At 47.1% G+C, this 280,981-nt stretch overlaps 3 protein-coding genes across 3 annotated transcripts; all 3 read left to right on the forward strand.

The window, feature by feature from the left end:
* Positions 1-14,427: 14,427 nt before the first annotated feature.
* On the forward strand, positions 14,428-15,133 carry LOC134949864 (cholinephosphotransferase 1-like). The gene is given in 3 exon segments (XM_063938567.1): positions 14,428-14,578; positions 14,581-14,604; positions 14,607-15,133. Coding segments are annotated over 3 exon segments (702 nt in total).
* A 23,568-nt stretch (positions 15,134-38,701) lies between these two features.
* LOC134949866 (NTPase KAP family P-loop domain-containing protein 1-like) lies at positions 38,702-58,657 on the forward strand. The gene is made up of 4 exons (XM_063938568.1): positions 38,702-38,908; positions 40,654-40,951; positions 51,170-51,340; positions 56,799-58,657. The coding sequence occupies exons 1-4, from the start codon at positions 38,702-38,704 to the stop codon at positions 58,655-58,657; spliced, it is 2,535 nt and encodes an 844-aa protein (XP_063794638.1).
* A 70,912-nt stretch (positions 58,658-129,569) lies between these two features.
* PPP1R37 (protein phosphatase 1 regulatory subunit 37) lies at positions 129,570-243,279 on the forward strand. The gene is made up of 13 exons (XM_063937595.1): positions 129,570-131,183; positions 199,215-199,312; positions 210,071-210,116; positions 216,587-216,687; positions 217,820-217,939; positions 225,247-225,397; positions 227,197-227,352; positions 231,537-231,649; positions 232,018-232,159; positions 237,609-237,775; positions 238,300-238,885; positions 239,288-239,383; positions 240,532-243,279. Exons 1-12 carry the CDS (start codon positions 130,574-130,576, stop codon positions 239,380-239,382), a joined length of 2,385 nt encoding a protein of 794 aa, XP_063793665.1. The 5' UTR covers positions 129,570-130,573; the 3' UTR covers position 239,383; positions 240,532-243,279.
* The last annotated feature ends 37,702 nt before the right edge of the window (positions 243,280-280,981 follow it).

A 280,981-nucleotide genomic window follows, 5' to 3' on the forward strand; every position in this document is an offset into this window, starting at 1 on the left:
GGTATGTTAATTTTATGTATTGTATCCTGATGATGAAGTAAATCTTCAAAACGTTGATAATACACCTGCCTTGCTTGTTTGTCTATTTCCGAGTGCCGCCGTTTGAGATATATATATATATATGTATATATATATATATATTAGAGATGAGCGGGTTAGAATGTAACGCCAGAATTAACGCCAGTTCGGTTTTATCCGGATATTTCTTATTGGCTATCCAAAACACGTGACGTCCGTGAGCCAATAAGATGCTGTTTTGTGAACCGAGTAAATCTGAGTAAAACCGAACCCGCTTATCTCTAATCACATCTACATAACTATTCACAGCCTTTGCCATGAAGCTCAAAATTGACCTCAGGTACATCCTGTTTCCACTGATCATCCTTGAGATGTTCCTACAGCTTAATTGGAGTCCACCTGTGGTAAATTCAGTTGATTGGACATGATACGGAAAGCCACACATGTCTTTATAAGGCCCCACACTTGACAGTGCATGTCTGGGTACAAACCAAGCATGAAGCAATCCACCAATCAGGCCTGTATGGTAGAGTGGCCAGCAGGGCCGTTTCTAGACAATTTGGCTCCCAGTGCGAGATTTCAAAATGCGCCCCCCCCCCCCCCCCCTTCATATAGCCGTAAAAAGAAAAAGCATGCGCGCGCTCCCGACAAGGGTGTGTGGCCTGATTAAAATGGGTGTGGTCTCATTAAAGTGGGCGCAGGCTCGTCTGATATCATCACACCCACCACAGGGGAAAAAAAATAAAAATAAAAAAGTCCCCTTTTTACACATTACAGCAGGCAAGTGTCCCCATATTACACAGCGCGACAGGCAGGTGTCCCATTTTACACAGCGCGGCAGGCAGTTGTCCCCATTTTACAAAGTGCGGTAGGCAGGTATCCCCATTTTACACAGTACGGTAGGCAGGTATCCCCTTTTTACACAGTACGGTAGGCAGGTATCCCCATTTTACACAGTACGGTAGGCAGGTATCCCCATTTTACACAGTGCGGCAGGCAGTTATCCCCATTTTACACAGTGTGGCAGGCAGGTGTCCCCATTTTACACAGTGCGGCAGGCAGGTGTCCCCATTTTACACAGTGCGGCAGGCAGGTGTTCCCATTTTACACAGCGCGGCAGGCAGGTGTCCCCATTTTACAAAGTGCGGTAGGCAGGTATCCCCATTTTACACAGTACGGTAGGCAGGTATCCCCATTTTACACAGTACGGTAGGCAGGTATCCCCATTTTACACAGTGCGGCAGGCAGGTATCCCCATTTTACACAGTACGGTAGGCAGGTATCCCCATTTTACACAGTGTGGCAGGCAGTTATCCCCATTTTACACAGTACGGCAGGCAGATATCACCATTTTACACAGTACGCAGGCAGGTGCCCCCATTTTACACAGTGCGGCAGGCAGGTATCCCCATTTTACACAGTGCGGCAGGCAGGTGTCCCCATTTTACACAGTGCGGCAGGCAGGTATCCCCATTTTACATAGTCCGGCAGGCAGGTGTCCCCATTTTACACAGTGCGGCAGGCAGGTGTCCCCATTTTACACAGTGCGGCAGGCAGGTGTCCCCATTTTACACAGTACGGCAGGCAACCCCATAGGCAGGTGTCCCCATTTTATACAGTGCGGCAGGCAACCCCATAGGCAGGTGTCCCCATTTTATACAGTGCGGCAGGCAACCCCATAGGCAGGTGTCCCCATTTTATACAGTGCGGCAGGCAACCCCATAGGCAGGTGTCCCCATTTTATACAGTGCGGCAGGCATCCCCATAGGCAGGTGTCCCCATTTTATACAGTGCGGCAGGCAACCCCATATGCAGGTGTCCCCATTTTATACAGTGCAGCAGGCAACCCCATATGCAGGTGTCCCCATTTTATACAGTGCGGCAGGCAGGTATCCCCATAGGCAGGTGTCCCCATTTCACACAGTGCGGCAGGCAGGTTTCAAGTGGGAAGGAAGGAAGAGGGAGAAAGAGAGAGAGGATACTTACATCTTCCCGCTCTTCGGTCCCGCCGCCTCACGTCCCTCGTGCCGGCCGCCTCCTCCTTTCATGCGTATCTCCTTATCTCCTCTCCCCGAGCGCTCCTGCTCGGGGGGCGGAGTTTCACGGAATGACGCGTTTGCGTCGTGACGTCACGACGCAAATGCGTCATTCCGCGAAACTCCGCCCCCCGAGCAGGAGCGCTCGGGGAGAGGAGATAAGGAGTCACAAAGTGCCGCGGCGGGCGCCCCGTGCGGTTGCACGGCTCGCCCGCCGCTAGAAACGGCACTGGTGGCCAGACGGAAGCCACTCCTTAGTAAAAAGCACATGGCAGCCCACCTGGAGTTTGCCAAAATGCACCTGAAGGACTCTCAGACCATGAGAAACAAAATTATCTGATCTGATGAGACAAAGACTGAACTCTTTGGCGTGAATGCCAGGCATCATGTTTGGAGGAAACCAGGCACCGCTCATCACCAGGCCAATACCATACCTACAGTGAAGCATAGTTGGGGGCAGCATCATGCTGTGGGGATATTTTTCAGTGGCAGGAACTGAGAGACCAGTCAGGATAGAGGGAAAGATGAATGCAGCAATATACAAAGACATCCTGGATGAAAACCTGCTCCAGAGTGCTCTTGACCTCAGACTGGGGCGACGGTTCATCTTTTCAGCAGGACAACAACCCTAAGCACACAGCCAAGATATCAAATGAGTGGCTTCAGGAAAACTCTGTGAATATCCTTGAGTGGCCCAGCCAGAACCCAGGCTTGAATCCAATTGAACATCTCTGGAGAGATCTGAAAATGGCTGTGCACCGACGCTTGCCATCCTACCTGATGGAATTTGACAGTTGCTGCAAAGAGGAATGGGCGCAAATGCCCATAGATAGGTGTGCCAAGCTTGTGGCATCACATTCAAAAATACTTGAGGCTGTGAATGCTGCCAAAGGTGCATCAAAGTATTGAGCAAAGGTTGTGAATACTTATGTATTATATACTGTGTACTACAGTATTCAGCATAATGTGAATGGCATCACAAAAATGGAGACCATCTGGAAGTCATATTAATGAGATAGGAATCTAGTGGTATAGTGGATTACATGTTTCTATCAATTTGACAGCAACGAAACTTGGAATGCTTTCTGAGATAATAAAGCTGTTTATGCTAATAAAATCCCAAATTTAGTACACAATGTAACAACAAAATGAATAGCGTGAACAGGATGGCAGCGTGGCATTGTATTTTGTAGAAGGGGATTTTTTTTTTATAAAGGGAAGAATGTGATTGGCCAGCCTCTCACAGATCACTGTCTACTGCCACAGCATTGTATTCAGCACTGTACTCTTAGCGTGGAGCATTCTCCACCCAGCGGTTAAACTGTGTATTACATGGCGTGGGACATAACCAACGTCATAACATTATTTACAACTCGTGACTCAGGAGCCTAAATTGTATGCTATGAGCAGCAATGTTTGAGGACACATCTGTACGTGTGATTTCTTAGTTTATTTATTTTTTAAATTTGCAAAAATCTCAAAAACTTTTTTCACGTTGTCATTATGGGGTATTGTGTGTGGAATTTTGAGGGGAAAAATGAATATATTCCAGTCTGGAATAAGGTTGTAACATAACAAAATGTGGAAAAAGTGAAGCTCTGTGAATACTTTCCGGATGCACTGTAAGTATTAGATTCTAGAAAATAAGGTTAAAAATTTACTTTTATTAGATCTGTCATAAAAAGAGATTGTCTCTATTCCTCACAAACTCTGTTAATAAAAAATAATTAAATTGCTGTAAATTCCCTAAGTTTATGTAGTAAATATTCATCCAACTCTAATTCCTAGTATATACCATATGAGAGGATAAAACTGTCTAAAAGTCCTGCATGGACTAGGGTAAAATATTTGATGAATCTAACTGATAAATGAACCATTGGTATAGGGTAATTATTGTATATCACGTTTGTGTAAGAGAGACATGGGGTTCAGTACAATTAATATATTTTCATAAATTATCTTTGTAATGTCTTTAAATTACCCCACTTATTTTATTGATACACAATAAAGGTTACGTTTTAAAACATAATAATCATGTCAAATTAAATATCAAAAGTATTAAAAAGAGTGCTCCAAAAAGCAATCTATTTCTTCTGTTGGTCTTTCCCAACTGAATACGTATAAGCTTGTTCAGTTTTCCTTGATTGCAGGAGCACCTCCAGTTTTGTGAATTACTTAAAATCCAAATTTTGGTATAAATCTATAGCTGGTTTTGTGAATGCCATTGGACTAACACTTTATATATTTTTTTGTCTGGTGCGGGATACAAAAATATTACGCTGTCCATTTAAAAGAACCCATTTGGTTTCTTGATGATGATATTGTTCTCCTGATGTAGGTATTTCAATAGGGAGAAATCCTGGAAAATACCCTCTTATTCAGGTGTAAGCTCCTTGAGTTCAATAAAATCCACGTGAGATCAATATTCTCGTGTGTATAGGTGACCAAAAGTGTACTCGCCCCAGCGAAAGAGTTGGGGAGCATTACACTTTTGGTCACATGTCAGAATATTGATCTTACATGGATGTAATTGAACTCAAGGAGTTTTGGGTGCTTTCTGTTCCCATACACCACTAGTGATATTTCCTGGATTTTTAAAGCTTGGGCTGATTCTACCAAAAAGTCTCTTGGTCATAGATCACTACTTGTTATTCTGAATAGATCCTTCCGGTACTTGCCCTTTAGGAGTCAGATTTTGTAATTTTGTGATACCTACCCCTGATGAAGTTCCATAGACCAAACGCATAGGGCAGGCATGTCCAAACTGCGGCCCTCCAGCTGTTGAGAAACTACACATACCAGCATGCCCTTACACAGCTTTAGCATTCTCTGACAACAGAACTGTCAGGGAATAATGGGATATGTAGTTTCACAACAGCTGGAGGGCCGCAGTTTGGACATGCTTAGCACAGGGTTTTTGAATCACATGTCCATTGTCCAATTATGTGAGGAGTTCCTGCCCTTTTGAGCTCGCACCTGAATAAGAGGGTATTTTCCAGGAGCTATATATATACACATAAAAATAAATCTCCCCTAAGGGGATGGAAAAGGGGGTTGACATAATGCCATCATTACCAATGCGTGGCTTACGTTGCATGAATGATAACCCCCAAACAGACAAACGGATCAAAATTTGGATTGCACCTCCAGTGGGTAGAATTTCATTAATTACAAAACTGGTCCTGTCACTTTGTACCATATTTCTCACTCACTGACTGACTGACTCATCACTAATTCTCTTACTTCCCGATAAGTTAGGAAGCTGAAATTTAACATAGGTATTCTTCAGGTGGGACATAGGAAAACTAAGTAATTAAAATTTTTATAAACCTCCCCTAAGGAGGTGAACAGTGATTTGACATAATGACGTCATCACCGATGCATGGCTTGCGTTGCATTAATTATATTGCACAGACAACAGGATCAGCATTTGTACTCCAGTGTGTAGAATTTAATAAACCAAAATAATGGTCCTATCACTTTTTACCGTATCTGCTATGGGTGTTCCTCGGGTAATGCTAAGAACCATGGTTTAATATTTACTTATATTAAGATGTCTCAAATTTACATCTCTAGAGATTTACCAAATTTTTAGCACTCATTCATATTTACAAAATGGATTTGGACACAAATCCTCTTTATGCCACATTCATGCACTTAACTTGAGAGCTCGCTGTTATTCAGTTACAATACTCTTTATTAAATAACACATTTCAATGTACTGCCATGCCCAGGATTCAAACCTATAACCTGTTGCATTCTAGTCAAACACCCTTCTCATTGAGCTATATGAGCCTGCATAAAAGCTAAGAGATAACTATATGAAGCTACCTGTACTTTGTAAAAAATAATCAGCATTGCAATTAAGTAGATCTATGTAGTGTGCAGCCACACATCTGATCCCTCACACTACATAGATCTGCTCAGCTGCAATGCTGATAATTTTTTCACAAAGTAAAAGGTAAGATTTAAATAGCATTCTCTAGCTTAGAATTCTCTAGCTTTTTATGCAAGGGCAGATACAGTAGCTCAATGAATAGAGTGCCTGCCTACAGTGCCACAGGCAAAGAGTATGTCATCATCTTGAAATTTAATAAAGGATAGTGTGACACAGGATAGTGTGACTGAATAACAAAGAGCTCTCAACTTAAGGTCATGAATGTTGTATAGGTATTAGCGATAAAAGGGACAGTCAGGAGTTGCTGGGCGTCAAAAAGGGGGAAAGCTGTAAGTGAAAGTAAATAAACAGATAATCGACAAGTGCCACCAACAGCGCCCCCTACCCTGCAGCGCTATGTGTGGTGGCACACTCCACAAACACCTAGTTACAGCCCTGCATATATATATGTACCTTGGTGTTATAAACCTTGATAGGTTAAAGCACTTATTACCGTAGATGTAGTGGATCATAGTGAAAGATTATCAAGGTTGTATGCAAACTTGTTCTGTTACTACTGCCCTCCTGTGTGCCAGGGGGCAGTGAGCAAGAGGGTGAGTACACAGACTGGTCTGTCTTTGATAATAAAAGAAAGTAAAGTGCTGTGAATCTGCTGTTGGGGGTTCACTGGATAGTGTCCTGTTAGGTAGATGCTATTGCAGGTTTCCGGCTATTCAGGCTATTGATGAGCGTTCACATGAAATGTAAGTATGTATATAGGGATATGTAATCATAAGAACATACCCAGTAAAGATCAAATGTAATCAAATAAAAATACCAAATAGAAACATGCAAAGATACCAGTCGCCCAAGGTCTCCTGCAGGACGTGTCCCTGAGGTCCGATCTGTGCACAGATAACGGACCACTTACATGAATGAAGACGTATGTTTCATAGGCAAAAGCAGAGGTAGTTTCTGGTTGCACAGAACCCCCCTCCTCTTGGCCAGTGGCTCAAATTATGACAACAATAGTAATGGTCAGGGGCGGATTGGCCATAGGACTCACCAGGAAGATTCCTAATAGGCCAACGTCTCTGTGGGGCCTGTTTTGTGTGTTGTTATGCGGCCTCACCCTCCACATGACAGACCGCCCACTGCACTCAGTACACTGCATAGTCCCCATTCAATCTGTTATTCCATCTCTGCAGTACAACAACTCTGCCATCCAGTGATGCTGCCATGGCTACAAGGTATGTTATACCTCTTGTGCTGCCCCTGTCAGGTCACTTTTACAAGATTTGACTAGGCCACTTTTATTTACCAATTCGCCCTGGTCTTTAGCAAAAGATTCAAGGAAGGTCGTAATTGCGTACACCAGGCCCTGAGGAGGGATTCCGCCATGCTCATCAGATCTTTCCCTCTCATCAGACCGGACCCCCATTATTCCATAAATTTCACAGGCTGGTTTTCCATCCCAACCCGCCACTGACAATTGTATATAATACGTTTAGCGCTACCGCCACATCATGCAGTTTAAGGGACAGAGCAGAGCTGCTGCATATGCCCAGTGGTAGCAGCTTCTTCTACCAAGTTTGCTGTGTGTGGGATCTGAGTCCTCAATCAGTGCACTGGACCAGAAAGTAACTATCAGAAGAAGAGACAGAAGCCTTACCATGAGGTGGGAGAATGTGTGCTTAGAAAGTACACTTGTGTCTGCCACTGGTTCTATTATGTTTGTGTATTTATATATTATGGTATGTTTAACCGTTTCCTGACCACTAACTTATATTATTTAAAACATTTTGATACAGCCTATACTATATAGACCATCTATTGTGTTAACTATTAATACTGTATTCCATACAGTATCCAGTGTAAATGTTTACATTAATGTCCAGGGTCGTTACTAGGTTCTTCTGCCATTCCCCCAGACTCCTGCACTTGATCCAATGTTCCACAGAGTAGGAGACTGTGGATTGAATTTGGAAACTCACCTCTAGAAATCCTGCGTTTGCCACTGTGTTTCACCCTTTTTGGGCTTGCTCACTTCCTGCGGATGCAAACTTGTTTTATAAACTGAATATTAAAGGATTACATTTCACAGACTTTCAGTTATATAAATTAATTATCACAAGTAATTGTTGGTTTGCATTTATGTGTCCTGTCAAACTACGCATTTTATTTCTGTAACTTGTACAGTATGATGATTATATAAAATCTTAACTATGCAGTTGTGGGTCAAGCAGTACTAGTTTTACTTTATAGTCATGACAACCGTGTCAGTCTGATAATTAGGTGTGATTTACCACTGCAGCGACTGAGCTTCTGCCCTGTATCAGGTTCCTTGCAGAAACAGTAAGCCGCCTATTGTTGGAGAATTTCTCTACCCTGGCAATATGTCCTAAACGTTTAACACCTACCACAGACCTAAACCTTGCCCATTTAACATCATACAAAGTAATAAATATAGACACAGAGGCTTGTGTTTGGCGCATACATTACAAATGAACTGGAAATTGAAATCATCAAATCAAGGTGGCAACAAAAGCATTCTCCCATCTGCTGTACTATCCAGTGATGGCACATGTTACCGTCAGAGTTGTGTAGGCATATCTCCCACATGTTAGGTACCCCTGCTAGGGTACTGAAACAAGTCATACCGCTGTAACATGTATCTGCACATGATTATGCTTTTCCAATAATCACACGATCACTAAAGAAACAGTCAAACTGTCAGGAACCACAGTTCACGCACTGCTCGCACACGCCACTTACCGGCACGCTGGTGTATTCTGTGCCGCAGATCAGCCGCTGGTGCTTTCTGTGGTTACTAGCATGATTTCCACTGACTCTGGCAGAGTTACATGATCCAGAGTCACATGATCCAGAGTCACATGATCAAGGTAATTACTTCCTGGTTCTGTGCATGCTGCTGCCGGCAGCAACCAATCAGCATCCTTTTGGGGGGATATAAGTAGGCTTCCCAGAGTCCTCATTGCCTTGAACAACTTGTCAGTTCTCCTGCAAGTTCTCCAGCGTCGCTCTCAAGGCTCCAGGCTTGCTCCAGAGATCCGTTTACCTGTGTCCTGCTGTACCTGCCTTTCCTGGTTACTTACCTGCCGCCAGAGACTTCCACTATCTCCATCTCAGTGTGTTACCAGTCTGCGGTGCTCAGTCCAGGATTCCCCTCACAGGCTCCGGATATCCGCAGCTACCCAAGCACTCCAGGGTTCACCATCTCCGATATACTTGCCTTTTCACGTCACCATCGGACTCACCATCGATGGTTAAGCACTTCAGTATAATCCGGTATTAAGCATCCCTGTATACCCAAGTGTCTCACAGCCTCCACAGAGGAACCTGAGCAGAGGGCCGCAAACTGCCCGTCAGGTGCAGCGAAGACCATATCCCCTGGTGGGGGTCACCGGCGAAAACCCCTGGCGAGTTAGACTACACGCCTCTGCTTCAGGTCTCGCCAATTCTCTGTGCTCACTGTGTACTCTTCCAGAGTGCTCCAGCATATGACTTGTCCATATCTCAAGCCACCTAACTTCTGCCTCCCTGCGCCCTCCACTGGCTCACTCAGGTCATTACCGGGAACACAATCAGACCAGCACGTGACACAAACGATGAGACGGGTGGGTCGGAAACAATTGCCCACAGAACACGAAGGGAAGTGCGTTCATCGGACTTATACTATGCCGGACAAAAGTCATCCCGATGCTTTGTATTTTACGGTGCTTTGGGGTTTATTCATAAAGCAGAGAAAAGCCCTGTTTTGCTGGAAACTGGGCTCTTCTCTGCTTTGGGCTATTCACAGAACGGGTTACCATGGAGAAGTACCTGCCTTCTCCAGCAGCACCCCCACTCCGTGCCTGAATTGCATCACCATACTGATTGTATTAAATAAATTATTTTCAAGACAAAATCCGTATACCAGAGATCCACCTCCACAGTCCATCACTTCATGTTCCTGAGTGAACTGTTTTGGAATTATAAATAATAATTATGGAGAGAACATCTAAACTCTGCACTTTAGAAGGATCCTAGGCTACAATGTTGGTAAATAATTGCACATCATAGGTGAGGAAAGTACATATTTAAACAGATCCTACTATGCTAAACAGTAAGATCTGACATACAGCCATGGTCAAAGGTTTTGAGAATGACAACAGTATTAGTTTTCACAAAGTTTGCTGCTTCAGTGTTTTTAGACCTTTCTGTCAGATGTTACTATGGTATACTGAAGTAAAATTACAAACATTTCAAGTGTCAAGGGCTTTTAGTGACAATTACATTAAGTTTATGCAAAGAATCAATATTTTCAGTGTTGACCCTTCTTTTTCAAGACCTCTGCTATTCATCCTGGCATGCTGTCAATCAACTTCTGAGCCACATACTAATGGCAGTCCATTCTTGCCTAATCAATGCTTGGAGTTTCTCAGAATTTGTGGGTTTTTGTTTGTCCACCCGCCTCTTGAAGATTGACCACAAGATCTTAATGGGATTAAGGTCTGCGAAGTTTCCTGGCCTTGGACCCAAAATTTGGTGTTTTGTTCCCCGAGCCACTTAGTTATCACTTTTGCCTTATGGCAATGTGCTCTATCATGCTGGAAAATGCATTGTTCATCACCAAACTATTCTTGGATGGTTAGGAGAAGTTGCTCTTGGAGGATGTTTTGGTATCATTCTTTATTCCTGGCTGTGTTCGTAGGCAAAATTGTGAGTAAACCCACTCCTTAGCTGAGAAGCAACCCCATACATGAATGGTCTCAGGATGCTTTACTGTTGGCATGACACAGGACTGATGGTAGCACTCACCTTTCCTTCTCCGGACAAACATTTTTCCAGACGCCCCAAACAGTCTGAAAGGGAATTCAGTAGAGAAAGTGACTTCGCCCCAGTCCTCAGTAATCCAATCCCTGTACCTTTTGCAGAATATCAGTCTATCCCTGATGGTTTTCCCGGAGAGAAGTGGCTTCTTTGCTGTCCTTCTTGACACCAGGTCATCCTCCAAAAGTCTTTGCCTCACTGTGCATGTAGATGCACTCACACCTGACTGTTGCCATTCCTGAGCAAGTTCTGCTGAATCAATTTAAGGAGATGTCCTGGCGTTTACTGGATGTTCTTGGGCACTCTAAAGCCTTCTTCACAACTATTGAACATCTCTCCATGAAGTTCTTGATGATCTGATTGTCACAACTGAGGGCTGAGGTTGACCTGGGGAGGCCTCAGTTGTAAGGGCTGGAGTGTAAGTTAACCAGGATGGTTGGATAGGGTTCTTAGACATGCAGAGGATTAGGCACTGAAGCCCGAAGCTGTGACGAAGACAACGTGGTAAAATAAAGTCTGTTTATTAAACACACGGTTCTGATACATCTAGGCAGTTCAGGTAACTCAACGGTAGATTGTGCAATGGAAACAACAGTACAGTTCCCTTAGCACAGTGGTAGAAGGATATTGTGGTAATATAGAATGAGTTGGTAATAAAGTCCCTGCAAGACCTGGAGATGTAATGTCCGTTGGCTACAACTAACTACTGTAGAGGGAAACAAGCAGGTACTGACCAGTAGGTTATACTCTGAGAGCTGGAGTCGAGATCGATGCACAGAGGTTGAGAAAAACACAGAAGAACTGCCGGGGATGTCGGATGGAACCGGACCAGATGGGAAGGTGTAGCAGAACTCACCGATGATGTTAGAGTCAGATGGTGAGTACCGATGGAGCTAGAGATCAATGGCGGAACAACGATGGAGCTAGAGATCGATGGCAGAACACAGATGGAGCTAGAGATCGATGGAGGAAAACCAATGGAGCTAGAGATCGATGGCGGAACACCGATGGTGATGAGTATCGATGGCAGAACACAGATGGTGCTGGAGATCTGCAAACAACGGGAGTGGAGAGATACCAAACACTGCTGGAAGCTGGAAGCAGAACAGAGTCCAACACTGGAAGCTGAAAGCCGATGTAGGTATCACAGCAGATAACCAAGGAGCAGAGCTGGAACAACAGAAGTCAGGCTGCACCGCAAGCTGGTAACTGTTGCAGGTCTCTAAGTGGAGCTGAATCACAGGAGTTGAACACAGGAGCTGGAATACCTGGAGACTCGAACTGTAGATTCCACAGACAGGAGAGACAAGGTTTGACAACCAAAGCACTGACAATTATCCAGCCCTGGAGCAGGATATTTATCCCAGCTGGTGAGCAGGGATTGGCTGGATAATTAGGCAGAGTCCAGAGTGCAGATGCTGGGTAATCAGGCAGAGTCCAGAGTGCAGCTGATAGGCTGTAAAGCAACATGTGGTGAATCCAAACATGGCTGCGCCCATGTTTAAATCTGGAGGGAAAGTCTGTTTGAACTTTAGCATGTGAGAAACTGAGGCCACGTTACACAGCGTGCTGCACGCAGACAGCGCAGGTGGAGCCCTGGGCCAGTCTCAGGAGACACTTGGAAGGTAAGAAATGGTGATAAATTACCCGGATCGTGACACTGATAAATGGTTCATTTAGATGAAATCTTACTAGCAGCAATATCCTTGCCTGTGAAGCCCTTTTTGTGCAAAGCAATGATGACTGCTCGTGTTTCCTTGCAGGTAACCATGGTTAACAGAGGAAAAACAATGATTTCAAGCACCACCATAATGTTAAGGCTTCCAGTCTGTTTTTCTAACTCAATCAACATGACAGAGTGATCTCCAGCCTTGTCCTAGTCAACACTCTCATCTGTGTTAATGAGAGAATTTGTCACGGCCTCCAGCGACTTAAACCTCGTACCCCGTCCTTTACCATCCCGGCCGCTTTGCTGTTTCAGCCGCTGTTTGCGGCTCTCCAGAAGTCGCAGTATGGCGTCTCCCGCAGTGCCTCCTGCATCTGAGTCACTGGCTGAGGACAATCCTCTGTGTCTGGAATGGCTGCAGCCTTCAGACGGGAACCTCTTGCAGTTACAGACACCATCTTCTTCCTGCTTCTTTTATGCTGATTCTGGATACTTCCTCTCCAGCAGTGTTCACCTGACTCCAGCCTCCAATCACTGACCTCAGGGTATAAAGCCCACAGGACTTTGTTGTTCAAATAGCTAGAACTTTGAGTCATTTCTCTGGACTAGTAATCTTAGTGCATGTGCTCCTGCTTGCTCCTGGCTCTCCAGCTCAGTGCATTACATCGGTTCCACCCAGTTCTGCTCGTTCGCCATCCGGTTCCAGTCCAGTCACCATTCGGTTCCAGTCCGGCCACCATTCGGTTCCAGTCCAGTCCCCATCCAGTTCTAGTCCAGGCACTATCCAGTTCCAGTCCGGTCACCTGCCGGTTCCAGTCCGACCACCATTCGGTTCCATTCCGGTCCCCATCTGGTTCCAGTCCAGACACCATCTGGTTCCAGTCCAATCCAGTCCGGTCACCATCCGGTTCCAGTCCAGTTGCCTGTCAGTTCCAGTCCGGTCTTCTCATCTCAGCATTACTCCTATGAGGAGAAACTACCTGCGACCTCCCTGTTTCCTCCCGACCAACATCAAACCTACACCAGTTTTAGAAGCCTAATTGAATACAGCATCAAGTTCATCTAGGTCCGTGACAGAATTACTGACATGATGTCCTCTGGTCCTTTTGGGACAGGGCTGAAATGCAATGGAAATGTTGTTTTTTGGGATTAAGTTCATTGTCATGGCAAAGAGGGACTTTGCAATTCATTTCAATTCATCTGATCACTCTTCATGACATTCTGGAGTACATGAAAATTGCCATCTTAAAAACTGCGGCAGCAGACTTTGTGAAAATTAGTATTTGTGTCATTCTCAAAACTATTGGCCATGGCTGTACAGTGTAATGTGGTGAATCATTCTTGAAAATTCAAGGTTACACAATTTTCTAGGGAATCCGACATATAGGTGTGACCAACTTGGCTAACTCCATTATATTCCTGTGAATTGCATTACGTTTCTGCCATATATTCACAAATAATTAAATTTGGTTGTATATTTAAAATTACAACCCAACCCCAACCCCCTCCCCCCCCCATCCCTTCCTCCTAATCATCATCCTATCATACTGTATAATGTATACTGTGCATACTGTGTGTGGTATATCAGCCATATGAGTAGCTTGTTTGGACCATTGCAGCATGAAGTGTATTTTTCGGACCATAAGACGCACCTGACCATAAGGCGCACCTAGTTTTTAGAGTAGGAAAACTGGAAAAAAATATTCTGAACCATTTCTGCTTTATCATCCTTGCGCTGCCTCCCTAGTTTTCACCAACCTCTAAGAGATATTTCTGTGTGATTTCTCAGACTCCTACAAGGATTCTGTACAGTGCAGCCTTCTGTCATGGCCAGCACACAGAGACACACACACATCAGAGCCAGCATACACACAGACACACACACACACACACACATACTGACAGTACCAGTGGTTCCCCGCGTCCAGGCTCTCAGCTAACGCTGCCCGCGGTGCACTCCTGAGGAGGTGGGGGGGGGGGAGCGGGAGAGTCACATGATGCTCTGTGCCTTAGGTCTGTTTGTCTACCAGTCACTGGACGCTATTGATGGAAAACAGGCACGAAGGACAAACAGTAGTTCCCCACTTGGAGAACTATTTGACCACGGATGTGACTCTATATCTATAGTGTTTATTGCAGTGGGGACAATTGTGTGGTGAGACTTGGAACCATTCCAGTTGGATGTTCTACTGCCGCTTTGTCAGCATGTTCATGTTCTTCTGTGCTCAGTGGCAGACTTATGTGTCTGGTACACTGAGGTTTGGAGTGATTGACGTAACAGAACTTCAGCTATCTGTAACCAGGGTCTTTTTTCTGTCTGCATTTTGTGGAACAACTTTTTGGGACTATGAGATTCCTATAACTGGACTACCACTTAAAGTCTTACCTCTTATTGGGATCATGTTGGGAACAATTTATTCCTGCAGCAACTATTTTAGAGTAATTCTCAGCGGTGGAGTAGGCAAGAATGGATCTACTGTAGCCGGAACCAGTGTTCTTTCTCCTGGCCTTCATATTGGACTGGTTCTTATACTGGGACTAAGGATTTACATTAGTCTGCAAGTCAGCAACAACTTATTCTACAAACATTTGGCTCTTTATACATTAACATTTGGGTTTGTTAGTGCCAAAATTACTATCAAGCTTGTGTTGGCTACTTCAATAGCCTTATTTATTAGAACATTGAGGGTTTTTCTGAGTTGATCGCTCGCTAGCTGTTTTTAGCAGCCATGCAAACGCTAAGCCGCCGCCCTCTGGGAGTGTATCATAGTTTAGCAGAAGTGCGAACGAAAGGATCTCCAAGGTTTGGTACACTTCCCCTTAATCCTACATATTGGATAAGGAAATGAATATTAATAAGGTTAAACTAATATAGAGTCAAGATCTTTAAATAGAGTACACTAATATTGTCTAAAGTAATCTAGAAACCATAAAGCTTTGGTAGACGAGTAAGATAATTGTTAAACATATTACTAGAAGCAATGTTGGCGTCTGTAATATATGCCACTAATACTAATTTCATTCATTTACAGTACTATACTTTATATCATTCATATAACACTTACAAGTGTTATACTTATGGACACAACAAACAAGCCAGGCAGATTCTGGAAGCTGGAAGCCAGGGAGGGAGTACGTTCTAGAGGTGGAGTCATGAGTCACAGGGAGGAGTGATATAAAAGGCTGGTGATGTCTTGTTAGACGTTTACTAGTGTAAAAAAAAAAATTCAAATGTACATATAGAAGCCAGCATCATTACAGGGATCACAACCAGAGCAACAGCCTATTCCACGGGATCTGTGCTGGACATATATATTACACAATGAATGACAGCTGTGTTACTGATGGGAAAATATTAGGTAAGTAGCTGTTCAACATTTTCATTAACGACCTAACAGTAGGTCTAGAGAGCATGGTGTCAATTTTTGCAGATGATACCAAATTGTGTAAGGTTATAAATACGGAGGGGAATGCTGAGTCTCTTCAGAATGACTTAGTTAAACTAGAAGCATGGGCAGCAAAGTGGAGAATGAGATTCAATACAGACAAGTGTAAGGTAATGCACTGTGGTAGCAAGTACAAAAATAACACCTACATACTAAATGGGGTAAAATTAGGGGATTCTGTACTGGAAAAAGACTTAGGTGTTCACATAGATAGCAAACTAAGCAGCAGTACCCAAAGTAGGAGTGCAGCAAAGAAGGCTAATAAGATATTAGCATGCATAAAATGGGGAATTGATGCAAGGGACGAGAATGTTATACTCCCATTATATAAATCACTAGTGATGCCACATCTTGAGTACTGTTTACAATTTTGGGCACCATACTACAAAAAGGATATCCTGAAGCTAGAAAAGGTTCAGAGGCGGGTGCCCAAACTTCTTAAGAGCATGGAGACGATGGAATATGAGGAAAGGTTTGCAAGGCTAGACATTTTACACTGGAAAAGAGGAGACTAAGAGGGGACATGATCAACATCTACAAATATATAAGGGGACCATACACAGAGTTTGCGTGGGACATATTTTTTATAAGATCAGCACAGAGGACACGTGGACACTCGCTTAGTTTAGAGGAGAGGAGATTCCGCACAGTGCGGCGAAAATGTTTTTTCACAGTAAGGACAATACGTGTTTGAAATTCCCTGCCTGAGAAAGTAGTAATGGCGGACTCAGTCAACACCTTTAAGAATGGTTTAGATAAATTCCTTTTGATAAGGATATTCAGGGTTATGGTGCGTAGTCACGCACTATAGTTATTAAAACACAATGGCTGACATTAGCATCAGGCAAAATTAGTCCTAAATTAAAACTGCATAGGAGACCACAAATAGGTTGAACTCGATGGACAAATTGTCTTTTTTCAACCTTAGATACTATGTTACTATGTACGTATGACATCAGTTATACCTCAAATCCGGATAATGGGGACATCACCGGGAACATCACCACAGCGTCACCAGTCACTTGGAGTCCAAAATGGGGAAGAAACGCAATGCATTTACTGACATGTAGTCCTTCATCAGAAGTGTGATGAAGAGTCTGATGAAGGACTATATGTCAGAAACACGTTAAGTGTTTATTCCCCATTTTGGACTCCAAGTGACTGGTGACGCTGTGGTGATGTTCCCAGTGATGACCCCATTATCTGGATTTGAGGTATAACTGATGTCCATTTCTCCATCTTGGTCTTCAGGGTTTATCCTATGCTGATGCTGTGTGCCACTGTGGGAGTTTATTATACGCTTTCACCTGCTTTATTTGTAAGTGCAATATGTAATTAAATAATCATTTTTAAAAGGATTTCTGCACTATCGATGCTTTATGTACCTTTCTGACCTATGCCCCTGCAAAGTGCATATTGGGAAGAAGGCACAGTCTGTTCCCTACAGAAAATAGAGGAGAATCTGGGTCTATGAGGATTTTAGGAGGATTCTAAGGACCTGGTTTTTTTTACAACAACTTTTTATTGAAGCACAAGCATCAATCACAGACATTACAAATAGTAGGTACAGTGTAACATTTGTAACATTTTGACATAAGTATATTGTTACTGTTACAAGCTGATCAAAAGGATGGTGAGAGAAAAAACCAGAACAACGAAAAACCAAATCTACTTGAGATAGGGAAGAAAAAAAAAATCAGATACATAGGTGTGCGCAAGGGGGGGTGCCTGGTGCGCACAGGCACCCCCTAATGTCCGGTTACCCGATCTCACATACCTGATGCAGCTGAGCAGGCTGATTACTGTCCCCTCTGCGCTGCACCCTGTCAGGACTGCATTACTGAACGGACGCCTGGGTTAATCAAGGGTGCCACTGCCACTGGCTTTCAAATTCCCACCTCCACCTCCATGTACAAAATCAGTGTGATGTGATGTGATTACGTCATGCTGCTCGCATGCCCACCCGCCACATGCCCACCTCTCGCCTTCTATGCTATGACAATGCCAGCCACCGATGAGAATCAGCATGCAGCCAGCGTTCCTCTTAGAAAGACAAATTCAATACTGGCAGGTGGTCGGCAGCAGCATTGACACGTCACTTGTTTTTCCAGCAGCAGCAGTACTAGTCTGCGACTGTCAGTGAGTGACTGATTTGTAAGTAAGCTGCTGCAGCTTGCAGGGGAAAGAGAGGGGGAGCCAGACCAGGCTGAGGAGGAACAGTGTAATTGCAGTGAGTGCCATCAGGGGTGTTTGTTTGGTGCACACCACAACATCTGACAATGTATCTGCTTTATTAGGATTGGTACAAGGGAGGATATTTTATATTGCGTTGACCGTCAATAGATGGTGCTAGACACGCCCAAAAGGTGGTGCTAGACACAGCACTCCGACAGTGCACCCCCTAATAAAATGTGCTGCGCAGGCCTATGATCAGATACCCAATATATTGGCATTGCCTGATGCTCAGCTTCATCACTACTATTTCTACATTTTCCAAACCAAACAAACTGGGAAGCAGCTGCCGGTCAGCAGTCTACGTCCCTGAAAAACAAAAAGGAACTTAGCCCAAAGCAAAACGTGAAATTAGAAAGTAGGGGAGAAGGTGTGGGTGTAGGTATATATGTGTGTGTGTGGGGGGGGGGGGGTGGGGGGGGGCGGGAGAAACTAAACCAGCCTACGTGAACTGTATTAGCTCGGAAGTAAACAGGAATGGAAGGGAAAGGGACAGGGAGGGTGAACTGATAGAAGGCTAACCGCACTAATCTAGACAAGTGTAAATGATTAGTTTGAGGGAAATATATTATTGATCATAAAGCAGTATGTGTGACTTACAAAACCTAGTGGATGCTCAAATGACTATAACAAAGATAGTTTGTATATGAAAGAATAACACCGTATTCAAGACACTAATGTTTTGCAGAGAAATACGAGCAAACGTTTCAATTGCATAACAGTGTCCAGAGGTAATCATATCCAGAAGAACATATGTATTTATATAAAAGTAGCATAGTGTTCATGTTACAGAACCCACAAGGCCCTAGTATAGTAATAAGACATATAACGTAACACGGAACTGCGTCAGGAATATAGAAAACTGATGTAAGAAAACAATGTGGTAAGTATGAAAAAAAAAATACAGTGTGAACCGTGTCACTAACAATCCTAGATGTCTAGTGTAATCCAAATAAAGTAACTGCTGATGACGATCGAGAGTCACGTCTTAGGTATCAAGTATCATGGTCTATATCATATAAATGTGTCTGACTCTGGTAAAACAAAAGAGCAGAGAAAAATTAAGTGATCAATCATGTAACTGCCCCTGAGAGATCCTGAAGGAGAGGTAGAACATACACAACGGGGGGAGGGGGGAGATAAGGAAAAGCAATGACTGTGTTCCGTAAACTGGGGTACCTAACCAAAAGCTACAGGTAACAATATGATACTTGCAGATGGCAATCAGTAATCTCGGCAGGAGATCAACATCATGGGCTGATGAGGAATTTGTAACGTGCACTGGGAAAGCCTCTAGCTCACTATGTAAACCCTGTGCTGAAAAAGGGAAAGTAGCAGGACTGACCTGCAATACAGAAGCAGCCAAGTGGCTGAAGGGTGTCGTTGAGAAACTAACACTAGCCTTTCCAAAGGGGGGCATGGGCACGATGGCAGCTGACAAAGAACTAGGATCAGACATGGCTGACTCAGTATTCTCAAAGGTGTTCTTTAGTTGGGCTAGTGCGGCTGGAGAAGGGGCTTGGGTGTGTACAGAAACAGGATCTGTATCAAAAAGGGAAAGTAGGCGGTTAAACCTGCTGTCCAGGTATGTCATAAAAATCTTCGAAAGCTCTGCTGTCAAATAAGCGGCCATATCAGTGGCAATGGGTTTTAAAGTAAGAGCTTCCACAGTCGTCGTAGCATGGAGAGTAAGGGGTGAGGAGAAACACTCTTCTGATGAGTAGGTCTCATGGGCAGTCATGGCAGGAGAGTCAAAGCAGCTTGTGTGAAGTAAAAAAAAAACCACAAAATAAAACGAATTACAATAAACCCCGGTGGATCTTAGCTGAATAGCAAGGTTATAAACAACCAGGGGCTGCCAAACACTATATTGTACAAAATGCTCCATAGGTGATAGTATTAGACTATAGTTGAGTGATTCGTGTCAGTATATAACAAATGGAATCAATAGAATCAAAAGCACCTTAAGTAATATACAGCAATCTTAGGCATAGAGATAATGCAGTACTGGAGGCCACTAAACTGTAAATACCCCAACCACAAAACTAATATTGCAATCCGATGTAGCAAATTAAAAGGGGAGCAACACTCCGAGATCCAGGTTCTCCGGTCAGTTACCTCACCACCGACATTATATTGCTGGTATCAACTTTGTAAGCAAAGTTCCGAAGGTAAGGGCTAGTTAGAAAGCAGAGTCACCATATAGGGGAAACCCACAGCGTCCAAACAGCGGCTGTTCCACGATGGTTATAAGTGATCGTCTCACGCGTTGTCTAGGTTGGGCCCATCAATCACCCGCATGCACCCCGTAAGAGTCGGAGCAACAGGGGTTGGCGGCCACAGAGTCTCCCGTGGTACGGCAGTTAAAGGAGACTCAGGCACAATGTACAGCGGAGGAAGCCTGACAGCAGCTGCGGTTAAGCAATTACTCTGTATCCAATAGGGACTTCACACCAGCGGCCCCGCTTACGATCCCAGCAGGCACAGGAGATAACAAAGTCTGGTCCATTTTGGCACCCTCAGATGTCCGCGAAGCTGTAACAATCACCCCGCACCAGCTCCAGTCCCAGGGCCCACACAGGAATGCGATGGAGCAGTCCCCGTCTAAGAGACCACACTCTGAAGGGTAGGTGCCGCAGTGACCAGAAGGGGGGTATGCGGGGCTGGGTCCCAGAGCTCAGCCGAATCCTCCGTCACGCCAGCAGGGTTAGTCCCCAGTTGTATGCCCGCAGTCGGGTAAGTCCCGGTGACGGCGGTCAAAGACAAGTCGTCCAATAGTCCACAGCCAGGGAACAATCGGACACAGCAAGGAAACGCAGGTAGTATAAAGAGAGTCCCAGGGTAGGTAGAGAAAGCACGCCATCCATATCAATGGCTCGACTCCGGTGATAAAAAGGTCCTCAGGGGCAAATTAGATATCAATCAATTCCTCAAGGTTCGGGGAACACACCAACATCAAGCATGTATTCCCAAAACGCCAGGATGAGGAGGATTGCTGTAGATTTTTGCAATAAGAGAACCAATCACATGTTGTAATTTCTAAATTGTAGATTCTATATGGTCCTGTTTTTTGCCCAGTTATGTAATGCATTTTGATAGACATGAGTTGATGGCGATTTGTCTAGCCCTGAATTAACCAATAGCGAGAAATTAGTAATTATACAAAGTGTACAAATATCAATTAATTAACAACAGCATAATATGCAATACTTAAAGTATTTTTGCAGTCAAGAGGTCTATAAGAATTTAATACAGTGCAACTCACATCATGCTCAAAGTATTTATCTCCTGGTGGTGTGAAAGGCAGGCTGCTGTTTGATTAGTAATAATACCATTGAATAAAACCATTAAAAAGTCACCTCCCGCCTAAAAGATAATACACTTCACTTCTTCTTTTTCTAATAAAGTAGTTTCTATTTCCAAAACATCTTCAAAACATCAGTGTCTTTAACCATCGCTCACAGGTTCTTTAAATCATCAGTCTTTAACCATCGCTCACGAGCTCTAAAATTCACCAGTGTTATTAGATACTGTTCACGAGTTCTTCAGTCACCTGTGTCTATGGACACCGTTCACAAGTTCTTCAGTCACCAGTAACTTTAGCTTCACTCACAAGTTCTTCAGTAGGTCTGGACACTTCCCCATTGGTTCCCTTCCTGCTAAATGACATTGTGTTATTCCTTCTTGCAATAAAACTCTTTAATATTTCACCAAGTTTTACTCTCAGAGTCCTGTATGAGGAAAACCTATATTAGGCCACCTTTGTTCCAACATAACTGTGGTTCCTCTTCCCGACCATCGGAAGAGTCCCCAACAAATCCAACCTAGGTCAGTGACAGTATACTCAGGCCACATGGCTAGAGATGAGCGGGTTCGGTTCCTCGGAATCCGAACCCCCCCGAACTTCAGCCTTTTTACACGGGTCCGAGGCAGACTCGGATCTTCCCGCCTTGCTCGGTTAACCCGAGCGCGCCCGAACGTCATCATCCCGCTGTCGGATTCTCGCAAGGCTCGGATTCTATCGCGAGACTCGGATTCTATATAAGGAGCCGCGCGTCGCCGCCATTTTCACACGTGCATTGAGATTGATAGGGAGAGGACGTGGCTGGCGTCCTCTCCGTGTAGAATAGATTAGAGAGACACTTGATATACTACTTGGGGAGTATTAGGAGTACTCAGTACAGTGCAGAGTTTTGCTGATAGTGACCAGTGACCACCAGTTTTATTTATAATCCGTTCTCTGCCTGAAAAAAAACGATACACAGTCACATACCATATCTGTGCTCAGCCTCAGTGTGCTGCATGATAATATCATCTATGTATATCTGACTGTGCTGAGTGCTCACTGCTCACACAGCTGAATTGTGGGGGAGACTGGGGTGCAGTTAATAGCAGGAGTACAGTGCACACTTTTGCTGCCAGTGTGACTGACCAGTGACCACCAGTATATTGTCTGCCTGAAAAAGTTAAACAAACACTCCTGTGGTGTTTTTTTTTTTATTCTATAAACGCATTCTGCTGACAGTGTCCAGCAGGTCCGTCATTCATTATATTATATAAATATTTACCTGCAGTAGTGTTATATTTTTTTTGTTCATCTCTATCATCTTTATCATCTCTATATTAGCAGACGCAGTACGGTAGTCCACGGCTGTGGCTACCTCTGTGTCATCAGTGCTCGTCCATAATTGTATACCTACCTGTGGTGGGTTTTTTTTTTCTATCTTCTTCATACTAGTAGTTTAGGAGTCTGCTGACAGTGTCCAGCAGGTCCGTCATTATATTATATATACCTGCAGTAGTGATATATATATATTTTTTATATCATTATCATCTCTATACTAGCAGACGCAGTACGGTAGTCCACGGCTGTAGCTACCTCTGTGTCGTCAGTGCTCGTCCATAATTGTATACCTACCTGTGGTGGGGGTTTTTTTTTCTATCTTCTTCATACTAGTAGTTTAGGAGTCTGCTGACAGTGTCCAGCAGGTCCGTCATTATATTATATATACCTGCAGTAGTGATATATATATATTTTTTATATCATTATCATCTCTATACTAGCAGACGCAGTACGGTAGTCCACGGCTGTAGCTACCTCTGTGTCGTCAGTGCTCGTCCATAATTGTATACCTACCTGTGGTGGGGGTTTTTTTTCTATCTTCTTCATACTAGTAGTTTAGGAGTCTGCTGACAGTGTCCAGCAGGTCCGTCATTATATTATATATACCTGCAGTAGTGATATATATATATATTTTATATCATTATCATCTCTATACTAGCAGACGCAGTACGGTAGTCCACGGCTGTAGCTACTTCTGTGTCGTCAGTGCTCGTCCATAATTGTATACCTACCTGTGGTGGGGTTTTTTTTTCTATCTTCTTCATACTAGTAGTTTAGGAGTCTGCTGACAGTGTCCAGCAGGTCCGTCATTATATTATATATACCTGCAGTAGTGATATATATATATTTTTTATATCATTATCATCTCTATACTAGCAGACGCAGTACGGTAGTCCACGGCTGTAGCTACCTCTGTGTCGTCAGTGCCTCGTCATCCATAAGTATACTAGTATCCATCCATCTCCATTGTTTACCTGAGGTGCCTTTTAGTTGTGCCTATTAAAATATGGAGAACAAAAATGTTGAGGTTCCAAAAATAGGGAAAGATCAAGATCCACTTCCACCTCGTGCTGAAGCTGCTGCCACTAGTCATGGCCGAGACGATGAAATTCCATCAACGTCGTCTGCCAAGGCCGATGCCCAATGTCATAGTACAGAGCATGTAAAATCCAAAACACAAAATATCAGTAAAAAAAGGACTCAAAAATCTAAAATAAAATCGTCGGAGGAGAAGCGTAAACTTGCCAATATGCCATTTACCACACGGAGTGGCAAGGAACGGCTGAGGCCCTGGCCTATGTTCATGGCTAGTGGTTCAGCTTCACATGAGGATGGAAGCACTCAGCCTCTCGCTAGAAAAATGAAAAGACTTAAGCTGGCAAAAGCACAGCAAAGAACTGTGCGTTCTTCGAAATCACAAATCCACAAGGAGAGTCCAATTGTGTCGTTTGCGATGCCTGACCTTCCCAACACTGGACGTGAAGAGCATGCGCCTTCCACCATTTGCACGCCCCCTGCAAGTGCTGGAAGGAGCACCCGCAGTCCAGTTCCTGATAGTCAGATTGAAGATGTCAGTGTTGAAGTACACCAGGATGAGGAGGATATGGGTGTTGCTGGCGCTGGGGAGGAAATTGACAAGGAGGATTCTGATGGTGAGGTGGTTTGTTTAAGTCAGGCACCCGGGGAGACACCTGTTGTCCATGGGAGGAATATGGCCATTGACATGCCTGGTGAAAATACCACAAAAATCAGCTCTTCGGTGTGGAAGTATTTCAACAGAAATGCGGACAACAGGTGTCAAGCCGTGTGTTGCCTTTGTCAAGCTGTAATAAGTAGGGGTAAGGACGTTAACCACCTCGGAACATCCTCCCTTATACGTCACCTGCAGCGCATTCATCATAAGTCAGTGACAAGTTCAAAAACCTTGGGCGACAGCGGAAGCAGTCCACTGACCAGTAAATCCCTTCCTCTTGTAACCAAGCTCACGCAAACCACCCCACCAACTCCCTCAGTGTCAATTTCCTCCTTCCCCAGGAATGCCAATAGTCCTGCAGGCCATGTCACTGGCAATTCTGACGAGTCCTCTCCTGCCTGGGATTCCTCCGATGCATCCTTGCGTGTAACGCCTACTGCTGCTGGCGCTGCTGTTGTTGCTGCTGGGAGTCGATGGTCATCCCAGAGGGGAAGTCGTAAGACCACTTTTACTACTTCCACCAAGCAATTGACTGTCCAACAGTCCTTTGTGAGGAAGATGAAATATCACATCAGTCATCCTGCTGCAAAGCGGATAACTGAGGCCTTGGCATCCTGGGCGGTGAGAAACGTGGTTCCGGTATCCATCATTACTGCAGTGCCAACTATAGACTTGTTTGAGGTACTGTGTCCCCGGTACCAAATACCATCTAGGTTCCATTTCTCTAGGCAGGCGATACCGAAAATGTACACAGACCTCAGAAAAAGACTCACCAGTGTCCTAAAAAATGCAGTTGTACCCAATGTCCACTTAACCACGGACATGTGGACAAGTGGAGCAGGGCAGACTCAGGACTATATGACTGTGACAGCCCACTGGGTAGATGTATTGACTCCCGCCGCAAGAACAGCAGCGGCGGCACCAGTAGCAGCATCTCGCAAACGCCAACTCTTTCCTAGGCAGGCTACGCTTTGTATCACCGCTTTCCAGAATACGCACACAGCTGAAAACCTCTTACGGCAACTGAGGAAGATCATTGCAGAATGGCTTACCCCAATTGGACTCTCCTGTGGATTTGTGGCATCGGACAACGCCAGCAATATTGTGTGTGCATTAAATCTGGGCAAATTCCAGCACGTCCCATGTTTTGCACATACCTTGAATTTGGTGGTGCAGAATTATTTAAAAAACGACAGGGGCGTGCAAGAGATGCTGTCGGTGGCCAGAAGAATTGCGGGACACTTTCGGCGTACAGGCACCACGTACAGAAGACTGGAGCAACACCAAAAACGCCTGAACCTGCCCTGCCATCATCTGAAGCAAGAAGTGGTAACGAGGTGGAATTCAACCCTCTATATGCTTCAGAGGTTGGAGGAGCAGCAAAAGGCCATTCAAGCCTATACAACTGAGCACGATATAGGAGGTGGAATGCACCTGTCTCAAGCGCAGTGGAGAATGATTTCAACGTTGTGCAAGGTTCTGCAACCTTTTGAACTTGCCACACGTGAAGTCAGTTCAGACACTGCCAGCCTGAGTCAGGTCATTCCCCTCATCAGGCTTTTGCAGAAGAAGCTGGAGACATTGAAGGAGGAGCTAACACAGAGCGATTCCGCTAGGCATGTGGGACTTGTGGATGGAGCCCTTAATTCGCTTAACAAGGATTCACGGGTGGTCAATCTGTTGAAATCAGAGCACTACATTTTGGCCACCGTGCTCGATCCTAGATTTAAAACCTACCTTGGATCTCTCTTTCCGGCAGACACAAGTCTGCAGGGGTTCAAAGAACTGCTGGTGAGAAAATTGTCAAGTCAAGCGGAACGCGACCTGTCAACATCTCCTCCTTCACATTCTCCCGCAACTGGGGGTGCGAGGAAAAGGCTCAGAATTCCGAGCCCACCCGCTGGCGGTGATGCAGGGCAGTCTGGAGCGACTGCTGATGCTGACATCTGGTCCGGACTGAAGGACCTGCCAACGATTACGGACATGTCGTCTACTGTCACTGCATATGATTCTCTCACCATTGAAAGAATGGTGGAGGATTATATGAGTGACCGCATCCAAGTAGGCACGTCAGACAGTCCGTACGTATACTGGCAGGAAAAAGAGGCAATTTGGAGGCCCTTGCACAAACTGGCTTTATTCTACCTAAGTTGCCCTCCCACAAGTGTGTACTCCGAAAGAGTGTTTAGTGCCGCCGCTCACCTTGTCAGCAATCGGCGTACGAGGTTACTTCCAGAAAATGTGGAGAAGATGATGTTCATTAAAATTAATTATAATCAATTCCTCCGTGGAGACATTGACCAGCAGCAAATGCCTCCACAAAGTACACAGGGAGCTGAGATGGTGGATTCCAGTGGGGACGAATTGATAATCTGTGAGGAGGGGGATGTACACGGTGATGAATCGGAGGATGATGATGAGGTGGACATCTTGCCTCTGTAGAGCCAGTTTGTGCAAGGAGAGATTAATTGCTTCTTTTTTGGTGGGGGTCCAAACCAACCCGTCATTTCAGTCACAGTCGTGTGGCAGACCCTGTCACTGAAATGATGGGTTGGTTAAAGTGTGCATGTCCTGTTTATACAACATAAGGGTGGGTGGGAGGGCCCAAGGACAATTCCATCTTGCACCTCTTTTTTCTTTCATTTTTCTTTGCGTCATGTGCTGTTTGGGGAGTGTTTTTTGGAAGGGCCATCCTGCGTGACACTGCAGTGCCACTCCTAGATGGGCCAGGTGTTTGTGTCGGCCACTAGGGTCGCTTATCTTAGTCACACAGCTACCTCATTGCGCCACTTTTTTTTCTTCTTTGCGTCATGTGCTGTTTGGGGAGTATTTTTTGGAAGGGCCATCCTGCGTGACACTGCAGTGACACTCCTAGATGGGCCAGGTGTTTGTGTCGGCCACTAGGGTCACTTATCTTAGTCACACAGCTACCTCATTGCGCCTCTTTTTTTTCTTCTTTGCGTCATGTGCTGTTTGGGGAGTATTTTTTGAAAGGGCCATCCGGCCTGACACTGCAGTGCCACTCCTAGATGGGCCAGGTGTTTGTGTCGGCCACTAGGGTCGCTTAGCTTACTCACACAGCTACCTCATTGCGCCTCTTTTTTTCTTTGCATCATGTGCTGTTTGGGGGGGGGAGTTTGGAAGGGCCATCCTGCGTGACACTGCAGTGCCACTCCTAGATGGGCCAGGTGTTTGTGTCGGCCACTTGGGTCGCTGAGCTTAGTCATCCAGCGACCTCGGTGCAAATTTTAGGACTAAAAATAATATTGTGAGGTGTGAGGTGTTCAGAATAGACTGAAAATGAGTGGAAATTATGGTTATTGAGGTTAATAATACTTTGGGATCAAAATGACCCCCAAATTCTATGATTTAAGCTGTTTTTTAGGGTTTTTTGAAAAAAACATCCGAATCCAAAACACACCCGAATCCGACAAAAAATATTCGGTGAGGTTTTGCCAAAACGCGTTCGAACCCAAAACACGGCCGCGGAACCGAACCCAAAACCAAAACACAAAACCCGAAAAATTTCCGGTGCACATCTCTAACATGGACCCGAGGAATCGGAACCCAGATGCAAGCACCATGCAGGACCTGGTTTCCCGAGTACAGAGTCAGGAAGCAGCACAGAATCAGGTGATGCATTATCTTCAGGAATTATCTGGCCGGCTGGATCAAATTTAGGCTTCTCTGGATTCAGTAGTTCCAGCTCCAGTTCCAGTACCCGCTCCAGTGGTTGTTTCTAGCAATGTTCCATCCTTGTCTGGAACCAGGTCACGCCTTCAGCTTCCTACTCCTTCTCGCTATAATGGAAATTCAAAGAATTGCCGTGGTTTTCTCAATCAGTGTGAGGTACATTTCGAACTTCTTTCATATAACTTTCCTACTGATCGGTCAAAAGTGGCATACATTATTTCTTTGCTTGAGGGCTCAGCGTTGGAATGGGTGTCACCCTTATGGGAGCGATCAGATCCGTTGGTTTCTAGTTATACTAACTTCATCACATCATTCCGGAGGATCTTTGACGAGCCCGGCAGGACGACTGCTGCCTTTGCTGACTTGCTCCGTGTCCGCCAAGGCTCTCGTTCAGTAGGACAGTATGTGATTCATTTTCAAACCATAGCCTCTGAACTGCACTGGAATAATGATGCCCTTCGGTCTGCTTTTTGGAATGGGCTCTCTGATCGTTTAAAGGACGAGTTGATCACTAGAGATCTACCAGACTCTTTGGAACAGTTGATCTCTCTCTGTGTTAAAGTGGATCTTCGCATGCAGGAACGAGGAGGTGAACGTAATCGGTCAGTTCGGTCAAGATTCCGATCTCTTCCACCTAAGCAAACAGTTATTCCGAGTCCTGACGAACCCATGCAGATTAATCAGTCTCGGCTGTCCCCAGAAGAACGTCAGCGTCGTCGTGAGGGTAGACTCTGCCTCTACTGTGGAGCCACGGATCATTTTCTCAAGTTTTGCAAGACTCGCCCGGGAAACGGGCAGTCCTAGCTTATTCTGCAGAAGTCGAGCTAGGGGTTTCTTCTAAATCTTCTCCGTCAGTGGACTGTTTACTCTCCGTGTCTCTGTTCTCTAGGTCACTAGTCAAAACTGGCAAGGCACTGTTGGACTCAGGGGCTGCGTGGAATTTTATTTCTCTCTCCTGTGCCCAGAATCTGGGTTTACAACTACGGTCGGTCGAACGACCTATTACACTGACTGCTGTCAATAGTACCCAAATTTCTAATGATCTAATTTCAAGTTGTACAATGCCAATCAAGCTGCAAGTATGAGCTTTGCATCAGGAACATCTGGAGTTCCTAGTGATTCAGGAGATGCCCCACGATCTCGTTCTTGGTCTTCCTTGGCTTAAACTTCACAACCCTCACGTCGACTGGGGGTCGACACAAATAATTTCTTGGAGTCCATTTTGTCATTCAAATTGTCTCACTCCTGTCTACCCGCTCCGTGTTTCTTCCAAGTCGGATGAAGGACTCATTCCGGAAGCTTATCGGGAGTTCTCAGATGTGTTCTCTGAACAGGCGGCCGATCAGTTACCACCGCATAGACCCTGGGACTGCCCTATTGAGCTCATTCCGGGGAAAATGCCACCTCGGGGTCGCACTTATCCTTTATCATTACCCGAGACACAAGCTATGTCAGAATATATCAAGTCTAATTTGCAGAAAGGATTTATCCGCCCCTCTACCTCCCCGGCGGGAGCAGGTTTCTTTTTTGTGAAGAAAAAGGACAGAGGGCTGAGGCCATCTATCGACTATCGTGGTCTAAATGATGTCACCATTAAGAATAAGTATCCTTTGCCGCTCATTACGGAGCTTTTTGATAGAGTTCGCGGAGCTCGAGTTTTCACCAAGCTCAATTTAAGGGGAGCTTATAATTTGATACGTATCCGACAGTGGGACGAATGGAAGACGGCCTTCAATACTAGGGACAGCCATTATGAGTATCTGGTAATGCCGTTCGGCCTCAGCAATGCCCCCGCCGTCTTCCAAGGATTCATTAATGAAATCTTTCGGGATATGTTATACCTAAATGTAGTAGTATATCTGGATGACATTCTGATATTTTCTAAGAATCTCACAGAGCACAGATTACAGGTTAAAGAGGTACTTCTTCGATTGCGAGAGAACCATCTTTACGGCAAAATTTCCAAATGTACCTTTGAGGTCCCTTCTATTCCATTTCTTGGTTATATAATTTCGGGCACGGAGCTTCGTATGGATGCGGAGAAACTCTCTGCCATTCGGGATTGGACGCAGCCTCTTTGCTTGAAAGCGGTACAACGGTTTCTGGGTTTTGCAAATTACTATCAGAAATTCATAAAGGGTTTCTCTACCATTGTGGCGCCTATTACTGCTCTAACCAAGAAGGGTATAAAACAAAAAAAAAGTGGCTGCGCTGTGTGTCAGGAGCTATATAAAATAGAGAGCACAACGTGTAAAATGTAAGGAATTTATTCTCTTAATCAATATAATTAGAAAACATGTAGGTTAATAATACACCTATATCTGTCTCAGGTGATATCAAGGATCAGCCTTGTGATAAAAATGTCTATCCAATATAGTAAATCCTGATTGTGCAATAAGGAGGGAACAGGAGAATTTATGGATGTAGTTCCAAATAAATGTAAACGTATCCTACCTCTCCGACAAGGGCTGGTATAAACTTGGCCGGGCGTCCCCGGCTAGTGAGTCCTGCATTGCCCGATGTTCTGCACAAAGGAGAGGAGTATTGCGGTGCCCAGTGCCGAGCACCTCTCAATAGAAAGAGATATATGGTCGTCTCCTGTATTCCTGATCGCCAGCCGGCGATGAAGCAAGCTGCTGAGATGCACAGTGTGATTACACAGCGGAGCGGAAAGGTGGGTAACCCAATATTGAGTACCTGCCGCCAGGAGCAAATGTGCGGTCGTCTCCTGTTCTCATAATCGCTGGCCGTCGGTGATAGCAAACTGCTGTTGGGGAGTCAAAGGCGGTAACTTGCCGCGGTCAGCCGGTCAGCTGGATGGAAGGGAAGCTGTGTAGATTGCACAGGATTAATTCACCTGGACCAGGTGTATGGAAGGCGAGGTCCTGACGCGTTTCGTCATGATCACGTGACTTTATCAAAGGTATCCTGCGGTGGGCTGCGGGCTGCGGCGTCTGGCTGGCGCGGCTCCCGGCAGTTCTCCGGGGCAGGGGCGCTGCCATGACACCCGGCGTCACGTGGGCGGGGAGCAGGTGACATCATCAGACTGTTCTGCCAATCCTGCGGAAGCGGGAGATTCAAAGTCAGACGCCGGACAGAGCCTCGGCGCCTGAGTATCATCTTTTCATCTGTAGTCGATGCCAGTGCTCTTGTTCCCGGGGAGTCTCTCTGAAGTTGTACTCCAGCGTCTCCAGCATTTCCAGGTGCCAGGTCGCTACAGAGTTTCCAGTGTTCCCAGCGGCTGGTGTGTCTCTCCGCGGGCCAGTCTCCAGTGCTCCTTGGAGTCAGCGTGGGCTGCGGGCTTGAACCTTCGCTCTCAAGTTACAAATCACCAGTGTCTTTAATCATCGTTCACAAGTTCTTCAAGTCATCAGTCTCTTTAACCATCGCTCTCAAGTTTACAAATCACCAGTGTCTTTACTCATCGCTCACAAGTTCTTCAAGTCATCAGTCTCTTTAACCATCGCTCTCAAGTTTACAAATCACCAGTGTCTTTAATCATCGTTCACCAGTTCTTCAAATCATCAGTGTCTTTAACCACCGCTCACAAGTTCTTTTATCATCAGTCTTTAATCATCGCTCACAAGTTCTTCAAAACATCAGTGTCTTTAACCATCGCTCACAAGTTCTTTAAATCATCAGTCTTTAACCATCGCTCACGAGCTCTAAAATTCACCAGTGTTATTAGATACTGTTCACGAGTTCTTCAGTCACCTGTGTCTTTGGATACCGTTCACAAGTTCTTCAGTCACCAGTAACTTTAGCTTCACTCACAAGTTCTTCAGTAGGTCTGGACACTTCCCCATTGGTTCCCTTCCTGCTAAATGACATTGTGTTATTCCTTCTTGCAATAAAACTCTTTAATATTTCACCAAGTTTTACTCTCAGAGTCCTGTATGAGGAAAACCTATATTAGGCCACCTCTGTTCCAACATAACTGTGGTTCCTCTTCCCGACCATCGGAAGAGTCCCCGAGTTCACAACAAATCCAACCTAGGTCAGTGACAAAGCTTATTTAACAATATTATTTTTTAGTGCATCTCTTGTGTATGGAATATCCTAATTAGCTCCTGAACCTGATCTAAAACACGCTGATACTAAAACACCCTTTTCTCTCCCACATTACTAATTACTAGGACAACTCTCACTGTTAATAAGAAATCGAGCAGAATACTGACAATTTATAAATTTTTGATCTGTATTCCCAGATAAAGTTGCATTAACAGGTTACTTGCCAACAGTAATTAACAAGAGGGGATTTACCCAGAATTATTGTGCCCAGATGGATACATAGCGCTATACTAGGCAGCGTTGACAACCAAGATTGAGAACGCTAGCTACATGAGGAATTTTTATTACATTCACGCTGTTTGAATAAGCAATTTGCCAACAGCAACTAACAAGAGGGCACTGAAAGTTACGTATTGTGTGCTATTATTATTTATTATTATCCTTTATTTATATGGCGCCACAAGGGTTCTGCAGCGCCCAATTACAGAGTACATATGCACATAATCAAAACAGGAAAACAGTGACTTACAGTTGAAGACAATATAGGACAAGTACAGGGTAACTAAGCATAACTACACCAGTAAACATAGAGATAAGTTCCAGGTGGCCAAAAATCTGCGGGATCTGGGCAGTTGAGGATTATTAAAGTAAGAAAAGTATAAGCACATGAGGGAAGAGGGCCCTACTCGTGAGAGCTTACATTCTAAGGGGAGAGGTAGACAGACAGGGGTGACACAGATGGGGTACATAGAGAGCGTGGAACAGAGGGTTAGGTTGAGATTTGGCTAGGTTTGGTAAAGAAATGGGTCTTAAGAGCCCGTTTGAAGTTTTGTAGAGAGGTGGAGAGTCTGAGGGGGAGAGGTAAAGAATTCCAGAGAAAGGGAGCAACACGTGAAAAATCTTGGAGATAGGAGTGGGAGGAAGTAATCAGAAGACAGGAGAGTCGGCGTGCATTAGCAGAGCGAAGAGGACGGGTGGGTGAGTAAAGGGAGATAAGGTCAGAGATGTAGATGGGAGAGGAGTGAGAGCTTTGTAAGTGAGTGTGAGAAGTTTGAATTGGATTCTGAAAGGGAAGGGAAGCCAGTGGAGGGCCTGTAGGAGAGGGGAGGTAGACGTAGTGCGTTTGGTGAGGAAGATGAGCCGGGCAGCAGCATTGAGGATAGATTGGAATGGAGAGAGGTAATTGTCAGGGAGGCCAGTTAGGAGGAGATTACAGTAGTCCAGTCTGGAAATAATCAGTGAGTGGATGATGATCTTGGTGGCATCCTGGGTGAGAAAAGGTCTGATTCTGGAAATGTTTTTGAGATGAAAATGACAGGTTTGCGAGAGGTGCTGAATGTGTGGTTTGAAGGAGAGGGAGGAGTCAAGGATTACGCCAAGACAGCGTACTTGGTGGCTAGGGGAGATAGTCGTGCCATCAATGGATAGTGAGATTGTGGGAGGTGAGGCTGTGCGGGAGGGTGGGAAGATGATCAGCTCAGTCTTAGACATGTTGAGTTTAAGAAAGCGCTGAGACATCCAGGCAGATTGAGGTACGAGTGAGGAGAGCCGTGGAGAGATCAGGGGAGGAGAGGTAGATTTGAGTGTCATCAGCATAGAGGTGGTATTGGAAGTTAAAAGAACTAATGAGTTCACCTAAAGAGGACGTATAGAGAGAGAAAAGGAGAGGACCAAGAACAGAGCCTTGGGGGACACCAACAGTTAGTGGAAGTGGGGGGGAGGTAGCATCATGAGATGAGACAGAGAAGGAACGATCACATTGGTAGGAGGACAGCAAGGAGAGGGCAGTATCACGCAGACCAAGAGAGTGAAGGATTTGCAGAAGGAGAGGGTGGTCCACAGTGTCAAAGGCAGCAGAGAGGTCAAGAAGAATAAGCAGAGAGTAGTGGCCCTTAGATTTGGCTGCAGTTAGGTCATTGCAGACTTTTGTGAGGGCAGTTTCAGTGGAGTGGAGAGAACGGAAACCAGACTGGAATGGGTCAAGCAGTGAGTGAGAGGAAAGAAAGGCAGTGAGGCGATTATAGACAATACGCTCAAGAAGTTTGGAGGCAAAGGGGAGGAGAGAGATGGGTCCCCAATTGCATTGCATGAGGCAGCGTTGACACCAGAGACTGAGGTGGTCATTCCAAGTTGTTCGTAAGTTTCTTCGTTCGCACAACATATTCGCATTTTTGCAAACACATTGCACAATAGCGAATATCCGCCCCAACCGGGGATTTGCTATTTCGTACACAGTATTATACAAAGTAGGCGTATGCCAAATGACAACGCACTAATGCGTACCCATCGCAATTTCACAATCCTCATCGTAAAAATCCTAACTCCTCGTAAATTTACACATTCCTCTTAAAAATGCTAACGCTTTTGCAGAAAAACGCACAGCAATGGGTTTTTTTTAACCCAAGTTATATTACACCTTTCAATTCAAACTCAACAAGCCATCCTCAATTACGAATCTAATTAGTGTAATGAATGATTGTGGTCATGACCAATTAAGTCTTCAAAGAATACCTACAGAACACTTTGTAGGTATAATTGGCCATTACCATGTTTGTTTTTAAATAAGTGAAATTGTTGTGTAAACTGTGCCGGGGCTAATGTTAAATAGCATATGTTAGTGTGGAGGTGTAGTGTGTGAATATATGTGTTTACATGTTTTTCTAAACAATAAGCTCCTAACTGACATAATTTGTTTGTTTGTAAATAATAAGATTAATAATCGTAAATTTGATGTGTGCTTTTTGTAAGGTAACCAATTTCTGCTAGGCAATATGCTGTTCCTTTATTGCATTAAAAAACACAACAACCGCTTAACTGAAAAAATATTTTTTATTTTTTTAACATTATTTTTTATATTAAAAAAAATCAAATGTAACAAATTTTTTGGAGGCTGTCCACATCGGCCATCATGGCCTGCAAATGGGCCTTTAAGCTGGCAAGGATGCCAGGCAGGCTTGTGGGATCTCCAACTGCACTATCTGAAATGCAGAGCAAAAATAATATTTTAAAAATTACTCACATTACCTCATAGGTGTGCGCAGGGGGGGTGCCTGGTGCGCACAGGCACCCCCTAATGTCTGGCACCCCGATCTCACATGCCTGATGCAGCGATCGCCGAGCAGGCTGATTACTGTCCCCTCTGCGCTGCACCCTGTCAGGACTGCATTACTGACCGGATGCATGGGTTAATCAAGGGTGCCACTGCCACCCGCTTTCAAACTCCCTGCTCCACCTCCATGTACAAAAACAGCGTGATGTGACATGATTACGTCAAGCTGCTTGCACGACCACCCGCCACATGCCCACCTCTCTCCTTCTATGCTATGCCACCGCCAGCCACTGATGAGGATCAGCATGCAGCCAGCGTTCCTCTTAGAAAGACAAATTCAATACTGGCAGGCGGTCGGCAGCAACATTGACACGTCACTCATTTTTCCAGCAGCAGCAGTACTAGTCTGCAACTGTCAGTGTCAGTGAGTGGCTGACATATAAGTAAGCTGCTGCAGCTTGCAGGGGAAAGAGAGGGGGAGCCAGACCAGGCTGAGGAGGAGCACTGTAACTGCAGTGAGTGCCATCAGGGGTGTAATGTATCTGCTTTATTAGGATTGGTACAAGGGTGGATATTTTATATTGCGTTGACCGACAATAGATGGTGCTAGACACACCCAAAAGGCGGTGCTAGACACACCCCTCCTATGGTGCACCCCCTAATAAAATGTGCTGCGCACACCTATGCATTACCTATTACACAAGCAAGCCACAAAGCACACTTTAATGGCAAAGGGACTACATCATGGATGTTTGAATGTTAAAACAGTACCATACCAACACACAAGCATGCTCAGCAATGTTTGTTATTGTTAATTAAAAAAATTAGAAAGTGTACCACACCATGATGTACATTTACTAAGATGGGAGTTCTATTTAAGATGGGACGTTGCCCATAGTAACCAATCAGATTACACATATCTTCTAGAAGGTGCTAAATAAATGAGAAGTTGAATCTGATTGGTTGCTATGGGCAACATCCCATCTGGAATAAAACTCCCATTTTAGTAAATGTAACCCCATGCTGGGATTAATTCACATCTGGAGTGAAGCAGACTTGTATTTTTAGGTGTTTGCCCTGCATCATCACAGTCACACTGCATATCAACATCTTCAGAAGGACAACATATCCTAGCATGCCCACACTCCCTGAAAGCCTGCCTTACTACATAAGGTGAAACATGTTTTTCTATCTAAAAAGAAACATTTTTGAGTGTAACTTTCACAACACAAAACATTGTGTCCTTAGCCTGGCTAACAAAGTGAAGCATGCAAGTTGAATGTGCAAATATTAGGAATACCCAGGCACAAGTGTAAAAGAACAACAACATGCTAAACTCCACTCAGGTCTAACTGTTTCACTGACAACCTAGCACATATAAACCCTGTTGTCCTGGCAACCCTGTTGACCTACTGAGTGTCGACCTAGAGTGGACACCCTAAACATTGCAGACATAGACACTGTACATCTAATGATACTCACACAAATGTAAATGCAACATCCATACCATGATGAAGAAAACAAACATTTTTCCTTGGGCCAAGATTGGCCACAGTACAACACTGCATGTATTGGAATTTGAAGTTAAAGTAGGTAACAAATACATTTTAAATGTGTTAACACTTACTCTCATCAACCACATGCGCAGCACCCTCAACAGCCTCAGGGGCTTCTGCTGCCCATTCACTGGGTGGGGAAGGAGGCTGGATGGGGGAAGGAGGCTGGATGGGGGAAGGAGGTTGGATGGGGGAAGGAGGGTGAGTGTGGGAAGGAGGACGGATTGGGGAAGGAGGAGGGATTGGGGAGTTGTTTACAGAGGGTGGGTCTGATTGAGAGGGGGAGGGGGGCGGAGAGGGTGTTTGGGCCACAGAGTGTGAGGGGGCCAGAGAGGGGGATTGGGAAAGAGAGGGGGAGGTGGGCGGAGTTGGGCTTTGGCCTACAGAGGGGGAGGGGAACAGAGAGGGGTATTGGTAAAGAGAGGGGGAGGGCGATAGAGTGGGGTATTGGTAAAGAGAAGGGGAGGGGGGCTGAGAAGGGCATTGGGAAGGAGAGGGGGATTGGGCGACAGAAGGGGAGGGGGGCTGAGAAGGGGATTGGGAAGGAGAGGGAGAGGGGTTTGGGAAGGGCTTGCTGCAGCAGCTTGCCGTTGTGTTCGCCCTAGAATGACATAGGTAATATTTAGGTTGTTGGTTTAAAAAATATAACAACAGTATTTTAGAATTACACTGTTCTGTCCCATGTTTTTTTTTTATATTTTAAAAACTGGTGATGTTGCCCATAGCAACCAATCAGATTCTACGTAACATTTATTAGGCTGCTTCTAGAAGATAATATATTTAATCTGATTGGTTGCTATAGGCAACATCACCAGTTCTAAAGAGCTCCCACCTTAGTAAATTTACCCCACAGAGCAAGTTATTAGGGTTCAGTTGACAGCCTGTGTAGCAACTCAGTACAACAACATTCACTTTTTCAGAAGCACTTTGCTACACAGTCAGTACTGCTTGCCCTAACCACACACACTGTGTCATGTCTGTTCTACAATAGTTCATTGTCAGTGTGCTAATTTTCACACTATATAATTTACTAAAAATATGCAAGTTTTGCATTACAAAGTTCTGCTAATAATCTCAGTGTTATGCAATGTAATATGACACTTACTGCGCCTACGTCTAGTGCGGATTTGTTGGCGGAGCTCCGCCAACAGGTCCGGTGTGCGACAGCGGAGGTCGCTCCAGCGCCTTTCAAGGTGGATTATGAAGCGTGTGGTCCGGGTGCGACTGCGGAGAATGCGGCTGACCTCCGCGTAGGCCTCACGCTTTATTCTATTGGGGATAAAGGGTGCTGCACGGCCTACACGGCGATCCATCACCGCAACCAACACGCACAGCTCACGGTGGCTAAATGCTGCTGCGCGCATGGTGCCAATGGCGGTTTCCATATATGGGCTTATATTTATAGTGTGTGGTGGCATGTGATTGGTTGTAAATTTATGGTGTCATCTAATAAACTTTATTGATGTGTGCATTGTTGTGAAGGACAGTGGGTACAATTCGCAATAGCGGAATTTCGCAGTCGCGGAAGAACAAAAAGCACAATACATACACTCACAATTACATTCACACACACTCACATACACCCTTATAGAAAAGTAATTGGTACAATCTGTGTACTCACCACATTTAACATGAACAATCAGCTGCACAGTCACCAAGTTTACGACGATCATATGTTGTGTAATTTGTAATGTAAATAGATACACAGGCCAAAACAAAAAAACAAAAGCAAATTAAAAAAATATATACTTAAACAAAAACTCACTCTGCAAAGTTGGACCAAACACGACCACCTTCTCTGAAAAACCTCCATCTGCCATCATACACCCACTCACACAGGCTGCAATCAAGACTCTTAAATAGCCTGTACAATTACTGGAATAATTAGCATAATTGACACCTGTGTGAACTGGACACGCAGCTATAAATAGCTACACACCTGTGCGAACACACATGCCACCAGCAACATGGCTACTCGTGAGCAGTTGGCAGCAGAGATGGACCACGTGCAGCAGCAGATGTCCGCATTGACACAGAGGCACCTAGCGTTGCGGAGGCAGATGATGGAATCCGCAAGTGCGGATTCTGAGGTAGCAGGACCCAGTAATAGAGACATTCCATTTTCTGATACCCAGCAGTTAGAAGTGGATACCCTGCCAGACATACATACTGGGGTAACTGAGGGAGATTCTGCAATAGCCTCACAAACACAAACTACACAAGCAGCTAGTGGAGAGGAAGATGGTGAGGAGGAACATGATGAAAGCTCACAGGCTACTTCTGTCACACGTCTTGGTCAGCGGCGACCGCGCTTGCCCCTGCGTGTGTCTTGGATTACCCGGCGCCTCTCTCCCCCGGCGGTCTCTGGGTTCCGGCATCAGGTCGGTGTGCCTCCTCGGCGGCTTCCCGGAGCGAGGGCGCCGCCATCATGACTGTGGTCATGGAGGCGGAGCAGGGCTGACGTCACCTGCCTGCTCCGCCAATCAGGCAAGGGCGGGAGATTCAAAGCCAGACGCCGGGCAGAGATCCGGCGCATGAGTATCATCATTCTGCTGTCAGAAACTGTGATCTCCAGAGCTCCCCCGTTCCTGCTAATCCTGTGTTTCCAAGCATCTCCGTGTTTCCAAGCATCTCCGTGTCTCCAAGCATCACCGTGCCTCCAAGCATCCGAGTGCCTCCACACACCTCCGTGCCTCCCAGCATTACTGTGCCTCCAAACACCTCCACGCACCTCCGTGCCTCCACGCGCCCTAGCGCCTCCATGCACCTCCGTGCCTCCAAGCACCTCAGTGCCTCCAAGCACCTCTGTACCTCTAAACACCTCAGTGTCTCCAAGCACCTCAGTGCCTCCAAGCGCCTCCGCGCCTTCAAGCACCTCTGTACCTCTAAAACACCTCAGTGTCTCCAAGCACCTCAGTGCCTCCAAGCGCCTCCGCGCCTTCAAGCACCTCTGTACCTCTAAAACACCTCAGTGTCTCCAAGCACCTCAGTGCCTCCAAGCGCCTCCACGCCTTCAAGCACCTCTGTACCTCAAATCACCTCAGTGCCTCCAATCATCTGAGTGTCTCCAAACACCTCAGTGTCTCCTAGCACCCAGTGCACTTTAGCGCAGTTTGTGCCTCCAGTATAGGGTGTTCTTCACTGATTTATCAACGCCTTTCAAGCTTTGTCTTTCAGGAGACCTTCAGCGTCCACACGTGCCTCCTGTTTGCCGATCTAATCCTGCATGAGGAAAACTTACATTCGACCATCCCTGCTGCGGCCCAGTTGCGGTTCCTCTTCCCGGTGACCGGAAGAAACCCTGAGTCCACAACACTCTCAACTCAGGTCAGTGATAGTATACTCAGGCCCCATGGACCCAGGGAATCGGAACCCAGAGGCGAGTGCCATTCAGGACCTGGTTTCCCGTGTTCAGAGTCAAGAGGCGGCGTAAAGCCAGGTGATGCAGTATCTCCAGGAACTATCCGGCCGGCTGGATCAAATTCAGGCATCCCTGGCTTCAGTAGTTCCGGCTCCAGCTCCGGCACCCGCTCCAGTAGTTGCTCCAGATAATATGCACGCCGTGTCCGGAACCAGGTTACGCCTTCAGCTCCCCACTACCTCTCGCTACAACGGCAATCCGAAGAATTGCCGTGGTTTTCTTAACCAGTGCGAGGTACAGTTTGAACTCCTCGCACACAACTTCCCCACGGATCGGTCCAAAGTAGCATACATTATTTCCTTGCTTGAGGGCTCAGCGCTGGAATGGGTGTCACCGTTATGGGAGCGATCTGATCCTTTGGTTTCCAGCTACATTGATTTCATCGCATCTTTCCGCAGGATCTTTGATGAGCCTGGCAGAACGACCGCTGCCTCTTGAGATTTACTCCGAGTCCGACAAGGCTCCCGTTCAGTAGGACAGTATGTGATTCATTTTCAGACCATAGCCTCCGAACTGCGCTGGAATAATGATGCCCTACGGGCCGCTTTCTGGAACGGGCTGTCCGACCGTCTTAAGGACGATCTGATTACAAGGGATTTGCCAGATTCTTTGGAACAGTTGATCTCACTCTGTGTGAAAGTGGATCTCCGCATGCAGGAACGAGGCGGCGAACGTACTCGGTCTGATCGATCCAGATTCCGGGCTCTTCCGTCTAAACAAACGGTTACTTCAAATCCAGACGAACCCATGCAGATTAATCGGTCTCGGCTATCTCCAGAAGAGCGTCGGCATGAGGGTAGACTTTGCCTCTACTGTGGAGCCGTGGATCACTTCCTCAAGTTTTGCAAGTCTCGCCCGGGAAACGGGCAGTCCTAGCCTGTTCCGGGGAAGTCAAGCTGGGTGTGGTTTCTCAATCTTCTCCAGTAGTGGACTGTTTACTCTCAGTATCTTTGTTTACTGAAACAGAAGTCAAAACTGTTAAGGCTCTATTGGATTCAGGAGCTGCGGGGAATTTTATTTCTCTCTCCTGCGCCCAGAGTTTGGGCTTGAAGTTACAGTTGGTCGAACGACCTATTACGATAACAGCTATTAACGGTGTCCAAATTCCTAACGCCTTGATTACAAGTCAGTCTGAGTCAATTAAGCTACAAGTGGGAGCTTTGCACCGTGAACAACTAGAGTTCCTTGTAATTCAGGAGATGTCTCATGATCTCGTTTTGGGTCTTCCCTGGCTCAGGCTTCACAACCCTCATGTCGACTGGAGGTCAACACAAATCATTTCTTGGAGTCCTTTCTGTCAATTGAATTGTCTTACTCCTGTCTTTCCACTCCGTGCATCGGCCAAATCGGACGTGGAGTCTATTCCAGAGGTTTATCGAGAATTTTCAGATGTCTTTTCGGAACAGGCGGCTGATAAATTACCTCCACACAGGCCCTGGGACTGTCCTATTGGGCTTATTCCGGGAAAAATGCCACCCCGAGGTCGCACTTATCCTTTGTCGGTTCTGGAGACACAAGCTATGACAGAGTACATAAAGTCTAATTTGCAGAAGGGATTCATCCGTCCCTCCACTTCTCCAGCGGGTGCTGACTTCTTCTTCGTTAAGAAAAAAGATGGAGGCCTGAGACCATGTATAGACTATCGTGGTCTGAATGAAGTCACCATTAAGAACAAGTATCCTCTGCCGCTCATCACAGAGCTTTTTGATAGAGTGCGTGGAGCTCGAGTATTTACTAAGCTTGACTTAAGAGGAGCATATAACCTGATACGTATCCGACAAGGGGATGAGTGGAAGACGGCCTTCAATACTAGAGATGGGCATTATGAGTACCTGGTAATGCCGTTTGGCCTCAGCAACGCCCCCGCCGTCTTCCAGGGATTCATTAATGAAGTCTTTCGTGACATGTTGTACCTGAATGTAGTAGTATATTTGGATGACATTCTGATATTTTCGAAGAATCTTTCTGAGCACCGACTACAAGTTAAGGAAGTACTCCTTCGGTTGCGCGAGAACCATCTTTATGGCAAAATCTCCAAGTGCACCTTTGAGGTTCCTTCTATTCCATTTTTGGGCTACATTATTTCTGGAACTGAGTTGCGTATGGATCCGGAGAAACTCTCTGCCATCCGGGACTGGACTCAACCTCTTTCCTTGAAAGCAGTGCAACGATTTCTAGGATTCTCAAATTATTATCGAAAATGTATAAGAGGTTTCTCTACTATCGTGGCACCTATTACTGCTATGACCAAGAAAGGGGCTGACCCAAGCTATTGGCCTTCTGAAGCAGTAGCAGCGTTCAAACAGCTGAAGGTAGCCTTTATGTCCGCTCCGGTACTTCAGCAGCCAGATTTCCTAAAACCATTTTTTCTGGAGGTTGATGCTTCCATGGTAGGCATAGGTGCCGTACTTTCACAGTACGCCTCAGACGGGAAGTTGCATCCGTGTGGTTTCCATTCTCGCAAGTTCTCCCCTGACAAATTAAATTACACCATTGGAGACAAAGAGCTGCTGGCAATTAAATCTGCTTTAGAAGAATGGAGATATCTTCTGGAAGGTGCTAAACACTTAATTACAATTTTTACGGATCACAAGAATTTACTGTGCCTTAAGACGGCCCAATGTTTGAACCCCCGTCAGGCAAGATGGGCGCTCTTCTTTGCTAGATTTTCCTTTATCAATAAGTATCGGGCTGGAACTCTTAACACCAAGGCGGATGCCCTATCCTGTTCAGTAATGGCTTCAGATGAGGAGAATACAGTCGAGAAAGCATTAATCCTCAGTCCCGTCTCTATTTCTGCAGCATCCACTGGGTTGGGTTCTCCTCCTGGAAGAATGTCGGTGCCAGCTAGATTTCGACCAAGACTGTTGCAGTGGGCTCACACTTCTAAGTTTTCTGGTCATCCGGGAGTCCAGAAAATGTGGGAATTCCTGCGAAGATCGTACTGGTGGGACACTATGAAAAAGGATGTCCAAGAGTATGTCAATTCGTGTCCTCAATGTGCTCAGCACAAAACTCCACGTCTACTGCCGGCAGGGTTGTTGCATCCATTGTCCATTCCTAAAAGGCCTTGGACTCATATCTCTATGGACTTTGTTACTGAACTACCTCTCTCTAAGGGTCATAACACCATTTGGGTGATTATTGACCGATTCTCTAAAATGGCACATTTTGTTCCGTTGACCGGATTACCATCCGCTTCCAAGTTGGCTCTGTTATTTATCCGGGAGCACTTCCGCCTGCACGGGCTACCTCTAGAAATAGTCTCGGATCGAGGGGTACAGTTTACAGCAAGATTCTGGAGAGCCCTTTGTTCATCTCTACAAATTAAACTCAAGTTTTCATCTGCTTACCATCCGCAGACCAATGGGCAAACTGAACGCGTCAATCAAGATCTAGAGACTTTTCTCCGTGTTTACCTTTCTCCTTCTCAAGATAACTGAGTGGAGTTGTTGCCTTGGGCCGAGTTCGCCCACAACCATCTATATCACTCTTCGTCTGGTGAGTCTCCATTCTTTATTAATTACGGATTTCATCCCCAAGTTCCGGAGTTACCCATTTGTCCTCCAGAAGAAGTTCCTGCTGCAGCCTCTACTCTCCGACACTTTAACCAAATCTGGAGTCGAGTTCATGCCAATCTCAAGAGAGTTTCCAGTCGCTATAAATTCTTTGCGGATAGGAAGCGATGAGCAGCTCCTCAATATAAGGTTGGCGACAAGGTATGGCTCTCTACCCGCAATCTTCGTTTGAGAGTGCCTACTGGGAAATTTGCCCCAAGGTTCATTGGTCCTTTCCCAGTGTTGCAAGTCTTGAACCCGGTCGTCTGCAAATTAGGATTGCCTTCCCACCTTCGAATACCAAACTCCTTTAATGTCTCTCTCCTCCGTCCCCTCATTCTGAATCGGTTCCACTCAGCATCCCCTAGGCCAACTTCTGTAGTGACTGAAGCTGGAACGGAGTTTGAAATCAAAGCTATTCTTGACTCTCGTTATCTTCATAAAAAACTGCAGTACTTGGTAGAGTGGAAAGGTTATGGTCCTGAGGAGAGAAGTTGGATCAATGCTACTGAAGTAACGGCTCCCCGACTGGTTCGGATCTTTCACTCCAGACATCCAACTAAGCCTGGAAAGTGTCCAGGGGCCACTCCTGGAGGAGGGGGTACTGTCACACGTCGCGGGCAGCGGTGACCGCGCTTGCCCCTGCGTGTGTCTTGGATTACCCGGCGCCTCTCTCCGCCGGCGGTCTCCGGGTTCCGGCGTCGGGTCGGTGTGCCTCCTCGGCGGCTTCCCGGAGTGAGGGCGCCGCCATCATGAGTGTGGTCATGGAGGCGGAGCAGGGCTGACGTCACCTGCCCGCTCCGCCAATCAGGCAAGGGCGGGAGATTCAAAGCCAGACGCCGGGCAGAGATCTGGCGCCTGAGTATCATCATTCTGCTGTCAGAAACTGTGATCTCCAGAGCTCCCCCGTTCCTGCTAATCCTGTGTTTCCAAGCATCTCCGTGTTTCCAAGCATCTCCGTGTCTCCAAGCATCACCGTGCCTCCAAGCATCCGAGTGCCTCCATGCACCTCCGTGCCTCCCAGCATTACTGTGCCTCCAAGCACCTCCATGCCTCCATGTGTCCGAGTGCCTCCATGCACCTCCGTGCCTCCAAGCACCTCAGTGCCTCCAAGCGCCTCCGCGCCTTCAAGCACCTCTGTACCTCTAAACACCTCAGTGTCTCCAAGCGCCTCCGCGCCTTCAAGCACCTCTGTACCTCTAAAACACCTCAGTGTCTCCAAGCACCTCAGTGCCTCCAAGCACCCCTGTACCTCTAAAACACCTCAGTGTCTCCAAGCACCTCAGTGCCTCCAAGCGCCTCCGCGCCTTCAAGCACCTCTGTACCTCCAAATCACCTCAGTGCCTCCAATCATCTGAGTGTCTCCAAACACCTCAGTGTCTCCTAGCACCCAGTGCACTTTAGCGCAGTTTGTGCCTCCAGTATCGGGTGTTATTCACTGATTTATCAACGTCTTTCAAGCTTTGTCTTTCAGGAGACCTTCAGCATCCACACGTGCCTCCTGTTTGCCGATCTAATCCTGCATGAGGAAAACTTACATTCGACCATCCCTGCTGCGGCCCAGTTGCGGTTCCTCTTCCCGGTCACCGGAAGAAACCCCGAGTCCACAACACTTTCAACTCAGGTCAGTGATAACTTCTAAGAGAAAAAAAAGGCAGCCCGCCTTCACTAAGAGGGAGTTGCGTGTTTTGGTCACACAGGCCATGTCAAAAATACATTGAGGATTAAAAAACATGGGTGCTGCAACCAAAGATAAAATCTGGAAGGACATCACTGATTCTGTTAATGAAGTCGACTCAATAGTCCGAACATCACAGGAAGTTCGAAGACTGTAAGTGTATATTGCCGGTTCATTTTCTGTGCCAAGTATTCTTAAAAAGTTAGTTAGATGTTATGTGGCATATAGCAACCAAATGCATAACATGTGTACTATATATTAAAGCAGGTATTCATTATTTTATTCTACCTTGCCCCTATTTTTCCCCACATATGTAGTTGAGCCGACTTCAAATCCCGCCTGAAGGGCAAGAGGTCTGCGGAGTGGAATGCCTCGAGGGCAACTGGGGGAGGTCCAGCTGCCACTGTGGAGTACACAGAACTTGAGGAGATGGCGATGCCCTGTGTCACTTACGAGGAGGGGGTAGGGGTGTCTCATATGGACACGGACCTGCCTGAAATACTGATGGCACATGACTTGCCAGGTAAGTTTACACACATATTCCTAAACAACTAATTAAGTGGTTCCAAAAGTCTCATGTTTAATTGTAAAATTCCTTTTCCACTCATTCTTCTATTTCCTTTGAACATAACACAGCACAGGTGGGTGAGCAGGTAATGTCAGAGTAGGGTTATGTGGCTGAGGCTGAGGTGGAGGGACCTAGTGACTCTGGCACTATGGGACCACAAATCCCACCCATCCAGATTCCAACTGGACCCCCCACCCAACCCTTTGCTATCCCGGCCATCCTGTCTGAAATAGCAAGGTATGGTGAGAGCCTGAATGCGTTTCAAGACAGGATGATCTGGGAGGTTAGCCAGATACCTGTCCGGCTCACTAAGCACAGAACCAGTGTGGAGCAAGGTGTAGCTCAACTCTGCCAAGGTCTGGCAGAGATCAGGCAGGGCCAAGAGCAACTCACCTCCTCCCTCAAAGACGTAGCAAAATCCATCTTGCAAGGGCTCCAGGACATCGCTGTCTCCCTTGCCCACAGTGGCAGAGAGCCAGCCACATCTGCTCCCTCCCCTCCCTCTGCCCAGGAAGAACATCACCCTGGGCAGGGCCCTCGAAGGTCGCTTCGCAGACCGAGCCAGGAAGAACTTCATCAGGCGGGAAAAAAGAAGAGAAAGTGATGTCTCTCCAGATGGGCAGCACCCATGTTTTTCATGTTGGCTCAATGTATTTTTTGTGTTGGCTTGTGTGGCCAGAATGGCAAACTCCCTCAAAGGGAAAGGATCTATTTCTGTTTCTGTATATTGTAGCCTGTGAGCTTTTTTCCTGTACACCAGAGCCATCTTCCTCTTCCTAGCGTGCTGTGTATTGTTGTGTTTGTGTGTTGGCTCCAGAATCTAACTCAGTTCCCCTAAAAAATATGTCTGGCTGGGTGTTCACACCATATTGTTTTTTTTTACAATAAAATTCATTTGTCAGAAGATGGTGTTTCCCTAGTACTGGGTTCTGCTATGTGATTTGTGTCAGTGGCATCTGCTTGCTGCTATGTCCATCTTTGTCTGTGATGCTCACCTGTAGCCATGTTGTTTTGCCCAATGAATATATTTTTTGAGTAAAAAAATATTGAAATCAATTTTGTTTGTGTACTTTATTAAAGTTAATGCATTATGTAAAACTTAGCTCAGTAAAGTTTAGCATGGCATATAGACACTTGTGGAACAAGGGAACAATCCGAATATTCATACAAACATTGCATCTTTCAAAATGCAACAGGTATGCCTTGCACAACACTTTACTGGCCATATAAAAATAGTATTTACAAAGGGTGGTCTTCTGTTTGCCGGCGGTCGGGCTCCCGGCGCTCAGTATACCGGCGCCGGGAGCCCGACAGCCGGAATACCGACAATTATTTTCCCTCGTGGGGGTCCACGACCCCCATAGAGGGAGAATAAAATAGTGTGGCGCGCGTAGCGCGCCACTGTGCCCGTAGCGTGGCGAGCGCAGCGAGCCCGCAAGGGGCTCATTTGCGCTCGCCAAGCTGTCGGTAAGCCGGCGGTCGGGCTCCCGGCGCCGGGATGCTGGTCGCCGGGAGCCCGACCGCCGGCCAGCCGTAGTGAACCCTTTACAAATAGGTTCTTGGGTTACTAGGGGCAACATGACATAATATTAAACATTGACAGATATTCGCACCAAAGTTAAACATTTAAAAAAAAAAAAGTGTAATGTGTAGGCTGCATTATGTTGCTCATGATATTTGTTATGTACAAAGGAATATTTTTATGTCGTTTAGATGTTGCTGATGTAGTTTTTAAGTTTTGTTATTTCCACTTGTTTGCATTTGGTAGTATTTATGACAAAATTAAAACATGCATTTAACATCAATGTTTAGTTAATAACTAAAACAAATCATGCCTTATTTGGCAGCGTGTCAGATTTATAGGTGCTAACAACAAAAATGTAATGTGTCCACACAATTGCTGTTTGCAGTATTTCAGCAGAGCAGTGTTTGGGAAGTAATTGGACAACAGATGAATGGGCTTTCTAATTAAATGCTAATTATTGCAGACACACTAGTAACAGTACTTCGCAAATGCAGAGTAAGGGGCCCTATACACTAGCCGATCCGCCGCCGAGCTGCCCGATGGCGGATACGCCCGACGAGCGACCCGGCGGCGGGGGGGGCAGTGACGGGTGGAGTGAAGTTTCTTCACTCCCCCCGTCATGCGGCTGCATTGAAGTGCAGGCAAATATGGATGAGATCGTCCATATTGGCCTGCATGCACAGCCGACGGGAGACCAGCGATGAACGAGCGCGGGGACGCGCATCGTTCATCGCTGGAGCCTCCACACTGAAAGATATGAACGAGTTCTCGTTCATTTATGAATGAGATCGATTATATCTTTCCAAAAATCGGCCAGTGTGTAGGGCCTATAACTGCAGACCTACTCCTATGCTGCGTCAAGATAGCGATCATTTGTTGTGTTAAGTTTACCATCGGGAACGCATTTCTGCTCTAAACACGCCTACTGCTGGTTGCATACTCCCACACTAGCCGCCCACATTTTTACGCCCATTTCGTTAGATAGCGAAGCCGAGCCTCTGTCACGCCTTCGTCACTCCCTGTTTTTGGTGGTGTAATAAGAGAGAAAATTCTGTTAGTAAGTTTGCACAAGCGTCGTATTGCTGCGTTTGCGCACACGCAGTTCAGCACTCGCGCATGCGCAGTTTGCGGATTTCCGCCGTTTGCGATGCGATGAACTGCTGCGAACAACTCGGAATGAGGGCCTGAGAACGCTAGCCAGGTACAATAGTTCCGTCCCCAGATTATCTATACGATTGGGCAAGCTGCCAATAGTTATTTGTAGAAGGAAATTACAAGAACAGCACTCTACAATACAGTACAATGCACCATATGGGACAGCACTGACAGCAGAGTCTGGAAATGCTGACCAACATTGCACTTTTATATAATTGTCAGTACAAATTTGATTGATGCTCATCAATGGTGATACAGCATTATGTGTTAATATAAAGAGATCAATCAGTATCAAGAAGGATAGTGGTATAGCGAATATTGTGGGAACATCGGACGATGTAGTCACAAATTTGACAGGCAAGGAGCTAATTGGGACATACTGAGTTTATTCGGTCTACCCTATCAGATCTAACGTCTAATAACATACATGTTACAGTACACTTAAAGAGCCCATATCATATTAAATTGATTGCCAGAATTGTGGTTCACTTAGGGGGAACTTTAGTTTCTCTGATAAGCACAAATATTCATAATCAAGGTCATTGTACACAATAATTTAAGTATTTTATATAGAGACATTGCACAGCATAGTGGGTGTAGTGTGTGGTTTTTTTAATAATCACAGGTTGCACTTTGTCTTTCACTTGTCCTTTAATTCATTTTAATATTTCATAGTTACAGGCTTTTTAAGTATATGAAATAAAAGTTATATTTCAAATCTCAAATCATTTGTATTAGTGCGCCACCTAAGACCAATCTTTTCTTCCTTGTTCCAAAACCTATCTATATATATTGGCAACAATATATGTGTGGCAGCACCCCCAGTTGGTACAAAAGACAAGGAATTGTTATGAATTGTGAGTTGGGGTTTCTTCATTGTTCAATTTAGAATACGGTACTAGTGCAGTAGTTCTCCCATCCCCCCCTTTTCCTTTGTAACAATGACCCGAAGCATACTGCTAAAGCAACACTCGAGTGGTTTAAGGGGAAACATTTAAATGTGTTAGAATAGCCTAGTCAAAGCCCAGATCTCAATCCAATTGAGAATCTGGTCAGACTTGAAGATTGCTGTTCACAAGTGGAAACCATCCAACATGAAGGAGCTGGAGCAGTTTTGCCTTGAGGAATGGGCAAAAATCCCAGTGTCAAGATGTGGCAAGCTCATAGAGACTTATCCAAAGCAACTTGCAGCTGTAATTGCTGCAAAAGATGGCTCTGCAAACTACTGCCTTTAGGGGGGTGAATAGTTATGCAGGCTGAAGTTTTCTGTTACTTATTTTGTCATATTTGTTGTTTGCTTCACAATAAAAAAAAAACACATCTTCACAGTTGTAGCCATGTTCTGTGAATTAAATGATGCAAACCTTCAAACAGTCCATCTTAATTCCAGGTTGTGAGGCAACAAAACATGAAAAATGCAAAGGGGGGTGAATACTTTAGCAAGGAACTGTACATTTCCGATACCGATCTGAATTGAGTAATACCACAATAATTATTTATAAAACTAAGGTGAAGATTTATCAAAGCTTGGAGAGAGATAGAGTGGAGAGAAATATAGATGTACCAACCAATCAGCTCCTGTCATTTTCCAACACAGACTTTTAAATTCCAGAAGCTGATCTTTATCTCTTTATCTCTCTCTCTCAGCTTTGATAAATCTTCGCCCTAAGTGTTGCATTATCCCTTCAGAAATGTAATAATCTGAAGCTGATTTGTCAGCCCTGCATATGAATCTTTCCATGGTCTGGACCTCTCTTACACTCAGGGCCGTAGATAGCAGCACCTGGGCCCGGGTTACTGATAAGGGCATGTCCAAATCAGGGGGCCAAGCACCCCCACTTTTGATATAATTAAAAAAAAGCAAATGGGCTCCACAGGGAGGCGCCATTCAGATCTGGGGGAGGCATGGGGAAGCACCATATCTTACCTTGCTTCCTCCGGGAAGTGGGTCCCTCCTCCTCGGTCGGCTCCATCTTACCAGCAACATTTGGAAAGATGGCACATGTGCATTGGAGGGCAAAGGCTCTAGCACAGTGCCAGAGCCTTTGCTTTCATTGTGTGACATCATCTTCCCAAAGGTATCACTGGGAAGATGGTGCCGGCCATGGAGGCCAGCATACTCTGGAGGTGAGGGGCAGCGGACACTGTCTGATGTTTTAAAGGGGCAATCATTTAAAAAGGCAAAACCAACTTGGTTTTACCTTTTAAATAATTGGCACTTGAAAAAAAATCAGACAGACTCACCATGAACTTGCTGAGGCCTGCAAGCCGCAGGCTATTACTTTTACCCCTATGACTACAACACAATGGATGATAGGGGCAAGTGCCATACATTGGCCAACAAATCTTTAAAATTGATCAGGATAACTTTGTACACACCTAGTAAGCAGACCCGCCATTACTTGACCCCATTCTCCTTTACGGTACATACAAATACTGTTTGTCAGTTAAAAATGATGGGCATCGGTAAATTCATAGAACATTAGTAATAAACAATATAGATGAAGACAAGCAGTCCTGCCAATAATAAGAAACCTCAGTAATTTGTGTCGCCCATGTTTGTCCTATAGGGAAGGAGACAGAAGATGACATCTATTGTGCATGCCTGTCTAAGTCATTATGCCAGGTGGCCACACCAGTTACTGTTGGTTTATATGCCCCATTCGGGGGCAGGGTTTACATGTTACTGGATCGTATAATAAGTAAGTAAAAATATTATACGAATTATATTATTTGTTATACTGTACATACATACTGTATATTATTAACATACTGTACATATTATATTTTATATATTATTGTATGACCTCTTTGCCTATAACTGTTATTCTCTGGCCAGTGATTTCTGCCACTATAATTTGAGGTAAAAATACCCAGTATGCAGCTCGCACTTAGATCATTTACTCTAGCATATGATCACTTTTACTGTCTCAAATACGTTTACTCTTTACAGCAGGCCTGGCCAACCTGTGGCTCTGCCGCTGTTGCCAAACTACACATCCCAGCAGAGCCGGCCCTAACCAAAATGATGCTCTAGGCAAGATTTTGGCTGGTACACCCTAGCACTACCGCTGGTTCCGCCTCTGACCTTGCACCATCACCCCTCACCCATAGCAGTCCTTATTTTGGTGTTTGTACCCCCTATATTTTAAATAGGAACAATTCGCACATTTGGCACACAGCCCAAAAAGGGGTGTGTTTTTGCTGGCAAGGGTCATAGCCACACAATAGTAACCCCACTTCCAATTACGCCACACAGTACTGCAACTTTATTCACATTTGATCATGTGACAGTGTCCATAATTCATATTACATCCCACAGTAGTATCACTTTAACTTATAAACGTTACTCCTCACAGTAGAGCCCCTTATTCACATTACATCACACTGAATTGCTCCTTATTTACATTACACTATACCCTATTGCTCTTTATTTACATTAGACAACACAGTAGTGCCCTTTCCTTATACACATAATGCCACAGAGTAATGCCATTTACACATGAGACACATTATTAATGTCCTTATAAACATAATGCACCTTACGCATTATGACAACCTTTATTAATGTCCTTTTACACATAATGTCCCATACACATATGCCGCACATTATTAGTGCCCCTATACGCATAATGACACACATACAGTAGTACCCTGTTACATATGCCGCACATTATTAGTGCCCCTATGCGCATAATGACACACATACAGTAGTACCCTGTTACACATATGCCACACATTATTAATGCCCTTATACACATAATGACACACATAGTGCCCCTTACACATATGTTGCGCATTATTAATGCACTTTTACATGACACACATAATGCTCCTCTACACATAGGTGGTCATTCCGAGTTGTTCGCTCGTTATTTTTTTATCGCAACAGAGCGATTAGCCGCTAAAGCGCATGCGCAATGTCCGCAGTGCGACTGCGCCAATTAAATTTGCTATGCAGTTAGGTATTTTACTCACGGCATTACGAGGGTTTTTCTTCGTTCTGGTGATCGTAATGTGATTGACAGGAAGTGGGTGTTTCTGGGCGGAAACTAGCCGTTTTATGGGTGTGTGTGAAAAAACGCTACCGTTTCTGGGAAAAACGCGGGAGGCTGGAGAAACGGGGGAGTGCCTGGGCGAACGCTGGGCGTGTTTGTGACGTCAAACCAGGAACGAAACTGACTGAACTGATCGCAATGGCAGAGTAAGTCCGGAGCTACTCAGAAACTGCTAAGAAAGGTCTATTCGCAATATTGCAAATCCGTCGTTCGCAATTTTGAGAAGCTAAGATTCACTCCCAGTAGGCGGCGGCTTAGCGTGTGCAAAGCTGCTAAAAGCAGCTTGCGAGCGAACAACTCGGAATGAGGGCCATATTCCGAACACTACTGAACAACCAACCCACTCACATGCACACAGCACTCACAATGCCACTAACACTGAGACCTCTGCCTCTGCTTGGATACAGATGTGTCCTCATAAATCTTGCCTCAATGCTAATGTTAGGTACCTTTTTTTTATGAAAATGCATCTTATTTGCATTGCTATGTGGCTAGGATGCACAAGCAGCTTCTGCTGGTTAAAATGATATGCAGCATGCCTATATAGTGTGTGAGACTGTGGCTGTATCTGCATATGAAATGTTACACACAGAATATAGGAATGCCGCATATCATTTTAATCAGCAGAAGCCTAGTTTGCCTATGCCTATGGCCGGCTATGCATCCCAGCATGCCCTGTCCCTAATAGCAATACTGTGGCAGGGCATGCTGGGACTTGTAGTTTCACAACAGCTGTAGAGCCACAGGTTGGCCAAGGCTGTTCTAAAGTATGCATGTTTAAATTAAACAGCATTGATAGTTTAAAAAAAAGACAACTATTTGTATACTAGGTGAATCATCGCGGCCTACAGGCGCTCTTCACGCCGTCGTAAGGGGCTACGCCCCCTTAACCCTTGCACACCCTTGTCGCGTGCAATGTTTTTATTACGTTATGCGTGTAAGCGGCACTGGTACAGGGGGAGTTACGTGTGTAAGCGGCACTGGTACAGGGGGCATTACGTGTGTAAGTGGCACTGGTACAGGGGGCGTTCCGCATGTAAGTGGCACTGGTACAGGGGGCGTTACGCGTGTAAGCGGCACTGGTACAGGGAGCGTAACGCGTGTAAGCGGCACTGGTACAGGGGACGTAACACGTGTAAGCGGCACTGGTACAGGGGGTGTTACGTGTGTAAGCGGCACTGGTACAGGGGGCGTTATGTGTGTAAGCGGCACTGCTACAGGGGGCGTTATGTGTGTAAGCGTCACAGGTACAGGGGGGCGTTACACGTGTAAGCGTCACTAGTACAGGGGGCATTACGCGTGTAAGCGGCACTGGTACAGGGGGCATTACACGTGTAAGCGGCACTGGTACAGGGGGCGTTACGTGTGTAAGCGGCACTGGTACAGGGGGCGTTACGCGTGTAAGCGTCACTAGTACAGGGGGCGTTACGCGTGTAAGCGCCACTGATACAGGGGGCGTTACGTGTGGCACTGGTACATTGGGGCGTTACGTGTCTAAGCGGCACTGGTACAAGAGGCGTTACGTGTGTAAGCGGCACCGGTACAGGGGGTATTACATGTGTAAGTGTCACTGCTACAGGGGGGCATGTAAGCGGCACTGGTATAGGGGGGAGGGACGTGTAAGCGTCACTAGTACAGGGGGCGTTATGCGTGTAAGCGGCACTGGTACAGGGGGGCGTTATGTGTAAGTGGCACTGGTACAGGAGGGCATTACGTGTAAGTGGCACTGGTACAGGGGGCATTATGTGTAAGCGGCACTGGTACAGGGGGCGTTACGTGTGTAAGTGTCACTGCTACAGGGGAGGCGTTACATGTCTAAGCGGCACTGGTATTGGGGCGTTACGCATGTAAGCGGCACTGGTACAGGGGGGCGTTACGTGTAGGCGGCACTGGTACAGGGGGGCGTTACGTGTCTAAGCAGCACTAGTACAGGAGGTGTTACGTGTGTAAGCGGCACTAGTACAGTGGGCGTTACGTGTGTAAGCGTCACTGGTACAAGGGGCGTTATGTGTGTAAGCGGCACTGGTACAGGGGGCGTTACATGTGTAAGCGGCACTGGTATGGTAGGCGTTACGTGTGTAAGCGTCACTGGTATAGGGGGCGCTACGTGTGTAAGCGTCACTGGCACAGGGGGCATTTTGTGTGTAAGTGTCACTGGTACAGTGGGCGTTACGTGTGTAAGCGGCACTGGTAGAGGGGGCGTTACGTGTGTAAGCGGCACTGCTACAGGGGGGGGCGTTACGTGTGTAAGTGTCACTGGTACAGGGGGTGCGCTGTGATGAGGCTGGTTACCTGGTGTGGCTCAGTGGCAGGGTACGGAGCGTACGGGCTGTCCCTCACGTTCTTTCGCTGTCCCGTTGGCGGCAGCGTCTCCCTGTGTGAGTGGTGGGCCAGCAGGAGGCAGGCATTCCAGTGGCAGCTGCACGGGTTGCCAATCACAGCGCGTCCTGGCTGCTTCTGGCCAATGGCGGGAGGAGTGTGCAGGGGAGGGCTGGGGGCGGGCTTGACAGAGACTCAACCAATGGCTGGCGGTGTGGGGGGGGGGGGCGCATCGGAGTCTTAACTAATGGGAAATTCAAGCAATGGCTTGCGGAGGGGGGGGGGCGCATCGGAGTCGGGACCAATGGCTGGCGAGGGGGGGCGGAGCCGGGATGGAGCCTTAAGCTCTGTGGAGGGGGGCGGAGCCGCAACGGAGGCTTAAGCTGGTGGCCTGGAGCTGCTGAGGGGGGCAGAGCCGCGACGGAGGCTTAAGCTGTTGGCCTGGTGCTGCTGTCTCTGCACAATCGCAGGCATGCTTATATAACCTGCAGTCAGGGGGGCGGTGGGCGGGCTTGACGGAGATTCAACCAATGGCTGGCGGAGGGGGGGTGGCCGCATCGGAGTCTTAACTAATGGGAGACTCAACCAATGGCTTGCGGAGGGGGGATGCCGCATCGGAGTCAGGACCAATGGCTGGTGAGGAGGGGCAGAGAGGTGACGGAGTCTTAAGCTGGTGCTGGTGTCTCTGTGGAGGGGGGGGTGGAGCCGCGACGGAGGCTTAAGCTGGTGGCCTGGTGCTGCTGTCAATCATGACCACGCTGATATAACCCGCGGTCAGTTATGTATCCTGCTCACATATATTAGGGAAGATCTCCTATGGCTATCTCATATCTCCTATATATTAGCCCAGATCTCTATGGCTTGACTCCGCCCATCTATGTGACTCCGCCCAGCGTTAGCAAATGAGGCACAAAGTCACAGATCTGGGCTAATATATAGGAGATGAATAATGCTCTAACGCATTATATAAATAAGAAAGTGATAATGGGCCCTACACACTGGCAGATAATACTCAAAGATATGAATGATCTCATTCATTAATGAATGAGATACCGTTCATATCTTTCAGTGTGGAGGCACCAGCGATGAACGATGCGTGGCCCCGCTCTCGTTCAATGCTGGTGCCCCGTCGCTTGTGCATGCAGGCCAATATGGACGAGATCGTCCATATTTGCCTGCACTGTTATGGAGCCGGGGGGAGTGAAAAAACTTCACTCCCCCGTCACTGCCCTTCCTCCGCTCCGCCGGGTCGCCTGTCGGCCGTATCTCCCGTCGGGCAGCTCGGCGGGGGATCGTGCTGTGTGTAGGGCCCTTACGTTTTCTTTAAAGGATAGGTGCACTGTTTTTGTCACATTAGTATCTAGTGGCAGTAAGAAAATATAAAATGTTATTTCCTTACATACTGTGTTATATCATGACTTTGTCTTATCAGAAATGAGTAAGTCCTATGGAAATCACTGCATTTCGCACAGATTATACATGGAGTGCATTGGTGTATATTTGAAGCACACTTGAACCATTCATTCATGAATGTACAAAAATTAACAATGTAAATAGTGCAGTGTCTTTGATGCATGCTTCATTTTTAACTTTGCCCTTGTTAATGTGCCAACACAGAGGTGAAGGACCCCTTCTGTTTCCACTCAGGGTGCAACAATCTCAGAACATACCAGAATGAAATATTGCTACTTGTTCATGAAACCCACAGTTAACTTCATTACAAACAGGTGCATTGAGTATTGTCAAATCAACATTAACTTCTATTTTTCATTATACATTGTAGAATGCATGAGAGAAGAAGCAGCTAAAGGACAACCTGCAATTAAACCTGCTGGATGGGGCTTCCTACACCTTCTCTGGCGGCTCTTTTTCTATTATCCTGTCATCACGAAACAACATCTAAAATGCGAAAGCATTCAATTCATATTTGTACACTTTAGCGCTTGGCAGTATGCAGGCAGTGATCGTCTATGGGCAGGCTTGGTCATCACACTCTGTGAAGAAATTCGACGCCACTTTGGAGTTCTTCCACTCAGTGTCTTCAATGTGCTAGGTTCGGCACCCAAGAGAAACCTAGACTCTGATTTAGATAACAAGGAATGGACCTTTAAGAAGACATTCTGTATCATACTGGTGGTTACTATTGTTTTGCTTCTTATTGGCTTGCTCTTCTTAGTGGTTCCAATTAATTCCAAGACACATAAAGGTGATGAGGGGGTTTCAACTGTCTTTGGAAGCCTGGTTACAGTTGTGGCAGGCTCAAGCATTGCAATGACACTATTTAAGCTGTGCAAGAGTGTCCTCGTAAGCCAAAAACAGAAGATTGAACGACTGGTCAATAACCAGAAGTTCAGCTCGCAAATGGGCTTCATGAGTGAGGTGAAAAAAGAGGTTCAATTGATTACCCAAATTGTCCAATACATGGAGATTTTCCAAAAGCAAAAAATCAGAGTGGTCCTGCAGATCACCAGTCTGGAACTTTGTGCACCAGACAAGGTGGTTGGAGTTCTGGATGCCTTAAATACCTTGTTGTCTGACCAGAAATCTCCATTTATTTCTATACTGGTAGTTGACCCCAGCATTATTGTCACTTGCCTGGAGAATGCAAGCTCGCTTAAAGGTATGGCAGACAACGGCTACATGTTCCTGAACCGTACTGTTACTTTGCCATTCTCTCTGCCAGCTATTGGCAAAAATACTAAGCTGCAACTTCTAAGAAATGCTGTAGAAAGGAAAGAAGATCTCATCGACTGGCCCTGCCAGAATGATGCCAACAGAGGCACAAAGACAGATATTACAGAGTCTATGAAACTGCTGATAGAAGAGCAAACAGATGAAAAATCCATTAAGAATCTAATTTATTCTCTATACAGTGAGTGTGAAGTTCTTCATGAATATATTCCTGACAGCATATGTCAGATGAAACAAATTGTCAATGCAATACCAGTTATGGTCCAACTGATAAAATTGAGTAAAATACATTGGGACAACTGGTATTCTAAATCTGTAGCGGCTTGGGTTGTTCTCTGCAATCAGTGGCCCTGCAGACTAAGTTGGATCCTTCAGTGTCTGGAGGATGAAGAGCAACAAGGCTCCAAAGAAGTGTTCAGCACCTGCCTCCTCTGGGATATATTTACGAAGAACAGCACTGAGCTGTTTTCTTTAAAGACAGGGCTGAAGAACGTTTTGGACTTGGATGGAGATCCAGAGATCTTCATGAAGTTCCTTTCTAAAGACTTTCCTTTCACCGTTGAGGAATCCAGGAAACTCATCCAGTGCACAGTTAACCTGGATTCTTCCATAAAGAACAAGATGGGACTTCTGCGTGGTATTAACAATCTTCAAAAGGAATGGAAGACAACAAATAAAACTGATAAGGAAGAGGATAAGATTAAAAAGGAGGTAACAGAGGGAAACGATTGTAAGAAAGAGACTGAAAAAGATGGAACAGATTGTAAGAAAGACTTTGGAAAAGGGGAATCTGAGGAAATAAGTGGATCTTGTAAAGAGCCAATCTTGTATAGAACAGATGTTTATCAGGAGACAGGAGTAATATTTACAGCAGGAATGCAGGAACAAGAGATCAGTAACATGGAAGAAGGTCTTGGACAAGTGGAGGCCCAAACAAAACTGTCTTTATAACAGAACAAAATGAAAGATGATTTGGGACACAGTAACATTGTGATTGAGGTAGATGAGTGCAGTGTAGAAGTTACGCAGGCCAAAGATAAAGTATTTACAACTGAAAAAACAAGAGATTGAAAGTATTTTAGAGAACCAGAAGAAAGATGGAGATACGTGTTTACTGGAGACACAAACAAAAGCGCAATCTGGGAAATTAGAGGAGATACAAATGAAAGAAGATACGGTTTTATGCTAAATAGAAAGCTAACAGTAAGACTAAACAATGCAAAAGTACTTAACATAGTAATCCCATTAAAATCTAGTTTTTATTTTATTTTTATTTTTTTGTACTTAAATTACTGTACTACGTGAGGCAGCTTGGTAATTACCTTTGAACCTTGAACTCTTTTCTACAGAATGCTATTACTGATTGATAATTCTGCACAGTCCACGTTGAACAAAGAAGCCTTAGTAGCTACTCTCTGCTCTGTTTCACTGTGACATCCTCCACCTGCTTCTCCATCTGTGCCTTCACCTGGCCTGCTGACAGTCTGAGAGCCTGTGTCAGTGTAACAATCTGGCAGCTAGATAATGTGTTTTGTGTAGCATGCTGAGAGGTGTTCACCTATAGCAGTCCTATATTTTTGCCCTCCAAAGAGGTATTGAAAAGAAGATAATGATATGTTGGATGATAACTAAGAACAAAGATTTCACCAGGCATGCTTAAAAGGTACTCATCTTGCAATAATGATGTATTACCCAGCCTGAATTGTGGGACACTACATTTTCAATGTGAAGTGTGCGTAGTGGATGATACAATGGCAAGGGAGCACTGTAATGTGGCATAATTTGAATTGGGGGCCAATGTAATGTGTCATAATCTGATCATTGTAATGTGGAGGGCACTATAATGTTACATAATAAGAACTGGGGCACTGTAATGTGGCACAATATGAAATTGAGGCACTGTAGTGTGGCATAATAGGAACTGGGCACTGTAACATGGCATAATTTGAACTGGAGGGCACTCTAATGGGCACAGTATGAATAGTATGTAATGTGGCATAATATGAATTGGGGACATGTTATGTCATAATGTTAATTGGGGATACTGTGTGGCATAATGTGTACTGGCAGCCCTACAATGTGACTTCATGTAAACTATGGAACTACAATGGTTCATAAAATATATGTTATGGTAAGAACTTACCATTGATAACGGTATTTCTCCTAAGTCCACAGGTTCCACAGGATAACAATGGGATATGATGGAGCGTCAGCGAATTGGCACCAAATCGTTCAAAGCTTTCTGGCCTCCCAGGATGCAACGGGCCCGTCCCTATATCCCCGCCCACTGGCTCAGGCAAATCAGTTGTATTCCAAAGCAGAAGGCAGGAGCATCATGTAGAGCCCAAATCAAGCGAGAAGAACACACATGCACACCCTTCTGTACAAGAAGGAAGAGGTTAGTGAGTAAAAGGATCCTCAAATCAGGTGCGGCAGGGTGGGATCCCTGTGGAACCTGTAGACTTAGGAGAAATACCGTTATCAACGGTAAGTTCTTACCATAACGTATATTTCTCCGGCAGGGTCCACAGGATAACAATGGGATTTCCCAAAGCAGTTTAGAGGTGGGGACGCTCCTGATGCACAGGAGAATCCTTCGCCCGAATTCAGCATTGTGAGAGGCAAAGGTATTCAAGGCATAATCTCCTATATATTAGCCCAGATCTGTGACTTTGTGCCTCATTTGCTAACGCTGGGTGGAGTCACATAGCTGGGCGGAGTCAAGCCATAGAGATCTGGGCTAATATATAGGAGATAACCATAGGAGATCTGCCCTAATATATGTGAGCAGGATACATAACTGACCGCGGGTTATATCAGGGTGGCCGTGATTGACAGCAGCACCAGGCCACCAGCTTAAGCCTCCGTCGTAACTCCGTCCCCCCTCCACAGAGACACCAGCACCAGCTTAAGACTCTGTCGCGGCTCCGCCCCTCCTCGCAAACCATTTGTCCCGACTCCGATGAGGCCCCCCCCCTCCGCAAGGAATTGGTTGAGTCTCCCATTAGTTAAGACTCCGATGCGGCCACCCCCCCTCCACCAGCCATTGGTTGAATCTCCGTCGAGCCCGCCCGCCCCCCTGACCGCAGGTTATATAAGCGTGGGCGCGATTGTGCAGAGACAGCAGCACCAGGCCAACAGCTTAAGCCTCCGTCGCGGCTCCACCCCACCTCAGCAGCTCCAGGCCACCAGTTTAAGCCTCCGTCGTGGCTCTGCCCCCCCTCCACAGAGACACCAGCACCAGCTTAAGACTCTGTCGCGGCTCCGCCCCTCCTCGCCAGCCATTGGTCAAGACTCCGATGCGGCCACCCCCCCCCCCCGCAAGGAATTGGTTGAGTCTCTCATTAGTTAAGACTCCGATGTGGCCACCCCCCCCCCTCCGCCAGCCATTGGTTGAATCTCCGTCGAGCCCGCCCCGCCCCCCTGACAGCAGGTTAAATAAGCGTGGCCACGATTGTGCAGAGACAGCAGCACCAGGCCAACAGCTTAAGCCTCCGTCGCGACTCCGCCCCACCTCAGCAGCTCCAGGCCACCAGCTTAAGCCTCCGTCGTGGCTCCGCCCCCCCTCACCAGCCATTGGTCCCGACTCCGATGCAGCCCCCACCCTCCGCAAGCCATTGCTTGAGTCTCCCGTTAGTTAAGACTCCGATGCGGCCACCCGCCCCCCCTCCGCCAGCTATTGGTTGAGTCTCCGTTGAGCCCGCCCCAGCCCCCCGCACACACACACACACACTCCGCCCGCCATTGGCCAGAAGCCGCCAGGACGCGCTGTGATTGGCAGCCCGTGCAGCTGCAACTGGAATGCCTGCCTCCTGCTGGCCCACCACTCACACAGGGAGACGCTGCCGCCAACGGGACAGTGAAAGAACGCGAGTGACAGCCCGTACTCTCTGTCCCCTGCCACTGAGCCACACCAGGTAACCAGCCTCATCACAGCGCGCCCCCTGTACCAGTGACACTTACACATGTAACGCCCCCTGTACCAGTGCCGCTTGCACACGTAATGCCCCCTGTAGCAGTGGCACACACGTAACGCCCCCTGTACCAGTGCCGCTTACACACGTAACGCCCCCTGTACCAGTGCCACTTACACACGTAACGCCCACTGTACCAGTGCCGCTTACACACGTAACGCCCACTGTACCAGTGCCGCTTACACGCATAACACCTCCTGTACCAGTGCCGCTTAGATACGTAATGCCCCCCTGTACCAGTGCCGCTTACACGTAACGCCCCACTGTACCAGTGCCGCTTACACGCGTAACGCCCCCTGTACCAGTGCCGCTTACACATGTAACGCCCCCCCCCTGTAGCAGTGCCGTTTACACGTAACACCTCCCTGTACCAGTGCCGCTTACACGCGTAACGCCCCCTGTACCAGTGCAGCTTACACGTAATGCATCCCTGTACCAGTGCCGCTTACACGCGTAAAGCCCCCTGTACCAGTGCCACACGTAATGCCCCCTGTACCAGTGCCGCTTACACGCGTAACGCCCCCTGTACCAGTGACGCTTACATGCGTAACGCCCCCTGTAGCAGTGAAGCTTACACGCATAACGCCCCCTGTACCAGTACCGCTTACACACGTAACGCCCCCTGTACCAGTGACGCTTACACGCGTAACGCCCCCTGTACCTGTGACGTTTACACGCGTAACGCCCCCTGTACCAGTGCCGCTTACACGCGTAACGCCCCCTGTACCAGTGCCGCTTACACACGTAACGCCCCCTGTACCAGTGCCGCTTACACACGTAATGCCCCCTGTACTAGTGCTGCTTACACACGTAACGCCCCTCTGTACCAGTGCCGCTTACACACGTAACGCCCCCTGTACCAGTGACGCTTACACACATAACTCCCCCCTGTACCAGTGCCGCTTACACACGTAACGTAATAAAAACATTGCACGCCACAAGGGTGTGCAAGGGTTAAGGGGGCGTAGCCCCTTACGACATGTGACGAGCGCCCGTAGGGTGCGATGAATCACCTAGTGTCTAATGAATTTTTAGACGGAAGACCATATGGCTGCCTTACATACCTGTTCTGTTTAAGCACCACATTGTGCTGCCCAAAAGGACCTACCTTACAAGTAGAATGAACATAGACCATTGGCGTGTGCACGGGGGGTGCCTGGTGCGCACAGGCACCCCCTAATGTCCGATCCCCCCCCCACACACACACACACACACACACACACACACACACACACACATGCAGACCATTTTTTTATGGCTTCACCCAGGGCCACAATCACGGAGGACCGTCAGGACTTTGTCCCGGGCCCAGACAAATTGGGGGCCACAGTGGTGCTTACTAGACAGCGGGCAGCCATGTAGACCGTAGAGAGAACAAACACTTCGCTGGCAGCATTTCAAATCTACCACCAGCCAATCAGAGCTCCCCGGGTCCATGATGTCACCACAAGAGCCGTCCTTTCTATGTGAAGGAGCATGGCTGCATGTAGCGGTCATGCCCCCGGTGCGCTGGAGATGCTGTCAGTGGGAGGAGGCGCTACATCCGAGGCTCCGACACCCCCCCCCCCCCCCCCCCCCCCCGCTCCTCCTGGTGCTGCAGGTTCTGTGGGAGGGAAAGATCTAATGCTGGGCACCAAAACAGCGCTGCCCCCTGCAGAACTCCGGGGACTTAAGTGCTGGTGCACTTCAGACCCCATTACTAGTAGTATATTACTATTCTTACTATGATGATGATGATTATTATTATTATTATTATTATTATTATAATTTTTACTATTATCTTTATTATTACAAACTCCCTGTATTGCTTTTATTGCTGTCCTCAGCCACTTAAGTGCAGGAAAAAAATTATTGCACCACAGGGGGGTGCAAACTGAAATGACCTCCTTGGTACAGCGTGACAAAATGCAGAATTGATGAAGTAGGTGGCACTGAGAAGACAGCTTATTTGCAGTAGAAAAGTTATTTATTGTAGCATATAGTCCTATAGGACTACAATAAATAAAATTTCTACTGCAAATGAGCTGTCTTCTCAGTGCCACCTACTTCATCTAATATATATATATACATATACATACATACACTCAGGGTAGGCACACATGCAGCTGTTCATTGGCTAGTGCCGGGAGGCGGACCTGCTCGGCGGGAAGTACAGTATGAGATACGACATCATGATGGGCCGGGACTACAGAGAGTAGCAGCACTGTCATCTGACCTCTACTCTCTGCAGTGATCCAGGAGAGGATGGTGATTTTACCATGAGTACACCCACTGAGGAAGCTGATGAAGGGCTGTGGATATTTAAGAGGTTCTGAGGGCTGAAGAAGGTGCTGAGGATGCCAATGAGCAGCTTATGAAGGTGCTGAAGTGATTTGGCAGGTGATGAGGGCTGAGGAAGGTGGTGAGGGGCTGAGGATGGAACTGAGGGGCTGTGGATGCTTATGAGGGCTGAGGATGGTGCTGAGGAAGGGGATAAGGGCTGAGGATGGTGCTGAGGAAGGGGATGAGGGCTGCGGATGGTGCTGAGGGGCTGAGTAAGGACAGCAGCCACATAAGAAGAGTCCTTCACCTACATCTCTGACATCCGGAGACAACCCGGTCAATAACGTACAATAGCGATAGATACACCAGATAGGCGATACTAGACACACCCAATGGGCAGTGGTAGACACACCCAATGGGCAGTGGTAGACACACCCAATGGGCGGTGCTATACACGCCCCTCAAGCAGTGCACACCCTAATAAAATGTGCTGCACACGCCTATGACAGAGACATTAGCCAGAATAGGGAGATCAGCTTAGAGAATATGCTTCTGAAATCATCATCTGAAGCTATCTTTGCCAGCATCTGTTTACCAGCAGGCCATCCTCTTTCGTGAAATCCATAGAGAATGAAAAGAGAATCTGCTTTTATGATGGCACTGGTACAATCCACGTAGATCCCTAATGCACGGATCACGTCCAGAGATGCATCTCCCTCAGAAGGGTCCAGAACCTGAAAGGCCGGGACAACCCTTTCTTAGTTAAGGTGGAACTTAGTCATCACCTTGGGAAGATACCCAGATCTAGTTCTGAGAACTGGTTTATCTGGATAAAAAACCTCAGAAATGGGGAACAATATGACAATAGCCCTCATTCCGAGTTGTTTGCTTGCTAGCCGCTTATAGCAGCATTGCACACGCTAGGCTGCCGCCCTCTGGGAGTGTATCTTAGCTTAGCAGAACAGCGAACGAAAGATTAGCAAATCTGCTACTAAATAATTATTTGCCGTTTCTGAGTAGCTCCAGACCTACTCCTAGATTGCGATCACCTCAGTCCGTTTAGTTCCTGCTTTGACGTCACAAACACGCCCTGCGTTCGTCCAGCCACTCTCCCGTTACTCCAGCCACTCCTGCGTTTTTACCTGGAACGCCTGCGTTTTTCAGCACACTCCCTGAAAACGGGCAGTTTCCGGCCAGAAAAACCCACTTCCTGTCAATCACACTACGTTCACTCGAGCGATGGAAAAACGTCGCTTGAGCTTGTGTAAATCTACTAAGTTTTGTGTTAAATAACTAAGCACATGCGCGCTGCGTACCATGCACATGCGCATTTAGCAACAAATCGCAGTATAGAGAAAATCGGCAACGAGCGAACAACTCAGAATGACCACCAATGCCGCCAAGTCTGATAGTCCTCTAGCTGACACCATAGTCAGTAGAAAAATCATTTATGATCCATTTTAATAAGTGGTTCAAATGGGCAACCTGAAGGGCTTTGAGAACTAACACAAGTCCCACAGCACTTTAGGAGGAACAACCAGAAGTTGAATGTGCAGCATACCCTGGAAAAAAATATGCACATCCTGTAAGTTGGTCATTTACTTTTGGAACCCTACAGTCAATGCCGACCTTTGCTCTTTCAAGGAAGCCACCTTCAAACCCTTATCCATTTGTACCCGAAAGAATTCTAAGACCCCGGAACTCTGAAATATTTAGGGTCCAACCTTCTTTCACTGCACCCATGAACATAGGCTTGCCATATTTGGTGATAAAGGTGAGCTAAGGAAGGTTTCCTTGCTCTGAACACTTGAGTCACCTGTTGAAAATATCCTCTTGACTTCAGGATAGAGGTTTCAAAGGCCACGCTGTCAAAGACAGTCGATCCAGATGTCTGTGATAACCAGGACCCTACCGTTAGTAAGTCTGGACGTTGAGGGTGCAGAAGTAGAGCATCCATTGTCATTCTCTGCTGGTCTTCCTGTTTTAACTTTCTCACCACCCTGGGTAATAGGGTAATTAGAGGAAAACCCATCCGCCAGATGAAGGTCCCATCTCACCGATAAGGCATCCACAAAGATCGCCCTGGGATCCTTTGTTCTTGACCCGTATGTGAGCACTTTGTTGTTCAACCAAGACGCTATGAGATATATCTCTGGCAAGCACCTCTTGTTTACTAGAGTCCGGAAGATCTCTAGGTGTAGAGCCAATTCACTTCCCTGAATGGTGTGTCGACTTGAGAAAGTCCGCTTCCCCGTTTATTATTCCCGGACTGAGAACGACACACACGGTTGGATGATGAAGTTCTGCCCACTTAGGTATGTGACTTACCTTCTTCATCACTTTTCATCTGAGAGTTCCTCCCTGACGTTGAGGTACACTACTACCGTCGCATTGTCTGAGCGGAACTGGACTGGTTTTCCCTGAAGACTGTCCCGTGCCTACACCGGTGCCCTGTATATGGCCCGAGGTTCCAACCTTCATTGGTAGACAACTTTCCCCAGTGTCACAATCTTCCCAATCTGATATCAAAAGGGTTTCCCTTTCTCCAGCTGGGATGTCTGTAGCCACCAGGCTAATGAACTTCTTACTTTTATTGTAAGTACCATAGTCCGTCTTTATTATCTGATGCAATCCATTAATATCTACAACACCTTGTATTCCCAGCTGGTCCCTCCAGGTACCAACCAGGCCAACACCGCTGATCTTCCACGATCCGATGAGATCCAGGCATATCCAGTGTGGTGTGACTGTAGATTCTATTTGGTAAGAATCAGACGCTGCAGAGACCTAGAGTGGAATTGTGCATACTCCCTCCTGTCGATGCAGATACCATCAAACCCATCACCAGCATTGCTGCATGAATGGATACCGTTTGACTGTGTGGAAAGTCCTAAATCCTATACTGAACCCTGGATATCTTGTTACGAGGTAAAAATTACTCTCTGCAGACCTGATCCCGTACAGCCCCCAAGTAAGTCATCCAGTGTGACGAAACTGGAGACGATTTTTCCCAAGTTACGAGTCACTTGCCTCTGCAAACACGTTATTGTCTGTTGCAGATGACAAAAGAGCAATCTCTGTGACTATGCCAGGATTAAAAGATCATCTAGGTATGGGAAAATCCTTAACCTCTGCTGGCGGAGATAAGGTGTTATTACCACCATATTCTTGGTAAATACTCTGGGGATTGTGGCTAACCCAAAGGGTAAGGCCTAGAACTGAAAATGCTGTTTGGAGGATAGCAAACCTTGGATAACACTGATGGACAGTGGTATAGAACATGTCGGTAAACATGCTGCATATCCAGGGATACCATAAAACCCCTGGCTCCATGCCACACATAAGGAACGTAATGATTCCACCTGCAACCGAGGTTCCAAATGTATTTTGTCAGTATTGTAGGATTGAGCATGGGCCGAAATGGCCAATTCGGCTTCCGACTAAAACCAGGTTAGAGTAAAACCTTGTCCTCGTTTGCCAGAGCAACTGGAATGACTATTCCTGACTGAAGCAATTTCTGACCTGCTTCTTGCAAAGCCATGGCCTCCATCTCTACCCGGGACAGTCTGTCTTGAAGGCAAAAGCATAAACTAGAGATACCATGCCAGATCTGTGTGACCTGAAGAAGTCGGCCCCCCAGCCAGGGGTCTCCCAGGGGGAGGCCCACATCATCAGACTGATGGGGTTTTTCTCTACAGCACCTGGTATTCCCAGATGGTCTCCCATCCGAGTACTAACCAGGCCCAACACTGCTTAGTTTCAAAATTCAGTATCCAGTGTGGTGTAGCTGTAGATCTTCTGGTAGCCCAATGCTTTCCTAGTCTTTCCTGACTTGTTAGATACCAAAAAAGGTCGAAATGCGGAACCTTTAGGTTTGAAACTGTATGTGGAAGGAACCTGACCTTCTTGGAGTCTGCTTCTGACTCCAGAATATCTGTCACTTCTTACCAAAAATAATATTTTCAGAAAAAGACAATGATTCCAAAACCTTCCTAGATTCTCAATCAGTTTCCACGTACCCAGCTAAACTGCTCTACGTATAGTTGTGGCTGATGCCCTGGAGTAAATATTTTGCACATATCCAATGCGTCCAGGAACATTGCAGTTTTTTTCACATGAGCTATATGAGATCTTTGCTCTATTGAAAAATCTGCTTACAATGCATCAGCCCAGGCAACCACTGCCTTTGCCATTCAAGCCGAAACCAAGGCTTGGCCTTATGACTGCCCTAGACAGGAAAAAAAAAAAATTTTTGAAACCCATCCACTCTCCTACCCATGATGTTGAAAGCAAAGATAATGTAGATTATTTTGCATCTACTTTAGGAGCCACCTCTCCTTTTTTTTAAACGATCCCGAGCTAGAAGAGGATAATTGGAATTTCATTTCTTAGGAATTCTAAACTTCTTATCGGGCGAAGCCCAAGCCTCTTCCATGATTTCCAGCAGCTAATCCGACCCTGGTTTTGGAATGTTTAAACACAGGTGCCTTGGTTTTTAACACAGGCTCTGCTGTATCCTCTAAGGATAGAATGGCTACATTGCTTTCATTACCTCAGCTAAATTCCAGAGATGAGACCTACCTTTTCATATGATGAAGTAGAATAAATTGGGCTTTCATCTGATGACTCTGAACAATGGGGGTAATTCCCAGTTGATCTCAGCAGGAAATTTTTAGCAGTTGGGCAAAACCATGTGCACTGCAGGGGGGGCAGATATAACACTTGCAGAGTGAGTTAGATTTGGGTGGGTTATTTTGTTTCTGTGCAGGGTAAATACTGGCTGCTTTATTTTTACACTGCAATTTAGATTGCAGATTGAACACACCACACCCAAATCTAACTCTCTCTGCACATGTTATATCTGCCTCCCCTGCAGTGCACATGGTTTTGCCCAACTGCTAACAAAGTTCCTGTTGCGATCAACTCAGAATTACCCCCAATGTGTAGCCTGTGAGGGTGAAGATTTACTTACAACCGGTTCTGAGAAGCTGCTGCTAGGAGTGATACACAAAAGATGGATCTGCATGTAAGGGCTTATAGTGTAACCCTATCCCTGGTACATAATTTTGGGGGAATTATCCATTCAACTTATTGGATAAAGTCTGTGCAAATAGTCCAAGGTGGATACACTTGTACCCGTATCCGCCTTGTATCTTTGCTGAGCTAAAACATTAGGCACACAAGCCATCCTGAACCAGATCATGAGAGGATAATACAGCTTTGCAAAACAAACATGGTATGAGTGTCCTCACCATTGCCGCTCTTATACATGATAAATAATCAGCACTTCCAGTTACTACACAATTTTGTGACTGTAATCACTTTAACCTTTTTTCTTTAAATGATATCCATCAGACCCTACGCATGCACCAGCATTGAGGATCTGCAAAACAAACTGACAGACATATAGTAAAGTCAGCATCATACTACCAGTCGATCACATGTTATACATTAGTATAATAAGCAACATGAGTACATCATCAACTACAATAACATTTTAAGTATGTAGGAGAACACATTTACTGAATCATGTTTAACAGATCTAACATATTCAGACACAATGCGAAAGAAACAACAGTAATGGTATACAGACTCATATGCAATATGCACTTATCTAACTATTCATACTCATAAGGCAGATAGAGATTTAGTGCTCTATTACCCGTACTTAGTAGAGTGGGATACAGGGAGACTCACCCCGCTTCCAAGATCGATCATACGTTAGCGAACACTGAGTGGATCCAGACGCTACTAGTGTACACTGCCGCTCCATGACTTAGTGAACACAGACGCTCAGTGAACACAGATGCACCGGTCACACAGCCGCCTATGCTGCGACCAGGTCCCTTCATGGTAGCGACCAGTGAACACAGATGCACCGGACACACAACGGCCTAAGCTGCGACTGGGTCCACTCATGGTAGCGTCTGGGACGGAAGTGAGGAAACAGTTCATGGTGGGAGACTCACCGGAAACTGGTCATGAACCGGTGGGAGGGGCGCCCAGGAGAGCGTCTGACTCCCCACTGCTGACATCAATCCTAGGGATCACGGCCTCATACTATTCCTGGAGCCTCTGATCCCTAATGCCTAGCACTGGTGCACCCGGAGTGCCAGCTGCATCAGCTACTATTTGGTAGTCTCCTCCCAAAACAGTGCAGCTGTGTCCGTATTGCATTACTGAGCGGAATTGATGCCTTACCTTCTCCCGATGCTCCGGCCACAGCCTGGTAACGTCTGCTGGACCTGCTAGTATATCCAACACAGACGCCCGCCGAAACAGCACTGTACTCGTGGGAAAGCGTTGTCATGACCCGGCGGAGAGTTGTTGGAGCGACTCTTTCTAAGGTACGTATAAGACGCTGTTTAGAAAGATCACTCAAAACATTTGTAAGACTATAACAATAAAAATAAGAACGCTTAGGGCTGCTAAAAAAAAACAGCAGCCCTGCTGCACCAAACAAAAAACAGATTTGCCTGAGCCAGTGGGCGGGAATATATGGACGGGCCCATTGCATCCTGGGAGGCCAGAAAGCTTTGATCGATTGGTGCCAATCCGCTGACGCTCCATCATATCCCATTGTTATCCTGTGGATAACCTGTGGACCCTGCCGGAGAAATAAACTAGGACACTACTATGGGGCATAATATTAACTAGGGCACTACAATGGGACAAAATATTAACTAGGACACTACTATGCGTCAGTAAAAATTAACCATTGAACTATTATGGCGCATAAAATTAATAACTTCTGCGGAGAGGTATCTCTCAAGAAGCATTGGGACAGGGACACCTTCAATATGTTGCTATGGTATCCACAAAATTCTTGTTACGACCCTGATTGTAGAATATTAAAAATGTTTCTGTTCATCTCGGTTGTGTTGGCATGGGTGTGGTCTGGTCAGAGAGACCTTCCGCGTTTTTTGGAACTATCATGTCATCTGACGCCTGTGATTTGAAGTAGGGGATTTAATCTTGCAGTTTACTGGCCTGAAAGTGCCTTTATCCCCTGCTACTGCTCATTTACATATTATCCCAGATGATATCCGGGTTTACCACACATACCTTATATGGCACATTCTTACTGCTACAAGAGCAGCAACTGCCCAGTTCTGGAAATAGGATAAGGGCCCTGACACACACCCCTCTTCAACCCCCATCCCCTTTCCCACTTGCATTAATTAGGTCTAAAATGAATTAAAATTTCCTGAGGGAAACCTTGGATTGACCCTACTCCTCCTTTGCTAAATCCCATAGGCAAACGCAGGTGGGGTTACAGTTGCCTGGAAACCACCCTCCTTATGGCCAGCAACCCAGATTTCTACAACAATAGCAACAGAATATAATACGATTGCTAGAGCTGCTGCCGCAACATGCAGTTTAAGGGACAGAGCAGAGTTGCTGCACATCCCCAGTGGTAGCAGCTTCTTCTACCAGATTTGCTGTGTATGTGGATCTGAGCCCTCAATCAGTGCACTAGACCAGAGAGCAGCTGCCAGGAAGAAAAGACAGGAGCCTTACTATAAGGTGGGAGAATGTTTCCTTAGAAAGTGCAGTTCTGTCTCCTACTGGTTCTCTAATGTTTGAGTATTTATTCATTATGGAATAGTTAACCTTTTCATGACCACTAATTTTATTGATACATACTGTAAATATGTTTGATACAGCTTATACGATAGACCATATATAGTGTTAAATATTAATACTGTATTCAATACAGTATCCAGTGTATAAAAAGACCAATGTGTACATTAATGTCCAGGGTAGATACTAGGTTCTTCTACCACTTCCCCAAACTCCCGCACTTGCTCCAATATTCCACAGAGCGGGAGTTTGTGGACTATGTTTGGAAACCCCCCTCTAGAAATCCTGCGTTTGCCACTGAAGTCCCCATTAATGAAGTGGTTCACTTGGCATAAATACTCCACAGAGGGCCCTTACCTTCGTCTAGGCCCGATTGTTCCCCTTTTCTGTTAATTACCTATTGTCTCTTACCGGTATCTATAAACTTTATATTTTGATTTTGACTATATGTGGATCACATGCTGTGCAACACATACCTGTACCCCTTAAGTTTCCCTTTTCTTTTTTCTGTACCCATTTATTTCTTGAAAAAAATAAAAAAAAAATGTTTTGAAATGTTTCTGTTTTAACTTTTTTTCCCCAAAAAATATTTTACTGGAGAACTGCACAGTGTACAGAAAAAGTAAATAGACATACATAAAATGTGTACATACAGCAATATAAAGCTGGTACATACAGAAGACGTACTGTACACAATATAACAATATACGTAAATAAGGAGTGAGGGAGTCACACGCATCCCAACATGACATATAAAAGTGCACATTAATACATGAAAAATATGTTCCGTATATGGAAACTATTATCCGAGGATGGAGGGCGCCCTAAGGAAAGTATCTCTAAGTGATACCACAATGTTAAAGCCTCACCTTTGCGAAAGATTTCTTTCTGCAGTGGGGGCAAAGTACATATCTAAGGTAACCAAACCTTGAAAAAGTTTCCAGCCCAGGCTTTCCTGTTAATCGACATTTCCAACCAGTCCATATTGAATAAGTAATATATTCATAGCAGGAACACTGTAAGAGTTAAAGTATCTGAAGAATCCCACTGAGAGAGAGTATAGTTTTTCTCCCCGCTTTGGCAATTTTAGCTAATAAGTTACAGTGTCCCAATGGAGGCTTATGTTGGGGATTCAGATAAATATCCCAAATTCAGGAGAAAACATAAAAGAGATGCCTAGGGTGTTCTGAATATAAGTGTGAATAAGGGTCCAAAATTGAAAGACCTCTGGGCAACTCAACATATACAGTGGGGCAAAAAAGTATTTGGACAGCCACTGATTGTGCAAGTTGACCCACTTAAAAAGATGAGCGAGGTCTGTAATTTCCATCATAGGTACACTTCAACTGTGAGAGACAGAATCTGGAAAAAAACAAAACAGGAAATCACATTGTATGATTTTTAAACAATTTATTTGTATATCCTTGTGGAAAATAAATATTTGGACACCTACCAAGCAGCAAGATTTCTGGCTCTCACAGACCTGTTACTTCTTCTTTAAGAAGCTCTTCTATCCTCCACTCGTTACCTGTATTAATGACACCTGTTTGAACTGGTTATCTCTATAAAAGACACCTGCCACCACCCTCAAACAGTCAGACTGCTACCTCTCCACCATGGCCAAGACCAGAGAGCTGTCTAAGGACACCAGGGACAAAATTGTAGAGCTGCACAAGGCTGGGATGAGCTACTCGACAATAGGCAAGCAGCTTGGTGAGAAGAGATCAACTGTTGGCGCTATTATTAAGAAATGGAAGAAATACAAGATCACTGACAATCTCCCTCGACCCGGGGCTCCATGCAAGATCTCACCTCGTCTGGTATCAATGATCTTGGGAACGGTGAGGAATCAGCCCAGAACTACACAGGGGGACCTGGTCAATGACCTCAAGAGAGCTGGGACCACAATCACAAAGGTTACCATTAGTAACACACTACGTCGTCATGAATTGAAATTCTGCAGCGCCCAAAAGGACCCCCTGCTTAAGCCAGCACATGTCCAGGCCCATCTAAAGTTTGCCAGTGACCATCTGGATGATCCAGAGGAGGATTGGGAGAATGTAATGTGGTCAGATGAGAGCAAAATCAAACTTTTTGGTATAAACTCCACTCGCCGTGTTTGGAGGGAGAAGAAAGATGAATGGCATCCAAAGAACACCATACCCACTGTGAAGCATGGGGGTGGAAACATCATGCTTTGGGGCTGCTTTTCTGCAAAGGGGACAGGACGACTGATCCGTATTAAGGAGAAGATGAATGGGGCCATGTATCGTGAGCTTTTTGGCAAAAACCTCCTTCCCTCAGTAAGAGCACTGAAGATGGAACGTGGCCGGGTCTTCCAGCATGACAATGACCCCAAACACACCGCCCGGGCAACTAAGGAGCGGCTCCGTAAGAAGCATTTCAAGGTCCTGGAGTGTCCTAGCCAGTCTCCAGACTTCAACCCAATAGAAAATCTGTGGAGGGAGTTGAAAGTCTGTGTTGCCCGGGGACAGCCCCAAAAAACATGACAGATCTAGAGAAGATCTGCATGGAAGAGTGGGCCAAAATACCTGCTACAGTGTGTGCAAACCTGGTCAAGAACTAAAGGAAACGTTTGACATCTGTAATTGCCAACCGAGGTTATATTACAAAGTATTGAGTTAAACTTTTTGATTGTCCAAATATTTATTTTCCACAAGAATATACAAATAATCATACAATGTGATTTTCTAGTTTTTTTTCCAGGTATTATTTCTCACAGTTGAAGTGTACCTATGATGGAAATTACAGACCTCTCTCATCTTTTTAAGTGGGTCAACTTGCACAATCGGTGGCTGTCCAAATACTTTTTTGCCCCACTGTAGTGGTTAAGATCTGCATCAGGTGCTTTACATTTGAAACACGCAGAGTCTAATGAAAACCCCATTAAACGGCGCAACTTATTTGGCAATACCAGGCTGCATGGTATCCACCGTAATTGAGCATTTAATGTGTGTGTAAAAGAAGGACGTAGAGCAACCCCTGCCAGGGCTGCAACACAGCACACCATCCAACACATTCTGCGTATTCTGCGTACATTCATTCTTATCTGCGTATGTTAGCTTAAGGCCGGTACACACTGGTCGATATATCGTCCGTTCTCTTGAACGGCCGATATATCGCGGGACCATCGGCCAGTGTGTACGGCTGATACGTCTGTGAACTCCGTCGTTCACAGACGTATCGCGTTGGCCGCGCAGCACAGCCGACGGCCAATATATCTACCGATATATTGGCGCATTGCTGTGTGTGCACGGGGCGGTCGTCGGACCGCCCGTACACATAATGTGGCGGCCGGCGGTGATTGACAGCTGAACTGGGCGGGCGTGTGTACACGCCCACCCAGTTCATGACGTCAGTCCCCGACGGATCAGCCAGTGTGTATGCACGATCCGTCCATATATATATCTGCAGATCAATTGATCTGCAGATATATCTATTAGTGTGTACCCACCTTTAGACAGCCGTTTTGCTACATAATTACGAATCTGGTAGTAGACAAAGAGAGGTAAGGTATGGAAACAGTTGGGCAAAACCATGTGCACTGCAGGAGGGGGGGGTAGATATAACATGTGCAGAGGGAGTTAGATTTGCAGTGTAAAATAAAGCAGCCAGTATTTACCCTGCACAGAAACAAAAGAACCCACCCAAATCTAACTCTCTCTGCACATGTTATATTTGCCCCACCTGCAGTGCACACAGGGGGTCATTCCGAGTTGATCGTAGCTGTGCTAAATTTAGCACAGCTACGATAAAGCACTCAGACATGCAGGGGGACGCCCAGCACAGTTGTAGTGCTCCCCGCATGTCAGTGCCGCCCCACCTCCGCAGAAGTGCAAAAGCATCGCACAGCGGCGATGCTTTTGCATTTCAGGAGTACCTCCCAGCCAGCGCAGCTCCTGCGACTGGCGGGGAGAACCTCCTCGCTGCCCGGGTCACAGCAGCTGCGTGTGACATCATACAGCTGCTGCGGCCCGCCTCCCCAACGGCCTGGCCACGCCTGCGTTGGCCGGTCTGCGCCCCCTAAACGACGGCTTAACGCCACCGTCCAGCCCCCTCCCACCCAGCGATCGCCTCTGCCTGTCAATCAGGCAGAGGCGATCGTTAGGTAACGATGGCCTTCGGCCGTCTGGCATGCGCCGGCGCACTGCGACGCATGCACAGTTCTGACCCGATCACACCGCTGTGAACAAATGCAGCGTGCGATCAGGTCGGAATGACCCCCATGGTTCTGCGCAACTGCTAACAAATTTGCTGCTGCGGACAGGTCTGGATTACCCCCTTTGAGTGTCAGTGGATCTAAAATCTGAAAGACTAAACGGAGACCCCGAGACACCAACCATGCAATATAGCTGAAATAGAAGTAAGGGGACCCTGAAATCTGTGTTATGAAGTGAATACAGAAAAACAGTCTGATAAGGCGAGACACCCATCCTTGGGGGTGATTCCGAGTTGTTCGCTCGTTGACGATTTTTGTTATTTTGCAATTTTCCGCTTACTGCGCATGCGCAATGTCCGCAGTGCGACTGCGCCAAGTAAATTTGCTATGCAGTTAGGTATTTTACTCACAGCATTACGAGGTTTTTTCTTCGTTCTGGTGATCGTAATGTGATTGACAGGAAGTGGGTGTTTCTGGGCGGAAACTGGCCGTTTTATGGGTGTGTGTGAAAAAACGCTACAGTTTCTGGAAAAACGCAGGAGTGGCTGGAGAAACGGGGGAGTGCCTGGGCGAACGCTGGGCGTGTTTGTGACGTCAAACCAGGAACGACACTGAGTGAACTGATCGCAATGGCAGAGTAAGTCCGTAGCTACTCAGAAACTGCTAAGAGAGGTCTATTCGCAATATTGCGAATCCGTCGTTCGCAATTTTGAGAAGCTAAGATTCACTCCCAGTAGGCGGCGGCTTAGCGTGTGCAAAGCTGCTAAAAGCAGCTTGCGAGCGAACAACTCGGAATGAGGACCCTTGAACGGGACAATCTCCATGCTGCACAGGTGCTAGTCAGTAACTACATAAGATGGAAAGGCTGTGGATCTCATGTGTAAAAGGCTAGGTAGGGGAATGTCAGGACAAATATGTTTGTTCCAAGTTAGTATTAGCAAAATCGGAGGTATCCTGTAACCAGTCTATGGCATAGCGATAGTTCACCACCAAGACATAACTTCTGAGGCAGGGGAGGTTAATGCCCCCCGATCCAGGAGGCTCAAATAAAGATATTCTAGTTTTTTCCCCAGCCCAAATAAACTTACTAATGGCTTTGGCTAGGATTCTAAGGTCAGAGTCTGTTAGCAACAAGGGAAGCATTTTAATGGGATACAAGAGTAGTGGAATGGAAATCATCTTGATCTGGTGGCACCTGCCAATATATAAAAGCGGAAAGTGTTTCCAAGACTGAAAATCAGCCAAGGTGCAAGTAATAATCACTGGGAAATTGGTTGTAGAATTGAAATTATAGAATTGGTCAGAAGGGTGTGTAGGAATGTTAAGACTCAAATACATCAATGAAGAATTAGCCCATTTCAAAGACCATTCCAATTCTCTGCCGCCCCCCCATGTAAGGCTAAGGCCTTCGTTTTAGATTTATTAATCTTGAAGCCCAAAATAAATTTGAAGTAACGAAGGAGCTGCAGGAAACCGGGAAAGGCTATGTGTGGATTAGAAAAGCACATTGTAAGTCTCAACTTATGCTGATGACTTATTAAAGTATGAGGGCCAATTTAAATTCCATGCCAGTCAGTCAAATAAAAATGTTGAAGGAGCATCTGGGGCCAGATTAAACAGAAGGGGGGAGAGGGGACAACCTTGCAGGGTGCCCCGTTGCAGACAGAAGGCATCACAACTAACTAAAAGGGATCTACTCCCCGTGGACTGTACAGAGTGTGTCAAAGCCGCTACTATTTGGCGAATTTTGGGGCTGATTCAGGTTGGATTGCAAAACGTGCTCCAACAACAAAAATTGCAAAAAAGATGCAGGCACATGCGCAGCACCTATCCTCTGCATGCACTCGCATTTTCTGCATGGGGGCCACAAAAAATGTGAACACCTCTGCCTGTCAATCAGGCAGAGGTGATCGCAGGGTCGGGGGGTGTCAATGGTCTGTTTACTAGGCGGAGACGGAGCATTGCAGGGTCGGAGCTGGCGAAATGGAGGCAGTTTAATACAAACGGGGGGGTGGCGTATGCATGATCGCAGCAGTTGCGTGATGTTGGCAGGAGGCTATGCAAATTTCTACGATGAAGCAGAAAGTGCGGTGCGATTGTAGTTTCTGCTTCATCAAGGGGGGGGGAGCGGCGGTCAGCATGATGGGCGGCCTTGCCCTGCGATGGGTGCCCCCAACATGCGTTCACAAGGATACTGAATTGGGCCCATTATACACAGAGGATCTGTCTGTGATAAACCCAGTCTGTGCAGGATGCTCCTGAGGAAGCTGGGTTGTTTGCACCAGCAAAACGCGTTGAGGCTAGCGGATACAGACACTATAATTTGGACTCCCATAACTGTCTACCCTGGTAATATATTGGACTGCACCCCTTCTCTGGACTCTAATTTCTTCAGAGGAACCGAAGGCCCCCCTCCCCTATGCCAAGCCACTGCACATTGCTGGAATTAATTGGGACACCATCAAGGACTCCGCTGGTTGCATTCCACCAACCTTTGACAATCTTCATATGAAAGGAATCCAGAGAAGTCCTAGCCAGGGTATGATGCTGTTTCACTAGGAGCCATATGAATGTATCATCTTTTAACTATCTCTATTTTAGCACTGTGACACGACTTGTTTTTACTTGCTACTTGTAATAAATACACTAATATACTTTTACCTACCGTCCTGTGAACATTTTTTTATATTTAAGGTGAATTTTCTTTAAATACAGCCAGCGCTGGTATACACTGCTTTTTTATAAGTTTATAAACCCAGGGGAATAACCAACCCCTATACCCGCTGCTACTGATAGCGCACTCTTCTGTGGTCTATTTAATCTGTGCAGGATGAAGCAGTTTTGGAAGCAATGTTTGCAAACGCTGCACCATCATAGTGTATACAATTTTTAAATTTTGATTCAATAAATTCCAGGTTTAGGTATCATGACTATATGGGCTGGATTAAAATTAGAAGGAGGCGCATGGCCTGTCAGGAGAGAATTGAATAATGTCAGTAAATAGGGAACTGTTCTAACTGCAATGTTATTATTTGTTATAGAAGCTCCTACTGTAATGCAGACTATTTTGAGCAGGATGTAGTTAATATACCGTCTGTCAGGATCCCAGCATTCAGGATCCCGACGCCAGAATCCTGACAGCCGGTAAAATGCCGGCAGTCGAAATACAGGGGGTCATTCCGAGTTGATCGCTAGCTGCCGTTGTTCGCAGCGCAGCGATCAGGCTAAAAATCGGCATTTCTGCGCATGCGTATGCACCGCAATGCACACGTGCGACATACGGGTACAAAGTCCTTTATGGTTTTGCACAGGTTCTAGCAAAGCTTTCAGTCCCACTGGTGGCCGCAAGAAGATTGACAGGAAAGGGGCGTTTCTAGCTGTCAACTGACCGTTTTATGGGAATGCTTAGAAAAACGCAGGCGTGCCAAGGAAAACGCAGGTGTGGCTGGCGGAACGCAGGGCGGGTGTGTGACGTCAAAAGCGAACCTTCCAATGTTAGAATCATCGCACACGAAGAGTAAGTTCAGGGCTGGTCTTGGTTTGCACAAAATGTTTTTGCAGCCACTCTGCTGCACAGGCGTTCGCACTTCTGCGAAGAGAAAATACACTCCCCGGTGGGCGGAGACAATGCGTTTGCACGGCTGCTAAACACTGCTAGCGAACGATCAACTCGGAATGACCCCCACTGACCGATCACCGGAATTCCCACTCAGGTGTTGGGTCCACGCCACCAACAGAGGGAGAATAGAACCAGTTGCGAGTGCAGCGAGCCCGCAAGGGGATTTGCTGTGCTTGCTGCCAGTATTTTGGCTGGCGGGATGCCGCTGGCGGGATTCTGACAGCCGGCATCCCGTCAGCCAGGATAGCGTCTCCATCCCATTTTGTACATTCATTTTGTTTGTACTAAAGATAAGCTTCTAAGATACTGACTGTATGTTGCTGTTAGTGTTTGTTTCCATTAGGGGATTCTAAAATGGACTTAAAAAAAAAAAGTATAGGCGCCTCATTTTAAAACGTTCCATGGTAACGTGGTCATTGGAGAGAAAAAATAGTTTGTAAGAATGAATCAAATGTCAGTGTAGACATAAGGTATAAATGATTTGAGCGAAAGCAATATTTTTTATTTTAAACACATTGATCCTCATGTACAGAATGTGTATTAGGCTTCACAGGGGGTTATTACCAACATTCTTCAAAAATCACAGAAACCAATCTGACATTTGTATTCATTGCTAAAGCTGCACTATACCAACCCTTCCTATTTGATTCCTATGCTTTTTGTGCAAATGTGCACCTTCAGCAGTAAATAAGTAACCCTCCCTGACTTCTATGCCATCCATAATGTAATACGTCACGTCAGATAAGTTTTAAAGATGAAAAACAACTTATTAGCACAGCATAACTACAGAACAGAACCGAGGTGCAGGTAGAAAGCTAAATATAACACTTATAATTGCATATACATAAAACATAAAAAGTTAATTTATCAGATGGTCTCTACGTGGGAATAAGTGACAGTATGTAAATGTACCTGAATGGCCACAGGTTACCGAGCCCCCAAAGCTTTAAAGAATTTGATAAGTTTGAATTTAATAATAATTTTATCCTAATTTTAGATACTTTTAACATTATGAAATAGAAATACAGCTGAGCACATACCATAGTGTAAAGGCTGTTGTTATAGGTGAAATTGAGGATTGTTCTATAAGTTTATTCAAATACTGGGTACTGATCCTCATAGGTGTGCGAAGCACATTTTATTAAGGGGTGCACCGTTGGAGGAGTGTGTCTAGCACCACCTACTGGCAGTGTCTAGCACCGCCTGTCAGCGGTATGTAGCGCCACATATTGACATTACTTTCCATATGCACCTTACCTATATGGTAGTTTCTCACAACAGGGAACCTCTGAAAATATGTATCCTTCCTGGGAAGACAGCATCTTCAGTCCGTATTCACTATTTATGTAGGACATCACATGGTCCGGAAGATGCCTGTTTATGTAGGAATATAACCAATGTCATCATCATACAACAGAGGTTCAACCAGACTTATGTCACCTCCTGCATCTCTCAGCCACACCATCATCTCCTCCCTGTATATCTCAGCCACACCATCATCTCCTACCTGCATCTCTCTGCCACATCATCATCCCTGTCCCTGTGTCTCTCTGCCACACCATCATCCCCTCACTGCATGTCTCAGCCACACCATCATCCCTTTCCTGCATCTCTCAGCCACACCATCATCTCCTCCCCGCGTCTCCCAGCCACACCATCATCTCCTCCCTGCATCTCTCAGTCACACCATCATTTCCTGCCTGCGTCTCTCAGCCACACCATCATTTCCTCCCTGAGTCGTCTCTCAGCACATCATCATCTCCGCCGAGTCATCTCTCAGCCACACCATCATCTCCTCTCTGAGTCATCTCTCAGCCACACCATCTCCCCCTGCATCTCTCAGCCACACCATCACCGCCCACTTGCATCATCTCTCATCCACAGCATCACCTGCCACCTGTGTTGTCTCTTAGCCACACCATCATCTCCTCCCCGTGTCTCTCAGCCACAGCATCATCTCCCTCCTGTCTCTCAACCCCACCATTATCTTCTCCCTGCGTCTCTCAGCCACACCATCATCTCCTCCCTGAGTCGTCTCTCAACCACACCATCATCTCCTCCCTGAGTCGTTTCTCAGCACACTACCATCTCCTCCGAGTCATCTCTCAGCTACACCATCATGTCCTTCCCGAGTCGTCTCTCAGTACATCATCATCTCTACCGAGTCATCTCTCACCCACACCATCATCTCCTCTCTGAGTCATCTCTCAGCCACACCATCTCCCCCTGCATCTCTCAGCCACACCATCATCTCCCACTTGCATCATCTCTCATCCACAGCAACACCTGCCACCTGTGTTGTCTCTTATCCACACCATCATCTCCTCCCCGCATCTCTCAGCCACAGCATCATCTCCCTCCTGCGTCTCTCAACCCCACCATCATCTTCTCCCTGCGTCTCTCAGCCACACCATCATCTCCTCCCTGAGTCGTCTCTCAACCACACCATCATCTCCTCCCTGCATCTCTCAGTCACACCATCATCTCCTGCCTGCGTCTCTCAGCCACACCATCATCTCCTACCTGAGTCGTTTCTCAGCACACCACCATCTCCTCCGAGTCGTCTCTCAGCTACACCATCATGTCCTCCCTGAGTTGTCTCTCAGCCACACCATCACCTCCTCCCTGCGTTGTCTATCAGCCACACCATCACCTCCCACCTGTGTTATCTCTCATCCACACCATCATCTCCCACCTGCGTCTCTCTGCTACGCCATAATCTCCCGTCTGCATCCCTCTCACTTTGTGTCCATCAGCCTTCCCCCTGCCCTCTGTGTCTTTCATTGTAAGAATGAAGAAATTTAGAAAAAATATTGGTTTTGCCTATCACAGTGGCCATAAATAATTTGATTTGGTCCTGCAAGTGGACCGCAGCACCCTAGAGTGCCACGACATCCAGCTTGGCAACCACTGCTTTAATTAAGAGAAAGTCATGCAGTATTGGAACTTCAATACAGATAAATCATGGCGACAGAAAGAAAATTGCACTTTCTAATTCAGTACAAGGTTATACAGTGCAAATAGATTACGATTATACAACCACAAAATGTGCAGGTGCCAAAATATTATATATTCAGAAATGATGCATATAAGTAAAAATATATGCTTAACTATGTAACAATTTCGGGCAGGCATACCAATTAAAAACAAAAAGACAAAGTGGATCTGTTCGGGCGCACCCTGCAGCTGAACAATATGTAGCTCTAGAGGTATCACCAACCTCTATTGTGAACAGAAATGGATACAAAAAATGAGCAAACATATAACATCAAGCGCTGGGAGATAAAATTCAAAGCTTCCCTTTATGAGTGTGATGAGAAGGTGTTTTTTTTCTTCCTCCTCTACTTCTTAAGGGGGAGACTCCAATCCTCCATTCACATCAGGAATCATGACATATATGAATATAATACAATGGTGTAGTATGTCTTCACTGGGTCACACTTCACCCCAGTGATTCGGATTAAATGAACAATGGGTGTTGAGCCTCCACCAAATCTTCAGAAAGTAAACGTACCCAAACTCACAATATAAGGGTATGTTGTAAACATATAAAGGTGTCTTTGTGTAAAAATACAGTAAAAAAAGACCATCTGAAGGGCGTACCCCAACTCACAGTGACTAGGGGTGAATGAAGTCTATAAAGGTTTCTTTAGGTGAATACTTCAGATCATAGCGTACCCCAACTCCTATACACCTGGTGTATATCACCTGAGCATGCAATTTCTGGAGTTCTTATCGGTGCATCCAGGGTCCAAGGTCCAGGTGGAAAGAACAGAAAAAACAAAGCTCCTGTCTGCTGCCAACGCGTTTCAATCTCTGCAAGAGATCTTTATCAAGGCCTGCAGATCAGGGGCCCATGTGCCGGTATTTATACCCACACTAGGCAATTAGACAGGAAGTGAGGTCACACAATGGAAATAATCCTATAATGATAAACTTCACATACATTTAATATCACAGACAAATGATAATTTTATTCAGTTGGAAATGTGAAGAGCACCATCTGATTATGTTTCCCAAGTCGGCTGTGTACTGATATAATTTTTGACATGAACATTTCACCGCATAAATAACATTCTTGCTATTGCAAGTAATAAATTGATTGATAGTAAATTCCTTTCCATTTAAGTTCACCTTATCAATTTTGTTACGGCCCTCACCTTTAATGTTCTTACATCCCTGACAAAGGCCGCATCTAAAAAAATCCTTTGGAAGTGATTTTACCTATATATTATAGAGAAAATCCTCAACAAACATTGGGGACTATTAACTAAAGACCCGATTATTGGCACCCAAATCCCTAAAAAACCAGTTTGCATTTATAGGAAGGCATCTAATTTGAAGAATCATTTGGTTACAAGTAGGTTACGAGGACCAGAGAGAAAAGGTAAAATCACTTCCAAAGGATTTTTTAGATGCGGCCTTTGTCAGGGATGTAAGAACATTAAAGGTGAGGGCCGTAACAAAATTGATAAGGTGAACTTAAATGGAAAGGAATTTACTATCAATCAATTTATTACTTGCAATAGCAAGAATGTTATTTATGCGGTGAAATGTTCATGTCAAAAATTCTACATAGGGAGGACATGCAGACCATTAAAAGTGAGAATAGGTGAACACGTGAGAAACGTTAAGAATGGTCTGGAGACTCACGCCTTATCACTTCATTTCAAACAAAACCACCAATGTTCAAACTCACACATTTTAGGCTTTTATGGGTTAGCCACTGTTGAAAATGATGTGAGAAATAAGGATATTGCCAGTAAATTAGCTAGAAAAGAAATGTCCTTTATTTATAATTATAAAACACTTATATCCAATGGTCTTAACAGTGACTTTGAAACCAAGTGGTTTCTGTAAATGATCTTAATTGTTTTTTCTCTCTTTTAGTTTTAAAATCATTCATGATCTTTGTATGGACTATATATGGACTTTCCTTTAAATAAAAGGACTTGAAAGAAGGCATTAGAAATCAAGAAGAGAGGAATTATAAGAATCATAAAAATGTTGATGTATTTATGACTACTTCATTGCGAATGTTGTACTTCTCATGTTGAGATAAAAAGATATGTACATGCAGTTGGAAATGTTTAAAACACTAATGGAGACATTCTGTTTTTGCGCTCCACGTACACCCAGTTCCGGATGTCATATAATTGACATCCAGGGTATTGGAACGCATGCGGCACACGGACCAGTGTTTCCGCTTGTTTCTATTCTGTCCCAGGTTCGCGGCATTCATCACATGACAGATATGTCATGTGATTTGTGTGCCATGTGACCGGTGGAACGCGCGCTTTCCACGGGAACCTATTTCCGGTTCCGTCATTTTGTCTCAGGATCGCGGCATTCATCACATGACTGATATGTCATGTGATCTGCGTGCCATGTGACCGGTGGAACGCATGCGTTCCACGGGAACCTACTTCCGGTTCCGTCATTGCGGGTTTTTTTCTTTTTTGTACCACGTATTTATATCAGTACACAGCCGACTTGGGAAACATAATCAGATGGTGCTCTTCACATTTCCAACTGAATAAAATTATCATTTGTCTGTGATATTAAATGTATGTGAAGTTTATCATTATAGGATTATTTCTATTGTGTGACCTCACTTCCTGTCTAATTGTCTAGTGTGGGTATAAATACCGGCACATGGGCCCCTGATCTGCAGGCCTTGATAAAGATCTTTCGCAGAGATTGAAACGCGTTGGAAGCAGACAGGAGCTTTGTTTTTTCTGTTCTTTCCACCTGGACCTTGGACCCTGGATGCACCGATAAGAACTCCGGAAATTGCATGCTCAGGTGATATACACCAGGTGTCCAAGCCAGGTGATGTGATTGTTTATTTATGCTCCTTTTTTAAAAATACAAGTATTATTTTTTTGGACATTCCAATGGGAATATTTTTATGAGTTTTATGGAATAAATTTCTTCATATCGATCTTTCTGTCTGGCTATTTGGAGAGTGGAAGAAACCGTGATATGATTATCAACATCTGTTGAATTGTGAGTTGGGGTACGCTATGATCTGAAGTATTCACCTAAAGAAACCTTTATAGGCTTCATTCACCCCTAGTCACTGTGAGTTGGGGTACGCCCTTCAGATGGTCTTTTTTTACTGTATTTTTACACAAAGACACCTTTATATGTTTACAACATACCCTTATATTGTGAGTTTGGGTACGTTTACTTTCTGAAGATTTGGTGGAGGCTCAACACCCATTGTTCATTTAATCCGAATCACTGGGGTGAAGTGTGACCCAGTGAAGACATACTTCACCATTGTATTATATTCTTTTACATGTCATGATTCCTGATGTGAATGGAGGATTGGAGTCTCCCCCTTAAGAAGTAGAGGAGGCATACCAATTACATTCAAGTTAATACTAATCTGTGTGATTAAGACATATCTAATGAATGTACTGTAACATGAGTGTTGCTAGAATGGGATGTAGTCAGGATCCCGGCGTTCAGAATACTGGCGCCGGGATCCTGACCGCCAGAATGCCGGCAGCACTGCCACAGCTATGCCCACTTCTGGGTTTCCATGACACTCATGGAGTGGGAATAGTACCTTTGGCGAGCGCAGTGAGCCACCGAGCCTGCAAGGGGCTTTGTTGTGCTCGGCCCCCCTGACGGCATTCTGGCAGTCGGGATCCCGGCGTTGGTATTCTGACCGCTGGGATCCTGTATACAACCTGCTAGAATGCACCCTGCCACAAAAATTCCACCAGTGACCAACTCCAGGATTGTTCAAAAACAACAAATAACGTTTATTCAGGTTGCTTAATTACAAGGTTACACATAAATCATAGATCACTGTCTTTGGCATAAACAAACAGGAAGGTTAGGCCCTGCCTCCCTCCCTTTACCTTAATAAGGAACCCTTCAGGTCCCGGCATCCTGACATTAGTGCCCCAGTCTTCTGAATCCCATTGTCCCTATCAAGCCTATAGCCTGGGCACTAACTGCCGTCAGGAGCACTGACTTATGGGAGAGACTCTGCTATAAACCCAGCAGCAAGGTGCTGGCTGATGAAGCAGCTTCTTGGGCTGAGAAGCCCATAAAACCCGGTCCGCCCGCACTTACCATCCACCCCCAGGTCCCTGTAAGCGGCTTTTAACCGCTCTATCAGTGGCACAAGCCTCTATTCCCTAGGATTGTTTCTAGGTGGCAAAGCACCTCTCCCACCACAGTACAAAATTGCATTCACTGAAATGATGATGCATCTAATGGGTCACGTACTTAGGACAAATTAATGAAAAGAAAATGCAACTAATGAAAAAGAAAATGTAATTAACATGAATTATTTATAAGAAACATTAGTCATGATAAGAGTGTTTAATAAGCTGTGGTATATCTTGTTGGCGTTCACAATTCCAATATTCATTATGTGGACACTGACTTTAATCTATTTCTATCCCTAATCCTAAAGATAACACGAACCCTAATTTATGGTAATGTAAATATTATCGGGCAGATTCAGAGGTGCAAAATAAAAGAATCTGAAAACCCGTACGGCACATGCGTTACCTAGAGTCTGATACTGATGTGGTTGGTATTGGACAGAGCTATACAATACCGTACAACAAATCTTCTAATGCTGCAAGAGGCATCAGTAGAAAATAGACGCCCTATGGGCAGTGTGGCCACCCATGAGTAAGAATAGCCCGTTAGCCAGGGTTCCGGCTGTCAGCATTGTCAGCGGTCGGGATTCCAGAGTCGGTATCCTGATTGAGAGGGATCCCAACCAGCGGCAAATTAACTACATCCCAAATAGACACCTTCTGCCAGCATTTGCGATCAGAGTACTGTGCCCCAAGATGCAACATCGGATCACCCTCGATGGTCATGTCCTCGACCAGTCTGCGAATCCAAAGCTTACTCAGGCTTGCCGTTGGAACCACTCTGGTGGGTCCAGACCATGGGCTCGGTGCGCCTACAAAACGGGGGGCTACATGCCCAGCCGCTGCACCCCCAAATGACGCAGCATGTCAATCGCTCTGTGACTAAGGGTGAACTACGAGCGATCACACAGGACATTTACTATTACTTAAGTTCACTCTTTTTCTTTACTTTAGCGAAGAGACAATCTAAAGAATACTATCACTACTAAATCTAGAGGCTGCAGCCCTCTACACAGCAGTCGTTCATCTCATCTTCCCATCTGATGTGCTGCACTGCAGATAGGACGATGGCATGCAGTTACATGTATGCTGTCATAACACATCTGACGGTCTTACATCATATCGTGTAGTGTGTGCGGCGCATGTGATATATTGTTACATTGCTTTGCGTTGTCGGCTGGGTCACACATAGGGCCTAATTCAGGTCTTATTGGAGCAGCAAATTTATTATCAAATGGGCAAAACCATGTGCACTGCAGGGGGGGGCAGATATAACATGGGCACAGTGCCGTAATTAGGCATTTTAGCACTGTGTGCGAGAAACGGCATTGGCGCACCCCCCCCCCCCCCCCCCCACACTATGCAAGACAGGGGCAGTGCGCGCTGCAGGCGTGCAAAAATATATAAGGGCGTGGCTTCATGGGGAAGGAGCGTGGCCGCAAAAGAATACCAATTCATACTATGGTGCACAGTAGTCTCCATTATTCAAATTACGCTGCACAGTAGCGCCACTACACCAGGTAGAGCCCCTTTTTACACATTACGGCAGGCAGCGTCCCCCTTTTTACACATTACGGCAGACAGCATCCCCTTTTTACACTTTACGGCAGACAGTCCCCCTTTTTACACATAACGGCACACAGTCCCCTTTCTTGCACATAATGGCAGACAGCGTCCCCCTTTTTACACATTACGGCAAACAGTGTCCCCCTTTTTACACATTACGGCAGACAGCATCCCCTTTTTACACATTACGGCAGACAGCGTCCCCCTTTTTACACATTACGGCAGACAGTGTCCCCTTTTTACACATTACGGCATTGTCCCCCTTTTTACACATTACGGCAGACAGCATCCGCCTTTTTACACATTACGGCAGACAGCGTCCCCTTTTTACACATTACGGCAGACAGCGTCCCCCTTTTTACACATTACGGCAAACAGCGTCCGCCTTTTTACACATTACGGCAGACAGCGTCCCCTTTTTACACATTACGGCAGACAGCGTCCCCCTTTTTACACTTTACGGCAGACAGTGTCCCCCTTTTTACACATTACGGAAGACAGCATCCCCCTTTTTACACATTCCGGCAGGCAGCGTCCCCCTTTTTACACATTACGGAAGACAGCGTCCCGTTTTTACCCGTTTTATTCTTACTCATGGGTGGCGTTGTGGCCACCAATATGTAAGAATAGCCCGTTAGCCAGGGTTCCGGCTGTCAGCATTGTCAGCGGTCGGGATTCCAGAGTCGGTATCCTGATTGCAGGGATCCCAACCAGCGGCAAATTAACTACATCCCAAATAGACACCTCCTGCCAGCATTTGCGATCAGAGTACTGTGCCCCAAGATGCAACATCCAAAGCTTACTCAGGCTGGCCGTTGGAACCACTCTGGTGGGTCCAGACCATGGGCTCGGAGCGCCTACAAAACGGGGGGCTACATGCCCAGCTGCTGCACCCCCACATGACGCAGCATGTCAATCGCTCTGTGACTAAGGGTGAACTACGAGCGATCACACAGGACATTTACTATTACTTAAGTTCACTCTTTTTCTTTACTTTAGCGAAGAGACAAACTAAAGAATACTATCACTACTAAATCTAGAGGCTGCAGCCCTCTACACAGCAGTCGTTCATCTCATCTTCCCATCTGATGTGCTGCACTGCAGATAGGACGATGGCATGCAGTTACATGTATGCTGTCATAACACATCTGACGGTCTTACATCATATCGTGTAGTGTGTGCGGCGCATGTGATATATTGTTACATTGCTTTGCGTTGTCGGCTGGGTCACACATAGGGCCTAATTCAGGTCTTATTGGAGCAGCAAATTTATTATCAAATGGGCAAAACCATGTGCACTGCAGGGGGGGGGCAGATATAACATGTGCACAGTGCCGTAACTAGGTATTTTAGCACTGTGTGCAAGAAACGGCATTGGCGCACCCCCCCCCCCCCATGCAAGACAGGGGCAGTGCGCGCTGCAGGCGTGCAAAAATATATAAGGTCGTGGCTTCATGGGGAAGGAGCGTGGCCACAAAAGAATACCAATTCATACTATGGTGCACAGTAGTCTCCATTATTCAAATTACGCTGCACAGTAGCGCCACTACACCAGGTAGAGCCCCTTTTTACACATTACGGCAGGCAGCGTCCCCCTTTTTACACATTACGGCAGACAGCATCCCGTTTTTACACTTTACGGCAGACAGTCCCCCTTTTTACACATAACGGCACACAGTCCCCTTTTTTGCACATTACGGCAGACAGCGTCCCCCTTTTTACACAATACAGCAAACAGTGTCCCCCTTTTTACACATTATGGCAGACAGCATCCCCTTTTTACACATTACGGCAGACAGAGTCCTCCTTTTTACACATTACGGCAGACAGCGTCCCCTTTTTACACATTACGGAAGACAGCAACCCCCTTTTTACACATTCCGGCAGGCAGTGTCCCCCTTTTTACACATTACGGCGGACAGCGTCCCGTTTTTACACATTACAGCAGACAGCGTCCCCTTTATACACATTACGGCAGACAGTGTCCCCTTTTTTACACATTACGGCAGACAGTGTCCCCTTTTTACACATTACGGCAGACAGCGTCCCCCTTTTTACACTTTACGGCAGACAGTGTCCCCCTTTTTACACATTACGGCAGACAGTGTCCCCTTTTTACACATTACGGCAGACAGCGTCCCCCTTTTAATACATTACAGCAGACAGCGCTCCCTTTTTACACATTACGGCAGACAGCATCCCCTTTTTACACATTACGGCAGCCAGTCCCCCTTTTTACACATTGTGGCAGAAGAGAGAGCGAGAAAGAGAGAGAGAGAGAGAGGGGGGAGAGAGAGAGAGAGAAAGTCTGTAGCCTGTATTTTCAGGATTATCGGTAGAGGACCATGTATTTTTTGGACTGGACAAGATCTACAGATGTAGCCATGCATCACGGGTGTGACTTGGTACACCAGGCTGCGACTATTTGCACAATGTTAAAGCAATGGGACGTTGGTGCAAGTATACGTGCATAGTCGCCTGCATGCGCATGCATCGTAGAAAATGAGTTGCACCCGTGGCTAATTGCAGCCACGATGAGCGTGGCTACATCTATAGGTGTACTGAAGAGTGTGTAAAGGAGACTGCAATTCCACCTTACACAGCAGTTGAAACATACTTGACGACTTTTTGGCTGCTCTCTCTGGGAGAGAGCAGCCAGGTCGGCTCAGCAGGGGGGCGGGCTCCGACGAGCAGTGCAGAGGGGGCGGGACGGAGGCGTGGTGGGGGCGTGGTGGAGGCAGAATGGGGCGTGGCGGCGGGACGGGTCATGTAAGCCATGCCCCCGCTGTGTAAGCTGCTATTACCGGTATTGTCCAGCAGGGGGCGTGCCTATGATGACGCGATTCAACAAGAATCCCGTCATCGCCTGCCTGGACCGCCCACTTTACTCTCTAAGTGGGTGGCTGGGTAGGGGGGCCTCCCGAAATCGTGAGACTTGTCTGCTCTTCCGGGGGGCCGGGAGGGTCACCCAATTTTCGGGAACCTCCAGGCCATTCCGGGAGAGTAGGCAAGTATGAGTTGAAAGCTGTATACTCTGGGCCTGGGCCTTATGTCTACACAAAGATATTTATTATTATTATTATTATTATTATTATTATTATTGTTATTATCCTTTATTTATTTGGCGCCACATGGGATTCCACAGCACCCAGTTACAGAGTACATAAACAAATAAGCAAAACAAGAAAACAGTGACTAACAGTTGAAGACAATATAGGACAAGTGGAGAGTATATAAACATTGCTGTGTCAGCAGAGGACAGTGAGATAAGTATCAGAGTGGCAGAAAACCGAGGGATCTGGGGTTTAATTCAGACCTGATAGCAGCAACAAATTTGTTAGCAGTTGGGCAAAACCATGTGCACTGCAGGAGGCAGATATAACATGTGCAGAGAGTTGGATTTGTGTGGGGTGTGTTCAAACTAAAATCTAAATTGCAGTGTAAAAATAAAGTAGCCAGGATTTACCCTGCACAGAAACAATATAACAAACCCAACTCTAATTCTCTCTGCACATGTTATATCTGCAGTGCACAAGGTTTTGCCCATCTGCTAAAATTTGCTGCTACAATCAGATCTGAATTAGGCCCTTGGTGCCGTCGAAGATGGTTTAAGCATACTTACCTACTTTGCTGCTTCCTCCTCCGGGAGGAGGCAGTGTTGTAGGTGCATAGGGGCGTGGCCGGCAGCAGGACGAGCGGTTCGGGGCGTGGCCGGCAGCAGGATGGGCGGTTCGGGGGCGTGGCCGGCAGCAGGATGGGCGGTTCGGGGGCGTTGCATCATGGTCGCGTCATCGTGACTCCACCCCCCGCTGTGCTGTGCCGAGAAACGAGGCACTGCATAGCGGGGGCCGGAGCTATGATGACGCAATTCAGCGCGAATCGCGTCATCGGACGCCCTCGGGCCGCCCACTTGTTCTCTGCTGCGGGCGGCCGAGGGGGAAAGCGGGAGGCTTGCCCACCTTTCCGGGGGGGCGGGAGGGTCACCCGATTTTCGGGAGCCTCCCGGCCATTCCGGGAGGGTAGGCAAGTATGGGTTTAAGTAAGAGAAGGATAAGCACATGAGAGAAGAGGGCCCTGCTCATGAGAGCTTACATTCTAAAGGGGAGGGGATTATTCAGAGCCATAAATCCAGGATGCAAAGAATCCATACCCTAATCCTGACCCTAACCCCAAGTCTCACTCTAACCATAACCCCTAACACCGCCTAACCTAAACCGTTAAACAAATGCTAATACCCTTATCCCTAATTCTCTAACCACTAATCTAATCCTAATACCCTAAACTAGGCCTGTGAGCGCAATACACACATCATTGCACCGTGCTGAAGAAGCAGCGTGCACTGACTACAGAAGGAACCAGCCAGCAACGAAAGAACGGACCAGATAAAGGTTAGTAAGTGTCAGGGAAAGCATAGCTAGCCTGCACCAGACTAACCTTCCTTATGCGGCTCCAGCCGCCGGCACTTGTCACGGAACCCACACTGCACGGACAGACTGCACGGACACAACCTTTTTTACAGCTTCTCAAAAGAGCTAGTAAACATTATACAATAACCATTTTTTCTTTAGAGGTATGGCTTATTTCATAAAAACGCTCCTAACACACAAACTATACAGCTGGAAGCCAAATACAGTATTTGCTAATGGTACCACCACTTCACGGATACAATATAGGTGATACACCTGGAGGTGTGCGCACTGTGTGGAATGGTCAATGCCACCAGCTGCGTACTGGTCCTGGTGAAAGTAGCAGGTATCATCACCCCCACCTCCCCCCCAAAACCCCCCATCCCGGTTCTGTGGACAAGCAGACTCACCGGCAACATGGTTGAGTCTATTTTACCTGCGGTGCGGCTCAGTGGGAGAAGAAATTCATTGTGCCACCCCAGGCGTCAGCTCATGCAGCCACGCTGAGCTGTGAGGTATGTGGGCGAGGTATGTGGGCGGGACTTCTCTGGGCAAGGTGGGAGGGGGGAGGAGAAGAACTGTAGTCACGTCAGTGCTGCTGTGCTGTGTGACTGACTTGACTTGATGCAGGGCGAGCGGTGGGCCCCCGTGGCAGCCCGGGGCCCATAGCAGCCGCATCCCCTGCACCTATGGTAGCTACGGTCTCCGGCAGTGTTCTCCTTGTGCAAGCCGGGTGCTGAGACTTCCGGGTAGGCGGACCTCTGCTGTGACCTAGCCAATGCGATTTTACCACTTAATGTCAGGCACTGGAAGCCAGCTTTTATGTTGATGGGACAGATTTTGTGGGGCTCGGCCACAGGCCCCTTGGGACCTCCTGGTCCCTAGGTGGGCGCTTAGGTTCAGTGGCGTGCGGTGAGGTCAGAGGCTGGTGAGGCACTACAGCCATAATGTCCGCCGAATCCTGACGATGACCCCTACCGCCGCCGAGCCAATGCCCACTACTGCCACTTAGCCGATGCCTGCTGCCACCACCAATGGCTAACAAACTAGCCCACCATCAACTGACCCAGCCCTCCGCCACTAATTTGCACCTCAGTCCGATGCCGCCAATGCCCGCTGCCTGCCTGCTCATCATACTTGTGATATATTGTACATTTTTATAGAAAAAAATAAAAATTAGTGTTTGGGAAGGGAGTGGGAGGAGGACATGAATGCAATTTTGTTGTCCAGGGCTTCCATTAACTTAATGGAGAAGGATCTGAATGGGTTAAAAAATGTAAAAAAAAAAATGCGTGAGATCCCCCTTCCTAAGTATAACCAGCCTCGGGCTCTTTGAGCCGGTCCTGGTTGTTTAAATACTGGGGGAAAATTGGACAGGGGTTCCCCGTATTTAGACAACCAGCACCGGGCTCTTAGACCGGTCCTGGTTCCAAAAATATGGGGGACAAAGATGTAGGGGTCCCCCGTATTTTTAAAACCAGCACCGGACTCCACTAGCCAGGGACATAATGCCACAGCCGGGGGACACATTTATGTAGGTCCCTGCGGCCGTGGCATTACCCCCCCAACTAGTCACCCCTGGCCGGGGTTCCCTGGAGGAGTGGGGACCCCTTAAATCAAGAGGTCCCCCTCCCTCCAGGCACCCAAGGGCCAGGGGTGAAGCCCGAGGCTGTCCCCAGCACCCCTGGGCGGTGGGTGCCGGGCTGATAGCCATAAGTGTGTATAAAAAAGAATATTGTTTTTTGTTGTGGAACTACAAGGCCCAGCAAGCCTCCCCCGCTTGCTGGTACTTGGAGAACCTCAAGTGCCAGCATGCGGGGAAATAACGGGCCCGCTGGTACCTGTAGTTCTACAACAACAAAAAATACCCAAATAAAAACACAACACACACACCGTGAAAGTAAAAATTTATTAAAACACACTTACACACTCATACATACTTACCTACATCCCACGCCGGTCACGTCCACTTGTCCAGTAGAATCCAATAGGTGGTTCCTGTAAAAATGAGAGAGATCACTTACCTACATCCCACGCCGGTCACGTCCACTTGTCCAGTAGAATCCAAAAGGGGTACCTGTAAAAATGAAAATTATACTTACAAACAAAGTAATCCACAAGAGGAGAGTGAGAGAGCGAGAGAGCGAGAGAGAGAGAGAGAGAGAGAGAGAGAAATTAATGAATATTATGCCCTCGCTGACGCGGGAAGACGTTAGCACAGACAGGGGAGAGTGCTGCTGCTAACTGGGATGATGGAGCAGGCTCCCCCAATAGTTGTGAGCCTAGTAGCTGTACCCCTAGTAGCTTTGCCCCCTGTAGCAGTGCCCCCAGTAGCAGTGCCCCGAGTAGTTGTGACCCCTGTAGTTGTGCCCCCAGTCGCTGTGCCCCTTGTAGCTGTGCCCCCTGTAGCTTTGCCCCTTGTTGCTGTGCCCCCCAGTTGCTGTGCCCCTTATAGCTGTGCCCCTTGTTGTTGTGCCCCTGTTGCTGTGCCCCTTGTTGTTGTGCCCCCCAGTTGCTGTGCCCCTTGTTGATGTGCCCCCCAGTTGCTGTGCCCCTGTTGCTGTGCCCCTTGTTGTTGCGCCCCCCAGTTGCTGTGCCCCTTGTTGTTGCGCCCCCCAGTTGCTGTGCCCCTTGTTGTTGTGCCCCCCAGTTGCTGTGCCCCTTGTTGTTGCGCCCCCCAGTTGCTGTGCCCGTTGCTGTGCCCCTTGTAGTTGTGCCCCCAGTCGCTGTGCCCCCAGTAGTTGTGACCCCAGTCGCTGTGCCCCTAGCTGTGCCCGAAGTAGTTGTGCCCCCTGTCGCTGTGCCCCCAGTCGCTTTGCCCCCAGTAGCTGTGACCCCTGTAATTGTGCCCCCAGTTGCTGTACCCCTTGTAGTTGAGCCCCCCAATTGCTGTGCCCCTTGTAGTTGTGCCCCCCCAGTTGCTGTGCCCCCAGTTGCTGTGCCCCTTGTAATTGTGCCCCCCAGTTGCTGTGCCCCTTGTACTTGTGCCCCTTATAGCTGTGCCCCTTGTTGTTGTGCCCCCCAGTTGCTGTGCCCCTGTTGTTGTGCCCCTTGTTGTTGTGCCCCCCAGTTGCTGTGCCCGTTGCTGTGCCCCTTGTTGTTGTGCCCCCCAGTTGCTGTGCCCCTGTTGCTGTGCCCCTTGTTGATGTGCCCCCCAGTTGCTGTGCCCCTGTTGCTGTGCCCCTTGTTGTTGTGCCCCCCAGTTGCTGTGTCCCTCTTGCTGTGCCCCTTGTTGTTGTGCCCCCCAGTTGCTGTGCCCCTGTTGCAGTGCCCCCCAGTTGCTGTGCCCCTTGTTGTTGTGCCCCCCAGTTGCTGTGCCCCTGTTGCTGTGCCAGTTGCTGTGCCCCCCAGTTGCTGTGCCCCCCAGTTGCTGTGCCCCTTTTGCTGTGCTCCAACACAAACACATTAAAAAAAAACACAGACACACATACTTACCGCTCCTGCAGCGCTGTCCTCCGTCCGTCCGCCGCCGGCTCGTCTCTTCTGTACTATGGGAGAGACGTCATGACTCATGACGTCTCTCCCATAGTAGTGGCGCTGGCTGCAGCGGGCGCCCACACAGCCCACGGCGCCTGCTGCATCCGGGAAGGGGGTGATTGGACAGCGGATCCAGCACTGGATCCGCTGGGCCAATCACATCTGGACACTGACAGGGGCGTGCATTCATCGCACGCCCCTGTCATTGCGGCACCAGTATAGGTGCCGCTTGTCCATTCATTTTCAATGGGCTTTCACAGCCCATTGCTGCGCCCCGCCCCCTGCCCGCCCCCCGCTGCCCGGAGTTTTAATGTTAGCAGCGGGAGGCACCTCTCCCGCTGCCTCCCACCCTCACAAGTAGCCACAGGGGGGGGGGGGATTATTAAAATAAGGAAAAAAGATATTGATAACAGACTCTGTTATAAATAATAAGAATTTACTTACCGATAATTCTATTTCTCGTAGTCCGTAGTGGATGCTGGGACTCCGTCAGGACCATGGGGAATAGCGGCTCCGCAGGAGACAGGGCACAAAAGTAAAAGCTTTAGGATCAGGTGGTGTGCACTGGCTCCTCCCCCTATGACCCTCCTCCAAGCCTCAGTTAGGATACTGTGCCCGGACGAGCGTACACAATAAGGAAGGATTTTGAATCCCGGGTAAGACTCATACCAGCCACACCAATCACACTGTACAACCTGTGATCTGAACCCAGTTAACAGCATGATAACAGCGGAGCCTCTGAAAAGATGGCTCACAACAATAATAACCCGATTTTTGTAACAATAACTATGTACAAGTATTGCAGACAATCCGCACTTGGGATGGGCGCCCAGCATCCACTACGGACTACGAGAAATAGAATTATCGGTAAGTAAATTCTTATTTTCTCTGACGTCCTAGTGGATGCTGGGACTCCGTCAGGACCATGGGGATTATACCAAAGCTCCCAAACGGGCGGGAGAGTGCGGATGACTCTGCAGCACCGAATGAGAGAACTCCAGGTCCTCCTCAGCCAGGGTATCAAATTTGTAGAATTTTGCAAACGTGTTTGCTCCTGACCAAGTAGCAGCACGGCAAAGTTGTAAAGCCGAGACCCCTCGGGCAGCCGCCCAAGATGAGCCCACCTTCCTTGTGAAATGGGCATTTACATATTTTGGCTGTGGCAGGCCTGCCACAGAATGTGCAAGCTGAATTGTACTACACATCCAACTAGCAATCGTCTGCTTAGAAGCAAGAGCACCCAGTTTGTTGGGTGCATACAGGATAACAGCAAGTCAGTTTTCCTGACTCCAGCCATCCTGGAAACCTATATTTTCAGGGCCCTGACAACATCTAGCAACTTGGAGTCCTCCAAGTCCCTAATAGCCGCAGGTACCACAATAAACTGGTTCAGGTGAAACGCTGACACCACCTTAGGGAGAAACTGGGGACGAGTCCGCAGCTCTGCCCTGTCCGAATGGACAATCAGATATGGGCTTTTGTGAGACAAAGCCACCAATTCTGACACTCGCCTGTCCGAGGCCAGGGCCAACCGCATGGTCACTTTTCATGTGAGATATTTCAAATCCACAGATTTGAGCGGTTTAAAATGTGATTTGAGGAATCCCAGAACTACGTTGAGATCCCACAGTGCCACTGGAGGCACAAAAGGGGGTTGTATATGCAGTACTCCCTTGACAAACTTCTGGACTTCAGGAAGTGAAGCCAATTCTTTCTGGAAGAAAATTGACAGGGCCGAAATTTGAACCTTAATGGACCCCAATTTGAGGCCCATAGACACTCCTGTTTGCAGGAAATGCAGGAATCGACCGAGTTGAAATTTCTTCGTGGGGCCTTCCTGGCCTCACACCACGCAACATATTTTCGCCACATGTGGTGATAATGTTGTGCGGTCACCTCCTTCCTGGCTTTGACCAGGGTAGGAATGACCTCTTCCGGAATGCCTTTTTCCCTTAGGATCCGGCGTTCCACCGTTATGCCGTCAAACGCAGCCGCGGTAAGTCTTGGAACAGACATGGTACTTGCTGAAGCAAGTCCCTTCTTAGCGGCAGAGGCCATGAGTCCTCTGTGAGCATTTCTTGAAGTTCCGGGTACCAAGTCCTTCTTGGCCAATCCGGAGCCACGAGTATAGTTCTTACTCCTCTACGTCTTATAATTCTCAGTACCTTGGGTATGAGAAGCAGAGGAGGGAACACATACACCGACTGGTACACCCACTGTGTTACCAGAACGTCCACAGCTATTGCCTGAGGGTCTCTTGACCTGGCGCAATACCTGTCCAGTTTTTTGTTCAGGCGGGACGCCATCATGTCCACCTTTGGTCTTTCCCAACGGTTCACAATCATGTGGAAGACTTCCCGATGAAGTCCCCACTCTCCCGGGTGGAGGTCGTGCCTGCTGAGGAAGTCTGCTTCCCAGTTGTCCACTCCCGGAATGAACACTGCTGACAGTGCTATCCCATGATTTTCCGCCCAGCGAAGAATCTTTGCAGTTTCTGCCATTTCCCTCCTGCTTCTTGTGCCGCCCTGTCTGTTTACGTGGGCGACTGCCGTGATGTTGTCCCACTGGATCAATACCGGCTGACCTTGAAGCAGAGGTCTTGCTAAGCTTAGAGCATTGTTTTATGTGGAGAGAAGTCTCCAGACTTGATCACACTCCCTGGAAAAATTTTTCCCTGTGTGACTGCTCCCCAGCCTCTCAGGCTGGCATCCGTGGTCACCAGGACCCAGTCCTGAATGCCGAATCTGCGGCCCTTTAGTAGATGAGCACTCTGCAGCCACCGCAGAAGAAACACCCTTGTCCTTGGAGACAGGGTTATCCGCTGATGCATCTGAAGATGCGATCCGGACCATTTTTCCAGCAGATCCCACTGAAAAGTTCTTGCGTGAAATCTGCCGAATGGAATCGCTTCGTAAGAAGCCACCATTTTTCCCAGGACCCTTGTGCAATGATGCACTGACACTTATCCTGGTTTTAGGAGGTTCCTGACTAGCTCGGATAACTCCCTTGCTTTCTTCTCCGGGAGAAACACCCTTTTCTGGACTGTGTCCAGAATCATCCCTAGGAACAGCAAATTGTCGTCGGAAACAGCTGCGGTTTTGGAATATTTAGAATCCACCCATGCTGTCGTAGAACTACTTGAGATAGTGCTACTCCGACCTCCAACTGTTCTCTGGACCTTGCCCTTATCAGGATATCGTCCATTTTCTTTGAAGAAGAATCATCATTTCGGCCATTACCTTGGTAAAGACCCGGGGTGCCGTGGACAATCCAACCGGCATCGTCTGAAACTGATAGTGACAGTTCTGTACCACGAACCTGAGGTACCCTTGGTGAGAAGGGCAAATTGGGACATGGAGGAAGCATCCCTGATGTCCCGGGACACCATATAGTCCCCTTCTTCCTGGTTCGCTATCACTGCTCTGAGTGACTCCATCTTGATTTGAACCTTTGTATGTAAGTGTTCAAATATTTCAGATTTAGAATAGGTCTCACCGAGCCGTCTGGCTTCAGTACCACAATATAGTGTGGAATAATACCCCTTTCCTTGTTGTAGGAGGAGTACTTTGATTATCACCTGCTGGGAATACAGCTTGTGAATTGTTTCCAATACTGCCTCCCTGTCGGAGGGAGACGTTGGTAAAGCAGACTTCAGGAACCTGCGAGGGGGAGACATCTCGAATTTCCAATCTGTACCCCTGGGATACTACTTGTAGGATCCAGGGGTCCTGTACGGCCCCAGCGTCATGCTGAGGACTTGGCAGAAGCGGTGTAGGGCTTCTGTTCCTGGGAATGGGCTGCCTGCTGCAGTCTTCTTCCCTTTCCTCTATCCCTGGGCAGATATGACTGGCCTTTTGCCCGCTTGCCCTTATGGGGACGAAAGGACTGAGGCTGAAAAGACGGTGTCTTTTTCTGCTGAGATGTGACTTAGGGTAAAAAAGGTGGATTTTCCAGCTGTTGCCGTGGCCACCAGGTCCGATGGACCGACCCCAAATAACTCCTCCCCTTTATACGGCAATACTTCCATGTGCCGTTTGGAATCTGCATCACCTGACCACTGTCGTGTCCATAAACATCTTCTGGCAGATATGGACATCGCACTTACTCTTGATGCCAGAGTGCAAATATCTCTCTGTGCTCTATAGTCAATAAAATACTGTCCCTGTCAAGGGTATCAATATTTTCAGTCAGGGAATCCGACCAAGCCACCCCAGCGCTGCACATCCAGGCTGAGGCGATAGCTGGTCGCAGTATAACACCAGTATGTGTGTATATACTTTTTAGGATATTTTCCAGCCTCCTATCAGCTGGCTCCTTGAGGGCGGCCGTATCTGGAGACGGTAACGCCACTTGTTTTGATAAGCGTGTGAGCGCCTTATCCACCCTAAGGGGTGTTTCCCAACGCGCCCTAACTTCTGGCGGGAAAGGGTATACCGCCAATAATTTTCTATCGGAGGAAACCCACGCATCATCACACACTTCATTTAATTTATCTGATTCAGGAAAAACTACATGTAGTTTTTTCACACCCACATAATACCTTTTTGTGGTACTTGTAGTATCAGAAATATGTAACACCTCCTTCATTGCCCTTAACATGTAACGTGTGGCCCTAAAGGAAAATACGTTTGTTTCTTCACCGTCGACACTGGAGTCAGTGTCCGTGTCTGTGTCTATGTCGACCGACTGAGGTAAATGGGCGTTTTAAAGCCCCTGACGGTGTTTGAGACGCCTGGACAGGTACTAATTTGTTTGCCGGACGTCTCATGTCGTCAACCGACCTTGAAGCGTGTTGACATTATCACGTAATTCCTTAAATAAGCCATCCATTCCGGTGTCGACTCCCTAGAGAGTGACATCAACATTACAGGCAATTGCTCCGCCTCCTCACCAACATCGTCCTCATACATGTCGACACACACGTACCGACACACAGCACACACACAGGGAATGCTCTGATAGAGGACAGGACCCCACTAGCCCTTTGGGGAGACAGAGGGAGAGTTTGCCAGCACACACCAAAACGCTATAATTATACAGGGACAACCTTTATATAAGTGTTTTCCCTTATAGCATCTTAATATATAATCATATCGCCAAATAAGTGCCCCCCCTCTCTGTTTTAACCCTGTTTCTGTAGTGCAGTGCAGGGGAGAGCCTGGGAGCCTTCCCACCAGCAGTTCTGTGAGGGAAAATGGCGCTGTGTGCTGAGGAGATAGGCCTCGCCCCCTATTCCGGCGGGCTCTTCTCCCGGTTTTTCTGAGACCTGGCAGGGGTGAAATACATCCATATAGCCTCAGGGACTATATGTGATGTATTCTTTTTAGCCAGAAAAGGTATTAACATTGCTGCCCAGGGCGCCCCCCCCAGCGCCCTGCACCCTCAGTGACCGTTGGTGTGAAGTGTGCTGAGAGCAATGGCGCACAGCTGCAGTGCTGTGCGCTACCTCATGAAGACTGAAAAGCCTTCAGCCGCCGCTTCTGGACCTCTTCTTACTTCGGCATCTGCAAGGGGGTCGGCGGCGCGGCTCCGGTGACCCATCCAGGCTGTACCTGTGATCGTCCCTCTGGAGCTAGTGTCCAGTAGCCTAAGAAGCAAATCCATCCTGCACGCAGGTGAGTTCACTTCTTCTCCCCTAAGTCCCTCGTTGCAGTGAGCCTGTTGCCAGCAGGACTCACTGAAAATAAGAAAACTATCAAAACTTTTACTCTAAGCAGCTCTTTATGAGAGCCACCTAGATTGCACCCTTCTCGGCCGGGCACAAAAACCTAACTGAGGCTTGGAGGAGGGTCATAGGGGGAGGAGCCAGTGCACACCACCTGATCCTAAAGCTTTTACTTTTGTGCCCTGTCTCCTGCGGAGCCGCTATTCCCCATGGTCCTGACGGAGTCCCAGCATCCACTAGGACGTCAGAGAAATCTTCTTTTTATTATTTTAATCATTATGACAGGGGAGGCACTGCCTCCCCTGACTGCACGTCCCTGCTTAGGTTGCATTGTGGCAAATCTGCCCCTGCAGTGCACATGGTTTTGCCCATTTGCTAACAAATTTGCTGCTGCGATCAGATCTGAATTAGGCCCATTGTACAGTGTGTACCCAGATTTAGACTACATTTTTGTATTTATGGTGCCACCTTATGGTTAAAGTGAGAATTCTATTAAAGTGACTTTTAAACATTTCTTATTGATCAATAAAGCAGATTTACTAAAGTCCAGTTTTGAAAAAAAACTGATTTTCGTTATTTCAAATGTGGCTTGTAAATTATGCAATTGACTAAAAACAAAACTGTGTCAAGTAGCATGAAACAAGACCACAAGGCAGCAAAAAACCCAATGCTGAGCAGGCCAAACCACTTTATCCTATGACTGTTAGGGACATTAGAAGAGCGCAATTTGTATAGCTCAGTACCAGCGGGACCCTTGTTCTTTTTGTGACCATCCATGCTTTAGTAAATCATCTTAATTATTACATACATCACATGTATGTTTATATGTGCTGACCGGCTCCACCACTGCTCAGATGCATGATGCTCACGCAGTTGATCCAATGCAGCGTCTTCGAATGCAGCAGCTGATCAGAGAAGCCGGCAGTCTTTTTACTTAAGACATCCTAACCTGCAGCATTTTTCTTGCAGAATTTTGGACAGCTGCTTTGCACAAAGACACAGCAGCTGTGACATTAGTGTCCACTTAATTAGCCCCCAAATGTGCTAAAAATATGGGTCTATTTTTATATTTTCCGCATACTTGGTGTTGTACTCATTTTATTACACTAGGAGGAGCCCTTGTTTTATTTTGCAGAATACTGGATCTCCGTGCAACTCATACAAGTGTAATGCAATCCCTTATATGAACATTTTCACCAGGTAGCACTGTATTTGTAGTCTGAATGGACACTGTCTTCTGTACTTGGACATTTATATCTTCTTGTCAGTTATTGTAGATTAGTAAGTCCTTATAAAGTGCTTATGGTTAAAAGTCCATGTGATAAGTACACTATACTTTTTTTTCAGATGGCATGGCTGGCACTACTCCAAAAGCAACTGTTGTCCAATCAGTCATAATTTATGTTATAATAATAATGGAGATAAAGGCACTCTCTAAAGTACTATTTAAAAAAAAAACAAAAAACCTTTTTGATATGATGACTTCACACAGGGACGGACTGTAGACTCCGTCCGGCCCTTGCATTTGTGCGCGTGCGCACGAGAAAGGGGGCGTGCGCGCCATGTAAAGGGCGCGCGGACACTGCAAATGGGGGCGTCGCGAGCCAGGGCCCCTATATTACCTTGAACCGGCGGCGGCAGCTGGGGACAAACCAGAGAGCCGGGAGCTGCGCTGAGCGCAGCCTTCCTGGCTCTCTGTGGACCGGATCGGCCCACCAGACCATCGGCCCTTCTGGCATGTGCCAGAAGTGCCAAATGGCCAGTCCAGCCCTGACTTCACACCATATGGCTATGTGTGTACTGAAAAGAAAGTATAAGATTTCATGAATGTATCATTATACGGGTGTGGTTCATTGCGTTGACCCTAACTAGGTCGACAGTCATTAGGTCGACCACTATTGGTCGACAGTGAGTAGGTTGACACCTGAAACAGGTCGACATGGTCAGAGCTGGATTAAGGCTTCAGGGGGCCCGGGGTACTTACGACAGGGGGGCCCTAAGAGCTAAAATGAAAACCATAATTTCTTTAATCACTACAAAGTATAATATATATATATATACACACACACACACACACATATATGTCTATATTATACTATACTATAGATAGATAGATAGATAGATAGATAGATAGATAGATAGATAGATAGATAGATAGATAGATAGATAGATAGATAGAGCAAAGGATGGCGAAACTCCGAGTCTTGTAATAATAAATGAAGTTTTCACTTTATTAGCTCAACAGGAGATAACAGAATGTGACAAGGATAAACAAATATATACCCACACCAGGGCATGTCATAATTACCGGATCGCATCCGCTGTGAGCACCCCGTCCATGTCGTCTCCTGACGACGGGCAGCAGGCCCGAAATATTGAGCTAATAGAGTGAAAACTTAATTCATTATTACAAGACTCTGAGTGCCGCCATCCTTTGCACTACATAGGATCTAATCCATGGAGGGCACCGAAGCATTTAACTACTTATTGGAGCCAGTGCCGGTCTGAATCCACGGGGGGGGGGGGGGGGGGGGGGGGGCACTGCTATATATATATATAGCAATCAGTGTAATACCCAGCCTGGCAGCCCCCCTCTCTCACCTGGATGTCCAGGACAGTGTAGGTGCCTGGAATTGTGCCACTGCTGCTGGTTCGGAGGGCGGAGGAAGGAGAGGGAAGAGTGCTGGCCTCCGTCGCCGCTGCACGCACCACAACTCTGGGCTTCCTTCCGCCACCAGGGCCACCGCTCTGCCGCTGCTGTAGCCGGGACCGGGACAGCTCCACCGCCAGTCACCACCGTATTAAGCCTTGGGGGGCTGAGGGCTCAGGACCCACTCCTCCTGCCTTTCCCCTCGTCATCAGGCCCGCCCCACTTGTAAACTAATTAAATTATAGTTAAGGGGGATGTAACAGCAATTAAAATAATCTGTTAAGTCTAAATCCTGTTACTTATCTACCTGCATTATAGGATACAGAAAGCATAAAATAAAATAACAGAACAGGATGTGACAGCTGGGAGCCACAGAGGCCCGAGGTGAGCAGGAGGGCAATGCAAGACAGTGAAGCAGCATTATATATACTGTATAATATATGTAGACAAAGTAAAGACGACACTCAGCTAATGCAAATATACCTCCCGACATTATATATATATATATATATATATATATATATATATATATATATATATAAAATCACTACATTGCCCCCTCCTGCTCCCCTCATGGCCCTGTGGCCTCCAGCTAACGCATTCTGTTCTATTTATTTTTCTGTTTCTCACCAGCAAACACCTGTAAGGAGGCCAGGCAGGGTCCCTACTGCTAAAACCCCCCTCCTTACAAAAGCACACACTGGTCCCTGCTCCTTTACTCACACATAAGGCTATAAAGTGCAGGGAGGGTAGAGAGAAAGCTATCCAATGCCGCCTGCACCGGCATTTACCTTTTGACGATGGCTATGTTATCCTCCGTCCTCTCCCTCCTCTTTCCTGTCAGCCGGCTGCAGTCTGGACAGGGAAGCTCTGCGCACTGCTACCGCCTCTTCTCCCGCATAGTGCGGCTGCCCGATCAGGAGTTACCGCTGACAGGTCAGTGGTCGCCAGGGGCAGTGACAATGAATCAGACGCACCCCCCATAACGCGGTTCTGCTGCCAGGTCCCGCCGCCACTTCCGCCCACCGCAACGCATGGGTGATTGGACAGTGGATCCAGGACTGGATCCACTATCCAATCACAGCTGCCCGCCTGTCAACGCGCCACTTATAATAGTGCCGCTTTCAGCATATTTTTTAATGGGCTTTTACTGCCCAAGTGCTTGGCCCCGCCCCCTGCATTTTCTCGTTCCTATGGTCAATGGGAGGCACTGCTATCAGTGCCTCCAAATCCAATTTAAAGTATTAAAATTAATTGTATAATATAAAGATGATACTTATAACACAAAATATGTGTCATACGTATCTTCTTTGTATTATTTCAATCATTAATGACAGGGGAGGCAGTGCCTCCCCTGCCTCTCCTGACTGCACGTCCCTGGTATATATATATATATATATATATATATATATATATATATATATATATATATATATATTTATATACACTGCTCAAAAAAATAAAGGGAACACTAAAATAACACATCCTAGATCTGAATGAATGAAATATTCTTATTAAATACTTTGTTCTTTACATAGTTGAATGTACTGACAACAAAATCACACAAAAATTATCAATGGAAATCAAATTTATTAACCCATGGAGGTCTGGATTTGGAGTCACACTCAAAATTAAAGTGGAAAAACACACTACATGCTGATCCAACTTTGATGTAATGTCCTTAAAACAAGTCTTACACACACATACATCCATATATAAATGCATATACACCAATATATACAGTGTGTAGATATATATATATATAAATATATAAACACACACACACATATACACACATACCTAAACTTTAAATGCAGCCAGCCTTACTTTTATTGGATAGTAGTCGCTCAGCTATCCTGCGTACAGCGCCGGCGTTTGGCAAGGGGGAGCCGGGACAGGCAGCCAGGAGCCAGGACGGTCACCCTGTATGCAGCGCCGGCGTTTGGCAGTGTGGAGCCAGGACAAGCAGCCGGGAGCCGGGAAATCCATTGCTCAGCTGTCCTGCGTGTGGCGCCGACGTTTGGCAGTGGGAAGCCTGGAGCCGGGACAGCCGGAGCTCAGGTACACTGCTTGTGGCGCCAGCGTTTAGCAGTGCAGCCGGGAGCCAGGATCGCAGGAGAGCAGCAACGCTGCGGTGGGTAGCGGGGGGCCCTTTTATAAAAGGGGGCCTGGGGTACGTACCCCCAGGGCCCCCCCCCCTTAATCCGGCTCTGGACATGGTCATGAGGTCAACACGAAAGAGGTCGACATGGAAAAATGTAGACATGAGGTTGTTGTTTTTTTTTGGTGTTGTTTTCTTTGTAAACGGGGAACACCAATTAGTGCACCGTGTCCCCTCGCATGGCTTGTGTTCGGGCAAGGTGCCATGCACTGCTGCGCTCGGCACAGGTTACTATTCCCAATCGTAGTCCACGTGGATCGTAAAGTAAGAAAGAGTCCTAATGTATGTCGACCAATAGTGGTCGACCTAATGACTGTCGACCTAAAGACCAGATATCCATTATACACCCAGCTGTTCCTCAGTCTCAACAATGTCCCAGTGATGATATATATCAATAAATAAATAAAATACCATAGTGTAATACTGATAAAGAGTGGTTGGGTACAAAATCCTGGCACACGTCATGCCGATGGTCAGGATCCCAGTAGCGGAATCCCTAAATTCAAATTACCTACGGATACTATTTTAACCCTATCCCACTTCTCCTGCAGCCTAACCCACCCTTCTACGGTCAAACCCTCAACGTCCCCTCCCGCAGCCTGACCCTAACCATCCCCTCCCGCAGCCTGACCCTAACCATCTCCTCCCGCAGCATAACCTAACCATCCCCTCCCGCAGCATAACCCTAACCATCCCCTCCCGCAGCATAACCTAACCATCCCCACCCGCAGCATAACCCTAACCATCCCCCTCCCGCAGCCTAACCCTAACCATCCCCTCCCACAGCATAACCCTTAACCATCCCCTCCCGCAGCCTAACCCTAACCATCCCCTCCCGCAGCCTAACCCTAACCATCCCCTCCCGCAGCCTAACCCTAACCATCCCCTCCCGCAGCATAACCCTAACCATCCCCTCCCGCAGCATAACCCTAACCATCCCCTCCCGCAGCCTAACCCTAACCATCCCTTCCCGCAGCCTAACCCTAACATCCCCTCCCGTAGCATAACCCTAACCCCAAAACTTACCATCGGGATTTTGAGCATCGGAATTCCTCTGCCAGGATTCTGAATGACGGCATGTTGTGCACCGGGATATTACCTACATCCTATAAAGAGTCTATATAACAGACAAACAGAAGGAAGACTGCCGCAAAGAGCATAGAAAACAGTGTCACTCCTAACAACACTTGAATCAGAAAAAACACAGTTCTCACTACAACATCATATAAAACGAGTACCATAATTAAATCACTATTCAGTCTATCTGCTGCTTCTCGGGGTAAGTATGCAATGAAAATGCTCCTTTTTAATAACAGGCTGCAAGGACAGAAAAAAAAGAAGTTGCTATAATGATAATGCATAGTGACTATCCCGCAGTAGTAGCTGCACTTTTTGCAGATATTGATATACAAAACCACATATACAGTAGGATGTATAGCCCATGCTACCTGTTAATGAAATTAGTATACAAACAGTAACCAATCCAGGGCCAGCCCCATGTATACTAGCACCCTGTGCAAGATATTTTGGAGTGTGCCGCCCCATCCAACTATATCCATATCAATACTTTTATTTTTATTATTAAAAAACACACATTGGCCCCCACAGGAGTAGAAGAAACACACACATTTCCCCCATAGGAAAAAACACACACATTGCCTCCCATAGGAAAAAAAAAAACCAACACATTTGAAAAAAATAAAATACACATGATTTGCCACAGTCCCTCCTCCTGCTTTCCCATCCAGATGACAGATGCCCGCTTACCCTGCACGCTGCAGTTTGTGCACACTTCTGGGCTCTTCAGCCGCTTCGAGATGACAGTGATAACTGAGGGGCCTGGGGCAGATGGATGGATGGGACAGAAACTGCTCACATCCACACACGTTGCGATCCCATGACGCAAAGCTGAGGGGGGTCAAGAGAGATGGCTGCGGCTGGCTGGGGGGGCATGTGGCCATGCAGGAGGTGCTGGCTGTGGCTGTAGAGGCCCCCACTGCTTGGAGTACCCATGTATCTGATGGGAGTACCCATGTTGCTGCTGCTGACGGGAGTACTCCCTTTGGTACTGATGACTGGAATATGATGCTGGGAGTACCCCTGTTAGTGCTTATACTGGGAGAACCCCACCCCCACCCACCCTCCTTGTAGCAGACCTGCATGAAAACCAGCAGATAGAAGCAGCACAGCAGGTGGTTAGTCTCCGATGGCAACAGGTACCTCCACACCTTGGCCAGGTACATGACCCAGTGGGGCAGCTTTATTTTGGCCCCGCTATCGTCCCTCTATATTGGGGGCTGCATGGACGCTAAATCAAAAGTGATGATGACGATCTAAAGGCATTCATAGCGGGGTGCAGCCAGGCCTGGCGACAGGGGTGGACAAAGGGTACACTTGTATGGGGCCCCCGAAGGACAGTGGGGCCCTGTGGATCAGGGACACAAAAAAGGGGTCCGCAACATCTATTATCTTTTATATTGCTCACCCGCCACCTAACTAAACTAATTAACACTCAGGCTGCTCCAACCCCGGCTTGCCCCCCAACCCACCTTACCCTGTCACTTGGTCTGGTCCCTGCACTGTACGCCAGCCCCTTTCCTGTATCCTTCCACCGCCGCTGCCAAGCCGAGTCCCTCCAGCATCTGTCACAGGTCTGTGACAGACTTGGTCTGAGAGGGCCTTCACAAACAGCAGCAGTAGCTGCACGCAGTCCCATGGCTGTCACTCCAGAAACACCCTGGCTGTAGTGAGTCCCTCGTGGGTCCTGACACACTCCCCACTGTGTCAGTGTGTGTGTGTGTGTGTGTGTGTGTGTGTGTGTGTGTGTGTGTGTGTGTGTGTGTGTGTGTGTGTGTGTGTGTGTGTGTGTGTGTGATAAAGCAGTGATAAGTGCAAGGTGATAACGCACCAGCCAATCAGCTCCAATATGTAAATTTGCAGTTATGAGCTGATTGGCTGGTGCATTATCACCTTGTACTTATCAGTGCTTCATCACCGCTTTATCACTTCTCCAGGCTTAATACATCAGACCCTTTGTGCCTGTGTGTCTAATGCTGGGCGTGGCTAGGAGCTCTCATTGGGTTAGTGGCAGGTCTATCACACCCAGTCCACAGCTGATTGGGCGAGAAACGCCCTCCCACACAGGTAACATCCAATGGGAGGCTCTGCCCTTTGGCTGCTGTGTGTTTCCAGAGCAGGATTAACAAAGGGGCTGATGGAGCTTCAGCTCCAGTTCCACACCCCAAAATAGGTCCACTGTATCTGCAGAAACATACCCTCCAACAATTTACACATAAAATCGCTACAAAATCGAAACGGGGATGTGGTCATGGGTAAAGTGGCGTGGCCACGCCCCTTTTCCTATACTTTCAATGGAAGTTTGGAGAGCCATAAATCGTTACAGACCATAAAAAAAAGGTACTGTACCTGCCAAAAAGGTACAGTTGGTGGGTATGCCACTGCATCTGCAGCAAGTCTCTGTAGAGGGGGAAAAAATCCTTTTACTATGTCCTATGTCCTGCTGCCAGTCCGCCTGCCCCCTCCGGGATCAACAATCCCCACTCCCTAGCCGCGGTGCAGGTGTAACAAAAGCTGCTGCGGCCACTGGCACAGATGTGTATGAAAGCAGCGCAGCGGAAGCCTTTCATAGCCCTCCCCGCGCTGCATAATCTGTGAGCCCCGGAGCCTCCTCTGCGCGAGATGTCACAGAAGTGCTTCCCAGCCACAGCGCCCAGATCCCCAGAGGCTCTGACTCCACAACACAGCATCTGGGCAACCGCCCTGGAAGCCCCGAGATGGCTAATGTAACGGATTAGAGTGGGTGATATCACGGAGGGTAATGTCTGGGCGCTGAATCAATGTAAAAGGTGACAGTGCTGTGCAGTGCAGTGGGTGTCCAGTGTCACTGACACTGCACAGCACTCTCATCTTTTACATTGATTCAGTGTGTCAGTCAGTTCTGCCAGCCAGTCACTATTGTTAGTGCTGGCTGGTGTCCCAACGTGCTGCATTACAGGGAAGCATTCCAGGGCTAAGGGCTGCTGGGAGCTGTAGTTTATTGAGTGCATCTTCTTCCCTGTAATGCGGCGCGTTGGGACACCGGCAATAGTGACTGGCTACTTGGCTGCTGTGCGAGTCTCCGGGAGTGCCACTGCCAAAGGGAGGACAGCAGCTTAGATGCTTCCAGGAGGAGAAGCATCACACACACACCCTCCGACACCCACGGTGGCTCCAGACCCCCACCCGCAGCACCCTCCCCCACCCACGGCACCCCCGCAACCGGTCCTCCCCCACCCACGGTGGCTCCAGACCTCCACCTACAGCACCACCCCCAACCCCACCGGCAGCACCCCCGCAACCGCCCCACCCCCACCTGCAGCACCCCCGGACCCCATCCGCGTCTCCCCCACACCCGCCACTCCCCCAACCACAACACCTACTAGGTGATTTATAAGGCCCTATGTGTACTGTTCACGTTGTTGCAAGGGGCTTCGACCCCTTAACCATCACACACCCTTTGTCCGTGCAATATTTAACCACTCACACAATTATGATTGGAGGTAATACTCCCTATAATAGAAATATTGCATGCCACAAGTGTGTGCAAGGGTTAAGGGGGCGTAGCCCCTTACAACGGTGTGAAGAGCGCCCGTAGGGCGCGATGAATCACCTAGTATATATATATATATATATATATATATATATATATATATATTCTCAATAGAGGTTAGGAATAGACTCCAGTAAAAATAAGAATTTCCGATGAGAATTGTTCTCACTCCTCTTTTTCTTTCTATTCTCAGCACCTTGGGTATGAGAGGAAGAGGAGGAAACACATAGACCGACTGGAACACCCACGGTGTTACCAGTGCGTCCACAGCTATCGCCTGAGGGTCCCTTGACCTGGCGCAATATCTTTTTAGCTTTTTGTTTAAGCGGGACGCCATCATGTCCACCTGTGGCCATTCCCACCGATTTGCAATCTGCTCGAAGACTTCTTGATGAAGTCCCCACTCTCCCGGGTGGAGGTCGTGCCTGCTGAGGAAGTCTGCTTCCCAGTTGTCCACTCCCGGAATGAACACTGCTGACAGTGTTTGCACGTGATTCTCCGCCCAACGAAGAATCCTTGTGGCTTCCGCAATTGCCACCCTGCTTCTTGTGCCGCCCTGGCGGTTTACATGGGCGACTGCCGTAATGTTGTCTGACTGAATCAGCACTGGTTGGTCTCGAAGCAGGGGCTCCGCTTGACTCAGGGCGTTGTATATGGCCCTTAATTCCAGTATGTTTATGTGCAGACAAGTCTCCTGACTTGACCACAGGCCTTGGAAGTTTCTTCCCTGAGTGACTGCCCCCCATCCGCGGAGGCTTGCATCCGTTGTCACCAGGACCCAGTCCTGTATGCCGAACCTGCGGCCCTGGAGAAGATGAGCACTCTGCAGCCACCACAGAAGAGACACCCTGGTCCTTGGGGACAGGGTGATCAGCCGATGCATCTGAAGATGCGATCCGGACCACTTGTCCAACAGATCCCACTGAAAGATCCTGGCATGGAACCTGCCGAAGGGAATGGCTTCGTAAGACGCTACCATCTTTCCCAGGATTCGCGTGCAGTGATGCACCGACACCTGTTTTGGTTTCAGGAGGTCCCTGACCAGAATTACCAACTCCTGAGCCTTCTCCTCCGGGAGAAACACCTTCTTCTGTTCTGTGTCCAGAATCATACCCAGGAAGGGCAGTCGCGTCGTAAGAATCAGCTGCGACTTTGGAATATTCAGAATCCAGCCGTGCCGTAGCAACACTTCCTGAGAGTGTGCTACGCTGATCAACAACTGCTCCCTGGACCTCGCCTTTATGAGGAGATCGTCCAAGTACGGGATAACTGTAACTCCTTGCTTCCGAAGGAGTACCATCATTTCGGCCATTACCTTGGTAAATACTCTCGGTGCCGTGGACAGACCAAACGGCAACGTCTGGAATTGATAATGACAGTCCTGTACCACAAACCTGAGGTAGTCCTGGTGAGGTGGATAAATGGGGACATGCAAGTACGCATCCTTGATGTCCAGAGATACCATAAAATCCCCCTCTTCCAGGCTTGCAATGACCGCTCTGAGCGATTCCATTTTGAACTTGAACTTTTTCATGTAGATGTTCAAGGATTTTAAATTTAGAATGGGTCTTACCGAACCGTCCGGTTTCGGTACCACAAACAGTGCGGAATAGTAACCCTTCCCCTGCTGAAGGGGGGGTACCATTATTATCACTTGCTGGAGGTACAGCTTGTGAATTGCCGCCAGGACTACCTCCCTCTCCGTGGGAGAAGCTGGCAAGGCAGATTTTAGGTTACGGTGAGGGGGGGTCACTCCGAACTCCAGCTTGTATCCCTGCGATACAATCTGTATAGCCCAAGGATCCACCTCTGAGCGAACCCACTGATTGCTGAAGTTTCGGAGACGCGCCCCCACCGCTCCTGGCTCCACCTGTGGAGCCCCAGCGTCATGCGGTGGACTTAGTGGAAGCCGGGGAGGACTTTTGTTCCTGGGAACTAGCTGCATGGTGCAGCTTCTTTCCTCTACCCCTGCCTCTGGCAAGAAAGGATGCACCTCTGACTTTCTTGCTTTTTTGAGAACGAAAGGACTGCATTTGGTAATACAGTGCTTTCTTAGGCTGTGAGGAAACCTGTGGCAAGAAAGTCGACTTTCCAGCTGTCTCTGTGGAAACGAGGTCCGATAGACCGTCCCCAAACAACTCCTCACCCTTATAAGGCAAAACCTCCATGTGTTTTTTAGAGTTGGCATCCCCTGTCAATTGCCGAGTCCATAAGACCCTCCTGGCAGAAATGGACATTGCATTTATTCTAGAGCCCAGCAGGCAAATGTCCCTCTGGGCATCCCGCATATACAAGACGACGGGGTATATTTACTAAGGTCCCGATTTTGACCGAGATGCCGTTTTTTCTTCAAAGTGTCATCTCGGTAATTTACTAAGCAAAAATCACGGCAGTGATGAGGGCATTCGTAATATTTTGGAAGTCCTAGGAAAAAATCACGAATCAATACACCATCGGTCAAATACGCCTGCAATTTGGTAGAAATCGGGAATTTACTAAAAAGTGCAAAACACAAACACTGCCGACAATAGCCAAACACTGCCGTGCTAAAATACAAATCGTGAAAAAGTGCTAAAAAAAACAGACCTGCTTTTTTATCCCGTGTTTGTATAGGCATGCACGGATCCATGAGATCCGTGCATGTTTTTCAGTGGGAAGGGAGGGGGGAATGTTATAAATTTTCATAAAAAAAATTGCGTGGGGTCCCCCCTCCTAAGGCAAACCAGCCTCGGGCTCTTTGAGCCGATCCTGGTTGCAGAAATATGGGAAAAAATGGACAGGGGTTCCCCCATATTTAAGCAACCAGCATCGGGCTCTGCGCCTGGTCCTGGTTCCAAAAATACGGGGGACAAAAAGAGTAGGGGTCCCCCGTATTTTTGAAACCAGCACCGGGCTCCACTAGCTGGACAGATAATGCCACAGCCGGGGGTCACTTTTATACAGTGCCTTGCGGCCGTGGCATCAAATATCCAACTAGTCACCCCTGGCCGGGGTACCCTGGGGGAGTGGGGACCCCTTCAATCAAGGGGTGTCCCCCCCCAGCCACCCAAGGGCCAGGGGTGAAGCCCGAGGCTGTCCCCCCCATCCAATGGGCTGCGGATGGGGGGCTGATAGCCTTTGTGAAAAGTGATTGATATTGTTTTTAGTAGCAGTACTACAAGGCCCAGCAAGCCTCCCCCGCAAGCTGGTACTTGGAGAACCACAAGTACCAGCATGCGGCGGAAAAATGGGCTCGCTGGTACCTGTAGTACTACTACTAAAAAAATACCCCAATAAAGACATTACACACACACCTTGAAAATAAGAATTTACTTACCGATAATTCTATTTCTCGTAGTCCGTAGTGGATGCTGGGGACTCCGTCAGGACCATGGGGATTAGCGGCTCCGCAGGAGACAGGGCACAAAAGTAAAAGCTTTAGGATCAGGTGGTGTGCACTGGCTCCTCCCCCTATGACCCTCCTCCAAGCCTCAGTTAGGATACTGTGCCCGGACGAGCGTACACAATAAGGAAGGATTTTGAATCCCGGGTAAGACTCATACCAGCCACACCAATCACACTGTACAACCTGTGATCTGAACCCAGTTAACAGCATGATAACAGCGGAGCCTCTGAAAAGATGGCTCACAACAATAATAACCCGATTTTTGTAACAATAACTATGTACAAGTATTGCAGACAATCCGCACTTGGGATGGGCGCCCAGCATCCACTACGGACTACGAGAAATAGAATTATCGGTAAGTAAATTCTTATTTTCTCTGACGTCCTAAGTGGATGCTGGGGACTCCGTCAGGACCATGGGGATTATACCAAAGCTCCCAAACGGGCGGGAGAGTGCGGATGACTCTGCAGCACCGAGTGAGAGAACTCCAGGTCCTCCTCAGCCAGGGTGTGCCCCTGACCAAGTAGCAGCTCGGCAAAGTTGTAAAGCCGAGACCCCTCGGGCAGCCGCCCAAGATGAGCCCACCTTCCTTGTGGAATGGGCATTTACATATTTTGGCTGTGGCAGGCCTGCCACAGAATGTGCAAGCTGAATTGTACTACACATCCAACTAGCAATCGTCTGCTTAGAAGCAAGAGCACCCAGTTTGTTGGGTGCATACAGGATAACAGCAAGTCAGTTTTCCTGACTCCAGCCGTCCTGGAAACCTATATTTTCAGGGCCCTGACAACATCCAGCAACTTGGAGTCCTCCAAGTCCCTAGTAGCCGCAGGTACCACAATAAGCTGGTTCAGGTGAAACGCTGACACCACCTTATGGAGAAACTGGGTACGAGTCCGCAGCTCTGCCCTGTCCGAATGGACAATCAGATATGGGCTTTTGTGAGACAAAGCCGCCAATTCTGACACTCGCCTGGCCGAGGCCAGGGCCAACATCATGGTCACTTTCCATGTGAAATATTTCAAATCCACAGATTTGAGCGGTTTAAACCAATGTGATTTGAGGAATCCCAGAACTACGTTGAGATCCCACAGTGCCACTGGAGGCACAAAAGGGGGTTGTATATGCAGTACTCCCTTGACAAACTTCTGGACTTCAGGAACTGAAGCCAATTCTTTCTGGAAGAAAATCGACAGGGCCGAAATTTGAACCTTAATGGACCCCAATTTGAGGCCCATAGACACTCCTGTTTGCAGGAAATGCAGGAATCGACCGAGTTGAAATTTCTTCGTGGGGCCTTCCTGGCCTCACACCACGCAACATATTTTTGCCACATGTGGTGATAATGTTGTGCGGTCACCTCCTTCCTGGCTTTGACCAGGGTAGGAATGACCTCTTCCGGAATGCCTTTTTCCCTTAGGATCCGGCGTTCAACCGCCATGCCGTCAAACGCAGCCGCTGTAAGTCTTGGAACAGACATGGTACTTGCTGAAGCAAGTCCCTTCTTAGCGGCAGAGGCCATGAGTCCTCTGTGAGCATCTCTTGAAGTTCCGGGTACCAAGTCCTTCTTGGCCAATCCGGAGCCACGAGTATAGTTCTTACTCCTCTACGTCTTATAATTCTCAGTACCTTAGGTATGAGAAGCAGAGGAGGGAACACATACACCGACTGGTACACCCACGGTGTTACCAGAACGTCCACAGCTATTGCCTGAGGGTCTCTTGACCTGGCGCAATACCTGTCCAGTTTTTTGTTCAGGCGGGACGCCATCATGTCCACCTTTGGTCTTTCCCAACGGTTCACAATCATGTGGAAGACTTCCCGATGAAGTCCCCACTCTCCCGGGTGGAGGTCGTGCTGAGGAAGTCTGCTTCCCAGTTGTCCACTCCCGGAATGAACACTGCTGACAGTGCTAACACATGATTTTCCGCCCAGCGAAGAATCCTTGCAGTTTCTGCCATTGCCCTCCTGCTTCTTGTGCCGCCCAGTCTGTTTACGTGGGCGACTGCCGTGATGTTGTCCCACTGGATCAATACCGGCTGACCTTGAAGCAGAGGTCTTGCTAAGCTTAGAGCATTGTAAATTGCTCTTAGCTCCAGTATATTTATGTGGAGAGAAGTCTCCAGACTTGATCACACTCCCTGGAAATTTTTTCCTTGTGTGACTGCTCCCCAGCCGTTCAGGCTGGCATCCGTGGTCACCAGGACCCAGTCCTGAATGCCGAATCTGTGGCCCTTTAGTAGATGAGCACTCTGCAGCCACCACAGAAGAGACACCCTTGTCCTTGGAGACAGGGTTATCCGCTGATGCATCTGAAGATGCGATCCGGACCATTTTTCCAGCAGATCCCACTGAAAAGTTCTTGCGTGAAATCTGCCGAATGGAATCGCTTCGTAAGAAGCCACCATTTTTCCCAGGACCCTTGTGCAATGATGCACTGACACTTTTCCTGGTTTTAGGAGGTTCCTGACTAGCTCGGATAACTCCCTGGCTTTCTCCTCCGGGAGAAACACCTTTTTCTGGACTGTGTCCAGAATCATCCCTAGGAACAGCAGACGTGTCGTCGGAGACAGCTGCGATTTTGGAATATTTAGAATCCACCCGTGCTGTCGTAGAACTACTTGAGATAGTGCTACTCCGACCTCCAACTGTTCTCTGGACCTTGCCCTTATCAGGAGATCGTCCAAGTAAGGGATAATTAAGACGCCTTTTCTTTGAAGAAGAATCATCATTTCGGCCATTACCTTGGTAAAGACCCGGGGTGCCGTGGACAATCCAAACGGCAGCGTCTGAAACTGATAGTGACAGTTTTGTACCACGAACCTGAGGTACCCTTGGTGAGAAGGGCAAATTGGGACATGGAGGTAAGCATCCTTGATGTCCAGGAACACCATATAGTCCCCTTCTTCCTGGTTCGCTATCACTGCTCTGAGTGACTCCATCTTGATTTGAACCTTTGTATGTAAGTGTTCAAATATTTCAGATTTAGAATAGGTCTCACCGAGCCGTCTGGCTTCAGTACCACAATATAGTGTGGAATAGTACCCCTTTCCTTGTTGTAGGAGGGGTACTTTGATTATCACCTGCTGGGAATACAGCTTGTGAATTGTTTCCAATACTGCCTCCCTGTCGGAGGGAGACGTTGGTAAAACAGACTTCAGGAACCTGCGAGGGGGAGACGTCTCGAACTTCCAATCTGTACCCCTGGGATACTACTTGTAGGATCCAGGGGTCCACTTGCGAGTGAGCCCACTGCGCGCTGAAACTCTTGAGACGACCCCCCACCGCAGCTGAGTCCGCTTGTACGGCCCCAGCGTCATGCTGAGGACTTGGTAAAAGCGGTGGAGGGCTTCTGTTCCTGGGAATGGGCTGCCTGCTGCAGTCTTCTTCCCTTTCCTCTATCCCTGGGCAGATATGACTGGCCTTTTGCCTGCTTGCCCTTATGGGGACGAAAGGACTGAGGCTGAAAAGACGGTGTCTTTTTCTGCTGAGATGTGACTTGGGGTAAAAAAGGTGGATTTTCCAGCTGTTGCCGTGGCCACCAGGTCCGATGGACCGACCCCAAATAACTCCTCCCCTTTATACGGCAATACTTCCATGTGCCGTTTGGAATCTGCATCACCTGACCACTGTCGTGTCCATAAACATCTTCTGGCAGATATGGACATCGCACTTACTCTTGATGCCAGAGTGCAAATATCCCTCTGTGCATCTCGCATATATAGAAATGCATCCTTTAAATGCTCTATAGTCAATAAAATACTGTCCCTTGCAAGGGTATCAATATTTTCAGTCAGGGAATCCGACCAAGCCACCCCAGCGCTGCACATCCAGGCTGAGGCGATCGCTGGTCGCAGTATAACACCAGTATGTGTGTATATACTTTTTAGGATATTTTCCAGCCTCCTATCAGCTGGCTCCTTGAGGGCGGCCGTATCTGGAGACGGTAACGCCACTTGTTTTGATAAGCGTGTGAGCGCCTTATCCACCCTAAGGGGTGTTTCCCAACGCGCCCTAACTTCTGGCGGGAAAGGGTATAACGCCAATAATTTTCTATCGGGGAAAACCCACGCATCATCACACACTTCATTTAATTTATCTGATTCAGGAAAAACTACAGGTAGTTTTTTCACACCCCACATAATACCCTCTTTTGTGGTACTTGTAGTATCAGAAATATGTAACACCTCCTTCATTGCCCTTAACATGTAACGTGTGGCCCAAATGGAAAATACGTTTGTTTCTTCACCGTCGACACTGGAGTCAGTGTCCGTGTCTGTGTCGACCGACTGAGGTAAATGGGCGTTTTAAAGCCCCTGACGGTGTTTGAGACGCCTGGACAGGTACTAATTGGTTTGCCGGCCGTCTCATGTCGTCAACCGACCTTGCAGCGTGTTGACATTATCACGTAATTCCCTAAATAAGCCATCCATTCCGGTGTCGACTCCCTAGAGAGTGACATCACCATCACAGGCAATTGCTCCGCCTCCTCACCAACATCGTCCTCATACATGTCGACACACACGTACCGACACACAGCACACACACAGGGAATGCTCTGATAGAGGACAGGACCCCACTAGCCCTTTGGGGAGACAGAGGGAGAGTTTGCCAGCACACACCAAAACGCTATAATTATACAGGGACAACCTTTATATAAGTGTTTTTCCCTTATAGCATCTTAATATATATAATCATATCGCCAAATAAGTGCCCCCCCTCTCTGTTTTAACCCTGTTTCTGTAGTGCAGTGCAGGGGAGAGCCTGGGAGCCTTCCCACCAGCATTTCTGTGAGGGAAAATGGCGCTGTGTGCTGAGGAGAATAGGCTCCGCCCCCTTTTCGGCGGGCTTCTTCTCCCGTTTTTCTGAGACCTGGCAGGGGTTAAATACATCCATATAGCCCCAGGGGCTATATGTGATGTATCTTTTAGCCAGTATAGGTATTTCATTGCTGCCCAGGGCGCCCCCCCCAGCGCCCTGCACCCTCAGTGACCGCTGGTGTGAAGTGTGCTGACAACAATGGCGCACAGCTGCAGTGCTGTGCGCTACCTCATGAAGACTGAAAAGTCTTCTGCCGCCGGTTTCTGGACCTCTTCACTCTTCGGCATCTGCAAGGGGGTCGGCGGCGCGGCTCTGGGACCGGACTCCATGGCTGGGCCTGTGTTCGATCCCTCTGGAGCTAATGGTGTCCAGTAGCCTAAGAAGCCAATCCATCCTGCACGCAGGTGAGTTCACTTCTTCTCCCCTAAGTCCCTCGTAGCAGTGAGCCTGTTGCCAGCAGGACTCACTGAAAATAAAAAACCTAACAAAACTTTTACTCTAAGCAGCTCTTTAGGAGAGCCACCTAGATTGCACCCTTCTCGGCCGGGCACAAAAATCTAACTGAGGCTTGGAGGAGGGTCATAGGGGGAGGAGCCAGTGCACACCACCTGATCCTAAAGCTTTTACTTTTGTGCCCTGTCTCCTGCGGAGCCGCTAATCTCCATGGTCCTGACGGAGTCCCCAGCATCCACTTAGGACGTCAGAGAAAGTATAACTTTAATACATCCATCTACACCTCCATATACACATACTTACCTTATGTTCCCACGTAGGTCGGTCCTCTTCTCCAGTAGAATCCATGGTGTACCTGTATAAAAAATTATACTCACATAATCCATGGTTGAAGGCTCCTCGGTAAATCCTTTTGTAATCCACGTACTTGAAAAAATAAAAAAACGGATACCCGACCACGAACTGAAAGGGGACCCATGTTTTCACATGGGCCCCCTTTCCCCGAATGCCAGAAACCCACTCTGACTGATGTCTAAGTGGGTTTCTTCAGCCAATCAGGGAGCGCCACGTTGTGGCACCCTCCTGATCGGCTGTGTGCTCCTGTACTGTATGACAGGCGGCACACGGCAGTGTTACAATGTAGCGCCTATGCGCTCCATTGTAACCAATGGTGGGAACTTTCAGGTCAGCGGTGAGGTCACTTTCGGTCAACCGCTGACCTGAAAGTTCCCACCATTGGTTACAATGGAGCGCATAGGCGCTACATTGTAACACTGCCGTGTGCCGCCTGTCATACAGTACAGGAGCACACAGCCGATCAGGAGGGTGCCACAATGTGGCGCTCCCTGATTGGCTGAAGAAACCCACTTAGACATCAGTCAGAGTGGGTTTCTGGCATTCGGGGAAAGGGGGCCCATGTGAAAACATGGGTCCCCTTTCAGTTCGTGGTCGGGTATCCGTTTTTTTATTTTTTCAAGTACGTGGATTACAAAAGGATTTACCGAGGAGCCTTCAACCATGGATTATGTGAGTATAATTTTTTATACAGGTACACCATGGATTCTACTGGAGAAGAGGACCGACCTGCGTGGGAACATAAGGTAAGTATGTGTATATGGAGGTGTGGATGGATGTATTAAAGTTATACTTTCAAGGTGTGTGTGTAATGTCTTTATTGGGGTATTTTTTTAGTAGTAGTACTACAGGTACCAGCGGGCCCATTTTTCCGCCGCATGCTGGTACTTGTGGTTCTCCAAGTACCAGCTTGCGGGGGAGGCTTGCTGGGCCTTGTAGTACTGCTACTAAAAACAATATCAATCACTTTTCACAAAGGCTATCAGCCCCCCATCCGCAGCCCATTGGATGGGGGGGACAGCCTCGGGCTTCACCCCTGGCCCTTGGGTGGCTGGGGGGGGGGGACGACCCCTTGATTGAAGGGGTCCCCACTCCCCCAGGGTACCCCGGCCAGGGGTGACTAGTTGGATATTTGATGCCACGGCCGCAAGGCACTGTATAAAAGTGACCCCCGGCTGTGGCATTATTTGTCCAGCTAGTGGAGCCCGGTGCTGGTTTCAAAAATACGGGGGACCCCTACTCTTTTTGTCCCCCGTATTTTTGGAACCAGGACCAGGCGCAGAGCCCGATGCTGGTTGCTTAAATATGGGGGAACCCCTGTCCATTTTTTTCCCATATTTCTGCAACCAGGATCGGCTCAAAGAGCCCGAGGCTGGTTTGCCTTAGGAGGGGGGACCCCACGCAATTTTTTTTTTACATTTAAACTTTTTTTTTTTAACAAAGTGCACAATGAAGCCCAGCACGGATCTCTCAGATCCGGCCGAGATTCATTGTATTAAAGTCGGCAGTGTTTTACAAGTCACTCACGTAAAACACTGCCAAAAAAAACGAATGACATCGACATCGGAAAACCCTAAAATGCAGAATATGGCAGCTTAGTAAATTAGTCGTAATCAATTCAAAAAGTTGCATATTTACACTTTCGATGTCATTCGTGATTGAACTTTGACCTCAAACGGGAAAATACGAATCTTAGTAAATTTACCCCGACGTCTTTAATATGGCCAAGGGTCAGCAATACGGTATCCCTGTCCAGGGTATCTAACTCCTCTGACAGAGTATCTGTCCATGCTGCTACAGCACTGCACATCCAGGCTGAAGCAATAGCCGGTCTCAGTAGAGTACCAGAGTGTGTATACACTGACTTTAAGATACCTTCCTGCTTTCTATCCGCAGGCTCCTTTAGAGCGGCCGTATCCTGAGATGGCAAGGCCACCCTCTTAGATAAGCGTGTCAGCGCCTTGTCAACCCTAGGGGAGGATTCCCAGCGTAACCTATCCGTTGGCGGGAAAGGGTACGCCATTAGTATTCTCTTGGGAATCACCACTTTTTTATCAGGGGATGACCACGCTTCTTCACATAACTCATTTAATTCATGTGATGGGGGAAAAGTCACTGGCTGCTTTTTCTCCCCAAACATATTTACCCTCTTGTCAGGGACAGGGTCAACCTCTGAAATGTGCAATACATTTTTCATTGCAATAATCAAGTATCGGATGGCCTTGGTCATTTTAGGCTGTAATTGTGCCTCATCATCGTCGACACTGGAGTCGGACTCCGTGTCGGCATCCGTGTCAACCAACTGAGATAGTGGGCGTTTTTGGGACCATGACGTCCTCTGAGGCGCCTGGGCAGGCCCGGGTTGAGGGCCCGGCTGTCCCCCGGCTGCAACATCATCAAACCTTTTGTGTAATGAGTTTACATTGTCATTTAAGACCTTCCACATATCCATCCAATCCGGTGTCGGCACCGACGGCGGCGACACCACATTTATCTGCACTTGCTCCGCCTCCACGTAACCCTCCTCATCAAACATGTCGACACAGCCGTACCGACACACAGCACACAGGGAATGCTCTGACAAGGTCTTTGGGGAGACAGAGAAAGAGTATGCCAGCACACACCACAGCGCTATATAACTCAGGGATACACACTACACAAGTGATTTCCCAATAGCTGCTTAATATACACCTTTAGTGCCTAAATTTATGTGCCCCCCCCTCACTTTTTACCCTTCTAATGCCAGGAGACTGCAGGGGAGAGCCTGGGGAGCGTCCTTCCAGTGGAGCTGTGAAGAAAAATGGCGCTGGTGTGCTGAGGAAGAAGGCCCCGCCCCCTCTGCGGCGGGCTTCTGTCCCGCTGTCTGTGACTGAAAAATGGCGGGGGAGTTTACACATATACAGTACCTGACTGTATTATGTGTATATTTATGCCAAAGGTACTCTAATTGCTGCCCAGGGCGCCCCCCCCCCCCCAGCGCCCTGCACCCTACAGTGACCGCAGTGTGTGGTGTGCAGTGGGAGCAATGGCGCACAGCTGCGGTGCTGTGCGCTACCTTCAATGAAGACAGGAGTCTTCAGCCGCCGATTTCACCTTCTTCCAGCTTCTGATCTTCTGGCTCTGCGAGGGGGACGGCGGCGCGGCTCCGGGAACGGACGATCGAGGACAGCTGCCTGTGTTCGAACCCTCTGGAGCTAATGGTGTCCAGTAGCCTAAGAAGCGCAACCTAGCTGTGAACAGGTACGTTTGCTTCTCTCCCCTCGGTCCCACGTAGCAGTGAGTCTGTTGCCAGCAGAAGCTCACTGAAAATAAGAAACCTAACAAATACTTTCTTTAACTAGCAGGCTCAGGAGAGCCCACTAGGAGCACCCAGCTCTGGCCGGGCACAGATTCTAACTGAGGTCTGGAGGAGGGGCATAGAGGGAGGAGCCAGTGCACACCAGATAGTACCTAATCTTTCTTTTAGAGTGCCCAGTCTCCTGCGGAGTCCGTCTATTCCCCATGGTCCTTACGGAGTCCCCAGCATCCACTAGGACGTCAGAGAAATGGAAGACGGACTCCGGAAATATGTGGCCGTGCGAGTATGTGAGGGGAGCGGCACTGTGACCTCATTAATTCCAGTGCAGGCACGGGCGGTCACATGATCCGGAGGGCACGTGGGTGATGTGAGCGGGACTCTCTGCGTCATAGTGTCACCGCGTCTAAGCGCAACGTGGTGACGTCATCCCGCTATAATAACATTAGCCATGTGACGGGATCTCGGACACTTTTGAGTGAGTTATACTACATAACAAGTTAAACCGGGGCTTCCACTGTAAAATCGGATGTGATGCAATTTGTAAGGAATGTGGGCGGTAATCCCAACCCTTAATTAGACAATTAAGATGGGTATAAACAAAGTGTACAGGGGACAGGCAATATACTCCTGAGGAAGTCCAGGCAGACTGAGCCACAAGGATGAAACGCGTTGAGCAGTGATCACCTACCTGTTCTCTATCAGATTAGCTTTGCTATTTTTAATTTGATGTACGGGTTTTTATTTATTTTTGGGGGGCCAATAAATGGTGTTAAACTATACTGCACGATCATTTTTGTTCTTTTCTCGTTTTCTCCCTTATATTGACTGCTCGGGATGAGCATTGGAGGGGCCGATTCATTGTCAAGTTGCTGTATTAGAGGATCTTTGGTCAACCAGGAACTTTTTCGGCTGTATATGATTTAAAGAGTGGATATATTCCACTTTATATGGTACTTCTTTCATTTGATGGTGCTTTGACACATGGTGGAGGAACCTTTATGAGAGGTCACGTTTAATGCACTAGGAGGTGCTATTCTCACACCTTTTTTTCAGAAATACAAAGACCGCCAGAACGGTATATTGGAGGAGAGCTGCTACTCAGTGTGAGAGGAGTGCATGAGAGTCCAGGAAACATTGATTGGATTACACCAAGTGACCAAACGAACTACATGTGGAACATATAACCTTTGGGTGTAGCGCTTAATACCACCTTCCTTTTAATATATATATATATATTGATTCTAGAAATGGACAATGATAGAAAAGGCGCTCATAGTGTAGACTGTTTATTTTAAAAAACTTTAAAACAGCAATATAAGCAGAGCAATTATTTAAAAACTCGTACTATATAACTCACAGTGTGGACTGGTTACCACATGGTTCAATGAAAAAATCCACCGGCATGTACTGCAAGCCCGCTCGCTCCCCGCCTGGGACCTCACACCGCGCCACCGGTTTCGTCTAAACTGTGACTCGTCGGGACACCTTCACCGGAACAGACGATCAGAGCTGCTGCACAGGTGGATACCTTAGCATCATGACAGGCCACGCCCCAACGCGTTTCGTGTCAAACTTCATCAGGAGCCTCTGCACACCCCAGGACTTACTCTTCCAGTGCGATGATCGGGGCCAGAGCTGACGTCAGAAGCCCTCCCTCAAACGCCTGGTCCCTCCTGCATTTTTCCGGACACTCCTTAAAAACGGGCAGTTGCCACCCACAAACGGCCTCTTCCTGTCAGTCACCTTGCGATCTCCCGTACGATCACTTTGTTCGCACCATCCTGTCGCTGCCCGGCGCTGCGGACCGACACGCCTGCGCATTGCAGTGTATATGCATGCGCAGTTCAGACTTGATCGCAGACTGTACGAAAACGCAGACTAGCGATCAGGTCTGAATTAGGCCCCATGTGCATTTATTTATGTTCGTTCAGTGGCTGCCCACAATATAGTACCCCTTTCACACCGCACAAGTAAACCAGGATATTGCCGGGTCGTCGTGCGGTGTGAAAGGGGTAAGTCCCGAATTCCCAGGTCGCATGACCCGGTATTTCAACCAGGGAATAAATTATTCCCGGGTTATTACCGGGTCAGGTACAGTGTGAACGGGTTGATGGAACCTGGGACCCATTCACACTATGGAGGAGGCGGCGTGGAGATAATCTCATCTCCAAGCGCCACCTCCGTACCCTCTCCTGATGACGCCCAAGCCGCCACTGCCCCTGATGGCAACCCGACCCGGAATATTGTCAGGTCGCAATGACAATCTGATAGGGGTCTCATGGCAGGTCGCATCCAGAAAGGGGGTGTGGTTCATCAAATCGACAGTATCTAGGTCGACAATGTTTAGGTCGACCACTATAGGTCGACAGTCACTAGGTCGACATGGATGGAAGGTCGACAGGGTTTCTAGGTCGACATGTGCTAGGTCGACAGGTCTAAAGGTCGACATGAGGATTTTTTTTTTGTGCCGTTTCCTTCGTAGAGTGACCGGGATCCCAAATTAGTGCACCGCGTTCGCTCGCCATGCTTCGGGCATGGTGCCTTCGCTCGGCACAGATTACCGTTCCAATCGTAGTCCACGTGGATCATTAAGTATGAAAAAATTTAAAAAAAGATTATTATTTTTAAAACTCATGTCGACTTTTAGACCTGTCGACCTAGCACATGTCGACCTAGAAACCCTGTCGACCTTCCATCCATGTCGACCTAGTGACTGTCGACCTATAGTGGTCGACCTAAACATTGTCGACCTAGATACTGTCGATCTTCAGACCGGATCCCCCAGAAAGGACCCGTGTACAATTCCCAGGTGCAACCCATGATTGCGGTGTGAAAGCGGTATAGGATAGCACTTTGGTGGCTGGCGCAGGGATCAGCCACCTTTTTACGTATACTGTACAGATGAGCACTAATCTGTCCCTTTCCTTCCCTAGTGACGTGTGCCTCCTAAGGGGCAATTATTGCGGCACCAATGTACTGGTCATAGTGTCGACTTTTTGCTTGCCCCTTTCAGGAGGGCATGATGCTGCGATTAAGTCCTCATGTCTCCACCTCCCGCTATGGCATGCCACAATTACCGACATAGTAAGCAGGGGTTAATGCTAGGATGATGCAATTCAGTGCAAATCGTATCAAGTTGCTCGGACGACCCACTTCAAATGGCTATGGTATTTGACACTGTATTGCAGAGATCTAATTTGATACAGTATATTAAGTATTGCTATTAAAATGTGAACAATAATAAACAGAGCCCATCTGGTACGGTAAGCACTTGAACCTCTAGGGGGAGATACAGTATATCAAATTTTGGAGAGAGATACCAACCAATCAGCTTTTGTCAATTTACAGAACTTGCTAGAAAAATGACCTGAAGCTTATTTGTTGCCTTTAGCAACTTCTCCACTTTATCGCTCTCCAAGATATAATAAATCTCCCCCCTAGAAGTACTGCACATTTGGCTAACCACAATTCAGTAAGCAAAGTGTCTGCTTACTAGACCCCTGCACTTGAATCACAGGGGATGTAATTAGGATCCCGACGGTCAACATCGCAACTGTCACAATACAGGCTGCGGAATCCCGGCGTCAAAATATTGAAGAATCCTGAAAGTATTAGTGTTTGGCACTAGGGGGAAGGATAGGGTTAGGCTGCAGGAGGGGAAGGTGTGGCTGTATCTGCATATGAAATGCTATGTTACAGTGTATTCCTGGAAATCACTGTAACATAGCATTTCGTATGCAGACGCAGTCACACACAGAATATTGGCATGCCGCATAACATTTTATTCAGCAGAAGCTGCTTGTGCATCCTAGCCACATAGTTATGCAGATAAGACGCATTTTCGTCAAAAAAAGGTGCTAGACTCACGCCAGGCATCTTCTGCTGCATGGCTTATTGTGGCAAGATATATGAGAACACATCTGTATCCAAGCAGAGGCAGAGCTCAGAGTGTTAGCGGCCATGTGAGTGCTGTGTGCAGGGTGGGTTGGTTGTGCAGTAGTGTTCAGCATATTTGAAAGGGGCATTATGTGTATAAGGGCATTAATAAAGGATGGCTTAATGTGTAAGGTGCATTATGTTTATAAGGACATTAATAATGTGTTAGAGATGGCTAAGTATCTGGCACTGGGTGCTGGAGTGTTTATATACAATCTTTTAATAGATATGCATAAAACGGACACAAAGCATCCAGTTGTGGAACATAAAATAAAAAACACAAAATTATGTCAATAAAAAACAATTAATTCCTCTTTAGGACACCAAGTAGGTGAACATGTATTGGATTTGATTTGAAAAGGAGCCATAAGTGATCTTACCTGAATATAGGAGATGGAGCCACTGGTGGTATATCAGTGCGTGGTCCAGAATGTACACACCGCTGGGCTCCAAGACTTGTAATCGGGTGGTCACTGGTGGTCCTTCAGCAGTCAGACACCAATGTGTTTTGGACCTCCTTGGGTCCTTGGTCAAGGCTAGGTGACTGCTGAGTACTTGGACATCTTTTAAACATATCAAACAGGCCGTGCCTCCGTTAACCAGAAGTGCGCGGCACTGGCACTTCTGGCGAGTGCGTGTAATATGTGTAAGGGACATTACTGTGTGGTATTATGTGTATAAATGCATTATTAATGTGTGGCATTATGTGTATAAGGTATGTGGTGTAACATACAGAAAAGACACTACTGTGTGGTCTTATGTGAATAAAGAGCAATATGGTGTGGTGTAATGTGAATAAGGAGCAATTCAGTGTCATGCAATGTGAATAAGGGGCACTAATGTGAGGAGTAACGTTTATAAGGTAAAGTGGTACTACTGTGTGACGTAACATGAATAAGGGACACTATCGCATGATATAATGTGAATAAAGTTGCACTACTGTGTGGCGATATTTGAATTGGGGGTACTATTGTGTGGCCATGCCCCTTCCCAGCAAGAACCACTTTTTGGGGTGTGCGCCAAATGTGCGCACTGTTCCTATTTCAAATATAGGGGGTAGGAGCACCAAAATGAGGACTGCTATTGGTGCGGGGTGATGGTGCTGGGAAAGGGGTGCAGGGTCAGAGGCGGAACTAGCCAAAATCTTTCCTAGAGCATCATACTGGTTAGGGCTGGCTCTGGCGGAAGGGGAGGGTTAAGGTTAGGATGCAGGAGGGGAGGATTAAGGTTAGGCTGCAGGAGGGGAGGATTAAGGTTAGGCTGCGGGAGAGATGTTTTAGAGTTAGGCTGCGGGAGGGGACGTTAGGGTTAGGCTGCGGGAGGGATGGGTTAGAATACTTAGCAAAATTCATTGGAATTTTGACCGCCGGGATGGTGACCGCCAGGATATTGTACCCAACCATTCACCTCTTAGATTAAATGTTACATGACCGACAGCAGCATCCCAACACGAAGTCCCTTGCAGGCTCGGTGACTCGCTGCGCTTGACACAGGTTCTATTCCCACTCTAAGGGTGTCGTACACACCCACGAGTGGGAATAGTCCATCTTGGTCGGCATGCCATCTGTTGGGATTTTCAGAAGCCGGGACCCTGGCGTCGGTATTGTGACCGGCAGTCTCCTGAAACGCATCCCTCGGCTATGGCTAACCCCTCCTAGTGCCAAACCCCCCTCACCCCCTGTGTCCTAGCCCATACCCCGATACTTACCTTCAGATGACGGCTGTCGATGTTCCGAAACAGGTTTCCTGAGTAATATCGGGATTCCGGCGTCGGTCGCATGGCCGCCAGCATTTTGACCGCATCCCATATTGTCCTGTGCTACATAAATGAACTGAACTCAACTGTGTTTTTTTTACCATAACTATTGCAGCCCTAGTGGTTGCAATTGAAAAATAAGTGAATCTGTACAGTAAATGTTAATATCACGATGTGAAAAGGAATTAGATTAGCCGTGAATGAGTCCAGCTAGGTAGGTATTGTGTATTCTTAGTTATACAATCACCCCACTGGAACTAACACATTTACTGCCACTGCACATTGCACTGGAACTCGATTTGTACATTGATTGGTGTAACTGGGAAAGGCAGATATTTGCCCAAACTACAAGTCTCATATTTATTAACCCTTTACTGTCAGGCTAGGTATGCTGGGATTTATAGTTTTAAACGCAGACCCTAGTCTGTCCTTAAATCCTCCAACCTCTATGTTACAATCTCACCCACCCGCCACCAGCGTTGCTTGGCTTTTGCAAAATGATAACCTGTCATTTTAATACTACGTCCTTTCTTTATTCACCCGTCCTCCTGCAACTCTATGGTGAGTGCTGACGCGGCAGGCGCTGATTGGTTTAGCCGTCTGGCCGCATCACAGCCTGGCAGAGACCTGAGACAGAAACATGTGACCCGGAAACTGAGTTAGACAGCAAGAGACAGTGTTGGAGGGACAGAGACACACAGGGAATTCTGCCTGCAAATAGACTGACTGGGGTTATCTGGGTGAGTGCTGCTGCCTGTAAAGAGACAGCCTGGTACAGAGAGTGACTGCTGAGGACTGACAGCCTACCAGAAATCATTACCCCCTACAGACGACCTGGAACACACATTCAGCAAGGAGGAATCTAACCCAGGGGTCTCTCCTCTCATGCAGGAGCTGCAAGAGCCACTCACAGGTAAAGTGGCAGCCTGACTGGCTGATAGACAGTGATCTCCACTGTGAGACTGACTGGCCATGGGGCAGACATTGGCTGACACAGCCAGAAAGATGTAGAGACTGTGTGTGAGAAACTGCAGTGACACTTTACTATTCCACACCAGCATGCTACAAATGACTGCCTCCTGATAGCATCCCAGGTCATGCTGACCTACATCGCACACTGAGACCACTGCAAGACCCCCGGCTGCAGCATGTCAGAGGAGAGACCACTCCAACTGCAAGGCAACTGCTAGTCTGTATTATGTTTTCAGAAAAGTGACAAATCTGGGATTATTTCATTCAACAAACTCTGGCTGAGGTGTCCAGGCAAAGAGAAGACAACACAAGTAACTAAAACTAATTTTCAGGATTTCCCATTAACTATACTTTAAAGAGAAACGAGTGTACTTGCCTTAAGAGGAGCGGTGTTAAGTTTGCATGCTATTAAGAATGCATGTACACCAGTGACTGCACTGGCCATAGAGAAGTCTTGTTACTGCACAAATCAGAGTAAGACCTCTTCAGCTTTGGTACCAGGTTGCGGCCTATGTACAGATGAAGCATTTGGGCATCTGATGTCTTACAGGCTTCTTGTGGTTCGGCAATTAAAGATGGCTACAGTGGCTGGATAGAGTGTTTGCTACTATGGAGATGCCTGCAGTCTTGGAAAGCACAAATCTGCCCTCTGAGGGGTCACCAAAAGAGGATGAGCGTGCAGAAAATGAGGACAGTGGTGACTCCTGCTCAGGGGAAGGGTCAGGTAATGGACAATGTTCAAATCAAAACACTAAAGTGGAAAATGGCTCAGATGACCCTTTTGAGGTATCCACTCACAGCGTAGTGACGAATAATGTGGAAACTACAGATAATGTTTTTCTAGAGGACACAGAGGCGGAACTGAGTGTGGACGATAAGTCTGAAGCCCCTTGCACTCTGGGCGATGGCCAGGAACTGACCAAGGAGATGTCTTCCGTTGTCTCATTACCAGTAAAGCAGGAATTACAGGCCTTGCCTCATAGGACCCAACAAGCTTCTTCCAATCCAGATATTACAGAAGAAGCAAAGTGTGATGGGGTGGAAATTAAATTGCCCACTGAAGGAATGGACCAAGGGAATGCTGGGAAAGAGGCCAAAGAGGGAGGGGCTCCAGAGGAGGATAATGGACGCAGTAAACAGGGGCCTAAAAGGGTCACGTTCCCGTGTGATGATGACATTGTTTCAGGTGCCCTAGAACCCAAAGACCCATGGAGGCATGGTGAGGAGTCTTATCTCTTGCTTCTTATAACTGTCATTTGCTGATTGTTACTTTGTGATCTGGGCAGGAACTATGCCTTTATGTCTTTGTGGGCTGTTATTTATGAATCTGTGGATGCTTGAAACTTTGCAACCTTAGATCTGTGTCCAACACATGTTCCTCCTCATTGCATAGTTCTCTCTCTTCAGACTGGCCACATTTTCTGCGATGGGTTTAAATTAAATTATTGCAGTTGGCTCTGTTTGCAATGTGCTCATATTAGTGGAAGGAGAAAGTACACCGGTATGCACAGTCCTCTGCACTTTACTGTTTAGGTAATTTTCACATATTCCTGCAGTATGGTGTCATCAGCCAACCTGATTATCCATCCGGATGTATGACATCCAATTTTAATTGTTTAGGTTGGGCCCTCTGAGTCTACATGGTTTGGTCAGTGTGCCAAACAAAAATCTTACTCTGTTGTGTTCCGCTTAACATAAAAAAATTGTTAGGAATTAGGTCCTGTACCCTTAATATGCCATTTCACACACAGATGTATTAACATTTATGTACACAGTGCAAACATGTAGCCATTTGCAGAGATTTCTTTTTTCAGTAATTCAAATTGGTCCCTACAACGGAGCTTAGTCAGAGTTCTCTTCCATGCGAACACAGACTAATATCAACACTAGCAGTACATGTCAAGAACATATAAACTCCATACAGATAGTGCTCTAGTAGGATTAGAACCCCAGCCCGGAAAAACAGAAGTGCCTACACTGTGCCACTGGTTTTAAAGCTTTCCCCAATATTTGATGTTAAGGTTCAGTCAGTAATTTTAGAATATTCGCTTTCGGCATGTACTATTAGCAAGGATTAAAGATGGTGCTTTAGGTGGAACTGTCACCTGCACACTATGAAAGAAAACATATTGTGGGCCGAACCAATATGCATCCAATGGGGGCAATTCAGCTAGATAAACCGTAGTGGTGCTCGGAAGAAATCACAATTTTGAGCCTACCATAATAGGCCTATATGTGTACAGCGGAGCGTTGCTGCTAACTACAGCAGCCCTTTTAGCTCAAGTGTGTTCATAGGCTAAGTTTTGTTGAATATTAGTGCACCCCACACAATGGCTGCCTCTACAATGTGTAGGTTACAGGCGCACTTTTAATTCCGCTGACTCCAAAATCCCAGGTTTTTTCACATGAATGCACATCAGCCAGGGATTTTGGTAAGTGTAAACGCAAACTATCCGGGATGACGTCCCAGGTTCCCAACCCTGCTTATTACCAGAGTCGGGCTAATGCCCAGGAATTTGGCGGTTTTCCACTGACGACCTGTGAAATTGCCGGGTCTATAACCCGGAAAATTCGTGGGTCTCAGCCCGATCCTGAGTATTTGTGTTTACACTGACCAAACTCATAGGTTGATGCATGTTTACGTGCAAACATCTGGGATTTTGAAGTCGGTAGAAAAGGAGACACTGCAATTTCCCAGGTCGTAAGTGGAAAAGGGGTATAGGTGTTTTATTCCACCCTCAGGTGACTTATCTATTACTATTGTCCTGTTCATAGCCTTCCACCGGTTTCTGATCCATTGTTTTATGTTCTTCCCATGATCTCCAGCCATGCTCAGGCATGAAATCTATTATCCGGCGTGCTTGGCAATTGGGTCTTTTTAGATAAGCATTTGCCGTACTGGCCGGTTATGAAATCCCGGCGGTCAGGAGACCGACGCCGGAATCCCGACATCGAGGCAGCAAGTCCCCTTGCGTGCTCGCTGAGCCTGCCACACTATTATATTCCCCCTCGGGTGGTGGCATGGATCCACCTCCTGAGCGGGAATACCGGGCTGCGGTCAGGATTCTGACCGCCGGCCTTTTTTTTTCCCTGCTGTCGGAACTCCAACGTCTGTATTTCGATTGCTGGGATCCCGTCGTTTGGGAAATTAACTGTGTCCCTGCAGTACATTGCCTAAAATATACATTAAAAGCGTCATCTGTATTTCTATCCATTCCCCTGGCATTTTCCTACTTATTGAATTGTTTAGCGCCGCTCCTCACAGTGACCGTAGGACGAGATGTCTGTGTGTATGACATGTTTAACCAGTAGCAGAACTTATTTCCCTTTTTTAAATTTTTGGATAACTGGTTTCAGTATAACTAATTCCATACCTATGTTTATACATAATATTATCGCCTTGTTGTGTACTGTGGTGTCCACAGTTATAAAGCGCTGCATTGGGCACCGTTGCATCCAGAGTTGCTTTGTGTCCTATTCCAGAGCAAGAAACCCCCATGCCTGACTATATAATGCTAAACAGCACAGTATGAAGCTAGAAAGCAAACACAACATAAATTAGTTGCAGGAGAACATGACGACAGTAAGTATATGGAATCCTGACAATAAGAATATTGCAGGTGGTGATCACTGTTAGCTGAATTCCAGCAGGAAGCGTCATGCTTTGCAGAGTTGTTTATATCCGTTCTTCTCTCCAGTTGTAGAATGAGGGCTTGTGAATGTTTGTGAATCCATTTTGCAACAGATGCAATCATTGACTATAGACGTGTACCACCTACTGTATATGTGGGGCAGTGTAAATACAGCCGTAGAGCTGGATGATTCTGGTCCTATAGTATTACCTTGATCTGAAACAAGATCTGACCTCTTTCTGGGTTGATTAATTATAAATCAAACTGAGCACTTATTAGTTATTTATTAGCCAGACTTGTCGTTCTTGCGCTACGAGCAGGCTATTTTCCTGACTTAGGTGTATTTGTCTTTTCTATACAGACCCACACTCCTGGAATTTTCAGCATGAATAGCTGCAGTTGTGTTTGTAGACTAATGTTGGAATGTTAATTTCCATCTCATTAAATGGCCTGATTGATTAGTCAAGCCTTGGCAAAGATGTGTCAGACATTTGACAGGCGCGTTACTAATGCTTCTAAAGTAGGGCTCTGCAATTAGAGTTTATTTTTTTCAAAACTCGCCCCCACGCCGGTTTTCACCTTGTACAGTACAGGTCCACACCTTACTGTTGCTCTCTTTGGAGTACTTGTTTATGTATGGGACAGAAAAGCCAGCAACTCGTTTGCATTGGATGGTTTTGCTTTCGTCCAGTCGAGCCAGCTGCAGGTTTGGCAAGTACTGTACACCATTCTCCCTCTCACAGATGTCAGTTCTGGTGCTGCTGATCAGCAAAGGTTACAGCGGATCGTTTCGGGACCCTGCTGAATAGAAGACCTATAATTATCAATTTCACTGTGAGTGATAAATTGCACCAGCCAATCCGCTCCGAACTGTCATTTTTCAAACACATGCCCTTATTTATCAATGAGTGATAAATTTCACTGTGAGTGATAAATTGTAACAGCCAATCAGCTCCTAACTTCCATGTCACAGGCAGGGTTTGAAAAATGACAGGAGTGGATTGGCTGGTAAAATTGATCACTCATTGATAAATAAGGGCAACAGTCTGTAACATGGCAGTTAGGAGCTGATTGGCTGGTGGAATGTATCACTCACAGTGAAATGTATCACTCATTAATAAATAAGGGCAGTAGGGCAGTAGTATGGCCCCCAGGGAAGTGCTAATGAGAACGGGAGGAATACAGAAAGATAAAGTTAAACAACACTGTAATTATAGGTGGTAATCAATAACTTTTTCACTTTTCAATTAAGAGTTTCACTTAAAAATCATGACCGCCACTGAAAAGATTTTTTTTAAACTGCAGTAAGAGGTATATGTATTATAACACATGCATAAATTTCCACTCTTCCCTCCATATTACCCACCTCTCACTGGCTTTGTATGGCTTTCTGTAGGAAGGTTCAGGTTGGAGCCAAACTGCACACACATGGTAATGAGCTAAATTCTAGAGGGTCATTCCATGATCTTGTTCCATCTGTAACAAACCCCACCAAAATATCATACATTTATAAATATATGAAATTATTATCATAACACGATACCACAATTAATATTAGTTCAGACAAATTTCATGCGACATTATTCTGTCAATTACAGCTCAATGGAGCTAATTCCCGGCACTTTTCAACTCTCGTAGAATTGATTTGAGCCCATTGTAATTTTCGATGTAAGGCAATTTCAGGGTTTTCTAAGGTCGTAATTGCAAGTTTACTTAATGTTCATCAATAGTTCCCATGATAAAATAACTAAAGTGTAGCCAGACCTGCACTGAATAATAAGGCTCAAACTGTTGCATCAGTTACAATAATATAACCCTTATCGTGTGGTCCCTTTATGGTGACCGTTATAATGTAACAATAGAAAACGGTGAATCCAAATAGTTATAATATTGTCAGTATTTACTTACAATTCATTAACACATTGAAGCCTGCACCAGTAAAAAAGATATATTGCAAGATATTAAAAATGATTGATTCAACAAGCTACATATCTTATGTTCATTATCCTTAAAGAACAACCAATGGCATACAGATGTGTTCTTATACACAGCCTCAATGCGTCACAAGACACTTGTCGTTTGTTCATGTGAACGTGCGTCTTAATGCGATCAGACAAAACCGCTTTATGAGACTGCACTGATTCATTTGATATGTGACACTTGTAGATATGTGTGTGGGGGGGGGGGGTAATATCACCGGTCCCAGGAGTCCCGGTATTTACCTGTCCGGACGTTCTGGCGCGGTCCCTCCGGAGGGCGTGGAGGCTGCTGGCGCTGGTATCAACTGACCAGTGAGACCTGCAAAGCCATTGAGAAACAGCCTGCAGGTATAAACCTGAGGCTTTCTGGATGAGAAATCGCTAGTGCAATATCTCTCACACAGCCTTGTGTGTGCTAGTTAAACTGAGCGCTACAGCCTTGCTTCTGTAGCATCCTGTTCCTGGATTTCTTCTGTTTCTCCGAAGTTCCTGGTCATTTCGGCACACTAGCTGATCCTCCGGTACCTCCGCTCTCTGTGAACCTCTGCTCATTCTAATCATCAGCAGATCCACCTCCGGGGTCCTGCCAGGCATTTGCGCTCGGACAATCAGGCTCTGCCGATTCATAACCACCATCTACCACTGGTGGTTATCCATCAATGGTTTGTGACCACCAATGGTCGATGGTCAACCATACTCCGGATGACAGCACGGAGTAATTGCCAGATGACTTAGTAAGGAAAATTGATTTATGTGTGTGTATGTGGAGTCTGAATCTGTATAGGAATCACAACTGAATTTGGTGCAGGGTTGGAAAAAAACAAACAGGTTTTAAAAAGAATACAAAAAAAATACCGCTTTTTATTTTTTTGTTTAAACCAATTTTTTTTTTTTTTTTTGCATTAACGTTCTATGGGAATGTTGGGGGAGAAGCTTGATGCTAGGCAGATTTAGCACCTCTCTTACCTGATTCACCTCCCTATATCTTTGTTCTGTGTCTGATTTACTGCATTGGTTCAGCTTACTTAGATGAAGACCACAAGCAACAAGAATGTGGAATAATAATAGGGATTCCCTTACAATAGGCCTTTTTCTCTAACGTCCTAGTGGATGCTGGGGACTCCGAAAGGACCATGGGGAATAGCGGCTCCGCAGGAGACTGGGCACAAAAGTAAAAAGCTTTAGGACTACCTGGTGTGCACTGGCTCCTCCCCCTATGACCCTCCTCCAAGCCTCAGTTAGATTTTGTGCCCGAACGAGACGGGTGCAGGTTAAGGGGCTCTCCTGAGCTGCTTAGTGGAAAAGTTTAAAGTAGGTTTTTTATTTTCAGTGAGACCTGCTGGCAACAGGCTCACTGCATCGAGGGACTAAGGGGAGAGAAGCGAACTCACCTGCGTGCAGAGTGGATTGGGCTTCTTAGGCTACTGGACATTAGCTCCAGAGGGACGATCACAGGCCCAGCCATGGATGGGTCCCGGAGCCGCGCCGCCGGCCCCCTTACAGAGCCAGAAGACTGAAGAGGTCCGGAAAATCGGCGGCAGAAGATGTCCTGTCTTCTATAAGGTAGCGCACAGCACCGCAGCTGTGCGCCATTGCTCTCATGCACACTTCACACTCCGGTCACTGAGGGTGCAGGGCGCTGGGGGGGGCGCCCTGAGACGCAATAAAACACCTTTTTGTTGGCAAAAAATACATCACATATAGCTCCTGGGCTATATGGATGCATTTAACCCCTGCCAAATTTCCATAGAAAAGCGGGAGAAAGGCCGCCGTGAAGGGGGCGGAGCCTATCTCCTCAGCACACTGGCGCCATTTTTCCTCACAGCTCCGTTGGAGGAAGGCTCCCTGACTCTCCCCTGCAGTCCTGCACTACAGAAACAGGGTAAAACAAAGAGAGGGGGGCACTAAATTGGCATAGAAATATATACAGCAGCTATATTAGGGAAAAACACTTATATAAGGTTATCCCTGTATATATATAGCGCTCTGGTGTGTGCTGGCAAACTCTCCCTCTGTCTCCCCAAAGGGCTAGTGGGGTCCTGTCCTCTATCAGAGCATTCCCTGTGTGTGTGCTGTGTGTCGGTACGTTGTGTCGACATGTATGAGGAGGAAAATGGTGTGGAGGCGGAGCAATTGCCTGTGTTAGTGATGTCACCCCCTAGGGAGTCGACACCTGACTGGATGGTCTTATGGAAAGATTTACGTGATAGTGTCAGCACTTTACAAAAGACTGTTGACGACATGAGACAGCCGGCAAATCAGTTAATACCTGTACAGGCGTCTCAAACACCGTCAGGGGCTATAAAGCGCCCGTTACCTCAGGTCGATACAGACACGGACACTGACTCCAGTGTCGACGGTGAGGAAACAAACGTATTTTCCAGTAGGGCCACACGTTACATGATCACGGCAATGAAGGAGGTTTTGAACATTTCTGATACTACAAGTACCACAAAAAAGGGTATTATGTGGGGTGTGAAAAAACTACCCGTAGTTTTTCCCGAATCAGATGAATTGAATGAGGTGTGTGATGAAGCGTGGGTTTCCCCCGATAAGAAACTGCTAATTTCTAAAAAATTATTGGCATTATACCCTTTCCCGCCAGAGGTTAGGGCGCGTTGGGAAACAACCCCTAGAGTGGATAAGGCGCTCACACGCTTATCAAAACAAGTGGCGTTACCGTCTCCTGATACGGCCGCCCTAAAGGAACCAGCTGATAGAAAGCTGGAAAATATCCTTAAGAGTATATACACACATACTGGTATTATACTACGACCAGCAATCGCCTCAGCCTGGATGTGCAGTGCTGGGGTGGCTTGGTCGGATTCCCTGACTGAAAATATTGATACCCTGGACAGGGACAATATATTATTGACTATAGAGCATTTAAAGGATGCATTCCTATATATGCGAGATGCACAGAGAGACATTTGCACTCTGGCATCAAGAGTAAGTGCGATGTCCATTTCTGCCAGAAGAGGATTATGGACGCGACAGTGGTCAGGGGATGCGGATTCCAAACGGCATATGGAAGTATTGCCGTATAAAGGGGAGGAGTTATTTGGGGGCGGTCTATCGGACCTGGTGGCCACGGCAACGGCTGGAAAATCCACCTTTTTACCCCAAGTCACCTCGCAGCAGAAAAAGATACCGTCTTTTTTCAGGCTCAGTCCTTTCGTCCCCATAAGGGCAAGCGGGCAAAAGGCCACTCATATCTGCCCCGGGGCAGAGGAAGGGGAAAAAGACTGCAACAGACAGCATCTTCCCACGAACAGAAGCCCTCCCCCGCTTCTGCCAAGTCCTCAGCATGACGCTGGGGCCTTACAAGCGGACTCAGGCACGGTGGGGGCCCGTCTCAAGATTTTCAGCGCGCAGTGGGCTCACTCGCAAGTGGACCCCTGGATCCTGCAGGTAGTATCTCAGGGGTACAAATTGGAATTCGAGACGTCTCCCCCTCGCCGGTTCCTGAAGTCTGCTTTACCAACGTCTACCCCCGACAGGGAGGCGGTATTGGAAGCCATTCACAAGCTGTATTCCCAGCAAGTGATAATCAAGGTACCCCTCCTACAACAGGGAAAGGGGTATTACTCCACGCTGTTTGTGGTACCGAAGCCGGACGGCTCGGTGAGACCCATTTTAAATCTGAAAGCCTTGAACACTTACATAAAAAGGTTCAAGTTCAAGATGGAGTCACTCAGAGCAGTGATAGCGAACCTGGAAGAAGGGGACTACATGGTGTCTCTGGACATCAAGGATGCTTACCTCCATGTCCCAATTTGCCCTTCTCACCAAGGGTACCTCAGGTTTGTGGTACAGAACTGTCACTATCCGTTTCAGACGCTGCCGTTTGGATTGTCCACGGCACCCCGGGTCTTTACCAAGGTAATGGCCGAAATGATGATTCTTCTTCGAAGAAAAGGCGTCTTAATTATCCCTTACTTGGACGATCTCCTGATAAGGGCAAGGTCCAGAGAACAGTTAGAGGTCGGAGTAGCACTATCTCACATAGTACTACGACAGCACGGATGGATTCTAAATATTCCAAAATCGCAGCTGATTCCGACGACACGTCTGCTGTTCCTAGGGATGATTCTGGACACAGTACAGAAAAAGGTGTTTCTCCCGGAAGAGAAAGCCAAGGAGTTATCCGACCTAGTCAGGAAGCTCCTAAGACCAGGCCAGGTGTCAGTGCATCAGTGCACAAGGGTCCTGGGAAAGATGGTGGCTTCTTACGAAGCGATTCCATTCGGCAGATTCCACGCAAGAACTTTTCAGTTGGATCTGCTAGACAAATGGTCCGGATCGCATCTTCAAATGCATCAGCGGATAACCCTGTCTCCAAGGACAAGGGTGTCTCTCCTGTGGTGGTTACAGAGTGCTCATCTCCTAGAGGGCCGCAGATTCGGCATTCAGGATTGGGTCCTGGTGACCACGGATGCCAGCCTGAGAGGCTGGGGAGCAGTCACACAGGGAAAAAATTTCCAGGGCTTGTGGTCAAGCATGGAAACGTCACTTCACATAAATATCCTGGAACTAAGGGCCATTTACAATGCCCTAAGTCAGGCCAAGCCTCTGCTTCAGGGTCAGCCAGTATTGATCCAGTCAGACAACATCACGGCAGTCGCCCACGTAAACAGACAGGGCGGCACAAGAAGCAGGAGGGCAATGACGGAAGTGGCAAGGATTCTTCGCTGGGCGGAAAATCATGTGATAGCACTGTCAGCAGTGTTCATTCCGGGAGTGGACAACTGGGAAGCAGACTTCCTCAGCAGACACGATCTCCACCCGGGGGAGTGGGGACTTCACCCAGAAGTCTTCCACATGATTGTAAACTGTTGGGAAAAACCAAAGGTGGACATGATGGCGTCTCGCCTCAACAAAAAACTGGACAGATATTGCTCCAGGTCAAGGGACCCTCAGGCAATAGCTGTGGACGCTCTGGTAACACCGTGGGTGTACCGGTCAGTGTATGTGTTCCCTCCTCTTCCTCTCGTACCAAAAGTACTGAGAATCATAAGAAGGAGAGGAGTAAAGACTATACTCGTGGCTCCGGATTGGCCAAGAAGGACTTGGTACCCGGAAATTCAAGAGATGCTCACGGAAGAACCGTGGCCTCTACCTCTAAGACAGGACCTGCTCCAGCAGGGACCATGTCTGTTCCAAGACTTACCGCGGCTGCGTTTGACGGCATGGCGGTTGAACGCCGGATCCTGAAGGAAAAAGGCATTCCGGATGAAGTCATCCCTACCCTGATCAAAGCCAGGAAGGATGTAACCGTACAACATTATCACCGTATTTGGCGTAAATATGTTGCGTGGTGCGAGGCCAGGAAGGCCCCTACAGAGGAATTTCAACTGGGTCGATTCCTGCATTTCCTGCAAACAGGACTGTCTATGGGCCTCAAATTAGGGTCCATTAAGGTTCAAATTTCGGCCCTGTCGATATTCTTCCAAAAAGAACTAGCTTCTGTTCCTGAAGTTCAGACGTTTGTCAAGGGAGTACTGCTTATACAGCCTCCTTTTGTGCCTCCAGTGGCACCTTGGGATCTCAATGTAGTTTTGGGATTCCTAAAATCACATTGGTTTGAACCACTCACCACTGTGGACTTGAAATATCTCACATGGAAAGTGGTGATGCTGTTAGCCCTGGCTTCAGCCAGGCGTGTATCAGAATTGGCGGCTTTATCCTATAAAAGCCCGTACCTAATTTTTCATACGGACAGGGCAGAATTGAGGACTCGTCCTCAATTTCTACCTAAGGTGGTTTCAGCATTTCACTTAAACCAACCTATTGTGGTGCCTGCGGCTACTAGGGACTTGGAGGATTCCAAGTTGCTGGACGTAGTCAGGGCCCTGAAAATATATGTTTCCAGGACGGCTGGAGTCAGAAAATCTGACTCGCTGTTTATCCTGTATGCACCCAACAAGCTGGGTGCTCCTGCTTCTAAGCAGACGATTGCTCGTTGGATTTGTAGTACAATTCAGCTTGCACATTCTGTGGCAGGCCTGCCACAGCCAAAATCTGTAAAAGCCCATTCCACAAGGAAAGTGGGCTCATCTTGGGCGGCTGCCCGAGGGGTCTCGGCTTTACAACTTTGCCGAGCAGCTACTTGGTCAGGGGCAAACACGTTTGCTAAATTCTACAAATTTGATACCCTGGCTGAGGAGGACCTGGAGTTCTCTCATTCGGTGCTGCAGAGTCATCCGCACTCTCCCGCCCGTTTGGGAGCTTTGGTATAATCCCCATGGTCCTTTCGGAGTCCCCAGCATCCACTAGGACGTTAGAGAAAATAAGAATTTACTTACCGATAATTCTATTTCTCATAGTCCGTAGTGGATGCTGGGCGCCCATCCCAAGTGCGGATTGTCTGCATTACTTGTACATAGTTATTGTTACAAAAATCGGGTTTTTGTTGTTGTGAGCCATCTTTTCAGAGGCTCCTTCTGTTATCATACTGTTAACTGGGTTCAGATCACAAGTTGTACGGTGTGATTGGTGTGGCTGGTATGAGTCTTACCCGGGATTCAAGATCCTTCCTTATTGTGTACGCTCGTCCGGGCACAGTATCTTAACTGAGGCTTGGAGGAGGGTCATAGGGGGGAGGAGCCAGTGCACACCAAGTAGTCCTAAAGCTTTTTACTTTTGTGCCCAGTCTCCTGCGGAGCCGCTATTCCCCATGGTCCTTTCGGAGTCCCCAGCATCCACTACGGACTATGAGAAATAGAATTATCGGTAAGTAAATTCTTATTTTTTTTTTTAAGACGTCACGGTGTTGTGCCTGTAGTCACAGCATATTAAAAAAAACCCATTTGGTTTAAACCAGGGGTGTGGAACCTTTTTTCTACCAAGGGCCATTTGGATATTTATAAAATCCTTCGGGGGGCCATACAAAAATTATCAATTTAAAAATGATCCTGCCCCCCAGTAGTTCTGCCCCTTAGAGGTACTGAGTGCGCGCATGCCAAAAATCGGTGTGGCCAATTAAAATGGGACGTGATACACATATGCCTCCAATAGTGCAGTGCCAGATACACAAATGCCCCCACAGTGCCAGGATTGGCTGCCGGTCTGTGAGCTCTGATTGGCTCACGAATCGCGGCTGGTTTGAGATCCTACCCGCCACTGCTGCGCTGTCCTCCCTGCCCTGACAGCTGTGACACGCCACCGCCGGACTGAGCGGCGGCGTGTCTCGCTGACACAAGCGGGTGGGCCGGAATAAACGGTTTTGCGTGCCTTATACGGCCCGCAGGCCGGAGGTTTCCCACCCCTGGTTTAAACCAACCAACCCTGATTTGGTGTGAAAAAGGCCACAGCATCGTAGTACTTCATATACAGATTCAGACTCCCGACCTGATTCATGTTTGCACACAGTGCTGATGTGCATGCAACTGAGCAGTTATCGGCAGACTGCGCGTGTACTGCGTTCACGTCACTGTGCCTTTGTGATCGCGCATGCACTGAGATTTTTAGCGCAGCGTCATTGACAGGAAGTGACCGTTTGGAGGAGGTAATGTAGAGTGTCGGCAAAAATGCAGGTATGTCATGGCCGGTTTCTGGTTTCAGCTGCACTTGTGTACGTAGAGAAACATGACACCAATGTCGTTACTGCTGCGGCCAGTCTGCTTAGCCATAGGCCAACCCCAGGAGTCGATGTCCCTCATTGTTGCCACGGTGCTGCGTAGGCATGCGCAGTTGTTGAGAACTTTTTGATGGCTCCAGTGGCGTCTATATCCATTTCTGGGTGGCAGCTTCAATTCAGATGTGAAGCAGTTCCATAGCCTGAATATTCGCAGCTGTATAGGCATTGGAGTGGTTTTGTTACTTTGTGATAAAGACGTGCAAAAAAGATACTTGGTGCTAGCCAAGTCACATGGGATCTGGTGCGCCAAGAAAAGATGTTTGGCGTGACTGCAGCAATTGTATGTGAGGACACATCTGTATATGGAACCTTTATACTTTGTAACCTTTATAGTACAATATACTATACAGAACACAGTGTCTTTTGTGCAAAATAAAGATTAAAAGATTACGCTGTGTCAGATGGTAACATTCATAATGTTGGGAGAACCGGCATTCACCGACTTAAGTGCCCGGTACGATGCTGATTCCGAAGTGCTAAGGGGAGAAAATAGCATTGCGCCGGCACTTTTGTTGGATTTCTGCACAAGAAGAACTAGTAAGCCTGTGAGGAATGTTTGACAGACTGACTACTATATTTCTTGATTGAAATAAGACCTGAAACCAGTTGACTGTGTATAAGTAGGGAATGAATGGAAGGAAATCGTTATTACTGGTTTGTTACCCTCAAGGGGGTAAATTTACTTAGATGGGAGTTCTGTTTAAGATGGGATGTTGCCCATAGCAACCAATCAGCTTCTACTTCTCATTTATCTAGCACCTTGTAGAAGATAATACCTGGAATCTGATTGGTTGCTATGGGCAACATCCCATCTTAAATAGAACTCCCATCTTAGTAAATTTACCCCATGGTTGGATTTAGATTGGTGAGAATGTGACATGTCTTCTATCCTGAATTGTTTAGACTGTTTGAAAGCTTTAAACCATTTTTCATTCTGAACAGGACAGATAGGCTTGTCTCGTGTGAGAAGATGAAGTGACTTATCCAGCCGTTATTGGCGTGATGTGATAGCATTACCTGTCCAGCATTATTAGATTTTTTTTCCAGCCAGCACTAGACTTGCCAATGCATCAAAAGAAAAAATCTGGTTGCAATGTGATGTGACTTTTGACGTACCAGGAAACTACGCTTATTCATTTGATATGTGAATTTGTATGTGAAGCAGAGCCATAACTAGACTTTTTGGTGCCCGTGCCAGAGAGAGATTTGGCTGTAGAGTGTTCACTTCCACTTCTTGTGTACAACTGTATCTCTCTTTATTTTTATTCCCCTTATCTGTGACGTTTGATAAAGGGGTAATTTCTAGACTGGAGGTGGCTTATTATAACAAGTTTTAGTCTAAATTCCACATTGTATGTACAGACACATACTTTATTTGCAGCCTGTGACATTGATGGTCAGTTGGTGCACTCACCTGTCCCTTGTTTTGCTATTGATTGTTAAGACAAGCTGGGCTCTGCCATGGTTCAGAGAGGGCGAGATAGCTGAGAAACTGATCTGGATCATTCCTTGGTTTTATACAAGGAGTTGAGGTATATGAGTTAGGGGCATATTCTATTACGTGCAAGATTTTGCCTACCAAAAAAGTCATTTTAAATCACAGTGGGTATGCACGCTCCAGATACCCAGGGTATTCAATTTAAAAAAAGTGGTCACAATTTTTTATATATTTTTTTGCTGGTAAAATTTCACCAGAATACACCCCTTCCACAGGCTGCTGATGCTGTGTGCAGGGTTAGGGGTACTGTAGTGTAATGCAGTGTGTGCGTGCAGGGTGAATAGTCGTGTAGTGTGTGCAGGGAGGGTGTGCAGAGTGAGTGGTAGTGTAGTACAGTGTGTGTGGGGAAGGTGTGCAGGGTGAACGGTAGTGTAGTGTGAGCAGGGATGGGGTGCAATGTAAGCTGTAGTGTGCAGTGTGTGCGTGGAGGGGGTGCAGGGTAAGGTGCAGTGTCAAAGATGTAGTGTAGTACAGTGTGTTGGGGGAAGGTGTGCAGGGTGAACGATAGTGTAGTGGGTGCAGGGTAAGGTGCAATGTAAACTGTAGTGTGTAGTACAGTGTGTGCGGGGAGGGGGTGCAGTGTAAAAGCTGTAGTGTAGTACAGTGTGTGTGGGGAAGGTGTGCAGGGTGAACGGTAGTGTAGTGTGAGCAGGGATAGGGTGCAATGTAAGCTGTAGTGTGCAGTGTGTGCGTGGAGGGGGTGCAGGGTAAGGTGCAGTGTCAAAGCTGTAGTGTAGTACAGTGTGTGTGGGGAAGGTGTGCAGGGTGAACGATAGTATAGTGGGTGCAGGGTAAGGTGCAATGTAAGCTGTAGTGTGTAGTACAGTGTGTGCGGGGAGGGGGTGCAGTGTAAAAGCTGTAATGTAGTACAGTGTGTGTGGGGAAGGTGTGCAGGGTGAACGGTAGTGTAGTGTGAGCAGGGATGGGGTGCAATGTAAGCTGTAGTGTGCAGTGTGTGCGTGGAGGGGGTGCAGGGTAAGGTGCAGTGTCAAAGCTGTAGTGTAGTACAGTGTGTGTGGGGAAGGTGTGCAGGGTGAACGATAGTGTAGTGGGTGCAGGGTAAGGTGCAATGTAAGCTGTAGTGTGTAGTACAGTGTGTGCGGGGAGGGGGTGCAGTGTAAAAGCTGTAGTGTAGTACAGTGTGTGTGGGGAAGGTGTGCAGGGTGAACGGTAGTGTAGTGTGAGCAGGGATGGGGTGCAATGTAAGCTGTAGTGTGCAGTGTGTGCGTGGAGGGGGTGCAGGGTAAGGTGCAGTGTCAAAGCTGTAGTGTAGTACAGTGTGTGTGGGGAAGGTGTGCAGGGTGAACGATAGTGTAGTGGGTGCAGGGTAAGGTTCAATGTAAGATGTAGTGTGTAGTACAGTGTGTGCGGGGAGGGGGTGCAGTGTAAAAGCTGTAGTGTAGTACAGTGTGTGTGGGGAAGGTGTGCAGGGTGAACGGTAGTGTAGTGTGAGCAGGGATGGGGTGCAATGTAAGCTGTAGTGTGCAGTGTGTGCGTGGAGGGGGTGCAGGGTAAGGTGCAGTGTCAAAGCTGTAGTGTAGTACAGTGTGTGTGGGGAAGGTGTGCAGGGTGAACGATAGTGTAGTGGGTGCAGGGTAAGGTTCAATGTAAGATGTAGTGTGTAGTACAGTGTGTGCGGGGAGGGGGTGCAGTGCAAAACCATGTTGTACTGCAGGTGGGGCAGATGTAACGTGCACAGAGAGTTAGATTTGGGTAGTGTGTGTTCAAACTAAAATCTAGATTTTCTGCTCCACCTGCAGTGCAATATGGTTTTGGCCATTCGTGTGCTTTTTTGGTTTGCTAACAACTCTGAATAACCCCTATAGACCAAAAGAAAATTATACTTAAAGTAGATGCTCCAATAGAGCAGTTGTCCTAGTTACCACTATTCCGATCCTCCAATGACAGAGCACTTAAGAATAATACAGACCGTAAAATAGAGCTCTATTTACAATTTAATTGAATAGCAGCTGGGGGCTTATCTGAGGCCCATTTCAGCGTCAGATGGTGGAAAAATGTCACAGCAATTTTTGAAGGATTAGCAGTCAGAGAGACCCTGGTCTAAATTGGTGTCATCCATTGAACACATCTGCAAGGCGTCTGAGGAGAGCAGCTTTTAGATGCTGGTGTCATTGTAGCTAGCATAACCGCTCTGGTGATTGCAACCCTCTGAACTAGGGAGGTGAATTCTGCTTTTAGTGGGTTATGTATTTGTTCTGCCTGGATCTGAATAGAATCATTAGCCAGGTGACAGGAAGGAAAAGTTCTTTCCTGAAGAGATCCAAGCTCTCACTTTTTGTTACTTTCACACACAGTACAGGAAAGACTCAGGTGGCAATAAATCAAGTCCCCTGCACTCTGGGGCAGATGTATTAACCTGGAGAAGGCATAAGGAAGTGATAAACCAGTGATATATGCAAGGTGATAAAGGTACCAGCCAATCAGCTCCAATATGTAAATTAACAGTTAGGATCTGATTGGCTGCTGCCTTTATCACCTTACACATATCACTGGTTTATCATTTCCTTATGCCTTCTCCAGGTTAATACATCTGCCCCATTGTGTGGTACAGCATAAAATAAACAGACTTTGTATGCTAAAGAGACAGTGGCCAATCATTCATACTGCCAGCAAGACAGTCTGCCCACCCAGCAGGTTCTGTGGTTTGGCTTGGGTACTTCTTTGCTATGATCAGTGGGGCAGTTTTACGTCCGCATCCTAAAGGTGCATACACACTGAGTGCTTTTCCCCCCTGCCTGGCGATGTCAGCGGGGGTGAGCGGCTTTCCATAGCAGGACGCTATGGAAAGCCGCTCATCCCGCCGTTCATCTACTGGTAATACCAGTAGATGAACGGCAGCCGCCAGCGATGAAGCGGGAGCGTGCATCAGCGCTCATCACTGGGACATACACACTGGGCGGCTTTGAGCTGAAAGCAGCTCAACACACCAAAAGTGACCTGCTTTCAGCTCAAAATCTCCCAGTGTGTATGGGCCTTAAGTGTATGAGTTCAAGCTGGAATTTGGGATCTGTAATAAACAGCATGGAATGTGCGAGTTAAAATAAACATCAAACATGCTTAATTACATGTTCCAATCTAGGAGTGCCAACAATGTCTGCTCAGATTCACAGTTCAGTACCACAGTTTCCAGTTTCAGGCCCTACATTTTGGCCTGGCTACAGCATCTAAGGTGTTACCAATGATTTAGACTGTCATGGACCTTCTGCTGAGATCCAGGTGGTAAAGATAATGTTACCTGTATGATCCTCCGATCAAGGCCGTTTCCGACACTGCGTTGATTTATCAGAATGTTGCTTGGTCCTTTTGGCAACATTCTCTAATGAAAGATCAATTAACTAAGGGAACGTTTTACTATCAGAGCTTAGCACAAGACGGGCTGTAACGGTGTGGTAGTTGGAGCCATACTTTGGATGGCATTGTTCCAGAAGAGGTGCTAGAATTGGTGATGTTTAAGACCAGCATTCAGTCATCCTTAGTCCCTTGGATCAGTGGATGATAAGTTTCTGACATGGAAGGCACAGCCAGGTAGGTGCCAGGGTTGGGGGTGGTGCTCTGTCTTGCAAGTCACCCTTTCTGGTTTTGATTAAGCATAAAGCCAGTCTTCTTTCAATACAATCTTTTTAACCTGGTTTCCTACTTCCACATAAACCAGTACATTGTAATTTTTCTTTCTCAAAGTCTTCGTAGGACAGGGTATCTTCTGATGTTGTTATGACATTGAAAACCTGTCTAGACAGGACTCTACCGTTTTGCAAAACTGATGATTATCTGGTCTTCTAGGATGCTTACAAAAGAGGTTGGTCGGCAACAAAGAGATGCTAGCAGGATGGATCACTTCTGTGATTTACCATGTTTTCATCGGGGTGGGTACCTGTTCCATGCAGTGAGAAGACACATGTTCCCAGATCTTTAGAGAGCACAATGTATGCCAGTTTTGATTGGAAGATTGTGCACAGGGGTGATGTGTTTTCTTTCTCTGGATCTCATTTTTCTCTGGTTCTGTCTTGTGAGTTGGGTATGGTTTGCCAGTGGTCGGGATGTCGGTGGTCAGAATACCGACTGCAGCATCCCGATGTTCAGTATCCCGACAGTATCCCCAACCCTAACCCTCCCTTCCCTCAACTGAAAACCTAACCCTTCCCCCAGGCGCAGCCTAACCCTAACCCTCCCCCTGAAGCCTAAACCTAACCCTCCCTGCGGCTTACCTCTGGAACGTAGCGGTGTGTGGACATTAGGGATACTGGCTGTCGGGATTCCGACGCTGGGCTGGATACCCTATTCAGGATACCGGCTTCGATGTTTTGACTGCCGGGATCCTGGCCAGATCCCTTGTCTTGCAGATTTTGTTTGAGAATAACGGCGTTCCCTAACAGATGCGATATAGTAGGAGTACAGAACACACACAGTTTTCTATTTATATTTACTGCCAAAGTCCTATGGGTTTCTATAATCCAGTGACCCAGTATCCCCCAGTGGCTTCAGAGAAAAAGCTTTAACGTTGATCTAAAATTCCATTATCACAATTTGAAACACCCATCAGATATTATCTGAAATGGAAGGGAAAAAGGTCACGCTGGTTGTCTTGTCGAGGAACCAGCTGTTACAGCCTAGATAGGGAAATATATTCTGTCTTGTCTGGCCTGAACACTGTGGTCTAATCAAATGTCCCTATCTGTAAAATTTCTTAGACATGGACCTTTTTATCTGTTCTTGCAATGTTTGCAAAAAAAATGTCCTAGATTTATACAGTGACATAACTTCCTACATAAAATCTGATCCAGAATGTTAGTTCCTATTAGATTACAGGAATCAGAAGATTTTTCAGCGAGGTCTGTCCTGCCCACTGAATTAAGGAGTTTAGCTTTTGTATCTGACCTTAAAAGCAAGGTAATTCTAATTTAGGTCTAATCCAGGCTAATTAGGATTTTAAAAGAGAGTCCCTCATAATAGCAGGGAAGCCTGGACTCTCTGGCACGACATTTGGTATCCTCCGTGCCAGCATGTCAGATGCTTCACAAATTTCAATCAGCAGACTCTCTGCTCCATGGATACGTTGTTAAGGAGCGAAACCTCAAATTCTGTGTGTTACTGAGCTCAATAGGAGACATGAAGTAACTGGACTTTTTATATTTAATAGTCTTCACTATGCTTTGTTTCCTTCCTCTACAGCGGGTAGCCATGTAAGAAAGGAGGTGCTTCTCTATCTAAGCAAGCAGACAGTGGGGCCTACAGTATGTACTAAGGCTTGGAATGTGATAAAGTTGAGAGAGTAACTACCAACCAACCTGCTCCTGTGATTTTTCAAACACAGCCTTGAAGCATGGCAGTTAGGAGCTGATTGGCTGGTACTTTATCTCTCTCCACTTTATCATTCTGCCCCAGGCGTAGTACATCTGCCCCAGTGACTGACAGCTGAGCAGATTTGCTTTGCCAAAGTATGGAGTGAATTATTTCATACTGCAGCAGCAGAGGCTCAGCTTCTTTTCACCCATATGAGGTCTCACTAGGACACTGCCCTGAAGATATAGGTGCAGCTTCAGCTGTATACTCTGTAAGGCAGGGGTAATACGTTACCTTCTAACATACAGCGGAATTTCCATAACCCTGAACACGTTCTACTGTACCTTTGTAACCTTATTCTGAATTTCAGTGCAGATTATCCTTAAATGCTTGATGTATTTAGGGAGCAAATAAACTCTGTGAGCCTGCACTCATTCTAGTACACCAGGGTGCTTCTAGATGCAGTGTAAGAAATTGTAAACTTCTCACGTCTGATCTAAATGTCAGACTGAGGATGTGAATTTAGTTGGAGGTTGCTTGCTCAACAGGCTTGACAGCCCATTCACCCCCGTTACGTGTCCTTTGGCAGCAATGCTAACCACCACGCTGCCAATAGTTGATCGTCCATTTGCCTTTTATACTCTATCATCCTTTATACTAAATTTGTATTTACTAAAGCAGTTTATCTTTTTTTTCCTCTCCTGTTACATTTATAAATATGTATAGGACTATTGCTGTAGTCCATCTACCAGCTTCTGCTCCCTGCGTGATTGAGTACCATAATGGATTTCTTCTTCTTTTTTGTTGTTAAACCATAGAGAAGAGTGACCACCAGTGGCGCTATCGTTAAAAAGAAAGATGCTTACACATATATACAGTATATAGAAACGTTGGGTAATTTCATACACAATTCTTTTTGACCATATAAGATTTCAATTTCCTAAAATTTAAAGAAGAAGACACAATAGTGCAAATAGGAGATGGCACCATAAGATAAAAATGATTTTTATTTGTCCCACTCACAAAGGTACAGATGAATCAGCGCATATCACCCACACGGGGTCAGAGAAGGTAGTTTCTTCATATACTGTAGCTAGGGCTTAGAAGAGACAAATATAGTGCAATCCCATTTATAAAAACAAGAATTTTTAATGTATCAACACACTCACATAGGGTAAAAAGCAATGTAGAGCACACAGCTGCAAGGTCCGTTCCTGTCCAGAGTCCCTCTGTCTGCTTGGACAGGAACGGACCTTGCAGCTGTGTGCTCTACATTGGGGATCTGGACAGGAACGGACCTTGCAGCTGTGTGCTCTACATTGGGGATCTGAACAGGAACGGACCTTGTAGCTGTGTGCTCTACATTGGGGATCTGGACAGGAACGGACCTTGCAGCTGTGTGCTCTACATTGGGGATCTGGACAGGAACGGACCTTGTAGCTGTGTGCTCTACATTGGGGACGATTTTACATCATTTGGTTACCCAAGGAATTTCCATCTAACCACATGAGACTGCCTGGGAGGGTCCACCAGAGGATTGGTGATATATGCTTATAAGCTTTTTACACTATGTGAGTGTGTTGATACATTAAAAATTCTTGTTTTTATAAATGGGATTGCACTATATTTGCACTATATTTGAGCTCCTGAGGGGATCTAACGTTCCCCGCCACAGGGGATCGCTCACTCCGGCAGCATGCCGCCATCCCCTTACAGAGCCAGAAGATCAGAAGATGGCGAGATATGGCGGCACAAGGGTTGGAGCGCAGCTCTGCGAGGCTGCACTCCGGGAAGGCTCAGCGGCACACAGTGTTGGCGCTAATGAGGAGCGTCCTGAGCCAGCGACTTAATACCCTACACTGGTTACAGACGCTAACCGGAGACTGAATCCCCAGGCTAGCGTCAGAATCCTCCGTACTCGACGCTCACAGGGGACGGAATCCCCCACCTTGCGACGGAGTCCTCAGGCCAGTATAATGTATTTGTGCGGGAAGACGCGCCATCTTCAAGGGGCGAAGCTTCTCCTCAGAGCGGACCCAGCAGCGTTCAGCACCATTTTCCTGTCTGCAGTTCCTGTACACAGATGCTGACAGAGCTGTCCATCCAAGCAACTCCTGCTGTCCTGTGCGGTACCAGGGGGTTGTAGAAGGGGGGGAGGTGGTGAATTAATTCTGTGTAACTATTACAGTACACAGTGGGCTTTGGTAAGGGGTGTCCCTTGTCTAAGCAGCGCTGTGTGCGGGTTGGCTCCAATCTCTGTGTCTCTCTTGCCATTCTCAGGGGGGGAACTCTGTCTAGCCTCTCCTGTGTGTGTGGAGTGTTTGGGGTCTCCAGTTAGCTATGTCCAGGAACTCTGTGTCATATGCAGCGGAGGATATGTCCTCTCAGGATGATCTCATCCCATGTAATCAAGATTGCACTGTTGTAGCGCAGATACCAGCAAGGGAGCCTGAGTGGTTATCTTCTATCAAATCTATGATTTCTTAGATTTCTACTAGGGTTGCTCAGAATGAATCTGCAACTCAGGTTTTACAGAATTCTATGGCAGTTTGGTCCGGTTCTGTTACCTCAGGACCCCCTTTTGTAGGTTCCCATAAACGTGCTCTTGCCCAGATTATGCAAGACGATACGGATACCGACTCTGACACGACATACGGTGATGGGGATGTACTCAGGGGGGCCGCATCTATTGTTAAAGCAGTGCAGTTAATGATAGAGGCTATTAGAGATGTGTTGAATATTGCTGACACAACTCCTGAACAGGTTGAGGAGGCTTACTTCACTGATAATAAGAAAGCCTCGCTAACCTTCCCTGCGTCCAAATAATTAAATGCTATTTCTGCTGCGGGGTACACTGGGCTCCACAAGGATTAACATTGGGGTCTAGGGTAGGATCTTGATCCGAGGCACCAACAGGCTCAAAGCTTTTGACTTTTCCCTAGATGCTCAGCGCCGCCTCCTCTATAACCCCGCCTCCATGCCCAGTGAGCTCAGTTTGTAAGTTGGTGCCATGCAGTAAGCAGGCACTTAACAGGGGGCTGCCTCAGGCAGCCTATTCATAGCTTTATTTTAAAGAAGAAGAGGATTCATTTACATCTACAAGGGCTGCAGCAGACAAAGTCTTTATAGACGTTTCTGGCTGCAGCTCCGGCACCCCCAGCAGCGCTGTATACTCCCGCGCCCTGGTTGCCGGGTCACTGCAGCGGAGGCGCCGGTTTCTTCACAGAGGTCAGTCACACACGCCGCCGTCCTCCCTGATCATGGGGCCGCAGACAAGGGAAAGATAAGGGGCTTCTGTGCCCGCACTTTACCGCGATCCAACGCGGCCGTAGGAAGCGGGCCACGCGTGCACTGGCGTGGACACTGAGTACTGGGCAGCCGCTCCACTAGCCACCAGGGACATTTAAGGGGCACAGGTCTGAGGGTTTTTCTACTATATTAACTCCGCTTTTTACTGCCCACAGCGCCCGTGGGGATGCCAGCAGTGTGAGCAGGTCGGACCTGAGGCCCCTCCCCCCAGCCCCAGGGCGCCATTACTGCAATGTTCCCACCCTGGAGCTGCATATCTCTCCCTCACTCCTGACCAGCGGCCATCACAGATTGAGCTGAGCGGTTTCTAGGACTGCTGGGGCAAATCCTCCTCTGTAGAATCGCCCGATTGCCAGTGCTGTGCTTCTTACAGGACACTTAAGTATTCTACCTGTCACTGGGACAGTGTTAGTTAAGAAAGAGTGAATACCTTCAGGGTTGTGTGGTGCAAACACCCTGTCATATACATCCATTGTTTACTGTGCTTTGATATATCTATTCTTAACACATATATACAGTAGCTATACTAAGTATTACTGTGTATTGCTAGTCCAGTGCAGTTTTATGGTACATAATTTCTGCATGGTACGCTTGTGACTATATATGTATTTGTACATGTAGCTGCTGCGTGGTTGCCTTATTAAGGGTATTTCACTCAGTGGGCTATTCCTATATTGCTATACCTGAAGGGGCCAAGTGTTTCAGGTTTTCTTTCTGTTTAATATAGGATTGTATCACGAGATATACTGACGGTGTATTTATACTTGTGATTTATAGTCACCATATAGTCTATATATCTCTTGAACTCCTGGTTCATAAGCTATCATAGACTTTCCTGAGAGTTCTTGCTAGGTATAGTGTACCAAGTTGCCCATTATTGTGCACATAATTATGTCGGCTACATGTGGCAATGACGCTGGGGCTTCTCCCACACTGCGTGGTAGTGAGGCCGCGGACGTTACGGAGGATAATATGGCAGCTGAGTTCAGGTTCAGGGGGTTCCTTACCCCCCAGTGGGTCGGTAGCTACATTTTCCACATTGTTAAACACGCTTGTAACTAAACTGACGCCCCCTGTGGGACCACCTCTGCCACTGCAACAGTTTATGGTCCCTGCTGTTAACCCGCCATGGGCGGATCAGCTTTCCAGTCAGTTACAGCATTTGAACCGGTCTATGACTAAATCTAAGTGTCACTGTCGCCCGCCTAAGACTAAGTCGTCTTCTAAACGGGCCATTACCTCCTCCTAATCCACTGCTATTCCAGAAACGTCCTCTGACGAGGACGGTGCATATACTGACCCCACAGACACGGACGCTGATGTTTCTGATGGGGAAGGGAAGTCATTGGTGGATGTCCCGGATTTGATTGAGGCAATCGGGCTCATTCTTCAGGTGTCTGATGATCCTGAGCCTGAGGCTGTCTCCAAGAAACCGGATAGGTTTAAACGTAAGAAGGTGGTTAAACAAGTTTTACCTCATTCTGAACACCTGGTTGACATACGTCAGGAATCCTGGGAAAATCCTGGGACAAAATTCACACCGAATAAGAGACTGTTGGCTCGTTATCCTCTCTCTGCGGAGGTCTGTAAAAATTGGGAAACCTCTCCGCCTATAGATTCTCATGTGGCGCGTATGGTTGTTTTCTCTGCTCTGCCCGTAACTACCGTCACCTCTCTGATGGAACCGACGGATCGACGTGTGGAGGGATGTTTGAAAGCGATTTATACCCTAACGGGGGCTGTGCATAGGCCAACGATTGCAGCGACATGGGCTACTAAAGCGTTGAGGCATGGGCTCAGGAACTTGAGGCAGAACTGCCTTCCAATGCATCTGAGCATGCTCGACAATGTCTCTCGTATATTGCCACGGCTGCTCTGTACCTTAAGGAGGCGACCTCCGATGCCGGGGTGCTCGCGACCAAGGCAGCTACTACGTCAGTCTTGGCCAGACGTATCCTTTGGTTGAGATCCTGGTCGGTGGATATGGATTCCAAGAAAACCCTGGAGGTGCTTCCTTTCAAGGGAGACATTCTCTTTGGAGAAGATCTCAATAAGATTGTGGCTGATCTGGCTACTGCTAAAACAGCTTGCCTACCTAGTACGGTTCCTTCCACGCCGAAGGCTAAAAGTACTTTCCCTCGGCCCTTTCGTCCTCCAGGAAAAGCAAAAGGTCAGGCTTACCCAAAGCAAACTCGTGCTTTCAGACCTGCCAAGCCCAGACCGAAGTGTGCCTGGGCCGCCCGTCAGCCAGCTTCCAAAACTGACAAGCCTGCCGCATGACGGGGCGGGCCTCCCTCTGGGGGATCCCAGGGTGGGGGCAGACTTCTAGGTTTTGCCCAGGAATGATTAAAGACCACTTCAGATACCTGGGTGAGGGAAGTCGTCGCTCGAGGTTACGCCATACCCTTCAAGAATCGTCCCCCTCATCGATTTTGCCTGACAGATGTGCCTCTGGATCCGGCAAAAGCAAACACGTTGCACTCAGTGGTACATTCCCTCCTGACCACAGGAGTGGTGGTACAGGTGCCTCTGGCTCAGAGAGGCAAGGGGTACTATTCGCCGCTGTTCCTAGTCCCGAAACCGAATGGGTCCTCGAAGCCCATTCTCAGTCTGAAGTCCTTGAACAAGCATGTGCGGATCTCCATGTTTTGTATGGAAACACTGCGCTCTATTATTCTGGCCTTGGAGCCTGTGCAATATATGGTCTCCCTGGACATACAGGATGCCTTCCTACATATTCGTATTGCGGTATCTCATCAGAAGTACCTGAGGTTTGCGGTGGGCAACTTTCATTACCGATTTCGGGTGTTACCCTTTGGTTTGAGAACGTCTTCCCGAGTTTTCACCAAATTTATAGCGGTCATGACGGCTACACTCCGCCGTCAAGGGGTCAGGATCCTATCATACTTGGAAGATTTGTTGATCCTGGCAAATTCCCTAGAACTTCTCCTGTGTCATCTCGATCTGACGGTCCAGTGCATGAAAGCCCACAGGTGGCTGATCAACTGGAAAAAGTTCTCCCTGGTTCCTGCTCGGAGCATGTTACATCTGGGAGCGTTATTGGACACTCACAACCAACAGTTGTTCCAGTATCAGGAGAAGGTCCTGAAGCTTCAGGACAGGATTCGATGCTTCCTATCTCGTCCGCAAGTGACGACTCATTCGGCAATGCAAGTACTGGGTCTCATGGTGTCGGCCTTCGACATGGTGGAGTATGCTCAGTTCCACTCTCGCCCTCTGCAGAGATTAGTTCTGACCAAGTGGGACGGCCTGCCTCACCGAATCAGATCTCACATGATCTCCTTGGCTCCGGAGGTCCGCCTGTCACTGAGCTGGTGGCTTCAGGACCAACAATTGAGCAGGGGCCGTCCCTTCTGGATATCCGACTGGGTCCTTCTGACAACGGATGTCAGTCTGAGAGGTTGGGGCGCGGTGTTGGAACAACACTCTCTTTAGGGTCGGTGGACCAAGGAGGAGTCTTTGCTCCCGATCAATATTCTGGAACTGTGGGCAGTGTTCCACGCGTTGACAATGGCCCAGCATCTAATACAGAACAGAGCTGTTCAAGTACAGTCGGACAACGCCAACATGGTGGCGTACATAAATCATCAAGGCGGCACTCAAAGCCTCATGGCAATGAGGGAAGTATCACGGATTCTTCAGTGGGCGGAACACCATCTGCCCGCCGTATCCGTAGTGTTCATTCCGGGCGTCCTGAACTGGGAAGCGGACTATCTCAGTCGTCAGGACGTACACGCAGGAGAGTGGAGCCTCCATCCGGAGGTGTTTCAACTTCTCGTGGACACGTGGGGCCTTCCAGATGTGGATCTGATGGCGTCTCGACACAATCACTAGGTTCCGGTCTTCGGAGCAAGGACAAGGGATTCTCAAGCTGCGTTTGTGGACACTCTGGTGATTCCATGGAACTTTCAGCTACCGTACGTGTTCCCTCCAGTGTCACTCCTGCCCAGAGTAATACCAAAGTTCAAGCAAGAAGGGGGAAACCTGCTTCTGGTCGCTCCAGCGTGGCCCAGACGGCACTGGCTCTCCGATCTCCTCGGTCTCTTGTGGGATCGTTCCCTTCTACTTCCACAATGACCAAACCACCTCGTTCAAGGCCCTTGAGGCTTCAGTCCTGAGGGCCAAGGGTTTTTCTGAGGCGGTCGGTCAAACTATGTTGAAGGCCCGTAAGCCGGCTTCTGCTCGGATCTACCATAGCGTCTGGAATGCTTACTTTGCTTGGTGTGCGTCTCACAATCATGACGTTTTCAAGTTTAGTACGGCCAAACTATTGGCCTTTCTACAACAGGGCCTAGACTTAGGCTTGCATCTGGCCTCCCTGAAGGTTCACATCTCTGCATTGTCGGTTTGGTTTCAGAGAAAGATTGCTACCCTACCTGATGTCCATATATTCACTCAGAGTGTGTTGCGGATTCAGCTTCCTTAAGTGGCCCCTTGGGATTTGTTGGTGGTGTTGGAGGCCTTACAAGAGTCTCCGTTTGAGCCTCTTACCTCTGCTGACTTTAAGTGGCGTTCCCTTAAGGTGTTATTCTTGCTGGCTATTGCTTCAGCTAGAAGGGTCTCGGACTTGGGTTCCTTATCATGTAAGTCTCCCTATTTGATTTTTCACCGTGACCGGGTGGTTCTTAGAACACAGCCAGGTTATTTACCCAAGGTGGTGTCTTTCTTCCACCTTAACCAGGAGATTGTGGTTCCGGCCTTTGATTCTCCTGAGTCGTCCTCCAAAGAGCGGTCTTTGGATGTGGTACGAGCTCTCCGTATCTATGTGAAGAGAACTTCCTCTATAAGGAAATCTGATTCTCTTTTCGTACTGTTTGGTTTCACATGCATATGTCAGGCTGGTCGTCCGGTTCCTGCTACCATTAAAGCCCATTCTACTCGGTCGATTGGACCTTCTTGTGCGGCCCACCCTGGTGCGTCCCTTGAACAATTGTGCAAGGCGGCAACATGGTCTTCAGGGAACACATTTATAAGGTTCTATGCTTTTGATACCGCCGCTTCCCAGGATGCTTCCTTTGGACGCCGGGTTCTTGTGCCTGCTACAGTGCATCCCCTCCCATAAGGAACTGCTTTAGGACATCCCCGATGTTAATCCTTGTGGAGCCCAGTGTACCCCGCAGCAGAAAATGAGATTTATGGTAAGAACTTACCGTTGTTAAATCTCTTTCTGCGAGGTACACTGGGCTCCACAAGGCGCTCACCCTTACGCACTTAGCTTCTTTGGGTTGGTATTGGCATAGCCGCTGACACCCTTTCCTGTGGTGAGTGTGTGGTGTATTTGGCTATGAGCGATTGTCGTCTCTGGTACCTGCTACTGCATTGGGCTGGTTAACGAAACTGAGCTCACTGTGCATGGAGGCGGGGTTATAGAGGAGGCGGCGCTGAGCATCTTGGGAACAGTCAAAAGCTTTGAGCCTGTTGGTGCCTCGGATCAAGATCCTACTCTACACCGCAATGTTAATCCTTGTGGAGCCCAGTGTACCTCGCAGAAAGAGATTTAACAACGGTAAGTTCTTACCATAAATCAAATTTTTTGAGACTGCATGGGAAAACCCAGAGTAAAAATTTCAGATCGCTAGAAAGGTTCTGGATGCTTTCCCCTTCCCAGAGGGGGATAGAAAGAAAAGGGAAACCCCACCCATACTGGACGCGTCTGTATCCAGACACTCAAAAAAAGGTGGTTTTACCTGTTCCAGGATCTACCGCCTTCCAGGATCTACCGCCTTAAAGGAACCGGCTGATCTCAAAATAGATACTACGCTCAAATCCAGGGGCGATACTACGGCCTACTATTGCCTGTCCATGGATTTCCAAAGCTATAGTAAAGTGGTCAGGCACATTGCTTGAGGACTTGGATACAGTGGATAAAAGTGACGTTGAATTGTTTTTACGTAACGTTCAGGATTCTGCAGGATTTATGGTGGAATCCATGAAAGACCTGGGTTCGATGGCTGCAGGAATTTCTTCCATGTCTGTCTCAGCTCGTCGAGGACAGTGGCTGCGCCAGTGGTCTGCCGACACGGAATCCAGAAGAGGTGTGTACACAGGTCAGGCTCTCTTTGGGGAGGTGTTGTATGCGTGGCTCTCCACGGCTACAGCAAGTAAGTCCCCTTTTCTTCTCTCGGCTGCTCCTGCTACGAAGAAACCTTTTTCTTCACCTGCATCACAGCTCTTTTGGGTTACTAAACCGAGAAAGGCCAAACCGTCCACCACCTTCTTTAGAAACCTGCTGCGGTGGGTTCCCAGGAACAGAAGCCTGCTTCAGGTACACCAAAGTCCTCCGCATGACGGTGGACAGCGCGGTCTGGAGGTAGGGCCGGTGGGGGCTAGACTCAGACATTTCAGTCATGTCTTGGTGTCGTCCGGCCTGGACCCCTGGGTACCAGATATTGTGTCCCAGCGGTACCGGCTGGAATTTCAAGATCTCCCTCTTCATCGGTTCTTCAAATCAGGCTTGCCAGCTTTGCCGGCAGACAGGGCTACCCTACAGGGAGCCATCCAGAAGTTGGTGGAGACACCGGTCATTGTACCAGTCACTCCACAAATGCAAAACACGAGTTACTATTCAAACCTTTTCGCAGCACCGAAACCGGATGGTTCTGTCTGGCCCATTCTGAACTTAAAATCAATAAACCCCTTTCTGAGGGAAGTTCAAAATGGAGTCTCTAAGGGTGGTGATATCAGATCTGGAGAAGGGGGAATTCCTGGTTTCCCTGGAAATCAAGGATGCGTGCCTCCACATTCCGATTTGGCTGCCGCATCAAGCTTATCTACTATTCGCACTGTTGGACAGGCATTTTCAGTTCCAGGCCCTGCCATTCGGCCTCTCAACAGCACCGAGAGTTTGTGATGGCGGAAATGATGGTTCTCCTCCGCAGACAGGGGGTGAACATAATTCCATATCTGGACGATCTGCTGATAAAGTAATTGTCCAAGGAGAAGCTGTTACGGTCCATCGTTCTCAAGACCTAGCTTCTCAGAGATCATGATTGGATCCTGAATCTTCCAAAATCACATTTGGAACCAACCAGGAGGTTGTCCTTTCTGGGAATAATCCTCGACACGGAGGTGCAGAGGGTGTTCCTTCCAGAGGACAATTCTTTGGTGATTCAAGCAATGGTCCGGGATGTCCTGAAGCCAGCCCGGATGTCAATTCATCAGTGCATTTGCCTTCTGGGGAAGATGGTGGCCTCTTACGAGGCGCTGCAGTACAGGAGGTTTCATGCTCTGTCCTTCCAACTGGATCTCCTGGACAAGTGGTCGGGACCCCATCTTCACATGCACCAGAGGATACGTCTGTCGCCAAAGGCCAGGATTTTGCTCCTCTGGTGGCTGCAATTACCTCACAATCTGGAGGGCCGCAGGTTCAGGATTCAGGACTGAATTCTTCTAACCACGGATGCAAGTCTCCGGGGCTGGGGCGCGGTTGCTCAAGGGGAAACCTTCCAAGGAAGGTGGTCAAGTCTGGAAACCGGCCTGCCGATAAACATTCTGGAACTAAGAGCCATCTACAACGGTCTTCTCCAAGCGGCCCATCTTCTGAGAAATCAGGCCATTCAAGTGCAGTTGGACAATGTAACAACAGTGGCCTACATAAACCGACAGGGCAGAACGAGGAGCAGAGCTGCAATGTCAGAGGCAACAAAAATCATCCCCTGGGCAGAAAAACATGCGTTGGCGCTGCCGGCAATCTTCATTCCGGGAGTAGACAACTGGGAAGCGGACTTCCTCAGCAGACACCATCTCCATCCAGGAGATCTTTGGGGCGTACCCCAGATCAACATGATGGCCTCTCATCTCAACAAGAAGCTTCGGCGGTATTGTTCCAGGTCGAGGGACCCGCAAGCAGTGGCGGTGGACGCCCTAGTGACTCAGTGGGTGTTCCAGTCAGTGTACGTGTTTCCTCCACTTCCACTCATTCCAAGAGTTCTCAAACTCCTTAGAAAATCAGGCGTTCAGGCAATCCTCATTGCTTCGGACTGGCCAAGAAGGGCTTGGTACGCGGATCTTCTGGCTCTACTACTAGAAGAGCCGAGGCCTCTTCCTCTTCGGGAGGACCTACTGCAGCAGGAGCCGTTCGCCTATCAAGACTTACTTCGGCCACGTTTGACGGCATGGAGGTTGAACGCCAGATACTAGATCGGAAGGGCATTCCGAACAAGGTTATTCCTACCCTGATACAGGCTAGGAAAGGAGTAACGTCAAAACCTTACCATCGTATTTGGTATTTGGAGAAAATATGTATCTTGGTGTGAGTCCAAGAATTTTCCTGCGGTGGAGTTTCAACTGGAACATTTTCTCCTCTTCCTGCAAGCAGGTGTGGATATGGGCCTGAGGTTAGGATCCATAAAGGTCCAGATTTTGGCCCTATCCATTTTCTTCCAAAAACAGTTGGCTGTCCTCCCTGAGGTTCAGACTTTTTTGAAGGGAGTTCTGCACATCCAACCTCCCTTTGTGCTGCCTATGGCGCCCTAGGATCTCAATGTGGTGTTGCAGTTTCTCCAGTCGGACTGGTTTGAACCTCTACATGAGGTAGAGATCAAGTTTCTCGCATGGAAGGCTCTCACTGTGTTGGCCATAGCTTCTGCTAGACGTGTGTAGGAGTTGGGGGGCTTTGTCATGTAAAAGCCCATACTTGATCTTCCATGAACATAGAGCTGAACTTCGGACATGTCATCAGTTTCTTCCGAAGGTTATGTCTGCATTTCATATCAACCAACCTATTGTGGTGCCAGTTGCGACTGACTCCTCAATTTCATCAAAGTCCTTAGATGTTGTAAGGGCTCTAAAGATCTATGTGAAGAGGACTGCTCATCACAGAAAATCGGACTCTATATTGGTCCTGCATGATCCCAAGAAAATTGTGTGTCCTGCTTCTAAGCAGACGATTTCTCGCTGGATCAGGTTCACTATCCAGCATGCATATTCTACGGCAGGCTTGTCGTGTCCTACCTCTGTTAAGGCCAACTCTACTCGTAAGGTGGGTTCTTCCTGGGCAGCTTGCCTGGGTTGTCTCGGCTTTACAACTCTGCCGAGAGGCTACTTGGTCGGGGTCGAACACGTTTGCAAAGTTCTGCAGGTTCGATACTTTGGCCTCTGAGGACCTTAAGTTTGATCAATTAGTTCTGCAGGAGCCTCTGCGCTCTCCCTTCCATTCTGGGAGCTTTGGTACATCCCCATGGTACTGATGTGGACCCCAGCATCCTCTAAGAGAAAATAGGATTTTAATTACCTAACGGTAAATCCTTTTTTCGTAGTCCGTAGAGGATGCTGGGCGCCCGCCCAGCGCTTCGTGATCCTGCAGTGGTTATTTAGTTCAGTACTACTTAGTTATTGGTAAGTACTGTTTTGTTACTTTGTAAGTAATTCTGTTCAGCCATTGCTGATGTCTCAAGCTAGTTAGCTTGGGTTGCCTGGTGTGTGAGCTGGTGTGACTCTCACCACTATCTGTGTAATCCTTCTCTCGAAGATGTCCATCTCCTTGGGCACAGTTTCTGGACAGGGTCTGGTAGGAGGGGCATAGAGGGAGGAGCGAGCCCACATTCTCAAACCCTTGAGGTGCCAATGGCTCCTGGTGGACCTGTCTATGCCCCATGGTACTAATGTGGACTCCAGCATCCTCTACGGACTACGAGAAAAGGATTTACCGGTAGGTAAATAAAATCCTATTTTCTTGCAGTTTTCTGTAAATGTATGTATGTGTGTGTGTGTATATATATGTATGTATGTATATATATATATATATATATATATATATATATATATATAATATATATATATATATATATATATATATATATATATATATATATATATATATATATATATATATATATATATATATATATATATATATATATATATATATATATATATATATATATATATAATAAATTGGGGCAAAAAGGTATTTGGACAGCTATCGATTGTGCAAGTTGACCCACTTAAAAAAATGAGAGAGGGCTGTAATTTCCATCATAGGTACACTTCAACTGTGAGAGCCAGAATCTGAAAAAAATAAACAGGAAATCACATTGTATGATTTTTAAACAATTTATTTGTATATTCTTGTGGAAAATAAATAATTGGACACCTATCAAGCAGCAAGATTTCTGCCTCTCACAGACCTGTTAATTCTTCTTTAAGAAGCTCTTCTATCCTCCGCTCGTTACCTGTATTAATGACAACTGTTTGAACTGGTTATCTGTATAAAAGACACCTGTCCACACCCTTAAACAGAATGCTACCTCTCCACCATGGCCAAGACCAGAGAGGTGTCTTAAGGACACCAGGGACAAAATTGTAGAGCTGCACAGGGCTGGGATGAGCTACTCGACAATAGGCAAGCAGCTTGGTGAGAAGAGATTATCTGTTGGCGCAATTATTAAAAAATGGAAGAAATACAAGATCACTGACAATCTCCGTCGACCTGGGGCTCCATGCAAGATCTCACCTCGTGGGGTATCAATGATCTTGAGAACGGTGAGGAATCAGCCCAGAACTACACGGGTGGACCTGGTCAATGACCTCAAGAGAGCTGGGACCACAGTCATAAAGGTTACCGTTAGTAACACATTACGTCGTCATGGATTGAAATCCTGCAGCGCCCGAAAGGTCCCCCTGCTTAAGCCAGCACATGTCCAGGCCCATCTAAAGTTTGCCAGTGACCATCTGGATGATCCAGAGGAGGATTGGGAGAATGTAATGTGGTCAGATGAGAGCAAAATCAAACTTATTGGTATAAACTCCACTCGCCGTATTTGGAGGGAGAAGATTGATGAATGGTATCCCAAGAACACCATACCCAGTGTGAAGCATGGGGGTGGAAACATCATGCTTTGGGGCTGCTTTTCTGCAAACGGGACATGACGACTGATCCGTATTAAGGAGAGGATGAATGGGGTCATGTATCGTGAGATTTTGGGCAAAAACCTCCTTCCCTCAGTAAGAGCATTGAAGATGGAACGTGGCTGGGTCTTCCAGCATGACAATGAACCCAAACACACCGCCCGGGCAACTAAGGAGTGGCTCTGTACGAAGCATTTCAAGGTCCTGGAGTGGCCTAGCCAGTCTCCAGACCTCAACCCAATAGAAATCTGTGGAGGGAGTTGAAAGTCTGTGTTGCCCGGCGACAGCCCCAAAACATGACAGATCTAGAGAAGATCTGCATGGAAGAGTGGGCCAAAATACCTGCTACAGTGTGTGCAAACCTGGTCAAGAACTACAGGAAACGTTTGACCTCTGTAATTGCCAACGGAGGTTATATTACAAAGTATTGAGTTAAACTTTTTGATTGTCCAAATATTTATTTTTCTGCAAGAATATACAAATAAACTGTTTAAAAATCATACAATGTGATTTCCTAGTTTTTTCAGATTCTGTTTCTCACACTTGAAGTGTACCTATGATGGAAATTACAGACCTCTCTCATCTTTTTAAGTGGGTCAACTTGCACATTCGGTGGCTGTCCAACTACTTTTTTTGCCCGTGTGTGTGTGTGTGTGTGTGTATATATATATGTGTATGTATATATATATATATATATATATATATATATATATATATATATATATATATATATATATATATATATATATATATATATATATATTTTATTTTTTATTTTTATTTTTTATTTTTTTTGTGATCAATTTTGTCATGCCCCTTCCCCATGAAGAATGAGGGGGCGCCAATTCTCTTTCTGGCACGGCACCAAAAGGTCTAGTTACGGCTCTGCCCAGTAATAATGTGCTCATAGAAGTAAGCTCAGTAAGAAACAGATAATGAAATCTAGCATTAGCTAGTAGGCAATTGATGTTAGGCAGAGGGTTATTAAAATTGGCAGCTGGGGAGTCAGCATGAATGTGGAAGGTGCTCATGGACAATGCTAGTGACTGATTTCATACAGATAAACTCGCTAACAGTATATTTGTGGTGTCGCACCTAAAATGTCACAATAAGTAACCTCACAATTTTAAATTATTTATATATAAACTAGCTGGAGTACCCGGCGTTGCCCGGGATTTTAAGAATGTCTGTTTACAAAAATAAATGTAAATATTAAACACACAGTATAAATAACATTGTAGATAGCTGAATACCTGTGCTTCGCTACGAGATAAGGATGGTAAATTAGAATGATAGTTGTTCGTTAATTTACGTTGGTTGGAGATCTAATATATAGGCATATCTTGCTTCTCTGACGCACTTTGTGTATTTGCCGGACCCCTTTTTGGTCGCCCAAGGGACTCTGCTCTTCCCACTATACAACTCAGTCTGTGGCTTCCTGCATTCCCCTCCTCACATCATGTCAGTGGCCCTGTGAAATTATCGATTTATTTACAGATTCTTATACAGCGCAGCACATTATGTATCTCCTGATATACTCTGTGCTGCTGGGGGACCGTGCTACTTCCACTGTATAACTCTGTGTGTGGGTTCATGCTACCTCCATTCCCCTCCTCACATCATGTCACTGGCCCTGTCACATGCAGCCCTGTCATCACTGACATATCATGCAGTGGCAGGTCTGGGAGGGGGAAGATGGTGCAGAGTGTGTCTGTGTAGCCGGGCGGCGCAGGTGTAGGGCTGCACAGTGGGATGGCATGTAGTCCGGAGAGCAGCTCCTCTCAGGCTGACGTGTAGAGGTGAGAGCCGCTGACATGCTGAGTTGAGCAGCACTGTCAGTCTATGGGAAGGGGGGGGGGGGATGATTGTGCTGTCCGTTCCATGGGGGGGGGGGGGGAGAGAATGTGATGGTGCTATGCTGCCTGTGTGTGTGTGTGGGGGGCTGCTGCTGTCCCCATCCATAGCCTCGGGCTTCACCCCTGGCCCTTGATTTAAGGGGTCCCCACTCCCGCAATGGAACCCCGGCCAGGGGTGACTAGTGAGGGGGTGGGGGTAATGCCACGGCCGCAGGGACCAGTATAAATGTGTCCCCCGGATGTGGTATTATCTCCCTGGCTAGTGGAGCCCGGTGCTGGTTTAAAAAATACAGGGGACCCCTACGTCTTTTGTCCCCCGTGTTTTTGGAACCAGGACTGGACAAAGAGCCTGGTGCTGCATGTCTAAATACGGGGGAAGCCTGTGCATTTTTTCCTCTGTATTTTAACAGCCACGACCGGCTCAAAGAGCTTAAGGGGTATATGCAATTCACGGCGAATCGCGGCAAATTATCGCCATTTTTTAATTCGACACAATTCGACAGGTGAATTCCGGCAGGTGGCTGCCGGAATTCACCATATTCAATGAAAAACGGATTCGACATTCCCGCGGGCGAAAAACGGCCGATTTGCCGGATTTTGCCGCAAATTTTAAAAAACGGGTAAAAACGTGAAAAACCCGGAAAAAAATGGCGTGGGGTCCCCCCTCCAAAGCATAACCAGCCTCGGGCTCTTCGAGCTGGTCCTGGTTCTTAAAATGCGGGGACAAAATTGACATGGGATCCCCCGTATTTTAAAAACCAGCACCGGGCTCTGCGCCTGATGCTGGTGCAAAAAATACGGGGGACAAAAAGAGTAGGGGTCCCCCCGTATTTTATACACCAGCATCGGGCTCCACTAGCTGGACAGATAATGCCACAGCCGGGGGTCACTTTTATACAGCGCCCTGCGGCCGTGGCATTAAATATCCAACTAGTCACCCCTGGCCGGGGTACCCTGGGGGAGTGGGGACCCCTTCAATCAAGGGGTCCCCCCCCAGCCACCCAAGGGCCAGGGGTGAAGCCCGAGGCTGTCCCCCCCCATCCAAAGGCTGCGGATGGGAGGCTGATAGCCTTGAGTAAAATGTCAGAATATTGTTTTTTCCAGTAGTACTACAAGTCCCAGCAAGCCTCCCCCGCAAGCTGGTACTTGGAGAACCACAAGTACCATCATGCGGGAGAAAAACGGGCCCGCTGGTACCTGTAGTACTACTGGAAATAAAATACCCAAATAAAAACAGGACACACACACCGTGACAAGTACAACTTTATTACACACTGCCGACACACACATACTTACCTATGTTGACACGCCGACTGCCACAGTCTCCGACGATCCGAGGGTACCTGTTAAAAAATTATACTCACCTTCCAGTGTCCAGAGATAAATCCACGTACTTGTTAAAAAAACAAACCGCATACCCGACCATATGCCGGACTGAAAGGGGTCCCATATTGACACATGAGACCCCTTTTCCCTTCAGCCAATCAGGAAGCGCTACTACGTGGCGCTCACCTGATTGGCTGTGCGCTGTCTGTGCTGTGACAGCGCATCGCACAGCTCTCTCCATTATTTCAATGGTGGGAACTTTGCAGTCAGCGGGGGGGGGGGGAAGGGGTTACCCGCGGTCAGCCGCTGACCGGCGGGTGACCCCACCGCTAACCGCAAGGTTCCCACCATTGAATATAATGGAGAGGCTTTGCGATGCGCTGTCTGAGCTCAGACGCGCAGAGCCAATCAGCAGAGTGCAAGGACGTTGCACTCGCTGATTGGCTGAAGAGACCTTTCAGTGACAGCTGTCACGTAGAGGTCTCTGCATTCGGGGAAAGGGGTCTCATGTGTCAACATGGGACCGCTTTCAGTCCGCTGGCACGGGTTTTTGCGTTTTGTTATTTCTCTGACGTCCTAGTGGATGCTGGGAACTCCGTAAGGACCATGGGGAATAGCGGCTCCGCAGGAGACTGGGCACAAAAGTAAAGCTTTAGGACTACCTGGTGTGCACTGGCTCCTCCCCCTATGACCCTCCTCCAAGCCTCAGTTAGATTTTTGTGCCCGACCGAGAAGGGTGCACACTAGGGGCTCTCCTGAGCTCTTAGTGAAAGTTTAGTTTTAGGTTTTTTATTTTCAGTGAGACCTGCTGGCAACAGGCTCACTGCATCGAGGGACTAAGGGGAGAAGAAGCGAACTCGCCTGCGTGCAGAGTGGATTGGGCTTCTTAGGCTACTGGACACCATTAGCTCCAGAGGGACCGAACACAGGCCCAGCCTCGGAGTCCGGTCCCAGAGCCGCGCCGCCGGCCCCCTTACAGAGCCAGAAGCAAGAAGAGGTCCGGAAAATCGGCGGCAGAAGACATCCTGTCTTCACCAAGGTAGCGCACAGCACTGCAGCTGTGCGCCATTGCTCCTCAGCACACTTCACACTCCGGTCACTGAGGGTGCAGGGCGCTAGGGGGGGGCGCCCTGAGCAGCAATAGAAACACCTTGGCTGGCGAAAATACATCACATATAGCCCCCAGGGCTATATGGATGAATTTTAACCCCTGCCAGATTCCACATAAAAGCGGGAGAAAAGGCCGCCGAGAAGGGGGCGGAGCCTATCTCCTCAGCACACAGGCGCCATTTTCCTTCACAGCTCCGCTGAAAGGACGTCTCCCTGACTCTCCCCTGCAGTCCTGCACTACAGAAACAGGGTAAAAAAGAGAGGGGGGCACTAATTGGCGTAATAATTACAAATAGCAGCTATAAGGGGGAAAAACACTTATTTAAGGTTATCCCTGTATATATATAGCGCTCTGGTGTGTGCTGGCATACTCTCCCTCTGTCTCCCCAAAGGGCTAGTGGGGTCCTGTCCTCTGTCAGAGCATTCCCTGTGTGTGTGCTGTGTGTCGGTACGTTTGTGTCGACATGTATGAGGAGGAAAATGATGTGGAGGCGGGGCAATTGCCTATAATAGAGATGTCACCCCCTAGGGAGTCGACACCTGAGTGGATGATCTTATGGAAGGAATTACGTGACAGTGTCAGCTCTTTGCAAAAAACAGTTGACGACATAAGACAGCCGGCTACTCAGCTTGTGCCTGTCCAGGCGTCTCAAAAGCCATCAGGGGCTCTAAAACGCCCGTTACCTCAGATGGTAGATACAGACGTCGACACGGATACTGACTCCAGTGTCGACGGGGAAGAGACAAACGTGACTTCCAGTAGGGCCACACGTTACATGATTGAGGCAATGAAAAATGTTTTACATATTTCTGATAATACTAATACCACTAAAAAGGGTATTATGTTCGGTGAGAAAAAACTACCTGTAGTTTTTCCTGAATCTGAGGAATTAAATGAGGTGTGTGATGAAGCGTGGGTTTCCCCCGATAAAAAACTGATAATTCCTAAAAAATTATTGGCATTATATCCTTTCCCGCCAGAGATTAGGGCGCGTTGGGAAACACCCCCTAGGGTGGATAAAGCACTCACACGCTTATCAAAACAGGTGGCTCTACCCTCTCCTGAGACGGCCGCCCTTAAGGATCCTGCTGATAGAAAGCAGGAAGGTATCCTAAAATGTATTTACACACATACTGCGACCGGCAATCGCCTCAGCCTGGATGTGCAGTGCTGGTTTGGCTTGGTCGGATTCCCTGACTGAAAATATTGATACCCTAGACAGGGACAGTATATTACTGACTATAGAGCATTTAAAAGATGCATTTCTATATATGCGTGATGCACAGCGGGATATTTGCCAACTGGCATCAAGAGTAAGTGCGCTGTCCATTTCTGCCAGAAGAGGGTTATGGACGCGACAGTGGTATGGTGATGCTGATTCCAAACGGCATATGGAAGTATTGCCTTATAAAGGGGAGGAGTTATTTGGGGTAGGTCTGTCAGATCTGGTGGCCATGGCAACAGCTGGGAAATCCACATTTTTACCCCAGGTCGCCTCTCAACATAAGAAGACGCCGTATTATCAGGCGCAGTCCTTTCGTCCCCATAAGGGCAAGCGAGCGAAAGGCTCCTCATTTCTGCCCCGGGGCAGAGGAAGGGGAAAAAGGCTGCAACAGACAGCAAATCCCCAAGAACAGAAGCCCTCTCCCGCTTCTGCCAAGTCCTCAGCATGACGCTGGGGCTTTACAAGTGGACTTAGGCACGGTGGGGGCACGTCTCAAGAATTTCAGCGCGCAGTGGGCTCACTCGCAGGTAGACCCCTGGGTCCTTCAGGTGGTATCTCAGGGGTACAAATTGGAATTCGAGACACCTCCCCCTCGCCGGTTCCTAAAGTCTGCTTTACCGACGTCTCCCTCCGACAGGGAGGCGGTATTGGAGGCCATTCACAAGCTGTATTCTCAGCAGGTGATAATCAAGGTACCCCTCCTGCAACAGGGCAAGGGGTATTATTCAACGCTGTTTGTGGTACCGAAGCCGGACGGCTCGGTGAGACCTATTTTAAATCTGAAATCTTTGAACACTTACATACAAAGGTTCAAGTTCAAGATGGAGTCACTCAGAGCAGTGATCGCGAACCTGGAAGAAGGGGACTATATGGTGTCTCTGGACATCAAGGATGCTTACCTCCATGTCCCAATTTACCCTTCTCACCAAGGGTACCTCAGGTTTGTGGTACAGAACTGTCATTATCAGTTTCAGACGCTGCCGTTTGGATTGTCCACGGCACCCCGGGTCTTTACCAAGGTAATGGCCGAAATGATGATACTTCTTCGAAGAGAAGGCGTCTTAATTATCCCTTACTTGGACGATCTCCTGATAAGGGCAAGATCCAAGGAACGGTTAGTAGTCGGAGTAGCACTATCTCAAGTAGTGTTACGACAGCACGGGTGGATTCTAAATATCCCAAAATCACAGCTGATTCCGACGACACGTCTGCTGTTCCTAGGGATGATTCTGGACACAGTCCAAAAAAAGGTGTTTCTTCCGGAAGAAAAAGCCAGGGAGTTATCCGAGTTAGTCAGAAACCTCCTGAAACCAGACCGGGTCTCAGTGCATCAATGCACAAGGGTCCTGGGAAAAATGGTGGCTTCCTACGAAGCGATTCCATTCGGCAGATTCCACGCAAGAACATTTCAGTGGGATCTGCTGGACAAATGGTCCGGATCGCATCTTCACATGCATCAGCGGATAACCCTGTCCCCAAGGACAAGAGTGTCTCTCCTGTGGTGGTTGCAGAGTGCTCATCTTCTAGAGGGCCGCAGATTCGGCATTCAGGACTGGATCCTGGTGACCACGGATGCCAGCCTGAGAGGCTGGGGAGCAGTCACACAGGGAAGAAATTTCCAGGGCTTGTGGTCAAGCCTGGAAACGTCACTTCACATAAATATCCTGGAACTAAGGGCCATTTACAATGCTCTAAGCCAAGCAAGACCTCTGCTTCAGGGTCAGCCGGTGTTGATCCAGTCGGACAACATCACGGCAGTCGCCCACGTAAACAGACAGGGCGGCACGAGAAGCAGGAGGGCAATGACAGAAGCTGCAAGGATTCTTCACTGGGCGGAAAATCATGTGATAGCACTGTCAGCAGTGTTCATTCCGGGAGTGGACAACTGGGAAGCAGACTTCCTCAGCAGACACGACCTCCACCCGGGAGAGTGGGGACTTCATCCAGAAGTCTTCCACATGATTGTAAACCGTTGGGAAAAACCAAAGGTGGACATGATGGCGTCCCGCCTCAACAAAAAACTAGACAGGTATTGCGCCAGGTCAAGGGACCCTCAGGCAATAGCTGTGGACGCTCTGGTAACACCGTGGGTGTACCAGTCAGTGTATGTGTTCCCTCCTCTGCCTCTCATACCCAAGGTACTGAGAATCATAAGGAGGAGAGGAGTAAGGACTATACTCGTGGCTCCGGATTGGCCAAGAAGGACTTGGTACCCGGAACTTCAAGAGATGCTCACAGAGGAACCGTGGCCTCTACCTCTAAGAAGGGATCTGCTCCAGCAGGGACCCTGTCTGTTCCAAGACTTACCGCGGCTGCGTTTGACGGCATGGCGGTTGAACGCCGGATCCTGAAGGAAAAAGGCAATCCGGATGAAGTCATCCCTACCCTGATCAAAGCCAGGAAGGATGTAACCGCACAACATTATCACCGTATTTGGCGTAAATATGTTGCGTGGTGCGAGGCCAGGAAGGCCCCTACAGAGGAATTTCAACTGGGTCGTTTCCTGCATTTCCTGCAAACAGGACTGTCTATGGGCCTAAAATTAGGGTCCATTAAGGTTCAAATTTCGGCCCTGTCGATTTTCTTCCAGAAAGAACTGGCTTCAGTTCCTGAAGTTCAGACGTTTGTCAAGGGGGTACTGCATATACAACCTCCTTTTGTGCCTCCAGTGGCACCTTGGGATCTCAATGTAGTTTTGGGGTTCCTAAAATCACATTGGTTTGAACCACTCACCACTGTGGACTTAAAATATCTCACATGGAAAGTGGTAATGCTGTTGGCCCTGGCTTCAGCCAGGCGTGTCTCAGAATTGGCGGCTTTATCCTATAAAAGCCCTTACCTAATTTTTCATTCGGACAGGGCAGAATTGAGGACTCGTCCTCAATTTCTCCCTAAGGTGGTTTCAGCGTTTCACCTGAACCAGCCTATTGTGGTACCTGCGGCTACTAGGGACTTGGAGGACTCCAAGTTGCTGGACGTAGTCAGGGCCCTGAAAATATATGTTTCCAGGACGGCTGGAGTCAGGAAATCTGACTCGCTGTTTATCCTGTATGCACCCAACAAGCTGGGTGCTCCTGCTTCTAAGCAGACTATTGCTCACTGGATTTGTAGTACAATTCAGCTTGCACATTCTGTGGCAGGCCTGCCACAGCCAAAATCTGTGAAAACCCATTCCACAAGGAAGGTGGGCTCATCTTGGGCGGCTGCCCGAGGGGTCTCGGCGTTACAACTTTGCCGAGCAGCTACTTGGTCAGGGGCAAACACGTTTGCTAAATTCTACAAATTTGATACCCTGGCTGAGGAGGACCTGGAGTTCTCTCATTCGGTGCTGCAGAGTCATCCGCACTCTCCCGCCCGTTTGGGAGCTTTGGTATAATCCCCATGGTCCTTACGGAGTTCCCAGCATCCACTAGGACGTCAGAGAAAATAAGAATTTACTTACCGATAATTCTATTTCTCGTAGTCCGTAGTGGATGCTGGGCGCCCATCCCAAGTGCGGATTGTCTGCAATACTTGTACATAGTTATTGTTACAAAAATCGGGTTATTATTGTTGTGAGCCATCTTTCCAGAGGCTCCTCTGTTATCATGCTGTTAACTGGGTTCAGATCACAGGTTATACGGTGTGATTGGTGTGGCTGGTATGAGTCTTACCCGGGATTCAAAATCCTTCCTTATTGTGTACGCTCGTCCGGGCACAGTATCCTAACTGAGGGTTGGAGGAGGGTCATAGGGGGAGGAGCCAGTGCACACCAGGTAGTCCTAAAGCTTTACTTTTGTGCCCAGTCTCCTGCGGAGCCGCTATTCCCCATGGTCCTTACGGAGTTCCCAGCATCCACTACGGACTACGAGAAATAGAATTATCGGTAAGTAAATTCTTATTTTTGCCAAGTACCTGGATTATACTCTGGACGTGGATTTATCTCTGGACGCTGGAAGGTGAGTATAATTTTTAAACAGGTACCCTCTGATCGTCGGAGACTGTGGCAGTCGGCGTGTCAACATAGGTAAGTATGTGTGTGTCGGCAGTATGTAATAAAGTTGTACTTGTCACGGTGTGTGTGTCCTGTTTTTATTTGGTAATTTTTCCCCAGTAGTACTACAGGTACCAGCGGGCCCGTTTTTCTCCCGCATGCTGGTACTTGTGGTTCTCCAAGTACCAGCTTGCGGGGGAGGCTTGCTGGGACTTGTAGTACTACTGGAAAAAACAATATTCTGACATTTTTCTCAAGGCTATCAGCCTCCCATCCGCAGCCCTTGGATGGGGGGGACAGCCTCGGGCTTCACCCCTGGCCCTTGGGTGGCTGGGGGGGGACCCCTTAATTGAAGGGGTCCCCACTCCCCCAGGGTACCCCGGCCAGGGGTGACTAGTTGGATATTTAATGCCACGGCCGCAGGGCGCTGTATAAAAGTGACCCCCGGCTGTGGCATTATCTGTCCAGCTAGTGGAGCCCGATGCTGGTGTATAAAATACGGGGGGGACCCCTACTCTTTGTCCCCCGTATTTTTTGCACCAGCATCAGGCGCAGAGCCCGGTGCTGGTTTTAAAAATACGGGGGAACCCCTGTCAATTTTTTCCCCGCATTTTTAGAACCAGGACCAGCTCGAAGAGCCCGAGGCTGGTTATGCTTTGGAGGGGGGACCCCACGCCATTTTTTTCTGGGATTTTACCATTCCATCTAAAAAATAAATAAATATATATTATTTTTAAAAATATATAAATAATACTTGTGCCTCCAAAAAAGACAAACCAAGTACCCTAATCCCTTCTAATATAAATAGATATGATATTACCAAGAAAAAAAACCACAAAAAAAACATGTTTTAAATTTTTTTTATTAGTTTCACCCTCCAAAGTGAAGGAGGATTGAAAATGACGAATTTACTATCTAAAAGCACTGTTGTCGAATTTCCAAACTTCCATTGAATAGACTTTGGTCGAATTGCAGCATGTGTATCATTGCAAAAAAGTAGAATTTGTCAAAAGTCGAATTTCAAAAAGTCGAATTTTGAAAGTCCGTTTTTTTGTCGGAAAGTACTGAATTGCATTGTCGATTTTTTTATTTTTTTTTTGGGCGAAAAATTCCCGAAATTCGACAATTTCGGGAATTCGACCGCAATTGCATATACCCCTAAGGCTGGTTATACATACATACATAGATAGATAGATAGATACATAGACCCCACGCAATATTTTTTTTTTTTTTTTTTTTTTTTTACTTTTAACTATTTTAATACCAGCCACCCTGTAAAATCATCCTTCATAGGACACTCCCCCACTCATCCCCTTATTTAAATTAGATAGTCAAAATCTCCCATAGCCAAAATGTCTTGCATAGTTAGACAAAATTGCTGGAAAAGTTAGTCAAAATCTCCAAATGCCAGTTCAAGGGAAATCTCTCGGTCAAAGTCTCTCATAGCCAAAATCTCTCTGTGTGTATGCACCTTAAGTCATATTTGTAGCAAGTTTGGTATAAATTGCTCCAGGCATTCCAGAGTTATATTGTCTGCTGAAAAACTCTGTGCTGCTGCCTCACCCCTAGGGGTGCCTTACCCCCACAGTGTTTGTTCCCAGCTTGTAAGTCATATGTGCACCAAGTTTGTTGTAATTTGGCCCAGGCATTTGGGAGTTAGGCTGGCTGCTGACATACTCTGTGCTGCTGTCCCACCCCTAGAGGGGTGTCTGGCCCCCACAGTGTTTGTTTCCAGAATGTAAGTCATTTGTATACCAAGTTTTCTGTAAATTACCGCAGGCATTCCAGAGTTATGCTGTCTCCTGAAATACTCAGTGCTGCTGCCTCACCCGTAGGGGTGCCAGGGGCGTCTCCTTCCCCCCCCTACACACACACTCAGTGTTTGTTCCCAGATTGTAAGGCATATGTCTACCATGTTTTGAGTACATTGCTCCAGCAATTCCGGAGTTATGCTGTCTCCTGATATACTCTGTGCTGCTGTCTCTCCCCGCCCGTCCCGTCCCCAGGGGGGGTCATCAGTATGCCGGCTGTCGGGATCCCGGCGCACAGTATACCGGCGCCGGAATCCCGACAGCCGGCATACCGACACTTATTCTCCCTCGTGGGGGTCCACGACTCCCTGGAGGGAGAATAAAATAGTGCGGCGCGCCACCGTGCCCGCAGCGTGGCGAGCGCAGCGAGCCCGCAAGGGGCTCATTTGCGCTCGCCACATTGTCGGTATGTTGGCGGTCGGGCTCCCGGCGCCGGTATGCTGGTCGCCGGGAGCCCGGCCGCCGGCATACTATACTACACCCCCCAGTGGTGCTAGGGATTTCTAATTGTTTTAGTTGCCTCGGACGTGTTTTAATACGCTTGTATGTAAAATGTCACGATCTTGGCTTGTGAACTGTGGATTTGTATAGAAAGACAGACGGACGGATTTTCGCTTTTATATAGTAGATAAAACACAGACAACAGTGCTGGCGTTACAATGATCAAAATTGGTGGTGGCATTAAAGGATGGACAGAACAACAAGCATGTATAGAAAGTCAGATATTGGTATTTATTCTGTGTGTGACTGCCGCTGTATCTGCATACAAAATGCTACGCTACGGTGTATTTCTGGAAGAAAACATTTTCCAATGGAAAACATCATCTCTGAGCTTGTGGTGTTTGTGCCTTTTAGAGGATCTACAGGCACATCAGAATCTGGCACTCCTTTCTATGGGTGTGTAACACCGGCACCGGGATCCCGACTGCAGAAAGCCGACGGGGGGCGAGTACAGCAAGCCCCTTGCTCTCGCCACAGGTTCTTTTCCCACTCTATGGGGTCGATTCAATTCAGCGACAGTTGAATAGCGCCAGAAATTCAATACAGCGACAAGTGACATCAACTGTCGGAATTCTTGTCTCACCCCCGGGGGATGTGAGAGAGGAAATCCGATGAAAGTGCAGCCGCCGCGAGGCTGATTCTGTCGGGAATCAGCATCACGGCAGGGAGTTGAGTCGGAGAATGCCCGTTTTCCCGACAATTCAACCTGTTAAGCCTGCAAGAACGGGCCTTCGCCGACTTAACGAGCTGAATTGAATAGCGACGGGAGCTAACTTCCGGCGCTATTCAACTGTCGCTGAATTGAATCGACCCCTATGGGTGTCATGAATACCCACGAGTGGGAATATTCCCTGTTGGTCGGTATGCCGACCATCGGGATAATGAGAGGGCGGGACGTAGGCGGAGGTGTTGTGATACCACCGGTCACATAACCGCAACCCCTATTTATATGTGCTCTCATTTCCATGATAATAACCCCTCCTTTGAAACAAAGGGGGAGATGTATCAAACAGTGTGAAGTATGGATAGTTGATAAATTGTCTATAGCAACCTATCATCTTCAAGGCATATTCCATAAAATGATTTGTAGCGGATTGGTTGCAGTCCGACTTAGCACCATCTGATACATCTCCACACTTAGCACCACTTGAAACATCTCCCCCCAATATATTGTTCTAGTACCTAAATGGAATCTTTAATGCTTGATCCTTGTCTGCCATCATCGGAGCAAATAAAAAAAGTGTGCTCCACTGTACAACTCATTGCTTACAATTCAGGTGATGTGCCTTTCAATATTTAACAAGCTCCTAATGATTTCAATGAATATACATTGCACAAACTAGAAGCTCACCCAAAAATAAAACTTATAAATTCAGAATAAAATTACGAATATAGTTAACATAGGTTATATAGTTTCAGTTTTATTGGTGCCCAACTATTAAAAGGCTTTAAAAAAAATTCAGACAAAAAAACTATTACCCAAAAAAAACAATGCAATACAGTACTTTTCGTCAAAAAAATGGCCATTCCAAATTCGACTTTTTGAAATTCGACATTTGTCAAATTCGACATTTCTGCAATCGACAAAAGTATATTCAATTGAAGATTGTAAATTCGACAACAGTGCTTTTAGACAGTAAATTCGTCATTTTCAATCCGCCACACTTTGCTGGCGGAATCTAATAAAAAAAAATTAAAAACATTTTTTTGTGGGGGGTTTTTTTGGGTAATAGCATATCTATTTATATTAGAAGGGATTAGATACTTGGTTTGTCTATTTAGGAGGCACAAGTATTATTTATATATTTTTTAAAAAAATTATTTTTTAATTTTTTTTTTTTAAATGGAATGGTGTAAAAATCAGGGGGGGGAAATGCGTGGGGTCCCCCCTCCTAAGCATAACCAGCCTCGGGCTGTCAGGACACACACTGTGAAAGTATAACTTTATTACCAACATTCCGACACACATACTTACCTATGTTGACACGCCGACTCTGGCCTCGTCTCCAATGTCGACGTCCGGGGTACCTGAAAATAAAATTATACTCGCCTGATCCAGTGTCCAGTTCTTTTATTATAATCCACGTACTTGGCAAAAAAACAAACCGCATACCCGAACCAGACGGACTGAAAGGGGTCCCATGTTTACACATGGGACCCCTTTCCCCGAATGCAGAGACCCCCCGTGACTCCTGTCACAGAAAGGTCCCTTCAGCCAATCAGGAAGCGCCACTTCGTTGCACTCTCCTGATTGGCTTTGCGCGTCTGAGCTGGCAGACAGCGCATCGCACAGCTCCCTCCATTAGTTTCAATGGTGGGAACTTTGCGGTCAGCGGTGAGGTCACCCGCGGTCAACGGTCGCTTCACCCCTGCCCTTGGGTGGCTGGGGGAAGACCCCTTGATTGAAGGGGTCCCCACTCCTCCAGGGTACCCCGGCCAGGGGTGACTAGTTGGGTATTTAATGCCACGGCCGCAGGGCGCTGTATAAAAGTGACCCCCGGCTGTGGCATTATCTGTCCAGCTAGTGGAGCCCGGTGCTGGTCCAAAAAATACGGGGGACCCCTACTCTTTTTGTTCCCCGTATTTTTTGCACCATGACCAGGCGCAGAGCCCGGTGCTGGTTGTTAAAATACGGGGGATCCCCTGTAATTTTTTTTCCCGTATTTTGGCAACCAGGTCCGGCTCATAGAGACCGAGGCTGGTTATGCTTAGGAGGGGGGACCCCACGCAATTTTTTTTCGGGTTTTTTACAGTTTTTCCCCGTTTTTTTTTTACATTTTTAAAAATCTAATCAAAATCCGTCAAAACGGCCGTTTTTCGACAGCGGGACTGTCGAATTCGTTTTTTATTGCATATGTCGAATTCCGGCACCCACCTGCCGGAAGTCGATGGTCGAATTATGTTGAATTTAAAAACGGGCGAAAAAGTGCCGCAATTCGCCCGGAATTGCATATACCCCTTAATGTCCGTGTAAAGCCCCGTACACACTGAGTGGTCTAGCACAGACCGCTCAGCACACATCTCTCCCCCCGCTCAGCACAGCACACAGCGAGATGTGTGTGTGTGTGTGTGTGTGGGGGGGGGGGGGGGGGGGGGGGGGGTGCGCTCTCTTCACCCAGCAGTGAAGTGAGCAATCTACTAGATTTGGCATACATGCCAAATCTAGAGTCAGCTACAGCGACGCGCGGGGCCACGCATCGCTATCGCTGTGGGCATACACACGGAGAGATCCGTGCTTCATTTCTAAGCAATCTAGTCAGATTGCTTAGAATTTAAGCACGGATCTCTCCATGTGTACTCCCCTTAATAAGTTCACACCAGCATAATAAAATGTTTCTTTTACTTTGGATAGCAAATTCACAGTTACGTTTTTAAAACCTTATAGGTAGATTTTCTGAAGCCTCTAATAATGAAAAGTGGTACTGATGCACATAGCAACCAATTAGATTCTGTCTATCAATTTATAGGATACAATAGAGCAGAGCTAGACAAATCCCAGGGGTAAGGTCGTCACGGCCACTATAATTTCTCATACGTCCTAGAGGATGCTGAGGACCACATCAAGATCATGGGGGTATAGGCGGTTCCGCAGGAGCCATGGGCACTCTTAAGACTTTTCAATGGGTGTGAACTGGCTCCTCCCCCTATGCCCCTCCTCCAGAGCTCAGTTTTAGAAATGTGCCCAGGCAGACTGGATGCACTCTGAGGAGTTCTACTGAGTTTCTCTGAAAAGACTTGTTAGGTTTTTTATTTTCGGGGAGATCTGCTGGCAACAGACTCCCTGCTTCGTGGGACTGAGGGGGCAGGAGCAGAACCAACTTCCTCAGAGTTTCATGGCTCTGCTTCTGGCTGACAGGACACCATTAGCTCCTGAAGGGTACTGAACGCTAGCCGTGTCTAGATGCTCACTCCCACAGCACGCCGTCACCCCCCTCGCAGAGCCAGAAGTCAGAAGACACGCGAGTATGAGAAGAATGAACTTCTATCAAGTAAGTGACGGCTGAGGTCCGGCGCGGCTGGCGGGAGCGCAGCGCGCCATTGCTGCCCACACACACAGGCACTCCAGGGTGCAGGGCGCTGGGAATGGGGGGCGCCCTGGGCAGCAAATATATACCTCAAATCTGGCTAAAAGGGGGCATAAGGTGCCTCTGGCACAGCCCTACCCACGCCAGTATAAATATTACTGTGATTACTGAGTGTAAGGACGGCCATTGCGGGGACGGAGCTTCTTCCTCAGGCAGCCAGCACACTGCTCAGTGCCATTTTCTCTCTCTCCTCAGGCTGCAGAGAACACGCTGGTCCTCTCCTCCACTTCTGACAAGTACAGGGTGATATTTGGGGGGGGGGGCACAGGGCGTTGTGGTGCAATTTTATAGTGGGATTAACTGTATAAAAGCGCTATTTGGCTGCGGGCATTCTGTGTTCACACTCATTACTGGCGCTGGGATTGTGAACTGGCTGCTCCTATACTGTGTTCCTCTGACAGACTTTACTGTGGGTCTGTCTCCAAATAAGTCCCAGTGTGTCTGTGTGTGTGTTGTACACGTGTGAGGCATGTCTGAGGCAGTGAGTTCCTCCCCGGAGGAAGCCATTTTAGGGACACAGACTTGTAATGTGGTGGCGCTGCCGGCACACCATGAGCCTGCATGGGTGAAAGAGATACGTGACAGTATGCATCTGATTAACCAAAGATTAGATAAGTCTGAATCTAAAGGCCAGTACTCACGGCCCGATGCTGTAGAGATGTGTGCTGAGCGAACCGCTCAGCACACATCTCTCCCGGCGCTCAGCACAGCGCGATCTGTGCTGAGCGTGCGGGGGGAGACCGGGGGGCCGCTCACTTCACCCAGCGGGTGAAGTGAGCGACCCGCTAGATTGGCCTGCATGCAGGCCAATCTAACAGCAGCGATAACGATGCGCGGGGCTGCGCATCGCTATCGCTGTTTGGGCTACACACGGAGCGATCTTGCTGAAAATCTAAGCAATCTAGTCAGATTGCTTAGATTATCGCTCCGTGTGTACCCCCCTTAAGGCTGCATGCTGGAGAAAATCTCTGGAAGATGTGATTTTTCAGGATTCTGTTATTCCTTATGCAGGCGGCACCTCTGGGTCACATAAGAGACCATTTGCGAATGTTGTAAACACTGATACCGACACGGACTCTGATTCTTGTGTCGACGATAGTGACTCCAGAGAGATAGATCATAAATTGGCGAAAAGTATACAATATATGAATGTGGCTGTAAGGGACGTGTTGGAGGTTACAGAAACCACTCCTGTACCTCAGGAGAAGGCTTATTTTTATAAGGAAAAGAAATCCAAAGTCACGTTCCCTCCTTCACCCGAACTAAATGCTCTCTTTGAAAGGATGTGGGTGAATCCTGATAAACAATGTTGTTTCTGCTGCGGGGTACACTGGGCTCCACAAGGAAAGACATAGGGGTGTAGAGTAGGATCTTGATCCGAGGTACCAACAGGCTCGAAAGCTCTGACTGTTCCCAGAATGCTTAGCGCCGCCTCCTCTATAACCCTGCCTCCCTGCACAGGAGCTCAGTTTGGTAGTTGGTGCCGCAGATAGCAGGCACATAACAGAGGGGCTGCTCTGGGCAGCCCTAAGAAGAGCTTTTTGAGAAGAAAAGTGAAGACTTCAAGGGCTGTAGCAGTGTGTACATGTCTAGTGACATTCACTGCTGCAGCTCCATCTCTCCCCAGCGGTGCTGTACACTCCCGAGCACTGGTTGCCGGGTAACTACAGCAGGAGGCTCCGGTTTTCTTCTGGTCAGGCACACACGATGGGGGCTCTCCGGGATTGCGTGGCCGCGCTTCGGGAGGTGGTGAGTGGGTCCCGCGCGCTGGCGGTGGACACTGTGGCAGTACAGGCGATCCCACTAGATCACCAGAGCATGGGTGCAGGTCAGGTTTTTCCTTAAAACCTTTTTATGTGTAGCCCGCAGTACCTGGTGGTTTTGCCAGCAGAGGGGATAAGGCTTAGACCTGGAGCCCCTCCCCCAGGGCGCCATTTCCAGCAAATGTTCCCGCCCTGGAGCTGCATAGCTGTCTCTCCCTCACTCCCTGTCAGTGTTTGGGCGCCATTTCTCTCAGCTACACTGTTCCTGGGACTGCTTGGGCAAATCCTCCTGTGTAAAGCCACCTGGTTGTCAGCGCTGTAACTTTACATGACACTTAAGTATTCTACATGTCAATTAGACAGTGTTAGTTAAGAAAGAGTGCATCTAGTCAGGGTTCTCTGGTACAAGTACCCTGTGATATACATATAGTTCTTACTGTGCAGTGTTATATCTATTGACTACATAGCTATATATATAAGTTGGTCCAGTGCAGTATTATTGTTAGTAATAACCTCTGCATTGTTAACTATGACTATATGTGTGTGTGCATTAGCTTGCTGAGTGGTTTCTATTTCGTGTCTCTCACTCAACTTGCTATCCCTATATTCTATAACCTGAGGGGGCTTGGTGCGTCAGGCTTTATATTTATATAGGATTTTCACAAGGTATACTTTAATACGTATTTTTCTCTGTGATTTTAGTCACTATATCTCTCCTGTATCTCTGCTTGTGCTGACTACACTGCGCAGGGGTTTGGGTAAGAGGTATTGTGCTGCTGACAATTGTACTGTGTTACCTGATACTGCAAGTCATATCATGTCTGCTTCTGAGGGTAACAGTTCTGGGGCTGAACACACTGCTGATGTTGCTGAAGCCACAGATCCCTATGAGGAGACTATAGCAGCTGTGGGCTCTGGTTCTGGGGGCTCCTTGCCCCCCAGTGGGACTGTGGCAACAGGGGTACATAATGACCCACCGTGGGCTACTTTCTCCACGCTTCTACATACGCTAGTTACTAAACTAACACCCCCTATGGGATCTCCTATGCCGGTGCAACCGTATGTGGTCCCCGCAGCTAAACCGCCGTGGGCGGATAATTTGTCTGCTCAATTGAAGAAGTTGAACCAGTCTTAGACTACAAAAAGTCTGACCCTTGCTCGCCGAAGACCAAGGGGTCCTCTAAGTGGGCTCTTATCTCCTCACAATCCACTGCTGTCACTGACACCTCGTCTGATGAAGATGGTGCTTACACTGACCCCACAGATTCTGACACAGATACTGCTGATTTAGTTCACATGTGGATGTTCCTGATCTTTTGGAGGCTATTAAGTTAATTTTTGCAGGTTACGGATGATCCCGAGCCATCCGCCCCTCCTAAGAAACCAGATAGGTTCAAGCGTCAGTAGATGGTTAAACAAGTTTTACCTCACTCTTACCACCTAGTGGATATACGTCAGGAACCCTGCGGAAACCCGGGTAAGAAGTTTGTGCCTCAAAAGAAGATGCTGGCTCGCTATCCCCTCGCGCCAGAGCTGTCTAAAAAGGGAAACTCCTCCTCCAGTAGACTCACATGTGGCTAGGATGGTGGTTTCCTCAGCTCTACCTGTCACTACCGTCACGTCTCTAAAAGAGCCTACGTATAAATGTGTGGAGGGTTGTCTGAAAGCGATTTACACCCTCACGGGTGCTGCACAAAGGCCCACTATTGCAGCAACATGGGCTGCAGAGGCTATTAAAGCATGGGCCCTAGAGTTAGAAGCTGAAATCTCTTCTGACCATGCTAGACAATGCTTGTCATATATTGTCACAGCTTCTCACTATATTAAAGAGGCGGCTTCTGATGCCGGTATCCTGGCAGTCAAGGCCTCTACTACATCAGTCCTGGCTCGCCTGATATTGTGGCTGAGATCCTGGTCTGTGGATCTGGCCTCTAGAAAAACCCTGGAGGTACTCCCTTTCAATGGAGATATTCTGTTTGGGGAGGACTTAAATAAGATAGTAGCTGACTTGGCTACTGCCAAAACTGCCTGTCTGCCAAGTACCGCTCCTTCTGTGTCGAAGGCTAAAGGTACTTCCTTTCGCCCCTTTCGTCCTTCAGGTAAAGCAAAAGGTCAGGCATACAACAAGCAGGCCTGCACTTCCAAACCTGGTAAGCCGAAGCCCAAAAGAGCCTGGGCGGCCCGTCAGCCAGCTTCCAAGATGGATAAGCCTGCCGCATGACGGGACGGGCCTCCTCCTGGGGGATCCCAGGGTGGGGGGCCGGCTTCTAGGGTATACCCAGGAATGGTCGAAGACCACTTCAGATGCCTGGGTACGGGAAGTCGTCACTGGAGGTTACGCCATAGCCTTCAAAAACTGACCCCCTCATCGGTTTTGCCGGACAGATGTCCCGTTGGACCAGACAAAGGCAAACACTCTACATTCGGTGGTACAGACCCTCCTGGATACAGGAGTCGTAGTACCGGTGCCTCTTGCTCAGAGGGGCCGGGGGTACTATTCTCCGCTGTTTCTGGTCCCGAAACCGAATGGGTCCTCCCGGCCCATTCTCAACCTCAAGGCATTGAACAGGTTTGTGAAAGTTTCCAAGTTCCGTATGGGAACCCTTCGCTCTATAGTTCTGGCCTTGGAACCTGGGGACTACATGGTCTCCCTGGACATACAGGATGCTTACCTGCATATTCCTATAGCAGTGTCACATCAGCAATACCTGAGGTTTGCGATTGGCAACCTCCATTACCAGTTTCGGGCATTACCTTTTGGTTTAACTACGGCTCCACGAGTCTTCACCAAAGTTATGGCGGTGATGACGAAGGTACTCCGCCGTCAAGGGGTCAGGATACTGCCGTATCTGGATGACTTGTTAATCCTGGCAAATTCCCCAGAACGTCTCCTACATCATCTGGATATGACTGTCCGGTTTCTAAAAGCCCATGGGTGGCTCATCAACTGGAAGAAATCCTCCCTGGTTTCTGCTCAGAGCATGGTGCACCTGGGAGCGCTATTGGACACTCACAACCAGCGGTTGTTCTTGTCTCAGGAGAAAGTCCTGAAGCTTCAGGACAGGATTCGTTGCTTCCTTTCTCGTCCGCAAGTGTCAATACATTAGGCGATGCAGGTGCTGGGCCTCATGGTGTCAGCATTCGACATGGTGGAGTATGCTCAATTCCATTCTCGCCCCCTCCAGAGGCTGATTTCTAGCCAAGTGGGACGGCCTGCCTCACCGGATCAGGTCTCGCATGATCTCATTGACTCCGGAGGTCCGTCTGTCGCTGCACTGGTGGCTCCAGGACCAAAGATTGTGCAGGGGCCGTCCCTTCTGGATATCCAACTGGGTCCTGTTGACGACAGATGCCAGTCTAGGAGGTTGGGGCGCGGTGCTGGAGCAACACTCCCTTCAGGGTCGGTGGACCAAGGAGGAATCTCTCCTCTCCATCAACATTCTGGAATTGCGGGCGGTCTTCAATGCGTTGAACCTGGCCCATCATTTGATTCAGAACCGTCCTGTTCAAGTACAGTTGGACAACGCCACCACAGTGGCTTACATAAATCATCAAGGCAGTACTCAAAGCCGTTGGTCAATGAAGGAAGTCTCACGGATTATACATTGGGCGGAACGCCATCTACCGGCCATATCTGCAATATTCATTCCGGGAGTCCTGAATTGGGAAGCGGACTTTCTCAGTCATCATGACGTACACGCCGGAGAGTGGGGCCTCCATCCAGAAGTGTTTCAACTCCTAGTGGAAAAGTGGGACCTTCCAGACGTAGATCTGATGGCATCTCGACACAATCACAAGGTTCCGGTCTTCGGAGCAAGGACAAGGGATCCTCAAGCAGCATTCGTAGATGCGCTGGCGGTGGCGTGGAGGTTTCGGCTGCCGTACGTGTTCCCTCCGGTGTCACTCCTGCCCAGGGTAATTCGGAAGTTCAAGCAAGAAAGAGGAATTCTGCTTCTCATAGCTCCAGCGTGGCCCAGACGGCACTGGTTCTCAGACCTGCAAGGCCTATCGTCAGAGCGTCCAATTCTACTTCCACAACGCCCAGACCTCCTAGTTCTGGGACCCTGTGTCTACCAGGACCTAGCCCGGCTGTCTTTGACGGCGTGGCTCTTGAAGCTTCCGTCTTCAGGGCTAAAGGGTTTTCTGAGGCAATCATTCAAACTATGTTGCGGGCCCGGAAACCGGCTTCTACTCTGATTTACTATAGGGTCTGGCATTCTTACTTTGTTTGGTGCGCATCTAACCGTTATGACGCTTCCAAGTTTAGTATAGCCAAGCTGTTGGCCTTTCTTCAGCAGGGCCTGGACTTAGGCCTGCGTCTGGCCTCCCTCAAGGTTCAAATATCTGCCTTGTCGGCGTGGTTTCAGAGAAAGATTGCGACCTTACCTGATGTGCATACCTTTACTCAGGGTGTGTTGCGTATCCAACCTCCCTATGTCCCGCCTGTGGCTCCTTGGGACTTGTCAGTGGTTTTGGAGGCGTTACAAGAGTCTCCGTTTGAACCTCTTGGTTCAGCTGATCTTAAGTGGCTTTCCCTTAAGGTGGTGTTTCTGCTGGCTGTTGCTTCAGCTAGAAGAGTGTCGGATTTGGGTGCCTTGTCTTGTAGTTCCCCATATCTGATATTTCACTGTGACCGGGCGGTTCTTAGGACTCGTCCCGGATATTTACCTAAGGTGGTTTCTTCGTTCCACCTTAACCAGGAGATTGTGGTTCCGGCACTTGTTTCTCCTGATCTGTCTCCCAAAGAGCGGTCTTTGGATGTGGTACGGGCTCTCCATATCTATGTGAAGAGAACTGCTTCTATTAGGAAATCTGATTCTCTCTTTGTGCTGTTTGTATTTCACAAACGGGGCTGGCCTGCTCAAGCAAACTTTGGCCAGATGGATTAGAATGGTGATTGCACATGCTTATGTGAGGGCTGGTCTATCAGCTCCTGCTCACATTACGGCCCATTCTACTCGGTCTGTTGGACCTTCTTGGGCAGCCCACCGTGGTGCGACCCTTGAACAATTGTGGATTCTGTCTGTCCTGGATCCCTGGGTTTTGCAAATAGTATCCCAGGGATACAAGCTGGAGTTTCAAGACGTTCCCCCATGTCGATTTTTCAAATCGAACTTGCCAGTTTCTCCGCCAGAGAGAGAAGCAGTAACAGCGGCAATACAAAAATTATGTCAGGACCAGGTCATAGTCCTGGTACTGTTGTCACAACCAGGACGGGGTTTCTATTCAAGCCTCTTTGTTGTTCCGAAGCCGGACAGCTCGGTCAGACCGATCCTAAACCTAAAAGGTCTGAATTGCTACCTGAAAAAGTTCAAGTTCAAGATGGAGTCACTTCGGGCGGTGATTTCCATTCTGGAGGAGGGGGGACTACTTGGTGTCGGTGGACATAAAGGATGCTTACCTGCATGTTCCCATTTATCCTCCTCACCAGGCGTATCGCGGTTCAGGATTACCATTACCAATTCCAGACGTTACCTTTTGGCCTCTCCACAGCGCCATGGGTATTCACCAAGGTGATGGCGGAGATGATGGTCCTCCTTCGTCAGAAAGGAGTCAATATAATTCCTTATCTGGACGATCTCCTGATAAAGGCGAGATCCAGGGAGCAGTTGTTACAAAACATCTCGCTCTCTCTATCGATACTCCCAACAACACGGGTGGATCATAATTTATCCAAAGTCACAGTTGGAACCGACGACAAGGTTGTCTTTCCTCGGGATGATTCTGGACACAGAAGTTCAGATGGTATTTTTGCCGTTAGAAAAGGCTATGGAAATACAGAAAATGGTAAAACAGATACTGCAACCATCCTGTGTGTCGATACATCAGTGCATTCGGTTTTTGGGGAAGATGGTGGCGACCTACGAGGTCATACAGTTTGGCAGGTTCCATGCCAGAGTATTCCAATGGGACCTGTTGGACAAGTGGTCGGGGTCACACCTGCACATGCACCGAAAGATAATCCTGTCATTAAAAACCAGGATTTCGCTCCTGTGGTGGTTACACAGCTCTCACCTACTAGAGGGACGCAGGTTCGGGATTCAGGACTGGGTCCTGGTAACCACGGATGCAAGTCTCCGAGGCTGGTGAGCTGTCACTCAGGGAGAAAACTTCCAAGGACGTTGGTCACATCAGGAAGCCTGCCTTCACATAAACGTGCTGGAGCTGAGAGCCATTTACAACGGCCTTCAACAAGCGGTACATCTTCTTCAAGACCGTCCCGTGGAGATCCAGGCAGACAATGTAACAGCAGTCGCGTACATAAACAGGCAGGGCGGAACGAAAAGCAGAGCGGCAATGACAGAGGCGACAAAAATCCTCCGCTGGGCAGAAAAACATCTACAAGCTCTGTCGGCAATATTCATTCCGGGAGTAGACAACTGGGAAGCAGACTTACTCAGCAGACACGATCTCCATCCAGGAGAGTGGGGCCTCCACCAAGAAGTCTTTGCAGAGGTGACAAGTCTTTGGGGAGTTCCTCAAGTAGACATGATGGCATCTCGCCTCAACAAGAAGCTTCAGAGATACTGTTCCAGGTCGAGAGACCCTCGAGCAGTAGCAGTGGATGCACTAGTGATCCAGTGGGTTTTCCCGTCAGTGTATGTTTTCCCTCCACTTCCGCTGATCCAAAAGGTACTCAGGATCATAAGAAAAACAAGGGTTCGAGCAATCTTCATTGCCCCAGACTGGCCAAGGAGGGCTTGGTACCCAGATCTTCAGGTGTTGCTCATAGAAGATCCTCGGCCTCTTCCTCTTCGCGAGGACCTGCTGCAGCAGGGGCCATGCGTGTATCAAGACTTACCGCAGCTACGTTTGACAGCATGGCTGTTGAGCGCCGGATCCTAGCCAGGAAGGGTATTCCCAAGGAAGTCATCCCCACTCTTATTCAGGCCAGGAAAGGGGTAACGTCGAAACATTACCACCGTATTTGGAGAAAATGTGTCTTGGTGTGAATCCAAGAAGGCTCCTACGGAAGAATTTCACTTAGGACGTTTCCTCCATTTTCTACAGGCTGGTGTGGAAGCAGGCCTCCGATTGGGATCAATCAAGGTTCAGATTTCGGCCTTGTCAGTGTTCTTCCAAAAACAATTGGCCTCTCTTCCAGAGGTTCAGACCTTCGTGAAAGGGGTTCTGCACATCCAGCCTCCATTTGTGCCTCCAGTGGCACCATGGGACCTTAACGTGGTGTTGCAGTTCCTTCAATCAGATTGGTTTGAGCCTCTACAAGAGATAGAGTTGAAGTTTCTCACTTGGAAAGTGGTGATGCTTTTGTCATTGGCATCCGCGCGGCAGGTGTCTGAATTGGGGGCCTTGTCTCACAAGAGCCCTTACCTGATCTTCCATGAAGATAGGGCAGAGTTGAGGACTCGTCAACATTTTCTTCCGAAGGTGGTTTCATCTTTCCACATAAACCAACCTATTGTAGTGCCAGTAGTTACTGACACATTCACTGAATCAGAGTCTCTAGATGTGGTTAGAGCTTTGAAAATCTATGTGGCTAGAACGGCTCGTATACGGAAAACAGAGGCCCTGTTTGTCCTGTATGCTCACAACAAAATTAGGTATCCTGCTTCCAAGCAGACTATTGCACGTTGGATCAGAAATACGATTCAGCAAGCTCATACTACGGCTGGATTGCCGTTACCGACATCGGTAAAGGACCACTCCACTAGGAAGGTGGGCTCATCCTGGGCGGCTGCCCGGGGGGTCTCTGCATTACAACTGTGCCGAGCAGCTACTTGGTCAGGGTCAAACACATTTGCAAAGTTCCACAAGTTTGACACCTTGGCCGATGAGGACCTAAAGTTTGGTCAATCGGTGCTGCAGGGTCATCCGCACTCTCCCGCCCGTACTGGAGCTTTGGTGTAAACCCCATGGTCTTGATGTGGTCCCCAGCATCCTCTAGGACGTATGAGAAAACAGGATTTTGATACCTACCTGTAAATCCTTTTCTCCTAGTCCGTAGAGGATGCTGGGCGCCCGTCCCAGTGCGTACTTTACCTGCAGTTTTAGTTATTACAGTTACACAAGTTGTGTTATCTTAGTTCAGCATTTTGCTTCAATTAATTCATGCCTGTTGGCGTGTGTTATGTTAAATGCCACGTGTGCGGCATGGTTGAGGGTGTGAGTTGGTATGTATCTCACCACTAGTATTAAAGTAAGACCTTCCCTTGAAATGTCCGTCTCCCTGGGCACAGTTCCTATAACTGAGATCTGGAAGAGGGTCATAGGGGGAGGAGCCAGTTCACACCCATTGAAAAGGCTTAAGAGTGCCCATGGCTCCTGCGGAACCGCCTATACCCCCATGGTCTTGATGTGGTCCCCAGCATCCTCTACGGACTAGGAGAAAAGGATTTACCGGTATGTATCAAAATCCTGTTTTTACCCCTGGCGACAGTCTCCGTGCACTGAATGACTAGCATACAGCGATAGTCATGCAAATGAAGACCCACCCCTGTCCTTCACGTGCTATATCAGAGTCACGTGCTATATCAGAGTTATTCTATTGTTTCTCCAATAGACGCCCATTAGCTGCACCCGTCAATTTTTCTGTCTCGCAGACTCAGGAGGTGTGAAAAAAAATGTGTTTAAGTTTGTAGTTTGGGCTCCCAAAGCACCCAAACCAGAACTTTGGACGCCCATTTGATTGCTTTAGCCACTTTAAGCAGCTTAATTTAACTGGTAATGGGCGTCTGATCTGATCGGAACAGCAATTGAATAGCCGTAATGGTCATCATTACGATAGACATCCAACTGGGGGTGCAGGATACAACTGATTTGGCACCAGTGAAACCCAGCCAGGACTGTTGGTGTCTGAAATCCCAGCTCAGGCAGGGGATGCAGGCATATTCACTTCCTGTACACATGCATTTACATTTTACACATGAACACAGTTTGTATTCAGTTAGGGCAAAAATATTTTCAGGAATTTAAAAAAAATGTGGTTTTACCGCTTTTTTTCCCCAAATTTTTTTATTGGGCAATCCAATTGTAGCCTGTGTTTTTTTTTTTGTTTTTTTTTTTTTTGTTTTTTTTTTCACCCCAAAAATTAACCATTTTCAGGTGAAAACACATAAGGCTATATTCAATTGAAGTCGGATCCATTCCGACATTCATTTGTCTGAATGGATCCGACCTGGGCTATTCAAAGCAATCTCAATTCAACTAAGAAAAAGTCGAATTGAGATGCGGGGAGAGCAGCGTCGGAGGAGACGGGGGGGGGGAGACGGGGGAGAGCCAGGAGCGCAGCGCTACAGCAGCGGGCAGCGCAGCCGGAGGATGTCACAGACGCCGCTCACTTCAGCGTCCACTCGGCTCCAGCAAGCGAGGTCCCGCTTGCTGGAGCCGGGTGGACGCTGCTGTGAGCGGCGGCTGTGACATCCTCCGGCTACGCTGCCTGCTGCTGTAGCACTGCTCTCCTCCGTCTGCCCCCACCGTCTACTCCGGCGCTGCTCCCCCCCCGTGCCCGCGACTCTCCAGTCTCCTCCTTGTCTCCTCCGTCGCTGCTCTCCCCCTGTGTCCGCGGCTCTCCCATCTCCTTGTCTCCTCTGGCGCTGCTTCCCCGCGGCTCGCCCGTCTCCTCTGGTGCTGTTTCCCCGCGGCTCTCCCCCCTCTCCTCCTCTAAGGTCCCTCATCTCAGTCCGACATTTTTTTATGTCGGACTGAGATGGTCGGAAACGGGGCCAAATCCTGTCGAATTTTGCCCTGTTTCTCTCAAAAGTACGTGAATCTGCAGCTATACCGCCGATTCACGTACTATTCGATAAGTCGAATTCCCCGACTTGTCGAATAAAAATGCTGGGGATTGAATAGGTCGAATCACGATTCGACCTTAAAAAGTCGAAAACTGCCGTCTTTTCGACAGACTGCAGCTTTCAGCCCTAATTGAATATACCCCATAGAATCTATGATAAGTTCACAGACCTTTGTATTTTCGCGGCCACAGTCGCAAAAATGGGGCTGTTTATCAGAGGTTTTTTTTCCACCTGTCTGAGGCAGGTGAAAAAAATACCCAATCAGTGCCTGCTTTGTAGCTATTTGAATAACCCCGGGGGGTGTCAATTAGCCACCATATATTACGTCTGTTAATTGTATTTCTCCCTATATATTGGTGGTACTGTGGTGTGGCATACTGTGTATTGGGGGCACTGTGATGTGGTATACAATGTATTGGTGACACACTATGAACTGGGCACTAGAGACAGGCATGTATTGGGGATCTGATGGCATGTGGGGAAGCCTGAGTGGCATTGAAGGGGCAGTGGTATTTTGGTTGTGGACAGTAGTCTGGTTCTAAGCTTTTCAGCTGTCTCCTTGACTTGTCGAAAAATTTGTTGAGCCCTGCAATAGAGAAGTGAAAGCTGGAAACTGGTTGGTTGCTATGGGCAACACCAGTACTTTTCATTTTTAGAAGCTTTAGTAAATCTACCCCGTAGAGCAGTAAGTAATCTGTTGGGCTCACACATCCAGCCCATTTACTTAAATCATGGCAAACGCACTTTATGCAGGCAGTCCAATATAAAAATTTAGATTAGCGAAAGTATCTATGCGCAGACATTTTGCTAAGCGCTCACTATTAGCCAGTTATTAGCATTGCCTACAGCATTAGCATAGTCTGAAATAATTAAAGGCATGTTTACAAAAGTGCAGCTCGGGCAGATCTATACGCCTGTTAGGAGGCATGTCTTATGCACATACTACAGGGCAGGTGCAAATACATGTTTACAGTGATGACTTGTCGTAAACTCTGTGCATATACAGGTTGAGTATCCCTTATCCAAAATGCTTGGGACCAGAGGTATTTTGGATATCGGATTTTTCCGTATTTTGGAATAATTGCATACCATAATGAGATATCATGGTGATGGGACCTAAATGTAAGCACAGAATGTATTTATGTTTCATATACACCTTATACACACAGCCTGGAGGTAATTTTAGCCAATATTTTTTATAACTTTGTGCATTAAACAAAGTGTGTGTACATTCACACAATTCATTTATGTTTCATATACACCTTATAGACACAGCCTGAAGGTCATTTAATACAATATTTTTAATAACTTTGTGTATTAAACAAAGTTTGTGTACATTGAGCCATCAGAAAACAAAGGTTTCTCTAACGTCCTAGTGGATGCTGGGGACTCCGTAAGGACCATGTAGAATAGACGGGCTCCGCAGGAGACTGGGCACTCTAAGAAAGATTTAGTACTACTGGTGTGCACTGGCTCCTCCCTCTATGCCCCTCCTCCAGACCTCAGTTAGAATCTGTGCCCGGACAGAGCTGGGTGCATTTTAGTGAGCTCTCCTGAGCTTGCTAATAAGAAAGTATTTTAGTTAGGTTTTTTATTTTCAGAGAGCTTCTGCTGGCAACAGACTCTCTGCTACGTGGGACTGAGGGGAGGGAGAGAAGCAAACCTACTAACTGCGGCTAGGTTGCGCTTCTTAGGCTACTGGACACCATTAGCTCCAGAGGGATCGAACACAGGAACCTAACCTTGGTCGTCCGTTCCCGGAGCCGCGCCGCCGCCCCCCTCGCAGAGCCAGAAGACAGAAGCCGGCGGGTTGAAGCTAGAAGACGTCAAAATCGTCGGCAGAAGACTCCTGTCTTCATATGAGGTAGCGCACAGCACTGCAGCTGTGCGCCATTGCGCCCACACTAACCCACACACTCCGGTCACTGTAGGGTGCAGGGCGCAGGGGGGGGCGCATTGGGCAGCAATTGATTACCTCCTGGCAAAAGCAGCATATATACAGCTGGGCACTGTAATATGCATGAGCCCCCGCCATTAATTTGACACAAAATCGCGGGACAGAAGCCCGCCGCTGAGGGGGCGGGGCCTTCTTCCTCAGCACTCACCAGCGCCATATTCTCTCCACAGCTCCGCTGAGAGGAAGCTCCCCAGGCTCTCCCCTGCAGACTCACAGTAGTAAGAGGGTAAAAAGAGAGGGGGGGCACATAAATTTAGCGCATTAATCATATATACAGCAGCTACTGGGTAAACACTAAGTTACTGTGTGATTCCTGGGTCATATAGCGCTGGGGTGTGTGCTGGCATACTCTCTCTCTGTCTCTCCAAAAGGCCTTGTGGGGGTCCTGTCCTCATATAGAGCATCCCCTGTGTGTGGTGTGTCGGTACGCGTGTGTCGACATGTTTGACGAGGAGGGCTATGTGGAGGCAGAGCAAGTGCAGATGAATGACGTGTCTCCGCCGAAGGCGCCGACACCTGATTGGATGGATATGTGGAAGGTGTTAAATGATAATGTAAACTCCTTGCATAAAAGGTTGGATAAAGCTGATGCATTGGGACAGTCGGGGTCTCAGCCCATGCCTGATCCTACAGCGCAGAGACCGTCAGGGTCTCAGAAGCGCCCACTATCCAAAATTGTTGACACAGATATCGACACGGATTCTGACTCCAGTGTCGATGACGATGATGCAAAATTGCAGCCTAAAATGGTATATCATACATATCAGAGGTAAACCCTGTTCCTGACACGAGGGTTTATATGTTTGGGGAGAAAAAGCAAGAGGTGACTTTTCCCCCTTCACATGAGTTAAATGAGTTATTTGAAAAAGCGTGGGATTCCCCCGATAGGAAAGTGCTGATTTCCAAAAGGTTACTTATGGCATACCCTTTCCCGCCAACGGACAGGTTACGCTGGGAATCCTCCCCTAGGGTAGATAATGCTCTGACACGCTTATCTAAGAAGGTGGCCCTGCCGTCACAGGATACGGCCGCCCTAAAGGATCCTGCCGATAGGAAGCAGGAAAGTATCCTGAAGTCTGTTTATACACATTCAGGTACTCTACTGAGGCCGGCAATTGCGTCGGCCTGGATGTGTAGTGCTGTAGCAGCATGGACAGATAATCTGTCTGAGGAACTGGATACCTTAGACAAGGATACCATTTTACTGACCCTAAGGCATATAAAAGACGCTGTCCTATATATGAGGGATGCCCAGAGGGACATTTGCCTACTGGGCTCTAGAATAAATGCAATGTCAATTTCTGCCAGAAGGGTCCTGTGGACTCTGCAATGGACAGGTGATGCCGACTCCAAAAAGCACATGGAGGTTTTACCTTACAAGGGTGAGGAATTGTTTGGGGACGGTTTCTCGGACCTAGTTTCCACAGCTACGGCTGGGAAGTCAAATTTTTTGCCATATATTCCCTCACAGCCTAAGAAAGCACCGTATTACCAAATGCAGTCCTTTCAATCACAAAGAAGCAAGAAGGTCAGAGGTGCGTCCTTTCTTGCCAGAGGCAGGGGTATAGGAAAGAAGCTGCACCATACAGCTAGTTCCCAGGATCAGAAGTTCTCCCCGGCTTCCACTAAATCCACCGCATGACGCTGGGGCTCCACAGGTGGAGCCAGGAGCGGTGGGGGCGCGTCTCCGAAATTTCAGCCACCAGTGGGTTCGCTCACAGGTGGATCCCTGGGCTATACAGATTGTGTCTCAGGGATACAAGCTGGAATTCGAAGTGATGCCCCCTCACCGTTACCTCAAATCGGCCCTGCCAGCTTCCCCCATGGAACGGGAAGTAGTGTTAGCGGCAATTCACAAGTTATATCTCCAGCAGGTGGTGGTAAAGGTTCCCCTCCTTAAACAGGGAAGGGGATACTATTCCACAATGTTTGTGGTACCGAAACCGGATGGTTCGGTCAGACCCATATTGAATTTAAAGTCCCTGAACATTTATCTGAAAAGATTCAAGTTCAAAATGGAATCGCTCAGAGCGGTCATTGCAAGCCTGGAAGAGGGGGATTTTATGGTGTCTCTGGACATCAAGGATGCTTACTTGCATGTCCCCATTTATCCACCTCATCAGGAGTACCTCAGATTTGTGGTACAGGACTGTCATTACCAATTCCAGACGTTGCCGTTTGGGATCTCCACGGCACCGAGAATATTTACCAAGGTAATGGCGGAAATGATGGTGATCCTGAGAAAGCACGGAGTCACAGTTATCCCATACTTGGACGATCTCCTCATAAAGGCGAGGTCCAGAGAGCAGTTGCTGATCAGCGTAGCACACTCTCAGGAAGTGTTGCAGCAGCATGGCTGGATTCTGAATATCCCAAAGTCGCAGCTGATTCCTACGACGCGTCTGCCCTTTCTGGGCATGATTCTGGACACAGACCAGAAGGTGTTTCTCCCGGCGGAGAAGGCTCAGGAGCTCGTGACTCTAGTCAGAGACCTCTTAAAACCAAAACAGGTGTCGGTGCATCACTGCACGCGAGTCCTGGGAAAGATGGTGGCAGCGTACGAAGCCATTCCCTTTAGCAGGTTCCATGCGAGGATCTTTCAGTGGGATCTGTTGGACAAGTGGTCCGGATCGCATCTTCAGATGCATCGGCTGATCACCCTGTCCCCAAGGGCCAGGGTGTCTCTTCTGTGGTGGCTGCAGAGTGCTCACCTTCTCGAGGGCCGCAGGTTCGGCATACAGGACTGGGTCCTGGTGACCACGGATGCGAGCCTCTGAGGATGGGGGGCAGTCACTCAGAGAAGAAACTTCCAAGGGTTGTGGTCAAGTCAGGAGGCTTGTCTGCACATAAATATCCTGGAACTAAGGGCCATATACAACGCCCTGAGTCAAGCGGAGCCTCTGCTTCGCAACCAACCGGTGCTGATTCAGTCAGACAACATCACCGCGGTGGCTCATGTAAACCGCCAGGGCGGCATAAGAAGCAGAGTGGCGATGGCGGAAGCCACCAGAATTCTTCGTTGGGCGGAGAATCACGTGCAAGCACTGTCAGCAGTGTTCATTCCGGGAGTGGACAACTGGGAAGCAGACTTCCTCAGCAGGCTTGACCTCCACCCGGGAGAGTGGGGACTTCATCAAGAAGTCTTCACTCAGATTACAAATCGATGGGAACTGCCACAGGTGGACATGATGGCGTCCCGTCTCACCAAAAAGCTACAAAGGTATTGCGCCAGGTCAAGAGACCCTCAGGCGATAGCTGTGGACGCACTAGTAACACCGTGGGTGTTCCAGTCGGTCTATGTGTTTCCTCCTCTTCCTCTCATACCCAAGGTGCTGAGAATCGTAAGAAAAAGAGGAGTGAGAACAATACTCATTGTTCCGGATTGTCCAAGAAGGACTTGGTACCCGGAACTGCAAGAATTGCTCACAGAGGACCCATGGCCTCTGCCTCTCAGACAGGACCTGTTGCAACAGGGGCCCTGTCTGTTCCAAGACTTACCGCGGCTGCGTTTGACGGCATGGCGGTTGAACGCCGGATCCTAGCGGAAAAAGGCATTCCGGATGAAGTTATTCCTACGCTGATAAAGGCTAGGAAGGACGTGACAGCAAAACACTATCACCGTATATGGCGAAAATATGTGGCCTGGTGTGAGGCCAGGAAGGCCCCTACAGAGGAATTCCAGCTGGGCCGGTTCCTGCACTTCCTACAGTCTAGAGTGACTATGGGCTTGAAGTTGGGGTCCATAAAGGTCCAGATTTCGGCCCTATCCATTTTCTTTCAAAAGGAACTGGCTTCTCTTCCTGAAGTTCAGACGTTTGTAAAGGGAGTGCTGCATATTCAGCCCCCTTTTGTGCCACCAGTGGCACCTTGGGATCTTAACGTGATGTTGAGTTTCCTGAAATCTCACTGGTTTGAGCCACTTAAGACCGTGGAGTTAAAATATCTCACGTGGAAAGTGGTCATGCTATTGGCCTTAGCTTCGGCTAGGCGTGTGTCAAAATTGGCGGCTTTGTCATGTAAAAGCCCCTATCTGGTTTTCCATATGGACAGGGCAGAATTACGGACTCGTCCGCAATTTCTGCCGAAGGTGGTGTCATCTTTTCATTTGAACCAACCTATTGTGGTGCCTGCGGCTACTCGGGACTTGGAGGATTCCAAGTTGCTTGATGTAGTCAGGGCTTTGAAGATCTATGTAGCCAGGACGGCTGGAGTCAGGAAGACTGACTCGCTGTTTATCCTGTATGCATCCAACAAGCTGGGTGCTCCTGCTTCAAAGCAAATCATTGCTCGCTGGATCTGTAGCACGATTCAGCAGGCTCATTCTGCGGCTGGATTTCTGCATCCAAAATCAGTGAAAGCCCATTCCACAATGAAAGTGGGCTCTTCTTGGGCGGCTGCCCGAGGGGTCTCGGCATTACAGCTTTGCCGAGCAGCTACTTGGTCGGGTTCAAACACATTTGCTAAGTTCTACAAGTTTGATACCCTGGCTGAGGAGGACCTTGTGTTTGCCCACTCAGTGCTGCAGAGTCATCCGCACTCTCACGCCCGTTTGGGAGCTTTGGTATAATCCCCATGGTCCTTACGGAGTCCCCAGCATCCACTAGGACGTTAGAGAAAATAAGAATTTACTCACCGGTAAATCTATTTCTCGTAGTCCGTAGTGGATGCTGGGCGCCCGTCCCAAGTGCGGACTTTCTGCAATACGTGTATATCGTTATTGCTTAATAAAGGGTTATGTTATGTTGGCATCCATTGTTTGATGTTCTGTTGTTGTTCATACTGTTGACTGGGTAAGTTTATCACAAGTTATACGGTGTGATTTGGTGTGGCTGGTATGAGTCTTACCCTGGATTCCAAAATCCTTTCCTTGTAATGTCAGCTCTTCCGGGCACAGTTTCCTTAACTGAGGTCTGGAGGAGGGGCATAGAGGGAGGAGCCAGTGCACACCAGTAGTACTAAATCCTTCTTAGAGTGCCCAGTCTCCTGCGGAGCCCGTCTATTCCCCATGGTCCTTACGGAGTCCCCAGCATCCACTACGGACTACGAGAAATAGATTTACCGGTGAGTAAAATCTTATTTTCACTATCTTACTCTCACTCAAAAAAGTCCGTATTTCGGAATATTCCGTATTTCGGAATATTTGGATATGGGATACTCAACCTGTATTGCTATTTTTGTGTCTGGTGTGGTTAGGTTTTATGTATTTATTTTTTTAGATTTATTTATGCCCATTTGCTAAAACTGCCCTAGAGTCTGTTAGGTAGGGATTTTTTTTTTTTTTTAAATAATGGGCGCCCGATTGGAGCTATTCAGCTGTTTTGCCGCCAAGCGCCCATTATTTCACCCAAATTGCTGTTTCTGTAGCGCACAATACTGCACTTTGCACGCGTTAAGTTTCTTTACACGTTTAAACCTGGTGCATTTGTGCGTGGTAAGTAATGGACGTTTGTGGCACTTGCAGAACAATTGAATATCACCTGTCGGACACCTATTACTTACATGCACCCAAAAACTATTGAATTCCCCACTTATGGGGTTGGGGAACACAGAGTATTGGGGTTTGTGCGCAAACCCAATGGTTTATGTACACATCCGATGGTGGGTTTAATGCGCATTCTCAGGACTCTTTCATGACAGTGTTTTCCTCTCTTTCCTTTCAGCTCAAAATGTCACCGTGGAGGATATCATCCTGTCCTACACACAGGCCTGCCAGAAACTCAACTGCAAACAGATTCCAAAACTTATCAGACAGTTGCAGGTAAAAGTCTGGTCCAGCTGGAAAATATATGTTTGCAAGTATTCTGTAAAGTGTGAGAATACATACGATTTACCGGCAGACGGGATACCGGCTGTCACTATACCGACAGCGGCATCTCGTCTGTCGAAATCGAGGCAGCGAGTCCCCTCGCGGGCTCGCCTCGTTCGCCATGCTTCAGGCTCGGTGGTGAGCTTCGCTTGCCACAGGTTATATTGCCACTTGGTTGGTGACGTAGACCCACCAACTGAGTAAGAATAACCCATGTTTGTCGGAATTCTGGCTGGCAGCAATACACCTGCTTTCGGGATTCGGATGTTGGTCTCCTGAACGCCGGGATCCCGACAGCCGGTATATAAACTGCATCCCCAGTGATAATATAGTGTTCACTGTAGGTGCAGGTGCTGGCCAGTGAAGAGGGCATATTTTAATTTTGTAGGGCAAAATTTTAGACCTGATGTATCGCTACAGATACAGAAGCTGTAGCGATACATCACAGCTAACATTTTGCCCTTCAAAATTAAAATATGCCGTCTTCACTGATGTGTTGTAGGGTAATGCTACAGGGAGGAGTTTAGTATGTGTGCTACAGGGAGGAGCATAGTAATTATGTGTGCTACAGGGAGGGGCTTAGTAAGTATGTGTGCTACAGGGAGGAGCTTAGTAAGTATGTGTGATACAGGGAGGAGCTTAGTAAGTATGTGTGCTACAGGGAGGAGCTTAGTAAGTATGTGTGCTACAGGGAGGAGTTTAGCAAGTATGTATGCTGCAGGGGGATGCTACAGGGAGGCGTTTAGTAAGTATGTGTGTTGCAGGGTGATGCTACAGGGAGGAGCTTAGCCAGTGTGCTTAGTATGTGTGCTTCAGAGTGATGCTACAAGGAGGAGCCTAGTATGTGTGCTACAGGGTGATGCTACAGGGAGGAGTTTAGTATGTGTGCTACAGGGTGATGCTACAGGGAGGAGTTTAGTATGTGTGCTACAGGGTGATGCTACAGGGAGGAGCTTAGTAAGTATGTGTGCTGCAGTGGGATGCTACAGGGAGGAGCTTAGTGAGTATGTGTGCTGCATGATGGTGCTATAAGGAGGAGTTTAGTGTGTGCTAAAGAGATGCTACACGGAGGAGCTTAGCATGTGTGCTGCAGTGTAATGTTACAGGGTGGAGTTCAATATGTATGCTGCAGTTTGATGTTACAGGTAGGAGCTTAGTATGTGTGCAGCAGGGTGGTGATATGGGGAGGAGCTTAGTATGTGTGATGTTACAAGGAGTAGCTTAGTATGTATTCTGCAGGGTGGTGATATGGGGAGGAGCTTAGTATGTGTGCTCAGGGTGATGGTACAAGGTGAGCCTAGCATATGTGCAGCAGGGTGATGATACGGGAAGGAGCCTAGCATATGTGCAGCAGGGTGATGATACGGGAAGGAGCTTAGCATATGTGCTGCAGGGTGATGCTATTGGAAGTAGCTTAGTATGTGTGTTGAAGGGTGGAGCTTAGGTGTGTGCCGCAGGGTGTTACAACAGGGAGGAGCTTTGTATGTGTGCTTCAGGGTGATAATACAGTATAGGGAGGAGCTTAGTATGTGTACTATAGAGTGATGCTACAGGGAGGAGCTTAGCATATGTGCTGCAGGGTGATGCTATAGGAAGTAGCTTAGTATGTGTGCGGAAGGGTGTTACTACAGGGAGAGCTTAGTAGGGATGCAATCACCATCCCGGCTATCGGGATCCCGGCGATCAGGATACCAACGCCGGAATCCCGACAGTCGGTGAAATGCCGGTGCACGCAATCCTGACACAACCCCCTTATTATCCCTTGGGTGGTGGTCCACGTCACCCCTGGAATGGGAATATGACCCTGACACGCTGCGCTCGCTACCGGGATTCTGGTTGGCAGGTTCCCGGCGTCGGTCTTCTTACAGCCAGGTTCACATACTGATTCTGCTTAGTTTGTGTGCTTCACTGTGATAATACAGTATAGAGTGGAGCTTAGTATGTGTGTTGCCAGAGTGGAGCTTAGTATGTGTAATTTAGGGTGATACTACAGGGAGGAGCTTACTGTGTATGTTGCCAAGGATTAGCTTAGTATGTGTACGACATGGTGATGCTGCAGGGAGGAGGTTAGCATATGTGCTGCAGGGTGATGCTGTAGGAAGTAGCTTAGTATGTGTGTTGAAGGGTGGAGCTTGGGTGTGTGTGCCGCAGGGTGTTACTACAGGGAATAGCTTTGTATGTGTGCTTCAGGTTGATAATACAGTATAGGGAGGAGCTAAGTATTTGTATTGCAGGGTGAAAATTATGTAGTATGTGTACTGAAGGGCGATGCTACAGGGAGCGACTTAGCATGTGTGCTGCAGGGTGATGCTATAGGAAGAAGCTTAGTATGTGTGTTGCAGGGAGGAGTCAACCAGATACTGAAAGGAAAGCTTCACATACTTTTGCCACTCACAGATATGTGATATTGGATAATTTTCCTCAATAATGAGCACCCAGTGCCGGCGCTAACCGCTCAGCAAAGCCTGCAAAGCAGGGAGGCGCCAAGCTAGAGAGGAGCTCTCCCCACTTTTCTGTTATCCACTCACTTTTGCTGCCGGCTGCCACTGCGCCTGTCAAACCGTGTAACAGGCAGCGGCGTCGGCAGTGTGAAGAGCCCTGCTCCCTCCTCCTTCATTCACTGCCAGCCGTGCTCCCTCCCTCCTCTGCCGAGCAGAGCTCCCAGATGCAGTGCTCCTCCTCCTCCCCACACACCCGTTTGGCTGACAGGCAAGGCAATATACATCCAGTAGTGTCTGCTGTGGAGCACTACAAATCACCCCAGTGTCTCTACAGCACTGATCACAGGAGGTCCATCAGGGGAAGGGGTTGTTTACTGGGCACGGGACTACAGTTACATGACAGGCAGGCTGGGAGGTGTGCTGTGTACATAGTGCACAGAAAGTGGAAGCAGAAAGGAACTCTTGTGTGTTCCATTTTTACTTCCCCCTCACCCTGCTGCATAGTGAGAGCAGACATATATAATGGCAGAGCATGCTGGACTCCTTCATCCAGAGACCAGCCTGCTACTTGCCAGAGGAACAAGACTATCTGCCTGCCAGAGACCTGCCACCCAAGTAAGTGGAGTGGCCAGCTTTATCCATTTAATGTGGTACAGTATCTCTGTGTATCACAGCGCTATAGCCTATTTCTATATATTCAGTTCCCTCACTATGTCTCCTTTGGGGCCCGCGATGCTTCTAGGGCCGCAGCGCTCCCTGCACACAGTCATCTCTAAGGCCCATGGCTCCCCCTCGCGAAGAACAGCTGCAGGTGTCCCCCCAAAAGTAGTGGGTGTGGTCCACACTCCCTGCAGCGTCCCCGGCCCACAGCAACCGCCCCTCTCCCCCATGCCGGAGCTGCAGTGATTTGGCTGCAGAGAGTCATGAGGCTGCTGCTTGCTCTCATCCTCTGCTCCCTGGTAGCCCCCTGGACACCTGCCCAGGCAGACTCTGATCACATGAAGAGGCTTTCCACAGAGGAGCTGGGGGTGCCCCCTATGCAGGTGGGGGGGGGGGGGGGGGGTACGGGGTGCTCCCTATGGGAGTCCCAAGCTGCACTATGGATGCCTCTCTCTGTCCCTACTGTATGTCACTGCTGCCCCTTATGTGTATAAATGGCACTTTTATGGGCATTACTTGTAAGGGGGCACTACTACTGTGGAAATTATGTGTATAAGGACTACTACTGTGTAGCTTAACGTGAATGGGGGGGTACTACTGTGTGTCTTAATGTGAATAAAGGACACTACTGTGGTGTAATATGAATTGGGGGCACTATGGCCCTCATTCCGAGTTGTTCGCTCGCAAGCTGCTTTTAGCAGCATTGCACACGCTAAGCCGCCGCCTACTGGGAGTGAATCTTAGCTTAGCAAAATTGCGAACGAAAGATTCTCAAAATTGCGACTAGAAATTTCTAAGCAGTTTCTGAGTAGCTCGGGACTTACTCTGCCACTGCGATCAGTTCAGTCAGTTTCGTTCCTGGTTTGACGTCACAAACACACCCAGCGTTCGCCCAGACACTCCTCTGTTTCTCCAGCCACTCCCGCGTTTTTCCCAGAAACGGCAGCGTTTTTTCACACACTCCCATAAAACGGCCAACGATCACCAGAACGAAGAAAAAACCTCGTAATGCCGTGAGTAAAATACCAAACTTCTTAGCAAATTTACTTGGCGCAGTCGCAGTGCGGACATTGCGCATGCGCAATTAGCGGAAAATCGCTGCGATGCGAAGAAAATTACCGAGCGAACAACTCGGAATGACCACCTATGTGCGGTGTAATGTGAATAAGGTTGTGCTACTGTGTGGCGTAATTTGAAATGTGGGTGCTGGTGTGTGGCCATGCCCATTCCTTGTGAGACCACACCACTTTTCCACTTTTATTTGTGCAGCGCGCACCTTCGCCGCGCACTGTCCCTTTGTGGAGTATGGGATGGCGCAAATAATCATTATGGTAGACTTCCTGTTGATAACTCTATTTCTCCTAAGTCCAGAGGATAACATTGGGATATGAGGTAGCGACAGTGGATTGGCACCAAACGATCAAAGCTTTCGGCCTCCAAGAATGCAACGGGCCCGTCCCTTTATCCCCGCCTCCTAGCTCAGGCAAATCCATTGTTTTCCAAAACTCAAGGCAGGAGTATCATAGAGAGCCCTAATCAGGCGAGAAGAACACACATGCACACCCTTCCGTACAAGAAGGAAGAGGTTAGTGAGTAAAAGGATCCTCAAATCAGGTGCGTCGGGGTGGGATCCCTGTGGATCCTGTGGAGAAATAGAGTTATCAACGGTAAGTCTACCATAATGACTATTTCTCCGTCAGGGTCCACAGGTTATCCACAGAATAACATTGGGATGTCCCAAAGCAATTTAGTGGAGCGGACGTTACTGATTGGACAGGAGAATCCTTCGCCCGAATTCAGCGTCCTGAGAGGCAAAGGTATCAAAGGCATAATGTCTAATGAATGTGTTAATGGAAGACCATGTGGCTGCCTTACATATCTGTTCTGCTGAAGCACCACGTTGTGCTCCCTATGATGGACCTACCTTACAAGTAGAGTGAGCAGAGACATTAGCCGCAACAGGGAGATCAGCTTGAGAATATGCTTCTGAAATCGTCATTCAAAGCCACCTCGCCAGTGTCTGCTTGTCGGCAGGCCGTCCTCTCTTGTGAAATCCGTAGAGAACGAAGAGTGTGTATGTTTTTCTGATGGCACTGGTATGATCCTTGTAGAGCCTTAAAGCACGGACTACGTTCAACGATGCATCTCCCGCAGAAAGGTCCTGCCCTTGGAAGGCCGGGACTACAATTTCTTCATTAAGGTGGAATTTAGACACCACCTAAGGAAGATATCCAGATTTGGTTCTGAGAACTGATATATCTGGATAGAAAATCAGAACATGAGGGCGACATAATAATGCCCATAAATCTGAAACTCTTCTAGCTGAAGCAATAGCCAGTAAACAGAGAACTTTAGCTGTCAACCATTTAAGATCCACTCATTTAAGTGGTTCAAATGGGGCAACTTGAAGGGCCTTCAGGACTAACTTAAGTCACAAGGCACTGTAGGAGAAACAAAAGGAGGTTGAATGTGCAGCATTCGCTGGAAAAAGTGCAAACATCCTGTAGGTTGGCAATTTTCTTTTGGAACCATACAGTCAATGCTGACACTTGCACTCTCAAGGAAGCCACCCTTAGACCTTTGTCCATTCCTGCCTGAAGGAATGCTAGGACTCTGGAAACTCTGAAAGACCTACAGTCAATTTTCCGGTCACTACGCTACTGAATATAGACTTGCCATATTCAGTGATAAATGCGAGCTGAGGAATGTTTCCTTGCTCTGAGCATTGTTTGAATTACCTGTTGTGAGAATCCTCTTGCTTTCAGGATGGAAGTCTCAAGAGCCACGTCATCAAAGACAGACGATCCAGGTGCTTGTGATAGCAAGGACCCTGAGACAGTAGATCTGGACGGAGTAGAGAGGGCGTAGGAATGGAACATCCATTGACAGCCTCTGCAGATCTGTGTATCAATGTCTTCTGGGTCAAGCCAGAGTTATTCGTATCACGGTACCCTTCCTCGTTGAGCCTTTCGCATTACCCTGGGTAACAGGGCGATTGGTGGAAACACATAGGCCAGACGAAAGTCCCATCTCACTGACAGGGCATCCACAAAGATCGCTTTGGGATCCTTTGTACTTGACCCGTATGCGGGAACTCCACGCCATGAGATTATCTCTGGTAACCCTCACTTGTCTACCAGAACTTGGAAGACCTCGGGGTGTAAAGCCCATTCGTTTGCATAAATGGCTTTGTGACTGAGAAAATCCGCTTCCCAGTTTAGGACTCCCGGAATGAACACTACAGACAAGGCTGAATGAGGAAGTTCTGCCCATTTTAACGTGTGACTTAACTCCTTTGTTGCGTTTTGGCTGCGAGTTCCTCCCTGATGGTTGAGGTACGCTACTGCCGTTGCAATGTCCGAGTGGATTTGGACTGGTTTCCCCTGAAGGAAGTCCTTTGCCTGAATAAGTGCTATATATATATATATATATATATATATATATATATATATATATATATATATATTTATAGGCAGACACTTTCTTCCTTGGTCCACTGCCCCTGAAGCAACTCCTTCCTGACACCACTCCCCAGCCCAGAAGGCTGGCATCCGTTGTCAGAATTTCCCAATCTGATATCCAAAAGGGTCTCCCTTTGTCCAGATGGGATGTCTGTAGCCACCAGGCTAATGACCTCCTTACTTCCAGAGGAAGGACCATAGTCTGCATTTTTATTGTCTGATGAAAACCATTCCATTTGGAAAGGATCAAGACATTGCAGAGGCCTCGAGTGGAACTGAGCATACACTACCATGTTGAATGTCGACACCATCAACCTCATCACACGCATTTCTGCATGAATGGATACCTTTTGACTGTGTAGCAGCTCCTGAATCCTTGACTGAATTTTGGATATTTTGACAGAACCAGGGATGACTTTGCCCAATTTATGAGCCAACCATGTCTCTGCAAACAAACTATTGTCTCAGAAGCAATTCCTGAGATTGTGCCAGGATTAATAAATCGTCGAGGTATGGAAAAATCCTTATGCTCTGTTGACAGAGATAAGATGCCATCACCACCATAATTTTGGTGAATACTCTGGGAGCTGTGGCCAGTCCAAATGGTACGGCCTGAAACTGAAAATGTTGCTGGAGGATAGCAAACCTGAGATAGCGCTGATGGGACAGTTCTAAAGGAACATGTAGGTAAGCATCCTGGATATCCAGGGATACCATAAAATCCTCCGTCTTCATGACCAAAATAATGGAACGTAAAGTCTCCATATGAAACCGAGGCACCAATATGTACTTGTTCAGCACTTTAAGATTGAGTATGGGCCAGAACGACCCATTTGGCTTCTGGACTAGAAACAGGTTGGAATAAAAACCTTGTCTTCATTGCGCCGGAGGAACTGGAATTATCACTCCTGACTGAAGCAACTTCTGAACTGCCTCTTGGACTTCGTTTCCGCTGAAGACGGGCTGGTACAAAAAAACCTTTGAGGAGGGTGTTTCTTAAAAGCAAACGCATAACCGTGAGATACCGCTTCTTGCACCCAGGCATCTGTGGTGGACTGCAGCCAGATCTGTGCAAAATGAAGAAGCCGGCCTCCCACCCTGGTGTCCCCCAAGTGGAGGCCCGCACCATCGGGCTGATGGCTTATCTTCTGATTTGGAAGCCGGCCCTCTGGTAGCTTTTTAGTCTTACCAGACTTGTCAGATTGAGATTGTTTGCCCATAATCCTTTCCTTTTGCTTTTCCTTGAGTCCAAAAGGGCCGAATAGCTGGAAATCTGGGTTTAGATTTGTGTGTGGAAGGAAAATTCACTTTCTTGGAGTCTGCTTCTGACTCAAAAATAGTGTTTAATTCTTTACCAAAAAGAATATCTCCAGTAAAAGGCAAAGACTCCAGAACCTTCTTGGATTCTGAGTCAGCTTTCCATATACGTAGCCAAACCGCTCTGCAAACTGCTACTGCTGAGGATGATGCCTGAGAGGCAATTGTACCCATATCCAAGGCTGCTTCTTCCATAAAAATAGCCCCCTGTTTGATGTGTGCAATAGGGGATTTTTGCTCTCCAGATGCCATTGAAAGATCATTCTCCAATGCATCAGCCCAGGATGCCACGGCTTTTGCCATCCAGGCTGAAGCCATGGCTGGTCTTATGATTGCCCCAGAGAAGGAGAAAATGTTTTGTTTTTTTAAAAACCATCTATTTTCGTATCCGTGACATCATTTAATGATGTTGAAGGCAGAGGTAATGTAAATTTTCGCACCAATCGAATGACATGCGTATCTACTTTGGGAGCCATCTCCCTTTTTAAACAGTCCCCAGACGGAAGAGGATAGTTGGAATTCTAAACTTCTTACTGGGTGTAACCCAAGCCTCTTGCATAATTTCCGTCAGCTGTTCTGACCCAGGAACCTCAGTCCTAACTGTTTTGGGACTTTTAAACACAGGGGCCTTAGATTTTACCATAGGCTCTGCTGTCTCCTCTAAGGATAGAATGGCTTTCATTGCACTAACTAGCTCAGGTATGTCTACTGAGCTGAGGCCTTCATCCTCATCTCTGTATGCAGACCCGGATTGAAGAGTCCTCATCCTCCAACGATTCCTCATCTGAAACATGTGTAGACTGTGAAGATGCTGTTTCATATCTATGTGATTTACTTATCACTGGCCTTTCAGCCTGTTTTTGTTGAGAAGCTGCCATTTCCTGTACTGGATGTGATAAACCCCAGGTGGAATGTTGCATGTAAGGGTTAATAGGGTAACCTATTCCTTGTATAGGAGCTGGCATTATCCACTCAGCTATATTGGATAATGTCTGTGCAAAAGAAGCACATGGTGTTTCAATTTGAACCTGTGCCTGCCTTGGATTATTGGTGAAAGCTAAACAATTTGCACATAATCCATTTTGAACCAGATCCTGAGAGGTTAACCCAGCTTTGCAAGACGAACATGAAATGAGTATAGGTGCTGTTGTGAAGAGTGTATCCTCCTTACCCTTGCCTCTCTTAGAAATGATAAATAAATCACACACCTGTACAGTGTTTACTACACAATATGTGACTGCAATCATGTTAAAATTTGATAAAGCTATATACAATCCGATCCCTTCCTGCCTTGAACCAGCATTGAGGATCGGAATACACAGAAACTGACAGAATTATAGTTAAGTCAGCAATCACACTAGCATTCAGTCACAGGTTATACATTAGTATAATAAGCAATATGAGCACATAATCAACTACAGATACATTTCAAGTATGTACGAGAAACATATTACTGCATTACCTTATATAGGAGTTTAACCGTATTCAGTCACAAAGCGAAAGAGACGGCAGCAATAGTTTACAGACTCCTATGCATCAGGCACTTATCCAACTCTTCGTACTCAAAGGTAGCTAGAGACTTAGTGCTGTATCACCCGGCTCAGGAGAGTGGGATACAGGGAGACTTCACCCCGCTTCCAGGATCGATCAATACGTTAGTGAACGCTGAGTGGATCCAGACGCTATTAGTGTACACAACCGCCCCGTGAACCTACAGTGAACACAGATGCACCTGTCAAACAACCGCCTAAGCTGCAACTGGGTCCTTTTAGATGCACAGCCTCTCAGTCGGAAGCGGGAACTCAGTTCATGGCGGGAAACTCAGAGGAAACTGGTTATGAACCAGGGGGAGGGGCAGCCGAGCATCTTACTCCCCACTGCTGACATCAACCCTAGGTATCGCGGCCTCATACTACCCCTGGGGCCTATGATCCCTGAGGCCTAGCGCTGGTGCACCCGAGGTGGCAGCCACATCAGCGACTGTTCGGTAGTCTACATCTTGAAACAGTGCGGCTGTGTTATCCCCTACTAAGCGGAACCAATGCCTTACCTTCTCCCCGTGCTCCGGCCACAGCTTGGTAATGTCTGCTGGACTTGCTACTACATCCTACACAGACGCCCGCCGAAACAGCACTGTACACATGGGTAAGCGTTGTCGCGACCCGGCGGGGAGTTGTTGGATCGACTTTTTTTAAGGTACGTATAAGATTCTTTTTAGAAAGATCGCTCAAAAAAAAACTAGTAAGACTATAAAAATAAAATAAAAAAGCTTATGGCTGCTAAAAACCAGCAGCCATTGACCATGGTCTGGCTCCTGCTGCAGCAAACAAAAAACTGATTTGCCAGGAGGCGGGGATATAGGAACGGGCCAGTTGCATTCTGGGAGGCCGAAAGATTTGATCGTTTGGTGGCAATCCGCTGTCGCTACCTCATATCCCAACGTTATCCAGTGGATAACCTGTGGACCCTGCAGGAGAAATTTTTAGTTTGCAGGGGATCTCCAAACACCCTAGCACTGGCCCTGTGAGCACCTCTAAAAAAAAATTTATCTCATTTGTTTGATTTGGTTCTCTTTATCCACTTTTAGGACTCGTGTGAAAATCAGAGGTAGTTTAGGACAAATTTCAGCAGAAATATAGAAATTCTGAAGGGTTCCCAAACTTTTAAGCAGTGCTCTAGTTACCGGCCAAGTTGTAGGAGTAACAATACAACAGCAAACCGCAATCTTATACAGTTCAGGTTTAGCTTATGCTAGGTTCTTCAGCTGTTTCTCCTTTACCAAGAGGTTGTCATCTTCCAATTATTCTGGTGTTCTTATTGGTATCTTTCAGGAACTGACTGATCTTTCAGGGAGAGTGGAGAACCTGGATCTCAAAGGTAATCCTGTTCTGCACCGCAATTACTTTTCTCTATCGTCCTAGTGGATGCTGGGGTTCCTGAAAGGACCATGGGGAATAGCGGCTCCGCAGGAGACAGGGCACAAAAAGTAAAGCTTTAGGATCAGATGGTGTGCACTGGCTCCTCCCCCTATGACCCTCCTCCAAGCCTCAGTTAGATTTTTGTGCCCGGCCGAGAAGGGTGCAATCTAGGTGGCTCTCCTAAAGAGCTGCTTAGAAAAGTTTAGCTTAGGTTTTTTATTTTACAGTGAGTCCTGCTGGCAACAGGATCACTGCAACGAGGGACTTAGGGGAGAAGAAGTGAACTCACCTGCGTGCAGGATGGATTGGCTTCTTGGCTACTGGACATTAGCTCCAGAGGGACGATCACAGGTACAGCCTGGATGGTCACCGGAGCCTCGCCGCCGGCCCCCTTGCAGATGCTGAAACGAGAAGAGGTCCAGAATCGGCGGCAGAAGACTCCTCAGTCTTCTTAAGGTAGCGCACAGCACTGCAGCTGTGCGCCATTTTCCTCTCAGCACACTTCACACGGCAGTCACTGAGGGTGCAGGGCGCTGGGAGGGGGGCGCCCTGGGAGGCAAATGAAAACCTTTTTTGGCTAAAAATACCTCACATATAGCCTCCGGGGGCTATATGGAGATATTTAAGCCCGGCCAGAATCCGTTAAGAGCGGGAGACGAGGCCGCCGAAAAAGGGGCGGGGCCTATCTCCTCAGCACACAGCGCCATTTTCCCTCACAGAAAGGCTGGAGGGAAGGCTCCCAGGCTCTCCCCTGCACTGCACTACAGAAACAGGGTTAAAACAGAGAGGGGGGGCACTAATTTGGCGTTAGAATTATATAAAAAAGATGCTATAAGGGAAAACACTTATATAAGGTTGTCCCTATATAATTATAGCGTTTTTGGTGTGTGCTGGCAAACTCTCCCTCTGTCTCTCCAAAGGGCTAGTAGGTCCTGTCCTCTATCAGAGCATTCCCTGTGTGTGTGCTGTGTGTCGGTACGTGTGTGTCGACATGTATGAGGACGATGTTGGTGAGGAGGCAGAGCAATTGCCTGTAATGGTGATGTCACTCTCTAGGGAGTCGACACCGGAATGGATGGCTTATTTAGGGAATTACGTGATAATGTCAACACGCGCCAAGGTCGGTTGACGACATGAGACGGCCGACAAACAATTAGTACCGGTCCAGACGTCTCAAAAACACCGTCAGGGGTTTTAAAAAACGTATTCCTTATTAGGGCCACACGTTAAGGGCAATGAAGGAGGTGTTACATATTTCTGATACTACAAGTACCACAAAAGAGGGTATTATGTGGGATGTGAAAAAACTACCGTAGTTTTTCCTGAATCAGATAAATTAAATGAAGTGTGTGATGATGCGTGGGTTCCCCCCGATAGAAAATATGGGCGGTATACCCTTTCCCGCCAGAAGTTAGGGCGCGTTGGGAAACACCCCTTAGGGTGGATAAGGCGCTCACACGCTTATCAGAACAAGTGGCGGTACCGTCTATAGATAGGGCCGTCCTCAAGGAGCCAGCTGACAGGAGGCTGGAAAAATATCATAAAAAGTATATACACACATACTGGTGTTATACTGCGACCAGCGATCGCCTCAGCCTGGATGTGCAGAGCTGGGGTGGCTTGGTCGGATTCCCTGACTAAAAATATTGATACCCTTGACAGGGACAGTATTTTATTGACTATAGAGCATTTAAAGGATGTATTTCTATATATGCGAGATGCACAGAGGGATATTTGCACTCTGGCATCAAGAGTAAGTGCGATGTCCATATCTGCCAGAAGATGTTTATGGACACGACAGTGGTCAGGTGATGCAGATTCCAAACGGCACAAAGGTGTATTGCCGTATAAAGGAAGAGGAGTTATTTGGGGTCGGTCCATCGGACCTGGTGGCCACGGCAACTGCTGGAAAATCCACCGTTTTTACCCTAAGTCACATCTCTGCAGAAAAAGACACCGTCTTTTCAGCTTCAGTCCTTTCGTCCCTATAAGAGTCATATCTGCCCAGGGATAGAGGAAAGGGAAGAAGACTGCAGCAGGCAGCCCATTCCCAGGAACAGAAGCGTTCCAACCCTTCTGACAAGCTCTCAGCATGACGCTGAGACCGTACAGGACCCCTGGATCCTACAAGTAGTATCCCAGGGGTACAGTTTGGAATGTCGAGACGTTTCCCCTGCGCAGGCTCCTGAAGGCTGCTTTACCAAGGTCTCCCTCCGACAAGGAGGCAGTATGGGAAAAAAATTCACGAGCTGTATTCCCAGCAGGTGATAATTAAATTACCCCTCCTACAACAAGAAAAGGGGTATTATTCCACACTATATTGTGGTACTGAAGCCAGAAGGCTAGGTGAGACCTATTCTAAATCTAAAAAAATGTGAACACTTACAAAGGTTCAAATCAAGATGGAGTCACTCAGAGCAGTGATAACGAACCGGGAAGAAGGGGACTATCTGGTGTCCCGAGACATCAGGGATGCTTACCTCCATGTCCCAAATTTGCCCTTATCACTAAGGGTACCTCAGGTTCGTGGTACAGAACTGTCACTATCAGTTTCAGACGCTGCCGTTTGGATTGTCTACGGCACCCCGGGTCTTTACCAAGGTAATGGCCGAAATGATGGTTCTTCTTCGAAGAAAAGGCGTCTTAATTATCCCTTACTTGGACGATCTCCTGATAAGGGCAAAGTCCAGGGAACAGTTGGAGGTCGGAGTAGCACTATCTCGGATACTGTTACAACAGCAGGGGTGGATTCTAAAGATTCCAAAATCGCAGCTGATCCCGACAACAAGTCTCCTGTGCTTAGGGATGATTCTGGACACAGTCCAGAAAAAGGTGTTTCTCCCGGAAGAGAAAGCCAGGGAGTTATCCGAGCTAGTCAGGAACCTCCTAAAATCAGTGCATCATTGCACAAGGGCCATGGTAAAAAATGGTGACTTCCTTCGAAGCAATTCCAGTCGGCAGATTTCATGTAAGAACTTTTCAGTGGGATCTGCTGGACAAATGGTCCGGATCGCATCTTCAGATGCATCAGCGGATAACCCTATATCCAAGGACAAGGGTGTCTCTCCTGTGGTGGTTACAGAGTGCTCATCTTCTAGAGGGCCGCAGATTCGGCATTCAGTTTTGGATGTTGGTGACCACGGAGGCCAGCCCGAGAGGCTGGGGAGCAGTCACACAAGGAAAAAATTTCCAGGGAGTGTGATCAAGTCTGGAGATTTTTCTCCACATAAATATAGCTAAGGGTAAATTTATAATGCTCTAAGCTTAGCAAGACCTCTGCTTCAAGGTCAGCCGGTATTGATCCAGTGGGATAAAACATCACGGCAGTCGCCCACGTAAATAGACTGGGCGGCACAAGAAGCAGGAGGGCAGTGGCAAAAACTGCAAGGACTTTTCGCTGGGCGGAAAATCATGTGATAGCACTGTCAGCAGTGTTTCATTCCGGGAATGGAAACTGGGAAGCAGACTTCCTCAGTAGGCACGACCTCCACCCGGCAGAGTGGGAACTTCATGGGGAAGTTTTCCACATAATTGTAAACCGTTGGGAATTACCAAAGGTGGACATGATGGCGTCCCGTCTGAACAAAAAACGGGACAGGTATTGCGCCAGGTTAAGAGACCCTCAGGCAATAGCTGTGGACGTTCTGGTAACACCGTGGGTGTACCAGTCGGTGTATGTGTTCCATCCTCTGCTTTTCATACCTAAGGTACTGAGAATTATAAGACGTAGAGGAGTAAGAACTATACTCATGGCTCCGGATTGGCCAAGAAGGACTTGGTACCCGGAACTTCAAGAGATGCTCACAGAGGACTTATGGCCTCTGCCGCTAAGAAGGGACTTGTTTCAGCAAGTACCATGTCTGTTCCAAGACTTACCGCAGCTGCGTTTGACGGCATGGCGGTGGAACGCCGGATCCTAAGGGAAAAGGCATTCAGGAAGAGGTCATTCCTACCCTGGTCAAAGCCAGAAAGGAGGTGACCGCACAACATTATCACCACATGTGGCGAAAATATGTTGCGTGGTGTGAGGCCAGGAAGGCCCCACGAAGAAATTTCAACTCGGTCGATTCCTGCATTTCTTGCAAACAGGAGTGTCTATGAGCCTCAAATTGGGGTCCATTAAGGTTCAAATTTCGGCCCTGTCGATTTTTCTTCCAGAAAGAAGTGGCTTCAGTTCCTGAAGTCCAGAAGTTTGTCAAGGGAGTATTGCATATACAACCCCCTTTTGTGCCTCCAGTGGCACTGTGGAATCTCAACGTAGTTCTGGGATTCCTCAAAACACATTGGTTTAAAACCAGTCAAATCTGTGGATTTGAAGCATCTCACATGAAAAGTGAACATGCTCTTGGACCTGGCCTGGACCAGGCGAGTGTCAAATTGGTGGTTTTTTTCTCAAAAAAGCCCATATCTGTTTGTCCATTCGGACAGGGCAGAGCTGCGGACTCGTCCCCAGTTCTCTCCCTAAGGTGGTGTCAGTGTTTCACCTGAACCAGCTTATTGTGGTGTCTTGCGCCTACTAGGGACTTGGAGGACTCCAAGTTGCTAGATGTGGTCAGGGCCCTGAAAATATAGGTTCCAGGACGGCTGGAGTCAGGAAAACTGACTTGCTGTTATCCTGTATGCACCCAACAAACTGGGTGCTCTTGCTTTTAAGCAGACTTTTGCTAGTTGGATGTGTAATACAATTCAGCTTGCACATTCTGTGGCAGGCCTGCCACAGCCAAAATATGTAAATGCCCATTCCACAAGGAAGGTGGGCTCATCTTGGGCGGCTGCCCGAGGGGTCTCGGCTTTACAACTTTGCCGAGCGGTTATTTAGTCAGGGGCAAACACGTTTGTAAAATCCTACAAATTTGATACCCTGGCTAAGGAGGACCTGGAGTTCTCTCATTCGGTGCTGCAGAGTCATCCGCACTCTCCCGCCCGTTTGGGAGCTTTGGTATAATCCCCATGGTCCTTTCAGGAACCCCAGCATCCACTAGGACGATAGAGAAAATAAGAATTTACTTACCGATAATTCTATTTCTCGGAGTCCGTAGTGGATGCTGGGCGCCCATCCCAAGTGCGGATTATCTGCATTACTTGTACATAGTTACAAAAATCGGGTTATTATTGTTGTGAGCCATCTTTTCAGAGGCTCCGCTGTTATCATATTGTTAACTGGGTTCAGATCACAGGTTGTACAGTGTGATTGGTGTGGCTGGTATGAGTCTTACCCGGGATTCATAAATCCTTCCTTATTGTGTACGCTCGTCCGGGCACAGTACCTAACTGAGGCTTGGAGGAGGGTCATAGGGGGAGGAGCCAGTGCACACCACCTGATCCTAAAGCTTTACTTTTTGTGCCCTGTCTCCTGCGGAGCCGCTATTCCCCATGGTCCTTTCAGGAACCCCAGCATCCACTACGGACTCCGAGAAATAGAATTATCGGTAAGTAAATTCTTATTTTATGTCCTTTGCCTCCTTCTGAACAGACGCAATCTCCACTCTCCCCACTTGTTCTAATGTCATGATATTGTGTCGTAGAGGGGGCTGCTGGGCTCACGGAACCCTCCTGTACCTAGAGATGCCATACTCTGACTAGTATCGCAGTACTCCTATCCTTCCATGGGATGTTTTTCTGCAGTGCAGATAGTTGGCAAGTCAAACCGCACAATTGTACTCCCTATAAGGCATCAAATAGTATTAAAACATCTTATGCTTAAGGTAATACTGCTGTTATAGCAACCGAGGGTGGGCAATTTGTCTAGTATGGGAGCGTGTGACTGTTATGTCTGATTACGATTCCGGGAAAATTGATATCACTTTTATAACCAATAATAACCAAATGACACCCAATAATAATCCTATCAGATTAATATGTGATATGTCAGTCACCAGACGGCACTAATAGGCCCCAATGACCTCATAAGAAATCTGCCCACTTGTTTCCACCACTGAACAGCTGGATCTTAAATCTCATCCAGTCTAACCACCCTCATTTGAGCCAGTTAGAAAGATCCTTCATTAGGACCCACGAACAACACAGTGGTGTATCTTGTTCCTACTGAAATTATAGGCTGGTCCTCATTCATTTCTCTCATTTCATTCTGCGGCACTAACCCTCATCTATCAATCTGTTGTTTTCCTATAGATGGTAGGTATGGAAGCAGGGCCTACTTACCTCTCTGTCTTTTTGTTAATCCCCAGCCTTATTACCTTGTTACTACTTACAAGTGTAAGAGCTAGGGAGTATGCTGGCACTACATGAAGAAATGTTTAATAACGTCAATAATAATTAGAATTCTGCCCACAATATGACTTCCTCCATTGTGTGAATGTGTGAGGGGCCATTCTTCATCTGTGTTTATATTCAATATATCCTGTTTATTATTATGTTTAGTTTTCTATATGGATGTTCTCGGTGTAAGTGTTGGATTCCTTTCCATAGGAGAGAGATTGGACCACAAAGCATGTGAAGCTCTAGAGGAAATCTTCAAACGGGTGCAGTTTAAAATGGTTGATCTGGAACAGACCAACCTAGATGAGGATGTAAGTAGAATTATTCACTGAATGTTTTGTTAGCTCCAATACTTTATTATTCAGACTTGACCGTTGCGGGCCTATGGGGATGAAAACCATTCAATATTAAGTATTACTCCCCCACTCTACTACAGACAGCTCCTTCCACATCTTTTGGACAACCACTGTCTGTTTAGTTAGAGAAGCACCACCCTACTAAAGTGGGATTCATACCTTATCCTGGCAGACGGGATGCCGGCTGTCACTATACCGACAGCGGCATCCTTTCTGCGAGTCCCGGCAGCGTGTCCCCTTGCGGGTTTGCTGCGCTCTCCACAGGCTCTATTCCCACTCGGTTGGTGGTATGGACCCACCAACCAAGTGGGAATTTCGGGCAGGTGACAGGATTCCATTTGTCGGTAAAATACCGGCTATCGGGATTCCGGTGTCAGTCTCCTGAACGCCGGGATCCCGACAGCCGGTATATTGACTGCATCCCACTAAAGTACATGCCCTGTAGGAACCATGCTGTAGAAACAGCGAGGGCATTTATGAATGGCTTTTGCGGGTGTACACAGAATTTGCATTTTTCCTTACATGACCGTTGCACTGTATATATGAGAAGGTATTAGACCTTGAGAACAAGCAGCAGGTACCATCAGAAGACACTGGGCAGATTTGCACATTCATCTTTGGCAGCTCTTGTTTTGCAGATAATGGGACACATTTTTTATTAATGTTTCCCGATCACGTGCTTGTCATTTATGCCCCTGTTTTCAGGCTACAGACCAGAGGAGGGCACCAGGGTACAAGTCCAGGAGTCCTGCAAGGATATGATAGCAGTGACACCTTTTTTCTAACTCTGTGGCTGGTCTTTTTTTTTTTTTTTTTTTATTACTCCCAGTTATTATGAAGCTCTAACTGGTCCGTAGATTGTCTGAATGACACTGTAGGGGTGCTGCGTTGTACAGTCAAAAATGCGTGCCAGCTTTGCATGGAAAGGGACAGCACAGGGTGGCGAGGGACTGGAGGGGATAAGAGTAGGGAGGTGGTGATTTTTAATTGAGTCTTTTGATAAAAGCGACTTGCCAGTATATAATGGAACACCATTTTTTCCAGTCTCTATGCAGCCATGTAATTCCTCTCCTGTGTCTCTGTACAGGGAGCCTCAGCTCTTTTTGACATGATCGAGTATTATGAGTCCGCAACACATCTTAACATCTCCTTCAACAAGCACATTGGCACTCGAGGTTGGCAGGCTGCTGCTCATATGATGCGTAAGGTAAGTGTGGTCCTAGCAGACGGACTGCTCTCCAGGTCTGCCAAGAAATGGGAGTCCAGGAATGATGGGAAGGGAACCTATCGTGCTCAGACATAGAACTGGTCATGCAGTACAGCATCAATTTGGCAGCCCATATATTTTTTTTTTCATTCAATTTACTTCAAAGACTGCAATGATGTTTTCCTCTGCCCCAAGCCGTGAAGTCCTTTATAGTCCCTGTATCGTCATTTCAACAGTTCAAGAGGTACTTTCTGAGCCCCTGTGTGACGTCTGTGTCCATCTCATTTGGGTCAGATGTCTTTCAGTGCATCAATGATTATTTTGCGTTACTCCTACTCTCTTTCTGGTGTGCACATCACCAGTTGTATGCAGGAGCCTCAGGAAGAGGGGGGGGGGGGAGGGAGGAGAATGAGCGATATAGTTTACTATATCGCTAAGTGTGTATGCACCTTTAATTGTGTAGCAGATTTACATTTGGGAGAGGGCATGCTAGCGCTAGTCTAAATTGTGTTAAAATAAAACCATCCAGGATTTGTGTCTTACATATCTGATAGCATACAGTATTTTCCCTACATGGAAAATGAATGCACTTACATTACAGCACAGGCTGACTAGGTGCAGATATGCGTAAAAGCATATCTGCACCTAGTCAGCCTGTGCTGTAATGTACTGTAAGTGCATTCAGCCTTTAGTGTCACCGTTCTTGTCCCTATTACCCCTTATGAACTGGTATCTGGATGGTAGGTCAACATGGATTTGGTCGACAGTCATTAGGTCGACCACCATTGGTTGACATGGGACATGTTGACACGGGAAATAGGTCTACACGTGACAGGTCGACATATGAAAAAGTTGACGTGAATTTTCTCTTACGTCCTAGAGGATGCTGGGGACTCCGTAAGGAACATGGGGTATAGACGGGCTCCGCAGGAGACATGGGCACTATAAAGAACTTTAGAATGGGTGTGCACTGGCTCCTCCCTCTATGCCCCTCCTCCAGACCTCTGTTAGATCCTGTGCCCAGAGGAGACTGGGTGCATTACAGGGGAGCTCTCCTGAGTTTCTCTGAAAAAGAATTTTGTTAGGTTTTTTATTTTCAGAGAGCACTGCTGGCAACAGGCTCCCTGCATCGTGGGACTGAGGCGAGAGAAGCAGACCTACTTAAGTGATAGGCTCTGCTTCTTAGGCTACTGGACACCATTAGCTCCAGAGGGTCGGAACGCAAGTCTCACCCTCGCCGTTTCGTCCCGGAGCCGCGTCGCCGTCCTCCTCACAGAGCCGGAAGATAGAAGCCGGGTGAGTATAAGAAGAAAGAAGACTTCAAAGGCGGCAGAAGACTTCAGATCTTCTCTAAGGTAACGCGCAGCGGTAACGCTGCGCTCCATTGCTCCCACACACAACACACACTGCAGGCACGGATGGGTGCAGGGCGCAGGGGGGGCGCCCTGGGCAGCAATAATAAACTGGCTAAAAGGCAATATATAGGCTGCGGAGGCAATGTATATTAATATCCCCCGCCAGTATTAAAAAATTGAGCGGGACCGAAGCCCGCCGCTAAGGGGGCGGAGCTTGATCCCACAGCACTAACCAGCGCCATTTTCTCCACAGCACACTGCAGAGAAGCTGGCTCCCTGGACTCTCACCTGCTGAACATGGTGACACAGGGCAAAAAAGAGGGGGGGGGGGGGGGCACTTGTAAGGCGCAGTGAGTGTATAGATATATACATATGATTAAATAAAAGCGCTGTTTATCTGGGGATTTTGTTTCCAGTGTTAGTAGGCACTGGGTGTGTGCTGGCATACTCTCTCTCTGTCTCTCCAAAGGGCCTTATTGGGGAACTGTCTCCATATAAATATATCCCTGTGTGTGGGGGGGTGTCGGTACGCATGTGTCGGCATGTCTGAAGCGGAAGGCTCGTCTAAGGAGGAGGTGGAGCAGATGATTGTGGTGTCTCCGTCGGCAACGCCGACACATGATTGGTTGGACATGTGGAATGTTTTAAATTCAAATGTGACTTTGTTACATAAGAGATTAGACAAAGCAGAGTCCAGGGATAATACAGGGAGTCAATCAATGGCTTTGACTGTGTCACAGGGCCCTTCGGGGTCTCAAAAACGTCCCCTATCCCAAATAGCAGACACTGATACCGACACGGATTCTGACTCCAGTGTCGACAACGATGATACGAGGTTACACCCAAGGGTGGCCAAAAGCATTCATTATATGATTATTGCAATAAAAGATGTTTTACATATCACAGATGACCCCTCTGTACCTGACACGAGGGTACACATGTTTAAGGAAAAGAAACCTGAGGTAACCTTTCCCCCATCTCATGAGCTGAACGCGTTATTTGAAAAGGCTTGGGAAACTCCAGACAAGAAACTGCAGATTCCCAAAAGAATTCTTATGGCGTATCCTTTCCCTGCACAGGACAGGGTACGGTGGGAATCCTCGCCCAGGGTGGACAAGGCTTTAACGCGCTTATCCAAGAAGGTGGCACTACCGTCTCCAGACACGGCAGCCCTCAAGGATCCTGCTGATCGCAGACAGGAAACGACTTTAAAATCAATATATACACATACGGGTGCCTTACTCAGACCGGCAATAGCATCGGCTTGGGTTTGTAGCGCTGTAGCAGCTTGGACAGATACCTTGTCAGCTGATATTGATACCCTAGATAGGGATACCATTTTATTGACCTTAGGTCACATTAAAGACGCAGTCTTATATATGAGAGACGCTCAAAGAGACGTTGGACTGCTAGGTTCAAGAGCCAACGCCATGGCGATTTCTGCTAGGCGAGCATTGTGGACCCGCCAATGGACGGGTGATGCCGACTCAAAAAGGCATATGGAAGTTTTGCCTTACAAGGGTGAGGTTTTGTTTGGGGAAGGTCTCACGGACCTAGTTTCCACGGCTACCGTGGGTAAATCTACCTTTTTGCCTTATGTTCTCCCACAGCAAAAGAAAACACCACAGTATCAGATGCAGTCCTTTCAATCGCATAAGTCCAGAAGAGGTCGGGTAGAGGGAAAAGAATGCCAGAGGTAAGGGTAGAGGGAAAAGAATGCCTGCTACGGCCAGTTCCCAGGAGCAGAAGTCCTCCCCGGCTTCTACTAAATCCACCGCATGACGCTGGGGCTCCACTGAGGGAGTCCGCGCCGGTGGGGGCACGTCTTCGACTTTTCAGCCACGTCTGGGTTCAGTCGGACGTGGATCCTTGGGCGGTGGAAATTGTATTCCAAGGCTACAAGCTGGAATTCGAAGACGTGCCTCCTCGCCGATTCTTCAAATCGGCTTTACCAGCTTCTCCTCCAGAGAGGGAGATAGCTTTAGCTGCAATTCAAAAGCTGTGTCAACAGCAAGTGATTTTCAGGGTTCCCCTAATTCAACAGGTAAAGGGGTACAATTCAACCCTGTTTGTGGTCCCGAAACGGGATGGCTCAGTCCGTCCCATTCTAAATTTAAAATCCCTAAACCTGTTCTTGAAAAGGTTCAAGTTCAAGATGGAATCGCTCAGGGCGGTTATCTCCAGCCTGGAAGGGAGGGATTTTATGGTGTCACTAGACATAAAGGATGCATACCTTCACGTCCCCATATATCCTCCTCATCAGACATACCTGAGATTCGCTGTACAGGACTGTCATTACCAGTTTCAGACGTTGCCGTTTGGGCTTTCCACGGCCCCGAGGGTTTTCACCAAGGTAATGGCGGAAATGATGGTGCTCCTGCGCAGGCAAGGAGTCACAATTATCCCATACTTGGACGATCTCCTGATAAAAGCGAGATCAAAGGAACAGTTGCAGAAAAGCGTGTCGCTCACCCTGAGAGTGCTGCAACAGCATGGCTGGATTCTAAATCTACCAAAGTCACAGTTGGTTCCTACGACTCGGCTGTCGTTTTTAGGCATGATTCTGGAAACAGAACAAAAGAGGGTTTTTCTCCCGATGGAAAAAGCCCAGGAACTCCAGAACATGGTCAGAGACCTGTTAAAACCGAAAAGAGTGTCAGTACATCAATGCACTCGAGTACTGGGGAAAATGGTGGCGACCTACGAGGCCATCCCCTTCGGCAGGTTTCATGCGAGGACTTTTCAGTGGGACCTTCTGGGCAAGTGGTCCGGGTCCCATCTTCAAATACATCAGAAAATAACCCTGTCCCCCAGGGCCAGGGTGTCTCTCCTGTGGTGGCTGCAGAGTGCTCACCTTCTAGAGGGTCGCAGATTCGGCATTCAAGACTGGGTTCTGGTGACCACGGACGCGACCCTCCGAGGATGGGGAGCAGTCACACAGGGAAGAAATTTTCAGGGACTATGGTCAAGCCAGGAGACTTGTCTACACATCAACGTCCTGGAATTAAGGGCCATATACAACGGCCTACGACAAGCGGAGAATCTTCTTCGCGACCTACCGGTTCTGATTCAATCAGACAACGTCACAGCCGTGGCTCATGTAAACCGCCAAGGCGGGACAAGGAGCAGAGTGGCAATGGCGGAAGCCACCAGGATTCTGCGCTGGGCAGAAAATCACGTAAGCGCTCTGTCAGCGGTATTTATTCCGGGAGTGGACAACTGGGAAGCAGACTTCCTCAGCAGACACGATCTCCATCCAGGAGAGTGGGGACTTCATCAAGAAGTTTTTGCAGAGATGATAAGTCTTTGGGGACTTCCTCAAATAGACATGATGGCGTCACGCCTCAACAAGAAGCTTCGGAGGTATTGTGCCAGGTCAAGGGACCCTCAGGCAGTAGCGGTGGACGCCCTGGTGACACCATGGGTGTTTCAGTCAGTCTATGTGTTCCCTCCTCTTCCTCTCATCTCAAAAATATTGAGAATCATAGGACGAAAAAGAGTACAGACAATACTCATTGTTCCAGATTGGCCTCGAAGGGCCTGGTATTCAGATCTTTAGGAGCTGCTCACAGAAGATCCATGGCCTCTTCCTCTCAGGGAGGACCTGTTGCTGCAGGGGCCCTGCGTGTTCCAAGACTTACCGCGGTTACGTTTGACGGCATGGCGGTTGAACACCGAATCCTAGCTGGAAAAGGAATTCCGGAGGAAGTCATCCCTACTCTGATAAAGGCTAGGAAGGAGGTGACGGCGAAACATTATCACCGTATTTGGAGGAAATATGTATCTTGGTGTGAAGCCAAGAATGCTCCTACGGAAGATTTCCACTTAGCCGCTTTCTCCACTTTCTACAGACAGGAGTGGATATGGGCCTAAAGTTAGGCTCCATTAAGGTACAGATTTCGGCCCTATCTATATTTTTCCAAAAGGAATTGGCTTCTCTCCCAGAAGTCCAGACTTTTGTAAAGGGAGTGCTACACATCCAGCCTCCGTTTGTGCCCCCAGTGGCACCATGGGACCTTAACGTGGTGTTACAGTTCCTAAAATCTCACTGGTTTGAGCCTTTTCAAACAGTTAAATTAAAATTTCTCACTTGGAAGGTGGTCATGTTGTTGGCCTTGGCATCTGTAAGGCGGGTGTCCGAATTGGCGGCCTTGTCTCATAAGAGCCCCTATCTCATTTTCCATGTGGATAGAGCTGAGTTGAGGACTCGTCCTCAATTTTTGCTTAAGGTGGTGTCATCATTTCATATGAACCAACCTATTGTGGTGCCTGTGGCTACGGGAGACTTGGAGGAGTCCAAGTCCCTTGATGTAGTCAGGGCCTTAAAAATTTACGTAGCCAGGACGGCTCGGATTAGGAAAACAGAGGCACTGTTTGTCCTGTATGCAGCCAACAAGGTTGGCGCTCCTGCTTCTAAGCAGACTATTGCTCACTGGATCTGTAACACGATTCAGCAGGCTCATTCTACGGCTGGATTGCCGTTACCAAATTCGGTAAAGGCCCATTCCACTAGGAAGGTGGGCTCTTCTTGGGCGGCTGCCCGAGGCGTCTCGGCTTTACAGCTCTGCCGAGCGGCTACTTGGTCGGGTTCAAACACTTTTGCAAAATTCTACAAGTTTGATGAGGACCTCATGTTTTCTCAATCGGTGCTGCAGAGTCATCCGCACTCTCCCGACCGTTTTGGAGCTTTGGTATAATCCCCATGGGGATTTGGTATAATCCCCATGGATGCTGGGAGTCCCCAGCATCCTCTAGGATGTAAGAGAAAATAAGATTTTAAACCTACCGGTAAATCTTTTTCTCCTAGTCCGTAGAGGATGCTGGGCGCCCGTCCCAGTGCGGACATATTCTGCATGACTTGTATATAGTTGTTGCTTACATAAGGGTTATTTTACAGTTCAGATCAGTCGTTGGCTGATACTGTTTTGTTCATACTGTTAACTGGTTGCGTGTATTCCAGATTATACGGTGTGGATGGTGTGGGCTGGTATGAATCTCGCCCTTAGATTAACAAAAATCCTTTCCTCGTACTGTCCGTCTCCTCTGGGCACAGTTTCTCTAACTGAGGTCTGGAGGAGGGACATAGAGGGAGGAGCCAGTGCACACCCATTCTAAAGTTTTTTTATAGTGCCCATGTCTCCTGCGGAGCCCGTCTATACCCCATGGTCCTTACAGAGTCCCCAGCATCATCTACGGACTAGGAGAAAATGATTTACCGGTAGGTTTAAAATCTTATTTATTTATTTTTTACTTGTTTTTTTTATCTTTTTCATACTTTACCATCAGTGTGTACAAAGCGCCTAGTGCAGCGGTAGCGGAGCGAAGTACCTTACCCGCAGCATGGTGAGCGTAGTGAGCCATACAAGGGGACGTGGTGCACTAATTGGGGTTCCTGGTCATGTTTCGCAAATAACGACACTAAAAAAGTTTTTTAAAAAGTTATGTCGACGTTTGTGTGTGTCGACCATTCTAATGTATCGACCCTTTTCCCTGTGTCGACCATGTCAGGGTCGACCTAATCCAAGTTGACCCACTTCCTAAACCTTATGAACTACAAGAGAGATGATTTAATAGTGAGCTCGAAAATCTTGTTTCATTTGTATATGTAATTGACATGCCGTCCTACACAAAGAACCATTTGTTATTTTATTGGCATGTTTGCTTTTGTTAACATAGGAGGAAGTTGTTACTCTGCATTGCCTTGCCAAGCGTAATGGACACACCACGCATAGACTCTGTTGGAACAGTGCCCCTAGTGGCCACATTCTCATAGACAATTGTAGTATATTTGCTTGTTTTTAACAACATTTGGGAAGAAGCATCTGTCTGACGTGGTCCTTTCATTGTTTATTCAAGTAGAGAGGACATCTACAGTATGTCCTGTTTGTTAAATGCGTCCACTTTCAGTATAATGCCTCCTAAGTGTTACTATGAAGATCTGTCATCCCACAGACAAACTGCCTGCAGTACTTGGATGCCCGCAATACCCCTTTGCTGGACCACTCTGCTCCATTTGTGGCCCGAGCACTTCGTATTAGCAGCAGCTTAACCGTCCTCCACCTTGAGAACACCAGCATCTCTGGGAGACCTCTGATGTTGCTGGGTGAGTATCTGTTTCCAGCAATACAGTGATTGTTATCAGTGGGTAAACTATCCATCGTCCCTCTCACTACAAGTAATGGTTGACCCAGTGTTACCTGAATTTAGCCCCTCTTGCTTATAGTTTGCAGAAGAGAGCACTGCCAGGATACCTGGGCGGTATAGTGACACACACAGCTCGGTGTACATGTACTGTATGAGGTACCTGATTGGACAGGAGCAGCGTGCAATCCGCACAGCTATCAAATAAATAAATAATACCACAACCTTAGCAGCCTATGGGGCAGATTTATTAAGCTTGGTGAAGTGATAAAGTGGAAGGTGATAAAGCACCAGCCAGTCAGCTCCTAACTGGCATTTTTCAAACCCAGCCTGTGACATGGCAGTTAGGATCTGATTGGCTGGTCCTTTATCACCTTGCACTTTATCACTTCATTGAGCTTAATAAATCTGTCCCTATGTGAGTATGACTTCAGCCACCTGTGTCTGGCAGCGCTCTCCGTGCCGACAAGTACTGTAGAATATAGGCTGGGAGTCTGGTGCCAGACCCCCACACTGCATGGAGGTGTGAACTCGTTTTACCATGCATCCATTCTACAGTGTACAGTAGACATTAATTATGTGCTGTGCACCAGTATTCAGGACAGTGCAGCCGATGAGACTTCCCTGGGAATTGTACAGCAGCTTTTATTACTGGATATTAGTGAATTGATTTGCTGCATTGTTATGAATATTGATACCACAAAATAAATGACTTGTCTCTAAAAGTGATGGGTAAATACCTACTTAGCAGAATTAGAATCTGTGTCTTGCAAAGTTTCCAGAATTGCATTGTTTTGGTAAATAATCATTGATGTTCTTTTAATTATTATTATTATTATTATTATTATTATTATTATTATTATTATTATTTTAAAAGAATTTGCAGTGTCGGCTATATTGATTTAATGCTTCTTTCCTAGGTTTTCATTCAACTGTGTAGCAATGGTGACACCTGCAGGCAAGATACAGATACTGCAAAATATAATTATTTAATGATAGAAACGTAGAATTTGATTGTGGATAAGAACCATTGGCCCATCTAATCTGCCCCTTATGTTTGGAACTTTTAAATTAGAACATGTGTTTTAAAACATAAATACTTTGACTATTAAAGTGTTTATCTAATCACATTTTAGCTATACTTAGCCAAGGATTTCTCCTTTTAAATGCTAATGGTCGCTTAACTATAACTGGCTGGGCCAATCTAGACCTTATGTCACTGTGGCAGAAACGCCATCTTTGTGCATTAACAGAAGATTTGTTGCAATTGTATAAATTGTGGAGTTTATTGAAATGAGATCAGGTGATCAGTGTCCAGGAGTTTACAACCCACATAGTAACATAGTGCACATAGAGCCATGATGTCATTGCAAGCTACTGTAATACAACCTACAGTACTACACATTCCAAGATGCATTGCGCTTAGTAGTAATCTCATTACTACAAAGCTCTAGAAGGCCTTCTGTCACTTCATGCGTGCTGAGTACTGATCACATCTCCAGCAGCAGCAGGAAGGCGGGGGTGCTTATTGTCTTAGTTGAGTGAACAGTGGTCACTGGGAGCAGGATCCAGCAGGAATACCAGAGTAAGGGCATTCTGGGTAAATAAAATAATTATAACACCAAGTTGGTCCCTGTTTATTAAACTAATAACACGTGTTGACCAAGTTATTTGTATGTCAAACTAAGACATTTAAAATGTTTTATTTAATTTGATTAATTAATACTTTTGCTCCCTCTTTCCAATGTTCCTCGTTCCCAGCCACAGCGCTGAAGATGAACATAGTGTTACGGGAGCTGTACCTCGCTGACAACCGTCTCAACAGCCTGCAGGACTCTGCTCAGCTGGGAAATGTATTAAAGTTCAACAGCTGCATACAGATCCTGGACTTACGGAACAACCACATTATGGATTCTGGTGAGTGAGACTCTGTGCTCTTACCAGGAGCACAGACGTTATCAAAAGCCAACATTTCCATGTCTTAAGGGCCTGTAACATGCTTTAAGCTGGCTACACACTAGAGAGATGTATCGTTCATTCTAGCAACGAGCGATATATCAGTAGTTCATCAGCGGGTGTCTGCATCCGATATGTCTGTGAACAACGTCGTTCAGACATATCCGGTCAGACCTGCAGCACAGCTGATGCCGATATCACCTGCAAGTGTCTACAGGCGATACGCTGACCGTCCGTACGCTGGCTGCTGGGACCACCCACACTGTAATCGCAGCTGGGCGGGCAAATTCAAATGCCAGCCCAGTAGTAACGTCTGGCCCGACATATGAAGCAGCCGATAGGTAACTGTGTAGACCTTACCTAATCTACCACTCTGCCGGCATGACAGCCAGTCAGCTGTTTTGTCTTTGTAGTGTGTACCCAGCCTTGATGACATCAAGGCCAATTTATCCACCAACCCACAAGTAAAGTTTATAAAAAGAGAACCGCTTAAAATCCCCCTATAACTCAGGGGTTAATTGGTGCCATGACTCTGTTAATGCACGAATCAATTAACTTTTCACGGATTTTGTGCGTTACCCGCCTGTTAACAAGCTATTTCAACAGGCGTTATGAAGGCTGTCGAGGGAAAGTGAGAGTGCAATTGAATAGCGGCTACATCCCATTTTCACCCGTGGTAATTTACCGCGGGTAATTGAAATCCCCCTCTCAATCTCAATAGTTAAATTAATGTATTTGATCAATTAAAGAGACACCTGTCTATAATAAAATCCAGCAGGCCTTTTATATAAACATTACAAGCTATAACAAACAAATATGAAAACAACCAGGAATGAGCTGCAAGTGAGGGCTTAGGAGCCCGCATGTGGACCAGTGATCGCAAAAACGCGCTATAGCGCGTATTTTACTCGAAAATAGCTCCCTAGGACTCATGTTTACGAAATCAGTGGGTCCCACAGGTTGCGCTCTAATCTGGCTGTGTGTGTCCTGCCTGCTCCCGTGCCGCAGCCAATCACCACCTGCATGCTGTCTGTTCCCAACCAATCATCATGCTGCCTGTACTGTCGCCCCAGCCAGCCAATCACCGTTGCACAAAACTGTGCCTGTAGCCTCCGCTCAGCGCGACTCATGATCCCTGCAGCTGCTTACCCGTGTTGAGTGCCGGCTCCCTGTTGCTGCCGGGATCGCTGATGCGCCGGTCCCTGCTGTGACTCCTCCACACTGCCGCCACCTCCGCTGTTGCTCTGCCTGCTGCAGTAGGCTGCTTTCCGCGTATGTCTCGGAGGTGTACTGCCTGTAACCCACCTGCCACTGAGGCTGCCATTCCAACAACGCTGGTGTTCCTGCCATCGTCCTGCAGTTTGCAGCGACCCCCTGTGCTTCTGGATGCTTCTCTAGCTTTGAGAACCGCTGCTTCCCCACAGAAGTCAGCCCCCCACCCCCAACCTGTAGAAGGACCCACAGAATCTCTTTGCCGGGTGAGTGCCTTTATTAGGGTAAAGGTGAACAAATAGTCTGGGGTGCAGCAAGATTTAAATAAGGGTAATTGTTTAATATTTATAGTTTAAACGAAGTGTGTGTTAATACAGGTAAGAGATGTGGCGTAGAAATAGTACATATAAAAGTGTAACATGTAAGTACATAGAAAAGGAAATAAAAATCAAAGTAAAAATAAAATCTGTAAAAACTGTTTTTTGTACCACAGTGTCAAGGAAATAATGTACAATGTAAAAGTACAGTATACAGGCAGTTTTTCAGTTGGGTTGGTATTGGGAAACCGGCGCTTGGGATTCTGGAGGTCACCATACCGACCCTGGGATCCTGGTCTTCAGATTGCCATTGGGGTAGGGGGGTGGAGCTGCGAGCGCAACGAAGCCCCTTGTGAGCTCAGTGGCTCGCTGCGTTCGCCACAGGTTCTATTCTCACTCTATGGGACACCCACGAGTGAGAATAGTCCCTGTTAGTTGGCATGCCGACTGTCGGTCAGGATAGAGATAGGGATTCTGGTGTCAGTATAGTGACCATGGGGATCTCGACCGCTGGTCACATTATTACATCCCTTGCAGTCCATAAAGATTAGTTTTGAAATGAAGAGAGCAGCATAGGTAGTTAGTGGTGACTGATGGTTCTGCTCCTAATATGTTAATGCAGAGTAATACTAATATGGGCACTTACATCTTCCCGGTGGGGGTTAGCAGCCCAAGTTCATAATGCAATAGTTCAGTGGATCCTTTTGTCTCTATCCATCTCTATGGATTTGGTTTGAGCGGCGTGTTTCAAACCCGGATGCTCTGATCTCTGCAAGACGCTAGCGCTACACTGCAGGAGTCGCTGCACACAGGCACCTGTGTAACAACATCATTGCCTTTGGGAAGAGACGCCACTCAAACCAAAACCACACAGATGGATAGAGATAAAAGGATCCACTGAACTATTGTATTATGAACTTGGGCTGCTAACCTCCGCCGGGGAGATGTAAGTGCCCATATTAGTACTACTCTACATTAACATATTAGAAGCAGGACCATCAATCACCACTAACTACTGTACCTATACTGCTCTCTCCATTAGAAAACTAATCTTTATGGACTACAAAACTACCTGTATTCTGTACTTTTACATTGTGTATTATTTCTTTGACACTGTGGTACCAAAAACTGTTTTTACTGTTTTTATTTTATTTTGACTGATTTTTATTCCCTTTTATAACTACTTACATGTTACACTTTTATATGTACTATTTCTATGCCACATCTGTTACCTGTACTACACATACTTTGTTTAAACTATAAATATTAAACCACTACCCTTATCCAAATCTTGCACCCCAGTTGTTTTTTTCACCTTTACCCATTGCATCATTGGAAAATAGGATTCAAATTTTCCAAATGATCCAAGGTTGTACAGATTTTTCACATTCCACAATTCCACACTTCAGTAGGGAGTGCAGAACACAATACCCAACTACATACAGAGTGCCTATATTAACTGTGCACCCTTGCACCTTGCTTGGCACTATCCTATACCTCCACACAAACTCACTGCCTCCTGAATGTTTGTATGTCAGCTATCCACCCCTACCTGCCCCTAACGCACTCCTTGCCCCAGCTGCTATCTACTCTTACCCCCTCCCTGACCCTAGCACTGCCTGTCCTAAACCCCCACCTTGCCCTAGAACTGCCCCAACTGCTTTATGTCCCTACCACCAGCACTACCTGCCCCTAAACCTCCCCTTGCCCACACCCCCATTGTTTTTCCAGCTTCTATCTATACTTATTTCCTTCCTACCACCAGCGCTGACTGCTCCTAACCCCCTCCTTGCCTCAGTACTGCCCCACCTGATATCTAAACGTATCCCCCCTTCCTACCCCAACTGCCACTTGCCCTTACCCCACCCCCTCTATCCCCTCCCTGCCCAAACTGCTCCCTGCCTCAACTACCATCTCAACACCAACTGCTGCCTGCCCTTAACCCCTTTCCACCATCTGTTACCTGCACCCAGCACTGCCCAAGCTGCCACCTGATCCCAGCACTTTCCCCAACTGCTGTCTCCCGCCACCTTTCCCCCTGCCCGCAGACCACTGCACGTGTTGGCTATGTGAGATAAAGGCAAAGTAATTCTAAGCATTTTTTGTACTGGAGAATATGAGTGTGACTTCCGGCATGTGGGGTGGTCTGATGCTATATGGGAAACTGATTAGCATAATACGTGATGGGACCCAGAAACAGTGGAGCAGGACCCCAGTTTTCTAAAGTGAGGGGTCCCTGGGACCCACAATTTTTTTCGCTGATCGCGATCACTGTGGACCCATGACAGTCAGTTGCACATCACTGTTCTATTAGTGTCATTTTGGAATAGGAAGGGAGCGGGAGCAGGGCAGCAGTTCTGCTGTCTCATAGTTTATAGAGATGGTGGAATATTGGGCCAGTGATGGTACAAGAAGCATAACTGAAAGTCAGTGTTTTGCACCTTCATTTGTCCTTTGAACAGTGGCTCTTTAGCAGTTTTTATAGAGGCCATTTGTGCCTTATGGTATTTATTCTCATGTGGTTTCCTATCTGTTCCACTTTAGAAGGTCATTATGTGATTCATAGTCCACCAAAATATCACCTACTTTACCTTACTTACACCTCTTTATTTCCAGGCCTAGCTTACATCTGTGAGGGGCTGAAGGAGCAGCGCCACGGATTGGTCACGTTGGTTCTCTGGAACAACCAGTTGACTCATGCTGGCATGGTGTATATGAGTATGTGCTTGGTAAGACTTGGTTACATTTGCCTGGTGGCTTCTCAGTTATTAACAAAGTCTTGTATGGGGGGGAAAGGGCATGGAGATCTTCTTCTTTGAAAAATCTTATAGGTTTCGGATGCTTCAATGGATGTACAGACCATATATATAGTGGTCTAGCGTGGCATAGAGTAAAAGCGCTGTGATAGACAGTACATCCATTCAAGCTCCGGAGATCTATAACATCTTCCAAGTTCTTTTGCTGTCCTGAATGCCCTTGGCGCTGCCCATAATCTGTTTTCTTATCTTCGCTCATCTACTACACAGTCCACACCAGCAGCATTTGTCTTCTCAAACAATATTCCTTTTCTCTCTCTCTTTTTTTTTTTTTTTCTCAGCCTCACACTCAGAATTTAGAAACTTTGAACCTTGGTCACAATGCTATTGGCAACGAAGGTGTCCGCCATCTCAAGAATGGCCTAATTGGAAATCGTAGTGTCCTGCGCCTTGGCTTGGCATCTGCCAAACTTACCTGTGAAGGTATTGTCCACTCGGTGTACTTGGGCTGGGCTATTCCTGGGTCTGCATTGTGGCATGTGACTTGCTTATATAGGGGGAGATATAAAACTAAACATTATCTTGATGTAAATGGAATTACAAAAAGGATTGATAACACCACGAACAAGTCAGGATATTAGACATCAAAAACAGTAACGATACCAAACACCGTGATTTCAAGTCTAAGTACCCACAGGATTTACTCAACTGTAATAGTGAAAATGTTACCACCATTTGTGGGTAAGAGACCATGGGCCGGAAGTAATGGAGTGCAAGACTTTTTTTAAAGCAGCAATTATTTACAAGGCAAAACCACGTTACACCTCCATTCCGAGGAGTGACAGTGGAGGGAATAGGAAAGAGACCTAAGAATCACAGGTAAGTTTAACTTACTGGAAAACTCCACCCAAAAATATATTTCCTGGATCACCAGCAAGGGTAGACAGACAGAGGTTCACCCCTTTCCTCTTTAGTGCCTTTGGCACATTTAGTCCCTGGGGACCTACAACTGCTGATTGAAAGAGGATTTACACTTACTCCTAGACATGTAGTGGGGAGGTGGGCGTGCATTTTTTCCTTGCTTGGTATATAGCAATAGCAAACTGGGAGGAGCAAATGCACTGGAGGCAGTATGGATGGTGTAATAGCATTACTGCCTCACAGCAGAGACGACTTTGCGACTTTAGCGATTAGTCAAAGTAATACAATAAATAAAAAGGAAAAACAATTGGTAATTATGGGGGTCATTCGGAGTTGATCGCTCGCTAGCTGCTTTTAGCAGCAGTGCAAACGCTAAGCCGCCGCCCTCTGGGACTGTATTTTAGCTTAGCAGAAGTGCGAACGAAAGGATCGCAGCGCAGCTACAAAAAAAGATTGTGCAGTTTCAGAGTAGATCTAAACTTAATCCTAGCTTGCGATCACTTCAGACTGTTTAGTTCCTGTTTTGACGTCACAAACACGCCCTGTATTCGGCCAGCCACTCCTGCGTTTTTATCTGGCACGCATGCGTTGTTCAGCACACTCCCCGAAAACGCTCAGTTACCACCAAGAAACACCCACTTCCTGTCAATCACTCAACGATCAGCAGTGCGACTGAAAAGCGTCCCTAGACCTTGTGAGAAAGTACGTCGGCTTTTGTGAAAGTATGACGCGCGTGCGCAGTGCGCACCATGCGCATGCGCAGAAAAGCCGATTTTTTTTTTGCCTGATCGCTGCGCTGCGAACAACGGCAGCTAGCGTTCAACTCGGAATGACCCCCTTTATCGGTAATGTTGGGTATGTTGACATGCCAAAAGATAACTATTTGGACAGATGAACTTTCTTCTATATAGAGCTTTATCTGACCATAATCTTCCTACACCCCTACTCTGTAATGTTGTGACCATGTATGCTTGTACCAATCAATGGAGCTAGCAGTGCCAAATGCTCTGTATTGCTGCTAGCATCCTAATGCTGATTGGTTATATTTCTGTTCCTGCCCCAAACATATTCTGCATGTTTGTATGTAATCATGTTTTAAGATTGAATGCAATAGGTGGTCTAATCCTGGCTAAAAGCATCTAAAAACAAACAGAGTATTGATAGCAGTCTGGATGCCTACTCCTATTGGCACACAGACCATTTTTTTTATTTCATCCAATGGGGTACATTAGGGCTATGGGTATAATGGAGCTGCAGGAGTCCTAGGCACCAAAGAGGTAACTTGTTTGGGATCCGCAAAGATCTTCCTCCCATATACCCCGCCTGAAGCCAGAGAAGCCATTTTTTCTGTGCCTCATGGAACTTTTCTGTTTTTTTACATTTTACCTCTGGATCTGGGTCGTCTGTGTTATACATGCAACAGATGGCTCCTCCATCACCCTCTGCCGGCGGGCTAACAGTGGAGTCAGTGTCACTGCTTACCTCTTCACGGATGCAAGGAACCAGCCACGGCCGGACAAGGGAGCAAGTAAGCACCAGGGGGCAGATGTATTAACCTGGAGAAGGCATAAGGAAGTGATAAACCAGTGATATGTGCAAGGTGATAAAGGCATCAGCTAATCAGATCCTAACTGTTAATTTACATATTGGAGCTGATTGGCTAGTGTCTTTATCACCTTGCACATATCACTGGTTTATCACTTCCTTATGCCTTCTCCAGGTTAATACATCTGCCCCCAGGATTGGGTTCTTCTAGCCACCAATGTCAGTCTTCGTGAGTTGGGAGCCATCAAACCTTTCAGGCAGGTGGATGGTTCAGTAGGTGAGCCTATGATCAGTATCCTGGAACTTTAAACATGCTACCATTTTTTGTTAGGCATGGCCCTTCCTTCAGCATGAGGGAATCCAAAATTGGGAGGCGGGCTTTCTCAGCAGGCAAGTCACCTATCAGGTGAATGTTCCAGATGCTGGTCCGTCGCTGGGGCTTCCTCGCTTCGGCTCCTGCACCAGAGACTGGGGAGCTTTTTGGTGGATGCACTTGCAGTACTGTGGACCTACCCGCTTGTGTACTTCTTTCCTCCATGTCCTCTCCTTCCGCAGGTCTTTCATAAGTTGAAGCAGGAGGGCGTTACAGCTGTTCTCATTGTACCGGATTGGCTACAGAGGGACGGGTACGCAGACCTACACAGTCTATCGCAACCCCGTGGTGCCTTCCTCTTTGGCCAGATCTTCTATCACACGGGCCGTGTCTTCACTCCAACCTCGCCCGTCTAGCGTTAACGGGGGGCCTATTGAAACCACAATCCTAAAGGCCAGAAGTTTCTCGGATTCTGTTATCCAGACCATGCTCAGGAGACCTTTCTCTGCAAGGATTTATTATCGTGTATGGTGGGCCTATATTTATTGGTGTTCGGCCTGCGGTTGGGATTCTCTGTTGTTTCTCCTTTCCAGGGTCTTGTCCTGCTTGCAGGCGAGCTTGGATGTGGGCCTTTGCCTTGTGTTTCTTATGGTCCAGGTGTCAGCCTTTTCGGTCTTATTCCAAAGCAGGGTAGCTTGTTTACCCACTATTCAGTCCTTCCTGCAGGTGGTCTTTTACGTTCAGCCCCCATTTTTCCCCCTGGTGACTCCGTGGGACCTGACTTTGGGGTTAAGGGCTCTGCAGGCATTTCCCTTGCACCGTTAGACTCCGTTGATCTACATTGGCTCATGTGGAAAACATTATTTTTGCTAGCTGTCATTTCGGCCCACAGTGTTTCAGACTTGGGTACGTCGTCCAACCATTCACCCTTGCTTGTTTTCCACCTTGACTGCACTGTCCTCCGTACCTGTCTGGGCTATATCCTTAGGTAGTCTCACGTTTCCATATCAATCAGGAGATCATGGGCCCTCATTCCGAGTTGTTCGCTCGCAAGCTGCTTTTAGCAGCATTGCACACGCTAAGCCGCCGCCTACTGGGAGTGAATCTTAGCTTAGTAAAATTGCGAACGAAAGATTCGCAATATTGCGAAAAGATTTATCTGTGCAGTTTCCGAGTAGCTCGAGACTTACTCTTCCAGTGCGATCAGTTTAGTGCTTGTCGTTTCTGGTTTGACGTCACAAACACACCCAGCGTTCGCCCAGACACTCCCCCGTTTCTCCAGCCACTCCCGCGTTTTTCCCAGAAACGTTAGCGTTTTTTCACACACTCCCATAAAACAGCCAGTTTTTGCCCAGAAACACCCACTTCCTGTCAATCACACTCCGATCACCAGAACGAAGAAAAAACCTCGTAATGCCGTGAGTAAAATACCAAACTTCTTAGCAAATTTACTTGGTGCAGTCGCAGTGCGAACATTGCGCATGCGCAATTAGCAGAAAATCGCTGCGATGCGAAGAAAATTACCGAGCGAACAACTCGGAATGAGGGCCATGGTTCCTTCCCTTTCAGCTATGGATACTACTGACTCGATTGGCACTTATGTTGAACGGACCAAAGATATTAGCAAGTCGGACTGTTTGTCCTTTTATGTTTTCCACAGGCGTGGCTGACCAGCTAGTTGTGCCTTACGATTCACCGGGCCCTACTTTTGGCAAAGAAACTGGTCTGGGCCTTGGTGAGGGCTTTTTCCACTAGGTCTGTAGGGGCCTTTTGGGCAGTTCTAGTGAGAGTTTAGAAACACTTATACCCCTTTCAGACAGAAGAAGAAATTGCCGGGTCAAGCATGTGGACCCGGTAATATGCTAAGTCAACCCGGGTCCTCCTTCTGTGTGAAAAAAAAAAGGTCAACCCAGGTCGAAAATCCTGGGACTTAGACCCGGTGCTTGACAAGGGCAAAGTCCCGGGATGTTTGACCTGGGTTGACCTTTTCCCACAGAAGAAGGACTCGGGTTGTCCTTGCAAATTACTGGATCCAAATGCTTGACCCAGCAATTTACTCTTCTGTCTGAAAGGGGATACAGGGCTGGGACCGGAAACCAAGCCGTGCTTCAAATGCTGAGTAAAAGGCTGGTCTTCTACCTCTTTCTGTCTGCAAGAGGTATAAGAAATTGGAATAACAAAGAAGGGGATTTTTGTCTTATCTGTAATCCTTATGTCTGAATCCATGGGGGGGGAACTGGGCGCCCTGGCTAGCTGAGGGGTGCACAGTTCTGGCATATGCTTTCAACAAAGTTTAGTCTGCCTGGTTTTCCCTCTCCTGTTCCCTGGGCTTGTTAAGTTTAACTGGTTTCGCAGGATTCAGGTCGGGTAAAGGGGAGGAGAAGCCTGTGCTGCTCCCAAAGAAGTTAACTATTTTGTGCCCAGGACTCCTGCTGCTACACTGTACCCATAGTCCCAGTTAAACAAAGGATTTTACATGTAAGACAAAAATCCCCTTATTTGTTATCCAATTTCTTAGTGTGTATAACCAGTACACTGTAGATATGCAATAAACTGTAACATATGAAAAATAAGTAAAATTCACATAGTTTACACACAGTTCCCAGCATATCTCTTGTTGTATCGACCCACTGGCGTCAGAAGGGGGGTGCAGCCCGCACCTGGGTGTCACCAGCCGAGGGGTGACACCTAAGTGACGGCTCCTGCTCAGTGACAGGAGCTATGTGCTGCACTGTAACATTACAGTGCAGCAACCCGTCTCCTGTCACTGAGCAGGAGCCGGCACTGCTGAAAGAGCACTCCCCGGGGCAGCCCGCTCCTCCTGGACCCCCAGCGTGATGAAAACGGGGGTCGGGATGGCTAGCCACGCCCCCGTCCCGTGAAGCCACGCCCCACCCCGCAAAGCCACGTCCCTTTTTAAACCCGCCGCACCGGGTGTAAAGAGGCAGAGCGAGGCCTCTGTATCAACCATTAATAAAGGGCAATATTCGTTTTCATACTTATTGTTATTTATTATTTTGTTTGTTTTATATATTTTTTACTTCAGCTAGGACATCCATATAGTCTCCCATTTTTTTATACATTAAGTTTCGCATTGCCGATGATAATCTGTCACATACAGTAGGTATGTCACTCCTTTTATCTACTCTCCAGGTGCAGTGGCTGTAGCGGAATTTGTGGCTGAATCCCCTCGGTTACTTCGCCTTGACTTAAGGGAGAATGAAATTAAGACTGGGGGGTTGATGGCCCTCTCATTGGCTCTTCGTGTCAACCAATCCCTACTCAGGCTGGATTTGGACAGAGAACCAAAGAAAGAGGCGGTGAGGGCTAATGGCATGCCCCTTATTTATCAATGGCATTGGTTTCTCTCTAATCAGATATGATCTGTTTTTCTTTTATTTACGTTGGGAGTAATAAAAAAAAACATTAAAAAACCCACAAAAATAAACACAATAGGGGTTTCAATATTGAGCATAGATATGCAAATTGCTCCTCATAATTACTATTTGTCTTACTGAACATTCAGAGCTACTGCTTAAAAGCCTAGATAAAACAACTGTAGCTAGTAAACTAGTGGATTTGAAAGAATAATTAGGTAAATGAGGCTTAGAAGGAGAACAATATAACTCGCTGCCAACAACTCCTTAATTGAGGATTAGATCCCTTTTTGTTTACAAGGCAGTGTTACTGTTATAGCAATACATTAAAGGGTGTGTTTCTAATTTTAGTCAGTCTCCCTCATAACAAAATATCAAGTATACATTGAGATTAATTAAAAAAAAAAAACTTCCTTACTTGACATTCTCCTATTAGCTGTCCAACTGTTACTCAATGTTTTCCTCAGGTTAAGAGCTTTATTGAAACGCAAAAGGCATTGTTAACAGAGATTCAGAATGGTTGCCGGAGAAACTTTGTTTTAGCCAAAGAGAAGGAAGAACGTCTCCAGCAGTCAACTTCAATGGCAGAGATTGCCAGTACTGCCGAAGAAGAGGAAACGAATACGGCACCTGAGGAGATTATCCCCCCCTGTGAAGATTCCAGCACTGCCACTGAGGATAGCATACCTCCTTCATCTGAAAAAGATGAAGAAGAGACTACTCCTGCTCCAGAACCACAGGGGCAGGAGTCGGACTCTGATACAGAGGATGAAGTGGAGGAGGAGCAGCAAACCGTAGCAAAGCCAGTAGAAAGCCCTGTTCAGAGTGCTCCAGCTCCGGTGGCAGCTCCGGTGGCGGTGTCAAGCCCTGGTAGAGGCCACAAGGTCTTCTTAGTCACTCGCGTGGAGAATCCAAGTACAGTGGAAGGAGGAAAAGGAGCCCAGGAGGTTAAAGCATCCTCATTGGCAGCAGAGGCTTTGCCAGGGGGTCCTGCCTTAGTCAATGGACTTGAGGAGGAGTTTGAAAGGGCCGCAACATTCTGTGATAACAAGGGTAGGTTTAATTCAAGTTATCTGTCATTGTAGAAATTTATAACAATGAGATAACAAAATATTGTCTTCTATAGTCATCAAGAATGGTTACTGTTTTATATATAGTTACTGTTTTATTTCCTTTACCGTTTCTCTGTAGACATTTTTTTTTCGTGCCAATCATTTTCAGACCACCAGTACATAACACCGTTTGTTTCCAACTCAATCGTTTAACAAGAAGTGTAATTTCAACTTGTTATCAGTATCTATTGGCTATCTGCCCAAAGTATTAATTGTATAAGAGGGGGCCGTCTGCCTACCTGGCTGTGCACACAGAACGGCCATCTACCACTCTCAAACTTGAGTCTTGATTCAGAAAGACGTTGCATTGTTCAAGATTTACCTTATTTCTCATTTTATGCAGATTCTCATGGCACATATAGTGATACAGAGTTGGAGGATTTACTAAGAGATGCCTCCACAGAACCAGACCCAACTCTGAACATGATAACACTATAAGGTATTTATATCTATCTATATTGTGGTTTAATGTAATTTAAAGGATAATAATAACACTCACACAATGTAGACAAAAGTGATTGGACACTGACCGCAAAGTGAACTGCAGACACCATTCTTGACAAACGGTTCAAATATTCCTGGACAACAGCAGGCAGTAGGTTTTGCCATTCCATCTTAAGTACAGTGACCAACTGCAACACTGAAGAAAGTTAAGTTGGTCTAGAACACACCAGTCACTCCAATTTGTCCTAGAGTCTTCAGTGGGACTCTGAGCCTGCCAGTCCATGCAGGTTACCGAATTTTCTGCATGGATAATCCAGCGTCACCATGGAAACATGGCATTCTATGATGATCCCCTTTTCAAACTCTAGAGGGGCAGATGTATTACCCTGGAGAAGGCATAAGGAAGTGATAAACCAGTGATAAATGCAAGGTGATAAACGCACCAGCCAATCACCTCCTAACTGTTAATTTACATATTGGAGCTGATTGGCTGGTGCGTCTATCACCTTGCATTTATCACTGGTTTATCACTTCCTTATGCCATCTCCAGGTTAATACATCTGCCCCTCTGTTAGCTCCTTCCGGCAAGCCATTTTGTTAGCAAATGAGCCAATCAGTACCCCTCTACCCATTTTATACCTTCATGAACAACTGTCTGCTGCACCATTCCACTTGCGTTGCAAGGCGGGGATGGGGGGAATTCATTCACTTTAATCTACATAGTGTGTGTGTGTGTGTGTGTGTGTGTGTGTGTGTGTGTGTGTGTGTGTGTGTGTGTGTGTGTGTAAGCGAGTGTAAGGAATCAGAAGCTGGTACCTCTGATGCTGATCATGTAGGACTTTGAAAGATTGAAAACTAGAACATATTTGCCATCTTACAGGCAGCAAGTGAAACAAGTAGAGAATGGGTGTTATGTGGCAGGAATGGGGCTGGCTAGGTAACAGCCCGGCAGCTGCATTTTGTTGCAGCAGCAAACGGTGCAGTTATGTGAGTTTCTGTGGTATAAATAATTGTAATAAACATGAGACCTAAATCCAAGTGAGAACAGCTTCAGCCTTCACATTCACTTACATGTAATTCCGCAGGAGCAGATAAATATTCTTGTTTCGATAGCTTAAGCCATGTAATTTTTACTTTTTGTAGGATTGATACTTCCAGGCCTTTGGGTTCTGACTTCTGCATACCCTGAATCCGCTTTACACCCCCATTGATCTCGCCTTAAGAAATGGGGTCCGGTAGGATCACATTACACGGGTTCACCTTTTGAGGACGTTCAACTGATCTTAAATTTGCTTCCCCATATGATGGCAATAAGGGCAGCCACCGTTCCTGCAGGTAATGGAATTTGCACAGTGTAAACCTAAAGCTCACTAAGTTCATGCTGGGACTCCCCAGATGAAGGTTTTTCAGAAAGAAGATGCAACTTTACAGTTTCCTGGAGAATTGATGTTCTTCACTTACACTGGACTGTTACTGTTTTGGTGGGGTTTTTCCCCGACGAGGGCTGTTATGGACATATAAACTGACCCACATGATTCTTCACACTCTGTGGAACCTCCAGTAACCTACAGTGTAAAACACAAATGGGTCACCTTATTTAGATCCAGCTGATTGTGTTACACCTCTGGATACAGAATTCACTACACTACTCACCTGAAGATTGTGCCGTGTGGCATTGAAACGATCTGACTCTATTTCTCCTCAAAACTCTCTTCATTCTGTAAGGCCCGGACATTATAGGGTTATATATGGGTTTATGCATATGGAGGTAGCAAATTCTCATCTTCACAGCATTATTTTGAACGACTGGCCCTCCTACTTCAAGCCATGCAATGGTATTGGCCTCTGTAGGTGTCTACCTGTTCCAATATCTGTTTAACCCATTTGAGGCTTCTAGATTTTCTAGACTGGTCAGTTGGTTTATTTACTTACCAGAGCATGTTCCTCTTGACACTCTCCTCTGATAAGGACCATATTTCCTGAGTCCTAATGACCTCAACCCCACCTAGAATGTTTCTGTCACTTCTTGTTTATCACATTTACTGTTATCATTTGAGATGTAATAAATAGCAATCCTGTTCACCGGAAAGATCTAGTAGTTAGAAAATTTCATAGAGCTACAAGTACTATAAGGGGCTTTTGGTGGTACTTGGCATTTTATGGTGACCCTGTGATTTTTGCCCACACACTTCCCTACATCAGGTATTTTCAGGACCATGGACAGGCTTATAAAGGAATTATGACCCGTCGCCTACACACCTGGGTTCTTGTGATTTTCAAACAGAACATCAAGTGAGTATGGTGTAGGCCTAGTCAACCTGGTGCTGGTCAGCAGCTGCTGAGCAAGTTACACAGCAACCAGAGGTCTTAAAGTTTCCCAAGTCTGTTATAGAGGAAGTCATGAGTGGGAGGACGGACATGTTGAATTTGTAGATTTATAGTTCTACATATCAAATTTCCTTTCTTGTTGACTCTCATAGATGTCTTCAATGATAATTTGCGATATGCATTTTCTAGCCATTCTTAGGACTATATTAAGTATGCCTAATTAATTAGTTATAGTTCTTGATAGCCACAAACAGATCATATTTTAAAGCTTGGATTCCAAATGACCCAATTATCATTTTTGTTACCACCGCAGTTAAGTAAGGAGATTTAATGGTAAACATTTATCAAAACTAGTGCACAGACATCTGTCAAAAAAATAAAAATAAAGGAAAGCTATATAGCATAGCAACCAGTCAGTCTGAAATGTGTATAGTGTAATTTACGAAATGAGAGCAATAGTCTTATTGGTTGCTATGTGTTATACCTATTTCCAGTTACATTAGTTCCAGATGTTATAAAGTTCCCACGTATTGTCCCCTTGGCAGTCATAATAAACTGGTGTTGGAATGGGATCATTTTGCACTTTATTTGTGCTACCAGTACATCATGTGAGCTTAGGGACACAATTACTCTTATCTCTGTAGTGCAGGACACAACAAGATAACTCCTTCTGTGCAGTGGGAAGAGCCATGTTGTTTTTGGCCGTAGTATGGAACTGCACTTTGGTTCCAGATAGCCTGTGCTGTACATGTTAGAGGTGTGATGTCAGAGGCACTACACATATATGTTGGGTTTTCTTTCTTACATATAATGTTGTGTGGGAACGAAGAGGCTGAGATTCTGGTTCCATTTTTACCCCTCGTGCTACTTTTTTTTTTTTTTTTTGCTATCCACAGACGCAGGTCTTTTGAGAAGGTGACAGTCCGTCACCGCAAGACCCTAACTGCAGTATGAGAAAAGATTCACAATGAAATGCATCTCTCTTCTAAATAAACTGCAAGGGAGTGAGAAACAAACATTTAAAGTGTATTTGTTACTTATACCAAATGGAGACAGCCATTTTGCTGGCTGAGCCAGCACTCTTGGGCAAACAGCTTGTCATTTCACATTGTATGGTCAGGAATGTTGGCCAGAGAATGCCTCCATGGGTGGGAGTGACGTATGTACTTTAAGATGCCGACATGTTTACAGAAATCATTTTTATTTGTAATTTATTGTACAAATCCATATTTATATAAGTCTGTGTGTATGGATATATTAGAAAAGAGCACACAGATTCATCTATTTTAACCCTTCCCTTTTATTGACTAAGAAATGGCTGCCCTCCATTCATTTGTCTACATATTATAAACTGCAGTTAAAATCGGCCTCAACGGTATTATATGGGGAAAAGCAAACCTGACAAATGTGCAATACAATTCCCTGTAACTGTGCCCCACACTACAATGCTTTGCCTACACTTCTCCTCAACTGTATGGTCACCCCTTATATACATCCTACAAATATGTGCTGTGTTTTAAAAGGGTTTTCTTCCTATTGTCAAATAAAATGATTTCTTATGTCTTACTGTGTCTTCCTATATTATATCAAAGGGATTGCTATAGTTTGGTAATGTCTAAAGATTTGTGCAAGGGCCCTACACTGTATATATGTAGATACCACTCCCATTTCAAACTCTTAGGGCACATACTATTTTTACACGTAAGAGGAGTGAAGCAGTTATTTCCCTTGTGGTGGATAACACGGAGAAGTACCTGAAATGGAAGTAATCTCCCTGTGGGCTGTACAGTACAAGGAAGTACCCAAAATGGAAGCAATCTCCTTGTGGGCTGTACAGTACAAGGAAGTACCTGAAATGGATTTCAAACCTCTTCCTGTGTGTGATGTGTACAATATGAGGTAGGACCTGAAATGGGAGGCAGCCTCTCCCTGTGAGGTGTACAATATGCAGAAATACCTGAAATTGGAGGCAGCCACTCCCTGTGAGGTGCACAATATGAGGAAGTACTTGCAATGGGTGGCAGCCTCTTCCTGTGGGGTGTACAATGCAAGGAAGTGTCCGAAATGGGTGGCAGACTCTCCCTGTGGGGTGTACAGTGCAAGTAAGTGTCCAAAATACTGTAGGTGGCAGACTCTCCCTGTGGGGTGTACAATGCGTGGAGGTACCTGAAATGGGTGGAAGCCTTTCCCTGTGGGGTGTATAATACAAGAAAGTACCTGAAATGGGCGGTTGCAGCATCTCGCAGTGGGGTGTACATAGTATTGGGGGGGGGCTTCAGTCCTTCAGCACATGTCTTTCTCTGACGTCCTAGTGGATGCTGGGAACTCCGTAAGGACCATGGGGAATAGACGGGCTCTGCAGGAGACTGAGCACTCTAAAAGAAAGATTAGGTACTATCTGGTGTGCACTGGCTCCTCCCTCTATGCCCCTCCTCCAGACCTCAGTTAGAATCTGTGCCCGGCCAGAGCTGGATGCACCTAGTGGGCTCTCCTGAGCTTGCTAGAAGGAAAGTATTTGTTAGGTTTTTTATTTTCAGTGAGATCTGCTGGCAACAGACTCACTGCTACGTGGGACTGAGGAGAGAGAAGCAAACCTACCTGCGTGCAGCTAGCTTGTGCTTCTTAGGCTACTGGACACCATTAGCTCCAGAGGGTTCGAACACAGGGCCTGACCTCGATCGTCCGTTCCCGGAGCCGCGCCGCCGTCCCCCTTGCAGAGCCAGAAGACAGAAGAAGGAGATAAAATCGGCGGCAGAAGACTCCGGTCTTCATTAAGGTAGCGCACAGCACTGCAGCTGTGCGCCATTGCTCCCACTGCACACCACACACTCCGGTCACTGCAGGGTGCTGGGGGGGGCGCCCTGGGCAGCAATAAGTATACCTTTTGGCAATATATACACATAATACAGTCTGGAAAACTGTATATGTGTAAAACCCCCGCCATTTTTAGTCAGAAACAGGACAGAAGCCCGCCGCTGAGGGGGCCGGGCCTTCTTCCTCAGCACACCAGCGCCATTTTCTCTTCACAGCTCCGCTGGAAGGAAGCCCCCTAGGCTCTCCCCGGCAGTATCCTGGTACACAAAGGGTTAAAAGAGAGGGGGGGCACTTAAATTTAGGCGCAAAATTTGTATATACAGCAGCTACTGGGTAAACACTGAGTTGTAGTGTAATCCCTGGGTTATATAGCGCTGGGGTGTGTGCTGGCATACTCTCTCTGTCTCTTCAAAGGGCCTTGTGGGGGAACTGTCCTCAAATAGAGCATCCCCTGTGTGTGTGGTGTGTTGGTACGCGTGTGTCGACATGTCTGAGGTAAAAGGCTCCTCTAAGGAGGTGATAGAGCGGATATGTGTGTGAGAGGGTGTCTCCGTCGACAACGCCGACACCTGTTTGGAGATGTGTAAGTGCTAAGGTGAATTTATTGCACAAAAGGTTAGGGAACAGACAGGAAATGTACCCATGTCTGTCCCTATGTCACAGAGACCTTCAGAGTCTCTCAATGCTCACTATCCATAATAACAAACACTGGTATCGACATGGAGTTTAACTCCACTGTCGACTATGATAATGCAAAGTTACAGTCAAGATGGCTATAAGGTATTCAATATATGATTATTGAAATAATAGATGATTTGCATATCACTGATGACTCATCTGTCCCTGACACGAGAGTACACATCTTTAAGGGGAAGAATGCTGAGGTAAATTTCCCTCCTCTCATGAGGAAAAAGAGCGGGAATCTCCAGGCAAGAGACGGCAGCTTCCCACAAGAGAATTCTCAGGCTGTATCCTTTCCCCACTAGGGCCAGGATATGTTGAGAATCTTCCCCTGGGGTGTCCTGTTTGCACAGACGGTAGCACTTGCTATTCTCAGGGATCCTGCAGATAGCGTGCACATTCTAGTATACTACCCAGACCGGCGATTGTGTCGGCATGGGTTTATAGCGCTGTGGCAGCGTGGACAGGTACCTTATCAGCAGAGATGAGACCCTAGTATGCAATATAAATATATTAAACATGCTGTCTTAAGTGATAGATATATAGTTATAAAGCATGCCCAAAGAGACATGAGTATACTGGGTCCTAGAGTCAAAGCTATGTCGATCTCTGCTTGACGTGTCCTGTAGAATATGCATTGGACAGATGATGCCGACTTAAGAGGCATATGGAAGGCTGAGGATTGTGTGGAGAAGGGTTCTCGGGCCTGGTCTCCACAGCTATAGCTGGTAATTCTGCTAGTTTGCCTTATATTCCTGCACAGCCTAAGAAAGCACGACATTATTAAATGCAGCTTTTCGTATAAAGAAACAAGAAAGTCTGAGGGGCGTCCTTTCTTGTCAGAGCTGGGCAGCTAGTTCCCAGGAACAGAAGTCCTCCCCGGCCCCTACAAAAATCCACCAATGTCGCTGGGGCTCCACAGGCGGAGCTAGGCCCGGTGGGGACACGCCTTCGTAAATTCAGCCACAAGTGGGTTCACTCGCTGTTCGATCCCTGGGCAATAGATATTGTGTCTCAGGGATACAAGCTGGACTGTGAGAAGATGCCCCCTCACCGACTGCCCTGCGGGCTTCCCCCCAAGAGAGGGAGCCAGTGTTATCTGCAATTCACAAATTGTATCTTTAACAGGTGGTGGTCAAGGGTCCCCTATTTCAACAAGAGGGTGTTATTATTAAACCATGTTGTAATCCCGAAACCAGACGGTTCGGTCAGACCCATATTGAATTAAAAATCCCTGAACATATACCTGAGAAGGTTCAAGTTCAAGATGGAATCGCTAAGAGCGGTCAGTGCAAGCCTAAAAAGGGGGAGACTTTATTGTGAATCGGGACATAAGGGATGCATACCTTCAGGTCCCCATTTATCCACCTCATTAGGCGTACCTCAGAATTGCGGTACGGGATTGTCATTACCAATTTCAGATGTTGCCGTTTGGTCTCTCCACGGCCCGAGAATATTCACCATGGTAATGGCGGATATGATTGTGCCCCTGCGGAAGCAAGGTGTCACTATTATCACGTACTTGGACGATCTCATAAAAGCGAGATCAAGAGAGCAGTTGCTGAACAGCGTATCACTTTCTCTGGAAGTGTAACGGCAACACGGCTGGATTCTATATATTCCAAAGTCGCAGTTGGTTCCTACAGCTCATCTGCCTCTCCTAGGCACGATCCTAGACACAGACCAGAAAAGGGTTATCTCCCGATAGAGAGAGCTCAGGAGCTCATGACACTGGTCATGAATCTATTAAAACCAAAACAGGTGTCAGTGCATCACTGCACTCGAGTCCTGAGAAGGATGGTGGCATCATACGAGGCCATCCCTTTAGGCAGGTTCCATGCGAGGACCTTCCAATGAGACATACTGGACAAGTGGTCCGGATCACCTCTTAAGATGCATCGGTTAATCACCCTATCCCCCAGGGCCAGGGTGTCTCTCCTGTGGTGGCTGCAGAGTGCTCACCTTCTCGAGGGCCGCAGATTCGGCATTCAGGACTGGATCCTGGTGACCACGGATGCAAGCCTCCGAGGGTGGGGGGCAGTTACACAGGGAAGAAATTTCCAAGGTCTGTGGTCAAGTCAACTGACTTGCCTTCACATCAATATCCTGGAACTAAGGGCCATATACAACGCCCTAAGTCAAGCGGAGATCCTGCTTCGCGACCAACCGGTTCTGATCCAGTCAGACCGCAGGGGTTCATGTAAACCGCCAAGGCGGCACAAGGAGCAGGGTGGCGAGGGTAGAAGCCACCAGAATTCTTCACTGGGCGGAGAATCAAGTAAGCGCACTGTCAGCAGTGTTCGTTCCGGGAGTGGACATCTGGGAAGCAGACTTCCTCAGCAGGCACGACCTCCACCCGGGAAAGTGGGGACTTCATCAGGAAGTCTTCACGCAGTTTGCAAATTGATGGGAACTGCCTAAGGTGGACTAGATGGCGTCCCACCTCAATAAAAAGCTAAAAAAGGTTTTACGCCGGGTCAAGGGACCCTCAGGTGATAGCTGTGGTCGCACTAGTAACACCGTGGGTGTTCCAGTCGGTCTCTGTATTCCCTCCTCTTCCTCTCATACCCAAGGGCTGAGAATTGTAATAAAAGGAGGAGTGAAAACAATATTCTTTGCTCCGAATTGGCCAAGAAGGACTTGGTACCCGGAGCTGCAGGAAATGCTCTCAGAGGACTCAGGGCTTCTGCCTCTCAGACAGGACATGTTGCAACAGGGGCCCTGTCTGTTCCAAAATTTACCGCGGCTGCATTTGACGGCATGGCGGTTGAACGCCGGATCCTAGCGGAAAATGGCATTCTGGATGCAGTTGTTCCTACGCTGATAAAGGCTAGGAAAGACGTGACAGCAAGACTTTTTCACTGTATATGGCGAAAATAGGTTCCTTGGTGTGAGGCCGGGAAGGCCCTACAGAGGAATTCCAGCGGGGTCGATTCCTGCACTTCCTACAGTCAGGAGTGACTATGGGCCTAAAATTAGGATCCATAAAGGTCAAGATTTCGGCCCTATACATTTTCTCTAAAAATTAACTGGCTTCACTGCCTGAAGTTCAGACGTTGTTCCGGGGGTGCTGCATATTCAGCCTCCTTTTGTGCTACCGGTGGCACCTTGGGATCTTAACGTTGTGTTGGATTTCCTGAAATCCCACTGGTTTGAGCCACTTAAGACCATGGAGCTAAAATATCTCACGTGGAAAGTGGTCATGCTATTGGCCTTGGCTAGGCGTGTGTCAGTATTGGCGGTTTTGTCATGTAAAAACCCTTATCTGATCTTCCATATGGACAGGGTAGAATTGAGGACTCGTCCCCAATTTCTTCCTAGGGTGGTATCATCGTTTCATTTGAACCAGCCTATTGTGGTGCCTGCGGCTACTAGGGACTTGGAGGATTCCAAGTTGCTGGACGTAGTCCGGGCTTTGAAAATTTATGTTTCCAGAAAGGCGGGAGTCAGAAAGTCTGACTCGCTGTTTATTCTGTATGCAGCCAACAAGGTTGGCGCTCCTGCTTCGAAGCAGACTATTGTTCGCTGGATCTATAGCACGATTCAGATGGTTCACTCTGCGGCTGGATTGCCGCATCCAAAATGGTGAAAGCCCATTCCACAAGGAAGGTGGGCTCTTCTTGGGCGGCTGCCCGAGGGGTCTCGGCTTTACAGCTTTGCCGAGCTGCTACTTGGTCGGGGTCAAACAAGTTTGCTAAGTTCTACAAGTTTGATACCCTGGCTGAGGAGGACCTTGAGTTTGCTCATGCGGTGCTGCAGAGTCATCCGCACTCTCCCGCCCGTTTGGGAGCTTTGGTATAATCCCCATGGTCCTTACGGAGTTCCCAGCATCCACTAGGACGTCAGAGAAAATAAGAATTTACTCACCGGTAATTCTATTTCTAGTAGTCCGTAGTGGATGCTGGGTGCCCGTCCCAAGTGCGGACTCTCTGCAATACATGTATATAGTTATTGCTTAACTAAAGGGTTATTGTTATGAGCCATCTGTTACTGAGGCTCAGTTGTTGTTCATACTGTTAACTGGGTATGGTTATCACAAGTTGTACGGTGTGATTGGTGTGGCTGGTATGAGTCTTACCCTGGATTCCAAATCCTTTCCTTGTTGTGTCAGCTCTTCCGGGCACAGTTTCCTTAACTGAGGTCTGGAGGAGGGGCATAGAGGTAGGAGCCAGTGCACACCAGATAGTACCTAATCTTTCTTTTAGAGTGCCCAGTCTCCTGCAGAGCCCGTCTATTCCCCATGGTCCTTACGGAGTTCCCAGCATCCACTACGGACTACGAGAAATAGAATTACCGGTGAGTAAATTCTTATTATTCTACTATTTAATGATTAGTGTGTGTGCTGCAGCCGGTAATGGCTGCAGTGTTTTCTTTATCATCCACTAGGGGTCACTGGAGTACTCTTGGGATATGGACGGGCTTCCGTAGGAACAGCACTGAATATTTAAATTTAGAACACTCCACCCCTCCATATCCCCGAGTACCTCTCAGTGTTTTTTCTGTGCTCGAAGTAGTAACAGCTCTGTGGCTCAGGTCACAATTACTTGAATATTTTTATTTTTATATTTCTCTATTTTTATACATCCCTTTCCCCCTTCCAAAAGGCAGGGTCAGGGATAGTGCAGCTGCTGATAGCAGCAGGGGCGTGTCGGGCCTCTCTGAAAGAGCTCCCTCACTGCCACACACACACATCCTGCAGGCTGGCCGGCGCTTAACTAAGAAGCCCCGTCGGAGCCTCATCACAGACAACAATTGCAGGTATGTGAGGGGGGAGAACGGGGGGTCAGCTTCCGCTGCCGCCCCGACGTGTGGGGAAGGCGCGCAGCGGCTCCGGCCGCCGGATAATATAGCCGCTCAACTGCTCTGGCCGCCGGGTCTCATAACGCGCTGCTCCGGCGCTTCTCACAGCCCATCCGCTCCCCGCGTCTCTGAAGTCGCCGCTGGTCCGGCCGCCGCTTCTCCCGATGCTCCACCCGCCGCTTGTATCAGCTGCGGCCCGGTACATAGCGCTAACACGCGCTCCCAGTCTTCCAGGTCCCGGCGCAGGGGTGCCCGATGCCCGCACTGCACGCTATGAGCAGATGCGAGGGGGGGGAGAAGGGACAGCAGCAACATCAGGCTGTTGGTAGTATAGCACACATTTATATAGATATATAATGATGTTTATGCTGGCAGGGAGACTGTTTATAAGATCAGTATGAAATGCACTGTGATTATATGTATAAGCATGGCAGACATTTTAACCATGCTTCCTGTGTCTTCCTGCTGTGATTCCAGAACGTTCCAGTACTACATCTCTACTCCACCGGAGGCGCAGGGGTGTTAGTGGGAATTTGGGATCACATTTCATAGTACTGGCCACGTGTACTGCACTTGGCCAGATATATATACAGAGACACCTTACTGCTATTTTACTGAGTCGTGCAAGTGTCTGTTTTTGTGTATTGTATTGTCTGTCGCCATAATGAGTAAGGCACCAGCAAAAACTAAAAAGCATAATTGCAAAGTCTGTAGCAGTGTGTTACCGGATGGATCTACCACATGTACATTGTTTTGTGGATTCGGTTCAGAATACCATTTCTGCTCCAGTTTTACAACCAATGTCCTCACCGGACCCTCCGTGGGGTATGTTAGTAAATGTACTGGATAGGTTACAATCGGAATTGACCGCCACTCGTCAGGAGCGGGAAACGGCAAGATCTGAGTCTAGGGTGAGACCGCCAGAACTACCGGAGGCGTCTCAGCCTTGCGTAAGGTCCAAATCCATTTTGGGTAAACGGGATAAATTTCATATGTCTTATGATTTTCCAGTTTCTGCTATGTTGCATTCTGACGATTCCATGCCAGACCTCACGGAACAAGATGAGGGTGAGGAGGGCGAAGTGGAGTCAGATGGCGAGGATTTTAACAGTTCCGGCATTGATGATCTCATCAGAGCGGTACGTCAGTCTCTGAAGTTTACTGAAACTGAAGAGCCTCTCACAAATGATCAGGTCGTATTTACGAAACGACGAAAAACGCCAATAAGTTTTCCTGTGTCGGAATCTCTTAATCAGATGTTAGTAGAAACACGACAGAATCCAGATAAACGGTTTTCTATACCTCGCAGATTTAAGTCTAGTTATCCGTTTCCAGACTCGGTAACGTGTACATGGGAGAATCCACCAATAGTTGATTCTTCAGTGTCCAAGCTTACCAAGAAATTAACCATACCAGTGCCAGCAGCTACTACGCTTAAAGACCCTTCAGATCGCAAGATAGAAACTATGCTAAAATCCATGTATGTAGCAGCAGGTGTGATGCTGAGACCTGGATTGGTTGGCATTTGGGTCACTAAGGCGCTCATAATATGGCTTACAGAACTCAAATCTGCTTTACATGACGAAAACCTGATACTTCTTGTAAATCAAATGAGTGAGGCTGTAGAGTATCTCTGCACAGCGTCTACTGACGTCTGTCAGCTCACTTCTCGTATTTCATCGTCGCTAGTAACGGCACGAAGAGCACTCTGGCTGCGTGCTTATCATGCGGAGGCAGAGGTCAAACGAGGGATAGAGGCGTTGCCTTACGATGGCAAGAAGTTGTTTGGTCCTGAATTGGACGCATGGATTGCTGAGGCTACGGGAGGTAAGTCTGTTTTCTTACCATTGCCTCCACCGGTAGCAAGAAGAAGGTACGCTGGACCTTCGTTCAAATCTTTTAGACCTCAGCCCTTTCGAGGACGTGGCAGAGGAACAGCCACGCCTGCTAGACGTGGTCGAGGACGTGGTTTTCAACAAACCAACACAACTCGCCAGGACGCTAAGGTTACCGACAAGCCAGTGGCATGACGGGCTACCAGCCCATCTCGGTTCTCCGATTGTGGGAGCACGCCTTCAGACGTTCCATTTGGCGTGGTTCCACACATCCGCGGATGGGTGGATCCGCAATTTAGTGTTAAAAGGTTACAAAATAGAGTTCGACTGTCTTCCGCCTCTGCGGTTTTTCAAGACAGGATTGCCTCTGTCGGACGACAAGAGGACGGTTCTGCAAATTGCCATTCAGTCCCTACTGGATTCGGCAGTTTTGATTCCGGTCCCTGTACACCAACAGGGTCAGGGTTATTATTCAAGTCTGTTTGTGGTACCGAAGCCGGATGGCTCAGTCAGACCAATATTGAACTTAAAAGGTCTCAATCAGTACGTAACTTACTACAGATTCAAAATGGAGTCTCTGCGTTCGGTGATTGCGGGTTTAGAGCCAAAGGAATTTATGATTGCGCTAGATCTCAAAGATGCGTACTTACACATTCCAATTTGGCAGCCTCATCAGAAATTCTTACGGTTTGCAATACGCCAGAAACATTACCAGTTTCAGGCTATACCGTTTGGCCTGTCATCAGCGCCTCGGGTATTCACCAAAGTGATGTCTGTGATGATAGCTCATCTCAGATCCCTGGGAGTGACAATAGTTCCGTATTTAGACGATCTGCTCATCAAAGCTCCGTCTCAACAGATACTTCTCCAACATGCGCTGCTAACATACGATGTACTGGTTCACCACGGTTGGATTGTCAACTTCAAGAAATCACATCTAATTCCGTCTCAACGCCTTCAATTCCTAGGTATGATTCTCGATACGGTCAATCAAAGAATTTACCTACCACAGCAGAAAGTACAAATTCTACGCCATCTAGTACAATTAGTGCTCAAGCCACGCACAGTGTCGGTACACTTGTGCATTCGCCTCTTAGGCACAATGGTGGCAGCTTTCGAAGCGCTTCAGTTCGGAAGATTTCACTCGCGTCCATTTCAACTGAATGTGCTCGCCCAGTGGTCGGGCTCGCATCTGCAGATTCACCACAGGGTGAGGTTGTCGCCAAGGGCAAGAGTATCTCTGCTCTGGTGGCTCAAGGAACACAATTTAACCGCAGGAAGACGGTTCGGAGGCTGGAATTTGATAATTCTAACTACGGACGCCAGTCTCAGAGGTTGGGGAGCGGTAATTCAAAATTGTCAGCTCCAGGGTCTCTGGGCGGATCACGAGAAATTGCTGTCTATAAATGTCCTAGAACTCCGCGCAATTTACAATGCGCTACGACAAGCAGTGCACATGCTTCGCTCTCAGCCTGTCCAAGTGCAGTCGGACAATGCGACGGCGGTCGCATACATCAACAAACAAGGAGGAACAAGAAGCCGCATGGCAATGCGGGAAGTAGCTCGTATCCTCAATTGGGCGGAATGCCACCAGGTGATATTGTCGGCAGTGTTCATTCCGGGAGTGGACAACTGGGAAGCGGATTATCTCAGTCGTCGGGATTTTCATCCAGGCGAATCGGCATTAAATCCAGAAGTGTTTCACATGTTGGTTCAGAGATGGGGTTATCCTCAGGTGGACCTGATGGCGTCTCGACACAATCACCAAACGTTCCAGTATGTGTCCAGAACAAGAGATCCAAAGGCAGTGGCGGTGGATGCTCTCACTGTCGCGTGGCCGTACAGTCTTGTGTATCTGTTTCCACCGTTTCCGTTGCTCCCTCTGGTGCTAAAACGGATCAAAAGAGAGTCTGTCACAGTCATACTAGTGGCGCCTCATTGGCCTCGGAGAGCTTGGTTCTCGGATCTCCGAGGACTACTCGCAGACGATCCTTGGCCGCTCCCACTGCGTCCAGACCGGTTACAACAGGGTCCGTTCCTTTACCCCGATTTAGCGCGGCTGCGTTTGACGGGGTGGCTGTTGAGACCGCCCTCTTAAGAAGAGAGGGCATTCCAGATTCGGTTATACCAACCATGTTACGAGCTAGGAAGCCGGTTACGGCAGCTCATTATTACAGAATATGGCGTGCCTATATAGGTTGGTGTGAAGCTCGGAAGTTTCCGACATCATCTTTCAAGTTATCCCGCCTTTTGTTGTTTCTACAAACAGGGTTAGATGGAGGACTGCGTTTATCTACACTAAAGGTGCAGGTATCTGCTTTGTCAATTTACTTTCAAAGACGATTGGCTCTATTGCCGTCTATACGCACTTTTCTCCAAGGTGTCCTCAGAGTACAGCCTCCATTCATTCCACCTACAGCGCCATGGGACTTGAATCTGGTTTTAGAGTTCTTACAGTCTTCATATTTTGAACACTTACAGCAAGTGGATATAAAGTTTCTCACTTGGAAAACAATTTTTCTTCTAGCCTTAGCTTCGGCAAGGCGTGTTTCGGATTTGGGTGCCTTGTCATGCAAGTCACCGTATTTGGTGTTTCATGATGACAGAGCGGAACTTCGGACGAATCCCGCTTTCTTACCAAAGGTAGTGTCATCTTTTCACATCAATCAACCAATAGTAGTTCCTGTGTTGACAGCACATTCTGGAACTCTGGATGTGGTACGCGCATTACGCGTTTATGTATCCCGAACGTCTTCAGTTCGTAAGACGGATACGTTGTTTGTTCTCTATGATGCTGCCAAGATGGGTTGGCCAGCGTCTAAACAAACCTTATCCAGGTGGATAAAACTGACCATACGTCAGGCTTACCTTCATGCTAGGTTACAACCGCCTACGTCAGTAACCGCTCATTCCACACGTTCTGTGGGAACTTCATGGGCAGCTGGTCGGGGAGCTTCTACGACGCAGCTTTGCCGTGCGGCTACATGGTCTTCAGTGCACACGTTTGTGCGCTTTTACAAGTTTGATACGTTTGCGGCATCAGCATCTAGCTTTGGCCGCCTAGTGTTACAAGTGCCAAACAGCTCTCCCGCCCACGGGGGAAGCTTTGGTACATCCCAAGAGTACTCCAGTGATCCCAAGTGGATGATAAAGAAAATAGGATTTTGGTACTTACCAGGTAAATCCTTTTCTTTGAATCCATAGGGGGCACTGGACGCCCACCCAGAGCAGTTTTACCTAGTTGTGGTGAGTTCTGAGGATCTTATGGTAACACATTTTCACCGACTGGTTCAAATTACAAGTGCTGGTTAGGGTGTCAACTGTTTAGTTGTCAGTAACGTTATGTGTCAACTTCGTTATTGTCCGTTATGTTATATGTAATACTCCAAACCTCTCTATAGTACCTGTTCGGCTCAGTAAAAAACACTGAGAGGTACTCGGGGATATGGAGGGGTGGAGTGTTCTAAATGTAAATATTCAGTGCTGTTCCTACGGAAGCCCGTCCATATCCCAAGAGTACTCCAGTGCCCCCTATGGATTCAAAGAAAAGGATTTACCTGGTAAGTACCAAAATCCTATTTTTTCTTATTCAAAGGGGTATATTCAATTAGGGTCGAAAACTGCCGTCTGTCGAAAAGACGTCCGTTTTCGACTTTTTAAGGTCGAATCGTGATTCGACCTATTCAATCCCTGCATTTTTTATTCAACAAGTCATGGAATTCGACTTGTCGAATAGCACGTGAATCGGCGGTATAGCTGCCGATTCACGTACTTTTGAGTGAAACAGGGCCAAATTCGACAGGATTTGGCCCCGTTCCCGACTATCTCAGTCCGACGTAAAAAAATGTCGGACTGAGATTAGGGACCTTACAGGAGGAGAGGGGGGAGAGCCACGGGGAGACGGGGGACAGCCGCGGGCGGAAAGGGGAGAGCAGTGCTACAGCACAGCGCTGCAGCAGGATGTCTCACAGCCGCGCTACTCACGGCAGTGTCTACCCGGCTCCAGAAAGTGAGGTCACGCTTTCTGGAGCCGGGTGGACACTGCCGTGAGGTCTGGCGGCTGTAAGACATCCTTCTGCAGCGCTGCTCTCCTCTGTCTGCCCGCAGCTGTCCCCGCTGGTCTCCCCCCCTCTCCGGTCCCTCATCTCAATTCGACCTTTTTAAAGTCAAATTGAGATGAGATTGAATAGGGGTTGACTGATCCATTCCGACAAATGCATGTCGGAATGGATCCGACCCTAATTGAATATACCCCAATGGGTTTTTTATTTTCTAAATGTTATTACATTTAAAGCATTATGAAGAGTTATACAGGAGGAAACTCTGGAATAATAGTCCTCCTGAAGTATCTACTAATGTGAAACTACTTTAAATTGGAGGAAGGACAAAAAGCAGTTTCCCGAAACACCTAGACTTGGAACCGGCAACTGGCGGACCGCGGTCCATCTCCGGACCGCAAAGGACAGAACAGCGGACCAGTTTACTCTAATTATAAATACTTTAATACTGGCAGGATACTGGCAGGGGAAGGAAGCTCACACTGTAATGACGCAGAGAGGCAAGAGCGTCCATCTTCCTTCCCCTGCAGAGCGTGCTGACGCGGCGTCCCACGTGAGCGGGCTGACGCGACGTCTCTTGTTAGCGGGCTGACGCGGCGTCACGGGAATGATAGAGGCTGAGGCACTGAGTGGATCCCATGCACCGCACCACAGCGTGGAGGAGCCCCGACTGGACCCAGCCCCCGCACCCAGGGGACTCACCCTCTCAAGAGGAAACCGGAGCCGGGAGGCACTTTTTAGTGCGTCTGCGGGTTGCGGCCTGCCCGTCCCTACGTACGCGGGCTTTGTACATAAGGGTAAGCAGTCATATTTTGAAACATATTTCATGTCTGTACTGCACAAGGATAGAAAGATACTGCGCTCCTCTGTAGGGGTTTGGGACGCAATTAATTCTTACACCCTGGGAGTAAAGAAGTCATTGTATACATAAGATTACAATTAGGTATTACAAATGTATACAAATGAAAAAAGTGAAAGATTTTGTGGTTTTTTGGACCTCGATCAAAATAATTAGATAACATCCGGACTCCATTAAAAATTACTTGCCTACCCCTGACCTAGACACTACTTGCTGGGTAACCTGCATGGATATCGCAAGGAGAAAACACTTGATAAACTTCTGATTGTTTTTAGTCTCTCCCCTATGGCTCCTGTACTCCATCCTGGACACTCTCCTCAGCTGGACAATAATGACCTGGCTGTGCGTTTCTACCTGACAAGCCTCCTAATGCTGTTGTAGGCCTTGGCTCTGTTTCCTGCACCCCACTGACCACCAGGCAACTAGACCACCCTCTCTGCACCAGTATTCCTGGGAGCTGTGGCACATACCCTGATTCCAGATGTAGAGTATCCCTACTCTAATCCTCATCCGAGTACAGTAACCTAAAAATTAATCCTAATAACCGAACAACCTTAACCCCAAACCTCTCCCTAACCATAACCCCTACAACTAATACCTTGAACCCAAACTGCTAAACCAACCCTAGTATCCTACCCCTAAGAACCTTATCCAATCCCCTAAACTAACCCTAATACTCGAACACTAAAGGGCAGACTGGATGGACCATATGTTTTTATTTTATTTTTTTTAGTTTTTTATTGACAGGTGAACATCAAAAACATACAAATAAGAAACAACAAGTTATACATGAGAACATTGAAAGATATGTAATACCGTAATAGTAAAAGTAATTGCGATTGTAATAGTGCTCCACGTAGACCCCGAGCGATATCAAAACTATACACTAGAGGAGGCAAACAAGTATCGTATCAACAAAAGAGAACAGCAACAATTGGGCCAGTTGAACATTTAGGAGCAGTATGATCAGAAGGGGGCTGCGGAATCAAGAGTCTCCAAAAGATACCATTTAGTATCCTTAAAACATTTTCGTAGAGCCTCTTTTATGATTGGGGGAAGAGTCAGAACATAGGGTAACCAAATATGAAAATATTGTGCCGTCAGTTTTTCCTTCTGTAAAGTGGTGTTAGTCCAGTCAAGGTGGAAAAGATGAGAGATCCTAGGGTGAACTAGTGAGATGGGTATAGGATCAGCAGAGATCCACTGGGAGAGGATTGTCTTCTTAGTGGCAGCTGCTAGTTTAATTAATAAAATACGTAGTCCTTTAGACAGCCTGATAGGAGAGGATTTCGGATATATGCCCCAAAATGCCCATGTTTTAGTAATATCAAACTGTATCTGTAGGTCTATTGTGATATATGACTGGAGTGCTTGCCATAGTGCCTGCACCTTAGGGCAGGACCATAGACAATGAACCAGATCTGCGTCTGGAGCAGCGCATTTGAAACAATGGGATGAGGAGGCAGCTCCAATAAGGTGTCGCAACTTTGGGGTGACATATGCTCTATGTAAGATTTTCTGATGCATTTCTGAATATGAAATGGAACCCAATGTTTTATCCAAGTAAGTGTTGGCCTCTAGGATCAACTTTACAGAAAGATCCGGGAACTCCAGTCGCCATTTCATGAGTCCCACTGAGCCGGATTCTATGTTTAGTAAGGTGCGAGAGTGTGAGTGTATGAGGGCTGTGGAAAAGCTACTATTCACGGTCAGGCGTAGGGTTTTATCCAAATTGTGGGATTTGTCCTGTAGCGATATCAAGGACAGAACCTTCTGCACATAGCTACAGGCTTGGAGAAAGGGAAATAATGGTATCTGTAAATGTGGAAAACGTGCTATAACCTGTGAATGTGTTAGCAAGGTCAAAGTTTCAGCATCCAAAAAATGATGAATGTATTTCAGGTCTCTGTCATACCAAGTATGAAATATGTGGGAAATTGTGTGGGGTTGAAAGTCTCTGTTACCCCAGAGAGGTAAGAACAGTGACGTATATCGCGATAGTTTAAGCTGTGAGCGGACCAACCGCCATGCTGCACAGGTAGAGGATATAAGTAAATTGCCCTTTACACTATTTGGCATGAAATTTTGGGAGTTGCGTGTAATAGGGCTACCAGATTCCAAGAATGTGCAAAGGATTGTTCTAAATATGTGTTAGCATATATGCTCTGTCCGCCGATCCAGTCCAAAGCAATCCTGTAATTGGCTGCTAAAGCGTAAGTGTACAGGCACGGCAAATTCAAGCCACCAAGGGACCGAGGTTGACGTAGTTTAAACAATGAGAATCTAGGGCGTTTACGCGCCCAAATAAATTTGGATAGTGCCTTATCCAATTGAGTGAATATGTCCCTGGGCGGAATTAGCGGAAGCATCTGAAGCACATATAAGAAACGTGGGAAACTGATCATTTTGTACAAATGACTCCTGCCCGTGTATGTAAGGGGGAGGTAGGCACACCTAGCGAAGTCAGCATATGGCCTAGTGAACAACGGGGGAAAGTTAAAGGGAGTACAGTTCGGAAGGATGATTAGGGAACACAATACCTAGATAGGTAATACAGTTATTTGAGGCCCAGTGAAATGGGAAGGTATCGCCCCAACCCATTTTGGCCGAGGGAAAGAAGGCCAAAGCCTCCGTTTTAGAATAATTGATTTTGAACCCAGAAACTTGTTCAAAGAAATCTAAAATGTCGAGTAGATGTGGTACGGTCAACCGGGGGTTGCCGAAGTAAAGTAAAATATCATCCGCGAATGCCGAGAATTTAAGTTCTCGATCTGTTAGTTTTATACCCTGCCATCTGGTTTCCTTTATAAAGTGGCGGAGAAGAGGATCTAAAGCTAAGTTAAAGAGTAGGGGAGATAGGGGGCAGCCCTGTCTGGTGCCACGGTGTAGGGAAAAGAGTCTGGAGTTGTGACCAATAATCGTTAAGAAGGCTTGTGGAGTTTGGTAGAGGGTGCGAAACACCTGGAGAAAATCAAGGCCAAAATTCTGAAATCTAAGTATTCTATCAATATGGGCCCAAGAGACTCGGTCAAAGGCCTTGTCTGCATCGCAACTTAGGACTATGTTTCCCGTCTCCAGTGAGCTATGAGTTTTAATCATGGCCGCTAGTAAAGAGCGAATATTATGTACAGAGTGCCTATTGCGTAGAAATCCTGTCTGAGCAGGATGAAGCAGTTTAGGCAGAACCAATTGGAGGCGGAAAGCAAGCATCTTCGTGAATAATTTAAAATCTTGATTTAATAATGAAATTGGCCGGTAAGACGAGACCAAAGTGTGATCTTTATTGGGTTTAGAGAGGACTATAACCCGTGCCGTGTTAAAGTCAGGAGGGGCTGGATGGCCTGCCAAGATTGAATTATACAATGTTAAAAGGTGGTTGCTTATATGTGGGAGGAGTAGTTTGTAATAGGCTGCCGATAATCCGTCAGGACCCGGGGACTTCCCATTGGTTAAGGATTTAATGGCCTCTTCCAATTCCGCTGTAGTGATGGGAGTAGTGAGGAATTCTTTGTCCTCTTCCGATAAAGCGGGAAGGCCAGCTTGTGTTAAAAAGTCTGTGCCAATTTCTGGTTGGTCGGGAGGGGCGGTATATAAAGTCTCAAAGAAAGTCAAAAAGGTGTCACTGATTGTTTCCTGTGTCAGTGCAGGTGACGTGTGAGTGTCTCGAATAGAGGAGATATGCCTAGGGTTCGTATGAGCCTTCACCATATTTGCCAATAATTTCCCGGGGCGGTTACCCCAACGAAAATATTTGTTGGATTGGAAGGAAAGAAACAGTTTGGCTTGTTCAGTACAGAGGGTATCATGGACTAATTTAGCATCTTTATATCGTATTCTATTAGATTCAGACGGGTCAGCCAGTAGTTGGGAATAAACCGAGGCAACCTGGAGGGAAGCCTTAGCCATCCTCTCCCGAAGTTGTTTCTTCCTGGCGGCAACATATGAGATTATTTGACCTCTAATAACAGGCTTAGAAGCCTGCCAGAAAAGGTTCATATCATCAATATGTGTTGCATTGTCACCTGTGTAATTGAGATATGATTGGGTCAAATAGAGTTTGAAGTCTTCTGAGTGGGTTAGATGTTCTGGGAACCACCGGATATGAGAATATGAGCGGGGTGTGGTCAAAGCAATTAATAGAGTGATTGGAGCGTGGTCTGATAGAAGAATATTAACTATGGTGGTGTCTTCTACTCTATGGATCAAAGAGGCGGATACTAGCCAGTAATCTAATCTAGAGAATATTTTGTGTGGGTGTGAAAAAAAAGAGTATTCCCTAGAGTCAGGATAAAGAAATCGCCAGGGGTCCAAGAGCTGTAGGGAGTCCAGCATTAGGGACAATGGTGGGGGAGTGGATCTATTCAAACCCGATTGTCTGGGACCACCTGACACGTCTAGCAGCGGGTCTAAAACAACATTAAGATCTCCCCCTAAAATCAAGGAACCTTCTACCCAGTCCTGCAAATTAACAAAGATGTCTGAAAAAAAGAAGCGTTTGGCCCTGTGGGGGCGTAGATACACGCCAGAGTAAACCGTTCCCCCTCAATATCAACCTTTAAAAACAAAAATCGTCCCTCTGGGTCTATCCATTCCTCCCTAATCTCGTAGTGCAATGATTTACGAAAAAGGAGCAATACTCCCTGTTGCCATATAGGTAATTGTCCGCACTCAATATAATATTAGGGCAATGGATATTGTCTGAATTAAAATAATTCATTATAAATAAGTGATGTAACCATAGTGTATAGTGGATATATATAGTAAGGAATAGATATGAAATAAGTTTGAATGTATGAGGTAATGTTTAGCTGATTTAAGAGATTAGGTTTGTGTATGTGTTTATATAGATATACTGTATATTTGTGTTTTACTGCAAGATGGTAAAACATAGTGTAGGGAACAGGTTTATTCTGCTCTAGCCATAAAATAAGGCTAGAGAGGTCACAGTAAGATCAAGAGTCATTGTAGAGAAAAGGTATTAGGCCATAAATGATAATAGGTGTGTGACAGAGCTCTGTTGGTTATTGGAATTCACAGGTGTGCTTACAGTAGATCAGAATCAAGGTTTGCAATACCTATCGCAATTATAAAACTGGTTTGTCTATTGTCCAGTAAAGGTTAAAGCTAGGGAGCATAAATTAACTACTATGAAAAGAGATCACGTCCATTGATAAAACATGGTGTAACCCACCCCAGGAAAACTTGTCAATACAACAGAACTTTGGATGAAAAGACATTCCAGATTTTACAATACTTAACTTGCTTAAGGCAGTGTGGACACCACACTTTTATGACACCATGCCTCTGTGAACAGGACACGACAACCCAGTTCAATGTTTGTTTTATTACACCTTGGAATCTGACAAACCTATAATTATCTATTCCATTGGAAACTATGAGAATATGATAGTTTGAATTGGTAAAATATGGGATAAAAGGAGCAGGCTTTTTAGTTAGGATTAGAAGAAGGAGGAGGAGAAGGAAGGAAGTCAGTCAGGAGGAGAAGAAGTCATGGAGAGAACATGCAGGAGGAAAGGATATTTAACTTGCAAGTATACACTTTATGTTAGCAATTGAAACTGTTTGTGAAACTTATGTCATGTTGTTTTATGTTATATAACGAAGGAAGCATTAGATAAATAATTAGTATATATATCACTACTGTGTTTATCTTATTCTGTACGATTTGATCTGCCTGTAAATAAATAATCATAAAAAGAGCGGTAATATTCAAGCTTGAACTCTCTTTAAGGAATCTTAACTTCATAATTTCATAAGTCATATATATATAAGGACTGCATATATTTTTCAGCCACTTAGTAAGCCTGACATAATATATTTGCGGATATATATGATAAACGCATATTAATTAAAATATATCCATATATTAAATACCATATATGATATATTAAATATTAATATTCATAAATATGATTCCATAAATCAATATCCCCTTGTTTTGGTAGTATATGAGGCACTTCTAAAGTCTCCAACCCAGGTGTCCCTAAGTATATTAGTGTCGAAGTCAGAAAAATGTCTCAATGCACACTGCCATATTTGCACCGCACACTGGTCCGTGCTGCGCATGCGTACGCTCTCCCGTGGAAGCGCATACCCGCAATAGCGTGCACTCGCACGCGCAGTATGCGCATTTACGGTAGAGTTTATGTGATCGTAGCGTGCGACTCATTCGTTACAAAAGTTCACAATTAATGTCGTTTATAGATCATGTTCCCCTCAATAGTTTCTGTAAGTTTGGTTTAGATAGAATGTCCCTGAGCGGAGGAATCCCTCTTTGTATTGTACGAAGGGTCTAACAGGAGTCATACAGCAGTATTTGGTACCCATCGGAAGAGTATTTAATTAGCAATATTCCGGTGTTGGTTTGGAGCGTATTAATCGCTCGTGCGAATAGTTATGAACATAAGAAGTTTATGTCCATTTCTATTATTTATCCATACTCAGGTATGCGGCGGGAAACCCAGTTTCCCACCCACCTGAGCCGTTTAAACTCAGCACAGCCCACCTGTATGAATCAACCTATGACCTTTGGTTACAGTACAGGGCCGAATTCCTGTGTCCAATAAACTGAAGGATTGTAGGACCAGGAGATTGCATTGTGTGTGGGGCATAAATAGGCAGGCCGACCACATCCAGCTCTCACTCTCTCATCAACGGTTATCTGCTGATAATCGGGAGCTGGATATCGAGGCGCAGGCGATCATACCCTTTGTGCGTAAGTTCTCTCCGTAATCATTGTCTTTCTGTGAGCCAATTCCTCTCTCTCCCTCTGTGTCTATTTCTCTCTCTCTATTTTCTCTTCTCTCTCGTAACTCCCCTAGACTAAACTTTATAGTATTGTATTGTATTGTGTTAGGCCAGGATAGTACTGTAGTTTATCCCTTAGTTAGGTGTTTGGTTAGGAAGTCTTTGTTATATTGTAGTGTATCATTTGTACTGTGTTACTCTTTTACAAGTATACTAGATATAATACAGATAATAGGCTTTGGAACCCTAAAACAGTATCTGTGTATTTACTATAGTGTTAAGTGTTCACTTGAGCGTCGGTGACGCTCAAACAGCTTTGTAGGTAGTCAGGCTACACAAAGTTGCATTTACACCCTGTACTCACATTAAAGGTATTCTGTGTGTTTCGTCGGTATAAGGTTTAATATCAAGGTATAGTGTTGTGAGCGTCTGCATCGCTGGTGACCTCCTCGTGGTCTCGAGTGTATGCTACGCCATAGCGAATCATTCCCCTAGACATAACCAATAACGTGTCCTGTGATCGCTGGGCCGTGAGCGAACGTGACGCTTGAGCGTCTCGCCTACGGCTGAGCGATCGTTACGCAAATAGCGTACCATTACGGTATTTCTTAAGTAAACAGCGTACAGTGTTCTTAGCTTCATAAGGGTTGTTTATACGACATAGGAATTTAGCATTGTCAATTGGGGACTCGTCCGATCCTTTTCACATCTGCACTAGGTAGATCAGCAGACATTATCCCCCAGCAAAAGGGTGGGAGGTTGTCTCGCAGTTGCTGACGGGATAAGCGTCTGCTTCACTTAGGTAAAGAGTGCTGAAGGAATCCGGTAACCGGAAGTAAGAACAAAACGCTTGTCTTTTAAAAACTGTTTATTTGTCTTTTGTCTTGCGTACGCACGCATATATCTGCATTTCTGTTCCATTTTTCGTATATCACTATTCCTGTTTGCCAAATTTTATAGTTGATAGAAAGTGCTAAAAGGAGATTTGCTGTTATTTAATAAATAGAGGTAATAGTTAAAGAATAGAACAACACACGGCTTGTCCGAGAGACGAGGCAGCCAGTGTGCAGTGTGGATTGCGGTAGATGATCAGGGATCATCTACATTGATAAAATATATATTGTGTTACGGTGGATCCTTTGCATTGCGTACACGTGTCGCTAACAAAGACTAGTGTACGCAATCCGAAAGGCAGGACGCACGCAGCGTACATTACGCAACGTAGCGTCTGGTTACGCCCACGTAGCTCAAGTTGTGATAAAGTTGAATTAGCGCAAAAGCGATAAGTAGCGCAAAAGCGATAAGTGGCGCAAAGGCGATAAGTAACGCACAGCGGTAGATAACGCGACGCGGTAAATAACGCAAATCTATTTTTGGAAAATCTGAAATTTAGTTTAACAGATCCTGCTCCTAATTGGTAACACTCTTGGCCTGAAGACAATTTCTGCGCAGAAATAGATATAGAAACAAAAGTGTACATGTGTTGAGTGAGTGTGTTTTGTATACAAAAGTTTATATAACTTTAAGGTGGAACCAAAAGGAAAGTCGGGTACTCGTTAAGGAACATACGTGTAAGTGACATATACGGTGGCCAGGGAGGCATCTCTGGTTAAATAATATTTGAGCATTAGAGTATAGCGGACCATAAGGTAACAAGACCAGGAGGTCATAAGGAACAAGACCAGGAGGTCATAAGGTAAAAAGGTCCGCTATAAAAGTCCAGTGGCACAACGCCTGGGGTGTTGGTGCAGAACCCATATAGGCCATTAAGCTCTGGTTGAAGGAATCGCAGCCGGAAACATCGATTCCATTGATCTTTCAGTACATGACAAATAGTGCTCGTGTACTGAACGATTGGACCGCACGTAATTGTGTGCAGTAGTTAGTAATCTGACCTAAATAAAGTGGTCACAAACGCTATTTGTACATTCTGACGTGATTTGTGTAATTTTTTTATTTTTTGGGAAGGGAAGTTCGCTGGTCACTCAGGAACTATCCAACAACCGATACTTGCTGGGGACTGGTAGGTCCAGCACGCCCCAGTAAGTAAAGGTTCACAGGGGCCCTGGGTTGGGTACCACAGCTCTGGTTTACAGTGATTGCGGCATAGGCCAACGTGGGCGAGAAGTAAGTGGGGTACTTGATAAACCACCACCGCCGGCCTGCCCAAGGACATCTTGGTTTGTTTGTAAGGGTGCGCTGAAAGCCTTGATATTCAAGGAGGAATAAGCAACGCCTGCAGATTATGGGGGCCATTTGTTCCGGTAGGGGGCGATCAACCCAGGTTCAGGTTGATTCAGAGAACCGATCCATCGGGTCGGCACGATATGTGATGTGTAAGAAATATGGAAATCACGCTGAAGTTTTTTGTGATGAATGGGAGAGAATGACTGTACAAGACAGGGACAAGTTCCCAAGAATAGGTAGCTTCAGTCCAGAGGTGTTACAAAATTTAAGGAGGAGGATAAGTCTCATTGAACCAACGAAGAGACAAGATAAACATTATGAATATTTACAGTTATGGCAACAGGAAAGTGAATTACAAAGAGAGTCTATTGACTTTTCTGACTCTTATCTTGAGAGGAGAGACATGGCATCGGGAGAGGAGTTGATTGCGGAGAGAAAAGCACAAGGGTGGAACAATAAAAACGCTCTTAGCAACTGTAATATAGATTATAAGAATAAGTGTAATAAATGTAACAATGATTATTGTAATACTGTTGAATGTACAACTATTAACCTGTGCCAGTTGCACCCCATGTCAAACCTCCCTCAGGAATACAAACAAGACAGTGAGCCCAGAACGATGTCAGCACCTCTTCCAACAACCATCACAGAAGCCATCCAGGTGGACACGACCAAATGGGTAAAGGCAATAATCGAACCCCCTAACGGAGGGTCAGGTGAGGTCGTGTCCACAGGTACGTACAATGTTTCATATCACGCACAAACAGATGTACCCCATATTGTAAGGCCAACACAAGATGATGGAACTGAGCTCAATCTGGCCAGGGTGATCTCAGTCCCCAATGGGAAGACTGACGATCAGGGAATCATTCCCGTCAAGGACAGTGCAATGCGCTGTCTCTTGTCCCGGACCGAATTGAGATCAATTGTGTCTGAATTTCCTGATCCTAGGAAAAATCTAGCCAAATGTCAAAGGTTTATAAAAGAACTAGGAAACGCCACAGAACCCACCAACAAAGAGTGGCGGACAGTGCTGAGGGCATGTTTGCCCTCCAGGGTTGACCCTGAAAAGTTCATTGCTGATTGTAAATTAAACACAGAGGTACCTTGTACGGAGGAACACAATCAGGAATGTATTAGGCAGATTAACCGACAGTTAGGAATATATTTCCCAGCTGCTGTCAAGTGGAATGAAATTTTCTCCATAAGACAAAACGAAAGGGAAAATGTTTCTAATTATTTCAATCGAGCACTGCAAATAATGGCTGGAAACACTGGGATCACAGACATCAAGACAAATGCACAACATAGAGGAATAGCGGTTAAGGTATTAATGAATGGTTTAAAAGATGAATTAAAAACAAGGGTACAGACCACCAACCCAAACTGGAGAGATATCTCGGTGACTGCACTAAGAGAGGCCGTCATCAATCAGGATCAGAATATCACCAGATACAGAGAGTCACAAAGAGATAAGTTAATGGCAGCGAAAATACAGGCCCAAACCACAAGACCACCCCAACAAAAGCCCCACACCCCTGCGAGAAATCCAGATATGGTAGTCTGTTACCATTGTCATAGAAAGGGACACATTGCAAGAGATTGTAGATCACGAGAAAGACAACACCATAATCATAAAATCCAAGGAACCAGGGAAGTACAGGGGAAACGATTGATGATGATGAGCATCCGAGCGTTTGAGGAGGCATCAAATCAGCCAAGACCCCATTTCACTGACACCTGGAGGAAGCCCAGGATTTGTTACCATTGTAGGAGAGAAGGGCATTATGCCAGTAACTGCAACAGCCCACATAATATCAGACCCCCTAGACATGAAAATGAGCAAAAGTTATGACACACCAAATTATAATCGGGGATCATATAGGAAGAATTTTGGGCCACACCCATAATATATAGTCAGGAAAGGTGATCATTAGGACTGATGGTAAGCCTGAGGTAACGGTTAATAAATTGGGAGGTCATTCCCTGAAGACACAGGAATGACCAGGTGAAACGTTGTAAATGTATTTGTGAAAAATGTTTTTTCTTTCTCTCTCTATCCCCATCTCTGACGATTATTGGTAAGAATTCAAACATTGCATATTCGCTTGGTCCTTGCAGAAGTCTACCAAACCCCAGCATGACCTATCCACCACAATGTATTCTGGCCAGATACAGACAGTGGAATAATGCAAGTGCTGGTGGGGAGGGACTGCTCAAGGAAACCATTAGACACGTAGATACGACAGCCTAATAAGTCTGACAATGTTTTTTTTTAATGTTGACAATGTTTAAAAATGTTTTGTTTCTCTTTTCTCATTGGTGGTTATTGTCGAGTTATGTAATGTATATATGCACATGAATTGTTCTCTATCTCTTTTGTTTTTTTTGTTGTCTCTCTCTTCCCACTCATGTTTCCATGGTTTAAAGATGGTATGTCATCCCTCAGTTGGACCAATGGTAATGCCAGATTTTTTCTCCTTACAGAAAGATCGCCGGTTAGGAAGGAATATTGCATCACCAGAATGTTCGTTTGGAAGACTGAGAGACAGCACCTTTGAGAGGACAGCAGAACAAGAAGAACAACAAAACGAGAGAACTTATTATCGTAACGAGTTCTCTCCCCCTCAAACTGATTTTCTTATACCCCCTTTACAAATTTCTTCTTTTCTCCTCCTGTAAGATGGACTTGCCCCAAGAGACTGTGATATGGATTTTCCTGTTGACCATGATGTTGACCAGAGCAGTCTGTTTCGGTGAGAGTACCAGTGAGGTCGAGAAAGGATCCAGAAAGGTCCTGATGACTGAGACGGAGGTGTAAATTTCCAATAGCAACCCAATCACCAAGCAAAGGCGAGTACCGGGCACGATCTAACAACCATGTTATTTGTAAACAACTGTGAAGGAATGTTAGTTCAAAAAGAAAGTTGTATCTGTAGGCTCTGTAACAAAGAAATGCCAATCTAGTTTTAATATCCATATGGACCGGCATCCATTGAGTGACTATCACTCCTTAGTGGGTAATGTGTTAAATAAGACCGATTGTTGGGTATGCTCTCAAGTACCTCAGGGACACAGCAAATCAGGGCTAGTACCATTTCCTTTAACGTTAGGGGAGGTACTTGAGCTAAGTGGTGGGAGACCGGTGGACCGGAGGTTTAACATCTCCAGCCCTCCTAGTTTGAAGCTCCACCAATACCATGTGGATAGGTCCCTCTTATGTTTTAACATCTCCAATCCCAGAAAACCGGGAAATTGGGAAGTGTCATGGAGCAACCTTACCATGACCTTTTCACACAGAGCAGATAGAATGCCTACAGATACAGAGCTCGTACGCCACATAGCCAGTAGAGGAAAATCTTTCCGGTATCGATATACCTTAGGGAATAGGATTACTAGAGTTGGAGAGGTATCACCAGGATACTGTGCACATATCGTACAAACCGATACGTGCATTAAGCAGTTGGAAGAATTAGGGTCAGGAGATTTCACCTGGAAGGTTTGTAACATGGTCATGTCCTTCTCCGTCCCTTATGTTCTCCCCGATGATGCATATTTCATATGCGGGAGAAAGGCGTACAAGTGGCTTGCCCCAAACTCTGAAGGATTGTGTTATATTGGAAAAGTATTGCCTGAAGTGATGACTTTTACACATGACAAAATGAAGGACATACACCGTGGTGCCCAAGCTCCTTATACTCACACTCACTACGAGCACCGGGTTAAAAGACAACTGTCAGAAAGGTTAGAGCATCCGGCCTCTGATCTTATCCATGAATCCACCGGGATTCAGGTTCTGGTAGCGTTAGATTTCACTCGCACCGCTCGAGGTGTGATGAATTATAAATACATTTCCGCACTCGCCAATTTGTTAGATAATATCACTGAAATGTATGATGACACGTTTAGATACACTGGAAGAGAACTTCAAGCTTACAAAACAGAACTAGTTCAGCATAGGATGGTTCTTAATTACCTTACAGCAGTAACAGGCGGATATTGTGTTACATTGGCAACACAGTACGGTATAAAGTGTTGCACGTATATCACAAATAACACCGAGGATCCGGTAGAGGTCATAGACCAAAAGATGGACGATATTCTGCAATTAAAGTGGGAATTTCGTCGGAAACACAATCTCACCCTTGCTGCTGTAGGTAATGAGCTGACTGGTTGGGTGTCATGGTTGAACCCGCGAAATTGGTTCTCCGGTTTGGGAGAGTGGGCTCAAGGAGTCATAATGGATGTTGGAAAGTTTCTCCTGTGTATCTTAGGTGTTGTTATATCTATTGGATTGATATTTAGATGCGGGCAGGCTTTGATGAGGTGTAAACAAAGTACGAAAGTGATGAGCTTGAGGAGTGAGGAAACTGTAATTAACCTGGATTTGATTTATGACCCAATGCTAGAAACCATGACGTAATGATGTAATGAGTATACGGTCCGTCTTTCACCCATTTCTATGTTTTCCTCCGAGGTACAAAGACCCACGTAGACGAAGGACCTGATGAGCCAAGGGGCCGACAACGGAAAGATGGAAAGAAGAAGAGCAGACGACCTGATATACAAGATTTTATGGACAATGCCATGGGTACCCCAGTTTCCCTAGGAACTTTAAAATCACGCTAGCCCAACATTTTTTGTAAATCCATGGACGTTGTTTGCTTTACTCACGATTTATGAGCAAAAGCACAAAGAAGAAGACTGCAATCAAACGACACCAATCAAGACCTCAATCGACGAACGTACATTAACCTGACATAGAATATCATTGCATTTTTCGTAAGTGTTCTTTATCTTCATCTCTGCAACCCTCAGGTAATAACACACATAGTCGATAGGGAATACAGGCACAGATAGCAGCAACCACATACCCCCCCCAATTCATGTATCATCAACTAAAATGTGCATCCCCATTGTGTTACAACCACAGCCGAAATGAGCTCGGTAGAGTTTGACAGCCCATCCACAGACCTGTACCACAGGATAAGAAGGAATTCAAATGTATACTTCGCAATACCTCGAAGCTTGATTTACCACACGTACGGCACGATGATACATGACCCCCCCAAACATGGACTCATACACACATGCTCCTGCTTTCTCACTAGGTCATACTCTCTTCACACCTACTCCATTCTTCCTCCTTTCCCCACCATGGAAATCAATTAACCCCTGACTTACATTTTTCTCCTTAAATATTTTGTGGCAGTTATTATTGACTGCCAAAGGGTGGACTGTCGAAGTCAGAAAAATGTCTCAATGCACACTGCCATATTTGCACCGCACACTGGTCCGTGCTGCGCATGCGTACGCTCTCCCGTGGAAGCGCATACCCGCAATAGCGTGCACTCGCACGCGCAGTATGCGCATTTACGGTAGAGTTTATGTGATCGTAGCGTGCGACTCATTCGTTACAAAAGTTCACAATTAATGTCGTTTATAGATCATGTTCCCCTCAATAGTTTCTGTAAGTTTGGTTTAGATAGAATGTCCCTGAGCGGAGGAATCCCTCTTTGTATTGTACGAAGGGTCTAACAGGAGTCATACAGCAGTATTTGGTACCCATCGGAAGAGTATTTAATTAGCAATATTCCGGTGTTGGTTTGGAGCGTATTAATCGCTCGTGCGAATAGTTATGAACATAAGAAGTTTATGTCCATTTCTATTATTTATCCATACTCAGGTATGCGGCGGGAAACCCAGTTTCCCACCCACCTGAGCCGTTTAAACTCAGCACAGCCCACCTGTATGAATCAACCTATGACCTTTGGTTACAGTACAGGGCCGAATTCCTGTGTCCAATAAACTGAAGGATTGTAGGACCAGGAGATTGCATTGTGTGTGGGGCATAAATAGGCAGGCCGACCACATCCAGCTCTCACTCTCTCATCAACGGTTATCTGCTGATAATCGGGAGCTGGATATCGAGGCGCAGGCGATCATACCCTTTGTGCGTAAGTTCTCTCCGTAATCATTGTCTTTCTGTGAGCCAATTCCTCTCTCTCCCTCTGTGTCTATTTCTCTCTCTCTATTTTCTCTTCTCTCTCGTAACTCCCCTAGACTAAACTTTATAGTATTGTATTGTATTGTGTTAGGCCAGGATAGTACTGTAGTTTATCCCTTAGTTAGGTGTTTGGTTAGGAAGTCTTTGTTATATTGTAGTGTATCATTTGTACTGTGTTACTCTTTTACAAGTATACTAGATATAATACAGATAATAGGCTTTGGAACCCTAAAACAGTATCTGTGTATTTACTATAGTGTTAAGTGTTCACTTGAGCGTCGGTGACGCTCAAACAGCTTTGTAGGTAGTCAGGCTACACAAAGTTGCATTTACACCCTGTACTCACATTAAAGGTATTCTGTGTGTTTCGTCGGTATAAGGTTTAATATCAAGGTATAGTGTTGTGAGCGTCTGCATCGCTGGTGACCTCCTCGTGGTCTCGAGTGTATGCTACGCCATAGCGAATCATTCCCCTAGACATAACCAATAACGTGTCCTGTGATCGCTGGGCCGTGAGCGAACGTGACGCTTGAGCGTCTCGCCTACGGCTGAGCGATCGTTACGCAAATAGCGTACCATTACGGTATTTCTTAAGTAAACAGCGTACAGTGTTCTTAGCTTCATAAGGGTTGTTTATACGACATAGGAATTTAGCATTGTCATTAGGATCAGTAATTCACCAGTGTGTCTCTTGTAGAAACACCACATCGGGATGGAATTTTTTAAGGTGGTTCAGTACTTTTTTCCTCTTGATTGGTGTGTTCAAACCCTCTACGTTCCACGAGACAAACTTGAGAGACCTCCTTGAGCTATCAAGGGGGGCTCAACATCTTTAGGGTCCGGCATTATCCAATGCCCAGTCCGATGGAACGCAGAAGGAGAAGCCACAATCGAAAGCCCAATCCCCCGTCCCAGCGAGCAGGGGAAGGGCTAAAGGAGCACGTCAGGAAGTCACGTGGAGTCACAATAAACATATAACGAAACAATATGATATATGTATAAAGTACTAACCGATATAACTTTGGCCACCCGTCAAAAACATTTTTGAATTTTTGAACCCAATATGATAGTAGTAATAACCATTCATATGTAACAGAAACCTTAGCATGAATAGAGAAAGAGAAAGAAAAAGGGGCTGACAGAGAAAATGGAAGAAGGGCCTCCCGCCATCCCCGCAACCTTAATGAGTAAGAAAAGCACTTACACAGCAATGGCTGTAAGAGCCAAATGTAAATAATCAACAGTGTACTATCCATTGGAGCAGAAAGAAGAGATAAAAGAAGAGAAAGGAGAAAAAATACTTGGTTTTAGAAAAGTCAATCAGCATCGTCCATCCGAGAATCAGGTTGTGATGCGGGTAAAGACTTGAGAAAGTTGCGAGCAGAGTCCGGGGTATCGAAATAATGTGGTTTGCCGGCATGAAAGAGTCTTAGTTTTGCAGGGTAAAGAAGAGCGAATCTGATGCTTTTGGAAAATAGTTCTTTGCAGACAGGGGAGAATTCTCTTCGTTGTGTTGAAACTTGAAAAGAAAAGTCCTGAAAGAGCAGAAGTTTAGATCCTTCATAACGGAGGTCAGAGCATCTGCGATAGGCCTCCAAGATCTTCACCTTGTCAAGATAATTCAGTAGCTTGAAAATTACAGGTCTAGGACGTGACTGTGAAGATTGTCTATCGGGGCCGATGCGGTGCGCTCGTTCAACCAGATAAAAAGTGGGTGAGGGGGGCAAATCAAGAGTTGTGAGGAGCCAGCGGGTAACCAAGTCTAGCAGGTCTTTCTGTCTAACCGATTCTGGGAGGCCAATCAGGCGCAAGTTGTACCGGCGGTTGCGATTTTCCAAATCCTCGAGTTTATCGCTCATGGCCGCCAATGTGCTGTCATGTGATTGCTGTTGGGATTGGATCGCATGATTATCATCCTCCAATGTGGAGATCCGGTCCTCAGCCTCTGCCAAACGTTGTGTGTGTTGGGTCAATTGAGCTGCCGCTGACGTAATGGCCTCCATCAATGGCGCCAGCTTTGCGTCTAAGAGTGGTGAGATGATTTCTGAAATTTCTATGGCCTTTTGTATTGAGGACGGGCTAGCTCGGACATCGGCAAGCGACAGAATTCTTATTCGCGCGGAGTGTTTTGGCCACATACTTTTCCATAGTGGAGAATGTGATTCAAGCAACTACGTTTAGGAGGGTCGAGGCTGAATACGCTTCATCCAGGCACAAGTTGTGGTAGGGGGAGGTGAGGCAGGGAAGCAAGACAGCCCACGTGTAACCGCAGCAAGGGCAGAGCTCAGGCAGCGACCAGCGTGGTACCTGAGAAGCCCTAGATGTGTAGTGTGGACTCTTCTCTGACAGGCACAAGCAGGGGCCAGCAGGATGCACACGTTGCCACTAGTGCCAGCCAGCCGATGGTGTAGGCCGGCGGTGCGGTGCAGAGATGGCAGGGGTCCGCGTCTCCTCAATGAGGGCAGGGGGGCACAGGGCGCACCAGGTTCCCAGACAGAGGGTCAGGGAGAGACACAGCCGCTGCGGTGGCAGGACGAGTCACGTCCGCACGCACCTGAGAGAGCGGAGTTGCCAGTCAGCAGTGTGGGGTCCGGCGGGCAGCCGGGGGGCACAGCGGAGTGCTGCAAGCGGTCCGGGATCCCTCAGGCAGCCTAGTCTCGGCCCTGCACGAGGTCCAGGATGGCCGCCGTCATTCACTGCACACAGCGTGTGCGGACTCCGGCGGGCGAAACGGGGGGGGGGAGCGAGCCGGGACACACACCACTTCGCTCCCTATTATCTCCTGGACCCGCGGGTGTAATTGCGGGGTCTCCGGCCCAGGTTGAGCCGCTGGAATAGGCTAGTTAGTGACCATATGTTTTTTATCTGCAACCAAATTCTCTGTTTCTATGTTAAGTGCCTGAAATGGGTGGTAACTTCTCCCTCTGAGGTTTACAATACTAGGAAGTGCCAGATATGGGTGGTAACTTCTCCCTCTGAGGTGTACAATACTAGGAAGTACCTGAAATTGGAGACAGTCTCTCATTGTGGCGGTACAATACAAGGAAGTATCTTAAATGGGTAGAAGCCTCTCCCTGTGGGATGTACTGTACAATATGGAGAAGTAACCAAAGTGGGTGGCAACTTCTCCCTCTGAGGTGTATACTATAGAGAGTTAGATTAGATGAATTATGATGCACTCTAAACCTGTGGAGATGGAAGATGAAATAGAAGTCAGTCTCTCCATGTGTGGTGTACAGTACATAGAGGTAGATACAATGGCAGGAAGCTGCTTCTTTTGTGACATACAATGTGAGGGGGTAGGTGGAATGGGAGGCAGGGTTAATGTCAGTAGTGTGCACTGTGAGAGGCATGATCACTGTGCAGTAATGTACAATGTAATTGGGTTGCTGCAATGGAAAGAATGGCCACTGCAGTAGTGTGGAATGTGATAGGGCAGTGGTGGCTCTTGAGCCACATGCAGCTTTCTTTATTCAAATGTGGCTCCCTACACTCAAAGTCACGTGACCACAAGAGATCTGTAAACCACTGCACTCCAGCCAGACATGAAGCAGCACTACGTAGACTGAGAACTGAGGGAGCCAAATACACATGGGGTGCTGGCTGGAGTAACACATGGGGGAACTGAAGTGTATTATGTGAATCTGGCTTTTCAATATATTTTATGCGGATCTGGCTTTTTCATTGTATTTTATGTTGGATCTGGCTTTTTCAATGTATTTTATACCAGGGGCGTGGCCTAGCAGGCACAAGGTCACACCCCATTTTTGCAAATGCACCTTCGGCTCAAAGTCGGCTCTTTGATGTACCTAACAAGATTTCTTGGCTCTTTGTTTCTGACTGGTTGGCCACCCCTGTGATAGCGTTAATTGGAATGGAATGTATGATTACTGCAGTAGTGTGCAACATTAGGGGTTGGTGGAATGGGAGACAGGATCAGTACAGTATGTACAGTGTGAGTGGGTCAGTGGAATGCTAGTGTAATGTGAGGGGTATATGAAATGGGAGGCAGGATCAAGGTGCAGTAGTGTGGAATGGCAGGTAGGATCACTGTACAGCAGCGGCTCTTTCTTTATTCAAATGTGGCTCCCGACACTCAAAGTCATGTGACCACAACAGATCCGGAAACTGCTGTTACACCCACTGTCAAACAGAGGACACATAAGGACATACTTGCCTACCTGACCCTCTCCATGAGGGAGAAAATGCTCTGTTCCTGGACTTACCTGGTAATGTATGATTGCCATCACCTGTGGTGAGCTAGTTAATTGATAAGAAAGGTGTTTCACCACAGGTGATGGCAATCATACATTACCAGGAATGTCCAGGAACAGAGCATTTTCTCCCTCATGGAGAGGGTCAGGTAGGCAAGTATGCATAAGGGGCTGCTGCAATGGCACGAGGTGTGGGGGTTTTTTTGTGTGTGGGGGGGGGGGGATGTAGTGACACAGCAGAGTGCTGGCAGGAGTGACTCATGGGGAAGCTGGCTGGAGTGACATACTGTATGAGTGTGCTAGCAGGAGTGACACATGAGGTAGCTGGCTGAAGTGACAGCAGGGTACTGGCTGGAGTGACACATGGGGGAGCTGAAGTGTATTATGTGAATCTGGCTTTTTCAATATATTTTCTCTAACGTCCTTGAGGATGCTGGGACTCTGTAAGGACCATGGGGAATAGACGGGCTCTGTAGGAGATAGGGCACTTTAAGAAAGCTTTGGATTCTGGGTGTGCACTGGCTCCTCCCTCTATGCCCCTCCTGCAGACCTCAGTTTTACACTGTGCCCAGAGCAAGATGGGTGCACTGCAGAGAGCTCTCCAGAGTTCTCTGCCTGAAAGCATTTTTGTTTGGATTTTTCTTTCTACTTTTTACTACTTTTTCACAGGGAGCACTGCTGGCAACAGGCTCCCTGCATCGAGGGACTGAGGAGAGAGGAGCAGACCTTCTTGTCAAAGATAGGCTCTGCTTTCTCGGCTACTGGACACCATTAGCTCCAGAGGGGGTGAACGCAGATTCTTACTGGGCGTCCACCCCCGGAGCCGCGCCGCCGTTCTCCTCACAGAGCCAGAAGTCAGAAGACGTCTCAGGCGGCAGAAGCCTTCAGCTTCACTGAGGTAACGCACAGCACTGCAGCTGTGCGTCATTGATCCCATACACCTCACACACTCCGGTCACTGTAAGGGTGCAGGGCGCAGGGGGGGGCGCCCTGGGCAGCAATATAAACCTCTGCATGGCAAAAAGACTATATACATGTACAGGTGGGCTCTGTACATGTATATAAAAGAGCCCCCGCCATATTTTACTAAGTTTGAGCGGGACAGAAGCCCGCCGCCGAGGGGGCGGGGCTTCTCCCTCAGCACTCACCAGCGCCATTTTCTCTACACAGCACTGCTGAGAGGAAGCTCCCCGGACTCTCCCCTGCTTACACACGGTGAAAGGGTGCTTAAAAGAGAGGGGGGGGCACATAATTGGCGGTTTACATATTACACAGCGCTGCTGGGGAAAAACATTTTGTGTGGGTCTCCAGGGTTATTGCGCTGGGGTGTGTGCTGGCATACTCTCTCTCTGTCTCTCCAAAGGGCCTTGACAGGGATACTGTCTTCAGAAAAGGGGTTCCCTGTGTGTGTGAAGTGTGTCGGTACGCGTGTGTCAACATGTTTGACGAGGAAGGCTCGCTTACTGTGGAGGGGGAGTGTTTAAATGTCAGGTCGCCGTCGGCAACGCCGACACCGGAATGGGTGGATATGCTGAATGTCTTGAATGCAAATGTTAATCTATTGCATAAAAGGTTAGACAAGGCAGAAGCTAGGGATCAGTCAGGTACCCAGTCCATGCCTGTCCTTGTGGCGCCAGGCCCGTCGGGGTCTCAGAAGCGCACCATATCCCAGATCGATGACACAGATTCTGACTCTAGTGTCGACTATGAAGATGCAAAATTACAGCCGAAGGTGGCAAAAGGTATTTGGTACATGATTATGGCCATTAAAGAGGTTTTGCATATTACTGAGGAACCCCCTGTCCCTGACACGAGGGTACACATGTATAAAGAGAAAAAGCCTGAAGTCACTTTTCCATCATCATTTGAATTAAGTGAATTGTGCGAAAAGGCTTGGGACTCTCCAGATAGGAGACCACAAGTTCCCAGAAGGATACGCTGGGAATCTTCACCAAAAGTGGACAAGGCGCTGACACGCTTGTCCAAAAAGGTGGCACTGCCTTCTCAGGATACGGCTTCCCTCAAGGAACCGGCTGATCGCAGGCAGGAAATTACCTTGAAGCACATTTACACTCACTCCGGTACTATTGCTAGACCGGCTATGGCGTCGGCCTGGGTTTGTAGTGCGGTTGTGGCATGGGCAGATTCCTTATCTGCGGAGATTGACACCTTAGATAGGGATGCCATTCAAATGACCATAGAGCAGTGATTTTCAACCTTTTTTTACTCGCGGCACATTGTACAGTATTTTAAAATTGCCAAGGCACACCATCAGTTCCCCACAGGAAAAAAACAACACACACACATATTGGCCCTCACAGTGAAAAAATAAATAAAAAATCCACACATACATTGGCCTACACAGAAAATACAATTACCGGTCAGCTGTCCTCCTCCCTGTCCCTCAGTGGCGAGGGTTATTCATAATGGAGTGCTGCAAATACTGAGCAGCGGGCGGGCAGGCAGGTGTGGATGTGGGTGGGCAAGGAAAGCTGTGGATGCAGGCGGGAACTGGGAGTTGTGTATGCAGGTGGGTGGGCTGGCTGAGTGATGAGACGCGGTGGCCGTGACCTATGATATCACACCGCTGCGTCACCAAGGCATAGGTCATGGCCGGAGCATGACTGATCCTCTAAGAAGATCCCGGGCCAACAGTTCATTCTGAAGGTGCAGGAAGCTGCTCTGGCTCCGCGGCACACCTTGCAACTGGTCGCGGCACACTAGTGTGCCACGGCACACTGGTTGAAAAAGACTGCCATAGAGCATATCAGAGATGCTGCCTTGTGTATGAGAGATGCTCAGAGAGACATTTGTTTATTAAGCTCCAGAATAAATGCTATGTCTATTTCTGCTAGGCGACTCCTGTGGACTCGGCAGTGGACGGGAGATGCCGATTCTAAGCGGCACATGGAGTCCTTGCCGTACAAGGGGGAGGAGTTGTTTGGAGACGGCCTCTCGGACCTTGTCGCTACGGCTGGTAAGTCGAATTTCTTACCTTATGTCCCCCTGCAGCATACTAAGAAGGCACCTCATTATCAAATGCAGTCCTTTCGTTCCAATAAAAACAAGAAGGTGCGGGGATCGTCCTTTGTTACCAGAGGAAAAGGCAGGGGAAAGAAGCTGCACACAGCTAGTTCCCAAGAGCAGAAGTCCTCCCCTGCGTCTGCAAAGTCCACCGCATGACGCTGGGGCTTCCCGGGGGGAGGCAGATCTGGTGGGGGCTTGTCTTCGGTTTTTCAGCCACGTCTGGGTTCAATCGCAGGTGGATCCCTGGCCAGTAGAGATTGTTGCTCAGGGATACAGGCTAGAATTCGAAGACTTGCCTCCTCGCCGGTTTTTCAAATCGGCTCTGCCGACTTCCCCGTCAGAGAGGGAGTCAGTGTTGACAGCAATCCAAAAATTGTATGTTCAACAGGTGATTGTCACAGTTCCTCATCTCCAGCAGGGAGAGGGATATTATTCAACCCTGTTTGTGGTCCCGAAACCGGACGGTTCGGTCAGGCCCATTTTAAACCTAAAATCTCTGAACTTGTACTTGAAAAGGTTCAAGTTCAAAATGGAATCCCTCCGGGCGGTCATCGCCAGCCTGGAGGGGGGGGATTGGATGGTGTCCCTGGACATCAAGGATGCATACCTTCATGTTCCAATATTCCCCCCCCAATCAGGCGTTCCTGAGATTGGCAGTGCAGGACTGTCACTACCAATTTCAGACGTTGCCGTTGGGCTTTCCACAGCCCCGAGGGTTTTCACCAAGGTAATGGCGGAAATTATGGTGCTCCTGCGCAGGTAGGGGGTCACAATTATCCCATACTTGGACGATCTCCTAATAAAGGCGAGATCTCGGGAGAAGTTGCTGGACAGCGTGTCTCTGTCCATGAAGACGTTGCAGCTACACGGCTGGATTCTCAATATACCGAAGTCCCAGCTAGTTCCTACAACGCGTCTGACCTTTCTGGGCCTGATCCTAGACACAGACCAGAAAAAGGTTTTTCTTCCGATCGAAAAAGTTCAGGAACTCATGACCATGGTCAGGAACCTATTGAAACCAAAGAAGGTTTCAGTGCATCAGTGCACGCGGGTCCTGGGGAAGATGGTGGCTTCATACGAGGCCATCCCTTTCGGCAGATTCCATGCGAGGACTTTTCAATGGGACCTCTTGGACAAGTGGTCCGGGTCCCATTAACAAATGCATCAAAGGATCACCCTGTCTCCCAGGACCAGGGTATCTCTCCTGTGGTGGCTGAACAGTGCTCACCTTCTAGAGGGTCGCAGGTTCGGCATTCAGGACTGGGTCCTGGTGACCACGGACGCAAGCCTCCGAGGCTGGGGAGCAGTGGCACTGGGAAGAAATTTCCAAGGTCTCTGGTCAAGCCTGGAGACTTGTCTCCACATCAACGTCCTGGAGTTGAGGGCCATATACAACGCCCTGCGTCAAGCGGAGAACTTACTTCGGAGAAGGCCGGTTCTGATTCAGTCAGACAATGTCACGGCAGTGGCTCATATAAACCGCCAAGGCGGAACAAGGAGCAGAGTGGCCATGGCAGAAGTGACCAGGATTCTACGCTGGGCGGAAGGCCATGTAAGCGCGCTGTCAGCGGTGTTCATCCCGGGGGTGGACAACTGGGAGGCGGACTTCCTCAGCAGGCACGACCTGCATCCAGGGGAGTGGGGAATTCATCAAGAAGTCTTTGCACAGATCGCGGATCGGTGGGGCCTGCCTCAAATAGACATGATGGCGTCCCGTCTCAATAAAAAGCTAAAGCGGTATTGCGCCAGGTCAAGGGACCCTCAGGCGGTAGCGGTAGACGCTCTGGTGACACCTTGGGTGTTCAGATCGGTCTATGTGTTTCCTCCTCTTCCTCTCATACCCAAGGTGTTGAGAATTGTAAGAATAAGCAGGGTCAGAACAATACTCATTGTTCCAGATTGGCCACGAAGGACTTGGTATGAGAGGGGGAGTAGGTGGATTGGGAGGCAAGGTCATTGCAGTAGTGTGAAATGTGAGGGGGTAGGTGGAGTGGGATGCAGGAACACTGCAGTAG

Source organism: Pseudophryne corroboree, chromosome 8 (genome assembly GCF_028390025.1).
Source record: "Pseudophryne corroboree isolate aPseCor3 chromosome 8, aPseCor3.hap2, whole genome shotgun sequence".
Taxonomy (NCBI): Eukaryota; Metazoa; Chordata; class Amphibia; order Anura; family Myobatrachidae; genus Pseudophryne; species Pseudophryne corroboree.

Coding starts and splice junctions, on each gene's coding strand:
- LOC134949866 (XM_063938568.1), top strand. CDS start 38,702: ATGGCTACTCGTGAGCAGTTGGCAGCAGAGATGGACCACGTGCAGCAG. Junction 38,909..40,653: donor TGCCAGACATACATACTGGG/GTAACTGAGGGA, acceptor ATTCATTTTCAG/ACCATAGCCTCCGAACTGCG. Junction 51,341..56,798: donor GTTACTGGATCGTATAATAA/GTAAGTAAAAAT, acceptor TATACATTGTAG/AATGCATGAGAGAAGAAGCA.
- PPP1R37 (XM_063937595.1), top strand. CDS start 130,574: ATGGAGATGCCTGCAGTCTTGGAAAGCACAAATCTGCCCTCTGAGGGG. Junction 199,313..210,070: donor AACTTATCAGACAGTTGCAG/GTAAAAGTCTGG, acceptor GGTATCTTTCAG/GAACTGACTGATCTTTCAGG. Junction 231,650..232,017: donor TGTATATGAGTATGTGCTTG/GTAAGACTTGGT, acceptor TTTTTTTCTCAG/CCTCACACTCAGAATTTAGA.